This window comes from Rana temporaria, chromosome 10 (assembly GCF_905171775.1).
Source record: "Rana temporaria chromosome 10, aRanTem1.1, whole genome shotgun sequence".
Classification (NCBI taxonomy): domain Eukaryota; kingdom Metazoa; phylum Chordata; class Amphibia; order Anura; family Ranidae; genus Rana; species Rana temporaria.
In genome coordinates, this window is record NC_053498.1 from 80,913,379 (window position 1) to 81,201,736 (window position 288,358).

Consider the following 288,358-nt stretch of genomic DNA (forward strand, 5'->3'; position numbering starts at 1 on the left):
TTTTTTGCATGCTAATCTCCAATCGAATCTGAAGAGTTTACTAAAGTCGCAAACATTAGTAAACATCACTTCCGAATAGCAATTCGTAAGTGACGTCTTGTGTTGTATTGCATTTTCGAAAATCGTGCGATGCGGCATCGTACGAAAAAAACTTTTCATGTATGAACAGTCCTGCCTGATCCAGTCCAGTCCTGATCGTCTCTCGAAAGCTCTGTACTAACGATCAGATTATCGTACGATCGCTCCGAAATCTGTATTTTTTTTGGATGATTTTCTGATTGTGTTTACTGCGCATTAGGTTGGCCATACAAGCAACAATCTGATTGGATCAAATCGGTTCTTTAAAGAATTGCTCAATCTATCGAAAAAACTCATATTGTGCCACTGATCAAATTTGAGCAAAAAAACAATCAATTTCACTGGAAAATCCGATCGTAGGAAAGTAGATCGATCCACACGATCGTTTAGTGCATCAATCATTGAGTGATATTTTTTATTCATCTCTTACAGTAAATCAATCGTCTATAAAAATCATTCAGTGTATGGCCTCCCTAACCGTCTATCAGTAGGAGACGCTTTCACACCTTTGTCACAATAGGTAGAAGAATAGAAGTGCAGCCCAACCCAGGCTGTGTCTCCCAGGCATGATGTTTGCTTGTGAGGTTTCAGCACTTTCTATGGGAGAGTATTAGAGCTCAGGCCCCTCCTCGCTCCATGACATCAGGGAGGACCTTTGCACTCCCACTCTTCTCCCTTCCCGACATGCATTGACAGTTGGCTGTCTGGGTGAGGAGCAGGCTGCGGGAGAGCTCTACCTTGGAGTTAACCCCCCTCAGCGTCTTACAAAGGAGCATTTTGTTTTCCGGATTTGGGTGTGCGGCCTCTGGAAGGGAGCAGAGCAATTCTGTTACAAAAAAGGTACAGTGCTTGCTTACAGCCAAACATTTGTAGACTTTACAGGCTGAAGGGCTGAGGACTGGCAAACATGTTCATTGCTGAGAGCTCACTGCTCTGCCAGTACAAGAATGATAGAGGCTGGGGTACAAGAATGATAGAGGCTGGGGTACAAGAATGATAGAGGCTGGGGTACAAGAATGATAGAGGCTGGGGTACAAGAATGATGGGGGCTGGAGTACAAGAATGATAGGGGCTGGGGTACAAGAATGATGGGGGCTGGGGTACAAGAGTGATGGGGACTGGGGTACAAGAATGATATGTGCTGGGGTACAAGAGTGATGGGGGCTGGGGTACAAGAATGACAGGGGCTGGGGTGCAAGAATGATATGTGCTGGGGTACAAGAGTGATGGGGGCTGGGGTACAAGAATGATGGGGGCTGGGGTGTAAGAGTGATGGGGGCTGGGGTACAAGAATGATAGGGGCTGGGGTACAAGAATGATAGGGGCTGGGGTACAAGAGTGATGGGGGCTGGGGTACAAGAGTGATGGGGGCTGGGGTACAAGAATGATGGGGGCTGGGGTACAAGAATGATGGGGGCTGGGGTACAAGAGTGATGGGGGCTGGGGTACAAGAATGATAGGGGCTGGGGTACAAGAATGATAGGGGCTGGGGTACAAGAGTGATGGGGGCTGGGGTACAAGAGTGATGGGGGCTGGGGTACAAGAATGATGGGGGCTGGGGTACAAGAATGATGGGGGCTGGGGTACAAGAATGATGGGGGCTGGGGTACAAGAATGATGGGGGCTGGGGTACAAGAGTGATGGGGGCTGGTGTACAAGAATGATGGGGGCTGGGGTACAAGAGTGATGGGGGCTGGTGTACAAGAATGATGGGGGCTGGGGTACAAGAATGATAGGGGCTGGGGTACAAGAATGATATGGGCTGGGGTACAAGAGTGATGGGGGCTGGGGTACAAGAGTGATGGGGGCTGGGGTACAAGAGTGATGGGGGCTGGGGTACAAGAGTGATGGGGGCTGGGGTACAAGAGTGATGGGGGCTGGGGTACAAGAGTGATGGGGGCTGGGGTACAAGAGTGATGGGGGCTGGGGTGTAAGAGTGATGGGGGCTGGGGTACAAGAATGTTGGGGGCTGGGGTACAAGAATGTTGGGGGCTGGGGTGTAAGAATGATGGGGGGCTGGGGTACAAGAATGATGGGGGCTGGGGTAAAAGTTTACCATTGATCGAAACAATGAATATTGTTATATGTTGTTAGAAACAGACAACTTGTTATAATTATTTCTATACATTGTTATAAACATTGCATTGCTAAACACGTGAATATTGTTATAAACAGGAAACCTTGTTATTATTTTTTATTTGTATAAACATTAAACACCAGTATACATGAAACATTGTGATAACTTTTATACGTTGCTGGAAACTTTGTTAGAAATGACGTCAGAATACAGCCCAGGTGCTCCCTGCAGTCGCCCCGGTCTCCCTTGCCGGAGTATAGATGGAGGATTGAATCCTTGTACTGTTGACTGACTCGCTGCCTCTGCTGGAAGTCTGTTCCAAGTAGCAACTACATTTTCAGTAAAATAATGCTTTGTTAGATCTGGTTCGAAGTTTCCTCCTGCTAGTTTGATGTCATGTTCCGTGTTCTTGTTCTTCATTTCATATTAAATATCCTGTCCTTCTGACCCTTATTGACACCTGTAATGTATTTCCAGGTCTCGTGCCGCCCCCTTTTCTTATACATTGTTCTAATCATTCAATGTTGGACATGAAATCTAAAACTCGTAGGCTTTTTACCTGGTTGATGATGCTGAACAGTATTTTTGTACATTGAAAAGGTAAATTGACATATGATTCTCTCTGCTTCATGTAGTGCAGGTGAAGCCACATTGGTCCCTTTCTGATTCCTGTAGTGCAGGTGAAGTCACATTGGTCCCTTTCTGATTCATGTAGTGCAGGTGAAGTCACATTGAATCCTTTCTGATTCATGTAGTGCAGGTGAAGTCACATTGGATCCTTTCTGATTCATGTAGTGCAGGTGAAGTCACATTGGATCCTTTCTGATTCATGTAGTGCAGGTGAAGTCACATTGGATCCTTTCTGATTCATGTAGTGCAGGTGAAGTCTCATTGAATCCTTTCTGATTCATGTAGTGCAGGTGAAGTCACATTGAATCCTTTCTGATTCATGTAGTGCAGGTGAAGTCACATTGGACTCTTTCTGATTCATGTAGTGCAGGTGAGTCTCACATTGGATCCTTTCTGATTCATGTAGTGCAGGTGAAGTCGCATTGAATCCTTTCTGATTCATGTAGTGCAGGTGAAGCCACATTGGACCCTTTCTGCTTCATGTAGTGCAGGTGAAGTCACGTTGGATCCTTTCTGATTCATGTAGTGCAGGTGAGTCTCACATTGGACCCTTTCTGATTCATGTAGTGCAGGTGAAGTGACATTGGATCCTTTCTGATTCATGTAGTGCAGGTGAAGTCACATTGGACCCTTTCTGATTCATGTAGTGCAGGTGAAGTCACATTGGACTCTTTCTGATTCATGTAGTGCAGGTGAGTCTCACATTGGACCCTTTCTGATTCATGTAGTGCAGGTGAAGTCACATTGAATCCTTTCTGATTCATGTAGTGCAGGTGAAGTCACATTGGTCCCTTTCTGATTCATGTAGTGCAGGTGAAGTCACATTGGACCCTTTCTGATTCATGTAGTGCAGGTGAAGTCACATTGGATCATTTCTGATTCATGCAGTGCAGGTGAAGTCACATTGGACCCTTTCTGATTCATGTAGTGCAGGTGAAGTCACATTGGACCCTTTCTGATTCATGCAGTGCAGGTGAAGTCACATTGGACCCTTTCTGATTCATGTAGTGCAGGTGAAGTCACATTGGACCCTTTCTGATTCATGTAGTGCAAGTGAAGTCACATTGGTCCCTTTCTGATTCATGTAGTGCAGGTGAAGTCACATTGGACCCTTTCTGATTCATGCAGTGCAGGTGAAGTCACATTGGACCCTTTCTGATTCATGTAGTGCAGGTGAAGTCACATTGGACCCTTTCTGATTCATGTAGTGCAGGTGAAGTCACATTGGACCCTTTCTGATTCATGTAGTGCAGGTGAAGTCACATTGGACCCTTTCTGATTCATGCAGTGCAGGTGAAGTCACATTGGACCCTTTCTGATTCATGTAGTGCAGGTGAAGTCACATTGGACCCTTTCTGATTCATGTAGTGCAAGTGAAGTCACATTGGTCCCTTTCTGATTCATGTAGTGCAGGTGAAGTCACATTGGACCCTTTCTGATTCATGCAGTGCAGGTGAAGTCACATTGGACCCTTTCTGATTCATGTAGTGCAGGTGAAGTCACATTGGACCCTTTCTGATTCATGTAGTGCAGGTGAAGTCACATTGGATCCTTTCTGATTCCTTTAGTACAGGTCAAAATCCAATGAGACTTGATGAACTCCTTGAAACTTCTATGAGCATGCACATTCTAATATGCCTGAACACAAGTACTCGTGTCTCTCGGGGGGGGGGGGGGGAGCCACGTGCATGTTCCACAACAGGAAGTTAGGGGAAGTGCTGCACCAGGAGCAGAAGAGCATTTGAATATGGAAAACAAAGGTTACAAGCTGAGAACATATGAATTGGTGCAGTTATTGAACATAAGTTATCTAACCACATTCTACGTCTCTTGTAGAATAAAGGATTTTTATTTTATAGGATAACAGCCATTGGGTGAAGATATATAGGGTCCATTTTTCATTTTGACACCATGACCCAAGGTTTTTCTTGTATTTATTGTATTGCTTAGCAAACTTCAGATGATTTTCTTTTTTTCTGTGATCCCGGTCAAATCCTTCCCAGTCTTAGTTACTGGTTGCTTAAGCTTTGAAATGCTGAGCTGTCATCTCGGAGAATTTATTGCAGAGATGTAAAGTACAGGTGAGTTGTGAGACCCGCCCTGTACTTTATAGTTCCAGGTCTAGTGACATGACTAGTCATTGCAGACGACATTGTTTGTGGAAATGTTATTAACACTTTCACTCCGTCCTCGCAGAACCTGCTGCTGTATTTCTGGTTTTAGGGACATTTAACGTTTATGTATAGCCAAAACCAGTTTTTATAGTTTTGGGTAGAGTGTAGAAGGATTAAAACCCCTGTCAAGTTTTTATTGCTGTCTGTATACTTGTTTGGGAGATTTACCCCTCTGTGTGTCCTGGTGACCATAATCGCCATAATAAATAAGGGTTGACTTGCTAAAACTGAAAGGTGCAAAATCGGGTGCAGCTCTGCATAGAAACCAATCAGCTTCCAGGGTTTTTGTCAAAGCTTAACCACTTAAGGACACCTTCACGCCGATTTACGCCAGCAGAATGGCACGGCTGGGCACATCAACGTATATGTACGTTGCCCTTTAAGCCCAGCCGTGGGGTCGCGCCCGCGACCCGGTCCGAAGCTCCGTGACCACGGGACCCGCGGACCCGATCGCCCCACTGGAGTCCCGCGATCGGTCCCCGGAGCTGAAGAACGGGGAGAGCTGTGTGTAAACACAGCTTCCCCGTTCTTCACTGTGGCGCCGTGATCGATCGTGTGTTCCCTTATATAGGGAATCACAATCGATGATGTCACACCTACAGCCACACCCCCCTACAGTTAGAAACAGACATGAGGTCACACATAACCCCATCAGCGCCCCCTTGTGGTTAACTCCCAAACTGAAATTGTAATTTTCACAATAAACAATGCATTTTAAATGCATTTTTTGCTGTGAAAATGACAGTGGTCCCAAAAATGTGTCAAAATTGTCCGAAGTGTCCGCCTTAATGTCGCAGTCACTAAACAAATTGATCGCCGCCATTAGTAGTAAAAAAAAAAATTATAAAAATGCAATAAAACTATCCCCTATTTTGTAAACGCTATAAATTTTGGGAAAACCAAACGATAAACGCTTATTGCGATTATTTTTTTTTACCAAAAATAGGTAGAAGAATACGTATCGGCCTAAACTGAGGAAATTTTTTTTATATATATTTTTGGGGGATATTTATTATAGCAAAAAGTAAAAAATATTGATTTTTTTTTTAAATTGTCGCTCTATTTTTGTTTATAGCGCAAAAAATAAAAACTGCAGAGGTGATCAAATACCACCAAAAGAAAGCTCTATTTGTGGGAAAAAAAGGATGCCAATTTTGTTTGGGAGCCACGTCGCACAACAGCGCAATTGTCAGTTAAAGCGACGCAGTGCCGAATCTCAAAAACTGGCTGGGTCCTTTTAGCTGCCTAAAGGTCCAGGTCTTAAGTGGTTAATTCGACAAGCTGAAGTTAGAAGCTGATTGGCTACCATGCACAGCGGCACCAGAGTTTGTTCTATCCAGTTTGAGTAAATAAACCCCATAGTGATGGATAATTCTAAACTTTGGAGTTGTCATCAGGACAGGACACCTGTATAAAAGGGTAATTACCTTCACTTTGTAGAGACATCTTCTCACTTCCTGTTGAGTCTGTAGTATACGGTTCACCCCAATGGGGCATAGAAACAGAAAAAAAAATTGGGCAAGAGTTTGAACCCTTCCCCACGCCATTAAAAAACCAAACAACCAGCCACTTTCACCTGGGTGGTCCCAGGGCTTTTTTTCCTCGGGAAATAGGTGCAGGTACTTCCCCTTTTCTGAATCGTCCCTTGTCTCCGCCTCCTACCCACCTTCAAGCACTGTCCTTTGGTTCTACACACTACCCACCTCCCAGTACCACCCTTTGTAAGGAATACAGAATCAAGTAATTTGTATGGTATTTGACACTGATAACAAGAAAATCAATCAAATAGACCCCCTACAGCCAACAACAGTAGACCCCTCTACAACCGTAGATCCTCCACTGGTAACAATTAACCTCCCCAGCAACACTAGACCCCCCGACAACAATAGATCCCACCAGTGATCATAGTACCTCCAACATCAATAGACCCTCCAGCACACTCTAGTACCCCTTGCAATTGCATACATTTTGTGCTGGAGGTTCCAGGAAATGCGTTCCCCCGTGTTTCCGCTGAAAAAAAAAGCCCCGGGTGGTCCAATAAAATACACCTGTCAGTTTTCTAGGTGGAACTCCTCTGTTGGTCAGTGGACTACCCAATGTAAATGGACACTAGATCATTTACATCTGTTTTTTTCTGTTATTTGGACCTAAACTTGAAAGATTGAGGTAATCGGTCCATTTATATCCAGTTGCCCATAGATATAATATGAGTCACATGAACAGACATGGATATCAAAAAAGTGCCATCAATGGCATTCTTCAATTCAGCAGTTGAGCTGTTCAGGAATCCCCTGCTGATCAAACTGGACACAGCCTGAGTTAATGGGGCCTTAAACTTTGAATTACTCACCCAGATGATGGAACTAGTGCATGTGTAGACGGCATTGCATGCCTCATCGTCATATAGGAACCTCCTATGTGGCATTGCATATCAATCCAATGGCTTGTAGTCCTTAATTTACTTTGTTTTTATGTATGATTTTTTTTTTTTTACAGGAATTTCAAATTGCCTCGGGTTTCCTAAGCAGAGTAGTTGGGGTTGTTTGTAGCCCCTATCACCAAGCAACCAGGCCCTGAGTAGTGCCCTAGGTCATAAATCAGGATAAGCCACTCTGAGAAGTGCGCTTTAGTGAAGACTAAATGGGTGGAAATGAGAAGCAATAAGGAAGAGCATTCCAAATAAAAGATATATCTCAAGAGAACGCCAAAGGTTAATCTTGTTGTCCATGTTGTGAAAAGTGATCATTTTTTGCCCCTATGCAGTGATATGAATGGGATGAAAACGCTGCTTCCATGTATTAACCTGTACCCTTCAATACTGGATTCCTATCAGTCGCCTACAATCCTGGTATCCAGTTTATGGACCCCTGTGAGCTTTTAAGCCCCATGTACACGGGACGCTGCTAAACATACGTTCAGAGGCAGTTGGATGCTTTTTTCAACTGCCCCTGAACTCATTCAATGTTTTCCTATGTGACCATGTACACAGTCTCGTTTATTGCGGTTTTTAGGCAGTTGTGTTTAACAGCGTTTCTTTAAAAGCAAAAAAATGGGTTCAGATGCAGAAGATTCCCATGTTTCAGATGCCAAACGCGGCTAAACGCGGCAACCCGCGTTTAGCAGCGTTTCGTTTATAGGCGTTTTTGGTTTTTGGCCATTTTTAATTTTTTTTTTTTTTAACGCTTCTAAACGCAAAACGCAGCATGTAAACGCGGCAAAACTGACGTTTTAAATGTGGGTTACTATCTGTCAAGTTTAATCATTTAGGAGCAGTTGTAAAAGCGTCCCGTGTACATGGAGCCTTAGGCCTCATGCACACTGGACTTCATCAACACACTTTTCTCCTGGCAAGAAATAAGCAGCTGCAAAAATGCTCCTAAGCCATGTTTTTTTCAAGCATGTTTAGATGTATCAAGTGCTTGGGTGTTTGGTCATTTTATTGGCCAGAAAATTACCTTATTTTGGCCATTGAAATAAAAAAAAAATAATAATGTGCGTTTTAGAGGCATTTACCCACAATTAGGTGCGTCAGGTGTTTTTTTTTTTTTTATGCTCAAAAGCTCCTCTCCTGAACACACAAGTGGTGTTTTTTTTCTGTTTCTAAGGCCGCATACACACGATCGGTCAAAACCGATGAAGACGGACTGAAGGACCATTTTCATCGGTCCAAACCGATCGTGTGTGGGCCCCATCGGTCAGTTAAACTTCGGTCAAAAAAATTAGAACTTGCTTTAAAATTGAACCGATGAACGCCTAACCGATAGGTCATAACCGATCGTTAGTATGCATAAGCATCGGTTAAAAACCTGCGCATGCTCAGAATCAAGTTGATTCATGCTTGGAAGCATTGAACTTTGTTTTTTTCAGCACGTTGTTGTGTTTTACGTCACCGCGTTCTGACCCGATCGGTTATTTAACCTATGGTGTGTAGGCACATCAGACCATCAGTCAGCTTCATCGGTTAACCGATGACAACGGATGGACTGATCGTGTGTACGTGGCCTAAGGCTCCTGTACATAGTGTAGGTTAACATGAAAGGAAGTTTAGAGGCAGACAAAAAAAAAAAAAGCTCAAAGGCCTATAAAAGCAGCGTTTTTTTACCTCAAGTGTGTACAAGGCCTTAGGGCCATTGCACCAAACGCGTTTCCAAATACAGTCCCAATACATGGACAAGGCAATCATCGTACAGCCCCTTTACAGTGAACACTAATGAGCGCACGTGATTCGGCACGCCCGCTGGTGTAAATAGGCCCTAACTGTCAGTTTTTTTACTTCTCTATCTGAAGAAAGCTTGATAGGGCAGATTGGAAACTTTTACTAAGTTGCCGTTTGTTCCCCTTTTCCACATAAATATAAACACCATTACTGTGGTTCCCAAGATAACGAAGGATAACGGATCCATTGTCTTTGTAAATCTGGTCATTTCCATTATAATGTACTTGTACAATTTTATTGTAATGTACTTGAGATTTACCAACAACTACAGTATGTGATTCAAGGGCCTTCCTATACAATCCCCTCAATGTATATCAGGTATACAGGCTCTTGTACTGCATGCATAGGTGTGCACAGCCTATTGCATTAGAGTGTGCACCCCAAAGCTCAAACACACGTGAATACCATCTGCTGTCACAGGGAGGAGGCTCTGATGGTGGGAGACGGTTGATTGGGAGCATATTACGTTACATCCCAAGTATAAGTGTAATGTCTTCCTACAGTTGAACCTAGCCTTTAATACAATGTGGGCATTTACACTGGCCACTGGCACCCCAACCACGCACCTGGTGCCACCCCTGGATAATGTTAATGCACATGGGGTAATTAGGGTGTGCCCAGTCACATCCGGCACACCCTGTGCGCACGCCTATGACTGAATGTTAACATTTGCTGGGTGGTGAGCCACACATGACCGCATGATATTCGCTCTCTAGCAGTGTCTACTACAGTGATTTGCAGCTTCCATGGGGCATTGGTCAGGTATGGTATATATTGTACATAGTTACATTGGTCCAAGCTGGATTAATGTAGCTATGTACAAAATATCTATACCTGTAATTCATCTTTAAAAAAAGGCGTCAGACATGACAGAATTGCCACAATTACAAACCATTCTGCGTATTCATTTGTGTCAACCATGTTTCCTTGCTGATACTGATCCCCTTCCCCAAGTATCGCTGCTCATTGATCATATTGTAGCAGCAAAATATTTCATGTAAAACATATTTTCATCAGGTCCTTTGTCCAGTTTCTTGAAGAAAGAGAATCTTTTTAGCTATTCATACCTTTGTAATACTACTGGCCAAGTCACAAAGGTGGGCTAGGAGACCCACAAGGGTAGAAGAGGAATTTACCGTTGCTCTATAAGAAAGGCTTGCGTCCATATGAGGGGTGTCTCCCTTGTTTTTTAATAGCTATGGGTATTGATCCAAACCTAATTCTGCTATGGTCATGAAGTATCAGCTGCCTAGTCTTTTTTGCCATGGCTACAATATACAGCATGACTACCCAAGCTGTAGTTAGGCCTTAGTATGTCTAGACGGATGGATCATCATAGAGGTCTGGAAGCAGACTGTCTACAACTGTTTTTTCAATCTGAAGGACTCTAATAATTAAACCTATAACTTAAAGCTAAACTCCAGGCTAATTATGAAAAAAATACCAATAAATGCAATTATGTTTTTTTTTTTTACAAAAGCAATAAATGTATTTTAAATGCAGCTATCATAAGTACCTTATTTTAACTTGGCCTCCAGTAATCCCCCATACAGCAGCAGTCTGACTTTGGAGAGGAAAGGCAGCACTTGTGACCAATCAGGTGTGCTGCATTCACATGTGAGATATATAGATTTCTCAATGATGACAATACTGATTAATTTTTTTTTACAGTTCTATCCCTTATATGAGAACGTACATGTAGTACTTTCTTCCATGTTTCTAAGTGATTTCTATCACTAGTTATTAGGTGTGACCTTCCCCCCTCTCCGCTTTCCACCACAACTGATCTAACAACAACTGTGAAGGAGACGGCTGATTCATAGCTGCAGCTTTTCTCGGCTCTGAGCATTTAAGCCTAGTAGACACTATGGGCCGGATTCACAACGGAGTATCTCTGGCTACGCCGTCGTAACTCTGAGTTGCGTGGTCGTATCTATGCGCCTGATTCATAGAATCAGTTACGCATAGATTTCTATTAGATCCGACCGACGTAAGTCTGTTACGCCGTCGGATCTTAACTGCATATTTACGCTGGCCGCTAGGGGCGTGTACGCTGATTTACGCCTAGAAATATGTAAATCAGCTAGATACGCAAATTCACGAACGTACGCCCGGCCAACGCAGTACAGATACGCCGTTTACGTTAGGCTTTTTCCGGCGTAAAGTTACCCCTGCTATATGGTGGCGTACGTGCGGCGTACCAATGTTAAGTATGGACGTCGTTCCCGCTTCGAATTTTGAATATTTTACGTTGTTTGCGTAACTCGTCCGTGAATGGGGCTGGACGTCATTTACGTTCACGTCAAAACCAATACGTCCTTGCGGCGTACTTTGGAGCAATGCACACTGGGATATTCCACGGACGGCGCATGCGCCGTTCGTGAAAAACGGCAATCACGTCGGGTCACAAGTTATTTACATAAAACACGCCCCCCTGTTCCAAATTTGAATTAGGCAGGCTTACGCCGGCCTATTTACGCTACGCCGCCGCAACTTACGTAGCAAGTGCTTTGAGAATACAGCACTTGCCCGTCTAAGTTGCGGAGGCGTAACGTAAACCGGATACCTTACGCCCGCGCAAAGATACGGCGATCTACGAGAATCTGGCCCACTAAGTTTTTGGGGTAATATAAAAAAAAAACCTGACAGCTCCTGTCGGAGCCGCTATAGTCACTATGCAAAGTAAGTACAGTGACCTCCCCCGCTGAGCTGTTGTGTTCTGACAGAGAACACTCCGATCAGTGCTCTCCACCATTGGCTGAGAGTGCTGATTGGGAGCCAGTCAGCTGCTGGTTTTCTAAATGTCAACCATTTTATTTATTTTTTTAACCGGTCAATGTCTCCCAACATTCAGCCCACGTGTACCCGGCTTTACAGGGAGAAGCACTGGCAATAAGAATGCAAAGGGACGGGGAACGTGTCAACCTCTGCATTCCTTTTGTCATTGCTTGTCTTGAGAGAGTGCTTACAGCCACAGCTGAGACAAGCTACACTTATGAATCAGCCATTGTTGTCAAATCGGCTGTAGCAGGAAGGGAGGGGGGCAGGTCAAACCACATAACTAGGGTTAGAAGGCACTACTACTACAAATCTACTTTGTTCCATAGGGGACAGAACTCTAAAAATGTATTAGTGATAGATCTTCTTAAGGTGGAACCTTACCCAAAAGGTGAAATACTGCTTTCCTGCCTCCCCCTCCTCTTTATATTTTGACACTTTATTTTTTATTTTTTGGGGGGGAAAGGTACCTAGTTTTGACAGGTACCTGCTCCTACTTCCACCCAGATCACCTAGGGCAGGGGTTGTCAACCTACGTGCCGCACCCGGCCCGCTTTTGCTAACTGTCCGGCCCATCAGTGGCCGTGATGAATTCACAGGCACCTGACCCGTGGACATTTTCACTGCTCTCCTCTTCATTGGACAGCGGCCAGTATTAAAGGCTGGTTGGGCCGGCAATTGCTGGAGTTGACAATAAACAGTAGGTGATTGGTTGCCGGGTGATCTTAGCAAGCAATCACCAGCCTGTTAATGTGAAAATTTAACTTCAGCAGTTCCAGCCCTGTGATACTGGCTGATCTCTGCTCTGCACCTGTGTAAGGTAGGAGAGTTCTACCTACACAGTGTTTGTGTGTGGGGTAGGGTGCAAGGGGGCAGAGTACACTATAGTATAGGGGTACAGAGGACACTACAGTGGGGGGTGCAGGGGACAGAGGACACTGCTTTGGGGGACAGAGGAGCTGCTATGGGGGGACCCCTTCTCCCCTGGGGACAGGGATTCCTTTTCACCTGGGAACGGGGCCCCCTTCTCCCCTTTTGGATGGGGACCCCTTCTCCCCTTTGGACAGGGCCCCCAATCTTCCCTTTGGAAGGGGCACCCATCTTCCCTAGGAACTGGGCCCCCATCTCCCCCAGGGGGACGGTGAGCCCATCTCACCTAAGGGCAGGAACCCCATCTCCCGACCATCATGGCTGGCAGGGCTGGTGTCAGCCACCCTTGGCAGCCAGGATGGTGAAAGGGACAGTAAAATCTGCATCCCCAGCCATATGCTCCCTCAGAGTAAACTGGCTTGTGAAACACCGTAAACCTGTACTGTTATTATTACTCTGTTAGGATTATTATTATCTTAATTTATTAGCAGGTGAATGCAGCCCTCCATGCATTCACGTACATTGAATCCGGCACTTAAGTGGAAAAAGGTTGCTATACAATTTGCCACTGAATTCGTTTTCTAGAGTGCAATAGTGGGATCTTTCCCTTTTCTGTTGGTCCCCACCAGATGGTAAAACCCACCAGCATCTACTCAAAACTGAAATACTATTTTTTGGGGGACTGATCCTTAAAGCGGAGCTCCACCCTAAAGTGGAACTCCCGCTGATCGGAACCCTCCCCCCTCTGGTGTCACATTTGACACCTTTCAGGGGGAGGGGGGTGCAGATACCTGTCTAAAGACAGGTATTTGCACCCACTTCCGGCCACAGTCTACGGGCAGACTGCGGGCATGACGTCACCTCCCCCCCCCCCCTGTTGTGATCTGGGAACACTCAGCTCCCAGAGCACAGCGGGAGCCAATCAGCAGGCGCAGTGCAACTCGCGCATGCGCTGTAGGGAACCGGGCAGTGAAGTCTGAGCGCTTCACTTCCTGGTTCCCTCACCGAGGATGGCGGGGGGGCAGCAGAGTGACGAGCAATCGCTCGTCCTCTGCTGTGGACGGCACTGGACTTCAGGACAGGTAAGTGTGCCGATATTCAAAGTCAGCAGCTGCAGCATTTGTAGCTGCTGACTTTTAATATTTTTTTTTTCAGCGGACATCCGCTTTAACAGATCTCTTTCAACCCCAATTCCAAAAAAGGTGGGACACTGTGTAAAATCTACATAAAAACAATGCAATGGTTTGCAAATCTCATAAACACATATTTTATTCACAATAGCAGAGATATGAAATGTTTAACCTGAGAAAATGTACAATGTTAACCTCCCTGGCGGTATGATTCTTTCAGAAAAAAGGTGCTGAAAGCGGTACCATTATTTGCAAGGAAATTTGGCGTTTTATACTGTAGGCCTGTAATTTTTAGAAATAACTCACTTAAATCTGACCAAACAAGATTCTAATAGGCATCCCGGGTATGACATTTTTTTAAAAACAAAATTATAAATTATAATATAATAAATAATTATAAATAATTATAACAAATAATAATATAATTATAATAAAAATTATTCAATAATGTAATCAACTCAAAATCACTGAAATTTGCTCAGTTGCAGAATTGTTGCTGTAATTTTTTTTTTTTTTATGACGAATTTCCCCACAAATCGCTATCGCACAATTCTGCAAGTGATTATAATTTATTATCGCTGTTTTTTAGCTGCTCTAAAACTATTTTTGACATAAAGAGACACTTTTGGACAATCTACAGTTTGCAGGCAGAAAGAACAGTTTTTATTATATAAAAGTACATGTAGGGCACTGGGCAGACCACTAGGGACAAGGGGTGTGTGTATTTTTTACATACAGTACTGTAATCTATAAGATTACAGTATACTGTATGTAATGTGTTTGTTTACGTTTTTGAATTTGGCGCCGTTCTTCGCTCCCGTGCGTCGTAACGTCGCAGGGAACGGAGATCGGCGGCACAGGAGGACGCTGTGTGAATCGAGCGAGGTCCCGGTCGCTCACACAGCGCGGTGGCATCGCTGGATCCAGGGGCAAGGTAAGTAAACACTCCCTGTGGATCCAGCGAGGCGAGCCCGAGTCTGACTCGGGGTTACCGCTCGCAGCATGAAAATCTAAACCCGAGTCAGACTCGGGAATACCGCCAGGCAGGTTAAGAAAAAATTTAAGTGTCAAAGTGGTACTAACAAGGAAGAGCAACTATTTAGGTTAACTGGCAACAGATCAGTAACATGATTGGGTACAAAAATGACATCTCAAGACTTAGAGAGTCGGAGTGTCCCAGAAGTGAGATGGGAAGTCTGTGAAAAGCTGTTTCTAAAACTTTTTAAAATAATTTTCAGAATAATGTTCCTCAACGTAAAATGGCAAAGACTTTAAATATATTATCATCTACAGTACATAATATCATCAAAAGGTTCTAAGAATCTGGAGAAATCTCTGTGTGCAAGAGACAAGGAGGGAATGCAATACTGGATGCCCTCAGACGACATTGCGTTAAAAGCAGACATGATTCTATGATGGACATCACTGCATAGACTCAGAAATCACTGTCTGTGAATACAGTTTACTGTGCCGTCCAAAAATGCAAGTTAAAGCATTATCATTGAAAGAAGAAGCCATATCTGAACATGATCCAGAAATGCCATCATCTTCTCTGGGCCAAAGCTCATTTAAAATGGTCTGTTGCAAAGTAGAAAACTGTTCTGTGGGCAGAGTATTTGAAAGTTTACATTCTTGTTGGCAACCATGTCTTCAGGACTTAAAGCGGGGGTTCAGCCGAGTTGTCAGAATGACATTAGGCTGTTTTTTTTTTATTTCATTGCCGTACATACCGTATTTTCACCGCCGCTTCCGTGTATGTAATCTGCGGGACTGGGCGTTCCTAATTGATATCCTTCCGAACCGGCGCATACAGCGCATCACGAGTTGCCGAAAGAAGCCGAACGTCGGTGCGCAGGCGTCCTATAGAGCCGACTCGCAGTCTGGCTTCTTTCGGCAACTCGTGAAGCGCTGTATGCGCCAGTCGGAAGGATGTCAATCAATGAGGAACGCCCAGTCCCACAGATTACATACCCGGAAGCGGCGGTGAAAATACGGTATGTACGGCAATGAAATAAAAAAAAACAGCCTAATGTCATTCTGACAACTTGGCTGAATGTAATGTTAAAACATTTTTTTTGGGTGAACCCCCGCTTTAAGAAGTGAGGGACCTTTCCGGGCTTATCAGTGATCAGTTAAAAAGCCTGCATCTTTGATGGTATGAGGGGAGGGGTGCATTAGGGAGTATGAAATGGGCGGCTTGCGCATCTACAAAGGCTAAAGCGCATAATGCGTCGCTGGCAACAGCATGGCTTTAGTAGAAGAGTCTGGTGCTTAACTAGCCTGCCTGCAGTCCAGACCTTTCATAATTTGCAAATATTTGGCACATCCTGAAACCAAAAATACAAGAAAGGACTGTAGAATACTTATAATCCTATATCGGACACGAATGGGTCAACATTCCTCTTCCAAAATTCCAGCAGCTGGTCTCCTCAGTTCCCAGCTGTTTAGAGTGTTAAAAAAGAGGGCATGGTAAACATTATTATTTAGGTACTTGTATAGTTCCGTCAATTTACGCAGCGCTTTACATATACAATGTACATTCACATCAGTCCCTACCCTCAAGGAGCTTACAATCTAAGGTCCCTAACTCGCGTTCATAAACTAGGACCAATTTAGGCAGAAGCCAATTAACCTGCCAGCATATCTTTGGAGTGTGAGAGGAAACCGGAGTACCCGGAGGAAACCCACGCAGGCACAGGGAGAACATGCAAACTCAGGCAGGTAGTGTCATGGTCGGGATTCGAACCAGTGATCCTTTTTACTGCTAGGCGAGAGTGCTACTCACTACACAATAAACATGGCCGTACTTTTTTGAGATATGTTGCTGCCATCAATTTCAAAATGACCTTATTTGAAATTGATGGCAGCAACACATGGTACATTTTCTCAGTTTAAACATTTAAAATGTTTTCTATTATCTGTTGTGAATAATTAGGTTTATGAGATTTGTAAATCATTGTATTCTGTTTTTATGTAGAATTTACACAACTTTTTTGGGAATTTGGGTTGTACATTAATATTATTAAATTATTCCTGAAATGTGTAAAATATACAAATGACTTTTTATATAAAACTGATATGATTTCATACCTTTGGTACACACAAGAGCTTGGTGTTTGTCATTCCTGCCGCGCCCGCGCATCGGTGCCTTTAGGGAAGGTTTAACTAGAACTAGGACTGAAGCGTCGGTGCTGACAGACACTGTAGCGTTCCTTTAGCACTGGGGCTCAGAATGAAGTTGGCTGTTAGGAGTGTTCAGTAGGTATTTTGAACATTTGCCCTAATTCGATGCCGATGTGTAGGGGTTCTTATTGTGCTGCAGCAAAAATATGCCTGTGGGTGTGTGAAGCCACCAACATATAGTAACACATTCCTTTTTAATGGACCTGCTCTGCTGACTGTTGTTTGGAAACTATTTTAGTGCCAAGGGATTGTTGTTACAAAGTAATTAGGTGGGCCAGGATTATGTGCTACATCCAAGACCATTCTGTATTGTGTGCAAACAATGAACTCGCCATGAACCTTCAATAGAGGGATGCCAATTGCTGGAAATAGGAATCCACACTATGGGGTAGATCCACAAAGATCTGCCTATCTTTAGGCAGGCGTAGCGTATCTAAGATACACTACGCCGCTGTAACTTACTTTTTCTTCTTGTGAATTCTCAAAGAATCCGCGCGGTAAGTTACGGCGGCGTAGTGTATCTATTGCAGCGTAAGGGCGTGCAATTTCAAATGGGAGTGATGGGGGCGTGTTCTATGCAAATACGTCGTGACCCGACGTAAACAACGTTTTTTTTTTAATAGCGCATGCGCCGTCCTTAAAATATCCCAGGGTGCATTGCGACAAAGTACGCCGCAAGGACGTATTGGTTTTGAGGTGAAAGTAAATGACGTCACATTCCTTTTCACGAACGACTTACGCAAACGACGCAAAAAATTTAAAATTAGACGCGGGAACGACGGCCATACTTAACATTGAGTACGCCACCATATAGCAGCTTTAACTATACGCCGGAAAAATCCGAACGCAAACAACGTAAAAAAATGCGACGGCCGCTCGTACGTTCTTGGATCGTCTGAAATAGCTAATTTGCATACTCGACGCGGAAACGCCACCTAGCGGACGCCGAAAAATTGCATTTAAGATCCGAAGGCGTACACCTGTCGGATCTAACCCAGATGCCGTCGTATCTTGTTTTGTGGATACAAAACAAAGATACGACGCAGGAAATTTATTGCCCCAATATGTGTTGTACCTATTCAGCTTCCATGTCTTCCCAGGATTTTTACTAGTTTATAGATGCATGCCATGATATAGATGCAGTACATTTTGCTTGGAGATTTTTTCAGCATGCTGGAAGGCCTCATTTTTCAGATGCAGGAAGAATCCAATGGATTGTGGCCACTCAGCCCGTACAAAGCAATGACAGGCTGACAGCAGCCACAGTGTTCGAATTAAAGAGGAGCTCCAGGTTCCCCCCAAAAAATGAAAAGTCAGTAGCTACAAGTACTGTAGCTGCTGACTTTAATACCATGGCACTTACCTGTCCAGGCATCTAGCGGTGTCCTCACCCGAGCCGATTCTTCTTCTTTGGCGCCTCCATCTTGACTAAGGCAAATCGTCAATTAAAGTGGTTATAAACCTAGTTACACCACTTGTGCCTGCAGGTAAGCCTATAATAAGGCTTACCTGTAGGTATTGTAAATATCTCCTAAACCTGCACAGTTTAGGAGATATTTACCGTGTACACTTGTGCCGAGCCGTTTCTTCACTAGCAAGTGCCGTGACTGATGGCTCCCGGTCGCATGCGCGGGATTGACGTCACGCAACTCCGGCCAAAAGGAAGAGGGGCGAAGATGGATGTGGCCACCAGTGGGGACAGTGCAGGCTTCCTTTGCATACTAGCCCATTACTTTGCAGGGCAAAAAGGAGTAAGTAAAACCCGACCGGGTTTTAAGGCCCCTTTCACACTGGGCATGGGAGGTGTGGTGGCGGTATAGCGGCGTGATTTTTAGTGCCGCTATACCGTCGTATTTACGACAATATTCGGCCACTAGCGGTGCGAATTAACCCCCGCTAGCGGCCGAAAAAGGGTTAATACCGCCGGCAATGCGCTTCTGCAGAGGCGCATTACCGCGGTTTCCCATTCCTTTCAATGGGAAGGAGCGGTGTAGGAGCTCCAAAGATGCGGCTAGCAGGACTTTTGGAGCGGTCCTGCTAGCGCACAGCTTCAGTGTGAAAGCCTTTGGGCTTTCACACTGAAGACTGAAGGACACGATTTTTTCAGGCGGCATAGCAGCGCTATTTTTAGCGCTAAACTGTCTGAAAAACATGTCAGTGGGAAAGGGGCTTTACTTCCTCTTTAAGCCTTACAGCTTCACAGTCGGTTTCCCACTGCGCATGCCTGAAGAGCGCTGCACTTTGTGAATGGGCCGCAGTCTTCTGAGACCTGTGATGAATCGCAGAAGGCTGCGGGGGAAGGAGGGGAAAGGGCAAGCTGCCAAAACTAGGCTCCCCCTTCCCTCCAAAAAGTGCAAGGATCAGGATTACATAATGCACAGAGTGTGGGGGTTATGGGGCGTATAATGCACAAAGTGCAGAAGTCAGGATTCCAAATGCACAGAGTGTGGGGGTCAGGGGCATATAATGCACAAAGTGTAGGGGTCAGGATTACATAATACACAGAGTGCAGGGGTCAGGGGCGCATAACGCTCAGAGTTCCGGGGCCTAAAATATATAACACATCTCTTCCCCCTCCATCCCCATACACATTATTCCACAATAAATGACTGCATACCTGCACTATCCTATGCTCTCAGTTTTCCAGACCTCCGATACTATGGCAATTTAAAGTTAGGGGAATTCCTTCCCTCAACACTGTCATGGGACACATGAGAGCCAAAGAGGAGTCTGTGAATGGGCCCCTTTAAGTTATGTGTAAGTAATGATGCAGATAAAATCCCGATGTTTCTGACCTGCATGCTTTAAAGAATTGGCCTAACCTCCATTATTATTATGGGTTAGTGTGTCAGATGAATGATTGCTGTTTTCTTTCTACAAGTTTGGGCTGGAGGGTTTTTTATAATTGCAAGCAGGACAATGTTACTGTTTGTAATTTGTTATGCTTAAAATCCGTGAACACACTTCCAGGCATACCGGACCAGATGGGAAACAATGTGTGCAGTGTATCCATCACGTGACCCTTGCTGTACATCGCTCCCCTCTTGTCACTGCTGGGGGGGTCTGGCCCAATACCGTGTGTGTGTGCGTACACCGACATCTTTTACATCCATTTCTTAGCCTCTTCATACTTAAAATATATATATATGTTTATCAGAACAAATATTCGCATTACATTTCCTGGTTATGGACTGCAGCATTTTCCTGTTTGAGGCCGGCTTTTTACCTATGTATTGCATTAATGCACAAGCATTTTTTATTTTGCATAGGCCCATAGGCAGGCTCAACGCAAAGTCACAAAAAGAACAAGTGTTTTCTATGTGCCCTGTTCACACTATAATGCTGCGTTGAAATGCAGTGCAACATGCTGTAGTGCGTAGACTTGAATGAAGTGTCTTTTTGTGGCTCCTTAATAAAGTTGAAAGAAAAACAGTGCCATGCGTTTTACCAATGTATCACACCACTCCTACACAACGTACACCAGCCCACACAGGTTTTAGGCCTCATGCCCACAGGCCTTATAAAAAACAAGCTGTAAAGCTAGTACCGACGCAAGGAAGAAAAGTAGCGTTAAAAAAAACCTCTATTTTATCAGCGTCTTGCATTGGCAACAATATGCATTTATCCACGCTAACTTTGAGTCACGTTTTTCTGTCTCTATTCAAAATCAATGGTTCCCTATGGGAGCCCATTGATTTGAATACAAGTCGCACCAGAAGTCGGATCATTTTTGTGCTGAGGATCTTGAAGGGGGAACCCCTGCCAAAATTAAAAAAAATCATGTGGGGTTCCCCCAGGATTATACTGGATTCTTCTGTGTGGTATGGATTTTTTACACCCAAAATCCATACCAGAGCCTTATCCGAGCACGCAGCCTGACAGGTCAGAAAAGGGGGGACAAGTGAATGCCCCCCTCCTTATACTATACCAGGCTACATGCCCTCAACACGGGGGGGGGTGCTTTTGGGCAGGGGGGCCCTGCGTCCCCCACCCCAAAGCACCTTGTCCGCATGTTCATGAGGACAAGGGCCTCTTCCCGACAGCCCTGGCTGTTGGTTGTTGTGGTCTGTGGGCAGGGGCTTATCGGAATCTGGAAGCCCCCTTTGCATGGAAAAAAAATGGCCACATCTCTGCTCTGTGTACAGAGCCCTGTGTTAGTAGCGAGCTGTGCTGTAGCGAATGACACCACAGACTCGGGCGACACGTGTCCCCTACCCGGAATTGGCGGATCACGTACATTTATGTGATCCAGCACAGCCATAGTATAAGTGGGTGGTCCAGAACTGGTTAAAGTGCATATAAGAGCAAAACATTTTTTTTGTTTTGGATACAGTATACAGTGACGGGAAGGTTAGACCCTCTTTCAGGTATTTATTGTTGTCTGTGTCCCCATTGGTGAGATTCCTTTGTTCAAAAGATCATTGTTGCTGAGAAAGAAAGTGAGGGGAATTGGATAACTTTAGGGTTGTGCCCAAAACAGGGGAATTCTTCTGTTGGGGACACTCATTTAAAGGACAACTGTGGAATTCCTCCTACTTTCTGTTGCATCTCTGGTACAGGCATTTTTGTTTTTGTAAGTGTTTTTTCTTTTTTTTTTTGTGCATTAATTGCATTTAACTCTTCCCTACTCTATGGAACTACAGTGGGGATCGAAAGTTTGGGCACCCCAGGTAAAAATTTGTATTAATGTGCATAACAAAGCCAAGAAAAGATGGAAAAATCTCCAAAAGGCATCAAATTACAGACAAAAAGTTAGATTTTATTTCCATCATTTACACTTTCAAAATTATTGACATCTGAAAACGCTTTGCTATCTTCTTATAGCCTTCTCCAGCTTTGTGAGCGTCAACTATTTTCACTTTCAGTTTTCTAGACAACTGCTTAGAACAGTGGTTCTCAACCCTCTAGTGCCGTGACCCCTTGATAAAATTTTCCAAGTTGTGGGGACCCCTAACAGTAAAATTATTTTTGTAGCGTGGGTTGTCTGCACCCAAGTAATTTGCATCCCCAAACCCACGGACATTTTGCACTCCCTGAATCCCTTCCACTCCTACAGTATTAAAACCCCTATGGTACATTTTAGGATGTACAACTCTTTCTCTTTGTTCTCCTTTCTTTCTCTTTTATCTCTCTTTATTCAAATTTCTTTTTTTTTCCCCTATCCCTCTCTAGCAGTCTTCCTTTTCTCCCTTTTTCTTTCTTTCATCTTGATCTTTTCCTCTATATTCCATGTATTCTCTATTTTTATTACTTCTCTTGCTCCTTGGTGGGAGGGGGGATGGGATCAGTGGCAGTGCTGGCAGGAAATTGGGATGAGTGGCAATGCTGGGGAGAGTTCTGATCAGTCAAAAAGGCTGGGAGAGCGGTGTGGGCTTCAGGAACAGCCCAGGATGTGGGCAACCCTGGCAAATCATCATTTGACCCCCGAGGAGGTCCCGACCCCCAGGTTGAGAACCACTGGCTTAGAAAAACCCATGGTGCTGATTGTTGGGGCAAGGTCAGATGAGTCTGGGCATTTAAAACCTTTGAGATTGACATCACCTGGTCTTCCCAGACGATGATTGAGAACAATCCATGACACTGGCAGGTCTCAGCTTTGCAAAGGGGGCAGTGCATGCTATAAATTCTGCAGGGTGCCCAAACTTTTGCAGGCGCCATTTTTTTGTTTTCTGTAATTTTGAAAGTGTAAATGATGGAAATAAAATCAAACTTTTTTTTAACATATAAGAATGTCTAATCTGTAATTTGATGCCCTTTGAAGATTTTTCCATCTTTCCTTGGCTTCGTTATGCACATAAATACAAATTTTTAACCTCGGGTGCCCAAACTTTTGATCCCCACTGTATACACACACACCTTAGGTGCATTAGTCACTGTATCATCCTGCATTACCTAATGCTTGCATTGCAAAGTGTAAGTGAATATACCTGACTCTGAAGACTAAATTACTTGAATGATGACACTTTGTGCTTTAGGGCAGACTATTAGTACTAACAATTTTTTCCAAAAGTTCAGATCCATATTGTGCTTACACCCATGCACATACTCAGCGTGCCTCATGGGTTCAAATCATTGAAGACCTGAAGGGCGAGTACACCTGACAGTTGAATCTCGGTTTTGGATGGATGATGGTGGGATGTTTCACATGCAGTAATTTTTTACATTTGTTGGGGATTAGTGGCAAGGTTTCTCCTCTTGGGTTTTTGGCTTAGCTCATCTATTGGCTGAGCCATATTGCTGCAGTGTTCTCAATTTACCAGAATGTAGAGTGCAACACTGAAAATGAAACATGCGATTACACAATGCATAGTATAAATGGGTCCTTACATTTTGTATTGTCTAGAGCAGCCATTTTCAACTAGAGTTTCTGCAGAAGTTGTTGGGGGTTCCTTGACCTGTAGCTGATTGACCTCCTATCGGATTATGCCAGCATAGTTCTGGAGCCAATGTTCCTTTTAGAAGTCTGTAAGGCTTTTTTAACCCCGGTGCCTTCAGGTTTCTTCTGGGGTGCCTTGGCAAAGTGCCTAAAAATTGCCCAACAACTCTATATAAGCCAGCGGGTGGATCAAACCTGTCTTTTAGTTACACAAAACCACAGGTTTTCATTGTGCACTATTACAACCTTGTAGCCGCCAGCGTAGTAACAACTATTGATGTAATTATTGAAAAGAAGGGTGTTGGATCCTTGCACATCATCCTTGTTTGCCCTTCCCCTGCCCCTCCTCTTCTCCATTAGCACATGGGTCACATTAGCTGAACGAGGAAGAGAAACTGTTCAAGAACAGAAACCTTGAAATTCTAGCCAATACCAGTGTGCAAAGGTGTATTCGCTTTGGAAAAAAATACCTGTAAGGTTGAGTGTCCTGTATGTGTGGATGTTGCATTATGTAAAACTATTGGTTTAGTTTTTTATATTTTAGAATGAGGTGCCTCGAAGCTGATCCCCCTGACAATGTATGTTTAGACGAAACGTATGTCAGGGCAGGGCGGAGCTTGTGCTGACGTCACCCATTGTTTGCTGGAGCAGGCGCCAGTGGCGTTTTTACTGTTTTTGGGTGTTTTTCCATTAAGGCTACCAAAATGTAAAATGGCCTTGGTAATGCCAATTTCATCACTATTTGTTCCATAAAGCTCATGATACAAGCTAGCATGCAGCATTCTAATGCTCTGTGTTGTAAAGCGCTGCGTAAACTGTTGGTGCTATATAAATCCTGTATTATTATAATAATAATAATACACACGACCGGTTTTCCCGTCGGAATAAACTCCAACGTTTTTTGCAATGGAATTCCGCTCAAGCTGTCTTGCATACACACGGTCACACCAAATTCCGACCATCAAGAACGCGGTGACGTACAACACTACGATGAGCCGACAAAAATTAAGTTCAATGCTTCCGAGCATGCGTCTAGTTGATTATGAGCATGTGTGTTTTTTTTTTTTTTTTTTTCAATGTGTGGTTTTTAGTCCGTCCTAATTGCATCCAGATGAACAAAAAATTGAGAACATGTTCTCTATCTAATTCCGTCAAAATTTGCGATGGAAAAAGTCCGATGGGGCATACACACGGACGAAATATCCGATGAAAAGCTTCCGTCTTACTTTTTCCGTTGGAAATTATGCTCATGTGTACAAGGCATAGATTTCACATACTAACTAAAACTTGTCCAGGGAGCATGGCTATAAATGGTGAGTACAGCTTTATGATTTCAAACATTAAAAGGACATCTAGTAGTGTGATTTGGCTCTGAAAAATTATTATTATTTTTTTTCTTCTAACATCTGCTGGGAAAGGTATGAAGCACAGGATTGGAAGTATTTTCAATTCATAGTACAATCCATGGTAAAGTAGCCCGATTTAGGTATTTTTAGCAATACTACACATTTATATTATCGCACAGAAGCAAGCTGTACCTTGTCATCATGCTGGCACACTAATACCTTGTACATGGGAGAGTCAAAAGGGAGCGTTCAGCACATATTGCGCATAACAAGCACTCCTCTGCTGTCGGTGTCACAAGAACTGCTCTGAGATCATTGGGATGGGCAGATAGCAAAGCAATTTTCTCAAATTTTTATTTAAAGAAGACAAGTTATAAACATAGAAAATAAAGCAACATAACATGAAAATATGTGTAAGCAGAGGTTAGCCCAGGCTACAAAAGCCTCTTTGATAATAAGGAGCCACCTGCTCTGTTTTCTATGCAGTGTCTGGGTCAGACATGGTGTAAAGGGCAGGTAAGCTGGCACTACTTGCTCAGCTTCTCTATGTCAGCTTCCACAGCTCAGCTGAGAGCAAGAGGCAAGAGGAAGGCTGTTCATGTTGCGTTTTAAAGTGTTAACAGCCAGGCACATAGGTAGGGAAAGGAGCTTTCCCTGTGTATAATCTTGCCCCTGACTGTGTGTTGTGTTCACTGCACGTGCAGAGAGAGGTGTATCAGCTGTCTGCCAGGTTACCGGCAGACAGTTCACACCTCATACACTAGGTCCAATCTCTCTCGATAGATAGATAGATAGATAGATAGATAGATAGATATAGATATATGCTTAATTGACTTATACAGGATTGTGGCTAGTTTCCTACCAGCATTCTCACTCGTTCACCATAGACCCAGTATGATGGCTGGCTGATGCCTCATACACACAACCAGTTTTCCCATCGGGAAAACTGCCATGACAGCTTTTGGCTGGGAAAACTGGCCGTGTGTATGCTCCATGGCAGTTTTCCCGGCGGGAAAAATTAGAACATGTTTTCTTTTTTCCTGCCGGGATTCCCGGTGGTCTTTTTCCCGTCAGTTTTCCTATGGGAAACAATGCGTTGGAGCATACACGCGGCCCGGATTCCCGGCCAAAGCTCTTATGGCAGTTTTCCTGCCAGGAAAACCAGCCGTGTGTAGGGTGAAAAAGCTGCCGAGCAGGTTCTCGGTTTTCCCGGCTGACTTTTTACCGCCGGGAAAACTGGTCGTGTGTACGAGGCATTAAAGTCTGTACAATTTAGACAACAATCACACGCATGGTCATATTTTAAGAGTATGCATTTTCATTTGACATTGAAGACCTCCCCCCTCCCCCTTCGCTGGCTGCAAAGCATACTTTGTTTTGGAAGTACAATGGACTATTGAAAAAAATACAACCCTGGGAGGTCTACTGCCATAGCAGGTAACATTCCTGATGATTTTTTAGCTCTGGTCTAAATTCCAGAATGTTTTTGATCACCTTGAGATACACATGATATATTTCTGATCGTCTTCCATGTGAAGACGACACTAAGAAAAACATTTTTGTAATTCCATGTGTTATGTCTTGCGTTGCCTAATTCTGGGCACACCTTGCTTGTTTTGTTGTTGGAGGTTAGTTTAGGCACCACACCCACCCAACATCTATAGTCTGCCTGTAGTGTGATCTATTGTACTTGTATTAGATTTAATCTGCAAGAAGATGGCAGCTGAGGTGATTGTTCCTAGAAGAGGGCTTGTTTGTATTTGCCTCTCCTGTTAGAAGATCGGGGCGGTGACCATCTTGATCGTAGAGCGGTAAATGTACTTAAACAAGAAATGTTCACACAAATTAAAGAGCAATTACCCGCTAACGTGAGCCTTCGATGTATGGTATTTACTGCTCAGCAGGCAGCCTCTTGTTACTTGATTCTGTATCTAGGTGGGGCTGCATTTTTATAGGCTCAATATCATTGCTATTCATAGTATAAGGGTATCAGCAACCAGACAACGCAAGACTGCGGATGCATGTGAGTAATTGGAGGCTGATGTAGCCATCAGGGTGGCCTTGTCCTGTAAGTAAGCGTGAGGCACTATTCAATTATTATAGGTATTTACACACCTATATGGGGCTTACACTCTAGGGTCCCCATCTCACATGCATGCATGCATGCATGCATACTCATGCTAAGGCCAATTACCCTACCAGTGCAGGAGGAAACCAGTGCAAGCACAGGGAGAACATTTAGGGTGTTTTCACACTAACAAATGCACCCGCTCGGTTGGGTGCATTTCAATAGGGCTGCCTCGCGCAGCCTATCACGGCAACCTCCTCTCACATTAAAGCAAAACTAAAGGGATCCTTATTTACCTTTCCTCCAGTGGTCTCTTGGCAACTTCTTCTGTGTGCTGGTTTTCGGCCATTGGTCGGCGTAGAATGTTGTTGCTTTTGCACACAGGGATCAACCTGTTACTATAAGCTGAGCTTACAGTAAGCCTAGCTCTGAGGAAGAGGGTATGCCATTGAAACGCGTCGGCTATACACCCCTATGATGTAGTTGGAGTACGTGCATCTGCACCGCACGGCATCTTGTGGTTCGTTGGCTTTTACCAGTTGCTACTTTGTAAGTATTCGATTGCGGCAGTTTTCAGCACTAAATAAATGTTTTTGGTAATGCACTAGGTGAGTTGCCGCCTTGTCTATTTGTTTTTGTAGTTTCACTTTGGATCAACCCGTCTGAGAAGGGCTGCATCCACCTAGCATTTAGGATTGCTGTTGCTAATCTTGCATCCAACCACAGAGGTCCCCATAGTGCTGGAAGTGACTGCTTGTGTGAGCTGAGCTGTGCATGCGCAGCACTGTTTACATGCTGTAGATTGCTGCAGGCAGGCAGGTGCAAAAGGGGCATTGAAAGTATTTTCTGAGATCACAGGAAAAAGCAGTGCAAGAAGCCAGACAGTTCATGTGCTAGAAGAAAGAATTCTGACAGGAGGATAGAGCAGATTGACCAATGAGCTCATCACTGTGCTGTTTCTCCTTTAAGAGACTGAAGCTGGTACAAGACAGTCTGGGCTTGCAAGGAAGTGGGTTGAATGATATTCTCAAACTTCCCCTCAGTTTGAGGACATCTAGCTCCATAAAAAAAGTTATGCGTTTGAAATCTCTAGATTGTCCCTAGAAAGCTTTGAAATTGTTGGGTGTATGGCCTATATCAAGCTGGCCATACAATGTAAGATTTCTCTCATTCAGCCCCATGAGCTGAACAAGATAAATGGTGTGAAACGAACAGCCGGGCTGGATGTCTTGGTCCTTAGGCTGATATCACACTGGTGACTCTCCTGCTGGCAGTACCTTGCTAGTGGCAGAATCGCCTCAATAAAAATAAATTTTACCTAACGGCTGGCACTCATTCAGGGAAGAATCTTGAGCGCCAGCGATATGTCATTTAAAATGTAATTTTTTTTTAATTTTTTACAATTTTTTTTTTATTTGATTTGTAATGCTTTCTTTTTTTTAAGGGGGGGGGGGGGGGGGACCGTGTCAGTGATCACTGACTCTGTCCATTCGGAGCAGTAAGGAGCTGGATTTACCGACTCCTACCTCCGCTCTCCATCCTGACAGTTCCAGGGGGTGGAGGAGGAGCACGGAAGGGGAGAGAAACACAGTGGGATACACAGTGGGATACACAGTGGGATACACAGTGGGATACACAGTGGGATACACAGAGGAATACACAGCGGGAATACACGGCGGGAATAAACGGCGGGAATACACGCCGGAATACACTTTATAGCGGTGATTGGTGCCTGTAACTTCCCCATGCACTGATCACCCCTGACAGTACAAGTATCAGGTGAAGCATTGGGAGCATTTGCCAGAGTACAAGTACTCGGGCAAATGCTTGGTATCGGTCCCGATACTGATACTAGTATTGGTATTAGGACAACCCTAGACCAAACCCAAGCTCATCCCTGGTGGGCACCCATCTTTGGTTGGCAAGCCCACTTTAACTCCTGAGGGCTTAGCAGTAGTACTTGGCGTCAAATGTACACCCCCTTCACATTACTGTATGTATAATCTTTATCTTACAATGGAAACATTTAATTTTGAAAGGATTATTCGATGAAAGATCTCAAAATCTTTTTTGGTTGTGAAGATGTTTGTAAGAAACTTTGTACACTAATAAAAGTGAGCATCAGATTTCCTAAAGACTGCCATCTTAAACCTTTGGTTATCCTAAGACACCCCAATTTAAAAAAAACATCAGGGATGGATATTTCTAATATCTTCCAAGATCTTCTTGGTTGTTAAGACTTATGCTACGTACACACGATCGTAAATTCTGACAGCAAAATTCCGATGTAAGCTTTTGAATGGAAATTTCGACTGTGTGTATGCTCCATCGTCTGTAGCAATTCCGACGCGCAAAATCCGACACATGCTCCGAAACAATTCGACGCATACTCGTAAGCATTGAACTTCATTTTCTCGGCTCATCGTAGTGTTCTACGTCACCGCGTTCTTGGCGGACGAAAGTTCCCGAGAACTTTTGTGTGACCGTGTGTATGCAAGCCAAGCTTGAGCGGAATTCCGTCGGAAAAACCATCCAAGGTTTTTCAGACGGAAAATCCGATCGTGTGTACGTGGCATTAGAAACTTTGTACCTTTAGGAAAACCGAGCATCTGAAAATCACAGATTTCCTAAAGACGGCCATCTTAAACCTTTGGTTATCCTAAGTCACCCCAATTTAAAAAAGAACGGAGATGGATATTTCTAATTGTTTATATAAACAGCAGACAATGTTTTGTGATTTTGTCCTGTAGACATTTCCACCCGTACGGCCTCCTTATCATTCTTCTCCATGTTTAATTTGTTCCTGTGCACTCATATCCACTCTATTTCCTTTTTATGTTTATTTAACATATACAAAGCACAAATAGATTACTAAAAGGTTACTGCTAGAATGGAGACTGATGGGGCCGGGCTCCTTCAATAAGGAATAAGTCACATGAAACGGCCAAAAATGTTGAGTATTTGCTGGCAAGGCAAGTACATAAGCCAGTATACTGTGTGTGTCCCGGAATGAGCAAGGGGGGCGCAGAATTGTTTGACTAGGCTGACGTACAGTGAGAAAAGCCAAGGAAAGTAAACACACTGGCAGCATGCCCAATATTATGTGGGTTGGATTGTAGAACTTATTGGCCTACATGCCAAGCTGACCCTTCACTGTTTTATTGTTCCACTGTTTTTTTTTCACAAAATGATTTGCAGGCATTTTATGAAACATGTTCAAGCTCTGTCACCCCTCCAAAGAAAACATTGCAGGATATACTTTAGTTATTTGGCATCTGTGTTGTTTTCCGACACTAATAGACCTCCGTTACAGGGAGAGATCGAGATCTCATTTGTCTGTAGTATACAACACATAGGAGCCTTTGCCATAAAAATACTGTACTCCTATTGTTTTCCATCTGCAACGCTGAGTTCTGCAAAAAATATTTCATTCAGATGCTAATGTTTGTATTAAATCACGGCCTTTCAGCAAATGACCTTTTAGATGAATGAGCATATAGCTGAATCTGGCTTGATGTTTGGTGGAAAATGTTTTAGTAAACCCGACGTCTGGCTCAAGTTCCGTTCTGCAGTATGCTTCAGTGTTTCGCAGTATGCCTGGCAGCTTGAATGCTGACCGGTTGTCAACAACCTGTGGTTAGATAGTCTGGGCAGTTTGGTGGCACAATAGTGCTGCCTACCCACCGGGGCAGACCAACTGTGGATATAGGGTTCTATTGCTTGAGCTAGATGGACTTGTGTCTTTTTTTCCTGACTAACCATGTAATGCCGCGTACACACGATCGGAGGAATTTCCGATCAAAAAAGTCTGATAGAATTTTTTCATCGTATATTCCAACCGTATCTGTGCCCCATCTGAGTTTTTCCTTCGGAAATTCCGATGGACTTAGAAAGAGAACATGAAAATTTATATCGGAAATTCTGTTTATCTGTATGGAACTCCGACGAAGAAAAAAAAAATGCATGTTCAGAATCAAGTTGACTTATACTCGGAAGCATTGAACTTCATTTTTCTCAGCTCGTCGTAGTGTTGTACGTCACTGCGTTCTTGACGGTCGGAATTTGGTGTGACAGTGCGTATGCAAGACGACTTGAACGGAATTCCGTTGGATAAATCAGTCGCAGTTTATCCCGACGTAAATTCAGATGATATGTACAAGGCATTACACTGCAAAAATAAAATCATGTCTCTTGCTTCAAATCCCACTATCGTAACCATGCTGCAATCGGGGCCCATTCTAACCAGACACTGCGTGTTTTTGCATGCGCAGTGACATATTTTTACGTGCATTTGCGGTGCATTTTTCCTAAGCTTGCATTTCCTTTAAGATCACCTGGTTCATCTTCTTTCTTTGTTTTTGTTTTTTTGTGCTCCACACTGCATTGTGGTGCATTTTTGTGCATTTACATGCATTTACTTGTGTTTTGTTGCATTTGCAGTGTGGAAAAGTGCTGCAGCTTGCTGTACTGTACACTGTACTGCGGTAGCGTGAACTGGGCCCATAGGATAACCTGGATTTTGGACTGTCTATGCAGTTGGAGTGCAGTCAAAAATGCATTCTACTGCATCTTGTGCGAAGGAATGGGCCTTTAGTGTCTTGGAACTTTACTTTTTATGCAGCTCCATGTCTGAAATGAGTACTGTAACTACATTGGCCACTCAACAGAGCGTTCCCTTGGTCTGCCTAAGAGGCTGCAGTTTTTAAACCTGCACACACATACTAGGGCCAATATAGACAGGAGCCAAAAGATCTACCAGCATGTGTTTGCAGTGTGGGAGTAAACTGGAATACTGCACAAGCATGGGCAGAATACGCAAACACCATGCGGATGGTACCTTGACTGAGAAATCAGGGACTCCATTTCTGTAAGGCAGAAATACTAATTTAACTAAAATAAATACTGTCCTTCCTATCCTTTTTTTTTTTTAATTTAAAAAATACTCGCTTTCCTCTTTAAGGTAAAAAATATAGAAATATGCCTATTTATGCTTTGGCCTTATTTACACAGGGCATACATAACTATGCACCCATTGAGGGCCATGTTTACATCCACAATAGGTTTGGGGTCCATGCTGTCACATTGGGAGCAGCAGCTGTGTCTATGCAGCTGCTGAGTACCAATTGACCGCAATGGGACCGCCTGCACGGGGATACACAGATCACCTTTGCATCCCAGTTTGGATAAACATGTACGTTATGTATGCCCTATGTGAACGAGGCCCAGGAGTTGGCAGAAAAATCCAGCGTAAGAAAAAAAAAAATGCTTGATCTGTTGCGTATTTACACGCATGTGTAAGGTGTATGCTCTTAATTTCATTCTTTTGGCCAGAACAGTACTTTCCTCTAGCCATTAAGCTGAAAATATACACATGCATTTATGTGCATATATACCAGTGTTTCTAACCTCCAGCAGCATCTTTTACTGACAAAACATGGAAAATTTACTGGCAGAGCACATTTTTTACTGGCAACTTGAAAAATGACATAACTCCTATTAAAAACCAAGACAGTTGATATTTAAAGTAATATTAAAGCCTTGTTTTTTTTTGTATAAAAATAACAAACGTGTTATACTTACTTGTAGTGGTTTTACACAGAACAGCCAAGTTCCTCCTCTTCTCGGGTCCCTCTTTGGCACTTCTGACCCCCTCCCTTCTGTCGAGTGCCCCCACAGCAAGCAGCCTGCTATGGGGGCACCCAAACAGGGCCACTGCTCTGTGTGTCCATTCAGACATGGAGCCGCGACTCAGCCCCGCCGCCTTCCTTCCCTCATTGGCTCTCCGTCTTTGCTTGACAGCAGCGGGAGCCAATGGCACCCCACTGCTGTCTCAGCCAATGAGGGAGAATCCCGGACAGACGCGACTCTTGTGCAACATTGCTGGATTGAGATGGGGATCAGGTAAGTATTAGGGGGTCTGAGGGGGGATGCTTTAGAACCACTTTAAACACAATATAGAAACACTGACAATACCCAGATTAAGTAATTTGCCTGGTTTACGCTTAAAAAGTCAACACGGCATGACAGATTATCAGCCTCTGATATGTACAGATTTTTACAAACTGTCTGTAAATTTACTGACGGTTGGCAACCCTGTTATATGCATAAATTACATCAGTACACTTCTCTCTGGTTTGGGGATTTTTTTTTTATGCCCCAAAACGCCGCTCTAAAATAAGAATATAAATGCAACAATGTGCACTGACACATTGGCTAATACTAAACTGTGTTCAGAAGCTTACAGAAAAAAAAGAAAAATGCTTCTAATGCCTCGTACACACGGCCGTACTTTCCGAGAAAAAAAGTCAGACGGGCTTTTTTCTTGGAAAGCCCGACCGTTTGTAGCCTCCATTAGCCTTTTTTGTTCGGAAGTCCGACGGACCTTAGATAGTGACTTTGTTCTCTTTTTGTCCGTCAGACTTTCGACCAGCTCACGGCGGACTTTTGCACGCTCAAAAGTCTGGCCATGTGTACGAGGCATTAGGGTTCGTTCACACCAGAACTGCATTCCGCACACATTTTGTTGAGTTGAGAGGTATCTTATTATAGCGCGGTTTTACCCCGAAGGGTCCGGACGCGCATAGCAGAGTTCCTGGGAAAAGAGGACTCGGGTACCATAAGCAGCACAGAGCGGCAGAAAGGGTGGAAGAGAGAGGCTACGCAGGGAAGGCTTGCGTGAAAAGCCAAGTCTTCAGTTACCTGCGGAAGACCAGAATAATAGGGGACTCCTGGAGCTTGACAGGGAAGGCTATTCCATAGAACGGCACCCTGGTGGGAGAAGGCCCTGCCACCACGCCGGATCTTCTTGGGCACCGAGATGTAAAGAAGATCTCTGCCGGTAGATCTGAGTGATCTAACAAAAGCTTGTTTATGAAAACGAGAGCAGAGATAGCTTGGGGCCAGACCTCTCATAATCTTAAACATAATGCATCCAGCCTTAAAGCGGGGGTTCACCTGAATTTTTTTTTTTTGTTTTAGAAGTCAGCAGCTACAAATACAGCAGCTGCTGACTTTTAAAAAACTAACACTTACCTGTCCAAGTTGCCTGCTGAAGCCGAGCGGTAGGGAATCGGGAAGTGAAGCGCTGCAGCTTCACTGCCCGATTCCCTACTGCGCATGCGCGAGTCGCGTTGTGAAGTTCCCAATGGTTCCCGTTGAGTTCTGCGAGCCGAGTGTTTCCCAGAACACAACGGGGGGGGAGGGAGGAAGGGGGTAACGCGGAGGGGGCCCCCGCGGGAGTCTATACCTGGAAGTGGTGCAAATACCTGTTTTATACAGCTATTTGCACCCCCCTCCCCCTGAAAGGTGTCAAATGTGGAGGGGGGGAGGGTTCCGAAAAGCGGAGATTCACTTTTGGGTGAACCTCCGCTTTAAATAAGGTGCGATAGTGGTCCAGCAGCCAGTGCAAGGCGCGGACGACACCACAAACTGCATTCCTGTACAATTCAAGTGCTAGCTGGCCCTAAAAGCGGCAGTTTTTCTGCCCCAATGCATGTAGTCTAAAACTGATCTGTAACCAGGTATGCTGTCTTCTGTATTCGGATCTGCAAATAGAGCAAGTGGGTTATTTTACAGAAAGCAACCGTGTTTTAGGTTTCCTGATTAAGCCTAATGACCTTCTTTAGTAGAAATGTCTTCTTTCAATAATTAACCTTTATTTTCTGCATGTGCATTCCATAAATTCACTTGTAGGTAGGGCCTTGTTGGGGAAGGCATATTTCAATATTTCAAATGAGTATTGTTATAGGGATTAGCTTTCACACTATAAATGACTGTCCGCACCTGAATGGGGTGAACACCTGTCTCCACAAGCACGCCACTGCATGCATTCTACTGTATAGGTGTTACTGTATTATATGATCCGCTCAGAAACCAGTCCATATATGGTAATGGCATTCAGGGTGACACCTTCAGTTCATAGCAACCAACAGCATGGAGAGGAGATGTGAGAAAAGGTGATTCATTTATGACCGGTCATAGTCTCACCACGTGAACTTGGAGCCAATAGTCTCTACCGCCCTCTGGATGGTTAAAAAAAGGTCATCTACATCAATTCCATAATTTCTAGGAAGAGTGACAGCATTTGCAGGTGATAGAAAGTATAGTAGATTATTTTATACTGGGATATCTCTGCAACAAGCTAAAGCTCACTGCCAAATTCCCAGAGAAAACCCAACAGTCCTTTCAATATGCCAGTGCGTTGATGATGAGCTATTCCAGGAAACAGGTGAAACCAATCAGTGAGCGACTAATCAAAAAGCTTGCTTTTTTTTTGTTTTAACAAATAAATTTTATTAGACAAATCAGCATTACATTACAGATGCATCACAGAAATTACATCAATGCAGAAATCAGAGTGTCAGGAGTATACATCACTTCCAGGGGCAGAACCCAAGTATTCGGTAGCAAGTGAGGATTGGGTAAATATCAAGCATACATAACGAGTATTTCTTGTCAGTTACGCCACGGCTACTTCAAACAATCCTTAACAGAAGCATAAACTTAGGAGTAGAAAAAAAAGGTGGGGGAGACCAAAACACTTAGTCTGGAGGAGGGTCAAGGGCAGCGCGAGTCTCCATCCAGGTAGACCAGATTTTGTCGAACTTCCTCGGGCACTGTCTATTTTCGAAAGTCAACCTGTAAAAGGGCAGAGCGCTGACAGGAAACACAGGTGGGGGGGTCCTCAGATTTCCATTTCAGCAGAATTTCTTGTCCAGCATAAAATAGGGAGAAGGTCAGGCGTAGTTTACGGTACCTATCCCCTGCCACGTCCTCCAGATGGCTCAGTAACAGAACTGTTGGGTCAACTGGGACGTTGGTCCCACTCGCATCGGTCAACCTGGAGACAACAGCCGTCCAATATGGCTGGAGTTTTAGACAAGACCAGACCATGTGCCCGTTTGCACCTTTGGCAATTGGGATCCTGTAATGGGTAGATACGGGCCAGCCTCTGCGGGGTATAGTAGGCCCTGTGAAGAAATTTAAACTGTGTGAACCTGTCCTTCGTGGCAATCAGAGGGAATGTACAAGGAGATACCGTCCTCCCACCCCTCCTCGTCCAAGGACGATATATCGGCCCTCCACTTATCCCAGCATTTAGTAAGTTTGGTGTCATACGCCACAGTGAGATACAGGTACAGGGATGAGAAAGGGCATTCTATTAAACTAGAGGCCAGGAGTCGCTCTATGGAGTCGGACTCCAAAGTTAAGGGGTCAGGAAATTGGGCTTCAAAGGCAATTTTAAGCTGCCAGTATCTGAACTGAAAAGAGACTGGCAGGGCATAAGATCATCTCAATGCCTGAAAAGGCATAAGTCTACCCTCCAGGACTATATGGCTATATGATGATACTACTCTTTGCCCACAGGGTGGGGTCCAGAATGCTATTTAGGTGGGGTAACATAGGGTTACACCACAGGGGCATATGTGGGGACACAGAGAGCTTGCTTAGTTTTCCCTTATCGGAGCCCATTATTATCCGCTGCAACCAGGTTCCAGAGAGCACCTCACAGGGTCACTGGGGCTGTGCTACCTTAACCCATGTGCTGTGCATCTTCTTCACTTTCTGCTTCCTGTATAACATTCAGTAATTCAAAGCAGGTTTCAGTCTATTGGGTGTCTGTGAAGACCCATTTTAGTACTATTTAAAAAAAAATGAGTCTCTCTGTATGTCAAAGGAGCAAGGACAAGGACACTCCGTTGGATAAAAAAAATGGATTACCTTACCTATTTTCGGTCCCAGGGCCCATGATCAGCTTCCCTCTGTCAGCCAGTTTCAGAGGAAAGGAGGGCGTGCCAACAACGGATTAGCCTTAGTAAGCATATGGGTGACATCACTGCTTGGGCATTCCAGCTTTTATCTTCTTCCCTATAGCTGATGCTGGCTAACACAGCGGAGGTCACGTGACTGAAAATAGGTAAGGTTATGCATCTTTCTTTGACAGGGTAGTTAGTATAGGTGTTAGGAGGTGGAAGGGAGCAGTTGTAAGATTAGTTAGCTATATCCCTAGAACTACAGTGGAACCTCGGATTATGAGCATAATCTGTTTCAGGAGAATGCTCGTAATTCAAAGTACTCGCATATCAAAGCGAGTTTCCCCATTGAAGTCAACGCAAATGAAAATAATTTGTTCCGCATTGACTTTAATGGCATGCAATACCGCATGCGGCCAGAGGTGGGGGGATGCTGGAGAGCCTCGGAAACAGCCGAAAAGGCCCGAAGACCGCTCGGCTGTCCTCGGCAAACTTCGGAAAGGCTCGGGAACTGAGTATTTCTGTGTCTTTCTGAGAATTTCCGAACGGCTCCAAACAGCGCAGATCGGCTGGCCACCTCAGGCCAAACGTGGTACTTCACACCGCTTTGGCCTGAATCCTGCTCGTTTTGCAAGACAACACTCGCAAACCCAGTTAGGATTTTTAAAATTACAGTGCTCGTATTGTGAAAAGCTTGTTAACTGCGTTATTTGCAATCTGAGGTTCCACTGTTCACTTTAAAGCAGATCTTAACCCTCACCCCCATTTTTTCTAACCCCTGCTTACCGGTTTGTGGGTCCTGAACAGTTCCATATACTCACCCACCCAGTGTATCCAGTGTTGTCCTGCTGAGATCTTCTTCTCTTCTGCCACCACTTGGGTCCCATGCCGCCATGTTCTTGTGTGACGTCATGGGGAGGCTGTCGGCTCCTCCGCCATCATCCGGCAGGCCTTCTGATGACGTGCCACTAGGCCCGCTACCTACCCCTTTTATGAATTAAATACTATGCCTCCTGGGATATGTGATGTGCATCTCCCAGGAGGCAAAGGGAGCACAGGCAAGTGACGTTCATGTTTTTTTTTTTTTGCCATCTGTGTCCCATTGGAGAGATTTCTTCTCACTTCCTGTCCCATAGCTAAAACAGAAAGTTGGAGAGAATTCCTTGTTGTCACCAGAACTAGTGTAGCCATTGGAGGATTTCCCCTCTATTACTGTTCTGGGGGGCAACCCAACAATTTGGGATTTTCTCTCACTTTTGAGTGATCACCGTAAACAAGAAGAATAGAGAGCGATGATCTCACTAACTGGGGCACAGACGTCAACAAAAACCTGACAGATGTTCCTTTCCACATTATCCAAAACTAAAAACAAAGGGCCAGATCCACAAAGAAGTTACGCTGGCGTATCTCTATTGATACGCCGCGTAACTTCTAGGATGCTCCGGCGTATCTTTTTTCGGTATTCAGAAAACAAGATACGCCAGAATTTTGCTAAGATACGACCAACGTAAGTCGCCTACGCCGTCGTATCTTAACTGCATATTTACGCTGGCCGCTAGGGGCGTGTACGCTGATTTACGCCTAGAATATGTAAATCGGCTAGATACGCCAATTCACGAACGTACACCCGGCCGTCGCAGTACAGATACGCCGTTTACGTTAGGCTTTTTTTTTCGATTACGCCGTTTGCGTAAGTCGTTCGCGAATAGGGCTGTGCTTCATTTACGTTCACGTCGAAAGCATTGACTTTTTGCGGGTTAATTTGGAGCATGCGCACTGGGATACTTTCACGGACGGCGCAATGCGCCGTTCGTAAAAAGCGTCATTTACGTGGGGTCACAATACATTATCATAAAACACGCCCACATGTTCCATATTTGAATTAGGCAGGCTTACGCCGGCCTATTTACTCTACGCCGCCGCAACTTTGCTTTGAGAATACTGCACTTCCCTGTCAAAGTAGCGGCAGCGTAGCGTAACTACGATACGCTACGCCTGCTTAAAAATACGCCGTTCTACGTGGAGCTGGCCCCTAGTGTTGCTTTTTCGTTATCTTCGAAATAAATATGCCAGTTTATGGGCATTAGTGGAAATTCACATTGAATCTCATTCTTCATGGCAGCCTGTGCAATACATTGTGTTATATCGTTTCAGATGAGAATTTTTCAGTCTCTTAAAGTATGGGATTGCAGATTCCTCTGTAAAATTTATTTCCACCACAGTCACAATTACAAAGCTAAGAATAGGATTTTCTCAGCACCATGAGACTGCCTCTCCCTACAAGCCAAGCTCAGCTAGTGTTTGCATGAATGGCTTTCAATGTGCGGAGGTCACAGTGTGTCAATACAGCAGGAGAGCACATTATGGAAGCTATTTCACACACACACCTGATTTCTGGTGTTTTTTTTTTTTGCTGTAGCAATGCAGTAATTCTGAAGCCCACACAGTAAACTAAAAAAGATCGTTTTTAGATTATATTACCCGTTTGAAAGAGTGAGCCCACCCCAGTCTACTTTACTTGTCATAGGCTGACCATACACAAAGCCAATTTTGTCTAGTTTCAGATGACCCGGGCAAAATTTGCTTAGTGGGTGCTGCCAGCTGCCTCTCACCCGACATTCCTTGACTGAAAAATCATAGAAGTAGGGTGGCACATTGCAGGCTGACCAGCGGCTACACTGGTCCAGCATTTTGACAGCTAGTTTAGCTGGCTGTCGAAATACAGTAGCCACAGCAGGAGATTCATCCATCCATGGTGTGTAGCGTGGACAGGGCCGCCATCAGGAATTGTGGGGCCCCTTACACAGCTTCAGGCATGGGGCCCCCTGGAGAAGAGAACTGGGGGGGGGGGGGGTGCTGCCGCCTGAAATTGAGAAGCGGGGAGGCTGCCACGAAGTGAGAAGCGGGGTGGGGGGGGGGTCCCTTTACAAAAAAAAAAGAAATAAAGAAAAATATATATAAAAAAGGGGGGTAGCCAACCCGGGGCCCTGGGGACCTCTGGCTGGGCCCTTTAATAAAAAGAAAAAAAAATATATATAAAAAATATATATTTAAATGTATTTGTTTTTAAAAAGGGGGGTTGCCATCTGGGGCCCTGGGGACCTCTGGGCCCTTTAATAAAATATATATATATATATATATATATATATATATATATAAATATGTGTGTGTGTGTGTGTGTGTATGTATGTATGTATGTATGTATGTATGTATGTATGTATATATATACACACACACACACACATTTTTTTTTTAGAAAAATAATTTACAAAAAAAGGGGGGGTGCCATCCGGGACCTCTGGGCCCTTTAATAAAAAATAAAAAAAATAAACCTCTGGGCCCTTTAATAAAAAAAAAAATAAACATTTATATAAAAAAAAAGGGGGGGATGCCATCCAGGGCCCTTTAATAAAAAATAAATAAAAAAAGGGGTTTGCCACATGGGGCCCTGGGGACCTCTGAGCCCTTTAATAATATATATATATATATATATATATATATATATATATATATATATATATATATATATATATATATATATATATATATATATATATATATATATATATATATAAAATAATATAACAAATATATAAAAAAAGGGGGGTTGCCATCCGGGGCCCTCTGGGCCCTTTAATAATAATAATAATAATAATAATATATATAAAAGAAATAAAATATATAAAAAAAAAAATATTTTTTTTATAAAAAAGGGGGGTTGCCATCCAGGGCCCTGGGGATCTCCGGGCCCCTGGGGACCTCTGCACCCCTAAAAAAAAAAAAAAGGGGGGTTGTCATCTGGGGCCCTGTGGGCCTCCGGGCCTCTAGGAACCTCCGGACCTTCTTACAGGTGTACTGCCTGTACCCCCCTGATGGCGGCCCTGCTGGCATCTTAAGTAAGGGAGGCCGGCCTTGCGGCTTCACAGCTAGTTTCCTACTGCTCAGGCACGAGCCATGCTGCACTCTGTCAATGGTTCCGTAGTCTTCTTGGACCTGTCATGTGTCCCAAAAAGCTGCGGGGGAAGGAGAGGGGGCCGAACCTCTGGCTCAGATCAGCACGACACATCTAACCACAAGTGAAAGCGGGTACTTGTCACTTGTGCTAAATGTGGCAGTGGAGGGGGGAGCATGCACCTTTTTGGGTGAAGTTTCACTTTAAATAAGCACAAGTTAAAATCAAACTCTGTCCGCCTCCAAGGCACTGTGAGGGGGTCTCGCTCCTGCTGTTGAATTATCAATTTGTTCTTTTATTTTACATGAGAGCCGGTTCACACAGGGGCGACCTGTCAGGCGACTCAGCCGCCTGACAAGTCGCGGTCCGCTCTGTTCGATGGAACCGTTCTAAGTCGCTCTGACTTAGAAAAAGGTTCCTGTACGACTTTGGGGGCGACTAGGGGTGACTTGCATTGATTTTAATACAAAAGTAATTTTGCAAGTTGCCTCTCAAGTCGTCTTGAGATCGCCTTGCCGAGTCGCCCCCAAAGTAATGCCGCCTGTGTGTGAACCGCCTCTTACAGAGACTGCGGAAAAAGAAATGAGAACCCATCACTTGTGTTCAAAAATGCTTGGTACTGCTCACTATATCGGTACCTGAATGCAACCTGCAATTCAAACAATTAACTGTTATTCTTGGAATGTTTGTTTCCAAGGTAAATGACTGCGTATTTTTTCAGTGAAACACCTGTACTGTGACATGCATCTGTCAGTGGAATGTAATGTGAGTACACCAGCACAATGCACCTGCTTCTGTACTCTCCATTACTAAAGAATATCAGACCAACAAGTGCCAAATTAGTACAATATAATGCTGTTGTTGTCCTTTCTTTTTTTCCTTTCTATTTTTATTACAAGTATTTGTATAGCACTGAGAATTTACGTAGTGCTATATAAAAACATTATTTAAGAGGGACTTTACTCCCTTTAGCGACATTTTTTTCTTTTATGGTCCTCCCTCTCCCAATACAAAAATGTAAAACATTTTTATTGCTTTTTGGCCTAGGCCAGGCCCCGCTCTGCCTCCTAGGATTGCTATATTGCAGCTCTCCCAGAAAGCGCATGCGCACAAACCTCCCCAGCTCCTAGGATACTTCTACATTACATGTACCGCAGGTCGCTTCCAAGTCTCAAATACCTGAATAGAAATCAGTATCAGCACACAAGTCAGACCTTGCAAGACTGCAAGGTGGAAGGGGGGCAGGGGAGAAAAGTGCAGTTATGAAGTTCCCCTTTAAGTACATTCACACATCAGTCCTTGCCTTTTAAAGCGCTTACAATCTAGGTCCATAGCTCATGCATACATAAACAAAGTAGGGACAGTTTAGACAGAACCTACCATCATATCTTTGGAGTGTTGGGGAAACTGGAGTGTAAGCAGGTGCAGTTAGTTAGTCTGCCACTAGGTGGCTCTATTGAAGAATAGTGTCCGCTTACAAAGAATAGTGTCATCAGGTGCTAGGTCCCTTTTAGCTAGAGCCCTTCTGTAGTGATGTAGTGGATGCATCAGTGCCCATGCATAAGCCAGGTTGGGAGGAGCTCTAGGGCAGTTGGGGAAGAAAACAAGCAATCCCACCATCAGGCATATGTAGCCAGCAAGTGGAAGCCCTGGACAGGGCTGGAGGCTAGGAAGAGGTAAACCTGCACCCTGTAGAGCTGGCTGTAGACTTCCTGACCCTTATGGAGGCAAGGGTGGGTTGCAAAATACCTTGTGGGCCAGGCCAAGCATTCTCTGGAGTGTGTCTATTCCCCTGGAGGACCCAGGAGAGGTGTACCCAAGTAGGAGGTGACTGCAGTGATCCCATCTCAGTGAGAATACCTGTGAGGAGCAGTGAGTGGATATGGACAGCCTAAGGCGACAAGTACCTCTAAGTGAGTACGAATGACCCTGGGTGAGAGGACACTAAGCTAGGGACAATGGCTTTTACTAAAGGTGCTACATGATTCTTTCATATGTGACTACTGCGGACCAAGATGGTGGATGGTCAAAGCCTCAAGCAGGACGGTCCCTGTTCTAGCAGGAGAGGAAGTGGGACAGGGACTTGTGCTCTTGGTGCCCAATTTTAGCCATTCATAAGCCCCTTTACAAGACGACCCAGAGAAAACCCACGCAAGCACAAGGCGATCATGCAAACTCCATTCAGTGTTCTCAATGGAATTCAAACCGGAGACCCTAGTGTTTCAATGCAGAAAAGCTAACCACTAAACCACTGTGGTGCCCTATATAATGTTGTTTTTTTCCCTACTCATCCTTTCTGACTGTTTTTCACTAGTTTTGCTAGGGTCAATGTCACTACTGGTAGCACGAGGCGATACTTGGACCCTATAAAGATTGCACAGGCAGTCCAACTCCTCCAGGATGGCATTGCCAGAAGGTTTGCCGTGTCTCCCAGCACAGTCTCAAGAGCATGGAGGAGATTTCAGGAGACAGGCAGTTACTCTAGGAGAGCTACACAGAGCCATAGAAGGTCCTTAACCCATCAGCAGGACCGGTATCTGCTCCTTTGTGCAAGGAGGAATAGGGTGAGCACTGCCAGAGCCCTACAAAATTACCTCCAGCAGGCCACTGGTGTGAATGTCTTTGACCAAAAAATCAGAAATAGACTTCATGGGGGTGGCCTGAGGGCCCAACATCCTCTAGTGTGCTCTGTGCTCACTGCCGGACACTGTGGAGCTCGATTTGCATTTCCCACTGAACACCAGAATTGGCAGGTCCACCACTGGTGCCCCATGATTTTTTCAGATGAGAGTAGGTTCACCCTGAGCAAATGTGACAGACGTGAAAGGGTCTGGAGAAGCAGTGGAGAACTTTATGCTGCCTATAACATCGTTTAACATGACCGGTTTGGTGATGGGTCAGTGATGGTCTGGGAGGCATATCCATGGAAGGACACACAGACCTCTACAGGCTACACAATGGCACCCTGACTGCCATTAGGTATCGGGATGAAATCCTTGGACCCATTGTCAGACCCTACGCTGGTGCACTCGAACAGTAATACTTTCCTATTAGCGGGAAAAAAAACAAGCAAAACACATCAAAAATGCATGTTCAAAAAACACAAAATAAAATAAAAAAATGGACCTACCCTAAGAAGTTTCTCCAGGTGACATAAGACAATGGGCATCATATGACTTGTATTGCTTGGTCACTGGACACTCCATGTGAATAGGAAGATCTGCAAATACTTAAATCTTTGCCCACTTCTGGGCTCCGATTATTTTAACAGAAACCATCTGTCTGCTAATTGATAATATACGACTGCAACCTGTGACAAAACATTCGTATTTCTGTCCTATTACATGTACAGTAGTTTTATTTGGAAATCGGCGATCCTCATTAGGGCTTCGTAGTCTAGTTGGGGCTGATTTTACAGAGTGACTTTTATTACAGAAAACGCCAAGAATGACGCCTGCTTGTGGCTGAATTCCTGACATTGTTCACATAGGCAAGGTTGTCCTGGGTCCAAGACTGCTACTCGGAAACTTGATCTTCAATGGAACTGTCATTTCTTTTGTCTTAGAAGTGAAAATAACCTTCTATAGTCGAAGTTAAACTACATTGTGGGTGCCAGTAAAGTGTTCTTTCCAGGGCATACCATGAATTACAGGGCAACAGTGCTGGAATGCTGAAAACAGTAGGATTTATAATTAAATGTGTCTGAAAGAACAGCTTGTATTGCTCATGTCAGACCGTCGGCTTCTCCCATCGAGTATCAAATTCATCCTGAAAATGGAAAAAAGAGAAGCTGATGCTCTGAACATATTAGAAAGGCACTCCAAGTCATAACAGTCAGTGACATACACTTACTGACCACTTTATTAGGTACACCTGTTCAATAGCTTGGTAACACAAATCAGCCAATCACATGGAGGCATTTAGGCATCTAGACGTGGTGAAGGTAACTTGCTGAAGTTCAAACCGAGCATCAGAATGGGGAAGAAAGGGGATTTAAGTGACTTTGAACGAGGCATGGTTGTTGATGCCAGACGGGCTGGCCTGAGTATTTCAAAAACTGCTGATCTACAGGGATTTTTACAACCTTCTTTAGGGTTTATGAAGAAGAGAAAATGTGGTCCCGAAAAAGAGAGAGGCCCGGATTCAGGAAGGACTTACGCCGACGTATCTATTGATACGCCGTCGTATCTATGCGCCTAATTCACAATACAAGATACGCCTGAATTTTGGCTTGATCCGACCGACGTAAGTCTCCTACGCCGTCGTATCTTGGGCGCATATTTACGCTGGCCGCAAGGGGCGCTTCCATTGATTTACGCGTCGAATATGTAAATGACCTAGATACGCCGATTCACGAACGTACTTACGCCTGTTGCAGTAGTCTACGCCGTTTACGTAAGGCGTACGTCTGGCGTAAAGTTATCCCACATAAAGCAGGGGTAAGTCATGTTGGGGTATGGACGTCGGAACAGCCGTCGTATTTTACGTTGTTTACGTAAGTCGTACGTGAATGGGGCTGGGCGTAGGTTACGTTCACGTCGTACGCATTGAGCCGTTGTATCTTGGGGAGTATATGCAACGTGATTCTGAGCATGCGCCGTTCGTTCGGCCCTTCATTTACATGGGGTCACGGTTAATTTAAATAGATCACGCCCACTACATTCCTACTTTGAATTAGGCGGGCTTACGCCGGCCAATTTACGTTACGCCGGCACAACGTTGAGGGCGAGTGCTTTGGAAATACTGCTCTTGCCTCTCAGAGTTACGTCAGCGTAGCGCATATAGGATGCGCTACGCCGGCACAAAGATGCACCGCTGTATGTGAATCTAGCCCAAAATATCCAGTAAGTGGCAGTTGTGTGAACGAAAATTCCTTGTTGAGGTCAGGAGAATGTGCAGACTGGTTTGAGATGATAGACAGGAAGATTCCCATCATGGATGTGCAGCCGAAAAATCTACAGAAACCGTGTGATGCTATCATGTCAATATGGACCAAAATCTCTGAGGTATGTTTCCAACACCTTGTTGAGTCTATGCCATGAAGAATTGGGGCAGTTCTGAACAGGGCCGCCATCAGGGGGTACAGGCATTACACCTGTAAGGGGCCCGATGGCCCCCCCTTTAGCAACACGTGGCAATTTCGTCTAATTTTAGCAACTCGCGGCAGGAGAGAGAAGAGATGACTTGCGTTGACTTTGTTTTGTTCGTCAGCACCAACCAACCCTCCCCCCCCGTCCCCGTCCCGCTTATCTCGCGGCAGGGGAGAGGGGTTCTCTGCTCCAGGGGGGCCCTGCCTAAAGCTGTATAAGGAGCCCCAAAATTTGTGATGGTTGCCCTGGTTCTGAAGGCAAAAGGGGGTCCAACCCGGTACTAGCAAGGTGTGTCTAATAAAGTGGACAGTGGGTGTACATCTTCACTAGACTTGTGATTGGTTAGGCTGTTTTGGAGGATTTGTAAGCTCCTTTTTCTTGTAGGAATATGGATATTTTGTGTAAAGCGGTCATTAGTGACAGTGCTAATTATACAAATGAATGGTTCAGGTTTTATTGTGTTGCATAGTACTTTCTGTAGCAGAGATGATTTAATTTCTATTTACCTTTCACTTAAATACTGGGTTTCTTGGCTGCAGAGAATGTAATGTTACCCTTAGTATTGGGTGTCTGTGTGTATTTGTTGAGGACCATGGGGACAGCAGTGTTTTTGCTCAGCCATGGGGAAAACCACTAATAATTTAAAATAGTGCTACCCAGAGATCATTAAAATCAAAAATAAAAATTAACAAGCCACGTGTTTTCGTCCAGCCATCTGTCGGGCCTCTTGGGAATATCTTTAATTAAGTAAAATAAATATAATAAAATAAACCTATGATTTTCCAACATATAAAATCTGATCATTTATATGTTGTTCTTTACACTTCCTATACTTACGTCTTGTCCTTGGTTCCCCTCCATGAGGCTGCTGTGATCCATGGCATGGTCTGTGGGCAACTCCGCGACTGTGAACTGATTTTTTCCATTTCCTAATGCCAAGCTTTCCAGGCAGTCAAAGAGCAGTCAGGGACCACTAGGGCTTATATGAAGTTCACACACATAGGTCATTGTTATACGAGGGAACACGTACTTCCGTAGCATGGGGAGACTGAGCTACATTTTCCAACAGATTTCCATTTTTTTTTTCCATAGACTGTATCTTACCTTTATTACTGCTGCAGCACAACTGGCACACATTTACAGACTTCACTGTCCCTGCAATATTCTATATTGTTATATTAAGTCACAGCCCGGGGCTTCAACTTTTTATGTAGCAGCAGCTAATAGCATGCTTATTTCTACATCATACATCAAATATTGATCTAATTGCAGCGATTAACCACTTGCCCTCCGGAAGGTTTTACCCCGTTCATGGCCAGGGTATTTTCTGCTATTCGGCATTGCGCTAATGAAACTGGCAATTGTGCGGCCCTGCAGGACTCTACAGAAATTACATTTATATTTATTTTTTTAACAAATCGAGCTTTCGCTTGGTAATTGATCCCCACTGTGTTTTTTATTTTTATCACATGTACAAAAAAATACACTTTGGGCCAGATTCTTAAACGAGATACGACGGCGTATCTCTGAGTTGCGCGGTCGTATCTATGCGCCTGATTCTTAGAATCAGTTACGCATAGATTTCCCGTAGATCCGACTGGCGTAACTGTGTTACACTGTCGTATCGTAAATGCATATTTACGCTGGCCGCTAGGTGGCGCTTCCGTCGAATTCCGCGTTGAGTATGCAAATTAGCTAGATACGCAAATTCACGAACGTACGCCCGGCCGACGCAGTACATTTACGCCGTTTACATTAGGCTTTTCCCAGCGTATAGTTACCCCTGCTATATGGTGGCGTAAGTGCGGCGTACCAATGTTGAGTATGGCCGTCGTTCCCACGACCAAATTTGAAAATTTTACGTTGTTTGCGTAACTCGTCCGTGAATGGGGCTGGACGGAATTTACGTTCACGTCAAAACCAATACGTCCTTGCGGCGTATTAGGAGCAATGCACACTGGGAGATTTCCACGGACGGCGCATGCGCCGTTCGTGAAAAACGTCAATCACGTCGGGTCACACAACATTTACATAAAACACGCCCCCCTGTTTCAAATTTGAATTAGACGGGCTTACGCCGGCCGATTTACGCTAAGCCGCCGCAACTTACGGAGCAAGTGCTTTGAGATTACAGCACTTGCCCGTCTAAGTTAAAAAAACAAAAGAACAAAAGCTGGACAGCCGCACTCCAAAATTTTCTTTAAAAGAGATGTCTTTATTTTCAACTGTGCATACAGTCACTGCAAGCCCACAAAAATCAGTATGGCCAACGTTTCGCACTGGCGTCAGTGCTTAGTCATGGCTAGCAAGGTTCACACTACAAATGAAATATATACACAAAACATACAATCATGTGATGAAAAGCCCTGCCTACAGCAGGGAGGAATCAATTAAGTTAATCAAGCAGTAAATCAAACGGCACTTTAAACAGCTGAAATATGGGTTAAACCTCCCTCAAGTGTGTCCCTTTGTAAAAAAGGGAGAAAGCGTAAAAAACACATATTGATTTGTGAAAAACCTGTGTTTGGGGGGGGTTCTCTCACCTAGTCTCTTTGAGTCCAAACCCACTTCTTCAACTTGGTTGGACTTTGTGGGCACCTTCAAGTGCGGCACCAATGGGTGCAGATACTGCCCCCTAATAGGAGCTGGTAAAGTTATACGGTCATGCTCCAGTGGCAGAAATTTTTACATTAAGCAATACATAAACTGCAACACTAAGTTTGTGGTTTATGTAATTACTTGCAACATCTGCAATGTCCAATATGTTGGTAGGACCATTAGAAGACTACGTGACAGACTCAGTGACCATCTGTACGACATTGACAAAAATCACAATACCAATGTAGCCAGGCACTGGAACAACGTACATGACAAAAACATTTCCAGCCTGTCCATACAGGGTATTGAGAGGATTGTGTGTCCGGTTAGAGGGGGGGACAGATTCAAACTTCTTTGTAAACGGGAGGTATATTGGATATTTCACCTCAATTCTAGACAGCCTTGGGGCCTCAACTTTGATTGGGATGTTTCCCATTTCCATGATTGAGAGTAACATCTCTCTCCCCCCCCCCTCCCCTCTGCTCGGCATACTCACTGTTTTTGTCCTCTTTTTCTAATGTATTTATCATCACACGTACATAACCATGTTCCCACACCCAATATTATACTTGTCATCTTGTGGGAACACAAAGTGTCTTTTTTGATTTGTTGAGGCTCTATTACTTGTTCCTACGGTTTACACCCAAGTTGTTAATGGTAAACTCATTTACATTACCCACTTGCTGCTCACCTGCTGTTTACTTCGGCAGGTGGGCTACCATACGGGTTTCAGTGCAACTCCCCCAATTTAAGTTTGAGACTACATTCATATTTACATAATTATGCAATTTTGCTCACCTTTGCACTGTCCATACTTTGCATATCTCATTCACGAACAGGCGGGTCACCATATGGCTCTTGGTAATAATTTTTATCAAGACACCATAAATTAATATATGGGTTCTCGTGTGGCCTGTTAATATACAGGGTACGAGGGCTCTACGGGGGTTTTGGGAGGGGGGGTTTTTTGTCGGGTGAACATGCAGGTTATGCATTAAACATTATTTTTAATCAGGCATTAGCGGTTGGATTGATGCCATATCTGGAGGTGATAACATATACAAGTCTTCTTCTACTGTAATTGGAGACACATTACACAGCTTCACCTTCACCAATATTATTAGTGCATCCTGCATCATTTTTCATCTACCTCTCATAATATATCCCCCCCCACCCCTAGGTTCAATTAGCGCTTCATTATGAAGCATACACATTTCTATACAATCTATGTTACACATCCCATATTCATATGGGTATTGTATTCGTCCCTCATTATACATATACTATATAAAAACCTATTTTAGATATACCTATTCGCAATTTTGCGTTTTTATACCTCTTTAATCTTTGTTTCCTTTTTCTTTATTTTTCCCCTGGGTTTTAGGAGCAGTACGCTATACTGGTTTCACTGTATGGCTGATGAGGTACCATTATAGACAGTTTGACTTATGTCGACCCTTGTCCCTTGTCATATATAACCAGGTGCCACACCATTGCACAGGTTCTCGGGCTTTTTGCGCACTTGTTTATTTATCTGTTTGAATTTCTTTTCTATTCATGTGCTAGCCCCGTTCCTTATAAGATCCAATTGATTGTCCGGTTCGGTATAATAATCTTTTTATTTTTATTTTTAATATCGATGATTGACACCGGACTTTCATGCAGGATCATATCCATACTTGCTTGTATTCTTATTTACATTTGCCCTCGCGACTATTATGTCTTTTTAACGTATAGAGATGTCTATTCACACTCTTTACTTGTGCGAGGTCACTCACACAGTTCCTTAACCGGATAATAAATAAAAAAAAAAAAAAAACCAACACTTATATGTATATGGTCGCTGGTCTGCTCTTTCAGAGCATAGCCAGCTTCTTTATTATGTATACTCTTACATTCATGTATTAGACCTATGAATGGATAAATATTTAGACAGATCGATTGCACATTACCACACTTGACCTCAGACTTTTGCACTAGATCATCATCTACCTAATGGTAAAATAACCGTTACCATGTTCATCACGATCACATTTATTGGGTAAGGCATCTTAACAGATGTTGTCATTACCTGCATGATGTTCACGCACATCATATCCATATGATTTTGTTTTCACTGACTCATTCATTATAAGGTCTTACTCACTATTGAACTTTAACTTAATGTCCATTCATGTAGCGATTCTCCCATCAATTTATTATTTGATTTTGCTATTTCACAGTTTATTCCCTAAAATAGGTCTATTTTGGTTTCACTAATTAATTTATTTCAATAACTTATGCATTTTTGAGTCACTAAATGACCACGGATCAGAGCGCTTCTATATATATATATATATATATATGTACATGTATACACATAATAGAGAATTTTTTTATTATTATAATTATTTCTTATTTTTTAAGTGAGACTATACCTATACATATATGTTGTGGTCTGATTTTGAGAAACTTTATAAGTAATTTTATGGGTATTTCTATTTTTATATATTTGTTTATCTTCATTGTCATTTCATTTTGATTTTCATTTATACACAGGTTTTTCACAAATCAATATGTGTTTTTTACGCTTTCTCCCTTTTTTACAAAGGGACACACTTGAGGGAGGTTTAACCCATATTTCAGCTGTTTAAAGTGCCGTTTGATTTACTGCTTGATTAACTTAATTGATTCCTCCCTGCTGTAGGCAGGGCTTTTCATCACATGATTGTATGTTTTGTGTATATATTTCATTTGTAGTGTGAACCTTGCTAGCCATGACTAAGCACTGACGCCAGTGCGAAACGTTGGCCATACTGATTTTTGTGGGCTTGCAGTGACTGTATGCACAGTTGAAAATAAAGACATCTCTTTTAAAGAAAATTTTGGAGTGCGGCTGTCCAGCTTTTGTTCTTTTGTTTTTTTGCTATTACCGCATTGCCAGCACCCTGGTGGTTCAACAACCCCTGATCATCACGAGGCTCACCTGGAGCGGTGAGAATTCTGTCTGTGTGCCCGTCTAAGTTGCGGAGGCGTAACGTAAATCAGATACGTTACGCCCGCACAAAGATACGCAATCGTACGTGAATCTGGCCCTTTATATCTGAGGGTAAGTAGTATGTTTTTTAGCGCTGAGTTGGGTTATTTTAGCCACTTGCCAATCGCCCACCCACAGTGTATTGCAGGCGAGTGGCAGCTGTAGACAAATCGACGCACTCTTACTTACTTCGCTGCCCTTTTTTGCGTTTAGGGTACAGGCATGCACGCCCCCACTTGATTGTAGACAGCAGTAGCTGTCAGCAAGTCCTGGCCAATGATTCACGGCCAGGACCTGCTGATCGGCTGTGTGCAGTCACAGCCCAGAGCTCTGTACAGAGGGAGCGATCTGTCTGTTTCTCAACCATGGGAAGCAGGGATGAGAAATTGCGAGATTTTTTGTGAAAAGCAGGACACTTTATACACATTGCACATAGTTGGGTACATAGTTAACCCTTAATTTCCATAAATGTTAACCCCTTCCCAACCAGTGTCATTAGTACTGTGACAGTGTATAGTATTATCACTGATCACTGTTTTAAGGCTCTGTTCACATATGAGCCGCATGCGGCTCACAGCAGGGCTCCGGTATGTCCTGGTTCACCATTTCAGGCCCGATTTCAGTCTGAATTTTGGGCTGAATTCGGACCTGATACGAACCAAAAGACGCACAGCATTTTTGTGCAAAATGCACTGGGCCCGCTGCGGAGATATGTAAACTGGCTCCATAGAGGGCTGGTCGAAATCTCCTGCTATTGCAAATTAGATGTGGGGAAACCCACTTCCAATTCGCAATGGTGTGAACCCAGCCTTAAAGGATCACTAAAGGAAAATATTTTTTTAGCTAAATAGCTTCCTTTACCTTACTGCAGTCCTGGTTTCATGTCCTCATTGTTCGTTTTTGCTTTGAAGTAGCTGTAATTCTGCTGTGATCTCCACACTTCCTGCTTGTCTGGCTCCTTATGAAAAATCTCATGGCAGCTTTTCACTGTGGTCCAAGCTGTGTGTCTAAAACTCCTCAGAACCAATCAGATTCATTTTAAAAACAAAACAGTGCCCTGGATTTGTTTGTTTGTGTTCTGTGGGTCTCTCTACTTCACAGAAACATGAAACCAGTTTAAAAGCGAAAGTGAAACTAGAGGTACATTATATGATTGATTTTTATCTATTTTTAATCATTTTAAAAAGGAATCAGTTAACTTTTATGTCTCTATACCCTGTAAACAGTCATTTCAGCAAAACATTTTTTTTCCTTAAGTGACCCTTTAATGTCACTGGTGATGTCCGTGTCATTTATAATGTAGACATTTTCGCCAGCACACCGAGGATCATTTAGAAAAACGTCCAGAAATTCTTTAATGCATAGAAGCGATCAAAACAGCAACGTTTCGAGGTCGCACAGGACCTCTTCGTCAGGCAAATGATGCCTGACGAAGAGGTCCTGTGCGACCTTGAAACGTTGCTGTTTTGATCGCTTCTATGCATTAAAGAATTTCTGGACGTTTTTCTAAATGATCCTCGGTGTGCTGGCGAATATGTCTACATGATTTCCTTTCCGGTTCCCAGCTGGTAATCGCTTCAGCACCCTCTTTTCTTATCGGCCATTTTCCAGGAAGGTGTGCAATTGGAATATTTTTAAAAAGTGTCATTTATAAGTCGCCGATCGCCGCCATGAATAATATAAAAAATTAAATAATTCCAGTATATATATAATATATTTTGTAGGCGCTATAAGTTTCACGCAAACCAATCAATATACATTTATTGGGATTTGTTTGTTTACAAAAGACACGTAGCAGAAAATATTTTGGGCAAAATTTACAAAGAAATTAAATTAAAAAAATATATATTATTGGATATATTTTATAGCAGAAAGAAAAAACTATTATTTTTTCCCAATAATTTCAGTATTTTTCGATTTATATCGCAAAGAATAAAAAAAAGAGTGGTGATCAAAGCTCTGTTTGTGTGAAAAAAAAAACATCAATTTTGTTTGGGTTGCATGACCACGCAATTACCGGTTAAAGTAGCCAATAGCAAAAAATGGCCTAGTCATGAAGGGGGTAAAATCTTTCGGAGCTGAAGTGGATAATACAAAAAGCATACATTTTTTTTTTTTTTTGCTCAGTCACAGATTTGGGCCTTGCATGCAAAGTACATGCAGCCAACAGTGACAGTTTGTGAAGGTCTTCAGTAGTTTTGCTCTGGCTTAATGCTGTTGTTATTACTGCCCATGTGCAGTTACCTTTTCCTTGCAATCTGCAGCCAATGCTTTATATTCCTTTAAGTGCCGGAATAAAATTCAAATTTCTCTTTGAAGCACAGATGCCTGTGGTGAGAATTTCCCCAATTCGCCTTATTCGCTTCCTCTCTTTTGGCATTGTGCAAAGGACCTGAGCTCATATCACAGGCATCTGTCTTATAAAATATGGCAATATCTATTATCTGTCTGCATAGTAAAACCTGGTAATAAAGCAAGTCTTTTGAAGTTCCGCCATTCTGAATATATATATTTACTGGACTGGAAGCTCAGCCTATAAAGGGGTAAATGTCTTGCTAATATCTACGTGAAGCGAGAAAGCTTGGGCATAGACGAAAGGTGGACTACACATGTGTTTGTAATAAATGTACAGCCTTCCGCTTGGTGCTCATTTAAAAAAACGAAAGCCATTTTAACCACTTCCATACAGGGCTTTTATACACACATCCATACCAGGCCTATTCTGGCACTTCTCTCCTACATGTACAAATCATATTTTTTTTTGCTAGAAAATTACACAGAACCCCCAAACATTATATATGTTTTTTTAACAGACACCCTAGGGAATAAAACGACGGTCATTGAAACGTTTTATCTTGCACGCCATTTGCGCAATAATTTTTCAAACGCCTTTTTTTTGGAATTTTTTTTTTTCATGAATTAAAAAAATAACAAAACAGTAAAGTTAGCCCAATTTTTTTGTAAAATATGAAAGATGATGTTACACCGAGTAAATAGATACCTAACATGTCACGCTTTAAAATTGCGCACACTCATGGAATGGCGCCAAACTTCGGTACTTAAAAATCTCCATAGGCAACGCTTTAATTTTTTTTTACAGGTTACCAGTTTAGATTTACAGAGGAGATCTAGTGCTAGAATTGTTGCTGGCACTCTAACGCACGCGGCGATACCTCACATATGTGGTTTTAACGGAGTTTACATATGTCGGCGGGACTTGTGTGTGCGTTCGCTTCTGCGCGCAAGCTACTGGGGACAGGGGCGTTAAAAAAAATATTTTTTATTTCTTTTTTTTTTACATATTTATTTATTTTTTTACACTTTTTTTTTATTTATTTTTTTATCACTTTTATTCCTATTACAAGGAATGTAAACATCCCTTGTAATAGGAATGTGTGTGACAGGTCCTCTTTATGGAGAGAGGCGGGGTCAATAAGACCGCACATCTCTCCTCCAGGCTGGAAAGCATGAAATCGGTGAAAAAAAATTCACAGATCTCATGCTTACGGTTGCTTAGCAGCCGCAATTACGGCTTTGTTTACTTACGGGGACCCGGGCGTGACGTCATCACATCGCGCCCGGGTCCTCCGACGGTCATAGAGATGACTGGTGACCATCTGGTCACCAGTCATCTCTATGCTTCCTGACAGCGCCGGACGATTCGTTCTCCGGGCCCCCGATGGCACGGGAGAGCCCGGAGAAGCACCGGATGGCGGCGGGAGGGGGGGGATGTCCCCTCCCGCCGCCTGTAAGAACAATCTAGCGGCGGAATCGCCGCTATGATTGTTCTTGCGTTGTGCAGAATCGCCGGCAGGAGAGAAGGATATCTGAATGATGCCTCTAGCTGCAGGCATCATTCAGATATCCACCCGGAAAGCCCAGGACGTCATATGACGTCCTCCTGGATCGAGGAGGGGTTCCTGCCGCCGTCATTTCACAATGACGCGGTAAGGAAGTGGTTAAATAAAACATGTGTATACTCTAAAATAAAATACGTTTAAATTCTGCAAGAAAGTGCGCTGAAATGTCTGCAGTATATGGTGATCTTGTTTTTTTAACATGTTCTGACATTTGATTTCCTGTATTTGTTTTATTAGGAACCTGATTGGCTTCCAAGATGTCATCTAGAAGTAAAGATGATGCCGAACGCTACCTTTTTGTAGATCGAAACCCTACGAGCATCACAGCAACGCAAGCTGATTGGACAGCCAAGAAGCAAGTGTGGGTGCCCTCTGAAAAACATGGCTTTGAAGCAGCTAGCATCAAGGAGGAGCGAGGTGATGAAGTGGTGGTGGAGTTGGCCGAGAATGGTAAAAAAGTGTCTGTCAACAAGGATGACATTCAGAAGATGAATCCACCAAAGTTCACCAAGGTTGAGGATATGGCAGAGTTGACCTGTTTAAATGAAGCGTCTGTCCTCCACAATCTCAAAGATCGTTATTATTCTGGACTCATCTATGTAAGTAATAACCAGGTGTACAAATATATATATATATATATATATATATATATATATATATTTTGAACTAAAGATGCAAATCGGGCACAAAAACACTAACCTTGATTATTGCATACAAATCTGACACAAAAATATGCTTCACCCATCAAAAAAGGTGTATTATAGTGTACCTATATCCAGTGGTGGGGACCAGTCACTGCTACCTTCTGTCTATGAGCAGGGTGACCGCTCTCCTTACTGCCTACGCTGCAATTCCACTGGATGAGCAGTTATATCATCAGGCAGAGACATGGTGCAGTGCATACAAGCTATGCCTGCCCAGGTGCGGGAGGTGGTGCAGTGCATACAAGCTATGCCTGCCCAGGTGCAGGAGGTGGTGCAGTGCATACAAGCTATGCCTGCCCAGGTGCAGGAGGTGAATGAGTGCATACAAGCTATGCCTGCCCAGGTGCAGGAGGTGAATGAGTGCATACAAGCTATGCCTGCCCAGGTGCAGGAGGTGGTGCGGTTCATACAAGCTATGCCTGCCCAGGTGCAGGAGGTGGTGCGGTTTATACAAGCTATGCCTGCCCAGGTGCAGGAGGTGGTGCAGTGCATACAAGCTATGCCTGCCCAGGTGCAGGAGGTGGTGCGGTTTATACAAGCTATGCCTGCCCAGGTGCAGGAGGTGGTGCAGTGCATACAAGCTATGCCTGCCCAGGTGCAGGAGGTGGTTCAGTGCATACAAGCTATGCCTGCCCAGGTGCGGGAGGTGGTGCAGTGCATACAAGCTATGCCTGCCCAGGTGCAGGAGGTGGTGCGGTTCATACAAGCTATGCCTGCCCAGGTGCTAGAGGTGGTGCAGTGCACACAAGCTATGCCTGCCCAGGTGCTAGAGGTGGTGCAGTGCATACAAGCTATGCCTGCCCAGGTGCGGGAGGTGGCGCAGTGCATACAAGCTATGCCTGCCCAGCTGCAGGAGGTGGTGCGGTTCATACAAGCTATGCCTGCCCAGGTGCAGCAGGTGGTGCAATGCATACAAGCTGTGCCTACCCAGGTGCGGGAGGTGGTGCAATTCATACAAGCTATGCCTGCTCAGCACAACTATGCCACTCTTCCAATCTTTTACCTATTTCCCCACGCCTCTGTGTCCATGGACCCTCCTCTTGGTTCTAGCTACTAAATAGGAAAAACAGTGCTGGAACAAGATAAGTAAACATTGAAAAACAAGCCTTTCAGCAAAGAAAGAGGAAAGTGAGGCCTTTGTTTTAGCTGCTGTCTGGTAATGAGTTTCAAAGAGTTTAGGTCAGCCTTTCACAAACAGTGTTCGAATGGCAGTTGTGTGGGTAATTAAATGACGGTGTCAACAAAAACCAACCACTGACCTACACATTCCTGCACATCCCTGCCCCTACTCTACCTGATTGCCATTCAAATTGGGGGAAAAAGTTTCAACACTTCGTATTGGAGCCTACTCGTTCCCTTCTTTACCCTTCTTCACCCATACATTCCAAATAGACCATCACTATAATGGGCTGCCTCGCTGGCAAAGTAGGAATGTGTTGGAGGCAATGGAGGAGCAGGCAAGGTTCAAAGTTTGGGCAGAGCAGGGGCACTGAATGCCTGCTGCAGGAAGACTTCTTTTTATATTTTAGGGGATTAATGAATAGAAAAAAAGTAAAGGAAATTCCTCTTTGATTACAGTGCCTTTTTTTATTTAAAGCTGCAATGATTTCCAGACACACTCCGTAAATAAAAATGTTTTTTGTTCTAGTTTTTATAATAAAACACTTAACGAGGCGCTCCAGTCCCCCCCCCCCCCCCAATAACAAAATTTAAAGTCAGCAGCTATAAATGCTGTAGATGCTGCCTTTCAATACAATGAAACTTACCTGTTGAGGGATCCAGCGATCCAGTCCTCACCTGAGCAGATTCTTCAATCAGTTTCAGGTGCAAGCGTCAACGTCTTAAGTAAGGGAAGCCTTGCGGTTTCACAGCCAGTTTCCTACTGCGCATGCGTGAGCCGAATGGGCCGCTTTGTGAATGGTCCCGCATTCTTCTGGGACCTGTGATGTGTCCCAGAAGGCTGCAGGGGGCAAAGAGAGGGGACCAAACTTCCGCTTAGATCGCCGCAGTAATCTGACCGGGAGTGGGTACCTGTCAAAACCAGGTACCCCTTAAAAAGTGTCAAATGTAGCAGTGTGTGTGTGTGGAGGGGGTGCGCAAACAAGAAGAACGTCCCCCTTTTGGGTGAAGTTTGGCTTTAATGTAGCAGTGGGGGGTGGGGGTGCAAACAAGCAGAACGTTCCCTTTTGGGTGAAGTTTGGCTTTAATGTAGCAGTGAGGAAATTGTGGGATTTGGTTGCTGGTATTTGGCCAGGTCTTGAGATATTTACAAGTTTGGCCAATGATCAGGATTTCAGTGAAGACGACTAATCATTGATATGAAAGAGATGGTGGGATTATCTAAAGGTCACACATAGGCTTTTAGCAGTGTTTAGTGGTTTTTAAAGGTGGTTAAAAAAAAAAAAAACACTGCCAGTGCGCCCAGGAGCAGCAGAGTTTGGGCAGAAAAAACTCTTGACGCTACTAAAGCTGCTAAATGATTTATACTGGCCAATGAAATAAGTTCATGTCTGTAAAAGCTCCTAAAAGCTTTAGACACGTTTTCAAGCGTCAGGCATCTTTTCTGCAAACACTGCTGGTTTCTAGTAGAGTTAAATGAACGTCCTCCGTGCATGAGGCCTAAAACTGTTCCTACCTCCCTCCTGACGCCAATGCTAACTACCCTGTAGAAGGAAGATGCTTATATGTACCTATTGTCATGGTTCTCCGATCTGGTCATGTGATTGGTATCCCGAGGGCCAACTACAAGGGAGAGGAGGGACAGCTAACAGCTATGCCTCATAGTAAGCCCATGGGTGATGTCACCACCCAGGTATTCCATCCAATGTCAAAGCTCTCGCCCCGGAATTCGGCCGCTGGGGAGATCATGTGACCAGACCAGAGCACCCTGAGAATAGGAAGGTTTAAGGATCTTCCTTCTACAGTGCAGTTGGAATAGGAATTACAAGGGGGGTGGAAGCCGTTTTTAAGCTTAGTTAGATCTAGACTTCCACTTTAAGTTTGCTCCCAGACAAAATATTGTTATAGGGCTATCAAATGCAAATTCCCAAAATACAAGCTTGTATGTTTGTTTGAGCCTTTTTAAAGCGGAGGTTCACACAAAAAGTGAACCTCCGCTTTTTGGATCCCTCCCCCCCCTCCAGTGTCATATTTGACACTTTTGTCTGAGACAGGTATTTGCACCACTTCTGGGTTCAGATCCCCACGGGGAATCCAGCCTGGCACGTCAGCCAACACACCCCCCCCCCCCCCCCGCTGTCTTCTGGGAAACACTGTTCCCAGGAGAGCGGGGACCAGAGACGGCGCGCTGCGATCCTCACGCATGCGCAGTAGGGAATCAGGCAGTGAAGCCGCAAGGCTTCACTTCCTGATTCCTTCACCAAGGATGGCGGCGGAAGCAGCCGAGGACCGAGCGATTGCTCAGCCTCGGCTGCTAACATCGCAGGCACGCTGGACAGGTAAGTGGTCCATTTTATTTAAGTCAGCAGCTGCCGTATTTGTAGCTGCTGGCTTTTAAAAAAGAAATTCGGCCGAACCTCCGCTTTAATGCTTCTTCTGGCTAAAGTTAGAAGCTGATACCATGTACAGCTGCACCAGATTTTTCCCTCTCCAGTTTTAGTAAATCAACCCCAGTGCATTAAAATACACTTACCTGCCTGTTTTGCAATCGCCTCCAGAATGCTCTTTCACACCAGCAGGCCGAATGGGTCCACCTGTCCATTTTTCAGGCAGACCCGATTGGACCACCCATTGTTTTCTATGGGGTGGCAGATGTCAGGGGACATGTGTCCGCTGACACCTGCCCGCATCCGATCCGGTCCTCTAAAAACAGACAGATGGGGATACATTCACATCCGTCTGTTGGATCGGATGGCAATCAGATAAAAAGAGACATGCAGTCCGTTTCCATCTGACTGCCCCATAGATGAGAGCGGGCTGTGTCCGTGTCATCCTGTTATCTGCCTGCTTAGAGGGGATCAGCGGAGAGATCCCCCGCTGAGCAGGTGTATCCACTCCATCTGAAAGGCGCCTTAAGGTTTAGTAAATCAACCCAATTGTATGTGTCTTCTGCATGGCCTTTAGTTCCCTGTTCCATTGCCCTGCCTGGGCAAGGCATAATACAATCTTATCCTCAGCACACCAGCTGTGATGAAACTACAATTCCCATGAGACACTGCAAGACTTGGGCATTGGCTGGACTCCTGTAGGCAGAGGCACGATGGGATATGTAGTTTGGCCTTAGCTAAAGTATGTAGGGTTGCCTATCCCTAAGGCTGGATTCACACCTAGGCATTTTTAGTGCTTTTAGCATTTAGCAGATTTGCACTACAGAACGTGTTCCATAGGAAACCCTGTTAAATAGACCCTAGTGCAAATCTGCAAAAAGCACAAAAAATGCCTAGGTGTGAATGTAGCCTAATGCCGCGTACACGCGACTGTTATTCATGTCATGGAAAAAAAACAACGTTTTTCTTGACGTGATTCCTCTCAAGCCTGCCTTGCATACACACGATCGTGATAATAAATGCTCGAGCAAAGCGCGGTGACAAACAACACGTACGACGGCACTATAAAGGGGAAGTTCCATTCGACTGGCGCCAACCTTTGGTCTGATTATACAAATTTTCCTTCTCATAACTTGCTTTTGAGCATGCGCGTTCCCCCCCCCCCCCCCGTCGTTAAAGCCTACACACAACGAGAAAAACGATGATGTTAAAAACTACATTTTTAATGGCCATTTTTCTCGTCGTGAAAAATGCTCTGGAGCCTACACACGATCATTTTTCACGACCAATAAAAAAAATGGCATTTTTCGCGTCATGAAAAATGGTCGCGTGTATGCGGCATAATACCTACACTTGAGTGTTGATTTCATGGCAGAGACTAATGTCATCAGAGCTGATGCTTCATTAATCTTGTCGCTTCCTCTGCTTTCCACATTCCAGTACAAGGCTTGGTAGACCTGCTTTCTGATGACCTCATGAAAGTATTGTGTCCCGTAGACAGGTGGAAGCCTGCCCAGACTTGTACTTCAAGCAGGTGGATTAATGCTGTCTCTCTGATACTATGGAATGGAATGACCTTGTCCTGTAAACAGGATCTCGAATAACACCTGCACTAAAACCCCAGGTCTGGGGTCTGTGATGTGCAGATTACAACACATTCATGACGTGTATTTTTCTTAGGTCAAAATTAGATTTTGATACAAAATTGTATTTAGTTCAAAATGAGAATCCTTTTAAATTTTGCACTAAAAATAAAAAGTTTAATGCAACAGTGTAGCTAGGAGTTGCTTTATTTCTGCACTTGAGGTCCTGGTGTGTGGTCTCTAATATATCGAGGTTACTGCTGGAACCACAAACTGTCTTTTGATGTCTGTATGCTACAGCGTGCTCTTTGTGGGTCCATTCACATTATTACATTATGGCTCTATGCAGTATAACTTGCTACACTTTATTGTACTGTGGTTATGAAGTGCATTGCAATGCTCTTAGTTTTGAATGGTACCCAGGCAACACAACACTCCTGCATTTTAATGCACCCACAACGCATAGATGAGAAGCATGCGTTTGTTGCGGTGCGAAAGTGCTTCATGTCTAATAAAATATGGGATGTGGTGCTTTGGCACCCCATGCAAAATTAATGGGCTGCCTTAAAGTATAACTAAAGGCATTTTTTTTAAGTCCGATTTGTATTTATTTACATTTTTTTTTTTTTTTTAAAGTCTAGAGGACCGGGCAAGTTTCAAATTGTTAATGGGCAGGCTGAATGTACCAAGTTGATCGATCAACTTGGGTAAAACCAGCCTGCTGGAATCTGTGGTTGCAGGAAAAAAAATTGCACCATATATGGCCAGCCTGACTGTATCCAAAATGAAAAAATAAGTTTTGCCTTTAGTTCTACTTTAACACAAGGCACAGTCATGTGTGGGCAGTGTAGCGCCTGTGTACTTTCAGTACAGGTGCCATGTTAAATTTAGAAGGGGGGTGAGAGAGTTACTTTGCTCTCATCCATGTTGATTTATGTAAATTGGGTTTCTGCCAGGCTGGGCTGTTCTGTGGTTCCATTTTGTGTTCCAGAGATACCTTTCCATCTCTGGGTGACAGGTGGCGCCAGAGGAGTCCAGGCGGTGGCGCCTTCCTGCCAGCAGCCAATTAGAGAAGTTTCTCCCTGGCGGGGCATGCTGGGGGAGGGTACTTCTTGGGCAGACACCATTTTGTGGGGTTCTTCTCCCGTTCCTGGTTCCAGGTGCGGCACCCACCTTTAGGGTGTGCGCACATCACGGGCCCCGGCGATATGGCCTACCAGGCTGGGGCGCACGTGTCACACGGAGTTTCCAGTTCTGGGCCCTCATGGCCCAGAGCAACTGAAGCTGCAAAGGGGCCCCAGTGACATACTGGGTCCCCACATTCTACGAGGAAGATCCCAAGCGAGTTGTGCTGTTCGGTGGGGAGTCGGTCTGAGGTGAGCCCGGAGGCAGGTGATCCAACAGGGCCTAGACAATCCATCGGGGGTCTGGGTGACCGGACACTGAGAAGTTGTATGCTGCAACTTGTCAGTCGGTGACCCCAAAACCAAGAAGTCTACCTGAGGGAGATTCAGGCAAATTATATTCATTGAGAGGATTCGCTCTATTATCCACGTTCCTGAGTAGAGGGTCTGTGGCAGAGGTTCCACTCCTAATTCTATTAGAGCCAAGTCGGTGGCAGAGACTTGTTCCTTCTCAAGGTTCCGAGTGATACCCTGGCTGCCAGGTCGGTGTGAGAGGCCTATCCAGGTACACTATACCCACGAGTGGCGACGTGAGTCCCATTGGAGGCAGGACTGCTTCCGTTATCTATAGGCCTGAATCTGCAAATTCTCCTTTCACCAACATTTCGCTATCTACCTCAAGTTAATTGTTTGCCGTGTTGGGCAAGAAATAAAAGCACAGAAAACGACACCCTGCTGTTTGGACATTCCGTCATTGTTCTCATCATCATCATCCCTAGACACATCACAGAGGTAACATAACACGCCGTCCCAATCTAACCAGCGGCTCCTGCGGGGGTAGCGCTACAGCAGTAACAGCAGTCTGTGCGAACCCTCAGCGAGCACACAGATTTTTTCTGGTTATAGTATAGTGTACAACACATAGCTGTTTTTTTTTTTTTTTTGTTAGACAAGACCCAATCCAGTAGCCATGTTTGTTTTTCTGGTGTGTCGGTTCATGTCCATCCCACCATGTACTGTGCCAGCTGCAGATGGCATATCAGGCCCTGCCCTTGCTCGGTCTTGTCTTACCTGTCACAAGCCATCAAGTGTTCCCTATTGTGAAGGTGCAGTGGAAGATGACAGTACACAGGCAGTAATGGAGACAGGTGTGCGCTCCAGTATCAGATTCCTCCAACCTAGAATCCTGCTGAGCTATAGAAACCATACAATTCTAGGAGTAAACAGAGAGGATTTCCGAGCAGGAATCATATTCAGAGATGTTGGGAATGTACAAGAGTTAATAATGACTTTGCAAAGTATTTTTAGGTTATCACTGTTTAATTTTTACATTGCGGGAATATGTTTTTTTAAAAGCTGAACTGCAGAAAAAAAAAATCATACTTTGCAGCAAGCCGACTCCTGAACACAAGAGATGTGGCTATGTGGCTATGGCAGTGAAGGGCTCCACCTGCAACACCTCCTCCTCCTCTCTCCTCACCTATTCTCAAAAGCCTTGTATTTCCCACAGAATACAAGGGTGCAGATCCACGTAGCGCGGCGCATTCTTCCGTCCGGCATAGCGTATCTCTGTTACGCTACGCTGCCGTAACTTACAGTTTTTTTTTGTATCCTGAAAGAAGTTACGGCGGCGTAGTGTAACTTAGGCGGCGTAAGGGCGCGCAATTCAAATGTATGTGATGGGGGCGTGTTTTATGTTAATACGTCTTGACCTGGCGTAAATGACGTTTTTTTTTTAACTGCGCATGCGCCGTCCGTGGGGGTATCCCAGTGCGCATGCTCGAAATTAACCCGCAACAAGCCAATGCTTACGACGGTGACGTCATTCTACGCAAAGCCCTATTCGCGAACGACTTACGCAAACGACGTAACATTTTCAAAATTCAACGTGGGAACGACGGCCATACTTAACATAGGATACGCCTCATATAACAGGGGTAACTATATGCCGAAAAAAGCCTTACGGAAACAACGTAAAAAAAATTCCCCCGGCCGGACGTACGTTCGTGGATCGGCGTATCTAGCTCATTTGCATATTCTACGCGGAATTCGACGGAAACGCCACCTAGCGGCCAGCGTAAATATGCACCTACGATCCGACGGCGTACTAAGACGTACGCCAGTCGGATCGAGCCCAGATTCAGTCGTATCTTGTTTTGTGGATACAAAACACAGATACGACGGGGCATTTTAAAAATTATGCGGCGTATCCATAGATGCGCTGGCGTAATTCATTTGTGGATCTGGCCCAAGGTGTTTTGTGAATGGAACCGGATAAACCCTATTACTTTCATGCCTCTCCTCTTTCCTCCATTCACATAATACCTTGTATTCTCTAAAAAGATACAAGGCCTTGGATATGGTTCAGTTACTTAAATTTGTTTATTTTTCATTACATTTTTATTGAAGAATTTAAAAGTATAAGTTTCAACATGAAGAAACATGGATACAAGTTACCAGAGTCTTAGCCACCAATAACCTGAGTACATAGAGAAGTGTAACAAAAATCAGTAAGTGTCCCGAACAGTAGGCTAAAAATGCTGAGATGTTCTGCAGCCACCCTGCAAGGTTTCTGGTGGATAGTAAGACAAAAGTGTGTGCATTTTCATAATCATTATTTTAAGGCGTTTCAGATAAGCTTACATATAGGTTACTATGTGTTACTACATATGTTACTACATATAGGTTCCAATTCTGCAGCAATGCAGAATTCCCAATCACCCGACGTGCCTCTCATGAGGTTTGTAGAGATTTGGAGATTTGTGCCCCTTGATTTAAGTGGTTGTAAAGGCAAACCATTTTTTACCTTAATACATTTTATGCACAAACCTTCCAGTTGCTGTTACAACCCATCCCCCACCACCACCCTTCCCTAAATACTTAACGTTATCGATCCAACACTGCGCCCGGCTTCAGTTCTCTCTCCTCTCCCTGCATTACAAGCTTGGCTAAAAGCAGGGGAAGCAATTGGCTCCTGCTGCTGTCATTCAAATCCTGTGAGGAGGGGGTGGGGCCAACCAGTGCTGTGTGTGTCTACAGACACAGAGCCCAGTTCAGGAGTGAGTCCACACGTCTGCTTCTATAGTAAGCCACTTGTTTTGGGGGAAAACGCAAATGAAGAGGAGCCAAGAGCGCTAACGGGGACCCCAGAAGAGGAGGTTTGGGATCGCTTTGTGCAATGATTGCACAGCAGGTCAGTATGACATGTTTGTTATAGTAGAAAAAAAAAAGAGCCACTTTAAATTTTTATCAGGTTTTCTTGATTCTCATAAGGATACTACACGCCTCCCTCTTTTATTCGCTAACTCAAACTGTGTTGCAATTTCCCCGTTCAATTATTTTTACAGTCAGCTTTCTTCAGTCTGTACCCAGACTAGACATGTGCACTGCCAAACATTTTTTTTTAATTTACGTTTTATTTGTTTCGTTTTTTTTTCTTATTTTTAGATCATTCGTTATGATCAAAATTCGTTATTTTGAATAAATTCTGAAATTTGAAAATTCTGAAATACGTAAATTCCGAAATCCGAAAACTAGAGAAATCTAAAAATTGGAAAATTCTAAAACTCGAAAATAAGAAAGAAAATCCTAAAATTTGAAAGAATGAAAATCCAAAATAATAACTAAATAATATTAACTAACTAATAAAATATAGGTGTTTGAATCTCCTTTCAAATTTGGCTGTTGGTGAACATAACGAATACAAATTTATCCGAAGTTACAAATTATCCGAAATAACAAATACTGCATCTAAACCAATGGAATGTAATGAACTAATAATAATAATGACACTGTTTATTATTATTATTATTATTATTATTAATTTGTTACGTTCTATTTGTTTAGATGCAGTATTATTTTTTCGGGTTTTTGGATACATTTATATTCATTACGTTCACTAACAGCCATTTGAAAGGAAATTCCAATACCTTTAATTTAATAGGGCACACACACATCACCCACTAGGAGAGTGCTACTTGCCATTGTTTGTGGCACATGTACTGTTTTAGTGTTATTGTTTTTGTATTTGTACACTTGTTGCTTTCACATGCACCATAGGTGCCTACTTTGTGCTTCAACATCAAGTGCCAGTTTTTGTACCAATTTCCCATTAAAGATCGTTTTTTTACCTTTACATTTTGTTTGGCCTTTAAAATCCCACCTACGGGGAGATACTCTCTTTTTTGTTAATTTAATAGTTAGTAATAGTTATTATAAGTTGGTTATTCTTCCAAATTTTCGAATTTTCGAAAAAACGAATTCTGAACTAAACAAATTGCACATGTCTGCTCCAGACTGGGAACAAAGAAGTTATGTAGGTAGATTCAGGTAGAGTTAGGCCGACTTATCAGTAGATAAGTCGACCTAACTCAGAATCTACGCCGACTTATGTTTAAGCGTATGCTCAAACAGAGATAAGCCTAAACATATCTAAGATAAGCCGGCTTGCGCCGTCATATCTTAGATTGCAATATTTTGGATGGCCGCTAGGTGGCGCTTCCAATGCGGTTGGCGTAGAATATGTAAATTAGTTGATACGCCAATTCACGAACGTACGCCCGGCCGCCGCAGTCGATTTACGCCGTTTCCGTAAGGCATTAGCAGGCCTAAAGTTATTCCATCTATTAGGTGGAATAACAATGTTAAAGTATGGCCGCCGTTCCCGCCGCGAGATTCAAATTTTTTACGTTGTTTGCGTAAGTCGTCCGCGAATCGGGATTTACGTTGTTTACATCCACGTCGAAATCGATAGGCCCGTGCGGCGTACGTAGCCGCAATGCACACTGGGAAATGTAGGCGCCTGGCGCATGCGCAGTTAAGAAAAAACGTAAAAAACGTGAGGTCAAGCCTCATTACCATCAAACACGCCCCCCTCCAAGACATTTGAATTTGGCGCCCTTACGCCCGCCCGCTTTAGGCTACGCCGCCGTATATTAGCAGGCAAGTACATTGAGAATCATGTACTTGCCTCGCTAACTTACGGCGGCGTAGCCTAAACAGGCTAAGCTACGCCGCCGCAAGTTTAGGCACTTCTCTTTAAATCTACCTAATGGTCTTCTTATCAGTTTGTGTTAATGTCTTTATTGCCTGGAGTCATAAATGATGATTTTATGATGCAGTACACTCAAACAATGACTGCATCTGACGTACTGAAAGACAGGCAGTCCCTATCTGCAGCATGGAGAGGCGAAGCAGGAAGACCGATTAGAGTATCAAGATTCCCTCTTCATATAGGGAACTCTGGATCACCAATCAGCAGTTTTTCAAAAGTCAGGAAAATAAACAGCTTTCTTCAGCAAAGAATATACAAACAGTCCACAGTTCAGGTATCATGAAAAACAACAGGATGACTCACCGCCAGCATACCAGTTCCATACCAGGGTTTAGGGTTCCCATCTGTTTCAGAGTGCCACAAAGACCACAGGAGCTTAGCAAACACATTTCACAATTATGCATAGTTATGAACAACTCCACAGACACCTTCTTGTGCCTTTTCTGGACTCTTTGGGCTCCATGCACACTGAAGCTGATAAACTACAGTTTATTGGCGTTTTGGCTTTTTTTTTTTTAAAGCCCATAAACTGAACTCTATGTTAGCCTATGTGCCCATGCACACCTGGGCGTTTTTTAGTGTTAATGAGCTTTGGAGTTTATTGGCTTTTTTCTGAACGCCCGAAAATTTGCGTTCAAAGTGCCGTTTTTTTTGCGGGTAAAAACGCTTAAAAACGCAAAACGCTGAAAAATGCTTAAAAACGCTCAAAAACGCAGGTGCCGGCGTTTTTTTGCATTTTTTAATCCATTAAAAAAAAGTAAAAAAAAAAGCTACACTGGAAAACGCTGATTAAAGCTATTGCAAAACCGCTAAAAAACGTTGAAAGGCTCCCTGCAAAGCTACTGGCGTTTTTTTTATAGCTATCAGCTTCAGTGTGCATGGAGGGGCCAAAAAGCCTCATAATCAGGATTTGTCTTCTTAAATAAGGATGTACTAATACTGAGAGAACTGCCAGCCACTCCTCTCCTCTGTAGCTAGACTTCCCTGAAACCCCTCACCCTGTATGGGTGAGAGCCCTCAATGTCTTCAACCACCCCCTTAAAGGGGCCTGTAACGGCTACCCAGCTAGTGAGAGGGTATCAGCCGTTGGAGACGTCCTTTTCCCTAGCAAGTTGCGATATGCAAGTAAAACCGGTATCATTCCATCCCCAAGATCCAGAGAGAGAGAGTCCCCCTTCAAGAACGAGACGCGGCTACGTTTGAAGGGTCCAGTAGACTGTTTAATGGCACATTTCACCTAGCTTATATGTGGTTACAAACTGTACAGGAACAATGACAATCTCCGCCCCCCCCCTCACACAGGGGGGGCTTCAATACAGATACTTTGAAATAATGACATTCCCTTGAGCCAATCAGTCTCTAGAGGATTTGGCTCCAAGCTTACATTTAACATGATTTGATCAGTCACCTTCCTTTATCAATAGAATTCAATTAACCTTTAAAACAATTATACACTATACACATAATCCCATCAGCATACACCTGACAGGAGGCTGTTAACTACACAAAGGAGAGTCAATTAGCTATGCAAAGGGAATATTAGCATTTAGCAGTGAAAGAGTCTCTTCTATAATTAACCCTTTGAGCTCAGAATACAATGTGGTAAATCCAATTGTAACAAGTCATGCAGTCCTTTGTAGACCTCACTGCAGGAGGATTCTCGATGTCCAGGCAGAATAGTTCATAGGTCCGTTACAGGGCCTTAACTCAAATAGTGAGGAAATTTACCTGCTGTTCAGTACCCATCCCTGGCATCCTGTATAATATTCATTCACCTTCCACTGGCTATTTGGAATGACATTCAATAGAATGATGGACACGGCTTAACTAAACCCATGCAGCAGGCTGTGCATAATTGTATTTCGGTTTAGAAACAATTATTTATGGATCTTGGCTATTAAGACATTGATTTATGGCTATATGTGAAGCAGGAGCTTTCTTTGTTCTCATGAATGGTGCAGTTATGGTGCAGACACCGACAAGCTGAATGTAAACAGTGTGCTCACATTGTCCTAGGCCTATGATGTCACCTCAGAGCACATTCCTAGAAGCTTGCTCATTTCATTCTAAACTTATACTAGAACTTGCAGAATTATCCATTTTATAGTTTCCTATATCTCTTTGGGACTCTGATGGGGAGATCTCTGCAACTGAGTTCTCACATTTGCAACTGGCACTGTGAAATAATGTATCGCCCATACAGGTTCTTTTAGCACTCAAGTTTAAAGATGTATTAAACCGAACTCCCCACTTCCCCCAGTCCATCTTTTTCTTCCCTGGAGGCTCCTTCTCCCTCCCTGAGGCGCCCTTCTATTCTTCCCTTTGGTGACCCTACTGCTGTACAGAATGGTACTCGCATAGTGACAGCGCAACATTTGTTTTTTGTAAGTGGTTCTAAACCCTCACATATACCCAGTGAAGTGACTAACCACAGGGATTAAACAAATCCTCCTACATAAGTTGTACCTGTTTATCTGTAGCCTTCTCTTCTCTGCAGTCATTTAAAATCCAGAATCCATACAGCTTTTCTGAGCTTTCAGAAAGCAGGGGGCGGGGAGCTGAAGATAAACTTAGTGAGAAGAGCCGAGATCTATTTGGAGGCAAGGGACAAGCCCCCCACACACACACACCTTCACACAGGAACAGAGTTGAGGCTGCCAATCACAAGCTGTGTGTTGTAGCGTCCTCCCCTGTCACCATTTTATCTCTTAGCGTCAGAAAAATTTGTCAGTATACATATATATATATATATATATATATATATATATATATATATATATATATATATATATATATATATATATATATACTTCATAATTTGTTCATAATTTTTATCAAAGGTTTACAACGGTTTTAAAGTGGGAGTAAACTCCCTTGGCTGATTTTTACCTATAGCTTAGCCTATAATGAGGCTAACCTATAGGTACTGTAAATGTCTCCTAAACATGCACATTTAGGAGATATTTACTTGTGAAGCCACCTGTGACGTCACCAGCGCATGCGCTCTGATGGAATGCCATATCCGTGCCATTCTTTCAGAGCCCTGTGCCGTGAACAGTGGCTCCTGCACGCATGCACAGGAGTGGCATCATTGTGGCTCGTCCAATCAACGAACCCAAGCCCGCTAACCCAGAAGGAAGTCTGGGTGAAGATGGAATCGCTGTCTGCGTTGACAGCGCACCACTGACGGGTCTCTTTTTAGTTCACACTATTCTGACACATAAGTTGCATGACTTCTGATCCAACTTCGCTCTGCGACTTCATGTCCGACGTCAATGAACAGGAACCGACTTTGAGTCTGGTATAGATCTTGAGGGAGAACCCCTTGCCCCAATTAAAAAAAACTATGTGGAGTCCCCCCCCCCAAAAAGAAATCCATTCCAGACCCTTATCCGAGCATGCAGCCTGGCAGGTCTGGAAAGGGGGGGAGCAACCCCCCTCCTGAACCATACCAGGCCACATGCCCTCAATATGGGGGGGTGTGGGCTTTAGGGCAGGGGGGCTCTGTGCCCCCCCACCCCAAAGCAGCTTGTCCCCATTTTGGCGGGGACAAGGGTCTCTTCCCAACATCCCTGGGCAGTGGTAGAAGATAGAAGGGCCAGCAACTTTTATTGGCACAAAAAAAACAAGGGGGACCCCCTATGTGAATGAGTATGGCTACCTATTCACCAAAAAAGTGTCAAAAATAAATTAAAACAGTACACAGGTTTTTGACAAAGTCCTTTATTAAAAATAGCTCCAATGTGTCTTCTTTCTCCAGTGGTCTTCTCCCTCCTTCGGTTCTTCTCCTTCCGCTGCCTTCGTCTTCTTCCTCTGGTTCTTCTCCCTCTGCTGCTGATGTCTTCTTCCTCCGATTCTTCTGCTGGTTCGTCTCTCGACACTAGCTCCCACAGTTCTGCCAGCTCCACTCTCTGACGGTTCTTTTACAGACATAGTGCGTGGCAATCCAATAATGTCATCCAGAGTCCCTGTCCCCTTATGACATCACCACTCCATCATGCCCTGGGCGATAACATAAGGAGGTGGGGTTTCCAGATGCCGTCATCAGATGGCCACGCCCCATGTCTATAAGAGAACCATCAGAGAGCAGAGCTGGCACAACTGCAGGCGCTGGCGTCGGGAGAAGAACCAGAGGAAGAAGACATCTGCAGCAGTTGGGAGAAGAACCTGAGAAAGGAGACAATGGCAGCAGTGGTAATAGAACCGGAGGGACAAGACAAGAACTGGAGGAGGGAGAAGACCACCTGAGAAGGAAGACCCCATGCTATTTTTATGTAGCCCATACTCATTCAAACAGGGAAGGGTTAAAGGGGGCTTCCAGCCGACAAGTCGCATGCCACAAGTCGGTTCAGTTAAGACAAGCATCCAACTTGGATGCGACTTACATTGAAATCAGTGGGCTGAAATCATGCCCAAGCTGGACCAAAGTAGTGCAGGGAGCAATTTCAAAGTCGGACCGACGCCAGTTGGACCAGTTAAGATGGTTCTCATAGGGAACCATTAATTTTGACATGTCATGTGACTTGTGCTCTGGAAGTAGGAGCGCATATTGGACCACTGTGAACCGGCCCTTAAGGTAGGTTTCATATAATGTTCTTGTATGCAATGCATACTAACACATTATAACATTGCCTTGCAGGAGGATTTTTTTTTTTTATTTCCTTCACTGAGTTTACTACCGCTTTAACTCTGGAGTTAGGCTTAAAGACTAAGTTTGCCTTTTCTAGAAAATAGTCTATGCATTTTCAAATCATGTTTGTTAATTATATTGTTATACCTGGAGGCTATATGGACCCCCTGGAAGAATGGCTGAAAAAACCCTAGTTAGCTATGCCTACAACCTGCCTTGTTGCTGGCCAACTGTTTTCATGTCCTAGCAACAAGGCAGGATCTGGAGATTGCATCTGTAAGACTAGATGTCCTTACATCAGATGTTAAAAGCCTCCCACCATCAGAACTCAAGAGCCCCCCCCCCCCCCCGTTACATAACAGTGCACCCTCCCTTACCATGTGCTCGGAAGAAGAAGCTGGAGGCAGCGCTGGGAAGTGAAGGAGGGTGGCAGAGACGAACCTCTCCACACCTGCACAAGGAAGCACAAAATCTGGTAGAGGAGTTCGGTCCTCCTCTTTGCTGTTGACTGCTGAAGCAATGTGTGGGTGGAGACGAGGGGGTGCTGCAGAAAATGTGCGAGGGCCACATGAAATGGTCAGAAGGGCCCGATTCGATCCGTGGGCCTTGTGTTTGACACTTGTGGTCTAAATCTACTGCTGTCCCTATTGGGCAGGTCTTTATTCACATCCTGTTGGGACAACTTAAGCTAGTTTTGGAAAGCTTGTTTTGGACTGGCTAAAACCGATTGTATGTTTGTTTTTTGTTGCTGTTTCTGCCTTATTGGAAAGATTCATTCTCTCTATTTTTATTACCAACCACTCTCACAAAGCAGAAACTGAGGAAAAAGACAACATTTTATAGTTGTCACCATAAAATGAAATGAAGGGCCATTTTCCGGTTGTGTCTGTGGGACAGTACATGGGTAAATGTCCCCAACAGGACACAAACAGCAAAAATAATAATATTGGGTTTATAACTCTTACCTACTCCATTGGACCAGAAAAAGTTTGATATGTTAAATTTGAAAAACACATTTTGGTTACACAATACATAATTCAGTGTGGCCGTCCTTTGGCTTTGAGGAGCCCAGAGCCTTGGGCATCTATGTCTGAGAAGAGATCTCCCATTGGCCCACATGCTGTATTTTTGTAAAGCACCATGAAGAGCAGTTAGGGTGGCAAAGTGCCAATCGTAAACCATCTGAGATTTTGCCATTTTGGTCTTGGGTATACTGGCTTGTTGGGTCATGTTGAGGGTGCCATTACCTTGCAGTGCACACGTGTCCCTTACATTGGGTACCAACCAACAATAACTACATTTTGTTTGCTGTGGAGGATTCAGGCTCAATCATTGTTTCCATTTGCATAGGGGATATCAGGACATGCCACAATGATCATTCGATAGACAGACAAGAACAGAACAAAAATGTTTGCCATAGCTCAAACTTTTTGCAGTAGTCACAATTATAATAGTTTAAATAGCTCTCCGGAGGGAAACATTTCAAGAATGTGATAAAAAAACTTAAGAGTCACTAGGAGTTTATGAACCATGAGGACATTTATAGTAGTAAAGGGAAAGCAGACAAACATTCTTATGGTTTTCTTATTTTATAGCAACAAAACCGCCATGGCGTAAAAGGAATGTATATCAAAATAGTTTTGTGTAGTCTTGCCAGCAGCTGACATGAATGTAGTTTTAAGCTGTTACAAATGAATATAATACATTGAACCTCATACATTAAAGTGAATGTTGAGCTAAAAGTTTTTTAGTTTTTGGCTAGAATTGTGAGGAACACAAATTCCTGTCAGGTTCTTCCTTCCCCTCACTTCCTGTTTTGCTGACCGTGTTTTACCACCAGACAGGAAGTAATGGGAAATCTCCAGCAGCAACACAGACAGAAATGAATAATGTGTATACAAATTACTTCCAGCTACAGGAAAACAGTACAGGACACACACAAGGGGGCTGCAAGGGAACTTTCCTCAGAGCTTAGTGAAACCCTGCTGACTTCCCTGGCAAATATTGTTGCACCTTGCCTGCTTTTCAGTGTCACCGATGGTTGCTTAAAGGCAAAACAGATGCACTTAAAGAAGGAAGGTTATACATTACACCCAGAGGCCTGTTTGTATTGACGTCTTCACAGTTTGATCCTCCCTGGCTGCTGCAGTCCTGGTCTGCCCCACATCAACAATTTTTTAACATTACGTTTCAAAGATAACTAAACCCAAGAACAAAAATGTAGTAAATAACAGCTTAATAGTTCTAATGCCGTGTACACACGACCGTTTTTAATGTTATGTAAAAAAAAAAGTTTTTCTCGAGGTGATTCTTGTCAAGCCTGCCTTGCATAAACACAATCGTGAAAAAAAAATGCTCGAGCAAAGCGTGGTGACGTACAACACTATGACGGCACTATAAAGGGGAAGTTCCATTCGGATGGCGCCACCCTTTGGGCTGCTTTTGCTGATTTTGTGTTGGTAAAAGTTTGGTGAGAGACGATTCACGCCTTACAGCGTGACGAATGTGCTATCTCCATTACAAATGCTAGTTTTACCAGAACGAGTGCTCCTGTCTCATGACTTGCTTCTGAGCATGCACGTTTATTTTTACCGTTGATAAAGCCTACACACGACTGTTTTTCACAACGAGAAATTCTTAATGCCCATTTTTCACGCCGAGAAAAATTCTCTGGAGCCTACCCGCGATCATTTTTATTGACCAAATAAAAAAATTGCATTTTTGTCGTCATGAAAAACGGTCGTGTGTACGCAGCATTAGACATGGTGGCTGCAATTAAATTTTTCAATTGCAAAAAATATCTGTTGATCATGCCAGAACCTTGTCGCTTCCTATGAGCTGAATGGGTACATAAAGGTTATTGTTCTTTTGTAAACTACTACATTTAACCACTTCCAGACTGCCCCACGTATTTGCCGCAGGACAGCCCGGGTGCGCAAAATCCAGTGGCTGCGATGGCTGCTGCGACCCGCCGATCGTTCACAGGAAAGATGGAGCAGTGATGTGCCGATGTAAACAAAGCACCCTGCTGCTCTGTCAGGGAGAAAAAAAGAGAGATTGTGTTTCAGCTAAGCTGAATCACGATCTTTCTTTTCCTCCAGTGACTCCCCCACAGTTAGAAAAACATCCCAGGGAACACATTTAACCCCTTTGATCACCCCTGTAGTTAACCCGTTCCCTTCCTATACATTGATCTGTGCATTTTCCACTGTATTGGTGTCACTGGTCCACAAAAAGTGTCACTTAGGGCCAGATCCACATAGAAATAGATTGGCGCAGCGTATGTGAGATACGCTACGCCGCTGTAACTTACTTTTGGCTGCTTTAAATCCTCAAAGAATTTGCGCCGTAAGTTACGGCGGCGTAGTGTATCTCTGGCGGCGGAATTCAAATCGGCGATTAGGGGGCGGGTTTCATTTAAATGTACTGCGAATGAACTGCGCATGCGCCATCCCGAAATTTCCCGGCGTGCATTGCGCTAAATGACGTCATTTTTTTAACTTAGACGGGACTTACGTACATTGCGATTCACGGACGACTTGCGAAAAAAAAAAATTCTAATTTCGACTTTGAAACGACGGCCAAGTAAAGGAATGCGACGGCCGCACGTATGTTCGTGGATCGTCGGAAATAGCTAATTTGCATACCCGACGCGGAAAACGACGTGAACGCCACCCAGCGGACGCTGAAGTATTGCATCTTAGATCCGAAGGCGTACGAAGCCGTACGCCTGTCGGATCTAACCCAGATGCCGTCGTATCTTGGTTTGAGGATTCAAACTAAAGATACAACGCGGGTAATTTGAAAGTACGCCGGCGTACTCGCTCTGAGGATCTGGCCCTAGTGTCCATTTTGACCGTTGCAATGTCACAGTCCTGCTAAAAATTGCAGATCGCCGCCATTACCAGTAAAAAACCCTTAAAAAAATGTAAAAGTCCATAAATCTATCCCCTATTTTGTAGATGCTATAACTTTTGCGCAAACCAATAAATATATACGCTTATTGGGATTTTTTTTACCAAAAATATGTAGCAGGATACATATTGGCCTAAACTGATAAAGAATTTTTTTTTCATTTTTTTTTTCATATGTATTATAGCAGAAAAATAATGTTTTTTTATTTTTTCAAAATTGTCAGTCTTTTTTTGTTTATTTCGCAAAAAAAAAAACCCACAGAGGTGATCAAATACCGCCAAAAGAAAGCTCTAGTTGTAGGGGGAAAAAAAAGACATCAATTTTATTTTGGTACAGCGTCGCAAGACCGCGCAATTGGCAGTTAAAGCGACGCAGTGCCATATCACAAAAATTGGCCTGGTCAGGAAGTGGGTAAAACCAGACTGGACATGATTGTAGTCCAGTCTGGGCAAAAACATGGCTCTTTCCATAAATACAGTAGGGAAATGAGCGTAGCCACCCAGGGACAAGAAGTGTGGATTCACAGGATTTGCAGGTGGAAAAAAGAACTGGGGAAAAAAAAAATGCAGCCATTTCATCTTAGGACTGGTAAAAAAAAATGTTGGTGGTTTAGATACACTTTAATTGTTGTGTGAGTACACTGACCAGTAGCTAGCTCATTCATTGACTAGACAGAATGATTTCTAGCAAGTAGCAGGTAGTTTTCTGATTGGCTTGTTAATTGCCACTTGCAAAAGGAACAATACTTCAACATGGTGAGTAATAGCATACGTCTTGTAGAATTTAGCCCCTTAGGGCCTGAATCGTCAAGCTGTGATAACCATTAAGTCACTCTAAGATCATCTCTCAAGCTGTATTATCATGTATGATATTAGTTGAGGATCTACTTCAGAGAGAGAGAGAGAGAGAGAGAGAGAGAGAGAATGTTGCCCCTGTACAAATCATTAATAAGACCTCATCTGGAATATGCAGTTCAGTTTTGGGCACCAGTTCTCTAAAAGGATATCAGGGAACTGGAGAAAGTGCAGAGAAGGGCAACCAAACTGATAAGAGGCATGGAGGAGCTCAGCTATGAGGAAAGATTAGAGGAACTGAATCTATTCACTCCTGAGGCCCCGTATACACGGTCGGACAAAACCGTTGAGAATGGTCCGACGGACCGTTTTCATCGGTTCACCTCTGAAGTGGCCGTACGGCCTGATATGTGTACACACCATCAGTTCAAAATCCGATCGGGTCAGAGCGCGGTGACGTAAAGCACACGACGTGCTGAATAAAACGAAGTTCAATGCTTCCAAGCATGCGTCTACTTGATTCTGAGCATGCGCGGGTTTCGAACCGATGCTTTTCTGTACTAACCATCGATTTGGTCAGTTGGGGCAGTGGTCCATCGGTTCGGTTTTGAAGCATGTTTGAAAATTTTGGACCGAAGGAAAATGGACCGATAGCCTATACACACGGTCGGTTTGGTCCGATGAAACTGAACTTCGGTTCATTGTCATCGGACCAAACCAACCGTGTGTATGGGGCATGAGAAGAGAAGAATAAGGGGGGATATGATCAACATGTACATATATATAAGGGGTCCATATAGTGAACTTGGTGTTGAGTTTTTCACTTTATGGTCAATACAGAGGACAAGGAGGAAAAGAGATTTTACCTCCAAATACGGAAAGGTTTCTTTACAGTGAGAGCTGTGAAAATGTGGAATAGACTCCCTCCAGACGTTGTTCTGGCCAGCTCAGTAGATTGCTTTAAGAAAGGCCTGGATTCTTTCCTAAATGTACATAATATAACTGAGTACTAAGATTTGTAGGTAAAGTTGATCCAGGAGGATCCAATTGCCTCTCGGGGGATCAGGAAGGATTTTTTCCCCTGCTGTAGCAAATTGGATTGTGCTCTGCTGGGGTTTTCGCCTTCCTCTGGATCAACTGTGGGAATGAAGTTGGGTGTATGGGATTGTACTGTGTTTTTTATTTTGTTTGTTTATTTTTTGTGGTTGAACTGGATGGACTTGTGTCTTTTTTTCAACCTGACTAACTATATAACTATGTACTTTAGCATGCCTTGAGTGCTATTGCAGCTTGATTAAGTAGGACCATTAAGAAGTAAACTTGTGATTTGGATAAAAATATAGGTAACGTAAAAAAAATGGAATGTCTGACTTTTTTATACACCTGGTATCTAGGCTTTATTTTAACCACTTACAGACCAGAAGATTTGGCTGCTTAACCACTTGAGATCCGCGCTATAGACGAAATACGTCCGCAGCGCGGCTCTCAAGTGCCAAGTGGCCGTTTAAAAACGGCCTTTATGTGCATTACCCGCGCGCGCCACTGGGTGGCGCGCGGCGGGTAAAAACTGTCCCGACGCATCGCCGAAGACCCGATGCGTGTACCTGGCGGCCGCGATGTCCGCCGGGTACACGCGATCGTCGGTGACAGCAGGGACGTGGAGCTCTGTGTGTAAACACAGAGCTCCACGTGCTGTCAGAGGAGAGGAGACCGATCTGTGTCTCTTGTACATAGAGACACAGCATCGGTCCCCTCCCCCAGTCACCCCCCTCCCCCCACACAGTTATAACACACCCAGGCTACACATTTAACCCCTTCCTCACCCCCTAGTGTTAACCCCTTCACTGCCAGTCACATTTATACAGTAATTAGTGCATTTTTATAGCACTGATCGCCGTATAAATGTGAATGGCGCCAAATTTGTGTCAAAAGTGTCCGATACGTCCGCCGCAATATCCCAGTCCCAATAAAAATCGCAGATCGCCGCCATTACTAGTAAAAAAAAAAATAATAAAAAAAATCATAATTCTGTTCCCCATTTTGTAGGCGCTATAACTTTTGCGCAAACCAGTCGCTTATTGTGATTTTTTTTTTTTTTTTACAAAAAAACGTCGAAAAATACGTATCGGCCTTAACTGAGAAAAAAAATAGTTTTTTAAAAAAAAATTGGGATATTTATTATAGCAACAAGTAAAAAAAATATATATTTTTTTTAAATTGTTGCTCTTTTTTTGTTTATAGCGCAAAAAATAAAAACCGCAGAGGTGATCAAATACCACCAAAAGAAAGCTCTATTTGTGGGGAAAAAAGGACGCCAATTTTGTTTGGGAGCCACGTCGCACGACCGCGCAATTGTCAGTTAAAGCGACGCAGTGCCGGACGCTGAGATTTCGCCTGGGAACGAAGGGGGTTTATGTGCCCAGTAAGCAAGTGGTTAATGACCATGCCATTTTTTGCGATACGGCACTGCGTCGCTTTAACAATTGCGTGGTCATGTGACGCTGTACCCAAACAAAATTGAAGTCCTTTTTTTCCCATAAATAGAGCTTTCTTTTGGTGGTATTTGATCACCTCTGCGGTTTTTATTTTTTGCGCTATAAATAAAAAAGAGCGACAATTTTGAAAAAAAAAATAATATTTTTTTTTTTCGTTTTTGCTATAATATCCCCAAAATGTTTTAAAAAAAACACATTTCTTCCTCAGTTTAGGCCAATATATATTCTTCTACATATTTTGGGTAAAAAGAAAAATCGCAATAGGCGTATATTGATTGGTTTGCGCAAAAGTTATAGCGTCTACAAACTATGGTAAAGATTTATGGCATTTTTTTTTTTTATGCTAGTAATTAGCGGGACTGTGACATTGCTGCAGACCGGACACTTTTCACACGTTTCTGGGACCATTAACATTTATACAGTGATCAGTGCTATAAAAATGCACTGATTACTGTGTAAATGTCACTGGCATGGAAGGGGTTAACACTAGCTGGCAATCAAGGGGTTAAATGTGTTCCCTAGTTAGTGTTTATAACTGTGTGAGGATCGACGTGAGCCGGTCGGCAAGTGGTTAAAACAGAAATATTTGCAAAACCAGCGCACTGCACACACATACTGTACATGCAGTGCAAACGGTACAATTTTTAGAAAAAAAACAATGTTTATGTTTTGATTTTAATAAGTGTGAGAATTTATTACTACATATAATCTTCTACATCCAATATATTGAATATTCCTTAAAATGAGAATTGCAAGGTTTACAAATGCAATAAATACAAATGAACGAGTATTATTGCTTTCACACTCAGTTGTCATCAAGCATATAAACTTTCCAGAAAAACGTGACCGATGAGAATTTCTCCCCTCTAATTAACGGGCAAAGGAGAAGTGACTAGAGACGCCTGTAATTGTAGGAGTCATAGTCTTAGGAGGATCACGAGGAGTAGGTGTGGTCACTTGGCTTCTCTGTCAGGAAATGGATTTCAGTTCTCTTCCTTTCCTGATTTATTTTTATAGTTCACATTCTCTGGCCCCTTATTTCTCACAGTTTAAAAGTAATGACGTCTGTGTCTCACATACACCGCTTCTGTGTGATAAAATAAGTCCGGGCGATTGGGCGAGGATGCTGCGGCATGCACTTGTAGCAAAACGAATTCCATATGTTATAGGCGTGTTACCCTTCAGCTCTATATGATATGCAATTTCCATGCCAGCTCAGCAAAGATGCAGCAAAAATATTTTTTTTTAACCACTTGAGCTCCAGGAGATTTTTATCCCCTTCACGACCAGACCATAATTTGCTTTTCAGCACTATAATTGCGCGGTCATGCAATGCTGTACCCAATCAAAATGTATAGATATTTTTTAACACAAATAGAGATTTCTTTTGGTGGTATTTAATCACCACTGTTTTTTTTATATATATTGTAAGGGGTTAGCTCGGTAGCGGGGTGTGTGACCCCTTGGATGGGTTCACTACACACTGAACTTATACAGACAGGCAGTCGAAGACGGTTGAAAACAAAGATTTTGGTTTATTCTTCCATCTTGCTGGAAACAAGTGCAAGCATCCAAACAGCATAAACAAAATCAAACATAAACTAAACCCTGGCCACTTGGGGCGTCTATCATCACCACACAGGAACCTAATGAAGTCTGGCACAGCCTAGTGCTGGGCAGACACTGCTGGTCATACAGCAGAAAAACAATAGTCTTTTTTGATTTTTATCACACAGAAAAATCAATCCTCTCCTCACCTCTTCAGAAGACTTTCTGGCACTGCTCTCCTTACTCACAAAGACTCAGGATGCAGCCATTCAGTGGTAATCCTCAGGATTACTTGTAGAGGCCTTAATTGCCTCATTCTGAACAGATGAGGTTTTCCAACGCCCTTAGACCTTTTCTGGCTATTTTTGCAGCCGACGCCTAATAACAATTGGTGTATTGTCTAAGCAAGGCAGAAATGTATGTCCCGTCTGTGACAACACCCACAGATTTACCTGACTTCCTGTCACTATATATATATATATATATATATATGTGTGTGTGTGTTTTTTTTTTTTTTTGCAATCTAAACCAAAAAAAGACCAAAACTTTTGAAAAAAAATAACAGTATTTGTCTTTTGCTATTGAACCTATACTATAAAAAAATAATTAAAAAATCAAATTGTTTCATAAATTTAGGCCAAAATGTATTCTGCTACATGTCTTTGGTAAAACAAAAATCCTAATAAGTGTATATTGATTGGTTTGTGTGAAAGGTATAGCATCTACAAACTATGGGATATATACTGGAATTTGTATTTATTTATTTTATACTGGTAATGACGGCGATCAGCGTCTTACCCCGCATTCACATCTATGCGACAGCGGCGTATTTTGCCGCGAGTGTGTATCTTTTTTTTTTTTTTTAAGATTCTTCCCATTGCTGTCAATGGGCGAACGCCAATGTCGCCTGAAAAAAAGGGTCCGGGACTTTTTTTCAGGCGACAGGCGTTCGGCGTCTATGAGATGTGAACCATCTCCATAGACAGCAATGGGAATTCTCCCCTCTAGCGGCAGAAGTGTCCGGCGTCAGGCGTTTTGTCGCATAGATGTGAATGGAGCCTTATAGTGGGACTGTGATAGTGCGGCGGACAATCTGACACTAATGCCCTGTACATACGATCGTAATTTCCAATGGGATTAAATTTGATGAAATTCCGAGCATCCAAAACGTGGTGACGTAAAACGAGCAGAGAAAAGAAGTTCAATGCTTCCGAGCATGTGTCGACTTCATTTTGAGCATGCATGTTTTTTTCTTTGTCGGAGTTCCACACAGACGATCAGAATTTCCGATAGGATTTTTTTCCGTCGGAAAAAAATAAAACCTGTTCTGTTTCTAAACTCTGACGGAAAAAAGACAGATGGGGCCCACACATGGTCGGAATATCTGATGAAAAAATTCTGTCTGACTTTTTTCATCGGAAATTCCGGTCTTGTATACAAGTTATAACTGATGCTGGGTGGGACCATACAGTCACTGACATTTTCAGTGACACTAATACAGGGATTAGTGCTAATAGGATAAACTGTCACTGTACTAATGACACTGGCTTGGAAGGGGTTAACATCTAGGGGCAATCGTGCCTAACCCTGGGGATTATTTACTAAACCTGAAGAGTTCAAAATCTGGCGCAGCGCTGCATAAAAACCAATCAGCTTCCAGGTTTTATTGCCAAAGCTTAATTGAACAAGCTCAAGTTAGAAGCTGATTGGCTACCATGCACAGTTGCACCAGATGTTGCACTTTCCAGCTTTAGTAAGCAGGTGGGAGAATGGATGGACAGCCGCACTCCAAAAAGTCTTGTTGAAAAAAGACGTGCTCTTTATTGTAAAAAGGAAAAAATGCACAGAACACAACAGCCTACAGTGGGATAGACAGCTGACGCATTTCGCATTAACAACTAATGCTTAGTCATAGCTATGACTAAGCATTAGTTGTTAATGCGAAACGCGTCAGCTGTCTATCCCACTGTAGGCTGTTGTGTTCTGTGCATTTTTTCCTTTTTACAATAAAGAGCACGTCTTTTTTTCAACAAGACTTTTTGGAGTGCGGCTGTCCATCCATTCTCCCACCTGCTTAATTCTATGCATTGCCAGCACCCGTGTGATTCCTGAGTGGACATTGATTACCTGCCTGTGCTCACCTGGAGCGGCGGTCTCCCTACCTATCGTTCTAGCTTTAGTAACTGAACCCCAATATGTTTACTTTGTAGTGCTTTCACTAAGCAATTTGCAGGGAGAAAATAAATGTCACATCACTACTGTCAGTAGAGAGCTCTGTGTTTTTTACAAACACAGAGCTCTCTCCTCTAATTTGCTCTGCCGATCAGTGGATCCCGGCCATAAATAAAGTGATTGGCATGTGCTGGAGCGAATGGCAGCACAACCCGGGAAAGCGGACGCGTGTGCCCTCTAACTAGAAGAGCCAGATCACATACATGCATGTGATCTGGCACAGAAAGGCTGACTTGCAGCAAATGTAATGCAATGAATGTACCCTGTTCACACCATACAGATGTGTTGTACTACATAAAAATGTAGCATTTGAACGCAGCACCCTGCACACCACTTCACAGTTGAATGAAGTGTCATTTTGCGACACTTCACTAAAGTTAAAAAATATACACATCACACTGCCCCCTAGTGGCCATACACAGCATACACAAGTGTGCACACACTATGGCAAGCAGGCTGGTGTGAATGAGCCCTTAGTGGCTGACTTCTGTTGTTGTCCGTTTTAATATCTGTCATCGGCTTGTTCAGTTCAACGTATTTAATTTTATTTTCTCCTTTTAAACTTAATCATGCATGGCTCATCTCTAACTGAATGTACACATTGTCAGTTGCTGAAGCAATGCCATATGGAGCAAAATGCCGGAATTTGGCAAGGCAGAGGAAACTTGGCTTTTATTACACCATAAGAAAGCATTTTATAGACAGTGGTTTAGTGTCAAACTTGCCCACATCCCATATATCATACCTAGAGTTAAAACATCTATTGTAGAGGGGGACTTTCCAGGGCATATATATGGAGAGTAGCACCATCAAACCATCATTTTTATAGTACAAAAGTTAAAAGCATAAAATGCCATGTCATAGGACAAATGGGTTAACAGGGTCATTTACATAAATACATCATACAGAGAATCATATTACATGATCGCTTGACACGTTTCGATAATTAGCGTATCTTCATCAGGAAATGTAGTGGATGATTTCTGTAGAATAAAACCTAAGGTATAAAAAACAGACAAAAATTTACAAAGTTTCTCGAAGGATTGGAAGAATAATAGGTCAAGGGAAAGCCAGGGGGCGTACAAAAGACGCCAACGAGAAGGCGCCAAACAATTGTAAAGATGGAACAAAAAAGCCTGCTAAATGCATTATGGTTCCTCCAACTGCAGAGTAGCAACACCGATAACAGATGTCCTTCAGCAATACAATACACTTTTTTTTACCTCTTTTATCACACCATGTGGGTGAATGGGCAGCAGGATCTACACAATTCTGGAAATGTTAGAAAAGTTATGCTGGTGAATATACTAAAAGGCTGAGCTTTGTTTTACATCACTTAGAAATATAGAAGCTTTGTAAGGAATTATTTAATGTTCGCACAGTTGTCTATATTAGCAAACAGATTTAATTTCTTAAGAAGGATCAGTCATGCATAGAAGAATAAGCGCGTCTTGGAAGGCCTCCAAAATGCACACCTCATCACATAGATATGGTCCATTAATAAGAATGGTAGCTACATGTGAAAGTTGTTCCATGCCAGCTAAAGGTGTTTTGTTTCAATAAAGGGTTGGAGCCTTGATGTCCACTTAAGTAAACTAAATATTAAAACATGTAAGTATAAGTTCAGTAAAGTCATTGCCAGTAAAGTACGGTATGTGTTGTGTTAACCACTTAGTTTTCATATCTTAGCATGTCCTTTTTTGATATTGTTGGCATTACTTTATTAAAGAGTAGTAAAAGAGAGTTTGTGAAGATAACGCTGTTTTATGCTCCCTTGGGTGCTTTTTTTCCACTTTATTTTTTTTCCACTGGGTTTTTCTCAAAATATATAATTATAGGGAGCTGCAGTGGCTCAACGCGATTGGCACTGCGCTGACAAGCTATTCACCTCTGCAGCTAGGGGTTCGGATCCCGGTCTCGGCTACATGTGAATTGAGTTTGGTGGTCTCAGCCCGGCTCCCGGTGGGTGTGCTATGCGAGGTAAGCCTGCGCTTAGTACGCCCACCCCCTCCCACAAAAACCACCACACTTACACGCACTCGAATATGGGTTAACATGCATTTACTTTGACCACGCGGTCTCTAAAAAAGAGAGGCGAAGGACTAACGGGGCTGGTTGAGCGGGCAAGTCCTCTCACTCCCTTATAGGGAGTTCCTCTGCCCCGTTGGGCTTCAAAGCGGATCAGGTAGGGCGGGCTGTGTGGCAGATTGCCTCTGGGGAGGCCTGCCTACTCCCAACTCCTGCAGTCCGGCTCCTCTCTCGAGTACACGCACAAAATACACTAAAAAAAAAAAAACAGAAAAAAAAATATATATATAATTGTATGTCTAGAGAATCCAGCTTCATTCCACCAATTTGCCACCACATGCTAGGTTCTCTGCTGCCATCTTCTATTCCAGGGATCTTCAAACTATGGCCCTCCAGCTGTTTCAGAACTACACGTCCCATGAGGCATTGTAAAACTCTGACATTCACAGACATGACAGGAATTGTAGTTCCTGAATAAGGATGAGCTCTTGCGTGTTCGCACACTCCACGTGCAGAGCCTGCCAGGAAGTCGGCACTCCGCTGCGCTAATCACAGGCAGTGAGACATTTCCCGATCTCTGCAGCTGTGCATCGGAAAAATAATGTCTCCCTCCCTGTGATTAGCGCAGGGAGGGAGACACGTGGCGGGCTCTGCACGTGGAGTGTGCGAACATGCCGGAGCTCATCCCTATTGCTGAACAACTGGAGGGCCATAGTTTCCGGTAACATTACTGACACATGACGAAGATTCAGGAGTAGAAACGGAACCAACTCTACCTTGGCATACAGTGATAGGCAGAGTGCCGGTCTCTGTACACTGTGAAGCAGAGCGGGATGTTTGCTGCCACTACCCCTTCTCCATCTTCAGAGCCGACAGCCTCCTGGCAAACAGTAAAACTGAGACACTAGTTCCCTATCAGGTCCACTCTCTACTTCTGATTGACAGCAGGCAGTGGGCAGATATAGTAGGCTTTCATTGACTGCTGATCTCCCACTGTCTGTTGTCAATCGCAAGGGAAATGGTGTCTCTGAATCTCCATCTGACCCACCCAAATTTAAACCCCCTAAGCACTGGTACAGGGTGTCTGTACTTTAAAGAAACTATGATCAGTCTTTACAGTAGAGAGGAATCTTTTTTTGTTGTGTTTTGTATTTAAATGTATACTAATGCTGCTGTTTTTTTCCCTTTATACAGACATATTCAGGTCTCTTCTGTGTAGTGATCAACCCTTACAAAAACCTGCCAATATACACAGAACAAATAGTGGAAATGTACAGAGGGAAGAAACGCCATGAAATGCCTCCACACATATACGCAATATCAGAAACAGCCTATCGTAGCATGCTTCAAGGTGAGACGAGAGAGATGTGATAGAAAATGCATTCATGGGTAGGCTTATTTTTACGTGTTGGGTTTTGCACACTTGCCCGTGAAAAAGGTTGTGACAAAAAACAACCCTATAATTGGAACAATGAAAAAACAATTTAAAGTGAAATGTTACCACTTGCAGGGTGGGTGGGCCTTAGTCATATTGTGCGTGCATGCATAGCGTACTTGCATATTTGAGCACAGTCAGGGTTTGTGTCCTGGCGACAAACAGGGTGGTTTTGGGGTGTTTTTTCCAGCCCTGAAAAGCCCAAAACCCACCTTGTACAACAATTACAATGCAACTGTTAAGCCTCGTACACACGATCGTTTAACCACAGGATAACGGTCTGAAGGACCGTTGTCATAGGTTAACTGATGAAGCTGACTGATGGTCTGTCACCAGGGGTCAAGTCCTGGGGAAAAAAGTGTGGGAACTCCCACCCAAGATCCACTCCCCCACCAAAAAAAAAAAAAATCATACGCTTATATGCATAATTACTAAACCGCAAGCAAGTTCTTTTTAAATCCCGTGATAACTCGCGGCAGACCTCCGAAATGTCTCTTGGGAACAATGACAAAACCTCCCAGGAGACATTGCGGCATCGAGGAAGTGACGGAATACCCGCACACTACCCGATGAATCCATATACAGGAAGCGGCCAGTAACATAAAGGATTACTAAGGTTCGCCTGCCCCTGACAGTGACTCGAGCTGGGCATCGCCGCTTAGTGAAGGATTGGCTCGGGTGGCTCGGCTGCTCTAGTCCTGCAAAGGGAACTGCGTTCCTGCTGTGAAAAAAGTGCAGGAACTCCGTTCCCGCAGGACTTGAGCCCTGTCTGTCACGCCTACACACCATAGGTTAAATAACCGATCGTGTCAGAACGCGGTGACGTAAAACACAACGACATGCTGAAAAAAAACTAAGTTCAATGCTTCCAAGCATGCGTCGACTTGATTCTGAGCATGCGTGGCTTTTTAACCGATGGTTGTTCCTACTAACGATTGGTTTTGACCTATCGGTTAGCAATCCATCGGTTAAATTGTCTAAGGCCTCGTAATTCGCATTTTTTAAATGTATGTCCTTTCATCATGCTTTTTTATAATATAAATCTGGTCACTTACTATTTTACAATCCGCCGCCGCTCCGCATAGTTATTCAAAAAAGATATTTTATAAAACACCGTTGTCATTTTGCTTGTGGGCATTGTGAAGCCCAAAAACACTTATTTCCTGGGAGTCTTGGATGGGGAGTTTTAATAGGGTAGCGCACTGCATCCTGGGAAATGATGACACACATTTCCCAGGAGCATTAGCGTGCTGAGGAGCTGAGGGAGATGATGTCAGAATCCTAGGTGATTCCGAAGACAGATTTCGTGGGACCGCATAGCAACAGGCATTTCCAGGTATGTAAAAAAAATGTTTTTTTCTTTTTTAGGTCTAATGAGCACAATAATGGAAAAAAAAATTTGGGATGGAAACTCCACTTTAAGTGGAGCCCTGATATGTCCAGAGGGCCACACAATAGCTTTATTTTGTAAACTTGCTTTGATTATTTAGAAGGATAGTATTAATAAGATTTAACAATACGTGTCCTACCTTTATATAGGACAAGCCTGTGCTCTTCTAGAATAATATTATTTGAGTATTTCTGACACTCCTTTCCTGATAGGTTAAGGGAAAGGGAAAAAAATGAATAAGAATGGTTTATGAAAGGTCACTTCGAAATGTAATTCCGATCTTCTTTGTTTGAGCAGAACTGCGGGCAAACAGTTTAATAAACAGCTGGAATGCGTAGATGTGAAGTGTTTTATCTGCCTAAGAATTAGTCATTTTTGTTCAGTCTGTCTCATGACTTACATAGCCCTGCCATACTGCACAGCCAGGAAGTTCCCACCCCAATTGTCCTGTGTTGTCTCTAGCTTCAGCCATCGAGACGTCTTTATTCATCAATATCTACTGATATCTCTATCCATCATGTAGGTGTTGGCTATGTTATGTCGCTAATTATAGTGATCCTGTGTATAAATCCATGTAAACACACTTACAAATGTTACAATACTTCATGTAGTGTTTCTATAGGCTACCATATCTGCTGTAGGTTTGCAGCCCATCAGCTTTAAATTCTCCATGGCTTTGGCTGCAAGCAGGGATGCTGTTAGAGAGCACAAGGCTCCTTTCAGCCTACCTGACAACCCCCCCTCCCCACCCCCCCAAAAAAATATCAATTTATATTTTTTCTAAAATGCCATGGGCGTGATGCTATGTTTTGCAGCCATGGCAGAAATTCTACCCCAATCGATAAAGACTCAGGGGCAGATCCACAAAGAGAGTACGCCGGCGTATCTACTGATACGCCGGCGTACTTTCAAATTTCCTGCGTCGTATATTTGTTTTGAATCCTCAAAACAAGATACAATGGCATCTGGGTTAGATCCGATATCTGGGTTAGATCCGATAGGCGTACGTCTTCGTACGCCTTCGGATCTAAGATGCAATTCTTCGGCGTCCGCTGGGTCGCGTTCCCGTCGTAATCCGCGTTGAGTATGCAAATTAGCTATTTCCGACGATCCACGAACGTATGAGCGGCCGTCGCATTCTTTTACGTCGTCTCTAGTCGGCTTTTTCCGGCGTATAGTTAAACCTGCTATTTGGTGGCGTACGCAATGTTAAGTATGGCCGTCATTCCCGCATATAATTAAAAAAAAAAATATTTAGTTTGGGTAAGTCGTCCGTGAATCGGGATGGACGTAATTTACGTCCACGTCAAAACAATGACATCCTTGCAACGTCATTTAGCGCAATGCACGGCGGGAAATTTAGGGACGGTGCATGCGCAGTTCGTTCGGCGCGGGGGCGCGCTTCATTTAAATGAAACACGCCCCCCTACTCACCGATTTGAATTAGGCGCCGTTACGCCGCGAGAGATACACTATGCCGCCATAACTTACGGCGCAAATTCTTTCAGGTTTCAAACCCAAAAAAGTAAGTTACGGCGGCGTAGCGTAGCCGGGGCAGATCTTTGTGGATCTGCCCCTCATTCTATTGAATAACGCGGCTTTGCCTTGCAGTGCCCTAGTGCTGGGTTAAAGCAGGTTGTGAGGAGGCAATATGCCTCTTCACTGCCTGTCAAGTGTTCTCTGAAGAGCGATCCAAAGGCTGACTGCTCTTCAGAGACCAAATTACATTTTAACAAGTCTTTAATTTATTTTTTTAAGAATTTTTGCATTTGAATTTTTTTTAGAACTGTATTTTTTTACACAATTGAGAGGTTAGAATGTAGAACATCGTAACTGACAGCTGTATTATAATACAAAAAACGTTTTGGTAAGAGAGCCAACATCGTGCAACCTACACTTCCGCAATTGCTAGTAACCCCATATCGGGGAGTCAGGAACATAAAACAGGTCAATGAAGAACACCACAAATAAAACATCCAATGGGGACTTTGCAGCCCCCTATAAACAACTGTAAGTGACTCAGGACCTTTCTATTGTCCCCGTCCCCCCCTTAGTGAGAGAAGAGAGGGGCGATACAAAGAGCGGCCCCACCTAAAGGTCAGTCTCTACTGACCCGTACTCTATGGTAACAGAGCGGTCTAGAGAAACTTTCATACCATACATTCCAACCTTCCGTCATTTAGTGCATACAATGTATTGAATCGTTGCTCTCCCTGACGGATACCCAGAGAGTACAAGGGGATAGATAAGTCAATGAAAGAAGAGAATAGGAGAAGAGATTAGTTAGGCTACCAGAGGAGAAAAAAAAGGATGGGGGCGGAGAAAGCGTGCACTCTACATTATAGAATCTAAACACATCTCTGATGTTTCACGTTCCCTAGTCCCTTTCTCTGCAGCCTCAGCTGCACCGGGCAGTGAATGAATAGGAAGTGCTCTGTGTCGAGAGGCTTCCTGTTCATTCACAAACTGAAGCATAGTAAACACAGTTTACAGACAGCAGGTGGAAGGGGGTGCAGATTCTATAACTGATCCCCCTGCAGATTAGGCGGAGGGAGAAAGAGGAGTAGAAGCCGGAAGGGGGATCCACAAGTGTCGGCAATAACTCAGTAGAGCCGCCCCTCCCCCTGCTCAGTAGGTGCCCGGGCCCCCCTTTTGGACTGATGGGTCCTGGGCCCAGTACATGAGGGACAGCTGTACTGCCTTATCAGCGGCCCTGGCTCCAAGAAATCTTTGTATGTGGCAGTGTGACTGTTGGCTTTTTCCTATTAACTTTGTGTCTTGTTCTTTATGTTTTAGATCGTGAAGATCAGTCCATCCTTTGCACGTGAGTAGCAGTATCTTTTTCATATCAGTGGATTTTATTGTTAGATTTAAGAATGAATTGAAATATTAAAATGAAGAAATAACAGTTTGGGTTTCCCCTTACTTTGTGTTTTGGTGACAGTGTTTCCAAGAACAAATTGAAGATTAAAATGAATTGACACACCTGACCAGCACATCCTTGTTAATTATCTTCATATGCTGCTGACCATACATACGGCTCAAAGTTAGAAGTTGGAGGGACAATAGATATTCCTTATAAAAAAAAAAAAGGATTAGAATAAAAAAATAAAAACGTTAAATGTGCGCAAGGAAATGTGTCTACATGAAATCACATCAAGTGGTACAAAAAATAAAATAAGTCCAACATATTAACAGAAGTCCATGTAAAAGCATCCAGAAACGAAAAGAGAAATGAAAAGGGTAATCTTCACAAACTGTAGTAGGAAACACTTTGTGAAAGACCCATGATGGTAATCAAAAAATGGTGAATTGGTGAACCACAGCTCCTTAACAGAAAGGATTGAGCCCCCTGGTGGTCAAACAGCGCCTGTCGGCCTCCTCCGGCAGAGCCAATATGACATGTGCCACCAAATTCACTGTAAAGCCCGCGTCGAAATTTTAATTTTTTTTGTTCTTGCGTAAGTCGTCCGTGAATAGGGATGGACGTAATTCACGTCTAAGTTAAAAAAATAACGTTGTTGCGACGTCATTTAGCGCAATGCACGGCGGGAAATTTAGAAACGGAGCATGCGCAGTTCTTTCGGCGCGGGGACGCGCTTCATTTAAATGAATCACGCCCCCTACCCGCCGATTTGAATTACGCGCCGAGAGATACACTACGCCGCCGTAACTTAAGGCGCAAATTCTTTGTGGATTCAAACAATTCAAAAGTAAGTTACAGCGGCGTAGCGTATCTCCCATACGCTGCGCCTATCTAAATGTATGTGAATCTGGCCCCCTGTTTTTTTATTTTTATTTGGTAGGTTTGTATTTAGCCTCAGTTGATGCAGCTGTCAATCTTGATCTGAGCGCAGGTTTTATTAAAATCTCTTGGTTTATGACTACATTATAGCATGTGAGAAATGAAGATATAATGATTAATTACTGGTTCAGTGCCGGTCACATCTTATAGCAGATATTAAATCCAGATTTATGTTTGCAGTGGGGAATCAGGGGCAGGAAAAACAGAAAACACCAAGAAAGTCATCCAGTACCTGGCTCATGTGGCCTCATCACACAAGGGACGGAAGGAACACACTGCTCCAGTAAGTATCTAACCTACCTGCCAAAGGCAGCCTATGCTCGTTACCCAATATACTATACAGCAAAGTGCTCTACAGTATATTCTTATAATTAGTTATAAGCTATTTCAAATATACTGATGGAGTGACAGATTGTTTTATATGCTCTTATAATAATTAAGTAATTATAAACATAAATTATTTTTTGGGGTTGGATGAAAATATAATTGCATCCAGGACTGCAAATTCAGCATTGGGTGTAGCTGTGTGTTAGTGTTCATAATAATGTATCCATAAAGCAGTATTAAAACCCAAAACAAAAATGTATTGTATTGCAGCTTACTAATTTGTAGATATGGTGACTGTAATAGTTTTTTTGGTTTTATGTTTCTTTCCTTTAATTTCACCAGGCGATCTGGCCAGTAAATCTTTTTTTTTTTTTTACAATTATCTTTCCCCCCCTTAATGACCAGGCCATTTTTTGCGATACAGCAGTCGTGCGGTTGTGCGACGCTGTACCCAAACAAAAAAAGCATCCCTTTTTCCCCACAAATAAAGCTCTCTTTTGGTGGTATTTGATCACCTCTGTGGTTTTTATTTTTTGCGCTATAAGCAAAAAAAGAGTGACAATTTTGAAAAAAAACCCACTATTTTTTACTTTTTGCTGTAATAAATATCCCCCCCCCCCCAAAAAAAAGTAAAAAAAATAAAATAATTTATCAGTTTAGGCCAGTATGTATTCTTCCACATATTTTTGGTAACAAAATCACAATAAGCGTATATTGATTGTTTTGCGCAAAAGTTATAGTGTCTACAAAATAGGGGATACATTTATGGCATTTTTATTATTTAAATTTTTTTTTATAGTAATGACGGAGATCAGTGACTTTAAGCGGGACTGCGACATTGCAGTGGACAGATCAGACACCTAACTGACTTTTTGACACTTTTTTGGGAACCAGTGACATTATTACAGTAATCGGTGGATATGCACTGTTATTGTACTAATGACACTGGCCACCAGGTGAAAATAAAGGAAAGAAAGTCTAAAAAAAAAAGAAAAGGAATGAAGCCACCACATCTAAAGCCTTGTGACTCAGGAGAAGACAATGTACTAACTATGAAACGTTAATACAGCGATCTCCCCTGCTATTCTATTGTGTTTTGACAGAGGTACGGCCCCCCGCCAGAACACTCTGGTCAGCACTCTCAGCCATTGGGTGAGAACATTGATCGGGAGCCGATCAGCAGACTTTTTTCGGTCATGCTCCTGTGACAGAAGCCGGCCTAACTGCCGGCTTCTGTCGGACCGACTTCAGTACACACGGGCCGAAGATCAGCCGGTTTCTATTGAACCGGCCAATGCCGCACATGTGTACTAGGCTTAAGGATCGGTAAGCTGCATTTTGTTAATTTTTGGTTTAATACCTCTTTAAGGATGGACATCAGAATGCTGTTGAAATGGTTCATTTTAAAACAAAAATAATTTATATATATTTTTATAATGTCTTCAAAAGAGTAAATGTTATTCAAATGCAATGTGCAGCATTATGGCCGCATGTTATTCACTGAATGAAAGACCAAGCCAAGCACATATCATTGCCTGCCAGCTGTCCTGAGCAAGAGATTATTGTTGGCCAAGCATGCTTAGATATCAGGAGGTCTTATCAGGCAATTGGCATGAAATGATTGTATGTATGACCTGAATATGCCAACTACGCTTATTAATACTTGTTTCAAAATTGCCAGTCTGGTTCTTGGGTAAGTTTCTATATAGGCCACTCATAATACCATTGTTGTAAGAAGGTGACCTTGGTGGTCATCATTTTAAACTGGGTGGCAATTTACTAGTGCCAGAAATCTAATTAGTTTGGTTTGATTTTACCAAGTATTTTGCCTGATCTTAGTTAATTTTTATTGTTGAATTGGTCTTGAATTTGGAAATATGTCCAAAATAACTACTGGCTATTTATAAGTGGACATCTCTTAGACCCCTTTCACACTGGAGCGTATTGCAGGCGCTATAGCGTTAAAAATGGCACCTGCAATACACCCTTAAAAATCTGTCCCCATTCACTCCAGTGTGAAAGCCCAAAGGGGTTTTCACACTGGAGCGGTACGCTAGCAGAACAGTAAAAAAAAAGTCCCGCTAGCCGCATCTTTGGAGCGGTGAAGGAGCGGTGTGTTTACCACTCCTCCTCCGCTGCTGCCCATTGAAATCAATGGTACAGCTTGGCTATACCGCCCGCAATGCGCTGCTTCGGTTTTAACCCTTTCTCGTAAATGCGCCCCGCTAACAGCCGAAATGCTCTGCAAATCCGCCCATGGCATAGGCGTATAAATAGCGGCATGTTACCGATGACGCTATGGGCGGCACAGTGTGAAAGGGCTCTTATAGCTCTGGGTGCAGGACAGTGTGGGTAGCTCTTAGGCTCCATGCACACTGGACGCTTAAAAAGCCAAAGAAAACGCCAGTAAGTTTGCAGGGAGCCTTTCAACATTTTTTTTACGTTTTTGCAATAGCGTTTTTCAGCGTCAGCGTTTTTTTTTTATTTTTTATTTTTTTAATGGATCAAAATACGCTAAAAAACACTGGCGAGCTGCGTTTTTGAGCGTTTGTTAGCGTTTTACGGCATTTTGCGTTTTTTAAGCCAAAAAACAGCACTTTAAAAGGGATTTTCGGGCATTCAGAAAAAAGCCCATAAACTCCACTGCTCATTAAAGCTGTAAAACATCCATGTGTGCATGGACACATAGGCTAACATAGAGTGGAGTTTATGGGCTTTGAAAAAAAACGCCCAAACTCCAATAAACTGCAGTTTATCAGCTCCAGTGTGCATGGAGCCTAAGAAGTTATACTTGTCTTTTTGAAGGTATGCGGTGTCCATTGAGAGCTAGCTCTATCAACCTCCCTTATGTCTCTGCAGCCTCCACTATTCATATTTACATGTGAGCCTCAACTACCCCAAAGTTGCGTTTTCTGACGTTCATAGTAGCGTGGTCAGGAAACTGACAGAACTAGCTTATCTGCCGTACAACTTGATAGGCTATGGAAACTTTCACACTCCCCCAAAATTAAAAGTAATAGCGTTTAAAGCCCATCATTTTTTATTTCTTTTGAATAGAGCACGGAAAGAAAATAAATTTTTGGGTTTTTATGCCATTGTCCCCATTGGGGAGATTTCCTGTCAAGACAGATAGTGATGGGAAATCTATCCCACAGGGATATGGACAAAAAACATAAGGTTAGAACTCTGTTTTTGGCTTCCTGTCCTGGTGACAGCGGCTCCCTTTTTCTTGTTACAAAAGCAGATTGCGTGTGTAGTCAGATAAAGGAAAACTTCAAACAAGCCCAATAGCTTTGGTGAGGTGGCTTCCACACAGCAAGGCTTCCCTTGATGGGTACTTAACAGTACCTCGTACCATAGAAATACAGAAAGCAGAGATGGACCAAAATTGGATAAAGGAGTACAACATAATTTTAATTGTTGATAAAAAAAGTTATATAAAAACAGCCATCAAGCCTCCATTGCTGCTCAGCAACTGCTGTCAAATTGTTTCTTCATGTGGAGAGTTCAAAACTGGTTCTAATATAGATCTGTGAAGTTCCTCCATCCAAGTTTTATCCTTTGTTGTGCCCTGAGGAAAGGGGAATGATGATGATGCTGCTCCCAAAACTTGTTGGCTGGTTGTTATGTCACTTTTTTTTACTAATTAAAATGATCTTGGACTCCTTCGGTTGGTCCTTTTGTTACTCTGGTATTTGTCTGGTTTTCATCCGGTGCTCCGTTATTTTTTTCTAGGGTTAGAAATAAAAGCTTGACAGAAGTTGTAACTCTTGGAACTACAGGGAATCCGTTCCAGTAAATGCTGTCCCTCATGTCCAAGTTTCCCTTCCTTATGCTACCCGTGCCCCCCGTGTGCTACCCTAGCCCTCTTGCAGTGCTGCTGGCCTCCCCTTCTCTCCCTCCTGCCAGCTGCTTACAGGGGATCATTTGAGGAAGGGGATGGTAAATACATCATGTACCTTCCTTATCTGAATAAAGACAGTGAGTAATCCGTACTGATCACTCAATGTGTTTATCTATAGTCGACGCATAGTAAACTGTGTTTACCATGCCTCCATTTCTGAATGAACAGGAAGATTGTGCAGAGCTTTTCCTGATCATTCATTTTGTGCAGCTGATCCTGCAGAAATAGGGACTTAGGCTGGGTTCACACTTGTCCGACAAACGCTCCGACATTGGGAGCTCATGTCGCATGATGTGTGAAAATCAATGTTTCCCTATGAGAGCCGTCTTAACTGGTCCGACACAAGTCGGTCCGACTTTGAAAATGCTTGCTGTACTATTTTGGTCCGACTTTGGTCCTACTTCAGCCCATTGAATATCATTGAAGTCGGATCAAAGTAGGATCCTTGTTCTAACCATCCGACTTTTGACAGCCGACGTGATTACAGCAGCAGTAAAAGGAATTTATCTCACACTGGGATTGTTTTGATTGGTCAAAGGACAAGTCAGACTATGACAAAGTCGGAGCAAAGTAGTATCCTTTTCATTTAAGTTGGATGGATATAGGACCGATGTAGGACTGATGTCGCAGAGCAAAGTAGAATGAAAGTCGTATGGCTGTTGTGTAGTATCAGTGTGAACCCAGCCTTAGGACTGTGTTCTCAATCACTTTCTCTGTCTCAAAAGTGAGACTTCACGGGTCTGACACTCTAAAGCCTGTTTCACATGGCTTCTATTAGAACAGCAAGCTTTCACATAGCATTTGCAGAGCTTTCAGAAAGCTTTTTGAAGCTTTTAATGTACCATTCAACTCCACTTTATAAATGTTTATCACACTTTTTTAATGAAAGTGTTGATTTCCATTTTAAACGAGTTGCTAGCAGGCTTCAGAATTTTTTGAAGCTTGTGAAAAGCCTGCTGAAGCCTACTAGCAGTTTGCTTAAAGTGGGAGTTCACCCTAAAAATGTTTTTTAAGATTAGAGTGACGCTCATTTTGTCAAGGGGAATCGGGTAGTTTTTTTAAAAACGAAGCAGTACTTACCGTTTTAGAGAGCGATCTTCTCCGCCGCTTCCGGGTATGGTCTTCGGGACTGGGCGTTCCTTCTTGATTGACAGTCTTCCGACGGTCGCATCTATCGCGTCACGAGTAGCCGAAAGAAGCCGAACGTCGGTGTGGCTCTATACGTCGCCTACGCACCGACGTTCGGCTACTTTCAGAAAATCGTGACGCGATAGATGCGACCGTCGGAAGCCTGTCGGAAGACTATCAATCAAGAAGGAACGCCCAGTCCCGCAGCCCATACCCGGAAGCGGCGGAGAAGATCGCTCTCTAAAACGGTAAGTACGGCTTTGATTTAAAAAAAACTACCCGATTCCCCTTGACAAAACGAGCATGAATCTAATCTTAAAAATTGTCATTTCCGGGTGAACCTCCACTTTAAAGTGGCAATCAACACTCCCATTAGGTTCTGTGTTCAACATTTAAAACTGGAGTTGAATGGTACTTCATCAAAGCTTGCTGTTCACACTGCTTTTATACAAGCTGAAACCTGTGTGAAACCGGCCGAAGGAGTCCTATTTATCAATGTGTTCACCCAACATTCATGTAAAATTAACCCAAGATTAAAACACTACCCTTGATTGAATTTAAAAAAAATGTAGTAATTGTAATGAGCCATGGGTAAAAAAGATGGATACTTTGATCCTTAAGTGTTATTAACATTTTGAAAATAGTAGCAATATCCCTCCATTTGTTGTGACATCATTTAATTTGAATAAATGTATGATCTTTATGTTGATCCAGTAAAAGGTATACCAGCCATAGAATCCAGTTTCCCATGGGAACAGTCCCGCCACTGGAACTGCAGACAGAAACAATGAAAACATCTGAGGTGTAAACAGTAATTATGCTTTTCTACAATGTCTGCACGTATTACAGTGGGATCACACATGTTGCATGAGATTTGTAATGGAAACACTACCATGTCTGTCTCTTGAGTAGGCACAGAAGCAGCACACTTGTAGTTAGGAGAGGCCCAAGTGTTGGGAGCAGCATATTTGGCTGCAATACAACGCTGGCTTCTCAGACAGCGGAGAGCCCTGACGTTTCTGGTCACTAACTGTCTTTCTTGATTATTTTGTGCACTTACTAATACCAGATGGAATCTTTCAAATCTATTAAATACCAGGCAAGTTGACTTTGTGTGCATCCTGCATGGGTTTTGTAATGCATGCCACTAGCACAATAGGCCCACACATTTATAGTAAATGTCATGTGATCATTTCCAAGATGAATTCTCTCCGAAAGACTGATTCCCCCAAAACCGACGAGGCTCTCGGAGACTCCACTGGAGAAGTCTTCCTTCAAAGTTCCCGTGTTTTCCAAAATGTTAAGTAAACAGAAACTCAAGTGATCAGGGTCAGACTGTTTCATATTAGCTGCTGTAGTTAGGCAGAGTTGGAAATTCAGTTGAAGAGATCTTTCTCTTGGAGTCCAAGAATCCAATTAACAATTTATTTTGCTAGTATTTAGTACCGTAATCTGTTCCAGGTCACCTTAGCCTTAAGGGCCTGTGTAGACTGGCATTCGTTCACTTAGATGAGCTTTGATTTTACGTACAAATCTATGGAAGTGCAATATCCGCTTGGAACAGGTCAAATGCAGATCTAATGTACCTGTCATTGAACTCTGAAGGATCTCAGAACTATGCCAGACTGATGCCATCAACGCAAACCCAAAAGTCTTTCAACACAGGTCCTTAACGGGATCCATTGCAAATTGGAACTAAACTAAAAGCCAAGATGACTTTTGAGTCACCATTTCTTTTTTTACACACAGTAAACTGTGATGAATCAAATGAAGGAAAGTAAATCAGCATCCTTATTTTTATGAGTAGTGCATTGACTAAACATGGGTTTTATTATGCTGTCTAGAAATTAACATTCTATCATTATGTTAAATATGTAGAACATGTTTTTCTGCAGATTCTTTGAAATCTGTTGAATTTGCATTTATGGAACTTAACCAAAAAGCTAGATGGAGTGAAATAGCTGCAGTGACTAGCCACAAAATAGAATTGGTGAACCCTGTTGTATTATGCGGTTCCCAAATATCTTACTTTTGAAGCTGACTTACTTCATTGTCTTGTCACCCAGCTTTGATTTAGGTGACTGACCCCTGCTCTGACATTCTACTGTACAATTTCTTGATACAGTACTTTAGCGAGTTGCTAACTTTGCAAAGGAAAGCCATGCATGCCCAGTGACAGCAAAGCAGGTTGCTCCAGCCACTATGCTTCACAGTTGGGATGAAGTTTTGGTGTTCATGTGCTATATTTGTTTCCTGTTTACAAAGCATTTGTTGAACATCCATGTGGGCTGTGCTGTAAAATGTAGCAATGTCTTTTGGAGAGCAGTGGTTTCTTCTCTGGTGCTTTTCGTTGAATGCCATTCATGTTCAGTGTTTTCCAAGTGAACACATGGGGCCAGATCCACGAAGCAGTTACGCTGGCGTATCTATTGATACGCCGCGTAACTTCTAGGTTGCTCCGGCGTATCTTGGTTTTGTATTCACAAAACAAGATACGCCTGAAGCTGGGCTATATCCAACTGGCGTACATCTTAGTACGCCGTCGGATCTAAGGTGTATATTTACGCTGGCCGCTAGGTGGCGCTTCCGTCAAATTCCATGTCGAGTATGCAAATTAGCTAGATACGCCAATCCACAAACGTACGTCCGGCCAGCGCATTTTTTTACGTCGTTTCCGTAAGGCTTTTTTCGGCGTAACGTTACCCCTGCTATATGAGGAGTAGCCAATATTAAGTATGGACGTCGGGCCAGCGTCCAATTTTTACGTTCTGTACGTCGTTTGCGTAAAACGTTCGCGAATAGGGCTTTGCGTAGAATGACGTTCACGTCGAAAGCATTGGCTTGTTGTGGGTTAATTTGGAGCATGCGCACTGGGATACCCCCACGGACGGCGCATGCGCCGTTCAGAAAAAACGTCATTTACGTCGGGTCAAGACGTATTAACATAAAACACGCCCACAACTTTGAATAGCACGCCCTTACGCCGACACATTTATACTACGCCGCCGTAACTTACGGCGCAAATTCTTTGTGGATAAGGGAAATACGCTGTAAGTTATGGCGGCGTAGTGTATCTGAGATATGCTACACCGGACGTAAAAAAAGGCGCCGCGCTACGTGGATCTGGCCCATGGACTTTGCTGTTACCAGGGTGGGTTCTTCATCTGCTCTTTTAATATTGTGCATTGCACCCTTGCTGTGATCTTTGCTAAGTACCGTATTCTAACGGTACTGATGAACATCCAGGTCTTCAGAATGACGTCTGTAGGCTTTTCCTGCTTTATGCTTTTTTTTTTTTCTATTTAGGCACTGTTCACATGAGCAAATCCTTCTTGAAAAGAGCAGTTTGTGTGTTTATGGACTTTATAAAAATATTCATTTTCATAGGGCTTGGCAAGTCTGTCCCAAGAACACCAATTACTAGGATATCTTTCTTTTGAGTACACAGACAGCAACAAAATGCACATGTAATTAGTGTAGTGGGGAGGAGTTGCTTTCTATGCCTTCCTGTCCTGTCACATCTGCACCTTCTCATTTCTTATACTGTGTCACCGTAACAGGAAATAAGGAGCTCTGACCCCCTCCCCATCACAGCAATAATAACTTGACAGAAGTTTTGACTCTTACTCCCTTATTTCTCCTCTTACGACCCTATCTACCGCTATCTACCTAGCTTCTGCCTCTTAGATGAGCAACAACCGTCACCAAGGATTTTTTTAGCCATATGTATGGTAGGGAGTCTTCCCAATGGCCACAAATGTAAGGAACAGTCTTCCTGGTGATCATCACATCAACGTACTGTGAGCTGTAGATATAGTAGTAATTAGCAAGGGTACCCTGAGCCCAGAAAGTTATTTGAAGGGTTCCACAATGGGAAAAACAGGTTGAGAAAAGCTGGGCTAAGTATTTTAGTAGGAACTCAGTAGGTGATTTAGCCCCTCATACTCAACCTACAGATGAAGTATCACTTTTGGCTAGACTTTATTTTACTTACTAGACCTTGATGACATATACACATGTATTCATGCAAAGAATTGTAGCCTAGGGGCTAGCTACACATCCATTTGAATGGTTATTGCCATTATTATTAGAGACAGACACAGTTTGTGTTACATATTACCTTTTTAACTACTAGGGAGCGAGGTGTAATTGCAGTGACATCAGCTATTTTTAGTGACATATGGAAGCAGGTGCAAGAAAAGCAATACTACGTAGATTTATTACCTCTCTAGTACCACTTTGGATTCTGCTTTCTGTACATTAAACATTGACAATGATAAAGTAAATTAAATGTGTGCATGCATACATTAGCAAGCATTAAGGCTTCTGCATAGATCAGCTTTCCTAAATGCAGTATATTGAGTTGCGTAAGGCATGAGTTTAAACTGAAGTTCCGCTGTTCTCAGATCACGGGTCAGAATGAAAGTAAATGTGGTTGCTATTTAGAGCAACATGTAAGATTCCCCCAACCTGATACTTTTCAGTTCAACACGTTATAGATGATGGTTACACAGTCTATACCTCCAAATTACATGTTTTTATATGTTGCTGCGTGAGGCAAGCTGGATGTGCAGAGCTGGAATTTTGGGAATTGATTGACCGTTTTTTAAGCAAACCTTTGCTTTACCAATGCAGTGCAAAACAACAGGTTTACTTTAATGCCCCCTCTTCCCCTACCCAGCAGGACATAACAGTAGAACATACTTTTCTATCTTGATGTTCAATTTAGTTACTGGGTATAAAGAAAATACCAGGTACTTCCAAAACCTGAGGGGGGGTGGGGGACATGTGACTCAATCTATGTGACTTTGCTGGTGCTTTCTAAGATTTCTAAGTTCTAAATGGACCTACTCAAAGCATACACATGGCGGTCTTTCTTGGAGTGACGAGCGAGTGAAGATAAGGAATGTACATCTGGTGAGTCCAAAAATTGAAGGGAAGACTATAGGGTACAACAGACCTTATCAGAAACCTTTGCCAGGCTTTTGTTGAAGAGTCTACCCATCAAGTTCACTTTGATTAACCAACTTTCTTGGTTTCCTTCAATAGAACTAGTACCAATTGTTTCTGAACAAAAACATGCATGCTTGTGTGTGTTGGGTCATGCCTAGATGATTGATATTTTGTTAGGAATTAATTGGCCAGGTTGCACTTTCATAACCGATGACTAGTTATACGGTCAGAGTTGAGGGGTATGCTTAGTGGATAAGCCCGTACGCCTGGCTGATACAATCATACATACTTGTGCCAGTCCCTTCATCATTCTAGAGAACATCCAATTAATGGTCAGATCCTCAAACCACCATCTGTCAATTGTTATTTTTAACTTATTGTTTACTCATCAGTTTTCTGTTTGGTGTTTTAATTTCCTTTAAAAAGCATTATTATTTTTATTTTTTTATTTTATTGACATTGTTTTTTATTTATTGCTTACAGTTACTATTTTTTTTTTCTGTCAATAACATTTGTGTTATCCTTTTTTTTTGTTTGTTTTTTACGTGCTGTTTGTGTTTTGACCCAGAACTCCAGTATCATGTCATATGTGAGTAACTCATTTTGTTTTATTTTATTTCATTGTTACATTTGTTTATATTTTTGTATAATTTTTGTATGTGTTAGCTGTGTGTGTGTGTGTGTATATATATATATATATATATATATGAACCAATATCTCCCTACATACATTTTACATGTAGATCTGCTGTCTTCAGCTTGCTATATTCTTTAGAAAGTGCACATGGTGTTAGAGATTTTTTTCTTCCTGTTCAGCTGTGGGAGTGTAGTCTGGGCATACACTGTGTGACAGCTGTTTGAGGAAAGCCCCCCCCCCCCTCAACATAGGCAGAAGATGGAAGGAATGTGCAAAGCTGTGCTGTGACAATACAAGCTCTCTGCTAATCTATTTATAGCACCTACCCTGACACAAATTGGCTGTTTTTTCTTGGTTGTTGGAGAACTTGTCAGAAGTTATGATGCTGATAACAAAAGAACGAAGCAGCAGAAAGATTTTCATGAATCAAGTTTACATCCACTTTAAGGCTTTTCACCTTAATGCATTCTATGCATTAAGGTAAAAAACCTTCTGTGCTGCAGCTGCCCCCCAGACCCCCCTTTCCTTACCTGAGCCCAATCTGATCCAGCTATGTGGCTCCAGCCGATGTCTCTCACCTCATTGGACAGATTGATACCAGCAGAAGCTATTGGCTCCCGCTGCTGTCAATTAAATCCAGTAACACGAGAGCAGGGGTCAGTCCCACTGAAAGGCAGCTTTCCCTGGGGCACCCAAAGAAGAGGAGGGGCCTAGAGTGCCAGCCAGGGACCCCAGAAGAGAAGGGTCGAGGCTGCTATATGCACAACCAGAACATCTCAGTATAGACATGTTTGTTATTTTTATAAAAAAAAAACAACAACCATTTAAATTTATTTATATATATATATATATATATATATATATATATATATATGCGCGCGTGTGTATATATATATGTTTTGATAGACCATCCAAAATATATTTTACAAATAGTTATATGTGCATTTAGATAATGTGCCTACTAGAGAATTAAATCTACCTGCACCCAGACTATGCATATTAACCTGTTTACATTATTACCATGCAGTAAAATAGCTTTTGAACAAACCATCCCTAACCTCTCTAGATACTTGTAATATGAACTTATTCATTCTCAAGGTCCTTACAGGTTATGTACCCAGGCAGTTTGAGGCATCCACTGAAAATTGTATGTGTATTTCTACTCATCTGGAATATACAGCTGCTGTAGCTATCTCACCTTGGCATGGAAATATTCCCACAATTTACACTGGATGCCTTAAAGCCAGTTTTAGTGGTTTCTAAGAGTTTAGGAACACCTGCTGTGTGTTTACATAACATGGATGCCAGGCTGCCAAGACCTGTGTTATACATTTTGAAAATGAATTTATGTACAGTACTTATAGCAACAGATGTGAGGCCTTGTTTACTGCTTGTTCAGAATATGGTAATAGTAGTGTGTATGATCTGGACACAGGTTCACTTTACCATTAGGGTTAGTTTAAATTTTTGTTGTGATTGTTTCTACGTCTAAATATCATACATTCTATGAGTATCAGTGACAGACTTTTACAATGAAAATGTACTTGTATAAATTTAATGGTGCGGAAAGTTGCCAATTTTACACCAGAAACAGCCATGCAAATGTTGTCATTGATCTCAGAACCTGATTAAGATGCCATTGTCACAAGCCCAAAGCCCATGGGCACAGGCCCTTATAGATAAATGGGGGAGTCCAACTTGGCTATCCTATTCATCTCTATTGAGCTTGTAGTTGTGTCTGTGAACTGGAGCAAGGCTGCTCATTGGAAATCCAATGTAAATTGCAACTGCTCAGTATCTGAGGGCTAATATTGGTTATAATAGATTATGGGAGGTTAACAAGTTCAGGGCTTTTCTTACAAAAGTATGCCTTTACTTTAAAGTGGATGTAAACCCTCCATACACCCAGTGAATTGAACAGCCTCAGATGATACACAGAGATGAACCAAATCTCCCTACATAGGTTTTACATAAATCACATATATATCATGTATATCTGCTGTCTTCACATTTATATACTGTTTAGAAAGTTCAAATCGTTTTAGGAAAATTTCTCTTCCTTATTAACAGAGTGTGATGTCTGGGCTCACAGCCAAGATAGCAAAAATTGCTGATTGGAGGAAAGGCACACACCCCCTCTCATCATAGGCATAGACTCTCAGAGGTGTTTTGCAACAGGGCCAGCTCCCTGCTAATCTATTTTAGCAACCTCCCCTGACAGAAATGTCAGGCTGCTTTTATCTGATGTGTCCGAGAATTTGTTAGGAGTTATCAGGCTGATAACAGAGGAACGGTTCAGGTGAGAGCTACAGGATTTAGCTCTGCTCTTTGAAGAGAGATAACAAAACACTGCAGATATATGTGCCCAGCTCAAATTTCAAATTTCATGAATTGGGTTTACATCCACTTAAGGTCCATTCTCCTTAACTTATGCACATGCAAAGCAAGCACAGAAAATTTAGTTGCTCTTGCATGTCTGTTTCTGCAATTCACAAATACAAATGACAAAGATAAGCCCTCTTTTCTGCAGGAGCAGCTTTTCTATTTATGTACAGTAGTCATTGAGCTTTTCTTGGCTACTAAAAGCATGTGATGTCACAGTTTTTTTTTTATTCCTTTTTCTTTTTTGCTCTTTTGTTTATAAACTATGTATTTCTAAAGTACGCAGATATATTATATTGGGCTATATTTTTTTATTCCCAGGGAGAGCTAGAGCATCAACTCCTGCAAGCCAACCCTATTTTGGAAGCTTTTGGGAACGCCAAGACTGTGAAAAATGACAACTCTTCCCGTTTTGTAAGAAGACACCCCTTCCACTTGTATTGTATTATATTTTAATTTTTAAGAATTTTATATTAAAGCGGAGGTTCAGACAAATTTTTTTTTAAAAGCCAGCAGCTACAAATACGGCAGCTGCTGACTTTAAAAAAATTGGCACTTACCTGTCCAGCGCGCCCGCGATGCCAGCAGCCGAGGCTGAGCAATCGCTCGGTCCTCCGCTGCTTCCGCCACCATCCTCGGTGAGGGAATCAGGAAGTGAAGCCTTGCAGGTTCACTGCCTGATTCCCTACTGCGTATGCGCGAGGATCGCGGCGCGCCGTCACTGGTCCCCGCTCTCTCCTGGAAACAGTGTTTTCCAGAAGACAGCGGGGGGGATGACGTGCCAGGCTGGATTCCCCGCGGGGATCCGAACCCGGAAGTGGTGCAAATACCTGTCTCAGACAGGTATCTGCACCCCCCTCCCCCCTGAAAGGTGACAAATGTCACACCAGAGGGGGGGAGGGATCCAAAAAGCGCAGGTTCACTTTTTGTGTGAACCTCCGCTTTAAGAAGAGAAATGTATATTCAAAAATCAATTTGGTCAAATGTTTTTTATTAGAAACATAAAAAATGACACTCGTGTACAAAATCAGACATGAGTAATGCCTCGTACACATGGCCGGACCTTCCCGAGAAAAAAAGTCAGACGGGCTTTTTTTCTCAGAAAGTCCAGTTGTGTGTAGCCTCCATCTGACTTTTTTTGTCGGAAGTCTGACGGACCTTAGAGAACGTGTTCTCTTTTTGTCCGTCGGACTTCCGACTGGGTCGCGGCAGACTTTTGCACGGTCAAAAGTTCGACCGTGTATACGAGGCATAAGCCTTCCAGCAGGTAATTTTTGAAAATACACGTCAAAACATCACATTGACATAGAGCAAACACAGTAACAAGTACTGTATCTCTATTGCAACGGTATCAGGTATATATATGAAAGAACTGCCATGTGTTATATAGAACCGTCCAGTTCCAATTGCCCGAACATCTTGGACCAAGATAATATTGGGCATGCCCTGTTCCATGATAGCACAACTATAACCAATTAAATTAACATTGTAGTAACCTAAGTGAGTCTAAAGAGAGAGGGGAAAATTTGTTAGGAGTGCCCCTAATTTTATTTACCTTTTTTTAAAAATCAATAAGGTGGAGTTCACTTGCAATCGCTAGTTCTTAAATATGGGAGGACTGGGAGATAACCACTTCATAGCAATTGATTTTTGGTGCAAAAATAACAAACGTATAATAGGTATTCTTGCTTTTGTGGAATTTGTTCCTAGCCAATGTCTCTAAGCAAGCACAAAATAGGAAGTGACTCAAGTTGAGTTTGATATTCTCAAAACAATCTTTTCGTTTTTGATAGGAAAGGGTTGAAACCGCTTTTGGGTGTTTATTGCTGTCCATGTTCCTGTTGGGAAAATGTATTTCTTTCTATTTATCCTTTTAACCATTATTACTGGGATAGCAGGTGATGGAAAATCCATTATTGTATATTTGTCACCACATTAGATGGGTCAAAATCCTCTAACATGGCAACCCGTCTAGTGTCAACTGTCTAAGAGGGGACTTACCTCCACTTTAGACATATTTTCCTTGCGTCCTTTTATGTCTCTAGGAGAGGCTGTAAAGGGAAATTCCCCAAGGGGACATAGACAACACAATAAGTTTTGGATTTAAATATACTTTTAGGAATATTTTAATCAATTTATCAATGTTTTCAGCCAGGAAGCACTTAACTTTCACCCATTAGTCACACATTTTTTCTAATTGAATGTTATGGAAAAAAATGTTAATATTGTGTGAAAGTTTTGTGAATGCTGTCTGAAAACATTAATGAATAGACCCCATCATGTTATCCTCCAAACAATCAACCTTTAAATTGCATTTGTTTCTTTCAGCTTTAAACAAATTGTATGCTTTTATTTTTTAATCTAAAATAGACAAAACAGAGTATAAGTAGGACATATGGGTAAATCAAAAATTACAATGTTAAAAGCCCAATCAGAGTAAATAATATGTTATATATTGTTACTAAACATTTGTACACACACTGGCCATTCTAGTACAGGGGTCTCCAAGCTTTCTAAACAAAGGGCCAGTTTACTGACCTTCGAACTTCAGAAGGGCCAGACTGTGGCCTCTGGGAGTAGAAAATGCCCGGTGTCAGTGGGAGTCAACAATATTTAAGGCTTGGTGGTAAGTGGGAGTTACAAAATGACATAGCAGCTGTGGTCTGTAGGAGGAGGAATTGTGCCCTTTCATTGGTATCAGTAGGAGGAATTAATCCCTATTGTTGGTGTCAGTGGGAGGAATAGTGTCCCTTTGTTGGTGTCAGTAAGAGGAATAGTGTTCCTTTGCTGGTCAGTGGGAGGAATAGTGTCCCTTTGCTGGTTAGTGGGAGGAATAGTGTCCCTTTGTTGGTGTCAGTAAGAGGAATAGTGTTCCTTTGCTGGTCAGTGGGAGGAATAGTGTTCCTTTGCTGGTCAGTGGGAGGAATAGTGTCCCTTTGCTGGTTAGTGGGAGGAATAGTGTCCCTTTGCTGGTCAGTGGGAGGTATAGTGTCTCTGTGTTAGTCAGTAGGAGAAAAGGTGACACTTTTTTGGTGTCAGTGGGAGGAATGGTGCTTCTTTGTTGGTGTCAGTGGGAGGAATAGTGCCCCAAGGGTTGGATAAAGGCAAAGGGCAACATGCGGCCCATATGCCATAGTTTGGAGACCACTGTTCTAGCATATTCAAGAAATTGCCAGTGTATCATCTCACCAGTAAAATAATTTAATATGTGCAACAATCTTTTCTGTTTCATCACAACTTTAGTGTAATTGGTGTAAATGATCTGTGGTTTGGATAAGTCCTTACTCCCCCTAGTGGTATCTGATACTGACACATTTATATTACTTTTTGTAATGCTTAGGGCTCTAGTCACTAAGGGCCAGATTCACATAGAATCGCGGCGGCGTAACGTATCGTAGATACGTTACACCGCCGCAAGTTTTCATCGCAAGTGCCTGATTCACAAAGCACTTGCGAGAAAACTTCCGCCGGCGGCCTCCGGCGTAAGCCCGCGTAATTCAAAGGGGCGTGTGCCATTTAAATTAGGCGTGATACCGCGCCGGACCTACTGCGCATGCTCCCTTTTGAATTTCCTGCCGTGCTTTGCGTGAAGTGACGTCATTTTTTCGAACGGCGACATGCGTAGCGTACTTCCGTATTCCCGGACGTCTTACGCAAGAAGGAAAAATTTTCAAATTTCGACGCGGGAACGACGTCCATACTTTATACAGCACATACGTGTGCTGTGTAAAGTTAGGGCACCAAAAAAGACGACTAACTTTGCGACGGGAAAGTAGACTAGCAGCGACGTAGCGAACGCGAAAAACCGTTGTGGATCGCCGTAACTACTAATTTGCATACCCGACGCTGGTTTACAACGCAAACTCCCCCCAGCGGCGGCCGCGGTATTGCATCCTAAGATCCGACGTTGTAAAACAATTACACCTGTCGGATCTTAGGGATATCTATGCGTAACTGATTCTATGAATCAGTCGCATAGATACTCTGAGAGATACTCCGTCGTATTTCGGCTGTGAATCTGGGCCTAAGTCCCCAAACTTTACATATTTAATATGAGTAGATTCTAAATGAAACAACTTTCTGACTCACATGGTTGATCTTGTTTATAAAGTCTTGCCCAAAGATTAGCTGAAGATTGTCAAACCAACTAATTATGTTCCGACTGTCGGAACATTATCATTGTTAACAGAAAGGTGGAAAATGAATAAAAACCATGATGTAGCAACACCATTGTTCTTATAAATGAGTCCCATTGAATTTAAGTCTCCTAAGCTAAACACGAAGATATAATCTGTGCTAATAGCTTGTGCTGGCTTGTGTTGTATTTCTGTCATTCCATTATGATTTATATTTTGATTGAAATCTCCTAGGGCAAATTTATCCGAATTAATTTTGATGTCGCTGGATACATCGTTGGAGCCAACATTGAAACCTGTATCCTTTCAGCCTGCGCATGCAGTTATACTACAGCCCACCTACGCTACCTATACATCAGTAACACTGCTCATTACGCCAGTGAATGGCTCTTTTGTTATTTGTGATAAACGGCCACATGATTTATTTAGCAGCCCTGGTTTTTATCCCTTTTGTTGAAACCACATTTCTTTTGTTCCATGAATTGCAAAGATTTGCTATATTCTGTTATTCTTGTTTATTTGGTAATGTGGGTGACATTTTTAAAGCGTTCATTACTGCAACATTAAAGCCGAACCCCAATAAAACAACTAAATACCCACAATATATATGGAGGCTGTTTTACCTATCAAAGAATTTGTATTTCTGGCCATCCAGTCCTGGGATTTGCACCACTCTGCCATAGAGCACAGGAAACTTAATTTTTCTGCAGTTAAGTAAGATTTGTGGCTCTTTCACACCACATCAGTTGAGCCGCGTTGATTTGCTCTCATTGATGCAGGCTCAACAAAAGGTGGGTTGTTGTAAATAAAAATGCAGAAGTTCTATATTTGTTTTGCATTGTTGGGATGCATAAAGATGAATAAAAGGTAATTTTGTGACATTTCAATAAAGTTTAGAAAAAAAAACGCCCCAGAGTTTAGGAGCTGCTGTGGTTAGGGGAGCATCAACCTCCCTCTCCTGAACGAGGAAGAATCGCGTTCAGAATAGGAAAGTTTTGAATACCAACCGCAAAGCACGACAAAATAGCGATTTTGACACATTTTCTCGTGGCCAGCGGTCAAAGTAGGCTATGTGTACATGAAGACTTAAAATGTCAAGACCTACTACACTTAGAAGCGATGTTCCCTCTTCCTTTGTATAGAAAAAAAAGTACTTTGTGTCTAACTAAAAGCTTTCTTAGTATGAAGAAGAATGATGTTTTGTGATCCACAAAAACCGACCAAAACTTTGACCTTTGCACAAGAGCAAAAGACTTTTACTGGTATTCCAAAGCTCCTATTTAATTATAATGTCACCATTAAGTTTTCTTGGTACCCCCCTTAACTGCCTCTTACAGATTTACTGGAGAAATCCCGAGCAATTCGCCAAGCCAAGGATGAAAGGGCATTCCATGTTTTTTACCAGATCTTAGCGGGAGCAGGGGAGCATGTGAAAAGTAAGCGGTTACGTTTTAGACGCACATTCCAGAGGATTTAGCCTTGTTTAGTTATATTGTGCGCTATCTGGAATATTGAGATGTTAATATTTTAAGGGTATCACTTTTTTGTTGTGTGATGTTCCTCACGTTTTAAATGTACTCAAACTAAAGTAATGTTATTTGCTCTTTGGGTGAAGTCCTGTGTGTAAGACACTACCGGATACCAAAGCAAATATATTCGTAGTTTGGCATTTTGGAGTACTTTAATTGCCATTTAGGTGGTATTCTTTTATATTTCCATTTCCTGTTTCCTTTCGGCATGCTAAATAAAACAAGAAAAACAGAGAGGGTACAGTCATGATTTATGCACCTTTGTTCATATGGAGTGTTTTACTACTTGACCTCCGGAAGGAGGTTCAGGGCATTTTTTGCTATTCAGCACTGTGCAGCTTTAACTGGCAATTGCGCGGTCATGCAGCCCTGTACCCAAATAGAGCTTCCTTTTTGTGGTATTTTTCATCACCACTGTTGTTTTTTATTTTTTGCTAACTAAACTAAAAAATACTGAAAATTTTGAAAAGAAGCATGTTTTTTTCTTTATACATTTAGACCAAATGTATTCTGCTACATTTCTTTGGTAAAAATAACCCAAATCAGTGTATATTATTTAGTCTGTAGGAAAAAGTCTACAAACTTTGGTATATATATTTGAAAATGTATCAATTCTATTGTACTGACAGCAATCAGTAAATCTCATTTATTGAGGCCCTAAGATGCCAGGACAGTACAAATACTCCCCAAATTACCCCCCTTTTTTTGGAAAGTAGTCCAATGTTTTTAGCAAGAGGCATGGCAAGTTGTATTTTTCTGTCCAAATTATTTGGAAAATTAAGAAATTAAATACCAAGCACCGTAGACCATGCCACTATGCGCCCCAGGGGGCACGTGCAATCGCATGAGTAGCACGTTGTACTGGTATATATCGCAAAAATGTCAGCAAGTGGTCAAGGTACCAACGCACAATAATTTTTTTTAAAAAAAAGTGCTTTAACCCATCAATTTAACAGTTTCCCAAAAGAGTTACATTGAAGGCATGCCATGCATGATAACTGTCACAGTCGCTTGTGTCTCAGCTGAACTGTCAAGCCGTCAAATGGCTGGTGTCATAACTAATCACATGTGTAGCATCATGGCAGCTGCACATCAAACAGAGGCCAAGATAGCAGCTTTTTGGCTGTAAAGCAGTGGTTCTCAACCTAGGAGTCGGGACCCCCTCGGGGGGTCAAATGATGATTTGCCAGGGGTCACTAAATCCTGGGCAGTTCCTGAAGCCCGCACCACTTTCCCAGCCTTCTTGCGGCTGCCCAGCAGGGCAGTCTCTGGAGCCAGTGGTCGCCCAGCTGGGCTGTTCCTGGAGCTCACGGCTGCCCACTCAGCCTCTTCGAAACCACCTATTCAGTTCACGGCATGGTTGGGGGGAAGAGACTAGAGGTCAGCTGACTGGTGAGGATTGTGAGGTGGGAGGGGCTGGAGGAGACCCTATCTCCTGATATCAGCTTAAGTGTCACTGCTACAAGACACCACAAAGTCGGAGACACAGCGAGTAATAGTGAGTAACAGTGAGTAACACTGAAAGTTGTAGTGTAGCGCTAAAATAATAATAAAAAAATAATAATACAAAATAAAAATAAAGTTCATATGTATCACTTAAATAGATGACAATCTGAAATATGGATCCAATCCAAAAGAAATCCAGAAGAGAGGAGGAATCAAGTGCAAGGATAATAGCCGAGCCTCCACCAACACCCAAACACACTGACCCTTACCGTCAGTACATATAAAATATATAAAATGCACATGTAGGATATTCCAACCCAATGAACAGATGGAACTCTTGATTCACAGGATAGTAGATCATTCAAAGAAAAAACATCCACCACTCCTCCTTCTATGGACTTTTAATTTCAAAGTGAGCTTGGAGATCAGCAAGGCATATAACCCAATAGGCTCCAATAGCATGAACACATGTGTAGGAAATGAAAACAAAAACACAGCTCATTGCACAGACATCCCTTTAGACAAAGGTTTATTTTATATGGTGTAAGGATGCACTCTCATGTAAAATATAAAAAGCAGGCATGTAGTTATGAAAGCGACCTGTGCTTCCTACCAGTAAGATGGCGCTCTTCCGTTCAGCCCTCCAATAGCAAAATAGCGTTAGCCTTCCTCCACTGGCCCAACGTTTCTCCACCAACGTGCGTCATCAGGGGCACTCTGCAAATTTTATCAAGGGGTCATAGCACTAAGGAGTTGAGAACCACTGCTGTAAAGGATCGGAGGGTTTCGTTACGCACAGTAGTCAGTAAGCACCAATATTTGTCATTTTGGTTAAATTTGAACAAAAAAAAAAGACTGTTTCTAGAACATGCAGGTTAAAGAAACAAGTTCACTTTAACACCATGCCCTCGGCAGCTTATACTCACCATCCCTTATCAAGGCAGTTTAAAAAATGTAAAACTAGTGGTTGAAGTACCAGGGGAAATAGTAATACTATAGGCCAGTCTTCTCATATGAATGACTGGTGAAAAGCAACACAAATAATTCCTAATATCAGAAAAATGATCATCTGCCTTTGATGCTTGCATCATAAAAATATACATATTATTTTTCTTCTAACTTATTTTTTTTATTATGCCTTTATTGTTGCAGCTGACATGGTGTTCTTTTTTTCTCTCTTCTAGCTGACTTACTTTTGGAGGGCTTCAATCAGTATCGCTTTTTATCCAATGGAAATGTCACCATTCCAGGACAGCAGGACAAAGAGATCTTCCACGAGACAATGGAGTCCATGAAAATCATGGGAATTAGTCATGAAGAAATCATGTGTAAGTAACAGGTTGTCCCCATTTTGATGACAATGGAATGTTGTTCAGCAACATGAAAATGTTGCCGCTGTCATGTAAAGAAACTTTGCAATACAGGGGCATGTAATCATTAGATTGTATTAAAAAAAAAATAATAATAATAATTACATTTCAAGCACAGTTCACAGTAATACGTACAGTATGTATTATAAATGTTGTAATTTTATACCTGCTGGATAAATGGCATTAAAGTTTCTAGTAGAGATTGTGGGCCAGATTCAGAGAGGAGATACGCCGGCGTATCTCCAGATACGCCGTCTTATCTCTGAGTCCGGCCGGTCGTATCTATGCGCCTGATTCATAGAATCAGTTACGCATAGATTTCCCTAAGATACGACCGGCGTAAGTGTTTTACACCGTCGTATCCTAGGCTGCATACTTACGCTGGCCGCTAGGTGGTGCTTCCGTATAGTTAAACGAGGAATATGCAAATGAGCTAGATATGCCGATTCAGAAACGTACGTTCGTCCGGCGCATTTTTTTACATCGTTTACGTTAGGCTTTTTTCGGCGTATAGTTACCCCTGCTATATGAGGCGTATACTATTTTAAGTATGGCCGTCGTTCCCGCGTCGAGTTTTGAACATTTTACGTCGTTTGCGTAAGTCGTTTGCGAATAGGGCTGGACGTAATTTACGTTCACGCCGAAAGCAATGACGTTTTGCGGCGGATTTTCGAGCATGCGCACTGGGATTTTTTCGCGTTAGTAAAAAACGTCAAATACGCTGGGGCACAGTTAATATACATAAAACACGCCCACATCATTCACATTTTGAATTTAGCGGGCTTACGCCGACACAGATACGTTATGCCGCCGTAACTAAGGGCGCAAGTTCTTGCTGAATACAGAACTTGCACCCTAAATTACGGCAGTGTAACATATCTGAGATACGTTACGCCGGGCATAAAGATAGACGAGTCTATCTGAATCTAGCCCTCTGTGTTTCCAAAATAAAGTAAATAGGAAGAAGGCACATGTAGGCCAGTTAGTAAAAATTCCACCAGAAATTGTAGTGTGGGAAGCTCCAAAGGCAAAAGACAAGGGCAAAAGGAAAGCATCACATGTACTGTAGGTAGAAGGCCGCTGTGCCATAAGGAATGATTAGTAGTGTTGATTATTGTTTTAGATGTTTATATTAGTGTATTGTGTAAGTGCAGACATGCTAACCACTTAGCCACTGTGTAGTGACCAAACTATATACCTATGGCTGCCTGCATTCTTACATTTTAAGTGTAGCTAAAATAAAAAATAAAACAATCAGCACAAGGGACATAACTTACAGGCATTAGGATGTCACTTGTACTGATATCTCTTCTGTTATTAGAAATTCTCCTCTGTCCATGCCATCCCCCAGCCCTGCTGCTGTAATCTTACAGTGGGGTGGGGGTTAAGACAGTTGAAGGGGTATCACAGGCTCTCATCAAGGGCAACTATAGTCAGACTCTGCTGATGAGAGCCCGTGGCAACACCTTAATTGTATTAACCCAATGGAAGCTTACAGCGGTGGTGGTGGGGGGACATGAATGAAAGAGGAATAGGCACAAAGGACACAATCTTAGGTCCCTTAAGCTGATTTTCTGTATTTTTGGATGTAAACCCAAAAAATTGTATTATTTTTTTTTTGATGTCACAATGTACAGTATACGATTTCCTATCATCTGTGCCCAGTCTTGCCGCATAGAGTTAATACAGCTCTGAGCAATCCTCTTTTATTGTTCAGTGAAATAAAACAGACTTACAGAGAAAAACCTTGGTCCGTTCCGCCCCCTTGCTGTGAGTGACAGGTTATTTACATATCTCATGCACTAGCTTGGAGACGGGCATCATTTTTTATTCCCACTCCTTTTCTGAAGTCATGTGGTTACTTTTCTGGATTTTGACTGGATGTTAGTGATCATAGCAGAATTTAGTGTAAGGAATGCATAGGAAAAATTGCATGTTGACAAGGGGAGTGTAGAGGAGGGCGGGGAGTCTACTGACATCACGACTCCACCCACCGAGCTCCAGACAACAGACCCACCCACAGAATCTGCAGTTTTTCAGTTCTTATAACAGACAGAGGGGAGACATGTGACAGGTAAGGATACATGCAGGAGGCATCTATATCCTTATAGATCAGCACTATGGCAGTAGTTTAGAAAGGATGAGAGTGGGTTTACTTCCACTTTAAGCTTTAACAGTAGCTTGAGACTTCCTCAAGGCACATATGTGCCACGTGTGGGCGTTGAAGCCCACCCTTTTTCTGCTGCAAATGTGTTTTACATGGGCGGCAAGAGGTTAGGAAATGTAAAACAATTCTCCCCAACAACCTGAAATGGATATGTAACATAAGTGAAATGCTATTTACAATATATATACAGTTTGTTGTGTTTATAGCGAGCATCCCTTAATTATTGTGTTTTAATTTCTTTCACCTAGCAATGCTGAGGATGGTATCGGCTGTTCTCCAGTTTGGCAATATTATCTTTCGGAAGGAGAGGAACACAGACCAAGCATCCATGCCAGATAACACAGGTGTGTCATTCTTTACTGATATTGTATTGGGTATCCCCCTGTGACCTCCGCATTGTCTTCAATTCATGTCACAGTGGATTAAATTGCATTTCAACAATACAAGCTGTCATACTTATCTGCATGCTTTTAGAGTTTGCCTGAACAAAACAATGAATCCAAATCCGCTAACATCAATCTTAGAACATTCATATGTGGACAGATCCCATTGTACAGAAGATCTAAATATTTACTGTATGTACAATTTCTTATAAATCATGCTTTTGTGAATGTTCTGTACTTCATTCAAAACTGTATAGATTTTTTTATTTCTGGGGAACTGCATTTGCTCCAGCTACAATGAGGAGAATTTATCAAAACAGAAGAAGCTAGGATCTGGAGAAGTTGTGGATTACAAATCTGCTTCTATCTTTCATTTACAAAACTTAAAGTGGTTGTAAACACTTACATATGCCTAGTGAAAGGACTATCCTCAGGTGCAGTGGCGGCTGGTGCTCAAAAGTTTTGGGGGGGCGCAAAGGAAAAAAAAATTGCAGTCTCACTGTGCCCAAACGCAGCCACTGTTACATGCCATCAAACGCAGCCACTGTTACATGCCATCAAACGCAGCCACTGTTACATGCCATCAAACGCAGCCACTGTTACATGCCATCAAACGCAGCCACTGTGCCATCAATTTGCACCACTGTGCCATGCAATTAATCTTTGGCTTCTGCCTAAGATTGCCAAATTTTATGAGGGTAGCAGGCTTTCATTTTGTAGCCTTGCATCTTATCCTATTTCTGTCTTATGTGAGCTTGTTTTTTCTGCTCCCAGCCACTTCCCCTTAAGCTGCAAAGACAATGGAAGGGGGTTTACATACTGTATGCCACAGCTGCGATACGTTGCATCACACACAAATAATCTCTGCTGTTACTTTTGACAGACGGTATTGCAGTTGAATGGGGGCGCCCAACAGCTGCTCAGTAACTGCATGCAATGCTCATGCGGGGTTTAAGGGGTTAAAAAAGCAAACTGACAAGGATCAGAGGGCAACACATTTGTAAAATGAGGCCTATGGGTATGGCATTATATCTCACTCTAAAATTTGAATGCAGAATTCCCTGCAGGTTGGAGTACTTTTACTAGCACAGATGCGGAAATACTCTCCCCCCAACTGCAGCATGGTGCCTCATGAATGAGGATGAGCTGAAGTGTGTTCGCATGGTACACGTGCAGAGCCCGCCAGGAAGTCTGCACGGCACTGTGCTAATCACAGCCAGGGAGACATTGTCCCGATGCTCGGCTGCAGAGATCGGGAAATGTCTCCCTGGCTGTGATTAGCGCAGCGCCGTGCAGACTTCCTGGCGGGCTCTGCACGTGTACCATGCGAACACGCTGGAGCTCATCCTTACTCATGAAGTATATCAATAATGCACTCCAATACTGTTTTCCTGTAGTCCTGCCCTGTAGTAGCAGGAGGTAGCTGAGGGACCAAGGGACTGACGTATAGAGCCTATCTTTTGCTGCCCATTCTGGCCATTGCCCGAGACAAGAGTTATTCCTTCACTTACTGTATACATGAAAGGAACAATGTGATCACCTGGGTCCAAAGGAATAACATAATAGAACTGCTTCTCTGGGGCTTCTTTATAATGCCTATTCATCAACTCTTCCATTGGTTGGTAGTTTATGTATATTTTTTGCTGTTTTTATGTAGCTGCACAGAAACTGTGCCATCTTTTGGGACTTAATGTGACAGAGTTTACACGTGCCATCTTAATGCCGAAAATTAAAGTTGGGCGTGATTACGTCCAGAAGGCACAGACTAAGGAACAGGTGAGCTTTCTTAGATTCATATTATTTATTATATGTGGCATCACTACACCACACATACCCCACACGGGGGTGGTTTACTTTACACTGACACCAATGTCTGCATTTTTCCTCTACAGGCTGACTTTGCTATTGAGGCTCTCGCTAAAGCGCTCTATGAAAGGCTTTTCCGCTGGCTGGTCCATCGCATCAACAGAGCGCTGGATAGGACCAAGCGACAAGGTGCATCATTCATTGGGATCCTGGACATAGCTGGCTTTGAAATCTTTGAGGTAAACATAAAGGTGTGATAGATGGATTTTGCATTATCAATAAGTCCATGTGTGCCTAGTGGTGCTTCTCTAAGCTGAGATGTAAAGCCCTGCTGGTGCTCACAGGAATTACAGGGTCGTTGGCATGAAAAGTGACTCATCCAGTGAGAGGTGAACATTAAAGCAAGAAACTGTCGCACACGTAAGCCGATCATCCTAGAAAGCCCCTCAGACCACACCCCCTGATAGTTCACCCCGCCCACTAGTGCTTAATCATACTGGTCATTGGAGCATGGGGCAAATTGGATCATGCTTTAGTGGTTTTTGTTTGCCTTCCTCTGGGTCAGCTGTGGGTATTGGATATTATATATGGAGGTTTTCTATTTGAGAGTGTTGGTTTTCTTTCTTTTTTTTTCTCTGTTGGTTGAATTGGTGTTTTTTTTTTTTCAACCAGATTAAGTAATTATGTAGAAAAAATAATAAAGATGTGCGCTGGCACTTAATTTTATTTAAAATGTGAAGCTGCTGCTATCACTAAATGTGTTCCCACGTACAGTGCAATGAAATATATATAATGTGTGATCGCACTGCCCAATGGACAATCAATACTTAATAAACAAAAAAATAGTGACTACCATACACAATGAATTACCAGAAAATCTGTACTAAACATGAACAATTAACATCCAAGTCTTGTATGATGAAAAAGATAAAAAAAACTATATACCGTATATACTCTAGTATAAGCCGCTTTTTTCAGCACATTTTTTTGTGCTGAAAATGCCCCCCTCGGCTTATACTCGAGTTGCCTTTTTGCACCTGATCTCCCAGACTTTGGGGACCCAATACCGGCCGACCATAGGTGCACATGTAGCCCCACTCTACCTCTACACTTGTGCTAAGTTTGTTGTCCGGGGGACCTACGGCCGGGGAGCATGGATTTTTTCAAAGCCGGGCACCCCTTCCTTAGACTCCCATGTTAAACAGTAATTTCTCTGGTGACTTTGGTGGCCCCATTACCGGCCAGTCGTAGGTCCCCTGGACCCGAAACGTGGCACACATGTAGCACCATTTCTCCTCTACAAGTTTGTTGTCTGGGGGACCTATGACTGTGGAGCACCAAGTTTTCAAACCCAGGCACCCCTTCCATAGACTCCCATGTTAAACGTCAGTCTAGGCATTCCAGCATTTCTTCTCCCTCATTTTCTCTCCGCCATGAAGCTAACGTAGCCCAGTACTGACAGAGAGAGGGGGGGGGAGTTTAAATAAGGATGCTGTGCTGTTGCCCGACGTATTAGTTACACCAGTGGTTAGAACGCTGGCGGCTGGCCCACACAGTGCTTAAGGTTGTATTGTTGCAAAATTAAAATCTGTGGCTTTGTGCAACAAAAGGCAGGCATGATGCACCCACTATCTTGTACGCAATTGTTGGGCACATTTTTTTACATTTAATGCATTCTATTCATAAGGTAAAAAAACAACTTGCCATGCGCAGTCTCCCCCCAGCTCACTGTAGGGGCTTTTGGTGAGGGGAGGAGCTAGGACCAGCAGGGGACCTGAGAAGAGGAGGATTGCACAGATAAGGTAAGTATGACATGTTTGTTACTTTAAAGAAAACATTTTTAGAATCACTTTAAACTGGAACATATTCAAGTATTTAAAATATAAAGAAGCTGTATAGTCTGTAAGTGATGAAATCAGCTGCTGCAAGTGCTTATAAACTGAGGGTTTAAAATTACTTTAACCACTTGCCGCCCTATCACCGTCCAATGGCGGCTGGGCAGTGCGGCTCTCATTCTGGGTGGACTTCAAATGAAGGCCACCCAGAACGACCGCTCTTGCACGCCCCCCGGGCCACGCAGCGCGGCGATTGTGGCCGCGCCGTGTTGCTAGGACACAACGCGACCTTGATCTGTGTGAAAAGACATGGCCGCGGCTCTTTAACCATGTGATCGGTTGTGACCAATCACATCTGGTCACATGTAAACACGGAGATGCCAGTAATCGGCTCTCCTCGCCTCACACTGACAGTGTGTGAGGAGAGGAGAGCCGATCAGCGGCATCTCCACACAGGGGACAGCTAGGTATGTAATCGGGGCACTGATCATCGGTGCCCTGATTACAATTAAGTGCCCACCAGTGCCAGCAATGATTGCCCAACCCTGCCAGCAATCAGTGTCAACCAGTGCCCAAAAGTACCAGCAACCAGTGCCCAAAAGTGCCAGCAATCAGTGCCCACAAGTGATGTTAGTCAGTGCTGGCTATTAGTGCTGCCCATCACTGCTGCCCACCAGTGCCACCTATCTGTGCCCAGTGCCACCCACCCACCGTTGCCGCATATCAGTGCCACTTACAGTGCCCATAAGTGTGGCAAATTTGTGCCTCCTCATCAGTGAAGGAGAAAAATTACTTATTTGCAACATTTACTGACAGAAACTAAGAAAAGCGATTAAATGCCACCAAAAGAAATCTCTATTTGTGTGAAGAAAATGATAACAAATTTTACATGGTTACAGTGTAGCATGACCGCGCAATTGTCATTTAAAGTGTGACAGCGCTGAAAGCTGAAAAATGGCCTTGGCAGGAAGGGGGTTTAAGTGCCCTGTATTGAGGTGTTTAAGTTCTTATCATTCAGTACTTTCCTTTACCATGGATGCTGTGATACAAATCTGCATTTTTGATGTCATTTCACATTGTGCCTCACCTAGTTTTCTAATGTAGCACAATATTAAAGTTTGGTTTCATAATATGATATACATATTAATAATATAATAATTCATTTCTGACATATTATTATTATTTTTGCAGCTGAACTCATTTGAACAGCTTTGTATTAATTACACAAATGAGAAACTGCAGCAGCTCTTCAACCACACCATGTTCATTCTGGAACAAGAGGAATACCAGCGGGAAGGCATTGAGTGGAACTTCATTGATTTTGGCCTGGATTTGCAGCCTTGCATTGATCTCATCGAGAGACCGGTGAGAAGAATTTTCTCTTCTACTTTTTGTCACTTCTATCTGCGTAACTTTATTAGGTCCACCAACAAAGGAAAGTCCCTAGCTGTTATCCAGTTTTATAGATATACCTACAAACATTCCAACCTCAGGTGAGCCCCTCTGTAAATCTTTGACCGTTACCATCGTTATCATGCTTGGTTAATATGTACAGAAGCTGGAATCTTATTGCTTTGTTACTGAGACAAAACTGCTTTCCAGCAAAGGAACTGATGAGATGATACTCAAAATATTCCATTAGCTGTTATCCTATAACTTCAACCATGGCAAAGATCACGTGAACAAAGTTGAGGTGGACTATGAAGGGGGGATGAAGATTTCAAAGCAAGACTCAATATGGATATTATAAAATATATATTTATTTTCTTTGATAATAAGGTTTTGGATGCTTAGTAGTCAACTGTTAGCTGCAAAATCCCTCACAGTTTTCTAATATTGCCATGCAGTTGCTGTGCAAGAGTACAACCTTATAGCCATATGCTAATCAAAACTGACTGTGTCCCTTTTGGGGAAATTTCCCTTTGCTTCCTGTTAGGACAGAAAGTGATAAAACTGATCCCCAACAAGGAATCAAACAATAGAAAAAAACGTAGAGTGGAGAAGGCTCTCACATTTATAAACTACGCAATGTTTTGCAACCTTGATTGCCAACCACTCAAAAATATATCTAAAGAAATCTGTGTTAGTGTTCAGAACCATGGTGTGAACATACAGTGTACTAAGGATGAGCTCCGGCGTGTTCGCATAGAACACGTGCAGAGCCCGCCAGGAAGTCGGCACCCGCACTGCGCTAATCACAGCCAGGCAGACATTGTCCGATGCTCGGCTGCAGAGATCGGGAAATGTCTGCCTGGCTGTGATTAGCGCAGCGCGGGTGCCGACTTCCTGGCGGGCTCTGCACGTGTTCTATGCGAACACGCCGGAGCTCATCCTTACAGTGTACTATTCATGCAGCCCACCTTGGAAATAATAGAACATAGTTCAGAGTTCAGTCCCCATTCTAGAAACGGGCTGATCCATAGCTGAAAAGAAGAATATAGAGTTTAGCGGAGTTGAGTTTTCCTGAAAACCACACAGGACGCAGTAAAACTGCTTGATAAATAACAAAAAGCAAACAAATAAAAGAACATTCTGAGATTAATGTCCTTGTTCTTGCTTTCAGGCCAATCCTCCAGGTGTCCTGTCCTTGCTGGATGAAGAATGCTGGTTCCCCAAAGCCACTGATAAAAGTTTTGTGGAGAAGGTTATCCAAGAACTTGGCACCCATCCTAAATTCCAGAAGCCTAGACAACTGCGAGACAAGGCTGATCTGAGTATAATCCACTATGCTGGCAAGGTGAGTCATATTGTCATGGGCTATGGCTGTATTGTAAAGCATACTGAGGCCTTTATTTGTTACCTTTTTATAAAGTAGGTCAAGGCGCAACGGGTAATATATGTGGGTAGGTAAAAAGAGGGACCATGCTCTCCTTGTAGTCTAACATCACAGTTCCCAATATTGGGTATACTGAAGATGCAAACACGGACATTATTATTATTATTATTATACAGGATTTATATAGCGCCAACAGTTTGCGCGGCGCTTTACCATTAAACCTGTTTTGTTACATCTGTTTGATAATTGCACATAAATACTTGTTGATTCTGCCAGAAATCTAGAAAGCATGTAACTTCTTGCCTGTGCATTACTGAAATCCTTAAGCATTGTTATCAGCCCTATGAAATGAGTCTCTGAAATTCAAAACACCTCAAACCTATGTTATGGGGCTGAAAAAAGAGAGAGGTCTTCTGTCGCTAAAGTGCGAAGGGTGGCGACACTGCTTGAGTGTTGTCATTGTAGGACAGGGTGTGTGCTACTGTGCAAAATAACATAAAAAAAAAGTTCTGAATAAAAGAAAACAAATTCAGTCACAACATCAATGGCAATTTGCAATATATATAAAAACAAATCTTGGGTTTAAATACAATTTAAATTATGTAATAATCGGTGGAAATGTGTACTGGAGAGTGCAAAATCCGTTGCAGCTCTGCATAGAAACCAATCAGCTTCCAGATTTTTTCGTCAAAGCTTAATTGGAAAAGCTGATGTAAGATACTGATTGGCTACCATGCAGAGTTGCACCAGATTTCGCACTATCCAGTTTTAGTAAATGTTTAATTTATGTTATAGATTTATTATCTCGCTCTCTCTCTCTCTCTCTCTCTCTCTCGCTCTCTCTCTCTCTCTATATATATATATATATATATATATATATATATATATATATATATATATATATATATATATATATATATATATATATATATATATATATATATATACACATAGGCCCGGATTCACATACATTGGCGCATATTTATGCCGGCGTAGCGTATCTAATATACGCTACGCCGACGTAGCGCAGAGAGGCAAGCACCGAGTTCACAAAGCACTTGCCTCCCAAACTGTGCTGGGTTCCCTCGGCGTAAGCCGTTGTAGGTGGAAGTGGGCGTGAGCCATGCTAATGAGGCGTGACCCCATGCAAATGATGGGCCGAGTGCCATACAAGTACTTAAAACGAACGGCGCATGCGTATCCCAGTGCGCATGCTCAGAATCACATCGGAACTACTCCCTAAGATACGACAGATCACTGCCTACGACGTGAACGTAACCTACGCCCAGTCCTATTCACGTACTACGTAAACGACATAAAATACGACAGCTGTGTTCCCTGGTCCATACCTTAGCATGAGTTGCGCCTCATATATGGGGAATAACTTTACGCCGGACGTACGACTTACGCAAACCGCGTATATTATGCGCCGGGCGCAAGTACGTTCATGAATCGACGTATCTCCCTCATTTCCATATTTGAATAGGAAATCAATGGGAGCGCCACTTGTGGCCAGAGTAAATATGCGCCCACGGTACGCCGGCTTAGGAAAGTTACGTCGGTCGGATGAAGCCTATTTTCAGGCGTATCTCAGTTTATGGGCACGGCGCATAGATACGACGGCGCATATTTACACTTACGTGGCACATCTCGAGATACGTTGGCGTAAGTGCTTTGTGAATCCGGACCATATACTTTTTCTTGTATAATTCTTCCACTCCACTCTTAGATCTCCACTTAGATTTATGCATAATACACACGGATACCATTTCTTGGCATTCGTTGTATATTTTTACAGCACGCTTTGTGCTTCTTCATTGCATATGTCCTCATTACAAAGGCCAAATTTGAGGTTTACTGGGGTTGTTGCTTGTTTCCAGCGTGCAGTGTCCTGAAGATTACAGGTCTGCTCTGTGATAATGGTGTACATGTCTGCTTATTTTATGATTGTTCTGGGCTTTTAACAGGTGGACTATAAAGCAGATGAATGGTTGATGAAGAACATGGACCCTTTGAATGATAATGTGGCCACTCTCCTTCATCAGAGCACAGACAAATTTACAGGAGAGCTCTGGAAAGATGGTGAGTGAAGGAGAAATGTTAAGGAAAGAATGGTAGATGTGAGCCAGTCACTAAAAAACATGTATCTTGTATGGATTGGTATAGTGTTCTAGTCCATATACTGTATTATTCATTTATAAAAACAAAAATTGCAGAGTATTACTTTTCCGTTGTGTAATTTAATGACATTATCAAATACTGTTCGCTGCACTGCAACCACAAAGTCTTAATTTTTGTATGTACTATAACAAACAGCTTACTTTAAAGTGATGCTGTAACCAGAGAATTTATCGTTTGGCAAATTACCCATATCCTATTTACCAATGTATGTCTTCCCATGGACCTCTAAGGTGTGTGTAATCCTTTGCAAGATGGGGGTGAACTTCCCAGAGTGTCTTGGGGGACTTCTCAAAGTGTCTTGGCAAAGTTAGTGTAGCCAGGTTTGAAGTTTGCTGGGGTTCACAAGACCAGCTATGGGAAGAGACAAAGATGTTCTAGGTAGATATGTTGGGTTTAAAAGGTTAAGTTAGAGACCGGCATATTTTATAGAGGATGCCCGGAAAAAAAAATCGAAAACTTTTTTCATTTTTCAATTAAGCACATGCTCAGAGAAGCTTAACACTCCCACATCTGTTGTTTTACTGGAACAAGTAGTGGCAGTTTCAGGTTTCATCTTCAAGCAGCTAAATGGAAGGGATTAACTGTAGGTGGGGGTTTCCATTTAAGATGAAAACCTCTTTAAAGGCTAAGTTCAGGGCGCCCTGGGGTGGAGGGTTGCTTAGCAACATATTACAACATACATGTTATATCCTAAATATGGGTGTAACATGTTGCAAAAGGTGGCGTTGGCCTTTAAACATTAAAGGGTAACTCCACTTTCATGTAAATTGTGCAAAAATCATATAACGTATACAACTGGGGCACAAGCTATTTTGTAATATATAAGCACAGAAAAAATTGTGCGCTTAGTGAAAAACAAGGTAATGCTGCATTATCTCCTTTTGCACTAAGCGCACAATTTTTTCTGTGCTTATATATTGCAAAATAGCTTGTGCCCCAGTTGTATATGTTATATGATTTTTGCAATTTTGTTCCATACTCAAAGGAATTGCAAAGAAAATTACTTTAAAGGGTGCGCAAAACCAATATCTCTGTAGTGATCAATACAAAAATATGTGTGTGATAAAAATAAGGTCAACTCATATTAAACCATAATAAACAATGTGCATCAAATCAGATCAAATGATAAAATAGCAGTCCCATAACATATAATTCACTTATGCTTAAAAGTCCAAGTATGAAATTTTGAAAATGATGAAAGTTCACGTGTAATGCCGCGTACACGTTTTTCAGATGGAAAAAGTCAGACAGAGTTTTTTCATCGGATATTCCGACCATGTGTATGCCCCATCGGACTTTTTCCGTCATAAATTACGACTGGGTTAGAAAGAGAAAGAAACGGAAAAAAATTCTATCAGGAATTCTGTTCGTCTGTATGGAATTCCGATGGAGAAAAAAACACGCATGCTTGGAAGCATTGAACTTCATTATTCTAGGCTCGTCGTAGTGTTGTACATCACCTCGTTTTCGAAGGACAGAATTTGGTGTGTCCGTGTGTATCCAAGAAAGCTTGAGCGGAATTCCGTCGGAAAAACCCATCAGAGTTTATTCTGATGGGAAATCCGATCATGTGTACGGGGCGTTAGAATCCAAAATTGCCTCATAGCCAGTTCCCTTACCAAACAGTAATGATCTCCAATTGATAAGAGATGAACAGCACAGAAATCATCAGATTGGGGCCACTACTCAGGATACCACTGACTCCACCACCTCCACGGTCCTTCACCGGTTATCCAAAGCCAGCACCTCAAAGGTAATGGTAGGATAAAAAATGTTTTCATCGGATATTCCGACTGGTGTGTATGCCCCATCGGACTTTATTCATTGGAAACTCCGACAGACTTAGAAAGAGAACATGTTCTCTTTTTTTCTATCGGAAGTTTTGTTCGTCTGTATGGCCCTCCGACTGAGAAAATACCACGCATGCTCAGAATCAAGTCGACGCATTCTCGGAAGCATTGAACTTAATTTTTCTCAGCTCGTCGTAGTGTTGTACGTCACTGCATTTTTGATGGTCGGAATTTGGTGTGACCGTGTGTATGCAAGACAGCTTGAGCAGAATTCCGTCGGGAAAAAACAGTCACAGTTTATTCCGACAGAAAAAACGATTGTGTGTACAGGGCATAAAAGCTTTAGTCAGCATCTTGCCTTCTAAAGGATAACCAAGTTTTAAAGTAACAATTACTGCAGCCCACAATAATCAATACAAAATCAGCATTTAGCTTTCAATTTTGTCAAACTAATAAAATATTTCTAATCACTTGCTATGATTTTCATCATAACTCTAACTGGATGAGACCCAACCGAAAAATGCAAAGCTCAGTTTGTGTACTCAAGGTCCAAACAAAATATGGACAAGCATGGCATTTTGAAATGTCATAACCTTGAGGGAGACCTTCCGTCAATCAGCACAGATATGAGGATAATTGTTAGATAAACCAATGGCATTGTATAAATTACATTTCAGTTGAATCCTTAGAAGACACAAAGCAAATATTCCACTGCAGGCACTGAATCCCTGAGCCACCATCACTGATAGTTGACAGTTCCCATACACTTTGGGGTAGATTCACATACAAATAGATCGGCGCAGCGTATGTGAGATACACTACGCCGCTGTAACTTACATTAGGCCGGTTCGAATCCCCAAAGAATTTGCGCCGTAAGTTATGGCGGCGTAGTTTATCTCAAGCGGCGTAACGGCACGGAATTCAAATCGGCGATTAGGGGGCGTGTTTCATTTAAATGAAGCGCGTCCCAGCGCCGAAAGAACTGCGCATGCGCCGTCCCTAAATTTCCCGCCGTGCATTGCGCGAAATGACGTCGCAAAGACGTAATTTTTTAAACTTGGACGTGACTTACGTCTATCCCGATTCACGGACGACTTGCGCAAAAAAAAGAAAAAATTCAAATTTCGACGCGGGAACAACGGCCATACTTAACATGGCAAATCTAACTATACGCCGCAAAAAAGCATTTTTAACTATACGCCGGGAAAAGCCGACTAGAGACGATGTAAGAGAATGCGACGGCCGGAAATAGCTCATTTGCATACCCGACGCGGAAAATGACGTGAACGCCACCCAGCGGATGCCGAAGTATTGCATCTTAGATCCGAAGGCATACGAAGACGTACACCTGTCGGATCTAACCCAGAAGCCGTCGTATCTTGTTTTAAATTTGAAAGAACGCCAGCGTATCAGTAGATACGCCGGCGTACTCACTCAGTGGATCTGGCCCTTTGTCTTTTTCTGTTTCAGTATATGATTGGTATAATCTAATTTTGGTATACAGGCGGTCCCCTACTTAAAAACATCCGACTTACAAACGGAAGGAGACAACAGGAAGTGAGAGGAAATCTACCCCTAGGAAGGGAAATTCTCTCCTGTAAGAGTTAATATGGGAAAAATGTGTCTCCACTGATGCTTTATCACCAATCATTGTTTCCCTAATAACCCCAAATTTTCAAAATCCAATTATCATTGGGACAGAAAGTGAGGTGAAATCTTCTGAACAGGGGCACAGACAGCAAAACAAATGTTACAGGGGTGATAACCCTTCTCTATGTTTTCCAAAAAGCTTAAAAATAGATGTTTTTCCTGGAGCTACACTTACAAAATGTACCAGTTCAAAATTACAAACAGATTCTACTTAACAACAAACCTACAGTCCCTGTCTTGTTTGTAACCCGGGGACCGCCTGTATATTAACTCTGTAATTTTCTTAACAGTGCTGTATGTTTGTTATATTAGATACATGCAACTAATGTGCTTCTGAATTCTCTATCTAACCTATTCTTTACTATTCTTTCTCCCTTGCTTTGCTTTTCCTTCCGCATATAACCCTATATCACCAATTCATTGTATTCACACTTGTTAAACATTACTTTATGACATATTACTTGCTTTGTTATACACTTTAATTTGTATTTTAATTTTTATTACTTAATGTTCTGCCAACGAAATAATATTAAACCTGTCATTTTCTGTCAATGGTTTGGTCACATTTAAATTACCATATGACAAATATTGCCACTCCGCACAATGTCCCTTCCCTACACTGCCATGCTGCATTCCTTCAGATATCCAGAATATTCAGGCGGTTTATTTCTTTGACACCTACGCTGTGCTGCCCCAAGGCCCAGGTGAAAGTAGGTTTCTCGGTTCTATGTCAGTTTTATAATATAGCATGCTGTGTTACAATGGCTTGCTTGTATCATTTCTGTCTCATCTTCAGCTTTGTCTGTTCTTGTTCTGCTTTATTGAGCCTTAAAAAGCATTATTCAGGGCACGCTATATATAATCAAAGCTTAAAATACAATAAAATATGCTGATTTTAAAGTGGATACATTGTTATCGCTAATCTCACTGAGATATCAAGTGTAACATTGCAATGCTTATCTGTTAATCTAGCACCTATGCATATTAGGAGTGTAACCTGTAACCTACACACAGTACCAGTGGGGGGACAAGTTCCCCCCACAAAAAATAAATTGAGCACTAATCTGCATGCCTACCACATAAGCATAAATTCTTCCTTCTGCCAGTACAAATCTGCCCCCTGCTGATATCCTCCCTGCCAGCACAAATCTTTGGCCCCATCCCACCTCTAATCCTCTCTCCCTCCAAATCCACCTGGCACGACCACCCCCCTCCCAAAAGAGATAATCACTCTCCTACCACAAATCCTCTACACCTCAAATTTACCCCCCAAGCACAAATCCTCTCCCCCCACTCCAAATTCCCCCTCCCAGAACAAACTTCCCCCAATCTCCCTCATAGCACAAATCCTCCCCCCAAATGTCCCCTCCTTGCACGAATACCCTTTAATCATCCCTACAAGCACAAGTTGTCCCCCCCCCCCCCAAAAAAAAGGAATTTCCCCTCCTAGCACAAATTCCCTCCCTCTCTACCATATCACCTCTTGTAGCATACACCTCCCAAATCCCCCCTCCTGGCACAAATCATTCTCCCCATCTCTCCTCCCAACACAAATCGGGAGCGCAGGTTCCCCACCCCCCAAAAAAATGTCCCCTCCTAGCACAAATTTCTCTCTCTCTCTACCTTATCACCTCTTCTAGCACAAGCCCCCTGAATCCCCCCTTCTGGCACAAATCATCCTCCCCCATCCCAAAAGAAAATAACTCTAAATTACCATTCCTAGCACCCACCCCTAATTTCCCCTCCTAGAACAATTCTTATCCCCTGCCACCCTCCACATCCCCCCCCCCATTTCCTTGTGGTGCCCCCCTCCTCACATGATACCACAGTGTCCCTTCTGCCCACCCCTTGTCCTGGCTCTGCACAGTTCAGAAAGGTGCCTAAGCCCCATGGAGAGTAAGTGTTCCCAGCAAGAGTATTGTGATGATGTCATCAGCATTCAGACGGAGCTTGCTTATGTCATTCCTGAGCACTGGAATGCTATTTATAACCCCTGTCCAGAGCAGGGGGCACTATAGGCAATGATAGAGTGGTCTCTGGTTTATCCTAAATTCTCAAGGGTCTCATTTTAAGGCATCCGCCATGTTGGCCTTAAATAAGTAGATAGTTCTGTATAATCTTATGTGCAATTATTTCAGTATGCAGTATTTCACGTTTCCCTAGGAAAAAAAATGTTCTAGAATGTATTTTTTCATTCCTAACCTTAAAAAAGAAAACAAATACAAAGCCTTCATGTATCCCCTTTAATATGGTTCAGCTAGCTGCTAATATGATTTCATGGATTATTTCTGTTGCCCCTTCTAATTTGTCTCCGAAAGGCTGGAAGCGTTCTATACAAACACCCATTCACCTTATTGAGTTGGATATTTGTTCTCTTGCAAGGAGAACAGACGTGTAATTGTATTCATTAGAGCCGTACAGTACAAAAATATTGATTTGTGGATGTCTTATGTAAAAAATCAAATATATGCAGTCTTACACTTGACATCTGTTAATGAGCTATAAATGTATTTTTTTTTTAAATGTAGCCTGCCTTTCATGAATTAAGGATATATTATATGGAGGACAAATGGTATGAGACGCCAATTGACAATAAAGGCATAGATTGCAAATATACAACCAAACTGTCCAGCTTACTAGCACCATCTAGTGTATAATTTATGCATATGCATGCTATCCCAGAGTTTAGCTGCTATATACGGTAGTACAGTCTTCTGTCTCAGACATTACTTCTGCAGTCATACAAAGAAGCCATTAGACATGTGCACTCCGTTGGTGTAAGTGGCCTTATTTATTCATTTACAGTGCAAGCTGTAGTAAATAAAATCAGTACTTAAAAATATTCTTTTATACTTTTTTCCCATGAGCTTACCTAGCAGTGTGCTGTAAATACAGCCATGTATGATGAAAGCAAATGTTGGAATGTGCCCTTTGTCTAGAAGTTTTCATTCTACCCAGGAGAGGTCTGCTTCTCTTACAAAACCATTATGGAAGAAGCAGCGATTAGTTCTCCACAATGGAATTGTATCATTCATTCATATTTGGGCAATTGTGGCAAATATATTCACAAAGACAACCATATTGAAGAAAGGTTCCTTATGCCTTACATGTTAAGTGTATTGCTTTGTCTATAATATTAAGCCTTTTTCATCTATAGTATATTTCCTTTGGCTCACACTTTATTTAGGTGTATATAAAGCCATAACTTTGGATAAGATTGTAAGGGGTGAGAACCCCTGTCAGGTTTCTATTGTCGCCTGTGTCTTCAGTACATAAGATGATAGGAAACTCAAAATGTTTTTTCTGGGAACAGAAGGTGAGGGAAAATCTTCCAATAAGCAAACCTGATCCCACGCTTTTGAAGGCACTATCAGCACTTTATTTGGACTTATAGAATCTATGGATTGTATTAAGATATTGAAGATCTTGAGGATCTAACAAGGACTCATTATTACTTTACCTGCACTAGTGAATTGTAGATTATTTGTATATTTATGAAATTATCACATGTTGAGTTTAGACATATTGCATACTTATTGATATTGCACACAAGGTAGATACACCCATTATCATAGCAGCAGGTATATAATATATACCATATTTATCGGGATATAGCGTGCGCCGGCGTATAACGCGCACCCCAAGTTTAGAAGGGAAGTTTAAGGAAAAAACTTACAAGCCTTGTCCGGCGTCCGTCTGCGGCCTTGTGCGGGGTCCGTTCAGCATTGTCGGTGTCCGTCTGCTGTCTTGCCCGGCGTCTATCGGCGGCCTTGTCCGGCGTCCGTCTGCGGCCTTGCGCGGGGTCCATCCAGCCTTGTTGGTGTCCGTCTGCTGTCTTGCCCGGCGTCTATCGGCGGCCTTGTCCGGCGTCCGTCTGCGGCCTTGCGCGGGGTCCATCCAGCCTTGTTGGTGTCCGTCTGCTGTCTTGCCCGGCGTCTATCGGCGGCCTTGTCCGGCGTCCGTCTGTTTGAGTTTGGCGCCTCGGTCGAGCTGTGCAGAGCCGGATTTCCGGTGTGTTCGGCTCCTCTCGCGTGGCTGCGGGCGGAGCCAAGCGTGGCCGAGCCTAGCCGAGTGCCCAGTACGCTCGGCCTTTGTCTGTCTTTGTCGGCGGTGCTCTGAGACAGCCGACAAAGACAGGATCGGAGTATAACGCGCACCCACGATTTTCCCCTGATTTTAAGGGGAAAAAAGTGCGCGTTATACGCCGATAAATACAATATATATATATATATATATATATATATATATATATATATATATATATATATATATATATTAATTAAACCTGATCTGGTTACAAATAATAGGCGATACCCCCTTGTTTGGAGAGATCTGCTTTCTTTCTGTTTCTTGGACAGGAAATAAAGGGGCATCTCCTGGATGAAATACAGACAGAAAAAAACTAAATCCGTCAGGGGTCTCAACCATTCTCTTCTCTTTTCAAAGAGAAAACAAATAATATAAAATTATGGCTTTGTATACACATCCTGAGTGATATAAATGAAAGAAGAGAAGAAAATATGCTGATTTATTAGCAGAGGCCAAAACCCATTTTAATATCTGGCAGCGGCTGATTACTTATTTTCCTCATAAATACTAAACTGCCTTTAAAGAAGTTGGCCATCTTGTTAGGTAGATGTTTCCTCCAACTGTAATTCTAATTTGCCATTTGCCACTAAACATTCTTTACAAGTACAATATATCTGTATGCTTCAAAAACTAATTCAGAGTACAAAACTGATTCACTTTAATACTCAGAGGTAAGTAGATCCCTGTATATGTCCCATAAGCATCTAGACCTTTATTTAGGCTCTCATATTTATATTCCTAAGTAACGTGTTAGGTAATCTCATGTTTGTTGCCTTTGTGCCACTGTGTGCAGTATTTGTAGAGTACTTTATCTGATTCCTTTTTAGCATTCTAGCAATACCATAGTTTTATATTTACTCACTATCACATTCATTCAATAAGGTAACCTACATCAGTAAGCCATAGCCACCAATCTGCCATTTTTCTTGTTCTGCCCGCTCTGATAAGCAGCCTGGTCAGGTCATGGCTGAATATGATTGATAGTTTAGGATATCACTTAGTGAGCAGATTTGTGTGTTATGTCCGAATCTCACTTCTATTTATTTCATCCACAGTGGATAGAATTGTGGGACTTGACCAGATGAGTGGTATGGCTGACATGACATTTGGCTCGTCATACAAGACAAAGAAAGGAATGTTCCGCACTGTGGGGCAGCTCTACAAAGAATCGCTGGCCAAGCTGATGTCTACACTAAGAAACACCAACCCCAACTTTGTCCGATGCATCATTCCCAACCATGAAAAAAGAGTAAGACATTTCCACTGTACACAGAAATGTACAATATGTAATACAAATTTTCATTTTAGGTTTTTAGGTGTAATTTAAAATTGCAAATAATATGTTTATTTTTCTGTGTGTAGAACACACTACAGGTTATACGAGTGAAATGTGACCTATGAACAGAAGGGATAGACCTTTCAATCATTCGCCCTTTCTCCATTCATAGATCCTGTTTCATTAGTGCTTTGGGTAGGCATAGTTGGGCACTCTTTAATGAGAGTCTGTCACAGCTCCTTAGTTCCATTAACCCAGTGTTTCTCAATTCCAGTCCTCAGGCCCCCCCAACAGGTCAGGTTTTCAGGATTTCCATTATTTTGCACAGGTGATTTGATCAGTTTCACTGCCTTAGTAATCACCACAGCCTTTTCATCTGAGGGAAATCCTGAAAACCTGACCTGTTGGGGGGGCCTGAGGACTGGAATTGAGAAACACTGCATTAACCCCATGCAACACCAGAAAATGGTGGCGGCAGGGGGGGACTTGGAAGATTTCTGCGAAAGGGGAAAACAGCAGCACAAGGGACACATTCCATTGAAGTTATCTCCCCTGTGCTGATTTTATTTTATTGTTTAAAGTGAACGTAGGCTTTCATTTTTTTCATAGCTTCTGTAGGTGATGGATTGCTTCCTTCCACCCAACCCAACCTCAATGATCAATATCAAGGTTCATTGAGGAGGGCCAAGAATTGACCATGAAAGCTATGAGGGGGACCTCACACCTTTTATGTTGCAGTTACACACATTTCATTATGAATGGAACCCTAAGGCCTCGTACACACGACCAAGTTTCTCGGCAAAAACCAGCAAGAAACTTGCTGGGAGATATTTTTTTGCCGAGGAAACCGGTCGTGTGTACATTTTCGTCGAGGAAACTGTCGAGAAACTCGACGAGCCAAAAAGAGAGCATGTTCTCTATTTCCTAGACGGGAATGGAGAAAATTGGCTTGACGAGTTCCTCGACAGCCTAACAAGGAACTCGACGTGTTTTGCCCGTCCAGTTTCTCGGTCGTGTGTACAAGGCCTCACACAACTTTACAGTGAACTTGTGTTGCACCTTAATGTACTGAGCTTGCTTTGTGATGTGCTGTGTCAGAAAAAAAGGTGCAGGTGCATATTTCTGTCTGCTCTGGTACACTGGCAGCCAAATCAAAACAAATGGGCTGCCCTAACCTAATGCACTACAGCAGACAGGTATGAATGGGTCCTTAAAATGAATGTAAGTTCAAAGTTACAGTTAAAAAACAGATAATATAATGACTCATGTATAGCTGTGTATTAATTGACACATCTCCTAATTAGGCTGGAAAATTGGAGCCTCACCTAGTCCTTGACCAGTTGCGCTGTAATGGAGTTCTGGAGGGAATCCGTATTTGTAGACAAGGCTTCCCAAACAGAATCATCTTCCAGGAGTTCAGGCAAAGGTAAGCGTGGTCTCCCAACAAAAGAAATCTTGATGGAATTTGTAAAATATTAGTACCTGTAATATTTTAGTTATAAATGAAGGGCATACATCAGGGTCAAGATGCATCCGCACACTCTCTACTCTAATCTATGGTAGTCCTCACCCATACAAATGAGTACATTGAGATCTTGTATGTATTCCAGAAGCTTCCCACAATGGATTTACACAATCCGATCTCCTACCAACAAGATTACCAAGACTTGGCTCACATACTATGCGGGCCCATTGAAAGTACATAGCATACTAGTATGGACAAATAGTTATATTCCTGGTGCACGATGCCTGAGAATCCAGTTCTTCTTGTGACACTAACAAACAATAAAATCTGTTCTTAAATTTAGATATGAGATTTTGACTCCAAATGCTATTCCCAAAGGATTTATGGATGGAAAACAAGCTTGCGCAATAATGGTAAGAATTTGTATATTTTATTTGTATATTCATTTAGCCATTTATGACGATATTTATTATTTGACATCCATATGCTCACATATCAAAGTTTAACGAAAAGGGACTGACTGGTAATACTGGAGGAAAAAAAAGTGTTGGTGTTGCCAATGGGCATATTGTTTTTTCAATGTTTATTACTGTAGGAAGATGCGGGAGAAGTGTGCCAGAACTTTACAGTTAATTCTTGACAGCTTAACAGACCTAGACTGGGAAGTGCCCTCAAAGGCCCCCCGACAGGCCCCGACAGCCTAACACTTCATCTTCCACCGGAACAACTCCTCCCCAGTTGGGCTGACCCAGGGTAATTGAGGGGGCCTGCCCCCTGCCAATCCTCAGAATACTTCCGGCAACCCCACCTCTCCTCTCCTCCTTCCTTTCCAGAAGATTCTAGCATGTTATAGAAGGAGAGGTCTCGGTGATGCTGCCTCTGTGAGTCACCCAGCCCTTCCTGGCTTCCTGCCAACCCAGAATCAAAACTGACAGGCTTGACTACCAGTCAAGCCTGCTTACATTTACCTACCCTAACAAAATCTATCTGTACACACCTAGCACAACTAGAGGGTACTACATGCATATTAGGGTAGTCATTATAGGGACGGATTTCACTTTACTGTATTCAGGTCAGTTAGGTTCTAAATGGTTGGACTACCTTTACCATTGCCTTGTTCATTAAACCTGTTTTATGGCATTTTGGAGTAGAATCTTAATATCTGCAGCACAGCAACATAGTTCATTCATTTTATTTTAGTCTTTTTGTATTTACGATGTTTAAATAGATGTATTTAGGGCTTTTTTTTCCTCCAGAGAATAGGTACATGTACTCCCAACTTCTGAGTAACCCCTTGTCTCCGCCCCCTACCCATTGTCCCTTAGTCCACCCTCAACCCTCCTCTCGGTTAGAGAATACACAACCAAGTATTGATTTGTGTGAAATGTGTTAACGATCACAAGAAAAGTAGTAATATAGATCCCCTGCAATAGGCAACAATAGACCCACTCCCAGCCACAATAGATTCCTTCAACAACAATAGATCAAACCATTAACAATAGATTCCCTACCAACAATAGACACCCAAGCAATAAATAATAAGTCCACCTCCGCAACTATAGACCCCCCAGCAGCAACAATAGATTTCCCAAAAACTTCCTTGGCAACAATAGATCCCCCGCAACAATATAGCATCATCAGTGTGAATAGATCAATTTCAGCAACTATATATCCCCCCACCAGCAACAATAGATCTCCTAGCAGCCAGCATGAATAAATCCTTCAGAAGCCAGCAACAGTAGACTGCTTTTTCATTGTTTTTTGTAATGAATATCTGATTTCTAATGTTTATACATGTTGTTCCTTCCCCTTTTTTTGGAATCCTAGATCAAAGCTTTGGAACTAGACCCCAATCTTTTTCGCATTGGACAGAGTAAAATATTCTTCCGTGCTGGAGTGCTGGCTCATCTGGAAGAGGAGAGAGATCTGAAGATTACAGACATCATTGTACTCTTCCAAGCTGCTGCCAGAGGATACCTTGCTAGGAAGTGAGTTGCTGGGTGTCCTTTCAGTCAATATACAGTCTTTGGTATCTCCACCTGGATTTCATTTGCTCGTTTGGTCCATTCATAACATGTTAAATGTTACATCCTGAATATTGTTGTAACATGTTTTAGAAGGTGAATTTTAAGCTTTATGGGTATTGTTTGTGACTTTTGCAGGATCGCTGACACATTCCCAAAGAATTTTTTTTCTTTATAAATAGTCCCCTTTGTGTTTAATGTTTGGTGTTTATATGAAATTCTTACATTTCCCCACATAAATACACAAAACTTATTTTTTTTATAGAGCTTTTATAAAGAAACAGCAACAAATGAGTGCTTTGAAGGTGGTGCAGAGGAACTGTGCTGCATACCTCAAGCTAAGACATTGGCAGTGGTGGAGACTCTTTACCAAGGTATACTATAGTGATGCGTTAAATTGTTTTTCTTATGGCTTTTATGCTGCGGATTAATCTGGTGCTATTGAGTTAAATGTATTTCATTTTTATACCCTCCGTACTTGTTGGGGAGGGAAAACAAGTGCTACCCCGTCCTGACCCAACTTATGCTGAATGTATCTAGCAGGCAGGCTTGGATTCCTAAGATTTATACCCAATTGCTTTTGTAGCACAGATATTGTATATCATCATTACCTCCAACCCACATTTATTCTAGATAACAGGCTTCTGCTGTTCTACTTGATGCCCACCTTGTTGTGACCTACCTAAACAATTGATTCAAAGTATATCCAGTTATTTAGGCCTTCACACTGCATCATACTTTTATTAATCAGTATCTATAATGTAAGCAGTACAATGAGACAATAAAATGGATATTCCAAAAATATTGAAGAGGCACACTTTGGCATACATTTTTTTTAATGTTGAGACAGTTGCCTTGTACATTAACTGCATTTTTTCTCATATGCATTGAATTTTGAACAATGGTGTGACTGAGTGTTATATGTGATGTAAATATTATTTCTTAAACCATTAAAGAAATGTCTAATACAAACTATGATTATTTTGTCAGGTGAAGCCCTTGTTACAAGTAACCCGACAGGATGAAGTAATGCAGGCCAAGGTAGTGGAACTGCAGAAGGTGAAAGATAACCAGACGAAGGCCGAACAAGACCTAAAGGATATGGGAAGCAAATACCAGCAGGTAAGGTCATTACAACCACGTCAGTGTTGACATTTTTTTTTTTTTTTAAAGTGTATTTTGTGCGTGTACTCGAGAGAGGAGCCAGACTGCAGGAGTTGGGAGTAGAGGAGTCCCCCAGAGGCAATCTGCCACCTTTCTCCATGCCCCGGGTGGCAATGGCGGGTGTGGGAGGGGGTCCTCCCACACAGCCCGCCCTACCTGCTCCGCTTTGAAGCCCAACGGCAGAGGGACTCCCTATAAGGGAGTGAGAGGATCTAGCCTGCTCAACCAGCCCCATTAGTCCTTCGCCTCTCTTTTTAGAGACCGCGTGGTCAAAGTGCGTGCATGTTAACCCAATTTCGAGTGCGTGTGTAGGTGTGGTGGTTTTTGTGGGAGGGGGGTGGGCGTACTAAGCGCAGGCTTACCTCGCATAGCACACCCACCGGGAGCCGGGCTGAGACCACCAAACTCAATTCACATGTAGCCGAGAGCGTGATCCGAACCCCTAGCTGCAGAGGTGAATGGCTTGTCAGCGCAGTGCCAATCGCATTGAGCCACCGCAGCTCCCTTAAGTGTTGACATATTGAGCAAATCTCCCAACTTTAAGTGGTTGTAAGAGCTGGTTCACACTGGGGCGACTCCTCAGGCGACTCAAAGAAAATCTCTATTTGTGGGAAAAAAAGGACGCCAATTTTGTTTGGGAGCCACGTCGCACGACCGCGCAATTGTCATTTAAAGTGACGCAGTGCTGAATCGCAAAAAGTGGCCTGGTCTTTGACCAGCAATATGGTCCGGGGGTTAAGTGCTTAAAAAATAAATAAAAATAACAAACATGTTATACTTACCTCCACGGTGCAGTGCATTTTGCACAGAGTGGCTCCAATCTACCTGTTCTGGGGTCCCACGGTGGCTCTCTCGGCTCCTCCCCGCAATAGATAACCCTGTCTAGGAAGCTCTCTCCCGAGGAGGTTACCTTGCGGGCGCGCTCCGGTGTCATACACTCGGTGTCCATAGCCGCCGAGTGTATGACTCGGCCCCGCTCCTGCCACCTGCGTCATTGGATTTGATGGACAGCAGCGGGAGCCAATGGCTATCAATCTATCCAATGAAGAGCCGAGAATCCGTGGAGAGAGCGATGCGGGATCGCGTCCACAAAAATTTGGGGCTCAGCTGAATAAAACGGGGGGCTGGGGGGCCAGACACTGCAAGGTGTTTTTTTATCTTAATGCATAGGATGCATTAAGGTGAAAAAACACAAAGGTTTACAACCTCTAATTCTAAAGAGCACGTCTGCATGTACTCCAGCTGGTAGTGTTGTGACTTGAGCTCCTGATTTTTTTTTTTTCCTTTTAACTCATTATATTCCAAGCAGTAAATAGATTGTTCATTTTTTTTTTACATGAAAGTTATATATTTTGCCATTTTATACATTTTAAATTAAAGTGGATGTAAACCTTCACATATAGCCAGTGAAGTGGCCAGCCTCAGATGATACACAGAGATGAAACAAATCTCCCTGCGTACGTTTTACGTGTATATCTGCTGTCTTCAACTTTGAATACTGTTTAGAAAGTGCTCGTCCTGTTAGATTTTTCACTTCCTCATTCCCCTGTAGGAGTGGATTATTGCTAGATACTAGGAGACAGCTGATTGGTGGAAAGGCACACATACATGCAAAGGTTGCCTGTGAATAGTTGAGCAGTCTGCTAATCTATTAATAGCAACCTCCCTGACACACACTTCTATCTCCTGTCTCAGAGAGCTCGTCAAGTTATCAGGCCGATAACAAAGGAACGGAGCAGGAGATGGCTATGGGACACAGTGCTTTCAAGAGAGAGATAAAAACACTACAGATATATGTGCCCAGCTAAAATTTCATGATACGTGTTTACATCTTACACATTTTTTTTTTGTTCAGCATGTTGTCAGAGAAGTTAATCCCTTAGTTGGAAGGAGGCAAAATAAAAAAAGGTTTCTGGCTTTTGGGAGCACAAAATACAGATTATTTTTTTCCTTTTTTCCATCTACCAGTGTGAAACTAGTGAAAATTACTTATGGACCTGTGACTTATTACCTATGGATTTTCACATTACCAGTTATATTTTGTAGGATGATATGATACTTTAACTTTGTATTCTCTGTTTCCAGTTGGCGGAAGAAAAGTCGATTTTGGCAGAACAGTTGCAAGCAGAGACTGAGCTGTTTGCAGAGGCTGAAGAGATGAGAGCTAGACTTGCAGCAAAGAAACAGGAGCTAGAGGAAATATTACATGATTTGGAGTCCCGTGTGGAGGAAGAGGAAGAGCGGAACTTGCAGATGCAAAATGAGAAGAAGAAGATGCAGACTCATGTGCAGGTAATGTGTTGGCATTATCATTTGCTCTATACCAGGGGTGCCCAACCAGTGGCCCAGGGGCCACACGTGGCCCGCGGAGCCCTCTGATGTTGCCCGCGACCTCCCGCTCTGGGATAGAATAAAATAGAATAGAATACTGTTATTAAAGGTACGTTTATTACTAGAATCACAGTGTATATATGGGCATATCTGTTCTGCAGTGGTTACTGGGCTGCTTTCAAACTGATCCACAGGTACAGAGAATTGCACCTGTGGGTTACCTGCACTGAGCCGTAGATTTCTATTACCTGCGAGTTTGGTGTGCTGAGAGTAGAGTGGGCTCTTTAGCAGTAGTGTATTTAGGATTTGTGCTGCCCTAGGCCTGACTGAACTCGTGCACTCCCTAATGTAAATATGACCCACCCCTCCCCCAGGCCATAGTTCTTATGGCCTGGGGGAGGGGGGGCATTGGATTCCTTTAATTTGCATAGATTTCCTCTCATTTCCTGTTTGGCTATGGGGCAGGAAGTGAAGGAAAATCTCTGCAATGGGTCAGGGATGGTAAAAAATTAACTGACAGGGGCTCTAACCCTCACTTACTCTATCCAAAAAAAAAAGTGTGGCTTATAGTTCTACTTTAAGCACAAATTTCTGAACCATGCCAAAAATGCAGCATAAAACATATAGCACAGTGAGAAAGGTTTGTGGTCCAGGATGATAGGACAGTCAAAATTAGAAGCAGCTTACATTACACTAATAGTGTAGCGCAAGCCGGCGGGGACTCCCTGCAAAGTGCTGTCCTAGGCCTGGGCCTTGTTGGCCTAGGCCAGGATACAGCGTTGCTCTATAGAGCCGAGTGGGCTGCCATCCACCCGCTCTGCTCATTGGGACTTGCAACCGGTTATCAAGTCACTTAAGTGGCCCTTGCTCTTCAAAAAGTTGGGCACCCCTGCTCTATACCCTACATACAGTATATTATATTATCTAGGCTCTTAATATTCCACGCTGAAAACAGTGCTGTTTTGCTACGTGATGCTGCTGGAGGAAGTTTCATATTTGTTTGTTATCCTTGGCTTCTCATACATGGCTTTGCTTCCAGAGCAAGTAAAGAAAAGGGGTGAAGGTGGATTTCAATGGTACCTGTTCAAGAGCTGCTCTTTCACATGTAATCAAAGTAATATATAAGAAGAAGTAATCTATACAGTATAGGTTAGCTGTCCTAATGATGCTTTCACCTCAATACTTTCTGAATCCTTACCCAAAACATGTATAGAGACCTAGATGTGCGCACAGGGTGTGCTGAATGTGCCTGGCCACGCCCTAATCACCCCATGCACATTATCACTCTGTGTGCCAACAAGAACATAGAAAAGAACTCCCTCTTACCGACTCTCTGACCATAAGAAACGTGCTTATGCGCTTCTCTTTCACTGTGTCGGCAGGGAGATGAATGTGCTGGTGGCATATATACACACATATGCATGTGTTTTTGAGCTTTAGGGTGCACACCCTTATGCAATTGGCTGTGCACACTTATGTATAGGGATAACGTTTTCTTTCTTTTTTCTGACTTGCATTACGTCACCCGTCACTTTTTTGGTGAATGAGTATGGTGTATCCGATACCCATTCACATAGGGGGGCCTTGTTAAAGGGGGTTTCCAGATTCAGATAAGCCCCCCACCTGCTGACCCCGACAACCACAGCCCAGGGTTGTCGGGAAGAGTCCTCCTGCCCAAAAGAATCCACACACCCATGTTGAGGGCATGCAGCCTGGTATGGTTTGGGGGAAGGGGGGGCACTCACTCACCCCTCCCCCACTTCCTGACCTGCCAGGCTGCATGCTCAGATAAGGGTCTAGTATGGATTTTTTGAAGGGGACCCTTCAGGGGACGTTTTTTTTTTTTTTTTCTATTGTAGTGTGAGGTTCCCCTTAAAATCTATACCAGACCCGAAAGGGCCTGGTATAAACTGGAAATGCGTTACTATTCGTTACTATATTATGTATCCAAATCTCCTAATAGCCAAAAATGTTTACAAATTTTTATTCGGACCAAAACAAATTACACATGTCTACCAGGCAACTAGCAATTTCAAAAAGAGGCCAATTAGGGCAGTCTACATATTACATGTATGATAGATTTACTGTAAATAAATTGTCAATTGATAAAAAGAAAGCCTTTAGAAGGAATGTCAGCCCCCCCCCCCCTTCTCCAACTTGCATCAATAAAATAGGTTGTCTCCCTGGAATCTGTGACTTCTGGCATGTCAGAATGTCCTGATATTCAGCCACAGCATAGAAGGAGGGCTGGTGCCTGTAAATTCTCATGCTTTAAAGTGACTCTTCGGTCAATTCACATGCGATGTAAAGGTCACGAGACAAATATTTCAGAAATATCGCATTGGATAATAAAAGTAAATTAATCAAAGTAAAATATTGAATTTGAGATAAATACCGCAAAAAATATGACATAAATCATTAAAGTAAATTCACAAATAACATATCTGTGTGTGTTTTAATCACCTAGTGTTTGCTGACGGTATTTTAGAGATTCACAAAATAGCAATTAGAGGAACACTGCACTGGTCAGGAAATAAAAAATTATACAATGTATCAGTGTGAAAATGTTCTCCTCTGAGCTCAGAAATGAAAATAAATTGTAACATTTCATCAGAGGGAGATCGTTATTTGTGAATGAAAACACCCAGGAATGTTTTCATAGCTTCACACTATCTGTTGCTTCGGGTGCAGTGTTAGCCTGCAAAAAAAAAAAAAATGCCAAAAAACATAAAAAATAACACAAAATGTAAGCGCAAAATATCGCGAAACATAAATATTTTACGCATTCTGTAAATAACACATTTTTGAAGTGAATTGACTACTTTTGAGATAAATACCATAATAGTCATTTTAACTCAAAAAATGCATGTGGTATTTATCGCTTAGTGAATTGACCCCAGTCACTATACCCTTGTATTGACATATTATTATTATTATTATTATTATTTTTTTATTTTTTTCTCGCTTAACCTTTTGTTGGAAAGAAACATCAAGGGGCAGCCTATAAGCTCCCTCTGACATCTCCTCCCTTGGTCTGGCCCTGTGTGGCTTTTTGGCCTCGTAAACAACGATAGGTTAAACAGAAGACAACGGCCTGATGGACCGTTTTCATCGGTCAAAACCGATCATGTGTAGGCCCCATAGGTTATTTAACCATTGGTTAAAAAAAAGAAAACTTGCTTTAAATTTAACCGATGGATTCCTAACCGATAGGTCAAAACCGATCGTTAGTAGGCACAACCATCGGTTAAAAATCCACGGATGCTCAGAATCAAGTCGACGCATGCTTGGAAGCATTGAAATTTGTTTTTTTCAGCACGTCGTTGTGTTTTACGTCACCGCGTTCTGACACGATCGGTTATTTAACCTATGGTGTGTGGGCGCGACGGACCATCAGTCAGCTTCATCGGTTAACCGACGACAATGGTCCTTCAGACCGTTCTCATCGGATGGACTGATCATGTGTACTCGGCTTTTCAGTTATCTATACACTGTGGGTACTTGTAGAAATGGATAAATGGTGCTGGATCCCTAATCTTCTTCACATTCCCACCTAATAGTGAGGGGGTGGCATTGTTTTAAAGTCTACAAATAACAAATCTATATTCGATAAAAGGTCAGACAAAAACGGTGTAATCGGCCAGCACATTTTAGGTTAAGCCTTTCATCAAGGCTTATTGTTGTGGTTGAGCCAGAAGAAAATAATTGTCTGCCCATGCAGTGGATGGAAGGTCTGGGTGAAACTCTATTAAAATGTGTTGTGTATTTCTGAAGCAGCTTGTGGGCACACTTGTCAGCAGATGGTATTCGCAGCCTGTAGGCATTCTGCACTGGGCTGACGATATGCATGGGTGCCCACTTTGTTTTGTTTTTTGGCTTTTTTATTTCTCACTTTTTTCCACTATATAACCATAAACCAGACCTTGTGTATCATGCACTCTAGTGGTATCAGAAGTATTTCTAGATATCATAAAGAAAGCTATTCGATCCCCATTGAATTGTGCTCATTCCTAATTGAAATGCATTAAACTAAAAAGGTCAGATAACTTTAGTTTGTTTTATAACCTCACTGTGGATGTTTTTTTTTTTTTTTCAGGATTTAGAGGAACAATTAGAAGAAGAAGAGGCAGCCCGACAGAAACTGCAACTGGAAAAAGTTACAACTGAATCCAAGCTGAAAAAGATGGAAGAAGATATTCTTCTATTAGAAGACCAGAACGCTAAACTCAGCAAGGTATGATACCCATGTTTATAAGAAGTGGGGGGATATGAGACTCTGAAATCCTTAGAGGACCAGGTGGTTGGACACCCAAAATCCCGGGTATGGTTCCCAAAATAAGTACAATAAATTGTACTTAAAGCAGTAGTAAATGTTATATTTTTAATTAAAACAACATTATATACTTCCTTTATGCTGTGGTATTGCACAGCCCCAAACCTACTCTACTGGGGTCGCCCGCTGGTGCTCCCATCTCCTCCACTTCTATGTGTGCCCTCATAGCAAGCCATTTGCTCCCCAGCTGGGCTGTGTGCATCCATAGATGCACACAGCCCAGCCCCACCCCTTGATCCCTCCTCACAGAATGTGATTGACAGTAACAGGAGCCAGTAGCTCTTTCTGTTGCCTCTGTGTCCTGCGAAGAGAGAAAGAAGCCAGCGCTGCTGCCAGCAGGCACAGCGCCGGATCATGATTGTACTAGGGTAAGTATATAGGGAGGTCAGGGAGTAACACTACTACTATTACTTTAACCTCTTAAGGACCTCTTAAGGACCGCCGCACCACTATATACGTCCTTAGTTTGAAAAGGGATCTCTCGGTAACGGCAGCAGCTGCTGCCACAACCAAGGTATCCATCCCTTCAGGCGGCGGTCCTGTAAATGTTAATGTTGGTCTCTGCGGCGGATTCGCCATGAAATCACCATTGGCAGCGGGAGAGGGGCCCCCCGCCCCTCTCCCGCGCCCTCTGTCGCTTACCTGAGCCGTCGGCAGCACCGGAGGCGATCGGGTCCTTCCTCGTGCTGGGCATGGATACGGGTGAGGGCAAGATGACCCCCACCCATATCCAGACCATAGCAGGGCGGAAGCGATGTCAAAATGTCACTTCCGCCCATAAATCTTAAAGGGACAATTTATTTTTGTAATTTTTTTTCAAATGACAATTTTTTTTTTTTATTATTGAATTTTAGTCTAAATATGAGATCTGAGGTCTTTTTGACCCCATATCTCATATTTAAGAGGACCTGTCATTCTTTTTTCTAATACAAGGGATGTTTACATTCCTTGTAATAGGAATAAAAGTGACCGAATTTAAAAAAAAAAATGTAAAACGGTGTAAAAATAAATAAAATCTAGTAAAAGAAATAATAATAATTTTAAAGCGCCCCGTTCGGACAAGCTTGCGCGCAGAAGCGAATGCATACTTGAGTAGCGCCCGCATACGAAAACGGTGTTCAAAACACATGGGAGGTATCGGCACGATCGTTGGAGTGAGTGCAATAATTCAAGCAGGGAATGCATTTGGATAAAAAGATGACCTGCCTTTAGAATCATTTTAACTGTTGGAGACATTACTAGAGGCTGCCTGCAGAGTTGAGTAAAGGTGTAAGTATTGGAAAGATGCATTTGAATTGTATTGGGAATATACATATCAAGATGGTTACAACCTTTTTTTTATTTTATTTTTACAGCAATGATGAAATCCTATTTATTTTTACAGGTTTGACATGCATAGATGTAAATGGTTGTCTTTTAGAACATACAGTAAATTCCATCATGTTTTAGGCATTCTTGTATTTTAATGAAAGGTGAATTAAGTAGTAAATCTGTGCTATTGCATACTTAGATACAAATAATGCATTTACTAGGGCACTGGGCCTAAAGTCTTGCCCTAGCCAATGGCATACAGTGTTTTAAGACCCGTTTTGTCATAAAATAAATTAAAAGAGGACATGGCTACATATTTGTGGAATGCAAATCATGCAAATCACACCTTCACTATTGTAAATGTTACAGGAGAGAAAGTTGTTGGAAGATCGTATTTCTGATTTCACCAGTAATATGGCTGAAGAAGAGGAGAAAGTAAAGAGTCTGAGCAAACTTCGCAACAAATATGAGGCTGTCATTGCAGATATGGAAGGTAGGAAAGCAATATTACTGTATGTGTACTCTCTAAAAGCCAGGTGGATCCATACTCGTTAATATTTTTGTTATCCATTTTCTGGAAAATTTCATTTTATGAATAGAGTTTAAACATTTCAGTTGGATATTGCACATTTAACTGCTGCCTAACATAGCTGTATATACTCATTGTTCCCGAATTTCCATTCTGCTTTGTTTGAGTGCTGAGAATGAAGAAGGATGTCTGGTACTATAATGTATAGTGAGCAAGTTGCTCTGAGAGATTTTCTGTCAGAGTGATAACTATGAATGCCTTTCTGTATAATCTCTAAAACACCAAGAATAGCTGTTAGAACTCGTAGAGTCTTTAAATGATTGCATTTAAAGGAAAAGTTCACCTTTCTAAAAAATAAAATAAAAATGTATAAAGTCTTTTTGCAGGTAAAAAAAATGTGCATTTATTTTTTTATTATTTTACGCTCCTGTGTAGCTGTCTGCCCATACCTCCAATACGGGCAGGCAGTTACTAAATGAGAAAGCATTAATGAAACTACCCTGAGTGCTCAACAGTGCCGTGGGTAGTTCAAGGACTAAAAGCCGTCAGTCGCAAAGGCTGTCAGTACTTGTAGATCATTCATTCACAGAACTGTGAATAAATGATGTGGCCGTGTGGGTGGAGCTTTGTTTTCAAATTGTGACAGCGGGAGTAGGGAGAAGATCCCCAGCCCGCTGTCACAATTGGAAGGGGTATTGGGGAGAGCCTGCAAGTAGCAGGAACACATTTCATCCTAAAAATAGGTGAAACATGTTCCCAAAGGTGAACTTATCCTTTAATCATGTAACAAAAGCTATTCCTTATTTTGCAGTAGGTCATATCCTTCATGAAAAAGCTTCTCTTACCTCTTAGTTGTTTTCTTCAATGGTGGTCTAGAAATTCCATATTTGGTGAACATTGGTTGTTACCCGCTCTAAACCTCACATCTGTAGCTCTTTTAGGATCAGCTTCTTTTCTGTCATCATGGCTTGCAGGAAAGATACTTGCACAATTCCCTCATTAACACAGACAATGCTGATTCCCCCAATCTACCCTGCCAAGCAATTGACTACTCCTAGAAGGGGGAGGGGCAGGGGAAGCCATCCCCACTGGGAGAAGACAGTGATTATTGCTAGTGGCTATAGCAGCCGATCGCGATAATCGCAAGTGAATCCGGCAGGCTGGTTGTACCCAAGTTGATTGATCTATCAGCTTGGTACATTCAGCCTACCCATACACGGTTTGAATCTTGGCCGGTTCCTGCTAACTGACTGAATTTCTAACCGTCTACGGTTAGCCTTATTGGAAGCACTGCTATAGGGATTTATTTATGCATTTGAATTTTTTAACAGCAAAATATTACTAAAACAGTTATCCAAAAACAAAATTATGATGTTATTTTCATAACCTTTTAGATCGTCTCAAGAAGGAAGAAAAAGGCAGACAAGAGATGGAGAAATTAAAAAGGAAACTTGATGGGGAAACATCAGACTTATCAGATCAGATTCTAGAGCTTCAGCAACAGATTGAGGAGCTGAAACAGCAACTGGCACGGAAGGAGGAAGAGCTCCAGGCGGCTCTTGCTAGGTATATTTGGGAAGGAGGCTGTTGTAGCAGTGGCCATGTATCCTACGAATGGCAGTAAACCCTTGGTGGCTCATCCTTTGGGTGTATATAATATGTATTTTTATTTTGTTTAATCTTAGAGTTGAAGAGGAAGCAGCACAGAAGAACAATCTGCTGAAACAGCTTCGGGAAATACAGTCTCAAATCTCGGAATTGCAAGAAGACTTAGAGTCCGAAAAGGCTGCAAGAGCAAAGGCAGAGAAGCAGCGCCGGGACCTTGGGGAAGAGCTGGAGGCACTGAAGTCTGAGCTTGAAGACACATTAGATTCCACAGCTGCACAGCAAGAACTTAGGTGAGCCTAAAACCTATAGATTTTTTGGTTTAAATACAGCATCATCATCATGCTTTGAGCTTAGTGTTTGATCCTGGCAATTGCCCTGTGATATTATTAAAATTTCTGTGTTTGTGTAGTATTAAAACCTGAAACGCAACACAACCTAACGTCTTGGGACTACCGGTTAGAGGTAAATGGCAAGGAAGTGTACACTAGGAGGATGAAACCTGTCGTTTTTTTGTTTTTTAATGCAGAGCTTCATTCACCAATGAATCCAGAAAAAAGTAGAACGCTCTACCCCCTGCCTTCACAGTATTGTACTTGGTGCTAATTACATGTGTTCTTAAAGAGGAAGAACTCCAGGCATTAGCTAAAACATCCATTTGGTCCCTATATTTGTTATTGCTAGTGGAGGGGGGGCTGCAGTGCTCTTGTAGGCTGGTAGATATAACTTTCGAAATGTCAGAGGTGGCCAATGGAAAGACCAAGTACTGGGTGTCCAGAAAAAGAAATCAGATGTTTACGTACCCATTACGACTGGAGTCTTTGTTTGAAGCGGTGTTGATTTTCAACCTTTGTGGTTTGTTTAGGGCAAAACGTGAACTAGAAGTGACAGATCTTAAAAAGGCAATTGAAGATGAGACCAAAGTCCATGAGTCCCAGATTGTGGAAATAAGACAGCGACACACACAGGCACTGGAAGATCTCTCAGAACAACTGGAACAATCACGCAGGGTATGTAAGAAAACTTGAAACAACTGTTTTTCATCACAGATGTCTTGATTCTTGATCATATAATAGATAAACATGCTATTCAATTTTTACAAATGATTGACGCTTGGTGGACTGGAATTTTTTTTTTTTTTGCCCTAAATAGCTTCCTTTACCTCAGTGCAGTCCTCTTTCACTTACCTCATCCTTCCATTTTGCTTTTAAATGTCCTTATTTCTTCTGAGAAATCCTCACTTCCTGTTCTTCTGTCTGTCACTACACACCATAATGCAAGGCTTTCTCCCTGGTGTGGAGAAAGCCGCTTGAGGGGGGAGGGGGCAAGCAGGCAAGTCAGGACACTCTCTACTTTGCAGAAAGAGAAAGGAGCTGTGTGTTAGTGGGCTTCCTGACACTCCTGCTCGCCCCCTCCCCCCTCAAGAGGGAAGGAGGAAAGGGGCATAGGAAGAGCTGAAAGAAATGGGGAAGGGGGGGGGGGTTGGGAATATGTGGGAGAACCATAATATTCATCTACTGCATAGTTTTTGTGAAATTAATATACATTTATTAATTTTCATCTTTTTGGACACAATTTTAACCTTAATATGATCGGAGCATACTTGGGGAAGTCTTGCATGCATTTCCCCTTGGGACACAAACTTTGCTCTTCTAGTGGGTTTCAATCTGTTTCTAGACAAATAGGTGATATCATTTCCTTCAGATTTTCATATACTATACCTAGAATGGGAACAGAGTTAAATATCCCTAGGCTATAGTAGGTAACCTGAGCTCCATCCCCCTACCCTTTACTTCAAGTGGCACTGAATCTTTCTGCTGGTCCTGTAGGGTGGGTATCTAACATGTAAAAGAAAACCATGGATAACCATGGCTCCATAGTTTATAACCATGCTATCTGCTATTGATGGTCATTGTGAGAGTATACAATCTTATAATTATGGAATTATGGGTTGGAGGGACCAATATAACATTAGGGAGAGAAACATATTGATTTGTTTTATTTTTTGTGTAAAAGACCAACATGGCTTAATAAATATGAACCAGTAATGTATACTTGTCAAATGGTATTATTAATACAGTGCATTAGGCACCAGATGTGTTACCGTTTGTATGTTGTGTATCTTTGCAGTTCAAGGTGAACATAGAGAAGGTGAAGCAGACCCTAGAGAGTGAGAATTCTGACCTGGTAAAAGAAGTCAAGAATCTTCATGCAGTGAAACAGGATTCTGAACAGAAGAGGAAAAAATTAGAAGGACAGGTGTCTGATCTTCAGATCCGAGTGTCTGAAAGTGAGAAGATCAAGGCTGAACTGGCAGAAAAGCTGCATAGAGTACAGGTAAATGTGACTTCATATATATATATATAATGTGACCTACTAATTCTAAGGGTATAAATACACTTTCAAATTGGTTAATCTTTAAGTGCTTGTGATATTACATGAATCTTTATGTACAGTATTTATATCCCTATTAAGCCTTAAAGAGGTTCTTCACTTTATACTAAAATAAATTAAAATTTGTTCCTTCATATAGTAACCACCACACAGCTATTATTTGATCTTGATTGCTCATACAGATGCTGATGTCTAGTAAGGCTCCTTTCACACTTGTGCAACTTGTCCTGCGACTTGGGACTGAAAAGTCGCATGACAAGTCCTACCCCATTATTTCCAATGATAACCATTCATATCTGTGCGTCTTCAAGTTGCAGCGACTTCAAAGTAGTCCCTGCACTACTTTGGTCTGACTTTGATACGACTTGAGATAAATAGACTTCAAGATTACACAGGCCTGCTTCAAGTTGCTGCAAAATCGCGGAAAACCATGCGACTTTTAAGTCGCACAAGTGTGAAAGACTTGTTATGCAACTTTGGACATCAAAACCCCTTGTTTTCCAATGATAACCATTTATATATGTGTGACTTAAAATTGCAATGACTTCATAGCAGTTCGTGCACTACTTTGGTCCAACTTTCATGCCACTTGAGGGCCATAGACTTCAATGTTAACCCTCAAAACTGAAAGTCGTGCCTAAATGTTGTGCAATGCAACAGTTGTGCAATAGTTGTCCATTATTACTGGTCAAAGCCAAAGTCGTATCCAAGTCAGCGCAACTTTGGAGTCGTACAAGTGTGAATAGAGCTTAACTCTCCTTATCTAGCATTTAGCTTCCCTACATAGATTCACACAGGAAAGCTCTATTTTGAGTCCATTCGTTTCATATTTTAACTGAAGCCCTGATAAGGGGGAGTGTTTTCTGGCTCTTAAAATGCATTGCCTTTTCTTTAATGTATAAACGAATAAATTATAATTTGGTTAGCACTCCTTCCATTGATGTATGCTCTTTTTTGGACTATGTTGGGTGCCCACAAGAGGGTAGCCCTGTAGCAGCCTAACCTGAGCTTTCCGAATGTTATGTTATGTCTTTGTATGAACTCATGTCAAAGTCCCAGTGCCTTTTGGATGTTTTTTTCTTCATAGAATTATTTGAATGTTAAATATATAATGGCATTCTTAAAATGAGCTTTTCTTTCACCAAGCCTTATGGAAGCCATTGCCACATATGAACTATTCAGCTCACTGGTGCAATGAACAGAAAATCTGCTTATGCCTGTCCCTAGAGCCAGTTCAGTTTGAAATGAAAAAAAACTTTGTTTTTTTTTTTCGATACGGACTTGCCTTTCCCATCTTGACTATTTCTGAGCAGAACAGGATTGGGCCCTAATCTGATCAGTGAGAATAACCTTCTGTGTAGAGACAGCTTTAATCTCCACAAGTGCTGGTACTAGGATGCGGTTTCCATTAACCAAAGGTCACTCGCAGCCTTGACAGATGTAGGTCACACCAATATTTCCATCATACATCGTGTTTTTGCACATTATGTCATAAAAATACTACATTATAAAGGCTCTCCCATTTTTCCTCATTTCCTTTTCTCTGGTGGATACTTCCAAGTGTCCCTTCTTTTCTCAGATTTCCTCACTCTGAGTATCACCATCTAGCAGAAAGTCTAGATAGCCAGCTATTCCCTCATTGGATGTTACCATCTCGCCACTCACATAGCACAAAGAAGTGAGGCCAGATTGTCAATGTATCACATGACTGTCCCTTTTTGGGACAGTCATCTGACACTGTTCTTGGCATACAGCAGAAAACAGAGTGGTGGTTAAAGAAACAAAATCAAACATTACATATTAGTGTCGGTTTTATTTAGTCTTGCATTGCGGGAACATTAAGGGAACAGAGAGGTGAGTTTGAAACAGCTGATATTATGTACAGTACTTTCCACATTGTTCGTTTACTTTCTAGGGCAATCGGATAGTTTGCTTTAAAGTTTTACTATATCTTCATTGTAAGTTGGCAAGCTTCCATTTCTTATAAAACAAGTAATATGTGCACAAGACAGAAGTATCAAGCCATCCATTGATAATTGAAGCACACATTGGCTTTGAAGTCAAACACCATGGTATCAATATAGAAAAAGAGGAATTTCCCATGCCTCTCCAAAATGAGACTATGTAATGGGGATTTTAGAGTGCCCAGAAACAATAAGTCAATATAGGAAAAACATTTACATACTCTGGTATCAATATAAGTTATACTAAATCACTTCAACATTTTTTTCAAATATATTTGTATTCTTCTCTGTGCTAATCACTTTTTAATGTCACATTCAGCTGGACTCTTTCTGTAATGTAAAATATATCTTCTTCAGTTCTAATAAATGCCAGAAACATACCGCATCATTTATTGCCACATGGCTTACCTATTTACCTGAATCCAACCGCCATGGAGTGTGTTAAGGCAGATTCTGTTTGTCCCAGAAAGTCTGTCATCATATTCTTGGGCTGTCAACATTTGCCTTGACAGTTGACACACTCCACAATTGTTGGATTGAGGGTACTGAGTTAGCTGTGTGGCTGTAAATTCTGGGATCTCCAGCATCTTAGAAGGAAGTTTACATTTCACATAGGTGCCAGAGATTACACTTTTTACTCACACCCCCATGACTCTTACTCAAGAATTGACCACATTTTTTGCACCCCTATCATCTTAGCAAATTCTATTGACGCTAATATTCACCCTTGCACCTGGTCAGATCACCAAATAGTCACCCTTAACACCAAATTTATTGGCCTCTCCTCCACCCCCTATTCTTGGAGATTGAACGAATCCCTTATAACAGACCCTAATCACCAGCAGGAAATTGCTGAAGAGATCAAGGAATACTTCACTCTTAACGCCACCCCTGAAATATCCTCAGCCACCCTCTGGTCAGCACATAAGGCGGTATTGAGAGGCCACCTAATCAGACGATCTGCCCAACGTAACAAAACCAATGTTGAAAAAATTATTTCCCTCACGAAAGACCTCCACAACCTGTACAAAGACCATACGCACACTCACGATCCAGACATCTTTAAACTAATCTCACTTAAACGCAATGAACTAGATGCTCTCCTATCCTCTAAAGCTGAAAAGGCTCTCAGATGGTCGAAAGCCAGGTTTCTCCTCTCCAGCAACTCATACTCCGCAATGTTCGCTCGCAAACTTAACCAATCCATTAAACCTACCCATATCTACAAACTTAAGAATAACGCTAATCAAATAGTTACACACCCAAAAGATGTTCTCTCGATCTTCACTAAATTCTACTCGGACCTTTTATCCGCCCCAAACTCCCCCCCCCCCCCCTCCTCTACGTCTACTTGGCTGAACAATCTTCCCTTCCCGAAACTCAAACAATCACAAATTGACAATCTCAACATGCCATGCTCAGAAGAGGAATTGACTCAAATTATAAAATCACTTAAAAAAAATTCTGCCCCAGGCCCAGACGGTTTCTCATCACTCTATTATAAACAATACTCCCAACTTTTAGTCCCTCACCTAAAGAAGCTCTTTAACTGTGTTCTGAAAGGTGATCATTTTCCAGATGAGATGTTACTTGCAAATATGTCTCTAATCCCAAAACCCAATAAGGACCACACACTCCCCCAAAACTATAGACCAATTTCAGTCATAAATAATGACCTCAAAGTTTTTAGCAGACTCCTCGCAAATAGACTCTCCACAATTATTCCCCTTACCAATCAGGCTTTATCCCAGGTAGGCAAATCACGGACAATATTAGACTGGTCACGAATATTATTCAAGACACCAATATACATTCCAATCCGCTTCTGTTACTCAGCCTTGACATTAATAAAGCCTTCGACAGTGTCTACTGGCCATATCTAGACACAGTACTCCAAAAATACGGTGAATTTTTACATGCATTCCACGCACTTTACCACAACCCCTCAACCAGAATTCGTTTACCAGGCTGCAATTCAGAATTTTTCAATGTAGGCAGAGGCACAAGACAGGGCTGCCCCCTTTCCCCTTTACTTTTTGCCCTAGCAATAGAACCACTCTCCACGGCAATCCTTCTCAATCCTGAAATCAAAGGATACTCATCAGGCTCCCATTCGTACAAACTTAGCATGTATGCTGATGACATGCTATTATTTTTAACACAACCTGAAACCACCCTACCTAACCTACTGCAAACCCTGAACATGTTTGCAAATAGTTCAGGCCTCACAGTCAATGTCTCCAAATCAATAGGTATGCCCATTAATATCCCCCCCTCAGAACTAAACTCCATACGGTCCTCCTTTGATTTCTCCTATACTCTTGAATCCCTTCCATACCTAGGCATTCACCTCACCTCCAATATCAACGATTTAGCAAGTAAAAACTATATCCCAATGATGCAAAAATTAAGAGCGACACTAAAAATGTGGAAATCATTTAAGATCTCATTCCTTGGAAAAATAACGGCGATTAAGATGACACTACTTCCCAAACTATTATATTTATTTAGAGCACTTCCCATTAGAATAAACAAAACACTTATTACCAAATTCCAATCTGATATAAACAAATTTGTTTGGTCAGACTCCCATCCACGTGCTTCGAGATTGATCCTGCATAGACCCCAGAGGTTTGGCGGCCTCGGCCTCCCGGATCTATGGCTATACTACCTATCAGCAAGATGGTCCCAAATTGCACAATGGCATATTCCGCAGTCTAAGATCCCATGGATCATATTTGAGAAAGCCTCGATTACACCATTCTCCATTTCGGGTATTCTCTGGGGAAATAAAATCCCAATTCCAACCCTAAACTCCCGAAATCAAATAGTCGCTCACTCTTATCATCTATGGAAACTTCACAATGGAAAATACAATCTCACTTCTAAATCCCCCCCATATGCTACATTCTTGGGGGACCCAAAATTTAAACCAAATACCCCAGTAAACCTCACATGGTGGAAGATTAATAACCTCACCTCACTTAATAAATTTATAATAGGCACAAACTTCATCACCTTCCCTTCACTAAAATCAAAATACCAAATCCCAGACTCGGAATACAATAATTACCTCCTCATAAAACAATTCTTTGATACTTATTTCACGATCATGAATACCCAATCTCCCACCCTTTTTGAAAAACTCTGTCTCAACACTCCCAGAAAAAAAGGATTCATTTCAGAACTATATTCCACCTTAGCCAACAATACAGATTCTAATAAACTACTTTATATGACGAAATGGGAACATGACTTAAACTTCACCTTCTCCTCAGTAAACTGGGATAACTGTATAAATAATCTACACAAATGCACAAAATCTATCTCGATCAAAGAAACAGCCCTAAAAGTTTTCATAAGATGGTACTATACTCCGACCAAACTCCACTCCATCTTCCCCTCAATCTCCCCTTCTTGCTTCAGAGGTTGTGATGCATTGGGCTCGTTCCCCCACACTTTCTGGCTATGTGACAGGGTCAAAAACATCTGGTCACAACTAGAGAATTTCGCTTCCAAAATCTCTGGTAATGCAATTGTCCTAACAATACAGAATTGTATAATATTTTCCCCAATTACAGGCCTTTCTACATATCAAATGAGGCTTATTCACACAATTTGTGTTGCCATACACTGGCTGATAGCATCCCAATGGAAATCTATAACAATTCATCTAGGTCCACTCAAACCTAGAATCAATGATATATACTTAATGGAAAAAATATCCTATACATTACAAAACACGATGCACATCTTCAATAATAAATGGTCCCCCTGGACTGAATATTCCTCCCTGTATTTCAACACAGCCTAGACCCATTCAAATGTTATGTCCGCTGTGATATGTATTGATTTCAACAGTGTACATTGAATCACGATCTGTTAATTGACCCCTATCTTTGATGATGCTTATTACCTTATATGTCAATGGCTGTACCTTTCATTGGTTCTGTTTCTTATATAAGCTAATCGTAACTTTTATAATGACTCTTTTTTATATTGATCTGTACCACTATCTATTTTTTCAATAAAAGTTTGTAAACAAAAAAAGAAGGAAGTTTACATTTCAGTTAAAAGTTTTCAGTTTGAGTAAGCACTGTTAAAGTGTTGCATGTGTATGAATGCATTTTACATTTACCAGACTGAATAGTGAAGCTCAGTGTGTTATGTGCTTTTCCACAGGCTGAACTAGATGGTGTATCTGGTACACTGGGATCAACAGAAAGCAGGTCTATTAAACTAACCAAGGACCTAACAGCAGTGCAATCACAGCTGCAAGATGCCCACGTATGTTACTTTTTCTTTTCATCTTTATTGCTTTCTTTGCCATTATTTTTTTTTTGTTACTGTATTAGGCCTAGTTGACATGGGCATACTTATGCATACGCCTGTGGGAAGTCTGTGTTTTGCCCGCACAAAATTCATAGGTGTTCGGTGCATCTGCATGCAGGCAGTCCCCTTCATGTCAATTAGGACACATTGGCTGCCCGGACACAGCCACTGCTTCTAATTTGACATCCATGTGGAGGTGGATGTGTGCCCCCAAGCTCGCACAGTCTGCATTTGGGGACATGCACCCCCATGCATGTAGATGTCAAATTAGGAGCACCAACTCTGTCTGTGCAGCCGCTGTGCACCAGTTGACATGAATGGGACTGCCTGCACACAGAGGCATGGAGCACCTGTGCATCCCGTGCAGGCAAACATGGCCCTCGCATGGGAATTGATGTAAGAACACACATGCGAATAAGGCCTTACACACAATGTTTTATCATTTCTTAATTGATTCTGTGTATTTTAAATAACTTTGCAGGAGTTGCTACAAGAGGAAACCCGACAGAAGCTAAATTTTAGCTCCAGGGTAAAACAGTTGGAAGAGGAGAAAAATAACCTATTGGAGAATTTAGAGGAAGAGGAATCCGCAAAGGCTCAGCTCAGTCGTCAGATTCAGATTCTCCAGCAACAGGTACCAGTCTAATCAGCAGTCACGGATATATGTCCTTCGAATCATAAATAAAACGAATGGCCATTCTAACTTTATCTGGCTAATATTTAAGGTTACATAAATTAAAAAAATATAGCTCTGAATAGTCACACACAGATACAAAGCCAGAAAATGTGATTGGCCATATTGACCACATCTGATTGTGTATTTGATCACTGACTATAGTGCCATGTAACATTTGGTTGGCATGGATTTTCAACTTTTACAGATATGCAATGGATTATTTTAGTAATGTGAATTTACAAATAATTTCTATTAAAGATGCATACTGCCAGCCATTTTCTCAGAGTCACATAAAACATATAATTTATCCTTAGCTTGTTGAATCAAAGAAGAAGATGGAGGATCATGGAGGTGCTGTGGAGGGTCTGGAAGAAGCCAAGAAAAAAATAGCCAAGGAGTTAGAGCTTATGCACCAACGTTTCGATGAGAAGCACCAATTCAATGACAAGCTGGAAAAGACTAAAAACCGCTTACAGCAAGAGCTGGATGACCTCATGGTTGATTTGGATCATCAACGACAAATTGTTTCAACCCTGGAAAAGAAACAGAAGAAATTTGATCAGGTAATTACAAATAATGTAATAATAAAAACTGACACATAATGAATGACCATACACATAACACATAAAGCTGCTAGCAGATAAAGTACCTAGAGGTACCTGCACATACCTGCAGCCGCTTTAATTGCTTTCTGCATGCTCCTAGGCTGGGTTAATTCTATACCAGCAATGTACTGCTACTTCCTTGTTATGACAGTATTTGAATGCCCTCTTACACCTCCTTCACATTTCTATTGGTCAGTAAGCATGTCTGTCATTGTGATGGACCAATAGTAATGTGGGGGAAGTAGGGGAATGGACAAGCTCCAACAATACCCAGAAGCATTGAACCCGTACTTGTGCAGTAATCAATTAACGCATCGAAAACTGTTCTCAAATAGAAGCTGAATGCACCCGAATGCACACTGCATTCGCTTATCTACACAAGTTCCTTTTTTTTTTTTTTTTTATACAATTGTTTATTTGAAAACCATTTCAAAATTTACAGCGGTAACAGGGGGGAAAAGATCTACACAAGTTCTAAGTCAGGCAACTTAAATTTTATGTATAGCTGCTCTGCAAACCATGAAGAAATAATCCTTTCCTTTTCTCTAAATCTTAGAGAATCATTTATAAGACAGTGAAATATTTTAGAGCATATAAATCACATCACTGGGATAGTAGTTGGCTAATACATTTTTTAACACTATTGATACATTTTTCCTCTAGATGCTAGCAGAAGAGAAGAACATATCAGCACGCTATGCTGATGAGCGAGATAGGACAGAGGCAGAGGCTCGTGAAAAAGAAACAAAAGTCTTGTCTCTGAGTCGAGCCCTAGAAGAAGCCCTTGATATAAAAGATGAACTGGACAGACAAAACAAGTTGCTACGGGCAGAGATGAATGACATTGTCAGCTCCAAGGATGACGTTGGTAAAAATGTAAGAATGATTTAGTAATTGTCTAAAATATCTATTAATTGCAATTAAGAAATATGTGCTTGGTAGCATGAATGTAGGTTTTAACACTTTGCATGTACTCTTGTAGGTCCATGAATTGGAACGGGCCAAACGAGCTTTAGAGCAACAAGTGCAGGACATGAAGACTCAGATAGAAGAGCTAGAGGATGAGCTGCAAGCCATTGAAGATGGAAAACTCCGTCTGGAGGTCAACATGCAAGCAATGAAAGCTCAGTTTGACAGGGATATCCAAAATCGTGATGACTCCAATGATGAAAAGAAGAAACTCCTGATCAAGCAGGTAATTTGAAAACCTCTAAAAGTAGTAATCATTATTATGGCTCTACGTTAACTTAGTTACTCAATAGTACCGTATTTATCGGCGTATACCGCGCACTATTTTGCCCTGAAAATAAGGGCAAAATCGTGGGTGCGCGATATACGCCGATACCCGCTTTCCCGCGCCGAGTTTGAATACTGCGCCGGCATATACCGAGCGCAGTACACTCGTGTATAGTCGGGCAGTCTCGGCTACACTCGCGCTCACGTCCTGTACGTCCAGGACGTCAGCGCGAGAGTAGCCGAGCATTGCTGACTGTACTGCGCTCGGTATATGCCGGCGAAGTATTCAAACTCGGCGCGGGAAACGAGCGGGGAGGACGCCGCAGAAGGACGCCGGACCTGACGAAGAGGACACCCGAAGCCGCAGACGGACGCCGGACCTGACGAGGCCGCCGATGGACGCCGTGCAAGACACCAAACTGTAAGTACAAAAAACTTTTTTTCACAGGAATTTCTGGGCAAATTTAGGGGTACGCGCTATAAGCGGGAGCGCGCTATACCCCAATAAATACGGTACTTAAACTCTAAGTGCTGCCAAAACAATTTGATTTAAGGTAGCGTAGGTAAGAGAGAGAACTTCTGTCAAGGTCTGGGGCACTATTCAGCAATAACAAACGTAGAGAATCTAACTTTCCCCACTTTACTAATAAAAAAAGTTTGTTGCTGTCTCTGTGCCTGTTGGAGAGATTTCCTATTGTTTGCTGTTCCTCTGCACAAAATATCGAACAGTAATTTAAAATGGCTCTTCCAAACAGACATAGGCAGCAATAAAAACATGACAGAGCTTCTAGTCTTTCCCTACTTTATCCAAAACAGAAATGTTGAGCTTTAATTAATACTTTGAATGTTTTAAATCATCCAGTCTTGCTAACATACCAAGAATCAGGTGATGGTTATGATGTCTAGGAACTCCTTAAAGCGGATCTCCACTCTAAAGTGGAGTCCCGCTGATCGGCACCCTCCCCCCCTCCGGTGTCACATTTGACACCTTTCAGGGGGGAGGGGGGTGCAGATACCTGTCTACAGACAGGTATCTGCACCCACTTCTGGCCCTACGATACGGGCAAAGGACGGGTTTTTTCTCCGCTTCCCGTCTGTCCCCCGTTGTATGCTGGGAACACTCGGCTCCCAGCACACAGCGGGAGCCAATCGGCGGGCGCAGCGCGACTCGCGCATGCGCCGTAGGGAACCGGGCAGTGAAGCCGGAGCGCTTCACTTCCTGGTTCCCTCACCGTGGATGGAGGGGGGAGCAGCAGGGTGACGAGCGATCGGCTCGTCATCTGCTGCGATCACCGCTGGACTCCAGGACAGGTAAGTGTCCTTATATTAAAAGTCAGCAGCTGCAGTATTTGTAGCTGCTGGCTTTTAATATATTTGTTTAGTGGCACATCCGCTTTAAGGCCTCAGCAGATTTATGGTAGTGTCTGTTGGCTGAACTGGACTTTGTTGGTACATACCTGTAAATGAAGAACAAGGATTATTTGAGCAAGACAGATCCTTTAGAAATATGGATTTGTGGTAATGTAATGTATTGTCAAAATCCATCTTTAGGAATCCCAGAACAAAGGCACGCTTTAATTTACCAGAATGGTATAATATAATCCAGAATAATGTCATGCTCGCTGTTTATATCACATCATGTAAAGTGTCCTTAATTCAGGCTCTAATTCTATTTTAGGTGCGTGATCTGGAGGTGGAACTGGATGAAGAACGAAAGCAGAAAGTCCAAATTCTTGCTGGCAAGAAAAAAATGGAAATGGACCTTCAGGAAATGGAAAATCAAATTGATGGAGCCAACAAAGGCCGGGAAGAGGCAGTTAAACAACTGAAAAAATTACAGGTATTGCTGATGAACTTTAATTTGGTTGACGATTTCATGAAACTGTTAAAAGGTTTCTCATCTGCTAGGAATGGCTCTGACCATAGAGAAAATATAGTACAGGTTTGTAGCAACAATGTCTTGGTGTATTGTACTTCACAGCATCTCCAACCATGGCGCATAAATTTGCCATCTGACACCCCACTAGCTTATTAGGCTTAAAGTGTATGTCTAGCCTAAATGTTTTTTTTTTGTCTTTACTTTCAGATAGCGTGGGAAGGCTGGAACCCCTGTCCAGTTTTTACTATAATTTGGGGCTCCAAGAGATTTATGGCCTTTGTTGAAGGGCTTGAGTCAATGGCATCAGTTTGATACAATTCTGAAATCATTCACAATTCATTAACGGGTGCATTTGTACCCGCAGTTGACCTCCTTCATTTGGCCTGCTTCAAGTAGGTTTTGTATTCTCATTGACTTGGATGGGAATGCAAAACCTACTTGGAGTGAATAAAACCCATTGACACAGACCTTTACTCTCACTGTCCTTAATAATTTAAACCAGGAAGAAGAGTCCCTAATTTACTTTATTATTATTTTATAATTATTTTATAATTACCTAGAAATGCCATCTGTGCCTTTTCTTTCATGTCAGCCATGACTTGGCTCTGGACTTTTAATCATACATTGGCTAATTAAAAAGAAGCAAAAGTAAGAAAACGGTCAACAAAAATATTAAAGTGATCATATTAATTTAAACCATAGAAATGCAGAAAGGAGCAGTAGACCAAAATTGGATAAAAGAGAATAATTTAATTGTTGATACAATTTTTTTTTTATAAAAACGGCCCACATGTTTCCGCGGATACACCACTTCCTCTTCTTAAGGGTTCAACACTGGGTAAAACCTGCATGGACTCGCAGGTCTAGATTAAAAACTAGTATTGAACTCTCCTCATGGAGGAATAAAATGATAGCCGTTGCTCATTCTTTGTCAGTCCATGACTATGGCATTGGATATCTCACTGTAAGGCCCCTTTCACACTGGGCACGGGAGGTGCGGTGGTGCTATAGCGGCTAGAGGTTGACCGATATGGGTTTTTCCCTGACCGATGCCGATATTTAGAAATTGCGGCGGCCGATGGCCGATATATGATGCCATTTTTTTTATTCCCCCCCCCCCTTCATCTCATAAAATCTAACAGTTAGACCCCTTTCACACTGGGGCGTTTTTCAGGCGCTTTTGGGCTAAAAATAGCGCCTGTAAAGTGCCTGCAAAACTGCTCCCCTGCAGTCTCAGTGTAACGGGCAACGCTGCTGAAGCATCTGCAAAGCACTCCTGCAGTGGCGCTACATGGGAGCATATAATTTAGATAAAAAAAATGAATATATATATTAATATTAATCTCTTAAATACACAAAAACAGATAATCAAAACCTTTGGACGAAAAAACAATATGGGCTAACTTTACTGTTTAGTTTTTTTTTTTTTTTTATTCGTTAAAGCGTATTTTTTCCCAAAAAATTGCACTTGAAATACCGTGTGACATAAAATATTGCAACAATCACTATTTTATTTCCTAGGGTCTCTACTAAAAAAAAAAAAATATATATAATGTTTTGGGGTTCTAAGTGATTTTCTAGCAGAAAATACAGGAGTTTTACTGTGTCAAAAAAGATTTAGTATTTAAATGGTTAAACAGAGAACTCCTACACACAGTTTATTCCTTTGAAGTTGAAACATTGTATCTTATCTCCGCCTTGGCAGGCTGCCCAGGAGGCAGAGGTCGCTTCCACGGGAAACTTCCCAAGCAACTTGCATTGACTTCTATTACAGAAGCTTTTTAGCAAGTCGGGCTGATGAAGTTTAATCGGCTTTTTTTTTACAGCAAAATTAAAAAACGCCAAATCACGGACGATATATAGGTCGACCTCTAATAGCAGCGCGATTTTTAGCGCCGCTATACTGTCGTATTTACCGTGATATTCGGCCGCTAGCGGTGCGGTTTTAACCCCTGCTAGCGGGCAAAAAAGGGTTAATACCGCCCGCAATGCGCCTCTGCAGAGGCACATTGCCGGCAGTATTACCGCGGTTTCCCATTGATTTTAATGGGAAGGAGCAGTGTAGGAGCGGTAAACACCCGCTCCTATACCGCTCCAAAGATGCGGCTAGCAGGACTTTTGGAGCGGTCCTGCTAGCCTTCGGGCTTTCACACTGAAGACTGCAGGGCACGATTTTTTCAGACGGTATAGCAGCGCTATTTTCTGAAAAACATGTCAGTGTGAAAGGGGCCTAAGACTGGCACAAGCAATGTTAAAGATTTAGGTAGACAGGTTCTAAGTTGTCTTTCATTTTACGTGTAGTAGATGAATTAAAGCGTATTGTATTGATTTGAGCCGCCATTTTTAAACTTGGATTGTTGTACTTATTAAATATTTGAAATCACATTTCTGATGGAGAATGACTTGTGTTACAGTTCCAGCTGAAAGAAGTTTGGCGGGAAGTGGAAGAGACCCGCACATCTCGAGAGGAAATGTTCATCCAGTCTAGAGAAAATGAGAAGAGACTAAAGAGTTTAGAAACCGAACTCCTGCAGCTACAAGAGGTAAGTCATGGTCAGGGATAGGACAGCATCTCTTCCATTTAGGATTGCTTGGTCTATACCAAGCATTGAAAATATCATGTTTGTTAGATTAACCCCATTGTGCCCAAAGGTCAGTGAAGCCTAGAAGCCCAGGTTACATTTGGCAGTACTGGCAGTAGGTAACTTGACAATTTTAAGATTAAGGCCTCATGCACACTGGACGTTAAAATAAAGTTATAAAAACACCAGTAGCTTTGCAGTGAGTTTTTCCACCTTTTTCAACGTTTGTTGCAATAGAGGTTTTTTTAGCATTTATTATCGTGTTTTTTTTTTTTCAATGGGTTAAAACCGTCCAAAAACAAGTTTTTGCAAGTTTATCAATGTTTATTAGCGTTAGAGCGTTTTTACAGCTGAAAAACTTCTCTCAGAACCCACAATTTTTTTTTTTTTTTTTTTACTGCTCAAAGGCCCCACTGCCCAAAACTGCTGATAACAGCCTATGTTTGCATGGACACACAGGATAACATGATGGAGAGTTTAATGACTGTAGAAAAAAATGTCTACAGCCAACAGGGCACATAAAGTTTTTATTTTTACACTATTTTAAAGAAAAAACTACATTTCTTTAGGCTGACAAATGCATACAAATGTAAAAGTTAAATTTTTTAATATGTTTTACATGTATTTTGATGATTTTTTTTTAAAATACTATAATCTAATTTCAGCATTAAACCTATGACACTGCTGATGAACACCACAGCCTGAAAGTGGCATTTTTTTGCGTCCTAAAATCTTTAATTTTTTTTATTGAAACCAGTGAAGCCATGTTATAGCTCACATAGTGAACACATGATCAGGTACCATGGTGAACAGCCAGTGGTCCCCACTGACACCATGGTGCCAGTGGGTACATGGGTTGTCAGTGACAGCGAACACTTTGTGCAGGTGGTGGCTGTCAAAGAATGAACACTATTGAGCATCACGGACTTTTCTGCAGATATGGTGGGCGGCACAGGTTTACAGGAACATGGGTGTGCTTAATGCATACAATAGTGGTTCTACTTGCCCCATTCATTATCTTATTTGAACTATAGGAACTTTGTACGAATATGCTTAATGCTCCAAACTGAGGTTAACATCACTTGCATCATTACAGGAATTGGCAGCTGCAGAAAGAGCAAAAAGACAAGCTCAGCAAGAAAGAGACGATCTGGCGGATGAGCTAGCGAATGGTGTTAGTGGCAAGTACGTATCTGATTTCCCAAATATAATATATAAACCATGAAAGGTAATCCGTTTCCATCTTTATTAAGTGACTGCTGTAAGCTGATAACTGGTTGCTATTGGCTACTGTGACTGTGCTTTGCACATAGTCATTGTACTATGCATCTAAATTAAAGTGATATTAAAGCCTTGTTGTTTATTATTTTATTGTAAAAAGTTTCCAATCCTCCTCTTCTCGGGTCCCCGGCTGGTGCTCCTGACCCCTTTCCCCTGTCGAGTTCCCCCAGAGCATGCAGCTTGCTATCGAACAGGCGTACTCCCAAGCTACTGCTCTGCTTGTCTGTTCATTCCAGTCCAATCTCTCTTCAATTGCTCACTGGCTGTGATTGACAGCAGCAAGAGCCAATGAGGAGGAAGATTCACTGAAGAGCCAAGGCTCTCGTGCACAGCCCCGGAGGAAGATTGGGCTCAGGTTAGTATTGTGGGTGGCTGGGGGGCTGCACAGCAAAGTTTTTTTACCTTCATGCATAGAATGCATGAAGGTAAAAAACCTTGAGCCTTTAGAACCACGTTAAAAGTTTGATGTTGTATAATACTGCTAAGGGAGATTCCACTTGTTTTTTCAGTGGCAACAAGGATTCCTACAGTAAAGTAATTAAGAAAACTCAGGAGACTTCCTTATTACTTTATCCCTTGCCCTTGGGGGAGGTGGGGTGGAGTTAGTTAATATACTTACCTTTCCTCTGGCTTTCGTAGTACCAGTGGCGATACCATCATCCCTCTAATGAGATCCTGGGAAATGCTGGGGAGTCAGCGGAAAAATCCTATTGGTAGTTTGGTTGGTAGACCAAATGGTTATTCAAAGGATAGGCATAAGTTGTCTGCTTTAGTAAAACATCCCATTATTTTAATTCATTGAACAACTAAACTAATGGGATGTTTTATTAAAGCAGACAACTTGTACCTATCCTTTGAATAACCATTTTTGGTGCCTCTGCCAATCAAACTACCAATGGACTTTTTTACACTGACTCCTCTTACCAATTCGTTCACCCACCTGAGAACCCCAAAGAGCACCTAGGAGGCATAGAAAGTGTCCACACTGACCAAACATGGAGACGTACAGTTGTAAGTCCATTTTGACCCTTCTCGTCTATTGTGGAAGCATTCTTTCCTTGTTTCTTAATTAATCTACTATGCTATAAGGTCTTGCCTGCCTCCCTTTTGTTTTTGGCGGACACTATGGGGTATATCTACTAAAACTGGAAAGTACAAAATCTGGTACAGCTGTGCGTGGTAGCTAATCAGCTTCTAACTTCAGTTTGTTCAATTAGGGTCCTTTCACACTAGCGGACCGTTCGTCCGTTCATTACCAGTCCATTAACGGACTTGTAATAAATCCCTATGGGATCGCGTCCGTTAGCGGATGGAGCATCCGCTAGCGTCCGCGTCCGTCGGGATCCGCTTTTGCGAACGGAAGAAACCCTATTTTTCTTCCGTTCAGCAGAACGGATCGGATGCAGACGGACAGACGGTCCGTCTGCATCCGGTCCCCCATAGGGGAGAGCGGAGCAGAGACAGGGCGGTCTCTGCACTGTGTGCGGGGACCGCCCTATCCGCTGAGCTTTGGCGGACACACGGAGCGGACACAGAAACGGTCCGCTCCGTGTGAAAGGACCCTTCAGCTTTGACAACAACCCTGGAAGCTGACTGGTTTCTATGCAGAGCTGCACCAGATTTTTGCACTCTCCAGTTTTAGTAAATCAACCCCTCTGAGCCTACCCCTGGTCAGCTTCTCAGGATCCTTTGGTTCACGATCTACCACCACACCCTAGACCCTATATAGGGAATGCTGAGTAATTCAAATCTCACAAGATGACAGTACAGCACAGTGCAGTAGCAATTTGTTGCAAGATGTGGACTACTTGGCAGTACCCATGATCTCACCTTAAGGATGATGATGTCACTCTTGCCTAGCATCACAGACAGAAGCCAGTTAAAGGTAAGCCTATTTATTTATTTTCTCCTGTAGGTGTTTTTTTGTGCCACTTTTAGATTGGGGAAGGAAGCCAAACTAAATAAGCTGACCTTACAAAGTTGTGCTAGGCCCGATTTAAAGTTCAATAGTATAATTTTGACCAGATGATTTTCCAAATAATCTGAAAGAACCAAGTGAGAAATTTGTGAAGGTTTTAAAATGTAAAGCTAAAGTTACAATATTGCAATGAATATTACTTACCGGTATATGAGAGATACGGTGACAAGTAGTTGTTTGTAATGTAATTTGGGAACTGTGGTTTTATCACTGTAGGTCATCTCTCCTGGATGAAAAACGAGCCCTGGAGGCAAGAATCGCTCAGCTGGAGGAGGAGCTTGATGAAGAGCAGAGTAATATGGAGCTGCTTAATGACAGATATAGGAAATACACCTTGCAGGTAAAAATACTTTACTGTATCAATACACATGACATGTGACCCACAAGCACCAACATACAATACCTGGATTTGGTATTTCCTCATGATTGATTGTGTCTGGAAACATGTAATCCATAATATTATTGCTGCAGTCTATTTAAGCAAGGATAGATAACAGACGCATACTAAAAATAATAATGAATTAAACTAATAAAATGGAATAGTGTTGTTTTTTCTCTTGTCGTCCATGGACGGACACAGCCTCTTCATTCATGACAAAGTGGGTTATGTTCCCTGTTTACAGGAGAGGACTAGGCAGAACATGTTAGATACATATACATGTCATTTTAAAAACAGAGCTGAACAGCCCCGCCCAGGGGGCGGTCCCTCCGGACATAACCCTCCTCCCAGCAGCATGCAGCCTCAGTTTCGTTCTGCCTAGCAAAGGAGAAGGACGTATGGCTCCCTTTGGGCCCAACGCCCGAAGAAGGATTTTGTTTTATTTTTCTATTTATTTTTATTTTTCTACAACCGTCGGCTGAGAGACAGGCTGGATATTATAGATCCTTGTAGTCTTCTCAGTTCGGCCAGCGAGCGTGGGCACACCCTTGCAAAGAGGCTGGGTCTGCCACGACATGCCCCATGACTCCTGGGGTGGCCAGTGAGCTTTGCTCCGAGGTCCGCATATGACTGAGCTGTAGTGTTGTCTCACTCACAGTGGACCGGGCTGACGGCTACCTCCATTGCGGTTGTATGCCTGTCTGGAATGCACCAGTGAGTCGTCGCAAGGACGGGTAAGTACAGTCCCTTCCTCTGAGGTGGGGTGGTACGGCTGGGCATTCCTGGGGTTTGGGTATCCTCCCTTCCCTGCTCCCCCTTTTTTCCCTCTGCTGTGCATGCTGTCGGGATGGGGTGGGGGTGGGGACACCTGGTGGAGTGTACTGTGCGCCTGGCCTATGTGTCTTTTTTCTTTTTTTTTTACTTTGGAGTGTCACTTTTTTTAAGGTTTGGGGGCTGAGCAGCCTTTCCTGGCTTTCTCCCCTTTTTAAATGCTGTGTTTGCCGCGTTCTGGCGGCGCTGGAGCCATTTTTTAGTGGGTTTTCAATTAACATTGAAAATCCCATTGGCGGCCATTTTACCGTAGCCGCACCAGGCTCCACGTGGACGCTCGGCGGCCATCTTGCTTGAGTCTATCGGCCTCTAGCGGTGGTTTTCACGGCGCGCAACGCCGTTCTCCTCACAGCATTCCACTACCTCACGACTTCTCCACACATCACACACGCTGTGTGCAGGACACGGGCAGCGGCGCGGAGCAGTTCTTCTCCGGTGGTGAGTCCCCTGTACACCTCCCCCCCCCCGGTCAGCGCAGCAGGAGTGGTGGGTGGCTTTTGTGTTCATTCTGAACTGGGCCCTGGGAGCTTTTTTCCTCAGGTTTAAAGGAGTCAGTATCTAGTCCTACTTCCCCCCCAGCATGGCAGAGGCAGCTGGTACCTCTGCTTCTGCACTCACTATAGACTCCTTGTCGGCAGTCCTGGAGACATTTGTGGCCAGGGTGGAAGCGGCATGTGGCAGTAAAGGGGGTAAAAAGCGCCCCCTCCCTCCGCTATCCCCAGGGGAATGTTCAGACTCAGACCAGGACCTGGCTGCGCAGGTGCCTGGTTCTGTTGTATCTGAAGACGTGGACCAGGACCTTCCTGAGGAAGACACTGTAACTGGGTCTGGGCATGATAAGGCACTTGTCAGGGAGCTTATCAATGCTGTAAGGGACTCCCTTAAGCTAGATAGTACAGCTGAGGTATCCGCTGAGGGCTCGGTCTCTTTTGGTTCTCACAAATTAGACCGCTCTGTTAAGGTTTTTCCTTATGTGCCCTTCTTTGATAAATTCATTGATGCGGAATGGGAAAAGCCGCAGAAGGCTTTTGTAGTCCCTCACCGCCTGGCGGTTCGATACCCCTTTGAGGAGAACGTCTTAAAGAAGTGGGCTTCTCCTCCGGTGGTGGACCCTCCGGTCGCCCGGTTAAACAAAGTGACCACTCTCCCTGTAGAGGGAGTTCCTGCTTTTAAGGATCAGACTGATAGAAGATCTGAAGCACTGACCCGCTCCATGTTTACCATGCTGGGGTCTGCCTTGCGGCCTATTGTGGCCACTGCCCTGGTGTCTCAGACACTTACTGAGTGGGCAAAGATTTTGCGCCAGGCTGCGGAGGAGCACCAGCTCCCATCCGAGGTAATTAGACTGGCTGACCAACTGGTCCAGGGCCTTGTCTATGTTTGTGACGCTTCACTAGATGCAGCACCCTTGGTATCCAGGGCCTCTGTCTCGGCGGTGGTTTTACGCCGCCTCCTTTGGCTAAAATGCTGGTCTGCGGACCAGGCCTCTAAGAAGGCCCTGGCGGATTTGCCCTTCAAGGGTGAGAGGCTTTTTGGGTCTTCTCTGGACGACATTATCAAGGATGTCACAGGAGGGAAAAGCACTTTCCTCCCTCAGTCCTCCAAGGGGAAGGGACCCCGCCGCAAGCCGGGTCCTTCTTTTCCCGCACAGAAGCGCTTTTTTCGTCAGTCAGGGCCCGCGGGTAAACCCTCCCAGCCCGACAGGGGCCCAGCTGGGGGACAGAAACGTCCCTGGGTGCGTAAGCCAAACACGCCGGCACCCAAGCCCGCAACTGCATGAAGGCCTGCCCCCGCCCGACTCATGGGTGGGGGGACGGCTTCGCAGGTTCACAGCTCGGTGGACCTCTCTGCTCTCCGACCGATGGGTCTGCGAGGTGGTCTCTTCGGGGTACAAAATAGAGTTTCTTTCCTATCCCCCAAACAGATTCTTTCCCTCAAGTCTCCCTCTCCTACCAGCTCGTCGGGCTGCCCTGTTAGGGGCAGTAAGGGACCTGCTAGGTTGCGGAGTAATTTTACCTGTTCCGCAGGACGAGAGGTTTCAGGGTTTTTACTCAAATCTGTTTGTGGTCCCGAAGAAGGACGGGTTCCGCCCGATCCTGGACCTCAAGGCTTTGAACGTCTTTGTGAAGGTCAGAAAGTTCCGCATGGAATCGATTCGCTCGGTGGTAGCTGCGCTCCACTCGGGGGACTTTCTGGCGTCCTTGGACATCAAGGACGCATACTTGCATGTCCCAATCTGCGCAAGTCACCAAAGGTTTCTGCGTTTTGCTATCGGGGAGGATCACTATCAGTTTGTGGCCCTCCCTTTTGGCCTGGCGTCAGCGCCAAGAGTTTTCACCAAGGTGCTCGCGCCGATCCTAGCTTTGCTGAGACAGCGAGGCATTGCCATCGTGGGCTACTTAGACGACCTCCTTCTGAGAGCAGCTTCTGCCTCGGAATTAAGGGAGGACGTGTCTATAACCAGCCAGACCCTCCAAGAGTTCGGGTGGGTCTTGAACATTCAGAAATCGGTCCTGGTTCCGACTCAGCGCTTGGAATACCTGGGACTGATTCTGGACTCCTCGATGGCGAGGGTTTTTCTACCCCTGGAAAAATTGCAGACGCTCCAGTCTGCTGTGAGAGTTTTGACATCCCGAAAGTGGTCGTCTCTTCGGTTTTGTATGCGGGTTCTGGGCCTCATGGTAGCCTCGTTCGAGGCGGTACCGTACGCCCAGTTCCATACCCGAGTACTACAGAGGGAGATCCTGTCCAAGTGGAACAGATCCCCATTGTCTCTGGATCGTCAGATTCAGGTCAGCAATCTGGTCAGGACTTCTCTGAATTGGTGGTTGAGGTCCCCGGCTCTTCGAGCAGGGAAGTCTTTTCTCCCCCTCCAGTGGACCGTGGTTACGACGGATGCCAGCCTCTCGGGCTGGGGGGGCGTCTGGGGGGTCCAGTCGGCCCAGGGTCGTTGGACCCTAGCAGAGTCCCGTCTACCGATCAATGTCTTGGAACTTCGGGCAATCAGGCTATGCCTCTCCTCGTGGTCAAGGAGGTTACAGGGCCGCCCGATCAGGATTCAGTCGGACAACGCTACGGCGGTGGCTTATATCAACCATCAGGGGGGAACCCGAAGCTCGACTGCAGCGTCCGAGGTCGCTCACATCCTAAGGTGGGCAGAAAGAAGCGTGCCGGCTCTGTCGGCGGTCTACATCCCAGGCGTGGAGAACTGGCAGGCAGACTACCTGAGTCGCCAGATGTTGGACCAGGGAGAATGGTCGTTGCATCAGGAGGTGTTTCAACTCATTTGCAGGAGATGGGGATATCCGGATGTGGATCTCCTGGCCTCTCGTCTCAACCGCAAGGTGTCGAGGTTCGTGGCCAGGTCCAGGGATCCCTGGGCAGATGCGTCAGACGCGTTGGTAGCTCCATGGGGTCAGTATCGATTGATCTATGCATTTCCCCCACTGAAGTTGCTGCCTCGACTGCTCCGCAGAGTGGAGGCCGAGGGGATCCCGATGATCCTAATCGCCCCGGATTGGCCCCGGCGTCCGTGGTACGCCGATCTCGTGCGCCTAGTGGCGGATACGCCCTGGCGGCTGCCAGTGCGGGAGGACCTACTGTCCCAAGGTCCTATACTCCATCCTGCTTTACAGTCGCTGGCTTTAACGGCATGGCTATTGAAAGCCAGGTTTTAAGGGACCGAGGTCTTTCCGACTCGGTCATTCCAACTATGCTGCGGGCTAGGAAGTCTTCCTCTAGGAAGATTTACCATCGCACTTGGAAGGCCTACATCTCTATGTGCGAGGAGATGGGTTGGCGTCCACGGACGTATTTGGTATCCAGAATCCTGCTGTTTTTACAGCGTGGCGTGGATCAAAAGCTCGCCTTAAGCACCATTAAGGGTCAGATTTCAGCCCTGGCTGTGTTCTTTCAGCGGCCTTTGGCGGCCCATTCGCTGGTGGGTACTTTTGTGCAGGGGGTTCGTCATATTCTTCCCCCTTTGAGACCACCTCTTCCCCCATGGGATTTGAATCTGGTGCTCTCGGTTCTTCAGAAATCTCCCTTCGAGGACATCAGAGAGATCCCTCTCTTGACGCTTTCTCAGAAGGTGGCCTTCTTGGTGGCGATTACATCTGTCAGAAGGGTTTCTGAGCTGGCGGCCTTGTCCTGCAAGTCACCATACTTAGTTCTCCATAGGGACAAGGCGGTGTTACGTCCGCGACCTTCCTTTCTTCCGAAGGTGATTTCATCTTTTCACCTTAACGAGGACATTGTACTTCCGTCCTTGTGCCCTAAGCCGGTGCATCCTAGGGAGGTTGCACTTCATTCCTTGGATGTGGTACGCGCCCTGCGGGTGTACCTGTCAGCTACGGCTCCGTTTCGGAGGTCGGACTCACTTTTTGTGTCGGTATCTGGTCCACAAAGGGGCCTGGCGGTCTCGTCAGCCACCATTTCTCGGTGGATCAGACAGATTGTCATACAGGCTTATGCTCTTAGGGGGCGGGCGCCCCCGTTTCCGGTCACGGCACATTCCACCAGGGCAATTGGTGCTTCCTGGGCTTTCCGACATCAGGCGTCTGTCTCACAGGTGTGTAAGGCGGCGACTTGGTCGTCCGTTCACACCTTCTCAAAATTTTACAAGGTTGATGTGAGTGCGTCTTCAGATGCTTCCTTCGGCCGCAAGATTTTACAGGCGGCCGTTTAAAGTTGCATCTCCTCCGTTGAGGAGCTCTGCCTGTTTGGGGTGAAGTTGTGTGTGTTTTTATTGACTGATACTGTTCCCACCCCTCATTTTTTTGACACTGCTTGGGGACGTCCCACTTTGTCATGAATGAAGAGGCTGTGTCCGTCCATGGACGACAAGAGAAAATAGGATTTTTTGTACTCACCGTAAAATCCTTTTCTTTGTCGTCCATGGACGGACACAGCACCCACCCCTCCTTTTTTTGGGTTTGTACTGCTTGTTACGAACTGAGGCTGCATGCTGCTGGGAGGAGGGTTATGTCCGGAGGGACCGCCCCCTGGGCGGGGCTGTTCAGCTCTGTTTTTAAAATGACATGTATATGTATCTAACATGTTCTGCCTAGTCCTCTCCTGTAAACAGGGAACATAACCCACTTTGTCATGAATGAAGAGGCTGTGTCCGTCCATGGACGACAAAGAAAAGGATTTTACGGTGAGTACAAAAAATCCTATTTTTTTTGTCACAATGTAGAGTATAAGATTTCATATCATCTGTGCCCAGTCTTGCCACACAGAGTTAATCCAGCTCTGAGCAATCCTCTTTTATTGTTCAGTGAAAATTAACAGACTTCCAGATAAAACCATGTCTAAATACAAAGTCCATTCCTCTCTCCTTGCTTTGAGTGACAGGTTATTTACATATCTAGCTTGGACATGTTTATCATATGTTAGGTTATGTTTATCATAATATGAGGTGATCCACAGTATAAAAAGTGAGAAATACACCCCTCCCCCACATGACACATCCTGGTAATATACAATGACATGTGGATCACCTCATATTATGATAAACATAACATATGATAAACATGTCCAAGCTAGATATGTAAATAACCTGTCACTCAAAGCAAGGAGAGAGGAATGAACTTTGTATTTAGACATGGTTTTATCTGGAAGTCTGTTAATTTTCACTGACCAATAAAAGAGGATTGTTCAGAGCTGGATTAACTCTGTGTGGCAAGACTGGACACAGATGATAGGAAATCTTATACTCTACATTGTGACATCACTTTAAAGAAAACTACTTTATATACAGCAGTATTCCAGCAGCTGCCTTTAAGAAAATGGACCTTCAGACAGTGGGCCAGATCCACATACATTTCGATCGGCGCAGCGTATCAGAGATACACTACGCCGCCGTACCTTACCTGGCGTATATTCGAATCCTCAGCGAGTTTGCGCCGTAAGTTACAGCGGCGTAGTGTATTTCTGGCGGCGGATTTCAAATTGGGCGGGTTGGGTGCGGGTTTCATTTAAATGAAGCGCGTCCCCGCGTCGAATGAACTGCGCATGCGTCGTCCCGAAATTTCCCGCTGTGCATTGCGCTAAATGACGTCGCTAGGACGTAATTTTTTTTAACTTAAACGTGAGTTACGTCCATCCCTATTCACGGACGACTTACGCAAAAATTTAAAAAAATTCAAATTTCGACGCGGGAACGACGGCCATACTTAACATGGCAAGTCTATCTATACGCCGCAAAATACCAGCTTTAACTATATGCCGGAAAAAGCCGACTACAGACGACGTTGGAAAATGCGACGGCCGCGCGTACGTTCGTGGATCGACGGAAATAGCTAATTTGCATACCGGACGCGGAAAACGACGAGAACTCCACCCAGCGGGCGCCGAAGTATTGCATCTAAGATCCAAAGGCGTACGAAGCCGTACGCCTGTCGGATCGAACCCAGATGCCGTCGTATCTTGGTTTGAGGATTCAAACTAAAGATACAACGCGGGTAATTTGAAAGTACGGTAGATACGCCGGCGTACTTCGTCTGTGGATCTGCCCCATTGTGTTTGTAAACACTGTTCAGATGTGAGATAGATGCAACGTAACATTGTTACGTTTTTTTATTTACTATCTTTCATTCATCTGCAGATCAAAGGGACGTGCTTCAATCTGCATTTAAATAAAACAATCTCACAATTAAAAAAAGAAAAAAAAAGGCCGTTTTTTTTTTTAAATAAAAGTTGTTCTTTGCCCCTTATTCGATTACTCTAATTAGCTTGAATATTTTTTTCTTTATTTCTTTGCTAAGCTATTTTTTTCCTGCTGATTTTTTGTTTATTTTTTTATTAGATTTGTTCTTTATTTTATTTTTCATTTTTTGATGTTACAAAACTCAAAATTTAAAAAAGGTTATATTGCATCTGTAAAGAACATTTCAATGCTTCATACTAAAATACTAGAACACTAGAATATATATAATTATTATTATTATTATTATTATTTTTTAAAACAGTATAGTGAAGCTATCCCTGCCAGGAGAAGTGAGTATTGCTAGTGGCTATAATAGCCACTATCGATAATTGCATGTAAAATCTGGCAGGCTGATTATACCCAAGTTCATCGATCGATCAACTTGGGTACATTCAGACTGCCCATACATGGTTCGAATCTTGGCTGAGATTCGAACGTTCTACGGTCGGCTTAAGCTCATTGTTTAGAAAGGACTAAGATTTGTACGTAACTTCGGCTGCTTATATCTCTACATCTGTTTCTCATTCCGACGTTGCATACTGTAAAACCACAGGGGTATACCTGAAACATTTCCCTCTTTGATGATTTGAAAGATATTACTCTACATATGATAACCTCATTTTATATGCTTTTAGCACAACATAAATGATATGGCTCTAAAATGGTATGAAAAAGTAAAACCGATATGACCATGTAAAATGTAGAAGAATTTTTCAGCTGACATTACCAAGAAAAGGTATACATGACAGCAACTATGTTCTATTTAAGCTTTTAGTCCGACTTTATGAATAATAAAGAGAATTTTGTACGTTTTTAGATTCAGTTCCTCTGTGGTTTGTTTTATGGTTGTCAGTGTAGAAGTGTGAATGAGCCCTAAGTGCTAAGCTGCACGGGTGATTTTAGTCCGCTTAATATGATAAGATTAACCTTTTTTTAAATTTGCAACATAATGCAACCTAATTTGCAAGATAATGATTTCACTGTTTTACAAAAGAGGCTTTTATTTTAACATAAGCTTAATCCCATGTTTAATAGGTGATTAAAAATTGAATGCAGTTTAGTCCTAATTCAGCATGGCACATTACGTGCTGTTAAAAGAAGGGTTTTTTATATTGTTATTTATTAAAGCACACGACAGAGGGCGTCTGTAGAATTCTATTTAGTGGCCATAACGCTATCTGATGCTTCCAACAGGTGGAGACAATCACTACAGAACTGGCTGCAGAAAGGAGCTTCTCCCAGAAGGCTGAAAATGCCAGGCAGCAAATGGAAAGACAGAACAAGGAGCTTAAAGTGAAATTAAATGAGATGGATTCCACCGTAAGGTCAAAATACAAGATTGCGATTGCTTCCCTGGAGGCCAAGATTGCTCAGCTGGAAGAACAAATGGAACAGGAATCAAAGTGAGTGTAGACAGTATTCAGAAAGTATTCCGAAAGGGCAACATCCAAAAAATGTTGATATGCAGTCACTGATTCCAAGTCCTTGTTCAATTGCCTTTAATAAGTGTAAAAAAGAATGTAAAGGGAAACTCTTTAAAACCCATCAAATTCATAGATTAATAGCTTGAAACTGAAACTAGACTGCTGGATCTCTGGGTGTTATAAGTTAGAGCACATCTTTGCACCATTTTACAGCATAGTACCCAATGATGATCATTACTCTGCCTTTTAATGTGCTTGTAAACTCAAAGAAGGATTACTGCCAGCCTCTCTGTTCTATCAAGCTATACTACACTGTGTACATGTTTGTATAAAATATGCCTCTAAATACCTTATTTCAGTTTGTTTCTGGCCGATCACATGACCTCCGGCCGCTAGCCTCCCCCAATCTAAGGGCTACAGCGGGAGGGGCAAAGATCCCCCTCTGACATCAGCCAGGGAGGTCACTTGACCGCTGTGCTGTCCACTCAGCCCCTCCCGCTGTAGACCCTAGATTGGGGAGAAGAGCAGCCGGAGGTCACATGACTGGCCAGAAACAAAACTGAAATAAGGTATTTGGAGGCATAATTTTATACATACATACTACTAATAACAGCAAGAGGGGAGGGGCAGTGAAGTGATCGGCTCACACACACAGGAGCTGACAGGTGTGTGTGTGTGTGGGGGGGGGGGGGGGGAGAGAGAGAAGCAGGATGATGAAGGCACGTAACCTGACCACGGTATCATGGATCAGCAGCCAGGATTATCGTGCTCAGCACACTAAGGGGGACACAGGAACAGGCCGGATCAACCAGTTTTTTTACAGCATAGGGGCAGATTAGACAGCACAATCACTGCTATATGACAACAGGAACAGGGAACAGCAACCGGTGAAGTCTATACAACCTGATTTGCTTCCAGAGTTAGTAACTTTGAAAAAAATTAGAATGGAAGCCACCCGATCACTTGCGGTGTGTTACTGCCCAAGCATTGTACACCCTAGTGCTCTTAAAATTAAATGTGACACTTTTTTCCCAACACAGTGTATCACAACCTACATTAGTACGTTACCCTGTTGTCTTTGTGTATTGGGGTCCCTTTCAGAATGAGTGGTAGTGCAACTCACTAACACATGCGTGCTGCAATATTGTGCTTTGCAGTAACACGCACATCACCACAATATAAAGATCTGAAGGGGCAGAAAGGAGCACAGAAATTAGTCAGTAATAACTCAAAGTAATATTTTCATAACTTAACATGACTTCACTTAAAGCGGAGCTCCGCCGTAATTTTTTTTTTTTATTAAAAGCCAGCAGCTACAAATACTGCAGCTGCTGACTTTTAATAAATGGACACTCTCCTGTCCTGGAGTCCAGCGTTGTCGGCAGCTGAAGGCATGCAATTCAATCGTCTCTCGGCTGCCCCCACCGCCATCAGCGGTGAGGGAACCAGGAAGTGAAGCGTTGTGGCTTCACTGCCCGGTACCCTACTACGCATGCGCGAGTAGCGCTGCGCATCTTTCACTGGTCCCCGCTGTGTTCTGGGAGCTGTGTGTTTCTCAGAACCCAATGGGGGCACTGACGTTCTGCCCACAGTCTACCCGCAGAAGTAGGTGCAAATACCTTATACAGGTATCTGCACCCCCTCACCCCTGAAAGGTGCCAATTGTGGCACCGGAGGGGGGGAGGGTTCCGATGAGTGGAAGTTTCACTTTAGGGTGAAAGTCCAATTTGTCCTGAAAAAAACAAGGTATAAAATCCACCTTGGATGCACAAAGTAGTTGTGATGATATGTACGGTTTTACACATGTCAAAGCTGCAAAATTGGGCTTTGGCATTAAGATTTATTTTACCGTTGGGTGCGAAGGTTAATTTGCCAAGCACGGGTTAAGCACAACATATTTCCATTTTAATTTATTAAAAAGTAGTAATACTAAACAGTAACAACAGAATGCAAACCTTGATCTAAGCGCTCACACTGATCATACTTTTAATGTTGTTCCCCCGTCTTAGCTTGTACGGGGTTGGGATCAGTGAGACACTGATGTACACAACACTCTCATACTGTTTGGGATGTTTCCATGGTAGGAGAATTTCATAGAAGGAGGATTGCACTGGGAGCCCTTGTTTTTGGAATCTGTCACCTTTTTCCTGTCCTTCCTACCAGGGAGCGAATCATGGCCAACAAACTGGTGCGACGTGCAGAGAAGAGGCTGAAGGAGGTGCTTGTACAAGTAGAGGAAGAAAGAAGAAATGCTGACCAATTTAAAGAGCAGGTACGTTTACCATAGTTCTCTTTAGGACTGATGGTTGAGTTTTGATTGGAGTGGCTTAACAGTACGGTAAAGTGAGTTCAGTCAGTGATAGTGACATCATTCTGATCTACAGTGCAATGAAGGATGATGACTGGCTCTTGTGTCAGTGCCATGTGCTGCAAGCATATTGTCTTCAGTGGGTGTGACACATGCTTGGCACAAGAAGCTATGTATTACCAGCAAAATCATCATCCTGAAGCTTCAGTGTGCTCTTGTAGAAAAACAGCAGTGCTAAATATGTTGTTATGGTCTGCTTAAAAACAAATAGATTTGAGTGAAGAACTTCTTAAACCATTAATTGAAAATTTACTTTACTTCTTTTTGTGTTCTTTTCATGAGCCATAGGTGATTTGGGAAAGGGTTGAAACTTAAGCCTCATACACACAACCGGTTTTCCAGTTGGGGAAAACTTCCATGAGAGATTTTGGCTGGGAAAACCGGCCGTGTGTATGCTCCATCGCAGTTTTCCTATGGGAAACACTGCGGTGGAGCATACACACAGCCGGGATTCCCGACCAAAGCTCTCATGGCAGTTTTCCTGTCGAGAAACCCGTTCATGTGTAGGGGGAAAAAGTTACTGAGCAGGGTCTCGGTTTTTCCCCCTCGGGATTACCGCCGGGAATCCCGTACGCGTGTACGAGGCTTTAGGATTTCATTGCTGCCCTACACTGGAAGTGAGGATAATATTTCCAGCAGAGACACAGACAGCAGATAAAAACCCTCAGCCAGTCTACTGAAAGGTGATTTGATTTCACCCTCTATTCACATAGGAAGTGAGGGTATATCTATCAGACTTTGATGACAATAGAACCTTAGAGGAACTGTGGCCCTTCCCTACTGTATTTTCACTGTGAAAAAATATATGAATAGATTGTATGATAATATGTCTTATTTCTCTTCTACCTGGGAACTGTGATTGTAAGATCAAACTGCCATAGTTGTTTAGAATTTTCCTATCCATATTGGACATGAGAATATTCCTCTTTTTCTTGCATTTTCTGTGATATATAATAAACATTTAGAGTGTAGCACCCTTTCATAAAGATCAAAGCAGGTATGTAGGCCTTGGAGTTGAAGCTTAGCACTCTTGCCATTTGAGGTCCAAAAGAATATAAGTCACTAATAAGTGTTCCAGCAGCTGGAAAAACTGACCATTGAACATGATGCATCTTCTTCATAGCTTGAGAAGGCACACATCCGCATGAAGCAGCTGAAGCGCCAGTTGGAGGAATGCGAGGAAGAGGCGTCACGAGCCAATTCCAACCGCCGTAGACTCCAAAGAGAGCTGGAAGATGTGACGGAGTCAGCAGAGTCCATGAACCGGGAGGTGAACACACTCCGAAGCCGGCTCAGGTAGACCATCCCTATTTTTCTTTTCAGATTCTTTTGAGACAAGTGTTGGCAGTGGGCCACATTTTTAGATTATATCTTTACTAAAAAATCTCCAAAGCATCTGCTATTTTATTACTTTAGAAGCAATTTCTGTAATTACCTGAGAAACACCTTAATTACTGTTTCTTAATCTGTCAATCAGATTGAAATAATCTCTTTGTTAATTTGTTCTAGAAAACAAATTATTTGGTGGTTATGAGTGACAGAACTATAGTATGTTGTATTGTAAGTGAAATTCCAACAAAAACTTTTACTTCAGCTGGTTTAGAACATCTGTCTGGGTTTACTGCAGTCTGGGTGGGTGTTGGGCAGACTTTCCTGTCCTAATGATCACTTTCATAAAAAGTGATGAGAATTTCTCCAATTAGATGCAGACTGCAATAACAACTTGTCAAAGGTCCTAACATTGCCTCACTCTACTCTTCTATGTTCCTTTTTTTTTTTGCTGTGCCTGACTGCAATGATAACCCAACAGAGGTCCTAATCAGCATTATAACACAATTCAGCTAGAATTAAAGCCTACATTTATTTAGATTTTTTTTAAATCAGCACAAGGGACAGTACATACATTCAATGTTAAAGTGTTACTAAACCCAGGACCCTGCATTCACTATATCTGGTCTCCCGCAGTACACAGAACATGGAAATGCAATTATCTTAGTAAATATAAATGGCTAAATACCTTTTCTTATCAGCAGTATATAGCAGTTTTGTGACTACTATCAGTTCCTGGTGAAGCTTGTGGGAGGAGTTTTCATACTGCAGCAAGCTGTCCTATGAGGCTGCAGCACCCCTGACCCTCTGTCTGGACAGTGCTGACTGGCCCTGTGCTAATCACATGCGCACTCCCAAGAAAAAAAAAACATCTCTAGCAATACACACCAAACTGAGCATGTGTAGCCTGATTCCAAAGGCTCGGTCTTATCCGGACTTGTCCAGAGGGACAGTGCATGGAGTGGAGGATCTGTGTAAACAGGATCAAGCAGCCTTTTTACATAATGCAGAGGGTTAACCCCTTAGGTTCCACAGTGTATGCTTAACTGCATTGGAACAAGCAATTTCTCCAGCGCTCAAAAGGACAGTAACCAGTCAGGGATAGTTAGACGCACGGTCCATGCAATCTCAAGGACAATGCTTCAGCGGTGCCGCCCTCTCAGACAGAGGAATCCAACTCACAACTGCAAAAAGAACACACAGAGGGCACAAACGCCTAGTGCATTACCCAAAATTTATTGAAGGAGCTAAGCCTGCCAGCATCGCCTATCACTCAGTCATCCATTGCCACGTTGATTGATCATCAGGGAATGTCATGCGCATTACATCTGTTGTTTCTGAGTATATATTTGGCTGTTTGGTTTCCTCAAATAAATCTTGGGTAATACACTAGGTGTTTGCGCCCCCTGTGTGTTCTTTATGCTTTACTGCATATACAGACTGATTTTACTGTTGTGGGTTTAGTAACACTTTAAGTGCCCCTTGTGGTACTTGCTGTGAATTTAGTTTAGAAATTAGCGATCACCGCTTCCGTACAGCTGTTATCTTCCTGTGGTGCGCGCGGGGGGGGGGGGGGGGGGGGTGGTTAGTAGAGCCAAGGAACCTGGAAAATGCACTCATCAAAGTGTCCCAACTATGCCCACTTTTTCTGCCCACTTCGTCCATTCATAGAAGCCATACTATAGTGTCCATGAATTAAGAACGATCTCAGAATGGAAGTGGCTGACCTTTTATTCATTCTCCTATGCTCCTTTTATAGATTATTCTTTGAATAAAAAAGGAGCAGTCATAACTGGCACTGTGGCATGGGAAGATTACCGATACAGGGGTGGGAAACAGGGCAGTCAGGGGATGGATCGAATGTAAGTGCCATCCCTTGTGCTATATTTTCGGAAAAAAATTGACGAAAAACAGGCTTTAGCCAATCAAGTAACTGCTTCCAAAATTATAAAAATACGGGTATTTGTTGGAGACAACTGTCCATCATGGGGAGTGAATGCCATCCTTATTTTTACCAGTTTGGATATCTTGTTTCTGTTTTTAAATGTTTCTATTTCCGTTCGTATTGGAACGATCTTATTCAGCTACCGACAAGGACCACTGAACTCAAAGACTGCACTTGTCATTTCTTTAACCTTAATTAGCTGTTTTTTTTCCTTACATCTTTTCATTCTCTTGTAACAACAGCAAGTTAGAGCGACAGCAACGCAAGTACGTCCATATGCATGAGTTTGTGTGAGAGATAGATTGCTTAGAAGCCGCTTTAGCGTTCCCATACACCTACCCCGCCACATCCCTCTGCAGCGCATTGAGCTGCATGGGGCTGACACACTAACAATGCTTTTTAGATTTGCTTTTTTTGCTGTGCTCCTCTGTTTGTTTCCCTACTTTAACTTTCTAAACTTGTGTCTGACAGGTAAACACTTGGAATTATTTATTAATATCGCTGTAAATGTAGGCACTCCAGTATAGCTTGGAACATTGACAACAGGTTTTTGTAATATGCAAGAGTCTTGAATGCTTTTTGAAGGGTAGTCAACATAAAAACATGTTTTTTTTTGCTGTAAATATCTTTAAAAAAGGTCAGCAAAACCACCGTCATGCAGAAATGATTCCTGTCATCTTAAATCCAAATTTCCCTACAACTGTGTGTAGATGGCAGTCAGCGAGTTGCTGAAATGTCACTACTGACATAAAGTTCTGAACTCTGTTTGGAGAGCCAGGAGCTGAAAGAGCATCGGAGAAGGTGTTTATTTTTTATTGCGCTCATCACTTCCTAGCAGAAATTCATGTACTGTTCTCCTATAAAACAGAATTGTCAGTGACACCAGGGTTACAGCAAATTATTACACTGCCTTGTTAAATTAGTATGTGTATGTTGCTTTCCTATCTACCTAAGGCAAAGGCTAACCCTTTATTATTACGCTATTGTAGTTGAAGCAAAATGGGTCATTTATGCTATTTACAAAGGTTATTTATTTGCGGTTACATCAAGCCTTTGCGCTTTTAATATAAGACTTGAATCAGCATATTACATTGTTTTTTAAATGAGAGGCCTGATGACTTTACAGATGTCAGACATAACTTATTCTTTGCAGTGATTGAAATCACCTCCTGATCTTTTGCCACTTTCTTTTTTTAAGTTGAATTTTTAATCTTTGCCTGTTAGATATTTGACAGTGTGTCTGTTTTTTTTTTTGCTGTGTCTCCTCGTGCTTTTTCCCCCCCTCCCCTGTCTTATGTCTGACAGAGTTGTGTCTTTCCATAGCCTTGTGTGCTATGAAAGATAATAAAAAACATGTCGAAATTTATTATGGTCCAGCTGCTTGTGAACCCTCAGTGCACAAAGGAGTCCCTGTCTAATGTTCAAAGATGGTATGTCTATGGACAGCAGTAGCTGGACCCCCTGCTGGGCAGGACTAGCTATACACACAGAGCTCTCTGTGCTTAACCCTGCTGAGTTATCACTATCCACCTCTTGATGTGCATGGCGCGCTTAACAGTTTACTTAAGTTAACTATTTGTACTTTGGGCTTTACATTCACATATGGTGCTAATAAAACACAGGTTGTCCCTGGTTCTAGTAGACATTTGTTTACCAGTGATCTGTGTGCCATGGGTTTGATAAAGTCCAACTCCAGCCAAAACATACTTTTTTTAAGTTTTGAATAAAGATTCTTATTGCTGACTGTGTCCCTGTTGGAGAGCTTTACCTTTGCATCCGGTGCAGGTAGCTGCATGTCACAAATACAGGAAGTCCTGGAAATATTTGATGGGGAAGAGATCAAAACAAATGTAGAATTCCAGGCATGGCATGTTTTTACATAGTTACATTGGTCCAGCTTGAACCAATTTAACTGTGTATATACCATACCTGGCTGATGCCCTTGGAAGATTGAAATCACTAAAGTAGACACTGCCAGCGGCGTGTGCCCCAGACCTTGTGCACAAAATCACGTACAGGTGCGTGATTTTGCGCAGGAGGGCCGCCCTGCCACAGTATATTTGCATGGGGCGGTCCTTAAGTGGTTAAGAATAGGGAGGATTAGAAATCTGTCAGGTTTCATTGTCCCGTTGTTCCTGGTGATACTCACACTCCCTAATTTCTTGTCTTAGTGCAGTGGTCTCCAGAACTATGGCATGCGGGCCGAATGTGGCCCTTTGCTTACCTTTATCTGGCCCTTGGGGCATCATGCCATCCACTGACACCAATGATGGGGCACCATTTCTCCCACAGGCACCAATGATAGGGCACCATTTCTCCCACAGGCACCAATGATGGGTCACCATTCCTCCCACAGACACAAACAACGGGGCACCATACCTACATTGAATACCAACAATGGGGCACCATTCCATCCATTGATACCAACAATAGGGAACTATTCCTTCCACTAAAACCAATGATGGGGCACTATTTGCTCTCACAGACACTGCGCTGTTTTCTAATCCCCCTGGCCACAGTCTGGTTCCTCTAAAGCCTCAAGGCCAGTAAACTATCCCTTTGTTCAGAAAATTTGGATACTCCTGTCTTAGTGTCACGGGGGGTGGGACACTGACAGCAATAAAAAAAAAAACCTTTACAGAACTTCTGACCCCCCGTTAAAAATTAGAAAACAAGTTTTGCCCGGAGTCGCAGTACAGTGAGATATAATATGATATAATATTTTTTAGCCTGGAAATGATGGGGTTTGCCAGAAGAGAAGTTAGATGTAGGATTGTATGTGGACTGGAATTAGCTCAGGTCGGCTGCTCAAATGTAAAGAGATTTCAGAATCGCAGCAAATCCCTTCTGTTTGGAACGCCTCTTGCTTCGCTTTAGTCCCAAATCTTCAGTTTCAAAGAAAAGTTGTCTTGTCTTTTGCTGCTCTTGTCTCGTTTTGCAGCACCAGCATAGAAAGATTCATCATGGAATCATGTTATTATGATGGTTGCAGTGTCGTTTCCAAGCGCTTCAAACAGCTGTATCATAGCAGCATGTACATTGTATGTTAGGAGGCTGCGGGTGGTGGAATGTACATGAAAATACATGAAGGATGCTAAATCATGTAAATCATGTAGAAGAATATTTTTTTTTGTAGCAATGCTCTTTAACCGGCCCTGTTAAAAAATAGCAAAATTGTATGCTTGGTCCCAAGTACTGTGTCAGCAGGGACTAATAGCTGATCTATTGAGCCCAGCAGACTTGGGTCATGTGCAAGAAAAGTATGTCAGCGTGCCGAGTCTTATTAAAAAGTCTGGTACTGGTCATTTTATGAAATGGATTATTAGTCTACAGATGACAATCTTTGAGGCTGCAGACAGCTGTCTCATCCAATTACTATATGCTTTAGTGTTGTACAGTAGGATAGGCAATCTGCCTTCATGATAATCACATTTCTGCATGTATGCTGTTTGAGGTCATTTTGTGATCATTTCTATGTTTCCCTGCATACCCCTGATGTCTGGCAGAAATACCACATTTTTATTGTATATAGTTTCATGCAATGGTCAGATCTCTAATAATGTTGTGTCTATTTAGTTTGAGCAAGGTTAAGAAGAGCACATTTTCCTAAAAATCTGGCTACTCTCAAAACATCTGGAGTGTATATTCACACACACTATATTACCAAAAGCATTGGGACGTCTGACTTTACACACAGGGCCATCTTTTCCATTGGGCACGCCGGGCAGTTGCCCGGGGGCCCCGCTTGCCTGGGGGGCCCCACCGGCTGCCCAGCAACCCCAGTAAAAAATTATGGAGAGTGACGGGTTAGAACTGCCCATGCCCAGTTCGCGGAAATCACAGAGAAGATCCGGTCCTCCACGAGTGCGGGGGGTTGCTGATGTAAGTGGGGAGTGAATGCAAAAATGTAAGGGGGCACTGATATAAAGGTTCCCCCTCCTATATTAGTGACCCCGCTTACCTTAGTGTATTTAGTCTAAGGAAGGTGGTCTCTGGTCACCAGAGTACCCCCCACATCAGAGTCTGCAGGATTCCGCCTTACAATGCAAGGGGGAACTCAGTCTGCGGACCCTGATGTAAGTGGGAAAGAGAAAGCAGTGGACTCCGATATAAGGTTGTCTCTGGTCACCATAGCCCCCCTCCACATCAGAGTTCCCCCCTTAGATCATGATCTGCAGCGTTCCCCTTTACATAAGAGTTCCCTTTCACTGTAAGGGGGAATCCTGCAGACTCTGATGTAAGAGGAAACTCTGTGCTGGCTGGGTTATAGTAACCTGACCTTCATGTCAATGAAGACATTTTTTTTTTTTTACTTTTGTTTAACTTAAACACATTTCTAATAGCACTAGCTATATGTTTATAGTTTAAATACTGACATTTGCATTGTTGGGCACTGAAAACTGTAATTTTAGGTACTTTTTTTGCAGTGGCAGTAAAAAATGTGGTTCTGCCAGTAAATGTTATGATTTTTGTCAGTAATTCTCGTGCGTAATTGTGTAGACAGGGCCCCAGTGCACTGTATTGCCCAGGGGCCTATAATGCTCTTAAGATGACACTGTTTACACACACATGAACTTTAATGGCATCCTAGTCAGTGGGGATCAATACTGAGTTGGCCCACCCTTTGCAGCCATAACAGCTTCAACTCTTCTGGGAAGGCAAGGTTTAGGAGTGTGTCTATGGGAATGTTGGACCATTCTTTCAGTAGCGTGTTTGTGAGGTTATTCACTGATGTGGACGAGAAGGCTGCTGAAATTCATCCCAAAGATGTTTGGGTTGAAGTCAGGACTCTGTGTAGGCCAGTCAAGTTCCTCCACCCCAAACTCGCTCATCCATGTCTTTATGGAGCCTTTATGGCTTTGTGCACTGGTGTGCAGTCAGGTTGGAACCAGGAAGGGGCCATTCCCAAACTGTTTCCACAAAGTTGGCAGCATGAAATTGTCCAAAATGTCTCGGTATGCTGACACCTTAAGGCCTCGTACACACGGGCAAACATGTACAATGAAAACGGTCCGCCGGACCGTTTTCAGCGTACATGCCCGCCCGGAGATTTCTGTATGATGGCTGTACACACCATCATACAGAAATCCGCGCGTACACGATACGCGGTGACGAGGCCGCGCCGTCGCCACGACGATGACGCGGCGAAGTGCGCGGCCTTGGAAGTTCAATGCTTCCACGCATGCGTCAAAGTCATTCGACGCATGCGAGGGATGGCGGCCGCTCGGACATGTACGGTAAGTCTGTACAGATGACAGAACATGTCCGACGGGCAGGATTCCAGCGGGCATGTTTCTAAGCAAGTTTAGAAACATTTGCCCGCTCGAAAACGGTCTGGCGGGCAAATACGCTGGAATCCTGTCAGATCGGCCGTACACACGACCAAACATGTCTGCTGAAACTGGTCCGCGGACCAGTTTCAGCAGACATGTTCGGTCGTGTGTACGGGGCCTAAGAGTTCCTTTCACTGGAACTAATGCCGCGTACACACCATCACTTTATATGATGAGAAAAAACGACGTTTTGAAAAACGTCAATTAAAATGACTGTGTGTGGGGGAAAACGTAGTTTTATGTTTTGTGAAAAACGTCGTTTTGTGTCACAAAAAATCACTGTGTGTAGGCTAAAACGACGTTTAAAACGACGTTATTAAACCCGTGCATTCTCAGAAGCAAGTTATGAAGCAAGCTTCAATGGAAAAGAGTGCTGAACGTAACCGCGCTTTGCTAGAGCATTTTGAAAAAACGATGGTGTGTAGGCAACGTAGTTTTTGAAAATTGAAGTTTCAAAAACGTAGTTTTTGTACTTCACAAAAAATGACGTTTTTTTTCATCACTTAAAGTGATGGTGTGTATGCGGCATAAGGAGCCAAGTCCAACCCCTAAAAAACAACCCCACACCACAATCCCCCCTCCACCAAATGTTTTGGACACGTGCACAAAGCAAGTAAATTAGCCCCCGGGCTTAGAGATACCTGTCCAGACCTGGAAAATAAATTGCTGCTCAGGTGGGCACAGAATAGCCAAAAACTAAAGTTAGACAGCCTAGGGTAGGGGTGCTACACTGCTAATATTGGAGCATAGCCTTGTGGTGGGGGGGGGGGGGGTAGGAAAAGAAAAAGAAAAGAGTTGGGCTTTAGGACCGTCTTATCTAATGCAAGCTTTAAAAGTGAGCTTAAGGCTCCTTCATTTTTATCTTATAACTCTTCCCACACAAATTTTATGTCTTGTAGTGCAATCATTTCTAGTTCTTGAATCTTACTATTGCCTGGGGTTTCACTCCGTTTTCATTCCCAGGAATTCAAAAGGTGTCTGAATTATAGTGAAAACATCAGTGAAATTTAATTTGAAAGAGGAAACAAATGAGAGAGTGAAATTTCTTATCCTTAAAGGTTTCATGTCAAACATTTGTAAATGTTTTCTTTGCTAGCATAAGTCAAGTGCAGTCTATGAACAAAATAAAGAAGCAGCTTGTGTTCTGTGCAGGTATACTCAGCCGGAGGAGATTTTCATTGTATGCTCAGCTGTCTAATAGACACTTTAGTAGACCTTCTGCCTTTTAAAGCTCAGAAACAATTATATGAGAGATGAATAGATTTATGTAGTTTAAATTCTTGGTGCAATGTAGAGGGGCTTGCCAATACAAAATTCTCATTTTCTTATTCTAGATAATAATCATTATTTTCCTGGATACACTTAGAAAGCATCTAACAGACCTTTTTCAGACAATGTTTCAATCTGTGTAGCTGTAGAATTATATCTCACTAAAGCTGGTCATAGATCTTTTTTTTTTTTTTTTGTTCAGCCAGTGGGCCATCCACACATTTAAAGTGAATGGAAGAATCCTCCACACTGTGCTATTGTATTCTGACAGCGGGAAGCCTCCTCTATCAGAATACATTGACGCTGCGGCCGATTGCACTGAACAAACTAAAATATAGGTTGGGTACACATGGATTGAAATTCAGACAGTTCAGCAGGGTGTGTGGCCCTCCCTGGTCGAAAGAAGTTGATCAGTAGATCAATTTCTGTCTAACGGGACTGTTGGAAAACCTTCATTGTATCAGAGACTGCAGCCAATTTGCTGCAGCACTGCTCAGTGTATTCTGACAGCGGAGGAGTAGAATATAGTAGCACTGCAGGGAGAATTCCTTCGTCCACTCTGTCGGCTGAATGAAAAAAACGTTGCTTGTATACTCAGCTTTTACCAACAGTCCCGATCAAGAGATCTGAGAGATATCGATCATTAGATTGACCTTTCTCTAACGGGAATTTCTATAGATGGATCAAAATTAGTCTGGTGCCTGCTGAACCATCCAAATTTCGACCCATCTATAGCCAGCATAAATTCAGACAGTGGATTCAGACAGTGGTACTGGATATTACATTTTTGCCTCCCCATCAGATGTAATAATCACTCATTGAATCGAATCTCCACATATACCCCCCCCCTCATTTTTTCCCCCTCTTACCCCCACTTACCAGGAGGTGGTATCTGCATTTTTCTGATACTTACCCATCCAGCATTGACCCACTGAGATCCTCCCATGCCCTGCCACTGCTTGGTACTGTGCCTAAATGAATGACGTGTATTGGAGGCAGGACCAAACCCTATTTCTTAAAAAAAAAAAGGTTTAAACAAAAAAAAAGCCCGCTATACAGGTAGCGGAGGAGAGGGGTGAACAGGAGGCATTCAATTTATGGGTGGTGATCCGCTTTAAAGCTGATTTTCAAGCAAAAACATTAACAATATTTTGAATAGTATTTGACTATTTGTTGTATCAAGTGTTCCATGACAAAATATGTCATCTGTTAAAAGAAATTGGCTTCCACACCAATAGAAGTGCCGTGTCCGGTAAAGCTGACTAGTCATTACTGCCCCCAAAAGTACATATGAACAATATGACCGATTGTTACCATGCTCTTGTGTAAAAAAACATTTTTTTTAGGGTTCGTGCATACATAGGCTCCAGTCTCCACCTGGCTCTGCCCCTCATTCAGCAAGACATAGCCTGTGCAGTGAAGAAAGCCTAAGGGCACCCAGAGAGCTGTTACAAGAACGAGCAATATGCTCATGGTAGCTAGCCCAGGCACAGTGCTGTTGGAAGCTGCAGCTTGAGAGAGTGCATACATAACAAGGATGATATGTAGGGCCTTCGGCTGGTCCCTCCCACACACCACTGTACTGGTCCCACACACCACTGTACAATTTACACCACACACCACTGTACTGGTCCCACACACCACTGTACAATTTACACCACACACCACTGTACTGGTCCCACACACCACTGTACAATTTACACCACACACCACTGTACTGTGGAAAAAGGTGAATGCTGCAAGGAACATCACAATAGAAAAAAAAATCACTGCTATCCTTAAATCTGAGAGCGAAATTAGAGAATCGATGGTTTGCATTGATTAGAGTAATTTTTACAAGAATTCTTCAGTCATAATTCCACTCTTCCCCCATCACCATGTGGGAAACTCATTATTACGAGGGAAGATCATCAACCTAGATACTAATTTATTTGTCTGGAATTAATTTCTATTGATTCTGCTCATATACATGAAATCTCAATAGAGACATCCCCTTCTTCTATAGTAGGCAAAAAATCATTGGCCAGGAAAACAGACATGCAGTTGGTTTGCTACTCTGATTAACAATCTCCCTTTTTCAGAAATGCCGTGAGTACACAAGAAAATGGTGTTGGTATCTAAAGACGCATGTAGGGTTTTGAAATGTATAGTATGCATTATATAGTAGACCTGTTTTCTTCAACAAAGCCACAGTTTTACTTTAATCCCTCTTTCTGTTGCAGGAGGGCACCTCTTCCATTCACTACTCGTACTATACGTACAGTGTACCATCTCGAAGGTGTTTCTGATGAAGAGGCAGAGGCACCCAGTGGGGAACCATCAACCAATCATCAACAGCCTGCTCAGCATGAGTGATGCCACCTAAACATATAGCAACGGATTGAGCTTTCAACTCTTCTCCTAAACCTACAGACAAGTCTTCAACAGAAACAGATGGAATGACTCAACAGAACACTAAGACTGCTACTGTCAACACATGACTTTTGAGAGTGACTGAACACTCCATATGGGTGAACTTAATCCTTCGTCTTCGTATCTTAGCCATGAGTTTCACAAAGCACTTTATCTGGGATGAACTCAAATAATGGCAGAGTGTGAGAATAATTATATAAGGAATAATGTCATATGATATTGTACAATTGGCATATTTGCATAGGAACTCAAGGCCTGTTATGCTCTTATTGTCATTGTAGATTTAACAAATCCCCATTACAACTCTGTTAAATGCTGTCCACTTTCACTCTTCTTTTTGTGGTTGTGTGGATGGGTATAATTTTCTATTGGTAATTCATATCTACAACTGGTCTATATTTGGAGCTATAACAGCAGCTCAACAGACAATCTGGGATTGCATTATTTTGACTATTGAGAGTTGTAATGCAATTCCAACAGGACATCCATGTAATATTGTGTAAGTAAGCCCATTGTGTGATGTTGTGGTATTAATTCACTAGCAAATTTAATTTGAGGACCATTATTTAAATAAAATAAAAAATTGTGCATTAACAAAAGAACTGTATCATGGATATATGGGATCATGTACCCACTACTGAAACTTTGCCTTAGAGTTTAGAGGTCGTATAAATGCCCGAGGCTGGAGGCATAGTACATTTACTGAGGTCACATAGCTCAGTGGGGAATACTAATATTCATAAAAGGGAATTCCGTTAAGTGGTAATCTACAACACATTAAAAATTATAATTCTTTATTTTTTTATTTATTACTATATCACTTACATAAACTGATAAACACCAACATACTCCAGTCTTTAAACACCACACTTCCTTATATGACAGTATGTCATGGAAGGACATGGGGATTCATTTAAATAACACTAATTTGCCAGTTACAGTGTTAAGACTGTGTTAATAGTCCTACAAAGCCAAGTTTCAAGGCCATAGGCTCTTCGTCGAGGGAGGGTATTATAATGCTTTTAGGTTTTGGAGGCCTTTCTTTGTATAGCATTTAAATTGTTACAGCATCTATTCCTTGTTCTATTACATTGGGTCTCTGTAACATGAACTAATGGCAAGTGTACCTTTATACTATCTGGCTAATTGTCTCAGTGTATTTATTCTAAAAGCACGATGCCATCTGTGACTTGAATAGAATATGAACAGTGTATTTGGGCAGCTGGAATAGTAAAAGGGGTGTTAACATGCTACATATGTAGAATTAGGATCTAATGCCCAGTACAGCATTTTTTAAATGACAAATCATGTTAAGTAGTTATACATTTACAAGCCAGAATAAATGATAAGTCCCTCCTATTATTAAAAGACACAATATGGCTTTCATTTGCCCTAAGTGGTAGTTCTGCTTAGAAAGAGCTTTATTTATTCTTTGAATGTAGTATGTCAGCCATTGAGAGATAACATGCCCACCTTGACAGGGACTGTCCAGCCATATTTAGGGCTATTAGTATATTTATTTGCCTGTTTATTCAATATACAAACTGCCATTCTCCTGGTCAGTTTAAATGCCATAAATCGAATTGGGAAACAGTTGTATGTGACAGCCACCCATCTATATGGACCATAGGAACTGGGCTCCAGAGGAGCTAGCTTATATATTGGCATTTTCATTAAAAAAAGCTATAGATGTCCGCAGAACTTATCATTGCAATTTACTCTAATATTCTTCATTGCAGTTAACTGTAGATATGGGCAAAGATTTTGGTAAGATGCATACAGTATGTAATCAGGATAGTTGATTTAATAAATACTGCACTAAAATTCCCAAATAGATTGTAAGGCCAAATAAAATATATAAATCACTCTACTAAGTTGTTATAAATTATGAAAAATACCACTATTTGGGTACATGGGGATCTTTTTTTATTCTGGGGTAGCTTGCTCTTAAGGATGGCTCCTTTTCAGCATGTATCTCCTTCTGTATAGCAATATTGATATTTAGATTCTTTATGTCAAAGATGCTTCTAACTGGAATGCACCATTATTCTCACACGCTGCAATTTTTATAATTAAAAAATACGTGCTTGAGACCTTTTATGGCATGATATCCAAAGCGTAACACAACGATAGAACGCAATTTCAATATTCGTTAGGAAAAACACTGCACATATGTTTTGCTAAGTTGACAGGTATTTTCAGACACAATCATGTGTATAAAGATGTTCCTGCATGACACTCATGTTAATTCTGAAAAAATTGTCATATTTTTCTGTCAATGCAATTTGCTAAATTTTATTTTTTAAAATGGTTTAATGGAGATGGCGGATGTTTTTTTTATCTTTTGGTTTTTATTCTTTAATTTGACTTTGCTTTCCATGTTTATAAAGAAGAAACACAGTAAATGACAAGAAAATGGATACTTGTCTAGATGTCCTCCTTCTGGCAAAGTTAGGAGCCAAATTTATATATTGAACGAAAAGATATACGACTTTTATTAAAACATCATCCTAAACAGTTGTTCTTGTCCTGGTTATGGATACATTGTTATCTATTATGCTTTTATTTTATTGTACTAAATATCAAGCAATCTTTACATTCCTTTGTTTTAACATTTGAAATAGACCATCAAGTCTTACATCGGTATTCTTGGTTTTCTTTTAATCTTTTTGCCTATATGCAGTGATTCTAGCAAATTCACATTACCATCTTTATTGGGGTACAAACAATCAACTTCATAGCTGTATCAATCAAATGATTAACTTGCTAGACGTTGTCTTTAACTCCTAAAGAAAAAAATTACATGCTCTTGGTATGTGGGTGTGCCTAGGTAATCCAGGGCTTACAGACTTATAGCTGTATATCTGCAGTGTGAGATCCAAGCTACTGTTGCCTCTAACTGCTAGTCTCAGGATATTTAGAATTGGATTTAGTGATTTTGACAAGATACTTTGCTCGCCCGGTTCTGCTCTCCCGACACTCCTCTGCTACTATTGAGTCAGCTTGCAGATTGCAACGTCTGATGGTCCAGTCATCCAAGGTTCCGGGATCCGAACTACAGCTATGTGCCGTTCAGACCCATTAAGAACAAACACCAGGCAGGCTGTACGTAAGTTCAAACAGGACTCACTTTAATGCCAGCATTCAGCTGGTTATATACAGTTTACAAGCTAATCACCAATCAAAGAACAATGAAATCTCCACCCCCTTTTCACACACTGGGGCTTCCATACAGATTATAGGTAGACACTCTGGTGCCGACCCTGACAAGACACATTTCTTTAGATAATGACATCAGTGAAGTTAATTACTAATTGTAACAGAATACAGAATAACAGAATAACAACGAAGCAATCAGAATAATTAACCTGAGCCAATTATCTAATCATTTAGCCTGACGAGGTGAATAGGCGTCTCGTCTGCAATTCCCCACGATACAATACACATCTCTTAAGGTCTTCTTCACACACACAATAGATCAATTAACCTTTAGAATAGAGAGCTGGCTGGTGGTGGAACATTAGCATTTCAACAGTCTGTTATGCAGAGGAATGAGTCACTCTGGCCCACATGAAATCACCTGTAATATGTCCCAGCTCATGTAATACATGAATTATGATTTATTAGCAACCCTCTCCTGTGTAGCAGTTGTCAAGTAGAAACACTTTAGCATCCCAAGGTCCATGACAGTGATATAACGGCTTTCCGTTATATCTCCTTGCTGGAGGCTCTGACATGAGGAAGCAAAGCCCAGCTTCTACCAAGAGATCCAGTGCACAATAAGGCATGGTAGGTCAGTAATGTGGGAAACATCAGCTGTGGGGAGACCATAAATAATACTGTTTATTGGTCCTTTATCCTCTGCTTTCCTTTTTGGACACAGCTTTGGACATACTTCAGTATATCATAGTAACATCTGGCAGAAAGATATTTGTGTAATTCTCAAAACGTTTGGCCACGGCTGTACAATTAAAAGAAAAAACATAAAAACTGCTTACATGTTTCAGACTACATGTACTTTATCTTAGCCATGGCAGTCCGAACGGTGTAAATGGGTATTGGTATAGTCATTCCAATAGTTTCACTTGAGAACTATATACTTGAGAGCTCTATATTACTTCTTGCACATGGGCCTCAAAAAAGCCACATTTGTAAGTATTTGGGTATTTTTTTTACTGATCTGAATTTTTGGGTGTAAGTGCGTATATACGCACATTTATGAGCACACTATGTAAACCATACTCACATTTGTTTGGCCAGGAACTTACATCAGTATTCTGTGCAAGGACCCTTATAGAACAGTGCTTTAGTTTTCTTCAAATATAAAGTGTCTCATTGTCTTTAATATTCACATATCATCTTTTAAGTCCTATTGAAAATCTAGGTACTCGTCAGTGACTTGAGAAAGGCTGTTGTGTGTTCTGCCTTTGTAAAAGCAGCCGTTTCCCCTGTAGTATCCTCACATATTCTTGTTCAGTCTTTTTTCTTATGACAGACTAAGGAGCACAGATGTTATCAACTAGAGAGCTGCCCACATATACACAGATGTCATGTTCAGGTTTCTAGGCACTTATCTGAAGAATTGCATTGATCTTTGGGTGGCAAGTACTCACAGCTAAAGCAATAATGGTGACGAGGATTTTTTTTTTGTTTCTATATTTATTTGTATATGCATGTACCTTTTCCAGAAGGTTTAACCCCCCCCCCCCCCTTATAACCAGGCCATTTTTGTAATACGGCCCTGCATTATTTTAACTGACAATTGCGCAGTCATGCTACGCTGTGCCCAGATTAAATTTATGTCCTTTTTTTTCCCCACAAATAGAGCTTTCTTTTGGTGGTATTTGATCACATCTATGTTTTTTTTTTGCGCTATAAACAAAGAGAACGTCAATTTGAAAAAAAAAAACAATATTTTTTTAATTCTGCTATAAAACATATCCAATAAAAAATTGTAATCAAATTTCTTCATAAATTTAGGCCAATATGTATTCTGATATAAATGTGTTTGTTAAAAAAAATCCAATGAGCGTGTATTGATTGGGTTGCGCAAAAGTTATAGCATCTAAAAACTATGGGATATCAAGGGGTTAACTGTATACCTTGTGCTTGGTTACTGTGTGGGAGGTACTTTTACTAGGGGAAGACAGAGATCCGTATTCCCACTTTGCAGAAACACAGGAACAATACCTTCCCTACTGGCAGAATGGCAGTCTGCCTTGTTTACATAGGTAGACTGCTGTTCTGCTTGTGACCCGAACGACCAGCAGGTCCCAGCGGACCCGCTGATTGGCTCCCACTGTGTCCAATCACAGGAAGAGCGGGTTGCCAATGGCACACATGCGCTTCCCTGACCCAGAAGTGCAGGATTACGTACTAGGTATGTGACCCTACGCAGGAGAGCCACCGTATATATACAATATATGGTTGGCAAGAGGTTAAAACTCCTTATGCAACCTTTTCCAATTTTTTGACCGTTTCCTGTTTTCACCATGCCAAATTATTTAGCAAATGATTCCCAAGGGTCACACACATTTAAAAAGAAAAACGTACTGCTTTAGTAGTACTTTTTAGAGCCCCAATTCAGGAAAGGTGGCACTCCATGTAAAATCTACACAAAAACAATGCAATGATTTGCAAATCTCATAAACCCACATTTTATTCACAATAAAAAAGAGAAAACATTTCAAATGTTTAAACTGAGAACATTTGCCATTTTAAGAAAAAATAAGGTAATTTTGAAATTTATAGCAGCAACATGTCTCAAAAAAGTGGAAACATGGCACCAAAAAGCTGGCAAAGTAAGTGGTACAAATAAAGAAAGGCTAGAGGAACTTTTAGAAAACAAATTATATTAGTTGGCAACAGGTCAGTAGCATGATTGGGTATAGGAAATGCATCTTAGAGAGTCAGAGTGTTTTAGAAGTAAAGATGGGCAGAGGTCCACCAATCTGTGAAAAGCTGTGTCTAAAAATTGTTGAACAATTTCAGAATAATGCTCTTCAACATAAGATTGCAAAGACTTTACATAAATCATCATCTGCAGTACATAATAACATCAAAAGTTTGAAGAAATCTCTGTATGCAAGGGTCAAGGCTGAAACACAATATTGGATGCCCGTGATCTTTGGGTCCTCAGATGCACTGCATTAAAAACAGGCATGGTTCTGTAATGGACATCACTGCATAGGTTTAAGAATACTTCCAAAGATCACTGTCTGAGAACACAGTTCACCATGCCATCCAAAAATGCAAGGTGTATGCAAAGAAGCCATATCTGAACATGATCCAGAACTGCTGCCTTCTTCTCTTGGCCAAAGCTCATTTGAAATAGTCTGTTGCAAAGTGGAAAACTGTTCTGTGGTCAAACAAATCACAATTTGACATTCTTTTTGACAACTGTGGAGCCCTTCAGCTTGTTATCAGCGCTCAGTTCAAAAGCCTGCATCTCTGATGGTATGGGGTTGCATTGGTTCATATGGCTTTGCCAGCTGGTTCATCTGGTAGGCTTGTCTATCTGGAAAGCATACGGTCCCATCCAGATGTCGTGTTCAAGGAAAGCCTTGCATATTTCAGCAGGAAAATGCTAAACTGTTTACTGTATCTATGACAACAGCATGGCTTCATAGTAGAAGAGCCTGGGTGCTTAACTGGCCTTCCTGCAGTCCAGACCTTTCACCAATTGAAAATATTTGGCGCATCTTTAAACATGAAATACAACCCGGGTCTGTTGAGCAGCTTCGAATCCTATATAAGGCAAGAATGGGGCAGCATTCCTCTGCCAAAACTCCAGCAACTGATCTTAGTTTCCAGACGTTTGCAGACTGTTGTTAAAAGCAGAGGGGATGTTACACTGTGCTAAACATGGCCCTGTCCCAACTTTATTGAGATGTGTTGCTGCCATCAATTTCAAAATTACCTTTTTTTATTCTTCAAAGGATACATTTTCCCAGTTTAAACATTTGATGTTTTCCATTTTCTATTGTGAATAAAATATGGGTTTATAAGATTAGCAAATCAATGCATTCTGTTTTTGTGACGATTTTCAGAGTTTCAGCTTTTTTGTAATTAGACCCCTTTCACACAGAGCGTTTTGCAGGCGCTATAGCGTTAAAAATAGCGCCTGCAATCCGCCCTTAAACAGCTGCTCCTCACACTCCAGTGTGAAAGCCCGAGGACCTTCACACTGGAGCGGTGCGCTGGCAGGACGTCAGAAAAAGTCCTGCCAGCAGCTTCTTTGGAGCGCATTAGCAGCAGTGAACTTACCGCTGCTAATGCGCTCCTGCCCATTGATTTCAGGTGGGCGGTATTAACCCTTTCTCGGCTGCTAGCGGGGGGTTAAAAGCACCCGCTAGCGGCCGAAATGCGCCGCAAATCCGACCACCAACCGAGTTTTAACACCGACGCTATGGGCGGCACCAGTGTGAAAAGGGGTCTTAGGGTTGTATGAAAAATGGACCTTTAAATGTGTTGTGAAGCTTATATATAAAACTAGGGCAGTTGCAATGATTACAAATATATCTTTTAAAGACTTGAATCTAATAATTCTGATCAACACTCATGTCATCTAAATATGGCAATATTAAGGTTGGCACCTTGTTGTGTTGGCACACAGCACAACCATGTTCCAGAACCCAGATCAGTTCATCTCTCCAGCAGTGGTTAGGTTACTAAAGGCAAATAGGCTGTTCACTTTGCAAGGAACTATGGGCCAGATCCACAAAGAGCCGGCGTAACGTAGAAATTCCCATTTAAGTTACACTGCCTTAAAATTTCTACCCAAGTGCCCGATCCACAAAGCACTTATCTAGAAATTTCCGGCTGTGTAACTTAAATTCCGCCGGCGCAAGGCGTTCCTCTTCAAATGGGGGCGATTCCCATTTAAATTAGGCGCGCTCCCGCGCCGGCCGGACTGCGCATGCTCATGATGTCATTTTCCCGACGTGCATAGCGCAAAATTACGTTACGCCAAGCTTTGTGGATCGCGCCGGGTCAATAAAGTTGCGTCGGGAAAAAAAAAAGATACTGCGAAAAAAAAAAATGTAAAACAAAAAAAAAAACTGGACAGAAGGGTCTGCTTTTACAAGGTGTAAACAGTTTACACTTTGTAAAAGCAGCCCTAATTTTAAGATTGCAAACTAAAACTTACAGAGAAAAAACGAAGCTGAAAAGCTTTGTGGATCTCCGTAAGTGCTAATTTGCATACCCGAGGTGGCATTTCGACGCAAAATGCCCCCAGCGGCGGATGCGGTACTGCATCCTAAGATCCGGCAGTCTAAGTCCCTTACACATGCCGGATCTTCTGTCTATCTCTTGGAAACTGATTCTGTGGATCAGTTCCAAAGATAGAAACAGGGATACGACGGCGTATCAGTAGATACGCCGGCGTATCCCTTTTGAGGATCTGGCCCTTAATCATTACTTTAACCACTTCAGCCCCGAAAGGATTTACCCACTTTCTGACCAGGCCATTTTTTTTTGCTATATGGCACTGCATTATTTTAACTGACAATTGCGCAGTCGTGCAAGGCTGTACCCAAATAAGATTGATGCCCTTTTTTTCCCCACAAATAGAGCTTTATTTTGGTGGTATTTGATCACCTCTGTTATTTTTTGCGCTATAAACAAAAAGAGACCGACAATTATGAAAAAAAACAATATTTTTTACTTTCTGCTATAAAACATACCCAATACAAAAAATAAAAAAGTCGAATTTCTTCATCAATTTAGGCCAATATGTATTCTGCTACATATTTTTGGTAAAAAAAAAAACAATAAGCATATATTGATTGGGTTGCACAAAAGTTATAGCGTCTACAAACTATGGGATAGATTTATGACACTTTTTTTTTTTTTCTAGTAATGGTGGTGATCAGCGATTTTTAGCGGGACTGCGACATTGCAGCGGACAGATCGGACACCTAACTGACATTTTTGACACTTTTTTGGGAACCAGTGACATTATAGTAATTAGTGCTAAAAATATGCACTGTCGTTGTTTTAATGATACTGGCAGGGAAGGGGGTTTAACAGGGGCGAACAAAGGGTTAACTGTGTTCCCTCAGTGTGTTTACTAACTGTATGGGGGTTGGGCTGCTTGGGACAAACCACAGATAGCATAGCAGAAACACAGGATCTCTGTCTGTCTGATTCCCTGTCAGAACGGAGGTCTCCTTGTTTACACAGGCAGATCCTCATTCTATCACTGCGGGGAACGATTGTGGTCGGCCGGCGGACTCACTGATTGGCTCCCCCCGCCGGCCAATGGGCACATGCGCACCCACAGAACTCTGTGTACGAGCCCGACATATAGCTTAGCCATTTCATGCAGCAAAGCCATTTCATGCAGCTGAGCCAACCTGCCCCCCCCCCCCCCCGGAATCAAAAATCTGCAGAGTTGACTGGCGCTATTGCTCTGATGCGATGGCTTCACTCGGCTCCAGCCTTCAGTGAGTTGCTCCCTCCCTACTATGCAGTGCAGAGCCAGAGTGCAGGCTGTCACAGTGAGAATTGAGATATAGATCCGGTGGGCATTGCCCACTCCAGTGGCCTGAAGATTGGAGTGGTGTAAGAAACACTTACGGAGGGGAGGACTGGAGGAGGAGGTCCGAGGAAGCAAGGAGGACTTGTCGCTGCCTATGCCCAAATCACCCTCATCACAGAAAAAAATCCTGAAGTGACCTCAAGTGGCACACTGGACTGGCATGGCATCATACCTTTTAGCAGTGAAGACCCATAGGTAACAACAACTTAGGAGGAGCATATTGGAAAGTAGGAACTAAGTGGAAGCTGTTGCTGTAATTGTGGAAAGATCATATCATCTATCCTGTCCTCCTGTATACAGCTATATACACCCACCTTCCTCCCTGTGTTCCTTCATCATCACTAACTGCAGATACAGTATATATCATCTGTCATGTGTATATATAGCTGTATACAGGACATATGATGTATATCTGCAGCCAGGGATGGACTGGCCATAGGGACTACAGGGAGTTTTTCCCGGTGGGCCGATGGCTCAGTGGGCTGTTTTTTAAAACAGAGATGCTGCTTGGAGGACTTTTTTTTAACGCCCTGGCAGTGCCCCAGTGTGAAAGCACTCGGGCTTTCACACTGGGACTGCAGCGGAAGCGTTTTTCAATCGCTTTACAGGCGCCCAAAAGCACCTAAAAAACGCCTCAGTGTAAAAAGGGGTCCTACACTCACCCCCTCTCTTTTACACTCACTCTCTTTTTCTTACACTCACCCCCTCTCCCTCAACCCTCCCTCTCTCTCTCTCATTCCCCTCTCTCTCACCCTCTCATGATATACAATAATGGATGTAGGGGCCTTTTGGTGGGCGTGATTTTTATTTGAATTAAAGTGGGTCGGTCTGGATGAAGTCCAGGGCCGAATTTTTGTCCCAGTCCAGCCCTGTCTGCAGCCAGTGATGATGGAGGAAGGTCTCTATATACAGGAAGGAAAGTGTGTGTATATATATATATAGCTGTATACAGGACATTTGATGTATATCTGACGTCAGTGATGATGGAGGAAGGTCTCTATATACAGGGAGGAAAGTAGGTGTATATATAGCTGTATACAGGACAGATGATAACTGTCATGGACACACTGCTCATAGTCCTGCAACAGGTCTCGGGTGCATTCCAGCTAACAGGCATCCAGCAGTGAACAGAAATGCGCCAATGCGCAGATTCCGGAGCTCGTGCAAAAGCGCACAGTGAGGGTAAAGCTGCAGATCAAACAGCAAAGGACTGATGCAGCTGGAGCCCCTAAAAAAATGGAAGGTAAAAATATAATTTACAAAGTAATTTACATTTTTACCTTTCATATCTACATTTCATATATACATTTCTACATATTTTTTATACTGTATATGTTTCTGTATACAATTGTTTTTACTCTTTTTCTGACAGCCCTGAGGAAGGGGGAATCTTTTTCTCCCAAAACACGTTTTCTTGAACACTTGTTGCTACTCTCAATAAACAAAATTTACCTCTCGACTTGCATGCTATTGGAGAGCGGGCGCTCCCACCTTTTCTACCTCTGCTAGTACATGTGGAAAGGACCTCAGGCCCGTACTCAAAGGCAGCAACCCAGGCCCCCCAAAAAGGGTTCACCACCTCCTTCCAGTGTAATGGGACAAAAAGCATTGGAATAAAACTCTTCCAATCCACCCCCACTTCACCTAACCATTGACCTACAACCGACTGAGTCAATGCAGCGCGATCTCCAACCCTACAGAAGATGGAACTATTGAGATCAATGGGAATGCACCACAACCACAAGCCAAATGCTTGGCTTGCACTGTAGTTGCGGCACAGTCCCACAATGTAAAATTGCCATTCGGCAATTAACAAAAAGGCATCTGGAGGTGGTAGTGCCTTCTAAACACCTGCTAAGTGCTGCTATACTGCCCTCTGACAATCAGTCCACAGCAAATTTGTATTTCAAAGGGCAGTAAGCATGACCGCCAGTGTGAAAGAGTACTAATGAATAACTAATTCAGATGATACATAGCACTTAGATTAAAGCTGAGAATTTAATATTTTTCTACACAATCACTTTTTTCACTAAATTTTATAAAAGGTTGACAATGAAAACATCAATCCCTATACACAGCCTTGTCTTATTTCAGTTCAGGTTTTCTGCCTGGGAAAGTTATTCCATCAGGGAAGTTCACTTTGTCCCTTTAGGATATCAGATTCTTAAATCCCTACTCTAGCCCAAATTTTTGTTCTTTTTTAGTTGTGGGCAGACCTAGAAAAAAGAAATACTTTTGTCACGCTTTTATTGCGTCCCATTGTACCATTATTGAGATTTCTCCTCACTTCCTGTCTCTGTGACAAGTAATAAGAGGCACACAGCTGTCACTTGGGCAGGATGACACAGAAAGCAATATCAACCTGGCCGAGGTTCTAACCCTTCTCCATTCGACTTTAAAAAAAAAAAGTGTTGTGCAGTCTATGGGCCAGATCCACGTAGCGCGGCGCTTCTTAATGTCCGGCGTAGTGTATCTCAGATACACTACACCGCCTTAACTTACAGCGTATTTCCCGTATCCACAAAGAATTTGCGCTATAAGTTACGCCGGCATAGTGTATCTGTGTCGGCGTAAGGGCGCGCAATTCAAATGGATGAGATGGGGGCGTGTTTTATGTTAATACGTCTTGACCCGACGTAAATGATGTTTTTTTTTAACAGCGCATGCGCCGTCCGTGGGGGTATCCCAGTGCGCATGCTCCAAATTAACCCGCAACAAGCCAATGCTTTCGACGTGAACGTAATTCTACGCAAAGCCCTATTCGCAAATGACTTACGCAAACTACGTTAAATTTTAAAAATTCGACGCAGGAACGACGTCCATACTTAACATTGAGTACGCCTCATATAGCAGGGGTAACTTTACGCCGGAAAAAGCCTCACGGAAACAACGTAAAAAAATGCACCGGCCGGACGTACGTTTGTGGATTCGCTTATCTAGCTAATTTGCATACTCAACGTGGAAAATCGACGGAAGCGCCACCTAGCGGCCAGCGTAAATATGCACCTTAGATGCGACGGCGTACTAAGACGTACGCCAGTCGGATCTAGCCCAGCTTCAGGCGTATCTTGTTTTGTGGATACAGTAACAGTGGTCACCAGTACAAATACACGGATTGAATATCTCCTGTGCGGACACAGACAGTAATAAGAGCTTGATTTTATCCAAAACAAAAATGCTTTATTTCATCCTGAAACCAAGGCCTGCTGAGAGTGGACACGGCTCAGTGTATATTTTTAGGAATATTGAGAGGTAAGAAGGTTTTATTGCAGAAGAAACATAGCACGTCTCCTCTGCAATAAAAGCCTGCCTGCTCGCAAATGTTTTATTATGAGGTAAAGTTCCGCTTTAATATATTTTGTTAGACAGTCACTTTTATGTTGATCTTGAGGTGTTCTTTGTCCCCGCTGGTTGGTTATACAAAGACTGTTTGACTTCCCCGTGTGAAAGATTTACTGTAGAAGATGAATTGCAGAGGCTCAGTCAGTAGTAGGCTGCCGTACCTAAAAGTAGGAAGAAATAAATATTACTGACCAGCTCAAGAACAAAACAATATTGCCTAATCATTTATAGACGTACCAGATATGAAAAAGCCGGCCAAACATCCTTCAAATGGGAAACACGTTGTATGGCATTTAAAATTCTTATAGTTCACAAAACACACTCCACACTATTGACCACTTGCTGACCAGGCCATTTCCGGAACTTTTCGTTTACATTATATATATATAGGGCTAGATTCAGATATGCTACGCCGCCGTAACTTAGTGAGGCTGGGGCTGGATTCACAAAGAACCTGCGCCCTAAGTTACGTCGGCGTAGCGTAAATCTGCCGGCATAAGCGCGCCGAATTCAAATTTTGAAGAGGTGGGCGTGTTTTATGTAAATAAAACATGACCCCACATAAATGACGTCTCTAACGAACGGCGCATGCCCCGTCCGTGAACGTATCCAAGTGCGCATGCTCCTAATCACGTCGCAAATAGTCAATGCTTTCGACGTGAACGTAATTTACGCAAAGCCCTATTCGCAAACGACGCAAAATTCGACGCTGTCCCGACGTCAATACTTAACATTGGATACGCCTCATATAGCAGGAGTAACCTTACGCCGGAAAAAGCCTTACGTAAACGATATGTATATGCTCATTTGCATATTCTACGCTGAAATCAACGAAAGCGCCACCTAGCGGCCAGCGTAAATATGCACCCTAAGATACGACGGCGTAGGAGACTTACGCCGCTCGTATCTTAGCCTAATTTAAGCGTATCTGGTTTCCAGAATACGCTTAAATTTACGACGGCGTAGATTCAGAGTTACGACGGCGTATCTACTGATACGCCGGCGTAACTCTCTCTGAATCTAGCCCATATTTTTTAGCAGAGACCCTAGAGAATAAAATGACGATCATTGCAACATTTTATGTCACGCTGTATTTGCGCAGTGGTCTTTCAAATAAAATTGTTTTGGAGAAAATAAATTTTAATGAACAAAAAAACCCGAAACACTTAAATTAGCCCAATTTTTTTGTATAATGTAAAAGATGTTACACCGAGTAAATAGATACCAAACATGTTATGCTTTAAAATTGCGTATGCTCATGGAATGGAGACAAACTACGGCACTTAAAAATCTCCATAGGCACTTTAAAAATGATTACAGGTCACAAGTTTAGAGTTACTGAGCAGGTCTTTTGCTAAAATGATTGCTCTCGCTTTAATGATCGCGATGATATCTCACATGTGGGGTTTGAACACACACTGTTTACATATGTGGGCGTGACTTACATATGTGTTCGCTTCTGCGCTGCACGGAGGGATTGGACACTTTTTTTTTACTTATTTAATTATTTTTTATTTTTTTACATTCCCTTTATTTTTTTTATTTTTTATCGCTTTTATTCCGATTACAAGGAATGTAAATATCTCTTTAGTTTACCTTTAAAAGCAAAAGAAAAAAAACTTTTTTTTTTTTTTACACTTTGAATAAAAATTCTTTAGGCCCGAGAACTGGATGTGACATCGGAGGTCACTTCGGTCCTCCAAGGGCATAGAGCCAAGTAGGGGCCATCTTACCCTCATGCCACTTCCTGCCTATCCATCCGATGGATCGGATCGTTCCTGGGTTTACCGATGGCTTGGGGGCACCTCTCTCACTGCTTCTAAAAGTGGTCCAGTGGGCTGCCGGAGCCACTTTTATCAGATGCCAAATCACCCACAGTAAAAAATTATTCCGGGGGTTATGACAGCTAGCATCAGATGTGTTCTGACTTGATCTGAAGAAGGGCATAAGCAAGTAAGCCCGAAACGGATATCATTATCCACTTCTGAATATCTTGAATACTTTTTTGATATGTAACCTTTATGACGATATTTGAAAAATAAAGAAACGATTTTAAGTGCAGCAACTTTTTTCATATATATATATACAGTATATACATACACACTCACAAACACTCTATTACCAAAAGTATTGGGACGCCTGCCTTTACACACACATGAACTTTATTGGTATCCCAGTCTTAGTCCGTAGGGTTCAATATTGAGTTGGCCCACCCTTTGCAGCTATAACAGCTTCAACTCTTCTGGGAAGGCTGTCCACAAGGTTCAGGAGTGTGTCTATAGGAATGTTTGATCATTCTTCTAGAAGCACATTTGTGAGGTTAGGCAATGATGTTGCGTGAGAAGGCCTGGCTTGCACTCTAATTCATTCCAAAGGTATTCTAAGGTTGATGTCCAGACTCTGTGCAGGACAGTCAAGTTCCTCCACCTCAAATTTGCTCATCCATGTCTTTATGGACCTTGCTTTGTGCACTGGTGCGCAGTCTTGTTGTAACAGGAAGGGGCCATCCCCAAACTGTTTCCACAAAGTTGGGAGCATGAAATTGTCAAAAATGTAATGGTATGCTGACACCTTAAGAGTTCCTTTCACTGGAACTAAGGAGCCAAGTCCAACCCCTGAAAAACAACCCCACACCACAATCCCCCCTCCACCAGTCGGATCTTGGGGCTTACACTGTCGTATCTTAGGCTGCATATTTACGCTGGCCACTACAGTAGGTGCACGCGATATTGTGTCAATCTCGCTCCCTTTCTCGGCGAGATTGACCACCTACGAGCCCCATCGCGGGAGCCAGCGCCGAGCTGGCTTGCCGCGATAGAGACAAAGCCGTCATAGAAGCGACGGGAGATCCGACTTGGATTCCCGCCAATTCTACACGTGTGCGGCGTTTGTTATGAATCCTGAGGGGGAAGTCCCCGCCGGATTTTAAATAAAAATCCGGCATGGGTTCCCCCCTCAGGAGCATACCGGGCCCTTAGGTCTGTTATGGGTTGTAAGGAGAGCCCCCCTACGCCGAAAAAACGGCGTAGGGGGTCCCCCTACAATCCATACCAGACCCGTATCCAAAGCACGCTACCCGGCCGGTCAGGAAAGGAGTGGGGACGAGCGAGCGCCCCCCCTCCTGAGCTGTACCAGGCTGCATGCCCTCAACATGGGGGGGTTGGGTGCTCTGGGGCAGGGGGGCGCACTGCGGGGCCCCCCCACCCCAGAGCACCCTGTCCCCATGTTGATGAGGACAGGGCCCCTTCCCGACAACCCTGGCCGTTGGTTGTCGGGGTATGCGGGCGGGAGGCTTATCGGAATCTGGGAGCCCCCTTTAATAAGGGGGCCCCCAGATACCGGCCCCCCACCCTAAGTGAATGGATATGGGGTACATCGTACCCCTACGTGGGTAGGTATCACATGGGTAGGTACAGAGCATGATGGGACTGTGAGGCCTATATAGGTCCGATGCAAGCCGCGCACCCGTCATTTCAGCGAGAAGAGCCGGCGTGTCAACATCGGGAGAAGAGAAGAAGATGACGTCACAGCCCGGAAGAAGAAGAATACGTCACAGCACGGAAGAAGAAGATAGACGTTCAGCGCTGAAGGAGAAGGCACCGGACAGCTGGAGGAAGAACCGGGGTGCGCCGAGTCAACAGCGGAGAGCGGCGAACATAGCAGAAGACCCCCGGAGAGTGAAGAAGACCCCCCGGATAGCCGAAGAAGACCCCCCCGGATAGCCCGAAGAAGACCCCCCCGGATAGCGGAAGAAGAAGCACACCACCCCCCGCCGAAGACGTCGGAGGAAACCCAGCGGGGACTTCCCCCTCAGGATTCATAACAAACGCCGCACACGTGTAGAATTGGCGGGAATCCAAGTCGGATCTCCCGTCGCTTCTATGACGCGCTTGCTGGAATGTGCTGTCACCATTCAAGCGAGTGCGAGATGTCGGCACCCTGTCGCCGAGAATCAGCGCGATGCTGTCGTGCTAAAAACACATTCTCGGCGGCAGGTACTGTAGGTGACGTTTCGGTCGATTTACGCAAGGAATATGCTAATTAGGTAGATACGCCGATTCACAAACGTACGTACGCCCGGCGCTATTTTGTTACGTCGTTTACGTTAGGCTTTTTCGGCGTAAGGTTGCTCCTGCTCTTATGAGGCGTACGCAATGTTACGTATGGACGTCGTTCCCACGCCAAATTTTGAAATTTGTATGTTGTTTGCGTAAGTCGTTCGCGAATAGGGCTGTACATAATTTACGTTCACGTCTAAAGCATTGACGATTTGCGGCGGAATTTCGAGCATGCGCACTGGGATTTTTTCACGAACGGCGCATGCGCCGTTCACAAAAAACGTAAAATACGCAGGGTGATGTTAAATTTAAATAAAACACGCCCACAACATCCCCATTTGAATTAGGCGGGCTTACGCCGGCCCACATACGTTACGCCGCCGTAACTTAGGGCGCAAGTTCTTTCTGAATATGGAACTTGCGCCCAAATTTACGGCGGCGTAACGTATCTGAGATACGTTACGCCAGCAGAAAGATCCGCTGATCTTTCTGAATCCAGCCCATTGTGTTTTTTTTCAAAATTTTCTGTCTTTTTTTGTTTATAGCGCAAAAAATAAAAATCGCAGAGATGATCAAATACCACCAAAAGAAAGCTCTATTTGTGGGAATAAAATGATACAAATATAATTTGGGTACAGCGTTGTATGACCGTATGTCATTCAAAATGCGTCAGCGCTGAAAGCTGAAAATTGGTCTGGGCAGGAAGGGGGTTTAAGTGCCCAGTAATGAAGTGGTTAATCACGTATAGCGGTTTTCTTCTAGTTTCACATCAGCATAGAAGATAAACTAAAAAAAAATGTTTTACCAAAATGAAAAGGAGGACTTGTTCCAAGCCCACTACCCCAGGCACAGGTGATTGATGGAGAGACTCTATTCCTTTTGTCATCAGCGCTGATGCATGAGTACTGTTGTGAAGAAAGTCAAAACCCTAGAGACAGCATGCTGCTTGCTTTATAGGCAGAGATACTGTTGAACTCGGCCTTCCCTCATGAGGAGACTGCGGAGAACGGAGATGGCTACAGGGTATTTGTGTTATAGAGAGTCTGCCAGCTCTTCTCAGTAGCTCTTTCTACAACAGGATTTATTACAATGAAACGTACGTGGTATGTTTTGTTTGATGCTGCTGCTCTCATTCTTCTTCCATAAGCACTAGGTCATCAATGACTTATGGTATACGGCCCAGAAGAACAATCGACCCACCAATAGACAAATGAGGAATATCTCAACCATCCAAACCCAGTGCATCTCAGCAACATTAATGTTATTCTAGAATTGCCATAATCAGGTTAATAATATAGTAAGTAAATGTATTTCCCTATATTCTAAACAGTCATAACAGTTAGGCCCCTTTCACACCAGTAAACCGATCAGACACTCCAGTCTCCTCTATGGAGTGGCGGGTGTCAATGGACATGTGTCTGTTGACACCCACCGACATCCGATCCCTTTCCCATCTGTCTGGTGGATCAGATAAGATGGCAGTCAGGTGTAAAGAGACAGGCAGCCCATTTACATTGGACTGCCTATAGAGGAGAGTGGACTGTGTCCGCTCTGCATAAGCGGAGCAGACACGGACCAGCCATCCACCTGCTCAGAGGGCATCAGCAGACTTCAATGGAGCCTTCCACATGTGGAAGGGGCCTCATGCCCCGTACACACGATCGGAACTTCCGTCGGGATAAACTCAGATGGAATTCTGTTCAAGCTGTCTTGCATACACACTGTCACACCAAATTCCGACCGTCCAAAACGTGGTAACGTATAACACTACGACGAGCCTAGAAAAGTTCAATGCTTCCGAGCATGCGTCGACTTGATTCTGAGCATGCGTGTTTTTTTTCTCCATCGGAGTTCCACACAGACAATTGGAATTTGCGATAGAATTTTTTTTCATCGAAAAAAAAAAAGAACATGTTCTCTTTCTAAGTCCGGCGGAATTTACGATGGAAAAAATCAGATGGGGCACACACACGGTCGGAATACCTGATGAAAATATTCCGTCTGACTTTTTTCATCGGAAATTCCGATTGTGTGTACAAGGCATTAGAGATTATTTTGTCTTATCTCACATACTGACCTGTTTTCAATGCAAACTGCAAAATATGGTAAACCCTCTCCTCTTAGGGTGCACTCACAATGGACATGGTTGAGCTGAACCATGCCTGAGTTTGCCTGCCCTCCATAAGCAAATATTCCCCGGCACACTTACATCACCTCTGCCAACCAGACCACAGTGATCTCTGCTTCTGTGATCAGTGATCTTTGGAGAGTTCTGTGCTCAGGCAAGGTAAGCACTCACACTAAAGAGAACTGTACTGAACCACAAGTTAACCATGCCTAGGTCCATCATTTCCTTCCGGTCTCGGGTAATGTTTGGAGCACTCACGCCACACAAACAAACCAGACCAAGGAGGTGACCCATGCCCAGGCACAGTTAAGACAGCCAGTGTAAGTGCACTCTTAGACCTTGGACTTTCTGTCAAGCATATTCAGTAATATAGGGTGGCTGGCAAGCCCTGGTATAATGTAATGGATTGTGTAAAAATAGGGGCCATCAACAAACAGAGCATGTACTTCCAGAGGTACTTTTGACAGATTCAGTATTGTTACCTACTTTTCAAATTAAACTTGTTTTACTAGATTGAAAGTTTAACAAAAATAACATTTTATACAAAACAAAGTGGAATTGTTATATTTACTTATTTTATATTGTTAGATTTACCCTGTCCAAATCATGCCGCAAAATTTCTAGAACACGCCCCTTTTTAACTAATGACTCCACCAAGCTAATTCACTCTCTGGTTATCTCTCTCCTTGACTTCTGCAACTTCCTCCTCATTGGATTATCTTTACATAGACTACCCCCCCTTCAGTCCATAATGAGAGCCGCTGCAAGACTCATCCACCTTACCAACCATTCAGTGTCCTCCACCCCTCTCTGTCAATCCCTCCACTGGCTTCCACTCACCCAACGAATAAAATTCAAAGTACCAACAATAATTTTCAAAGCCATTCATAAATCTGCCCCCAGCTACATCATTAACCTAGTCCCAAAATACCAACCAAGCCATTCTCTTTGGTCATCCCAAGACCTCCTGCTCTCTAGCTCCCTTGTCACCTCCTTCCATGCTCGCCTCCAGGATTTCTCCAAAGCTTCTTTCAACCTTTGGAACTCCCTACCCCAATCTGTCCAACTGCCCCCTAATCTATCCATCTTTAGATGATCCCTGAAAACCCTTCTCTTTAAAGAAGCCTCATCCCCCACAGCTTTTTGTTTACCTTTTGTATCAATTGACCCTCCCTTTTAGAATGTAAGCTCAAATGAGCAGGGCCCTCTGATTCCTCTTGCACCAAATTGTAATGCACCTGTAATGTCTGCCTTCATTTTGTTACACGCTGCAAAAGCTGTTATAAATCCTGCATAACAATATTAATAATACTGTATATACTCGAGTATAAGCTAAGTTTTTCAGCACAATTTTTGGTGCTGAAAATGCCCCCTCGGGTTATACTCAAGTCACCTTTTTGCGCCTGATCTCCCAGACGTTGGAGACCCAGTACCAAACATGGCACACATATAGCCCCACTCTTCCTATACAAGCAAAGTTTGTTGTCCGAGGAACCTACGGCCGGGGAGCACCGATTTTTCAAAGTCAGGCACCCCTTCCATAGACTCCAATGTTAAACAGTAATTTCTCTGGTAACTTTGGGGACCCGGTACCGGCCGTCCATATGTCCCTTGGACCCGAAACTTGGCACACATATAGCCCCAGTTCTCTTCTATAAGTGTGCTGTCTAGGGAAACCTACGGCCTGGGAGCACAGATTTTTCAAATCCGGGCACCCCTTCTATATACTCCGATGTTAAACGTAAGTCGAGTCATGGACACAGTGAGGCATGGACACAGTGAGGCATGGGCACAGTGAGGCATGGGCACAGTGAGGCATGGGCACAGTGAGGCAAAGTGAGGCACAATGAGGCATGCAGATGGACACCCTAGGCTTATACTTGAGTCAATACGTTTTTTTGTGGTAAAATTAGGTGCCTCAGCTTATATTCGGGTCGGCTTATACTCGAGTATATACGGTAATAATTTTAAAAGCTCAAAAGCTTACTTGGAAAGAATTGAGACATTTAGATGAGGTAGAGATAAAGATACATCCTTAGGGGTACTTGGTAAGTAGTTGTCTACAATACATTACAAAATACATTGAAAAACCTTACCTCTTGTTCAAACTGAATGCTGTGTTTTTACTGCCAACTTTGCATTGCTTAAGGTAACAGTCTCTGTACCCTGGTTGCTTCCTCCGGACAAGGATCTTTTGGCAGGATTGTCCGGGTAGCCTGTTCCACCCTTAAGGCTCAGGGATCCGAGTCCTCCCCTTTGCCTATTGCGAAGATATTCCTTGTAATTTCTGCTTAGTAAAGTATACAGAAAGGGGTTGATGCAGCTGTTGCCGTAGGTAAGACAAGTCACCAGAGTATTTACATAGATCTCAGTTTGAACAGATAACCTCAGCTCCTCGTTACTGTAGAGAGGTACTAGCTGCCAAATCCAGAATGGGAGGAAGCAAGCCCAGAAAGCAAGCACAATAATGAAGATCATCAGTATCACTTTTTGCTTTGGAGATCTTGGCAGCTCCTTATTTAGAAGGCTTTTGGTTTGAGATATCCAATAAGCTCTTGCCAGTTTGGTATATAAATAGCCAATAATTACCCCAGGAGCAAGGATGCTTGTAGTGAATAGCACTGTAAGATATATCTTATATTGTTCATCGCTCCACGTGGGGGTACATAAATTCCGGACTGTACCATTGTCAAGAATCCTTTCTTCTTGATGTATCATCAGCATCATGGGTAATGTCAAAAGGAAAGATAACACCCAGATTGCAAATGCCAGGCTTTTGCGGTATCTCTTTGACCCTCGAACAGTATTAAAAGGTTTACTCACTGCAATATATCTCTCAGTGCTCATTACTGTTAAGATGAAAATGCTGGCATGCATGGTCAGAAGGTCCAGGCTCAACAGAACCCTACAGCCAGCCTCTCCAAAGTACCAGTCCTTTACAAAGCTGTTGTGGACAATAAATGGGATGGTTGAAAGATATAACAAATCAGCCAAAGCCAAATTAAGTATGTGGATGTACATCGATGTGAATGTTGTCACTGAGATACAAATTACCACTAGAGTATAAAAGTTGCCAACCACACCAGCAACACACATTAAGGACAGCAAGATGCCAATTACTGATGTTCCGATCAAATCATTGTTAGATATATCTAAGAAAGTTTCTTGGTTTGTATTATTGCTGGAAGTATTTCTAAAATTGTAATCCGGGTAAATCTGATCTAACAATTCCATGGTCTTGTATTATCTTGATATATAAGACTCCTGCAGGTGCCGGGTGTACTGTAGTAAAAATAGAGAAGATCTGATATTCACAATGATCGTGTTACCATTCCAAACAGTCAGACAGGAAGAATGTATAAAGAGACCCTGTCACCAACTTAATAATTGCAATTAAAAGCACAGAAAAATCAAGTATTTTAAACACTTGCTTGCAGTGTTTTTTCTTTCCATTAAAGATGATGTTTTATGCGCTTGCAATGTGGTATTGAACTTGCTACAAACTTTGACTGCTGCAGGAAAAGTCAATTCTCTAGCACTGCCCTTTCCCTCCTTGGATGTCATAACCCTCTCCTCTTCTGGGGGTGTACTCTGTCCTGGCCTAGTGCTCTGCACTTCCCTTTACGTATCTTCTTTACATTTTATGTAGCTGCAGAGGGAGGAGTAAAGGGATCACTTGAGTGACCACTATAAGTATGCTGGGGCTACTAACCCCCCATCCATAGGTGTGCGCAGCCGATTGCATTAGGGTGTGCACCCCAAAGCTCCAACAGATATGCGTTTGACATATTTACCAGCCTCTTCCCTGATGTCCATCCTGAAACACAGGGAGGAAGGGGGAGCAAGGGAGCACATGATGGACCTGGGCAACAAAAGGAAGAGGAACAGGGAAAGGAAGGGTGGCGAGGTGGCATATATTAGTACCGATCCCCTATATTTTCCTTCTGTGGAAGTTGAATGTTGACAAAAGGGAGAGGAGGAGAAGCCTACTTTCAGCTGCTGCAGGAGGAAAATACAGATCAGTTCCACTAAATTCCACCCCCGCTACCTCTCCTGTCCGGGTTCTGAGGGTCGGCAAGGAAGGATTGCCAGGTTGCCAACTCCAGGATTAGGGTGTGCCCAGGCACACCTGGCACACCCCTTGCGCACGCCTATCCAAGATAGTGGCAGCCAGCAGCATTTCTGGGCTTTTAGACATCTACACAAGGGACACTTTTACATTTAAATTACATGTCTAAAATACTTTAAATGTTGGCTGTATACTCCAGACTTGTGCTCCTTGTGTACTACATCTAGTAAAGAGTAGACCCCTATAAATGCCTATTAGTGTTCCTCTTAGGGAGAACTCAGTAGGATGCATTGTGCTGTCACTACACCTTGTACTTGTTCTTGGTTGATTTTATTTAGCCTTCAAATGTAATACTAATGCTATATGTTATCATTTCAAATATCTATATATTTTGTACCTGAAGCCTTGTATGACAGTATTTGTACTTTGGAAACTCTCGATAAAAGCTTTCCGATTACAAAAAAAAAATACTTTAAATGTTCACATAAAAGGTGTGTAAAGGTTGTTGTTTAAATAAATGTGGTCTAGTGCCAGGGTCTCTTTAACTAAAACGTATTTTTGAAGGTGTTTATGTTTCATAATAAAAATACATTGATGACCAGCTTAATATATATATATATATATATATATATATATATATATATATATATATATATATATATATATATATATATATATATTGAAATAGTTGTATAGGATAGAGATGCTAGTCTTTAGAAATGTATCATTTTGTATAAAAAATTATGCCTTTTGACCATGGAATAAAAACATATATTTTATGTTTTCATTTGTGTCAAAAGATTATTTATGTCTGTGCTAAATTATTAAAAACGTATTACATTCAGTATACAGCTACAACTAAAACCTAGTAAAAAAAAAACAGTATTGCCTAAAGCCCCGAACACACGACCGGTTTTCTTGCCAGGAAAACTGCGGGAGAACTTTTGGCCGGGAAAACCGAAAGTGTGTATGCTTCCTCGCAGTTTTCCCGACAGGAAAACTACCAGGAATCCCAGCGGGAAAATAGAGAACCTGCTCTCTATTTTCCCACCGGGATTCCCGGTGGTTTTAAACCCGGCAGTTTTCCTATGGGCAAACACTGCGAGGGAGCATACACATGGCCGGGATTCCCTGCCAAAGCTCTCCCCACAGTTTTCCCGAAGGGAAACCCAGCCGTGTGTACACAGGGAAACTTACCGAGCAGGTTCTCGGTTTTCCCGTCAGGATTCCCAGCGGACCCTATTATTTCGCCGGGAATCCCGTTTGTGTGTACAGGGCTTAAGAGCAGCCATTAATCTCACCACATACAGTACCTCCCATTTTACTGGAGGCCCACCAAAATGCTTCTAGAGTCTCCCAAAGATATTGGCATGCCTTTCCATCCCATATACTACTGTACATGACAGTGTCCTGAGCTTTCAATACGTGGCTGACAGCTGCTTCATCTTTTCAAAGATCAGTGCATGGGCAATGCAGGGAACTTTGAATACAGGGATCAATGCAGGGGTGCTCAGGGACAGCCATTAAGATGGGAGTCATGTACTGACACCTATCAAAGTGACATTTTTTTTTTTACAATTTAACAGTAATATTGTTCAACCATTTAGCTCAAATGATAGCAGCATGGCATCATTAGGTCCAAAACTGTATTCACTTATCATATTCTACATTTAGCAATGCAGACGTATTATTATTATTACATTTATATTTCAGAAAATAATACATTACAGAAACATTCCGTCTCTTACTAGAATGTATAATTCTAATACATATTAATATACAAATTCATTTTTTTAGCATAGTCTGCAAATTAAACCTTCTAAATCATCTCCTAAATGTGTATTACTTAACTAAAAATTATTGCATCCAGTAATGTACTGTCTTTGATAGTACCTGTTTTTCTTTCAAATAAAAAGTTTGTAAGAGATTACACTATACTGCAGATGGTTGACATCAATCTTTATACTTTTTTTTTTTTTTCAAACCAACATGTTCACCATATAATTTACTACAGTTTATATTCCCCTTTTGCCTGCAGAGTAGCCAAGTATCTTTCCTTTTACGGACGCAGGCTGTATTACATATCATAAAATGTGACAAGGGCCAATAAAAAATACAATACGCAGCCAAGCATAATTTATAGAAAAATTAGCCATTATCCATTTTACCTACAGCAGCTCTTCTTTCCAAAATCAAGTTCAGTTTGGGAGAAAATAAAATGGCAATGATACAAAAGTTTGTAATTTTTTTCAGAAAATGTATTTTCCCCAAAAATGTAATAAATTAATTTAAAAAATGATTATATATATATATAAGCTTTGATTCTAGTTTTAACAGTACAAATGAGTAACTGGTGCTGATAAGTGTATTAACAACTTACACCAGATATTCAAAGATCTAGGTTATAATGTAAACTACCTTAGACATAAAGGTACTTTAGATATATGTACATACAATCAAAAAATAAACAAAACAACAAAAAAAATGTTGCCCCAAATTAGATGTGTCTTTGAATCCAATGGTAATATTTCAAAACAATAATGACTCACCTGACTGATGTACAAAAAAGGTGTGTGCAAATGGGGTGGTAAAAATGTTCAATCACAAATTATATTCTGGGTCAAGCTTGGATTGCTCAGACGGACCCCATCGGTCAAAGTGAAAGGTAGAAAGAACACGCTGTTCATTTTCTCTGGGTCACTTCTGGAAAAAAAATAAAACCTTCCTAGGAAGTTCGGTTGGCACCCAGACTGATCTCTTCAGCCCGCTAGCGAGGAAGACCAGTCAATCCATTTTAATATTATTGGTTGGGATTGGATGTTATAAAGTTTTTTTCTTCTTTCCAAGTAAATCACTTGCTCTTCCAGAGTGTCTGTCCATGGACCAAATAAGCCACTGTGAAACATTACCGGAATCATCTGTCAGGTTTTGCTCTTTCTTTTTGTGGCTTGTATGTGAATTCTCATATGTTAACATTCCATGCACCCTGCTAATATTGGTATGTCAAACCTCTTTTCCAAGTCTTCCATTCTGCTCACTAATAATATACCGTTCTCTCAGCTGCTCTTTATGTTAAAACTGTGTCTTCTTTGTAGTTTACCTTCAGACTACATTGCACACAGCTCTGTTTTTTTCCCATTTTATACTCTACTGATGAGTTATTCAGTCTATTTTTTCATACAGTTAAGTTGACTGGTGAGCACAATGGCCCTCACTAGAAAGGGGATTATGATTATTGGCACAGATCTTCTGTTTAAATCATATTTATTAACCTTAAAAAGATACTACAGCACAAATCTTGTTTTAAAATGTTTAATTTACTTAAAGGATATGTGAACCCTCACCTTGTAAAACAACCCATTCAGTTTAAAATAGAAATGCAAGGCAAATTGTTTGAGTGTGTGTGTGTGTGTGTGTGTCTATCTATCTATCTATATATATACAGTGGAACCTTGGATTACGAGCATAACCCGTTCCAGGAGAATGCTCGTAATCCAAAGTACTCGCATACAGGGCCGGATTTGCTCTCCCTGCCGCCCCAAGGCCAGGTTCCGCAATGAACCCCTCCCCGCCAACCAAACTACCCCCACCCCCCAAATAAACAGAGAATGGCAACCGGATGGCAGGGGCGGCACGGTTAGTTCAAATATTTTTTGGTTTCTTTTTTTTTTACTTTTTAATCACTTTTTTATTTTTATTTATTTGTAGCTTGTCATTTACTCTTTCTTATTATTGTATAATTTTCTTATTATTTTTAATATTATTTTTCTTATTCTTTACCTTTTAATTACTTTTTTATTTTATTAATTTAATTATTATTTCTTAGTATTTCCCCCACACTACATTTAGACCTGCTAGAAAGCAACTTACCGCCATTAACTATATGTTCCGGGCGACTCCATGCTGCTGCCGCCCCTTGGCACCCTGCCGCCCCGAGGCCTGGCCTTGGTGGCCTTGTGGGAAATCCGGGCCTGCTCGCATATCAAAGCGAGTTTCCCCATTGAAGTCAATGGAAACAAAGATTATTTGTTCCACATTGACTTCAATGGCATACAATACCACATGCGGGCAGAGGCGGGGGGCGCTAGAAAGGCCCGAGGACAGTTTGGCTGACCTGGGCAAACTTCAGAAAGACTTTGTTCACAAGCCTTTCTGAGGTTTGCCGAGGTCAGCCGAACTGTCCTCGGGCCTTTCTGGCCCGTTTCTGAACGGCGACGATCGGCGCCATTCAGCTCCGGCGCCCCCACCTCAGGCTAAACGCGGCACTGCACACCGCTTTGGCCTGAATCCTGCTCGTATTGCAAGAAAACACTCGCAAACCGAGTTAGGAAAATAATGGTGGCCACACAAAATATTGAAACTTTGGGCCCAATTTGGACAATTTAACTTAGGGGTGTACTCACTTTTGTTGCCAGCAGTTTAGACATTAATGGCTGTGTGTTGAGTTATTTTGAGGGGACAGCAAATTTACACTGTTAGTGCTGGTTCACACAGGGGCAACCCGTCTTACAGCGCAACTTTGCAAGGCGACTTCAGCGTGACTTGGAGCAACTTACAAAGCGACTTAAAGTTGCCTCTAGGACAGGAGACTTTGGCTGTGGCCAATCACAGAATAATCAGCTCTGTGGGAGGGAGGGGTTTGCCTGAGGAAACTATTTTCTTTTCCTTTAAAGTTGCTTCAGTTAAGATGTGATCCGACTTTGGAGGCAACTTCCATTGAAATCAATGGGTCGGAGCGACTTCAGTAGTGTACATTAAGACGGCTCTCATTCACTTCAATTGAATTTCTCATGTTGTGTGACTTGGGGCGACACAAGTCGGATCCCAAGTCGCGGTAGTGTTAACCGCCACTTATACAAGCTGTACCCTCACTACTTTACATTGTAACAAAGTGTAATTTCTTCAGTAATATCACATGAAAACATATAATAAAATATTTACAAAAATGTGAGGGGTGCTCACTCTTGTGAGATACTGTGTATGTGTATATGTATGTATGTATATATATATATATATATATATATATATATATATATATATATATATATATATATATATATATATATATACACACACACACACACACACACACACACACACACACACACACAATATTATGCCAAAAGTATTGGGACGCCTACCATTACACACACATGAACTTTAATGACATTCCAGTCTTAGTCCGTAGGGTTCAATATTGAGTTGACCCATCCTTTACAGCTATAACAGCTTCAACTCTTCTAGGAAGGCTATCCACAAGGTTTAGTGTGTCTAAGGGAATGTTTGACCATTCTTCCAGAAGTGCATTTGTGAGGTCAGGCAAGGATGTCAGACAAGAAGGCAGCGGTGTATTTAGGTTTTGTGTTGCCCTAGACCTGACTAAACTCGTGCAACCCCTAATTTAAATATGATCCACCCCTTCCAGTCAAAGTCACACCACTTCCTGTTTAAGACCTGCCCTGAAGTTTTCCAGTGGGGACACTAGTTCTGAGGGCCTTGGGGGGGGGGCGTTCCCTTAATCTGCAGAGATTTCCTCTCACTTCCTGTATGGCTATGGGGCAGGAAATAAAGAGAAATGAACGGATGGCAAATATGGCTATCACCATCCCTTACTCTATCCAAAATGGAAAAACAAGTGTTGCCTATAGTTCTACTTTAAGCACAAATTTCTGATACATTTATGGAGGACTAAGAGGATATAACCATGCCAGTGGTGCAGCAGAAAACATATAGCACAGCGATGAAGGTATGTGGTCCAGGCAGTGAGCAAAGGAAGGATTGAGGGCAGAAATAAATAAATCCATCTGTTTATTTTTCTCATCAGCAATCAACAGAAATAAAATTAGGATTCCCTAATATGTACAACTGACACAAGCAAAGGATTGCAGGAGAGTCCTACTACCTACCTGCCAGGTATAGGTGACCATGTCAGTGTGCCTTGTGTATGCACCATCCCTATCATACAGGCAGCAGTGCGGCCGCTTTATGGGGGCACCAGATTGATTTGTCTTGCAGGCCCAGTCCACCTCATAAGACTGGCACTGCACTAAAAGTATAGCGCAAGCCGGCAGGGACTCTATGGCCTATGGTCTAGGCACCTCGGCACATGCTCATGTGTGTATAAATACCCAAAAGTTTCATTATGAGGGAGCAACTACAGACCACCAAGGCTCTGAGGAAAGGGGTACGCCCCTGAAACGCGTCAGCCATACCACCGGTCAGATACTACTTGATCCGTGTTGTCACCGTGTTCTTCTGGCGTTGCTGCGTACCAGTTGTACTGTTTGTCAAAGCGCGTTTTACAACTAATTTTGTGAGTATAACCATTTTTTTAATATATATAATAAAACCTTTTTATACGGTATCACACTAGGTCGGTGCGCCCTCCTTTCTTTTCTCTTTTTTAGCCTTATGAATTTCCATGATTCTGAGGAGGGCTGCAAGACCGTTGAACATACCCTGTAATTGAACCACGTTACCCTATAGCAGGAAATACCAGAGCGCAGGAGAATTTTCTGTGGCCTAGGCCAAGATACAGCGTTGCAAGAAGGTCTGGCTGGCAGTCTCCACTCTAATTCATCCCTAAGGTGTTCTATCGGGGTGAGGTCATGGACCTTGTTTGTGCACTGGTGTTTAGTCATTTTGGAGCAGGAAGGGGCCATCCCCAAACTGTTCCCACAAAGTTGGAAGCATGAAATTGTCCAAAATGTCTTGGTATGCTGATGCCTTAGGAGACCAAGCCCAACCCCTGAAAAACAACCTCAAACCATACTCCCCCTCAACTAAATGATTTGGACCAGTGCACAAAGAAAAGGTCCATAAAGCCATGGATGAGCGAGTTTGAGGTGGAGGATCTTAACTGGCCTGACCCCAACCTAATAGAACACCTTTTGGATGAATTTGAGTGGAGACTGCAAGCCAGGCCTTCTCGTTCAACATCAGTGCCTCTGCACACTGCACACTGCACACCTGGTAGTGACATCAGGGTAAGTCAGTTAGTGACCCTCCCAACCAGTCTCAGTTAGCACCACACTAGCACAGTCACACTATAGGTCGCTGATCAGCTCCATTACAGTATAGGGTCTATAGCTGCATACATTTCAGTATATATGGTGCTCAGGTGGTTAATCAGAATTTATTGCAAAGTTTTTATCCATAAACACTTACAGGAGTCAAAAGAAAAGAGATCCGACCAAGGTCTCAATGCATCCTATGTTTAGACCCATAGACATATCATACAGATAGTAATCTCAATTTTTAAACATCAATTATTTGTTCCTGTTGGGGTCTAAAGAAAGAAGGCATTGGAGAAGTGGGGAGCTGACTTGGAAGTATTTAAATAAGAGAGGGGGAGGGAAAACAAAAATACTCATAATATATAAGCACACCTATAGCACAATTAAGATGATTAACTATTGAAGACAGAAATTTTGCCCTAAAACGTCCAATGCTGAGACTGTTGAGAAGAGATAAAGAAAAGCCTGTAGCAAAAAGAAAAGAAGAAATAATTGCAGGTCTACATGAAATGGGACCCTGTAGGTTGGGCTAGTGAGGGTGAAATTATTTATTGAAGTTAACTTGAGCTCACAGGTTATTGGTCAGAGTGGTGGGAGGGGGAGGCAGTGCAGAGAGGAGGTCAGAGGTACAGACTTCCTGTCAGCACACAGGATAGGAAAAGCTCCCGCCCGCCTGCCCTGAATATTTGAAATTGGTTGCATGGAAAATTGATAATGTTGGTTTGTTTTTCTGTTTGTTGTTTTCTTTTTGTGTTTCATTTTCTTTTAGGAAGGCGGTTGGGTCTTTGGAGGCATTTGGAAGTAAAATTATGGAATTAAATGTTTGGGACACATCTGAGGTATGGGTCCCCGGTGAATGCCAGTTACGTGGTTAACTGGGAGTTTATGGTTGGGACACATCTGAGGTATGAGTCACCGGTGAATGGGAGTTACGTGGTTAACTGGGAGTTTATGTGGGGAAATTTTTTTTTTGTCTCTGCTCTCCACCTCCTCTCCCCTCTCTCAGACAGGCAGGGAAACAGAAAAAAAGATATACAGCAGCGAATAGTTGAGGCGTTTTTTCATGAAAATAAGGGATAGCAGGCCCATTAAAAGGTAATAACATATAATGTTAGAGGCCTAAATTCACCCCAGAAGAGAGGCCGTCTCTGGCAAGAGTTACGCCATTATGCTATAGATGTGGCCTTTCTACAGGAAACACATTTCCTGAAAGGGGCTACACCAAATATGCCCTTACACATATTTAACCAGTGGTTCCATGCGCCGTCCCCGATCGCAAGGGCAAGGGGAGTGTCAATAACATTTAAAAAGACATGCCCAGTTATCGTGACATCTTCACAAATAGATCCCGAGGGTAGGTACCTTTTTTTAAAAGCGAAACTGAACGGCTACTGCTATAAATTCGCCTCAGTGTATGCGCCAAACACAGGAACGGCTAACTTCCTGATAAAAACTTTGAAATCACTAGAGAAGTATAGAGAAGGATTTTTGATTTTGGTGGGTGATTTTAATTTAGTAATAAATCCTAGCATAGATACATCAACGGGCAAAACACCCATATCATTCAAGGCTCTAAAACACATAAAACAGCTTTTACGGTCTGCCCACTTGGTAGATGGATGGCGAGTAACGCATGAGGGGACAAAAGACTATAGCTACTACTCCAAAATGCACAATATGTACTCTCGTCTAGATCTTTTCTTTGTGGACCAGTTCTACCTAGAAAAGATCAGATCATGTACGATAGAACCAATAACGATTTCAGATCATGCACCTGTCATTATGACCTTACATCAAGTCTCATTGGGCCACCTGGAACGAGCTTGGTGGTTAAACGAGACACTGTTAGATGACAGTCGCGTTGTGGAAGACTTAACCATTAAAATTAAAACATATTTTGAAAGGAACGTGTCTGGGGAAACTTCTGAACAGGCTATTTGGGAGGCCCATAAGTCAGTGATTAGGGGGGAATTGATAGCTTGGGGGTCAAGGAAAAAAAAAGGAAAACAAAAAGAAATAACAGATCTGCTGGAAGAAATAAATAAGATAGAGATAAAACATAAATCCTCCATGGATCCAGCAGACGCTAAGAGGTTGGAAGATGCGCTGGAAGTAAACTGAAACGGGGGCAGATCCACAGAGATCTGCACCGGCGCAGCGTATGGGAGATATGCTACGCCGCTGTAACTTACTTTTTGTTGCTTCGAAGTTATGGCGGCGTAGTGTATCTCTTGCGGTGTAAGGGCGCCTAATTCAAATCGGTGAGTAGGGGGGCGTGTTTCATTTAAATGAAGCGCGTCCCCACGTCCCGAACGAACTGCGCCGTCCCTAAATTTCACGCCGTGCATTGCGCTAAATGATGTCGCAAGGACGTCATTGGTTTTGACCTGGACGTAAATTACGTCCATCACGATTCACGAACGACTTACGCAAAAAATAAAAAAAATTCAAATGAAACGCGGGAACGACGGCCATACTTAACATGGCAAGTCTAACTATATGCCACAAAATAGCAGCTTTAACTATATGCCGGAAAAAGCCGACTAGAGACGACGTAAGAGAATGCGACAGCCGCGCGTACGTTCATGGATCGTCGGAAATAGCTAATTTGCATACTCGACGTGGAAAACGACGAGAACTCCACCCAGCGGACGCCGAAGTATTGCATCTAAGATGCGAAGGCGTAAGAAGCCATACGCCTGTCGGATCTAACCCAGATGCCGTCGTATCTTGGTTTGAGGATTCAAACCAAAGATACGACGCAGGAAATTTGAAAGTACGCCGGCGTATCAGTAGATACGCCGGCGTACTCTCTTTGTGGATCTGCCCCACAGTGTCTAGATCAGAAAACCAGTAATAAATATAGATACTTGGCTAGATTCAGGTAGGGCGGCGCATCTTTCAGGCAGGGTAGCGTATCGTATTTACGCTACGCCGCCGTAAGTCAGCGAGGCAAGTGCTGTATTCACAAAGCACTTGCCTCCTAAGTTACGGCGGCGTAGTGTAAATGGGGCCGGCATAAGCGCGCCTAATTCAAATGAGGGGGCGTGTTTTATGTAAATGGGTGGTGACCCGACGTGATTGACGGTTTTTACGAACGGCGCATGCGCCGTCCGTGTACATATCCCAGTGTGCATTGCTCCAAAGTACGCCGCAAGGACGTATTGGTTTCGACATGAACGTAAATTACGTCCAGCCCCATTCACGGACGACTTACGCAAACAACGTAAAATGTTCAAATTTTGACGCGGGAACGACGGCCATACTTAACATTGACTAGGCCAGCTATTTGTTCGACTAACTTTATGCCGGAAAAAGCCATACGTAAACGACGTAAAAAATATGCGCCGGCGCGCGTACGTTTCTGAATCTGCGTATCTAGTCATTTACATATTCTACGCCAAACTCAACGAAAGCGCCACCTAGTGGCCAGCGTAAATATTGCACTTTAAGATAGGAGACTTACGCCGCTCGTATCTTAGCCTAATTTAAGCGTTTCTAGAATATGCTTAAATTTAGGACGGCGTAGATTCAGAGTTACGACGGCGGATCTACTGATACGCCGTCGTAAAGATTTCTGAATCCAGCTAACTACGCGCGCCATTTCTATGAACCGGGAAATAAATGCGGTCGCCTTTTAGCTAGACAACTTAAAAAAACAACAAGATTCCAGACATGTTCATAATTTAACTATACAAAATAAAAAAATAGTAGAAACACAGGCAATTGCGGCAGAATTCCATAAATTCTACGAGAATTTATACAATATTCAACAGGAATCGGCAAGCACCACTAATGAATACCGAGTGGGGGAGATTAGGGATTATATTGCGGACTCAGCGTTACGTTCGCTGCCACCTGAAGCTACGGAGGTGATAAATAGGCCGATAACAGTGGAAGAAGTGAATGGAGTGATAGCAAATTTAACAGTAGGAAAAAGCCCAGGGCCAGATGGCTTTACGAATTTATATTATAAAAAAAATTCTGAAAACCTGGGCGTCCCAATATGTGATTACTTCAATTCGATTAACATTCTGAATCCACTCCCTCCAGAAGCTTTATTGGCACACATCACAGTCCTCCCAAAACCAGGAAAAGACCCCCAACATTGCGCCAATTATAGACCAATTTCTCTGTTAAATTCTGATACAAAGTTATTATCAAAAATTTGGGCACTTAGACTACAAGATCATTTAGTGAAGCTAGTTCACCCTGACCAAACAGGCTTTATGAAGGGCCGTGAAGCTAGAGACGACACCATAAGAGCATTAAATGTCCTCCACTGGATGTAACACGGCCCGGACAGAGCCCCTAGAATAATATTATCTATGGATGCCGAAAAAGCTTTCGACAGGGTTAACTGGACGTTTATGACTGAGGTCCTGAGGTGGATGAGAGTTGGAGATCGCGTGATGGGCTGGGTACTGGCGTTGTATGCGTCCCCGAGAGCAAGAGTAAAGGTGAATGGCACCTTGTCAGACTATTTCCAAATATACAATGGTACGAGACAAGGGTGTCCTCTGTCTCCCTTACTATTTGCGATGATATTGGAACCCTTACTCTGTAAAATAAGAAAAAATAACGGAATTCAGGGAACCCGTATTGGGCCGGATGAACATAAGGTCTCGGCTAATGCCGATGACCTGTTGTTCTATTTATCTACACCACAGACTTCATTACCTGCTCTGATGGAAGAAGTATCTAGGTTTGGGGTTCTATCCAATTTTAAAATTAATTTGGAGAAGTCTATATTATTTCCTAGCCATGTATCTTTAAGTATGGCGAACACTCTACAAGAAGCATATCGTTTCGTATGGAATAAAAAATCACTAGTCTACTTAGGGACGCATATAACGCCTGACCCAAAACTTCTTTACGATCTGAATTATGATGCCTTAATGGAAGGGGGCCGCCATTACTAGTAAAAAAAAAAAAATATTAACAAAAATGCCATAAAACTATCCCCTATTTTGTAAACGCTATAAATTTTGCGCAAACCAATCGATAAACGCTCATTGCGTTTATTTTACAAAAAATATGTAGAAGAATACTTATCGGCCTAAACTGAGAAAAAATAAAGTTTTTTTTATATCTTTTTTAGGGATATTTATTATAGCAAAAAGTAAAAAAAATATTGAATTTTTTTCAAAATTGTCGCTCTTTTTTTGTTTATAGCGCAAAAAATAAAAACCGCAGAGGTGATCAAATACCACCAAAAGAAAGCTCTATTTTTGGGGAAAAAAGGACACCAATTTTGTTTGGGAGCCACGTTGCACGACCGCGCAATTGTCAGTTAAAGCGACGCAGTGCTGAATCGCAAAAAGGGGCAAGGTCCTTAACCTGCATATTGGTCCGGATCTTAAGTGGTTAATAAGCACACCTGCACATTGATCAATGCCCTCATAGGGTGTGAACTGACTAGGACTTTTTTGCCTATGTTGTGAGGATTTGTTTTATATCATTTATTACTTTGCACATCTACTGCATCAGCAGTCGGATTTAGACATTTGAAGCACCACATTTACTGATTATAAGAGTTGCACTTCACATAATACACTCACCTCTAGGAGGCAGGGCACCATACCATTAACTCACTCACTTCTAGAGCAGGGTTTGACAAATTTGCTTGGAATCTAGGAGCCAGCTAAAAAAGTTAGGAGCCAGAAAACGCACCCAGTCCCGACGAGCTTGCGCGCAGAAGCGAACACATACGTGAGCAGCGCCCGCATATGTAAACAGTTTTCAAACCACACATGTGAGGTATCGCCGCGATTGGTAGAGCGAGAGCAATAATTCTAGCCCTAGACCTCCTCTAACTCAAAACATGGAACCTGTAGATTTTTTTAAACGTCGCCTATGAAGATTTTAAAGGGTAAAAGTTTGTCGGCATTCCACGAGCGGACGCAATTTTGAAGCGTGACATGTTGGGTATGAATTTACTCGGCGCAACATTATCTTTCATATTATTAAAAAAAATGGGGATAACTTTACTGTTGTCTTATTTTTTAATAAAAAAAAGTGTAATTTTTTCCCAAAAAAGTGCGCTTGTAAGACCGCTGCGCAAATACGGCGTGACAGAAAGTATTGCAACGATCGCCATTTTATTCTCTAGGGTGTTAGGATAAAAAATATATATAATGTTTGGGGGTTCTAATTAGAGGGAAGAGGATGGCAGTGAAAATAGTGAAAAATTACATTAGAATTGCTGTTTAACTTGTAATGCTTAACTTGTAATACCAACGGCCACCACCAGATGGCGTCAGCTCACATCTGGTGGTAATAACTTGTAATACCAATGGCTCACCACCAGATGGCGCCAGCTCTCTGCCAAGTCGCCAGGACACTATTTCTAGTCGCCATGGCGACCTGGCGACCGGGATTTGTCGAGCCCTGTTCTAGAGTCACCTACCTTTTTGGAAACGCACCACGGGAAGAGCGATCCACTAACATATTGCTGTTCAGCAACAGGGTACACCACCTAACTGTAGAGATCACCCTACATGTCCAGCTTTATCTCCATAGGCCTCTCTGAATTAGCAACGGGAGCTTATACACCATATAAGCTCACCCATGTTGTGGTTACCTGACATTTCATTTATTTATTATATATCTGTGGGATCACCAGCACCTAGATCTGCTTTTTGCCACACAGTCAATACAGGATTGGATTTCACCATCTATATACCAACCATTAGCGGGCAGCGCCATTACCCTTTTACATATAACACCCATTTTCAGACCCCATAACTGGGGTACTACAGGGGGGCAGCAGCCTTACCCAGCACCTCAGCGCAGATTTATTATAGGGGTTATCATTCTATTAAATTAAGACTACAAAAATCAAAAAGTGATAGGGTGCAAAACCAACGCATCCGTTTGGACAATTTCTTGCTACCATGCTGAATTAGAGTGGAGACTGCACATAGGGAAACACACACGCAATGAGGACGTGACGCGTGTGAGGGTGGGAGGTGCCGGAGCGCTCCATGGCTGTCAGCGGCGTACGTCGTTTCGATGCTCCGACGACTCCAGCAGCGGACAAGCAGACGGCAGCGTGAGAGGCTGGACGTCCCGAGGACCGTGCGGGAGACTCAGCCCCGCCTAAGATCCGACGTACCTGGGGGACTCAGCACGTGAGCGAGCCCCTAGGCACCAGACACCAGGCCAAAGGAGACCACCGAGCCCCACGATCACCTCAATTGGATCACTCTGCCCCGCACTGGATGCCGGAGTGGAGTTCAGCAGATGGAGCAGTGACCACGGTGTCCACGCACCGGAGGAAAAAGCCGGGCCCCCATCCATCGGGAGATCCCTTGGAGCAGCTAAGAGCCGCGGTGGGCTGGAGACAGGGACATATGGATTGGTTAAGCGCTCAGTTGAGCCGAGTCGGGTCGGGCCCTCTCCCGCCCCCCCCCCCATGTATACATCTCCCTTGTGAATGCGCCTTGCTTTTCAGCTCCAAGAAGAAACTCGGTGTAATAGCATTGCAGGGTCAGCTGTAAATTCCACCCAGACAGGTTATATTGAAAAGAGGGGGAGCACACTCATTTTTTGTCTCTTTTTTTCCTACCTTTTTTTTTTCCATGACCCGTGACTAATGATATATGGAGTAATATGTGAAATATGAGGATCTTGAGACACTAGGGCCAGTAAAGCAGATCATTAGACCTCCCACTCATAACCAGTGGCGTCTCCAGTTTTCATATTTAGGGGGGGCACATGGGGGGACAGGGACAAAAGTAGGGGGGCCAACTATAAAATGCAATTATATATATATATATATATATATATATATATATATATATATATATATATATCCTGGGGCCCTTTACTACGATCCCACTATGGGCCCTTTCACATGTTCTGCAGTGAGCTCCCTTCCTACTATACTGGGGCCCCCCAGGGTGGCAGAAAACAAGAGATATATGTCACCAGCACACCAAGAAAATATAAGGGTCCAAAGCAGTGGGAGAACTATCAGGGTTGCAAAGGTTGTCTTGCCACCGGGCCCTGGTGTTCTGCCACAGTGGGGATCCCCAGTTGTCCTGTCCCTGCTATTTACAGCGCTGGTCTGGCGTCTGTCTCCTTGGCAGCGGCAGCAGTCTATTAGGACCTAGTGCTGGTGACATTATGGGTGCATGCAGGGGAAGGCTGGCACTATTGGTTATAGAGAGCCGAGCCCCCAGCTGGTCACCTAGCAGCAGTAATGCTGTATAACCTTCTCTGTTGACATGCTGATCGGCATGTGATCCAGGTGATGCTCCCAGTCAGATCTAATAAACACAGTATTTATTAGCATCAAGAGTACAACCACATAAATATAATCAACCGTATGATCAGCAGCCATGTGGGCTCTATGCCTGTAAAGCGTGGGCTTTGATCAATAAAATCTCTGATATTTATGACTAGGATTTGACTAAGAGCATCACCTGGATTGCATCCCGATCAGCTTGTCAGAGAAGGGTCCACTGCTGCTAAGCAACCTGCAGGGAGCTCAACTGTCTACAACCAATAGAGATGGGCTCGGATGTGTTTGAAATCCCACATGCCCGATCACGCCAGGAAGCCGACACTCCACAGTGCTAATAATTGTATGGGCTGCCTAAGAGCTAAGACCAGCCATAGACAGTTTAAATCTCAGCTGGTTCAGCAGAAACTGGCTGAGATTTGAACCATTAATGAGCAGATTCTCTTATAATTATCACTAGTGGTTGCTGTATAGTCACTAGTGATAATCACTGTTTGTCGGGAGAATACAATTGCTGGGCAGGAGGGATATTCCCGTCAGCAGTGTCTGTGTTGATGGGGGAATCATGCAAGTTTCTTTCCTGCAATCTGTGGATGCAGGAAAGAAATTTGCACCATATATTACCTGCCTAACTGAAAGTGAAAGTAAATTGTGAATGTTTTGAAAGAACAGGAGAGGTGGAGGGAGACAGATGGGGGGGAGAGAAGGGATGGAGATAATGTAGTTCAGTGATTACAGTGTACTGCAGTCTGCAGTGCACACACTTAAACACGGCCCAGGCTAGAATATCTGGTTCAAAAATTAAAAGGGGAACAGTATAGTGCTAAGAGAAGGTGAAAAATGACCTTAGGTAAGGTCATGAAAGGAAAGAGGTTACTTGTGGCCAAACTTTAATGATCCTGATCCTAATAATAATAAACGTATAATATGTATCAAAAAAGTTAATTTTAATGATTAAATTAATCAAATAGAATCACATTCAAATATCACAACACGGTTAAAAGGAGCATGATATTGGGTAATTAATATCTGGCCATGATCACACATAACATACAAGACATACAATAGACAACATTAACGCATGACGCTGTCCGGACACTGTCGGGGTCAGTCATTGGTTGTCGACACAATAATACAATGTATATAGGATGGTGTGGAGTGTAACGGTATTCACTGGTGGTGATTACTGATTTCCAAATTGTGGCCCTAATGGTGTACTGACCAATGACTGAGCCCTGAAAGGATATGGGGGGGGGGGGGAAGAGGGGAGGGGGGGGGGAGACGGGTAGGGAGTGTGGAGATTGAGGTAATAGAACTGCAGTAGGTTAATTGGTAGTGCCGATAGGCAGGAGAATTGTGTAGTGAGCTAGTAGTAAGTTCACTGTAAATGAGAGGGAAACTTCCTCTCATGAAAGTTGCAGGAATAGCATCAATTCTCAGTATTTTTTATCAATCTGTTTGAGATTGTAACATGTCGACAGTCATTCGAATGAATTCACTCGGTCTGTATATACGCTGAATAGCCTTAACAGTCTGGTTATCTGTTCAATTAATTGGATGCACTACAAGCTATATGCGGTATGCTGTCAATCAGAAAGTATTTGATACCTGGAAATGCACAGGTATTTTAATTGGATGGTATGATGGCAGCACAGCTGCGTTTCCCTACTAGGATAATTAAGTAGGGTTATGTATGGGTGTTTGCTCGATTTCCAGTGGTTATGGAGTTTGTATTTGATGTTTAATTGAGCAAATAAACCCCCTAAATAATATATGGCAGCAGCGTGTATTGATGCTTGCGGAGTTTTCAAAAAGTATAAGCATCCATATTACTCCAATAAGAACAATAATGATGAAAGATGGTTACAGACCTTGGATTGCTGTTCATTCATTCATAGAATGATCAGGGTGATATAAACCTGTTTATGCAGTCTTCTGGTTGATTTTCCCGATTGGTGCGCCCGAGAATGCAGGGGGCTTTGTTGGGAAGGGAGTTGGGTATACTCCAAATCCAGAGAGCGGGCTAAGTAGCCCGGTAAGGGTGCCTCGGTCTCCGTCTCCGTCTGTGTAATCCTCCGTTTTCCTTCCTTGTTTGGATTCGATCACGTGGACAGGTCACATGGGCAGCGTCAGGTGGTGACGTCGACGCGTTTCGCCGTAGCCAATGGCGTAGCTTCTTCCTGGACGTAATGGAATGTCAGCTGGTGGATGTTTTTATACACGCAGTCCACAGCTGATGCTTGCACCAAAGCAATGCGTATTGATGCTGGGCTGTTGTATGAAACAACTGACGCTACGGTGGTCATGGAGGTCAATCAGTCCAATTACTTTGAATTTCCCAAAAGGAAGAGAGTTTATCTTCCTGCTCATGTTCTTTCGTCGTTAGATATGGCTTGTTTTGAACATTAATGTTCAGTTTTAGAGTGACAAAGTCTGTCAAACCCAAAATGAAGAACCACTTTCGGGTATTGATGACCTGAAGGTCATCAATTTATCCGACTTCACCTTGACAAAGGATCACCGGACACTTTTACAAAAGGGTATGTCTTTTTCGCCAGTGACCAACATGGACGAGTTCACTGTGTTCAAAGACATTACCCTGTTCCTCTGCAAGGTCTATTACCGATCATTATTTGCCAATGATGGCGCTGGTGAAACTAACCAACGACCAGTTGAAAGTGAGGACCAGGCTATTTTGGACATTCTGAACTCCCTACTGGCGGAAAACACAACCTTGGAAGAAGAACCTTCAGTCCTCATTAGACGGGTTAACCTCAGGATCAAATCGCTCAGAATGCCGCCACTATCAAAAAATAGGTGGCTTAAAACATTCCTAGACATGGTACAAATGGATCTGGAAAAGATTGATTGGTCCAAGAAGGCTACTGACAATCTAACAGCCGGTGAGAGGAAAGCCCTAAAGGAACTGCAAAATGACAATAACATTGTCATTAAAAATAGTGATAAAGGTGGTAACGTTGTACTGTTGACTCCAAAACAATATGAGGGGGAGGCCAAACGTCTATTGAGTGACACTTCCACTTATGAAAAATTGGATCATAATCCATTACACACTATGGTCACAGAACTAAATTACAAACTCAGCCTGGCAAAAGAGGAGGGTCTCCTAACCATTAAGGAATACGATCATTTACGAGTCAATGAATACAACGTTCCCACCTTCTATATCATACCTAAGGTTCATAAAAACCTGGATAAACCACCGGGCAGACCGATTGTGGGCACCGGCCTATGCCTGCCTACATCTAGGCCTCTGGGAAGAAGAAGATGTTTATACCTCGTCTATGTACAGCCACCACGTACTCACCTGGTGGCGGTACATAGATGATGTCCTAATGATATGGAAAGGAGACATCGAATCTTTACACCGGTTTATGACCGAACTCAACCAAAATGGGCGTAATATCCATCTAACCTATACCGCTGATCCTGAACATCTATCCTTACTTGATTTACTGATCACTTTGAAAGAGGGCAAATTGAGCACCTGTACCTTCCGCAAGAGTACTGCTGCCAATACCCTTTTATATGCCACTAGTCATCATCCACACTGGCTCAAAAATGGTATCCCGGTGGGTCAGTTTATGCGCATAAAACGCAACTGCTCCGACATCTCTGATTACCGCCGTGAAAGCCACGATCTGTACACGCGATTTCGCGAGCGTGGCTACTCGCATGGTCAAATTAAAAAAGCGAGAAAACGTGCGGCCATCAGAGATCGTGAGGATTTGCTGACCAAAAAGAGACCAGTGGACCAACATGACATGAATTCCAATGAGCCCATTAGAATAATAACCCCATTTGGCTCACAGTGGAACTCGGTCCGAACAACTTTGGAGAAACATTGGGGGATCCTAACTAATGCCCCAGGTCTTTCCAAGATAGTTAGTCCGGCACCCAAATTGGTGGCACGACGTGCACACAGCCTTGGTGACATCTTAATTAAATCAGAATTCGTGAAAGAACCTAATACCACTTGGCTGTCCGACTATCCAAGATCCCTGGGCATGTTCCCCTGTAATAAATGTCAGATCTGCCCTTATGTCGATCGTACCACCTCCTTTCAGGATGCCCACGGACAATGTAATTTTGAGATCAGGGATTTAATAAACTGCTCGACAACTCGAGTGATCTATCTAATCACCTGCCCTTGTCCCAAAATATATGTGGGAAAAACAAAACGTGCCCTGAAAGTACGGATAGGCGAGCACCTACGTGAAATCAACGAAAAACAAAAAAACCCTGAAAAGCCACTTGCTAAGCATTTCGCCGAACATCACAATAGATGCTCCAAGGGCATGACAGTGAAGGGCATTTATGTCCTCAAATTACCAGGTAGACGAGGTGATTTTGACCGTATCCTCCAACAAAAAGAGAAGTGGTGGGTGTATTGTCTTAAATCACTTGTCCCTGTCGGTTTAAACACTGAATTAAACTTACAAGTTTTTCTAAACCCGTAGGATAGCCCAGACCATTCCCTCTATAAGACCCCGATATATATTTCGCGACGTGACCAGGGACATCCGGTGCATCATTTAAGTATGCCCCAGTCACTCCGCCTGTTATATCCATAAATACTTTGACACAATCTTGTCAAAATCCCCCCAAAAAATAAATAATATATAAAAAAAAAAATATATAAAAATATTTCTCACCATCAAAAGTGAAGCATTAATGACTGCCGGGATAACTATGTCTCTTAACTTATATCTCAATCACTAACTTTCACCCATATGTAAAATTACTTCCATCCATTGATAGAAATCAGTGATCCTCACTGTAATAGATCAAGACGAATGGACCATGATATCAACGGATTTATACGGACATTACTTTAATAATGCCAGCTAGGACCTGATTATTATATTATATATATATATATATATATATATATATATCTTTTGCTACAATTATTATCTGTATTCTGTTTATCTCAAAATATTTGTTCCTCCCTTTTTCCTCACCTCTTGTCCTGCTGCACATTTCCCTCACTGTGTTTTCACTCTAAAACTGAACATTAATGTTCAAAACAAGCCATATCTAACGACGAAAGAACATGAGCAGGAAGATAAACTCTCTTCCTTTTGGGAAATTCAAAGTAATTGGACTGATTGACCTCCATGACCACCGTAGCGTCAGTTGTTTCATACAACAGCCCAGCATCAATACGCATTGCTTTGGTGCAAGCATCAGCTGTGGACTGCGTGTATAAAAACATCCACCAGCTGACATTCCATTACGTCCAGGAAGAAGCTACGCCATTGGCTACGGCGAAACGCGTCGACGTCACCACCTGACGCTGCCCATGTGACCTGTCCACGTGATCGAATCCAAACAAGGAAGGAAAACGGAGGATTACACAGACGGAGACCGAGGCACCCTTACCGGGCTACTTAGCCCGCTCTCTGGATTTGGAGTATACCCAACTCCCTTCCCAACAAAGCCCCCTGCATTCTCGGGCGCACCAATCGGGAAAATCAACCAGAAGACTGCATAAACAGGTTTATATCACCCTGATCATTCTATGAATGAATGAACAGCAATCCAAGGTCTGTAACCATCTTTCATCATTATTGTTCTTATTGGAGTAATATGGATGCTTATACTTTTTGAAAACTCCGCAAGCATCAATACACGCTGCTGCCATATATTATTTAGGGGGTTTATTTGCTCAATTAAACATCAAATACAAACTCCATAACCACTGGAAATCGAGCAAACACCCATACATAACCCTACTTAATTATCCTAGTAGGGAAACGCAGCTGTGCTGCCATCATACCATCCAATTAAAATACCTGTGCATTTCCAGGTATCAAATACTTTCTGATTGACAGCATACCGCATATAGCTTGTAGTGCATCCAATTAATTGAACAGATAACCAGACTGTTAAGGCTATTCAGCGTATATACAGACCGAGTGAATTCATTCGAATGACTGTCGACATGTTACAATCTCAAACAGATTGATAAAAAATACTGAGAATTGATGCTATTCCTGCAACTTTCATGAGAGGAAGTTTCCCTCTCATTTACAGTGAACTTACTACTAGCTCACTACACAATTCTCCTGCCTATCGGCACTACCAATTAACCTTCTGCAGTTCTATTACCTCAATCTCCACACTCCCTACCCGTCTCCCCCCCCCCCCCCCCCCCCTATATCCTTTCAGGGCTCAGTCATTGGTCAGTACACCATTAGGGCCACAATTTGGAAATCAGTAATCACCACCAGTGAATACCGTTACACTCCACACCATCCTATATACATTGTATTATTGTGTCGACAACCAATGACTGACCCCGACAGTGTCCGGACAGCGTCATGCGTTAATGTTGTCTATTGTATGTCTTGTATGTTATGTGTGATCATGGCCAGATATTAATTACCCAATATCATGCTCCTTTTAACCGTGTTGTGATATTTGAATGTGATTCTATTTGATTAATTTAATCATTAAAATAAACTTTTTTGATACATATTATACGTTTATTATTATTAGGATCAGGATCATTAAAGTTTGGCCACAAGTAACCTCTTTCCTTTCATGACCTTACCTAAGGTCATTTTTCACCTTCTCTTAGCACTATACTGTTCCCCTTTTAATTTTTGATATATGTTACGGTTACGGCCTCACTCCCAACATTTGACGGGCGATCCCACCAACGTTCATTACTTATTGCATCAGACTTGCACATATCCCCTTTTCCCCCCCCCCTACCCTTTCCTCTTCCCAAATGTTTATATAGAATATCTGGTTCTGTGAGCGCTCGCATTATGCAGTGTCGGCGAGCACAGGGAGGGGGAGGAATCCCCTGCAGAGCTCTCCCCTCTCGGGGAGCAAAATACAAAAAATGCAAAAAAAAATAATTTTATTTTTTTGGGGGGCACATGGTGGGGCACAGCATGATGTTGGGGGGGTCAGGGCCCTCTCTGGCCCCCCCTAGGGACGCCTCTGCTCATAACTTCTGCTTAAACGCTTACTGAAGGGGATAGGTACTTGTGCCACCAGGGAATAGAAATGCATTGAATTGCACAGGAGTGCTCAGGACTAGCCCTGACGGGTTAATAGCATATAAAGGGGAGAAGCGCCGCAGAAATCTTGTGGGTTTGAAACGCCTTATACAATCGGCGGATTTATACATATCGAGGGTACCTCCCGTTGCACCCCTAACCCCGTAGCCAAAGCAGTATTGTTTAAACGTAAAGATTGCGTAGCGAATAGAGGGAAATGGGATAATATCCCTCATGATAACAGGATCAAATTTTCATGAGGCAGAGGCGTACCCTTCACCCCCTCAGTAGGATCAGTATACCGTGCACACTGAGCGCCCCTCTTGGCATTGAGTCTAAGACAGCCTCTACGGTCTGACTACCTGAGGGGAAAAATATATAAAAGGGCCCCGAGGCACATAGCAGGCAGAGTTGGGCCGCGATAAAATTAATTCAATATCATCAAACTGGGGAAGAGAATTAGACCCACAAATAAAAATAAGATGAATAGATCAACGAGAGGCGTTGCCTCAAAAGCACCTAAAAGCAACGCCGGGACTAGCTCAATACAGCAGTATATGACCCAAGAAGGAAACCCCAAAAGTCCCGGTTTTAAAAAAAACTGAAAAAAAGAAGAATGAGACTAAAACGGGGGATGGCAACTCGGATCGCTCCAAAGGAGAAACGACAATAGAAAGTGACCACGATCACAGCAGAGCTGAAGAGCTAGCCCAAGATACACAACTTCCAACGAAGGCGGAGATGAATGCTATGTTATTGAGGATGGAAAACGTCATAAAAACAGAAATCAACAGGATAAGAACGGACCTAGGAGGGCTCCTAGATAGAGTGGAAGAGACAGAAAAGAGAATGGAAGAACAAGACCATGAATTAAATAAATTAAAAACGCAAGTTAAGGCTATGACAGCCAGAGGAGCGTCCTGGAGCACCACCACTAGTGAGGAGCCGATGGTGAAGGAGTGGAGGCAACCAATAGCGGCTCCTAGGCCAAGAGTGGGCCAGGGGGAGGGAGGGGATGGGGGAGTAGGGGTAGCAGTGAGGGAATTGGGGAGGGGGGCGGGGGGGACCATCTTGATGACTCCACAAGAAATATTTTAATCCTTTCAAAACATCTATAGATGACAGAAATTAAGTTTCTCTCGTATAATGTCAAAGGTCTGAATTCCCATGTAAAGAGACTCAAAGTTCTCAGTGAATTGATGTACTATAAGGCAGACATTGTCTTCTTGCAAGAGACCCACATAACACTGGAGTCTAATATAAAATTGTACTCCCCTAATTATCCCACATGGTTCTATGGAGACACAATATCATCACGGTCCCGAGGGGTCGCAATAGGATTTGCAAGAGGTACACGATTCACACTGGGGGACAGACTGACAGATCCTGAAGGAAGATTGCTATTCCTGAAAATAAAACTGGGAGGGGTGGATTATACCCTGGCCTATTCCTGTCAGTTGACGCCGAAAAAAGCCTTCGACAGGGTAGACTGGGGGTTCATGATGCAGACATTAGGAATTGGCCCGAGGATGATTGAGTGGATCAAAACACTGTATTTCCATCCCCGTGCTAGGATAAAAATTAATGGGACGTTATCAGCACCCTTCGAGATGAGGAACGGGACCAGGCAGGGATGCCCCCTGTCCCCTCTCCTATTTGTTCTATCGCTGGAACCCTTTCTTTTAATGGTGCGGAACAACCCTGACATCAGTGGAGTAAAAGTAGGAGAGGAGGAGCACAAATTGTCCGCTTTTGCCGACGACATCTTATTTTTTATAGGTAGTCCAAGAACCACACTACCAAATCTGATGGTTAATTTAAAACAGTATGGCGTGGTCACCAATTTTAAAATGAATGTATCCAAGACGGAGATCCTGAATATCAATATTCATAAGGAGGAAGGAAGATATCTTCAAAAGGAGTTCAATATCTCTTGGCAGAAAGAGAAAAATTACTTGGGCATAAAATTAGCAAACTCCCTAAAGAAAATGTACAGAATAAACTGTATCCCCCTGTTAGACGAAATTAAATGAGAAATTAAAAATATATGTAACAGACCAATCTCGTGGTTTGGTAGGATAAATGTTGTAAAAATGGTCTTAGTTCCAAAAATCTTATATAAATTTCAAATGGTTCCAGTAGCCTTGCCTCAGTCCTATATAACAAAAAAAAAACTCTCTATTAACCACTTAAGGACCGGACCCAAGGGGTTTTTACAATTCGGCACTGCTTCGCTTTAACAGACAATTGCGCGGTCGTGCGACGTGGCTCCCAAACAAAATTGGCGTCCTTTTCCCCCCACAAATAGAGCTTTCTTTTGGTGGTATTTGATCACCTTTGCGGTTTTTATTTTTTGCGCTATAAACAAAAATAGAGCGACAATTTTGAAAAAAATGCAATATTTTTTACTTTTTGCTATAATAAATATCCCCCAAAAACATATATAAAACATTTTTTTCCCTCAGTTTAGGCCGATACGTATTCTTCTACCTATTTTTGGTAAAAAAAATCGCAATAAGCGTTTATTGGTTGGTTTGTGCAAAATTTATAGCGTTTACAAAATAGGGGATAGTTTTATTGCATTTTTATAATTTTTTTTTTTTTACTACTAATGGCGGCGATCAGCGATTTTTTTCGTGACTGCGACATTATGGCGGACACTTCGGACAATTTTGACACATTTTTGGGACCATTGTCATTTTCACAGCAAAAAATGCATTTAAATTGCATTCTTTATTGTGAAAATGACAGTTGCAGTTTGGGAGTTAACCACAGGGGGCGCTGTAGGATTTAGTGTTCACTTAGTGTGTGTTTACAACTGTAGGGGGGTGTGGCTGTAGAAAAGATTTCATCGATCGAGTCTCCCTATATAAGGGATCACTCGATTGATGCAGCGCCATAGTGAAGCACGGGGAAGCCGTGTTTACACACGGCTCTCCCCGTTCTTCAGCTCCGGGGATCGATCGCGACGGAGCGGCTATAAACGAATAGCCGCACCGTCGTCCCGGATCGCTCCCCAGGGAACCCGACCGCCGCACGTAGTGGGGGGGGGGTCCCGATCGGACCCCCGACCTACGTCTATGCAGAGACGTACAGGTACGCCAATGTGCCTGTACGTGCCATTCTGCCGACGTATATGTACATGTGGCGGTCGGGAAGTGTTTAATGAACTACATTTGGAAAAATATAAAACATAGGATCTCCGCTCAAGTACTAAAATTGAACAAGAAAAGGGGAGGATTGGCGGTCCTGGACATCAGAAAATATTACTACGCCTCGGTCCTTTCACGGGTCATAGAGTGGGCTTAAGAGACTCATGATAAAAGATGGATTAATATTGAATGCGCACTAGCAAGGGCACAATTAGGGAGACTAATTTGAACCCACCACAATATAGAACCTTACACTCGTCCACACACGCAATTACACTTAAAGGATCACTAAACAAAAACATTTTATTAGCTAAAATGACCTGCGGTATCCTCTAAACTCATAATAGTTTATTGATTTTTTTAAAAAATTTGTGAAAAGTCATTCAATTCAATCCCATCTCTTACCTGCGTCTAGCTGGTTTCGTTTCAGTCTTTTACTTCCTGATCCTCGCCGCTCGTTCGTGAGAGCGACGTCGTTGCAGGAACTACATCTCCCAGTATGCTTTGTGAATCGCGCATGCGCAGTTACAAAAAACCGGGATGCGCGCTTTGTTCAAAAATTTGAATAGCCCGCCCACTATACCGCCCAACAATGAATAGCACAATTATTCGACCCACCCACACAGCCAGCCAGACACAGCAGCAGCAGACATAGACACCCTGCAGACAGACAGAAGAAACAAAAGTTATTCAAAGGGAGGCGGTCTTAGCCACACAATGCTCACACCCCTTCAATTCTCTAGTACACGTTCACACGCAGTGCTGTAGTTCAGAGAACAGGGACGAGCACGGCTTAGACCACAGTGAGAAGCTCCCATGAGATTTTTACTATGGAGCCAGACAACCAGGAAGTGAGGAGTTCAGCAAAGGATTGCAGCTACTTCAAAGCAAAAACGGACAATGAGGACATAAAATCAAGACTGCTATAAGGTAAAGCAAGCTATTTAGCCAAAAAAATGTTTCCTTTAGTGACCCTTTAATGCACTACGGATTTGGGACAGACTACACAAACAACTAAAATCAAAATTTAATTCCCCACTTATAGATATAAAAGATAATGAATATTTTGCACCAGGGACAAAAGGGGTGGGTGGAAACTGGATTAGAAATAGAACCCAGGTAAGGGATATAATTCAAAAGGGTAAAATTATGACACTTCACGAGATTAAATCCAAGATAGAATTCATGATGTTGGACGAATGGCAATATTTACAGCTATCACTATTTATTAAGCGCCTACCGCTACCCTTGCCCCCACGGGAGGAGTACACAATGGTGGAACAACTTTGTTTAACTGAAAGTTCGAAGGGTAACATATCTAAAATCTACAGCTTCTTGTTGAAAGTAGATGAGCCAGAGACGCTAAATTATATTCAAAAATGGGAAAGAGAACTAGAAGTCCCAAGGGGGAAAACGACAGTAGGTAGAATACTTAAAGCGGAGTTCCGGCCACAATTTCACTTTTTATATATAAATACCCCTGTAATACACAAGCTTAATGTATTCTAGTAAAGTTAGTCTGTAAACTAAGGTCCGTTTTGTTAGGTTGTTACAGCATTTGGACACTTTATAAAATAGAAATGGACTGGGGCCATCTTAAGTGTGGGCATCATGAAGCCAGACTGTATGACTTCCTGGATTTCAGCCTTGCACATGCTCAGTGCTGCACAAGCAGTGTAATAGGTTTCAGATCAGGTTTCAGCACCTGTACTGTCCAAGTCACATGATTCTTCGAGACTGGGGAGTGCACAGACTCCTGGAAAGTTACACCCACTACATTCCCAGGAGTCTGTGCGGTGTAGGTTAGGAAGCTTAAGCACCTAGGTGCAGGAAGAGGGAAGATTAACTATTCTGCCTAGCAACAACACTTTGAAGGCATCTAAAAAAAAAAAATTTTCTTAAAGGACTAATGACATTTTTTTAAAACTACTGATGTAATGTTATATTTATGGGTGGAACTCCACTTTAACCTGGTCCATACCTCGGCAGTCGATGTAAAGACTGTTGAGATTAATTTTAAATGTATTAAGGGTTGGTATGCTACCCCAGACAAAACTAGCAAATTCAGAGAAGGGCAGTCAGCAGAATGCTGGAGAGGTTGTGCTGCAAGGGGAACAATGGCCCACTTGTGGTGGGATTGTCCGAAAATAAAAAACTGCTGGAAAAAAATTCTGACATTGATTAAGGTTATAACTAAGAAAGAGATAGAAGAAGACCCATGGGTAGTTCTTTTCCATGGGGGAGAAGAGACCTTAAAAGAATATAAAAGATCCTTGACCCCCCCATCTGCTTAATGCGGACAAGAGATTGATACCTAAGAAATGGAGGGAAGAGGAAAGCCCACAAGTTTGGGAGTGTATAGATTCTGTCGAGGACACATATAGGAGGGAGGAGCTGAAGTATGGGGTGGGGAAGGCCAAGGCAGGTTCCAGAGACAATTGGGTAACTTGGAAAAAGTTTAAAAAAACTTGGAGCTTTGCGAGAGCAATGAGGAAGGAATAGCAGCAATTAGGCCCAAATTTATAAAGTGGAGTCATGAGATGTTGTTGTGGGGGGATGGGGGGGTAGGGTGGGGGGGAATGCAGGCTTAACCTTCCTTACTTTTCCTTTGTCCACATGTTTTTTTTTTTTTTATATAAAGAAAGTAACGCATCCTCAAAAAGAGAGGGAAAAAAAAGCATCTACAGTGGTATTGGGTGGGATGTCACAATAGGCAAAAGAAGACTCTACTTACCTAAAGATCTCATAGACCAGAAGTTCTCCATCATGACATTCTTATAGGTCTCCTTCTGTCCAATCTTCAGGGATTCCCACTCTTCTTCTGAGAAATAGATTGCCACATCATCAAACGATAACACCTTATAAAAAGGAAAATAAAATTAATCACTTCAGCCCCCGGCCAATTCTGCCACTTGGCACACACTGTATGTAAAGATCTTACAAAATGGTTTACTAGAAAATTACTTAGAAACCCCCAACACACACACAATATTATATATATAAAAATAAAGGGCTCGACAAAATGCGGGCGCCCGGTCGCCAATTGCGCAATTGCGACAAGAAATTGTGACCTGGCGCCTGGAGAAGCTTAGGCCTGCAGAAGGCAACAAAGCCACGGCCTCAATTATCCCGTGTCTCCGTGCGCCCCCACCTCCCCGCCGCGCGATCGTGGCGGGCCCGCGTCTGCCGGTAATTGAGGCTGCGGCTTTACGACCTTCCGCCGCCGGGTGTACCAAGATGGCTGTGGCGCCGGAGCTAGGCCGAAGCTGCGGCCTTTCCTAATGCTATGGCCGCGGCGGCAATCCGTGGATCACATAGTGTGCCGATCAGAAGGGGGGGGTGACCTGTTCGGATCACGGATCAGCGGTGATCCATTGCACCACTAGTGTCTATCAGATTCCAGATCTCTCCTCTGGCCTCCAAAGCATCTGATCACACAATATGATCAGATTATTTTTATAAGGGGGCCGAAAATGACTTCTCACCAGGCGGGGGCCTCTAGTAATTTGGGGGGCCCTCCGCAGCTTTGCGGGGCCCTAAGCGGCTTGCATAGTGAGCCTATAGGGCGGATCGGCCCTGGTTGTGCCTCACCCTCACTTTCCACCTCTGCTCTATCCGGCACCCAAGTCGTGTCCGTGACCACATCATCATTATCACCCCCTCCATCCGCATTATCCATCCTCATTATTACTGGAGACAACTTAGCAATACACTGCAGCTGGGAGAATATGAATGCCAATTTGGGAGAGAGGTAGTAGCCCTCCAGGTGGGAACCCAAATGAAGATCCACCGTAGCAGATAACTCAGGTGCAGGCAATGCACTCGGCAAGGCAGGAACAAGAAATGTCTCTGGACAGCCGCACTCTGAACAAATTGTAGCCTTTATTAAAAGGACAGCACTACAAGTCACAGCAAAAAATAAATTAAAACCTGGCTGCTGACGCGTTTCGCACTGGAACTAGTGCTTAGTCATAGTTCCAGTGTAAAACTGGAACTATGTTTTAGGTTGCCAGGTTTTATTTTTTATTTTTTGCTGTGACTTGTAGTGCTGTCCTTCTTTTAATAAAGGCTACAATTTGTTCAGAGTGCGGCTGTCCAGAGACATTTCTTGTTCCATGAATGCCAATTTGTTGTTTACCAGTGTTCTCCCCTCTCTGCATGCTCATGTTCCTTTTCTCAGAACCACGATCTATAATGGCTATGCATCGCCAAGGAGCAAGTGGCTGACGCTGTGTTCAAATAACTCAGTTGACTCCTCCATGCCTGATGCTGGGGCCAGTGGCGTCTCCAGCTTTCATATTTAGGGGGGGCACATGGGGGGACAGGGACAAAAGTAGGGGGGCCAACTATAAAATGCAATTATATATATATATATATATAATCTCCTGGGGCCCTTTACTACGATCCCACTATGGGCCTTTTAACATGTTCTGCAGTGAACTCCCTTCCTACTATACTGGGGCCCCCCCAGGGTGGCAGAAAACAAGATATATGTCACCAGCACACCAAGAAAATATAAGGGTACAAAGCAGTGGGAGAACTATCAGGGTTGCAAAGGTTGTCTTGCCACTGGGCCCTGGTGTTCTGCCACAGTGGGGGATCCCCAGCTGTCCTGTCCCTGCTATTTACAGCGCTGGTCTGGCATCTGTCTCCTTGGCAGCGGCAGCAGTCTATTAGGACCTAGTGCTGGTGACATTATGGGTGCATGCAGGGGAAGGCTGGCACTATTGGTTATAGAGAGCCGAGCCCCCAGCTGGTCACCTAGCAGCAGTAATGCTGTATAACCTTCTCTGTTGACATGCTGATCGGCATGTGATCCAGGTGATGCTCCCAGTCAGATCTAATAAACACAGTATTTATTAGCATCAAGAGTACAACCACATAAATATAATCACCCGTATGATCAGCAGCCATGTGGGCTCTATGCCTGTAAAGTGTGGGCTTTGATCAATAAAATCTCTGATATTTATGACTAGGATTTGACTAAGAGCATCACCTGGATTGCATCCCGATCAGCATGTCAGAGAAGGGTCCACTGCTGCTAAGCAACCTGCAGGGAGCTCAACTGTCTGCAACCAATAGAGATGGGCTCGGGTGTGTTTGAAATCCCACATGCTCGATCCCGCCAGGAAGCCGACACTCCACAGTGCTAATCAATGTATGGGCTGCCTAAGAGCTAAGACCAGCCATAGACAGTTTAAATCTCAGCTGGTTCAGCAGAAACTGGCTGAGATTTGAACCATTAATGAGCAGATTCTCTTATAATTATCACTAGTGGTTACTGTATAGTCACTAGTGATAATCACTGTTTGTCGGGAGAATATAATTGCTGGGCAGGAGGGATATTCCCCTGTCACCACTGTCTGTTGATGGGGGAATCATGCAAGTTTCTTTCCTGCAATCTGTGGATGCAGGAAAGAAATTTGCACCGTATATTATCTGCCTAACTGAAAGTGAAAGTAAATTGTGAATGTTTTGAAAGAACAGGAGAGGGGGAGGGAGACAGATGGGGGGGGGAGAGAAGGGATGGAGATAATGTAGTTCAGTGATTACAGTGTACTGCAGTCTGCAGTGCACACACTTAAACACGGTCCAGGCTAGAATATCTGGTTGTGTGAGCGCTTGCATTATGCAGTGTCGGCGAGCAGAGGGAGGGGGAGGAATCCCCCGCAGAGCTGACTGGGATCGCTCTCCCTCTCGAGGAGCAAAATACAAAAATTGCAAAAAAATAATTTTTTTTTGGGGGGGCACATGGTGGGGCACAGCATGATGTTGGGGGGGTCAGGGCCCCCTCTGGCCCCCCCGTAGGGACGCCTCTGGCTGGGGCTATGGCAGGAGTAGCTGTGAACAAGGAGGCAGAATAAGCCACTCTGTTTCCACATCTACAGAATACCTCCCTCCTGTTATGGAAAAGAGGAGAGGGGGAAGATGTATTTTGTCCTGAAACACTTGTCTGTCCTAAGGCAACCAAACTTCTCCTCTATAGATATGGTAGGTTGAGTACACGTTGTCACCCTAGGACACAAATTGTATTACTGACATAATTAATAGGTGAATATAAACAGAAAAATATATATAAACAAGAAAACTAATGCAGCCATCAAATCTTAGGACTGGTAAGGTGCAATATATTTGTTTGTGTTTAGATGCGTTTGCTTCTGTTCTAAGTGCTTTTTTTTACCAAAAAATAAACTAGTGGTGGCTTGGGAGTGTGGGGATAAGTTTGTTGGTTTTTGTCAATCTGGTTTCAATGACAAGGTCAGTGTTCAGTGTACTTTAAAAGTACACCTCTAAGATTTATTGACAATTTCAGAAATTGTAGCTAAACATTTTATGCAGCACTCAATTATCCAAGGTTCATCCTAACAGAACACTGAGCTGACTTTCAGCTAAATTGCGCCAATGTTATTTTTCTTTTCTTTTTCAGATCTGCCAGGTGCTTTCATATCTTTAATAAAACCATGTTTCCACTATTAGTTCAGGTGTGTATTTACTCCATTGTGATGTGTACATTAACAAGGTGCTCCATTCAGTATCTGCCAAATGTAAAACATACATAAATGGTCTCCTTTTTTCTATAGCTCAGAGCAGTTTATGAAAGAATTGCATTGTACAAGAAAGGTTTGGCTATGTCCATGAGCCTGTTCTTCAGGGTAAGAACAATATTGTGCCAGGTTGAATTTTTTTCCTTGGCCGACTTGAACATCTGGCTCACATTCCTCTGTGACAAGGATAGTACATATGTTTTATCCTAAAGTGAACCTTTATTACCTTGTTTACAGGTGGACACTCATCTGACTTGAGTTCATAGGCCCGGATTCACAGACACTGGCGCATTTTTATGCCGCCGTAGCGTATCTCCTTTACGATACGCCGACGCAGCGCAGAGAGACAAGCACTGAATTCACAAAGCACTTCCTCCCAAATCTGCGCTGGGTTTCCAAGGCGTAAGTCGGCGTAAGTGGAAGTGGGCTTGAGCCATGCTAATGAGGCGTGACCCCATGCAAATGATGGGCCGAGCGCCAGACAGATAAGAATCGCCAACTGCGCATGCGCCGTCCCGTGGACGCATCCCAGTGCGCATGCTCACAAATACGTCGGAAAAACTGCCTAAGATACGCCGGATCACTGCCTACGGCGTGAGCGTAACCTATGCCTAGTCATATTCACGTCCTACGTAAACTACGTAAAATACGTCGGCTTGTGTTCCCTGATGCAGCCCTTTGAATGGATGCTGCTGAGTTACACCTCCTTTATGGGGCATAACTTTACGCCGGACGTATGACTTTACGCGGACGGACGTACGTTCGTGAATCAGCGTATCTCCCTTATTTGCATATGTGAATAAAAAATCAATGGGAGCGCCAAATACGTCCAGCGTAAATATGCGCCCACTCTACGCCGGCGTAGGCAAGTTACGTCAGTCGAATGAAGCCTATTTTCAGGCGTATATTAGTTTCTGAGTCCGGCGCATATATATGACGGTGCATATTTGCACTTACGCGGCATATCTCGAGATACGTCGGCGCAATTGCTTTGTGAATCCGGGCCATAATGTTCTAATCTTATCCACTAATATTGTCACATTGCACTTATGCCAAGTACACATGATCAGTTTTCCCGACGGTCAAAAGACCGGCGGGAAAACCGAGAACCGGCTCGGTCCCTTTTCCCCATGTACACACGGCCGGTTTTCCCGACAGGAAAACTGCCAGGAGAACTTTGGTGTGTATGCTCCCTCACCGTGTTTCCCATAGAAAAAATGCGGGGAAAAAAACGCCCCGATTCGCGGCGAGAAAAAAGAGAACATGTTCTCATTTTTTAAACCACAGTTTTCCTGTCGGGAAAACTGCTAAGGAGCATACACACAGCTGGTTTTCCCAAGCCAAAGAAAAAACAGCAGTTTTCCCGATGGGAAAAACGATCGTGTGTACTAGGCATAAGTCTTGGCTGATTCCAGACTGCCAGCCCTGGCCTGATGGAATACTTCAGTCTTTGCCCCTTAAGAAGCCTCAGGCAGTATTTTATGCTATGTTTTTTTTACACTTGCCATTCTGTAGTTTATGGACCTGCCATGACATGCCACAGGCAGGGCCGGACTTACCATTGGGCTTGACTGGGCTCAAGCCCATGGGCCCCGTCCAATAGGTCCCCAGGGCCCCCCGGGCCCCTGACGGCAACCCCCCTTTTTTTATTTATTATTAATTTAAAAAAAAATTTTTTATATATATATATATATATATATATATATATATATATATATATATATATATATATATATATATATATTATTATTATTACTATTAAAGTGCCCAGAGGTCTCCAGGGCCCCCGGATGGCAACCCCCTTTTTTTTTTTTTATAAAGAAATTTACATTTTTTTTATATATATATTTTTTTTTATTAAAGCGGAGTTCCAACCACAATTAGCATTTTTTAAATGTATGTCCTTTCATCCTGCATTTTTATAATATAAATCCGGTCACTTACTATTTTACAATCCGCCGCCGTTCCGCATAGATATTCAAAAAAGATAGTTTATAAAACTATGTCTACACCGTTGGCATTTTGCTTGTGGGCATTGTGAAGCCTACAAGCATTTACTTCCTGGAAGTCTTGGATGGGGAGTGATAATTGGACAGCGCACTGCATCCTGGGAAATGATGACACACATTTCCCAGGAGCATTAGAGGGAGATGATGTCAGAATCATAGGTGATTTCAAAGGCAGATTTCGTAGGACCGCATAGCAACAGGCATTTCCAGATGAGTAAAAAAATGTTTTTTTTTTTTTTTTTTTACTTTTTTAGGTCTAATGAGCACAATAATGAAAAAAAAATTGGGATGGAAACTCCACTTTAAAGGGCTCAGAGGTCCCCAGGGCCCCATGTGGCAACCCCCCCCCCCTCTTTTTAATTTATTTTTATAAATGTTTACTTTTTTATTTTTGTTTATATTTTTTTATTTTTTATTAAAAGGCCCAGAGGCCCCAGGGCCCCGGATGGCAACCTCCCTTTTTTTATGAATTTTTTATAAATGTTTATTTATTTATTTTTTATTAAAGGGCCCAGAGGTTTATTTTTTCTTTTTATTAAAGGGCCCAGTGGTTCCCAGGGCCCCGGATGGCTACCCCCTTTTTTTTTATATACATATTTTTCTTTATTTCTTCTTTTTTTTGTAAAGGCCCCCCCACTTCTCAATTTGCGGCAGGCCCCCCCGCTTCTCAATTTCAGGCGGCAGCACCCCCCCCCCCCCGGGGCCCCCAAAATTCCTGATGGCGGCCCTGCGCATACCTCCCAACACGCATGGATTCTGCAGGACTTTCCCACACAGACAGCTTCTTCCCGCAGTCCCGCTAAAGGGTTAATTTTCCCGCACAGCAAGAGGAGGCAGCACGGAAGCAGGAGGAACCGGAGCAGTGTGGCTGCTGAAGGGAAGAAAGTCGACAGCCGGGCTAATGACAGTCTGTGGCCCCGGCTGTCGGCACAGGTGAGAGGCACTCCCCTTCCGCTCAACAACTGCAAAACCCCCCTAGGAGGAACCGGAGCGGTGTGTGGATATCTACTGAAGGGAAGAGAGCCGACACATTCCATGCACAGGTGAGAGGAACCCCCCCGCTCAACAACATTAATGCGCCCCCCCCGCTCAACAACATCAATATCGCCCCCCCGCTCAACAACTTTAATGCGCACCCCCCCCCCCGCTCAACAACTATGACCCCCCCCCTCACTCAACATCTTCGACCCCCCCCAATTCTTGGCTCCAGGGGGCCCCTTCAACACTTAGGGTGGTGGGGGCCCCTGGGCTTAAGTCCTGCCCTGGCCACAGGGTCCTCTTTAGCTCTTCTCTGGGCTGGGTGCCCCTCCATGATGCAAAGACTGGCACTGATGTGAAAATTTCAGCACCAATCTCTACACCATTGCACAGTGAATTCAGGCCGTTGTGGCTCTGCCACTACCACACACACAAACACACACACCGCCCTATACTTACCATATCGGTGCTCCCCTGTTTCTCGCTCCTTCTTTGCAGGGAATAAAATAGCTGGCGTGCCCGAACCAGGGGACCAATGACATTACGTCTCTGGTAATGTGACAATGCCTGGCTGCTAAAGCCAATAATTGTCACACGGGAGAAGGTCACATGTCCCCCAGAAGTACCATGTGGGAAGGTGCAGTGTGGTGTGGTTGCAGTAACCACTCAGAGTCCAGTTGCACAGAATTGCATTAATGCTAAAGTTCATCAATGCACAACAAGCTTGGTGGGAAGGCATCCATCTGGAAATACTCACAGTATGCAACAGCGGTGTGTAGCAGAGCAGGTCTCAGATGTGCCGACAGCGTCTGTCTTGAGGGATGGAATGTGACCAAATGGGGAGGTGACCAGGAAGGATGGCATATGCCCCTATCCTTTGCCTACTTGTCTGGAACCTCTCCCTGACACTTATCACTGTCTGTGTCTGATGGGTGACCTGTCCCTATACTACCCACATGTGACATGCGTGCTAAACCTGGGAGACATGGCTTAAAATAGGCTCTGCCTGACCTAAGATGGCTGCCAGAGTCACATGGGGTGGCAACATCCAATTGAAAAGTTTCCCGAGTAACTCAGGAGACCATAGAGGAAGCATGTTCCTTTTGACTTTCCTTCTAACTGCAATGCCACTGCGATCAATTACCAACTACAGTGGTGCAAATAGACTTAACCTGCCAACAACCGTGTATGGATGCACATGAGTACGAAAGCGGGGGCACACTGTTAAGGTGAGTAAATGGAGGATGGGGGCTCTTTGCAGAAACTGCATGGTCAAGATGACAGTGCCTCTTTAAAGTCCAGGTTTTAAATTTAGTTTGTGTCTTGTTGCCTGGAAATTGTGAATAAGCTATAAACTTTTTGATGGTAAACAATGATTCTGCTAAGCCTGTGGGATGGTTTGGAGTGTATTACTCACCTCACTTCCCATGCTGTGAGGGAGGAAAGTAAATTGTGCTCCTGTGGTCACTGTGTACTGTTCAAATCCTCCTACCATCTGTAAAGGGGGAATTTGCCATCATGATTAACTTTCAGGATGTGGACAATTATTCAGTCAGGAAATGTCATGGATATGAAAGAGGCTAAAGCCAATCCCCAAAATCTCAAAGAAACTCTAATATGCTATTGCCATTTCAAATGGTAGTATGCATTCTCTGCCCCCTTGCTTTGCTGTGCCCAGGGCACCTTTCCCTCCTGCCCACCTTTGTCCCAGCCCTGGTACAACCTGCTATAGTTTTTGTTTACCTAAATTGTATCAAAATGAATCAAAACGCATGTAAACGCACTGCAATACACATAAGAAACCATTGTCCTAAAATATTTCAATCTCTGTCTGAATAAAAAAAAAGGAAAAAATGCACTGGAACTTATTGAAAACGCATCAAAAACATATCTAAATGGACATGCAAAACGCATCCGGAACACTGAAATTATGTTGTCAACCGTTTCTTATGCCTCGTACACACGATCGTGATTCCTGAATAGGGATAAGCTTCGTATTCGAGTCAAACTCATGTTCGACTCGAACATCGTATGTTCGATCGTTCGTCGAAATATGAACAAAACGGGTCGTTCGCGCAAAATTGGAGTTACGTTTCATAGACCATAATTCACTGCGGCATCGCTGGCTGATGATTGGCCAAGCATGCACTATGACCCGCATGCGAGGGGGTGTTCGGCTCATCCCTATTCCTGAAGAGAAAAGTGCGCTGTGAGCTTTTTGTCGCAAATTCTGACCATGTGTATGCTCCATCGCACTTTTTCTGTGAGAATTCCGGCCAAGAAATGATTAAGAGCAGATCTCAATTTTCGTGACAGGAAAAATTCCTATCAGGAATCGCAATCGTCTGTATGCAATTAAGACGTGAAAAAAGGCGCATGCTCAGAATCAAGCAGAAGAGCCAAACTGCCTTTTGAACTTCATTGATCTCGGCTTGTCATATGTCACCACGTTCTTGACGGTCGGAATTTCGTTTTGGTTGACGTCACTTTCCGCCCCCCCCCCCCCCCCGTTGTGTTCCGGGAACACTCGGCTCCCAGTACACAGCGGGAGCCAATAGGCAAAGTAAATAGGCAGTAAAACAACATACATTACATTAGGAGGGATGCGCTGTGCCCACTCCACTAGTCCAGTGTACCTGTTACCTCACTCCTAGTAACAGAATGGGGTCCCACAGTGCATGTGCCGTGGACCTCATGCGTGCACTCATTAACGCTTTTACTTCCATGACATGACCAGGTCATAGATCTCCATAACGTCAGTTCAGATCCAGTTGCTATCAGACACGGACCGCTAGGGGGGCCAGACAATGACCCCCTCACTACCATAGGACCATCACCTTACCAGTTACCCTGCTCAATGACTGGTTGCTTGTAGCTTGTTCCTTCTCTTGGTTATCCACAACAACTACAAAATTTCAACCTGCCTACAAGCAGAACTCACAAAATTTCCTACAACATTTGTGTGACCATGTGTATGCAACACAAGTTTGAGCCAACATTCCGTCGGAAAAAAATCCACGGTTTTGTTGTTGGAATGTACGATCGTGTGTACATGGCATTAGACATTCGCGGACATCGCTGGCGAGAGATGGGGCTCAGGTAAGTAATTAGGGGGGTGCTGGGGGGGCTGCTACATACAGAACGTTTTTAATCTTAATGCATAGAATGCATTAAGACAAAAACACCTTCTTTCTTCACAACTCCTTTAATGTTAAATTTAACAGAACAAGAGGGAGCAAATAAGATAAATTTATTGTTAGACTGCATTCATGGCAGCGTATGTCCCTGTACACAAATTGCAAATAACCCTAACATATAAAATCTGTGACCAAGATTAAAACAGACCTCAGTCTTCTGGAAAACATCAGCAGTTTTTACCATTAAGATTAGTTTGGGAACACTTTATCCTCACATTGTGCGACACAGTCAGGTATTATAGCTAACCTTGTCCGTTGTGACACATTACATTCCGCTGAAGCCTCAGTTTTCATTTTGTTATTGACACAACCTCATATAGCATTTTGTTCTATCCTTCACTCATAAATTTGCTAAATAGTCATCCATATATAACTTTTACAGAACATGATTGCATGTTAAAAGCATGAAGGTGAACAGCTGTTTTCGCACTTCAAAATACATCACGGCGGTGTTTTTGTGTAGAGGGCAGGCTAATCTGTCAGCTGTAGTGTGTTTAAGTCCTTGCATATCTGTTCTTGTCTTTTTCCTTGACCCCTCAGCAGGGAGCTTAACAGTAAAAGCATAGCCTGGTTACAAGATGGATCAAATGAGGAAGAAATGAGAGGTGGTAATAAAGTTACTGAAGCTTACACTGTCAATGTGTGCCAGGATCTGTCCCAGGCTTAGTCAACATAATATCTTCCACCTCTTCTAGCAGTGCCAAAATATATTGCATTTTCTAATCCACCTAAACACTTTTTCTTACAACAGAGAAATCAATAAAGTCAAGGGATTAACCCAGCACTGACACTGTTCACCAGGGAATATTATTCTTCATAATGAAGCTGTTTACAGGCAACACTTTTGGGTCAAATGAATTTAAGTTTTTTCAACTTTATAAGACTTTAAATCAATTATTTGTATATGATTTAGTGCATATACATAATATGTATTTTAAAGTAAAACTAAATGCTCTACTATGACAGTCTAAACAAGTACCATAATCCAGGTTTTATGTGTGTGATGTACAAGCCATTATTTGTGTCTCACACGCTTCCCCTCCCAGACACTGCAGTTCACAATGGGAGAATTAAAAGGAGTTGAAAAGGAAAAAAAATTTTTCGCTGAAATGACTGGTTACAGGGTATAGAGACATAGGCCCGGATTCACGTAGAAGCGCGCATCTTTGTGCGGGCGTAACGTATCCTATTTACATTACGCCTCCGCAACTTTGTCAGGCAAGTGCAGTATTCTCAAACCAAAGTTGCGGCGGCGTAGCGTAAATAGGCCCGGCGTAAGCCCGCCTAATTCAAATGTCGAAGATGTGGGCGTGTGTTATGTAAATTTAATGTGACCCCAGACCAGTGATGACATTAGGAGGCCGCCCTCCGCGCCAATCAATTGCTCCGCAGTCCGCCCACCTCTTCCATCCTCTATCTCCTGTGGCAGTGTGAGGGAAATGTGTGGGTTGTCTCCTCTCTGACTGAGCCTGAGGACAAGGAGGAGAGCTGCCTGTGCGGCTGTGCTGTGGCCGACGCCGACCCCTGGACTGACAGTGTAAGCCAGCTTTCTGAAAGAAAAGGTAACTTTACAGTTACACTTACTTCTAGTTCTTGCTATACTGAAGATCAGCTGGCAACCCAGTCCAGTAGCTGTGGCCTGTGCTGGGCAGCTCTTACTTCCTGAATCCTGCTCATGTTACTGTGCATCATGTGGAAAAATTGCATTACTGTATATAAAAAAACAGTAAAGTGGATGTCACCATCAGCAATTACCATCATCATCAGAGATATTGCAAACCAAAAAATAAGGAAAAAAGATGCAGCGATGTGAGAAATGTATTAATAAAAATTGGAAATATATGTGTATCCAAAAACAAAAAATATGTGCAGCCTGTGGAGCTGTAACAAACATCTAAATTAAGATGGACCTAGGTGCGCACTCACCAGTCCAAACGTGTGCAAATATGTGTATGAAAACGAAGTATGCATATGTATTATAACTTATTATACATATGCGTACTTCGTTTTCATACATATATTTGCTGTTTGCACACGTTTGGACTGGTGAGTGTGCACCTAGGTCCATCTTAATTTAGATGTTTGTTACAGCTCCACAGGCTGCACATATTTTTTGTTTTTGGATACACATATATTTCCAATTTTTATTAATACATTTCTCACAGCGCTGCATCTTTTTTCCTTATTCTAATGGTTAAAGCGGAGGTTCTGCCGTTTTTTTTATTTTTTTTTAAAAGTCAGCAGCTACGAATACGGCAGCTGCTGACTTTTAAAAAATGGACATTTACCTGTCCAGCGGGTACGCGATGTCAGCAGCCGAGGCTGAGCAACCTCTTGGTCCTCGGTTGCTTCCGCCGCCATCCTAGGTGATGGAATCAGGAAGTGAAGCCTGGACGGCTTCACTGCCCGATTCCCTACTGCGCATGCGCAAGGATCGCAGCGCCGTGACTGGTCCCCGCTCTCTCCTGGGAACAGTGTTTAGATGATACGGGGGTCCAAATTACAAAGCACAAGCACTGTGCTGTATAACATGCTTTATAAAACAATGAATGTGGGGGGCCTTTTGGTGGGTGTTATTATTTTTTTGGGGGGGGGGGGCAGCATTTAATTCTTGGTCCCAGGCAGCAACATGTCTTGGGCCGGCACTGCCTCCTAGTATGTATGATGCATGCATATTCTTAGTGCATAACTTTACATTTATCAACATTAAACCTCATCTGCCACTTAGTCGCCCAATTAGACAGAGCATTGAGGTCGGCTTGTAAATTGGAGACATCCTGCAAGGACGTTATTCCACTGCATAGCTTGGTGTCATCTGCAAAGACAGAAATGTTACTTTTGATCTCAGCCCCAAATATAATTTATAAAGATATTAAAAAGTAAGGGTCCCAGCACTGAACCTTGGGGTACACCACTGATAACCTTAGACCATTCAGAGTAAGAATCATTAACCACTACGCTCTGAATTCTGTCTTTCAGACAGTTTTCTATCCATTTACAGTGCAGCATTGTTACCACAACACCACAGGACGCTGCTTTAGGTGGATTTCACTGGCAGGCTCTACAGGTATTTGTGGGACTTTGCAGGGTAGTAAAAGAAAATGTTAAGGGCCAATGCACATATTTTTCAATGAGATACCATAGTTATATTTTAAAGGCTTCCCAAAACCCCCCGCATTGATATGAGCCCCTGTTATAACACAGCCATACCACTGCTTTTACAAAAAAAGAAAAATCACAAGTGTATATTGTGCTCTGCTTGCTTTAGCACCCGAAAGCAAGCGAGCACCACTGAAAAAAAGTGCCAAAGGGAGGAGAGTCAATTCACATGACCTGCCAATGTCATGTGACTGGCCACTCCTCCAATTACTGAGTTCTGTCTGCAATGTAACGCACAATTCTGTGAAACACAGTAAACCCTAGACAATGACCTGTATTTTATGAATGGAACAGAAAATGTGGGCCATGGTTTGGAGTAACACTGTGGTTATTGGTTAACAGTAATAAATAAGGCCCATGTATAGAGAACACAATTTCCGGAAATAGGAAAATGGAAAGAGTATGGCACAACTGCAAACCCATTAAGACATGTCCATCCACTTTAAATTGACAGGCCGGGCAAGTAGAACATTAATTAGAGAAGCAGCCAAGAGGCCCACGGTAACTCTGGAGGAGCTGCAGAGATCCACAGCTCAGGAGGGAGAATCTGTCCACAGGACAACTATTAGTCGTGCATTCCACAAATCTGGCCTTTATGAAAGCATGGAAAGGAGAAAGCCATAAGAAGTCCCATTTGCAGTTTTCGAGAAGCCACGTGGGGGACACAGAAAACATGTGGAAGAAGGTGCTCTGGTCAGATGAGACCAAAATTGAACTTTTTGGCCTAAAAGCAAAACGCTATGGGGCAGATCCACAAAAGGATTACCCCGGCGTTTCTATTGATACGCCGGCGTAATTTTAAATTTCCCGCGTCCTATCTTTGTTTTGTATCCACAAAACAAGATACGACGGCATCTGGGATCGATCCGACAGGCGTACGTCTTAGTACGCCGTTGGATCCTAGATGCAATTTTTCGGCCGCCGCTAGGTGGCGTTTCCGTCAAAATCCGCGTTGAGTATGCAAATTAGCTATTTACGGCGATCCACGAACGTACGTCCGGCCGGCTCATTTTTTTACGTTGTTTTCGTTAGGCTTTTTCCAGCGTATAGTTAAAGCTGCTATATGGTGGCGTACTCAATGTTAAGTATGGCCGTCGTTCCCGCATACAATTTTGAATTTTTTACGTTGTTTGCGTAAGTCGTTCGCAAATAGGGATTTGCGTAGAATGACGTCACCATCGTAAGCATTGGCTTGTTCCGGGTTAATTTCGAGCATGCGCACTGGGATACCCCCACGGACGGCGCATGCGCAGTTAAAAAAAAACGTTGTTTACGTCGGGTCACGACGTATTAACATAAAACGCCCCCATTACATCCATTTGAATTCCGCGCCCTTACGCCGCCAGAGATACCGTAACTTACGGCGCAAATTATTTGTGGATTCGAAAAAAAAAATAAGTTGCGGCGGTGTAGTGTATCTTAGATACGCTACGCCCGGTGGGAAGATGCGCACAGGTACGTGGATCTACCCCTATGTGTGGTGGAAAACTAACATTGCACCTCACCTTGAACACACCATCCTCACAGTGAAACATGGCGGTGGCAGCATCATGTTGTGGGGATGGTTTTCATCAGCAGGGACAGGGAAGCTGGTCAGAGTTGATGGGGAGATGGATGATGCCAAATACAGGGCAATCTCGGAGGAAAACCTGTTAGAGTCTGCAAAAGACTTGAGACTAGAGCGAAGGTTCACCTTCCAGCAGGACAACGACCGTAAACACACAGCCAGAGTTACAATGGAATGGTTTAGATAAAAACATATTTATGTGTTAGAATGGTCCAGTCAAAGTCCAGACCTAAATCCAATTGAGAATCTGTGGCAAGACTTGAAAATTGCTGTTCACAGACGCTCTCAGTGCAATCTGACAGAGCTTGAGCTATTTTGCAAAGAAGAATGGGCGAACATGTCACTGTCTAGATGTGCAAAGCTGGTAGAAACATCCCCAAAAAGACTTGCAGCTGTAAATGCAGCGAAAGGTGGTTCTACAAAGTATTGACCCTGGGGGGCTGAATACAAATGCACGCCACACTTTTCACATATTTATTTGTAAAATATGTTAAAAAACATTTATCATTTTCCTTCCACTTCACAATTAAGTGGCAGTTTGTATTGGTCTATCACATAAAATCCCAATAAAATACATTTATGCTTTTGGTTGTAACATGGCAAAATGTGAAAAATTTCAAGGGGTATGAGTTCTTTTTCAAGGCACTGTATAACTGTTGAGGCTCAAATATTATGTACTCTGGCCAGTATTATGATCATGAGAAGGTCTAAACTCCGTGCTTGGCCAACCAAGAAAGTTGGCTGTCCATCGGGCCAGAGGTCTGGCAGCTGGTAGAGGGATGTCTGCCATCACTGACATCCTTTGTGCCTCTGAAATGTTATATTTCCCAATGCAGAGAGCTGTAGAGGAAGTCAATGCTGGAAGAAAACAAAACTGTTAAATATGTTGTAGTCGTTAAATGATGAGAAGTATTTGAACTGATGGTTGGGTTTTTTATTTGGTATTTTAGTATGTGTTTATATCATTTGCACAGAGCAGAAGTCACCTTGTTCATCTTATAAAGTAATTCCTCATTGACAATCCCTCTTTCTTAGCATATATGTGCAGAAGCGTGCTGCAATAAACCATGTTCTTTAAGACAACACCTGCTTCACCATCGCCACTGATAAGTTTACCACACAAAATATGTATTGAAGTTAACAACTGGAGATCTATCCCTACCATGAGAGGGTCAGGAGCAGGGGTCAAGTCCTGGGGAAAAAAGTGTGGGAACTCCAACCCACGATCCACTCCGTCACCAAAAAAAAAAATTATACGCTCATATGCATAATTACTAAACCGCATGTTTTGGTTTTTTTCTTCATTGCGGAGGTCTACCGTGGGTTATCCCAGGATTTAGAAAGAAGCAAGTTCTTTCTAAATCCCGCGATAACTCGTGGCAGACCTCCACAATGTCTCCTGGGAACAATGACAAAAGCTCCCAGGAGACATTGCGGCATCAAATAAGTGACGGAATACCTGCACACTACCTGATTAATTCATATACAGGAAGCGGCCAGTAACATAAAGGATTACTAAGGTTCGCCTGCCCCTGACAGTGACTCGAGCTGGGCATCGCCGCTTAGTGAAGGGTTGGCTCGGCTGCTCTCGGCTGCTCTAGTCCTGCAAAGGGAACTGCGTTGCTGCTGTGAAAAAAGTGCAGGAACTCCGTTCCCACACGTTCCCGCAGGACTTGAGAACTGGTCAGGAGGTTGTGTTTGCACCCCTGACATAAAGCTTTCAGTTCTCCCCTGCATGTAGTCACTCAAAGGGGGTAACCAAAGAAGTAGAGATGTACTATCAACAATGCCATCACTCTTATCTTTATTTTAGAAGAGAAATCTTGCAGAAAAGCAAGGACGTACAAATGGATTTACATGCAGGCTTGCTTAACAGACAATATGAACATAATTTTACATTGTCACTGAAAAAATAGTTTAAAGGCTGGTTCCATTACATGTTACAGTCATATTTAGGATGTGTGATATAACATGGTCCCACATGTCCTCCCCACCCCAAAAATGGCTGCCCGCTGACAGTATCTACATCGTCTCATCATTCAGGCCACCGCTGTGGAATACTCAGGCTGAGTCCTCCTGACCAGCCACCCCTGAAAATACTCCATCCAGTGAGCTAGACCCAGTCGGATCACACGTAGCTCCAGAACGGAGGAGACTAGTCATATTTGGATATAATTTTCTGTTGCAGAACCCTCATTTGGAACTGCATATAAGGTACTGCCTCAAAGGAGGACACCATAAAACCCAGACTTTACCTGCAGAACCACAAAGAGACCACCTGTGGGACAGCAGCAGCCAAACCAGCTGTTTGGAGGTCCTGAAGCTTGTCTGGGGGAAGAAACAACTTAGCTTTCACCGAATCCAGAAGCAGGCTCAAGCATTCCAGTCACCTGATCAGAGTTAGAGTGGACTTCATGAAGTTCAGAATTCTGCCAAACTCACAAAGAGTGTAAATGGTATTCACCATGTTGTCCATCTGAGAAGAGTGAGACTACACCTGAAGGAGGAGGTTGTCCAGATAGCCTACCATACCAATTTCTCAGTAATGCCAGGACCGGAGCCAATTTCCCGTTGTCTCAGTAATGCCAGGACCGGAGCCAGCTCCTTGGAAAAAACAAGGGAGATGGAGGCTAGACCAAAGGAGAGAGCCATAAATTGGCAATGAGCATTCCCTACTGCAGCACCCAATAAGCGCTGGTACCAGGCACTGATCGGAACATGTGGGTGGATGCTTACCAATCCCGAGTACTATAGTGGGTAACACACTCAAGACAGACCCCAAATACCCCACAGACCCCAAAGTGTGGGGCTGGGGGACACTGTGACATGGATGCCAGGTGCCACATGCAGCCCTGCAAGTTGTTTAACCAATTGGCCACCCCAGATCTGGATGGGAATGTCACAGCTGAACCTGCACATAGCTATGGGTGAGCATGCACTTGTTGGCCAAGCTGGGCTGAATAATTGATCTAGAGTATCCATCCTGTAGCCAACACTACTGTTGATTGAAGATGTTCACAGACAGAACATAAAGGAAAGAACAAAAAAAGTAAAACATTTTAACCAGTTCCGGACCAGTTGCCGCAGTTGGTCCGGCTGGGCAAATCGTCGTAGTTGTATGTGACGATGATTGGATTCACTTCAGAACCGATCAGTCTCCAGGCCCAAGTGATCGGTCCTGACGAATGAAATGCTTCCCCTGCCTGTGTAAGTGTAAACACAGGTAGGAGAAGTGATGTAATTTCTCCTCGTGGAAGTCTTTTCGTTCCAGAGAGAAGAGAGAAGACATCTCAGAGTAAGTGCACTAACACTACACTGATGACCAGGACACGATACGAGCAGATCTTGCGGTTCATGCACTTCAATGATAATGATCTGTCGTGCTCGGGGTGACCCTGGATTTGATCAGCTCCACAAAATTCGGCCCCTTGTAAACCCCTTCCCAACTTAGACGGTGGGAGAGAGCCTGCTTGAAGTGTAATAATTTGTAGCAGTGAAGTGGAGGGATTCACGGAATGTTTTCGTTCTTTCCTCCCTTCACGCAGATATGACAGTCCAAATTCCTATGGCGACTAGTGTTGTGGAGAAACCCCTCTGTGTCCACAAATACAACCTTAACATGGGATTTGTGGACCTCAACGACCAGTTGTTGGCGCCGTACCTAGAACCTAATTGGCTGTAAGGCCAGACGCTGGTATAAAAAAGTGTCTGTATATTTATTCCAATTGGCTCTGCTGAATGCTTTTGTGCTATACAAAGCTACAGGACGAACTAGATCCTTCCTTAAATTCCAGGAAGAGATCGTCACAGCCCTTCTGTTTCCAGACGGTGATGTGGCACACCTTCCCAATGCAAATTCAGTGAGTGGGCTGCATAAGAGGCATTTTCTGTATGTCCTCCCTGGTACCCCTACCCAAAGAACATCCCAAAGAAGATGTCGTGTCTGCAGAATACGTGGATTTAGGCGTGACACCCGCTTTTATTGTCCCTCCTGTCCTGATCAACCTGGTCTCTGCATCGGTGACGTAACCACACACTAGTGGAGTATTAGGGTACAGCACTGCACAGTCCTAGGCACACTAACACAGGGTCTCAAAACATGAGATGGCCATCACATTTTGAGAAACCCTAATCTGGAACATTCACAGTTTACAGTTTTTATAAAAGTGCAAAAAAAACACACACAAAAAAAAGGAAAGCCAAAAATAGTTGTGGTTTTATTTTTCTTCTCTCTCTCTCTATTGTTCTGTGTCTTATGTACGTTCTCTATTGTGCACTCTATTTTTTCGCTCACTATTGTTCTATATATATTGTTCTCTATTTAGAACTGTAATGTTTTATTTTTTTAGTCTTACTGTTATACTGTAATGTTACTTTGTATTATTGTTAACCATCATTTACTTAGAAGGTACGGCATTCAGCTGCAGCAGGTTTATTTATTCTGACAGCAACAGTGTTTTCTCCCATGATACGTAAAGCTGTGACTCCAGCACTGTAGGAGGTGATTTCACCACCACAGTTTAAAAAAAAGAGCATATATGCCGAAGCATAAGGGCCGGGGTGGAGGAGCGATTTCTTCCTAACATTAGGAGCGGATTGCCCCAATGCCTCGGCATATATTTTTTAGGCACAGATTGCGTAAATTTTTTTTATTATTTTTACTATGTTTTATTGTATTTGCTTTGTATGTATGGCATGTCTTACTGTTATACTGTAATGTTACTTTGTTTTCTTGTTAATTATCATTTGCTTAGCAGGTACACCATACAGCTGCAGCACTGATTTATTTATCTTGACAGCAACAGCGTTTGCTCCCACGATACGTAAATCAGCATCTCCAACACTGTAGGATGTGATTTTACCACCACAGTTAAAAAAAAATGGTGCATGTATGCCCATCATTAGAAGTGGGTGGATGAAGGGCGGTATTCTAATGGTAGGCATACCCACCGATCAATCTCTTTTTTTCATGCAGCCCACAGGCTGCATGAAAAAAAGAACATTACACTACGTACTGGTATGTTGCTGGACTTTGAGTGGTTATACCAGATATACCTGTTATACCTGCAGGTTTAGGTATCCTCTTGTTATGATTATTTTCAGCCAGCCATCAGCTTTCATGTAAAAGCAGTCCTAGTGGCTAATTTGCATCTAGACTGCTTTTACAAGCAGTGGTAGTGGCAGGGAATCCCCCCACCGTCTTTCATGTTTTTTTCGGGCTCTCCTGTCCCAACAGGGAACCCGAGAATACAGCCGATGGTTCCGCCAGCTGACCATAGAGCTGATCAGAGACTAGAATGGCTCCAATCATCTCTATGGCCTAAGAAACCAGAAGCATTTAATGACTTAGGTTTCGCCCGATATAAACAGCACTATTGGGAAATTGGGAAAGCATTTTACCACACCGATCTTGGTGTGGTCAGATGCTTTTGATGGCAGAGGAGACATCTAGGGTCTAATAGACCCCATTTTTTTCAAAAAAGAGTACCTGTCACTACCTGTTGCTATCATAGGAGATATTTACGTTCCCTGAGATAAGGCGCTATAACCCTATGGTCAAGAATAATGAAAAGCTGTGTCCTTCAAGGAACGTAAGATAAATACTAACACTTCTACTATTGTGTTGTGAAAACACTAGGGCTAGGCAGAGGATCAATCTTATATTGCACCAGATGGAACATGTCAGCCCAAAGTTTCATGTTGAACTGTGTTCATTAAACGGGTTTGAACTTGCTCCTGTTTTTTAACTAATTTTATAATTTTCAGAAATTAATCTTATTAAGATTGAACTAATGCAGAAAGCAATCACATTTAAATGCATCTTTATAATCATCTATTTTATGCAAATATTTATTTTTATTGCTGTTAAAAAATAAAAATAAAAATGGTATGTTTTTTTGTTTGGACAGAAGTTTATCATCTCAGATTTTAAAGTGGAGTTCCAATTTAAACCGTTCTTTTAGTTTTAGCAGTGTCGGTGCGGGTGTGGTACATGGTAAGAGTGAGCTTGTGGGTTTTAGTGCAAATATATTGATGAATGTGCCCCATTATGTGGATTATTGTTGGTTAAATATGTTTAAATAATTAAAGAGACTTGGGGCCTGATTTACTAAGCTATGTGCGCTGCGCTGGTTCATGCATTAATTAGTACTCCGGGTGGAGGCTTAATTCGGCGCATGAACCAGCGTAGCAGCCGGCGCATTGAAACTAATATGTAAAGCCGCGCCGAACTCCCTATAGAAGTCTATGGGAGAAATCAAAAGTGTTCATTTTAAAGGCTAATCTGCAAGTTTTGTCCTAAAAAGTGTTTGGGGACCTCAGTCCTGCCCCAGGGAACATGTATCAATGCTTTTTTTATTTTTTAAAACGGCCGTTTTTTCGGGAGCAGTGAAATTAATAATTCTTAAAGTGAAACAATAAAAGTGAAATATTCCTTTAAATTTCGTACCTAGGGGGGGTGTAATGTCAGCATGTGAAATAGCGCATTTTTCCCGCACTTAGAACTCCCCCTGCACAAAGTGACATTCAGAAGGAAAAAAGTCATTTAAAAATTCACACGCGGCTATAATGAATTGTCGGCTCTGACAATTCTAAAGGGATTCATTCATAAAACAAACAAAAAAATGTGTAGGGGTTCCCCCAAATTAAATTACCAGGCCCTTCAGGTCTGGAATGGATATTAAGGGGAACCCCGCCGTAAAAACCAAAAAAAAAAAAGACGTGCGGTTCCCGGCAAATATCCATTCCAGACCCTTCAGGTCTGGTGTGGATTTTAAGGGGAACTCCACCCCAAATTGAAAAAAAAAATGGCGTGGAGTCCCCCTAAAAATCCACACCAGACCCTTATCCGAGCACGTTGACCTGGCCGGCCGCAGAAAAGAGGGGGGGACAGAGTGCGGCCCCCCCCCCTCTCCTGAACCGCACCAGGCCACATGCCCTCAACATGGGGAGGATGTCCCCATGTTGATGGGGACAAGGGTCTCATCCCCACAACCCTTGCCCGGTGGTTGTGGGGGTATGCGGGCGGGAGGTTTATCAGAATCTGGAAGACCCCTTTAACAAAGGGGACCCCCAGATCCTGACCCCCCCCCTGTGTGAAATGGTAATGGGGTACATTGTACCTCTACCATTTCACCCCAAAAAAATGTCAAAGTGTTAAAAATGACAGTAGCCGGTTTTTGACAAATCTTTTAATAAAATCTTCTTTTCTTCTTTCCTTCGAGTTTCTTCCGCTGCTTCTTTCTTCTCGTCAACATCTTGCCCGACGTGTTCTTCTATCTTCTCCGTCCGTCCTTCCGCCTTCTGGTCCCGCATCTTGCCCGTTGTCTTCTCCGTCCGCCTCCTCGTCCGCATCTTGGGTCTTCTGCGGTCTTCTTCTCGGTCCGCCGCCTTCTCGTCCCCTGCGTTTGAATTTGATTTGGCCGCCGTTTTCCCGCTCCTGGGACCCGCCCCCCTCTGACGCCACAAGTAAACTCCTTAGAAGGTCATGTGCGTCAGAGGGGGGCGGGGTCACATGAGTGTGACACGGCGGGAACTTCTTCTCTGGGCGGCGCGATTGAAATTGAATTCCCCCGCTGTGTGACGCTCTGCGACCCCGCCCCCCTCTGACGCACATGACCTTCTAAGGAGTTTACTTGTGGCGTCAGAGGGGGGCGGGTCCCAGGAGCGGGAAAACGGCGGCCAAATCAAATTCAAACGCAGGGGACGAGAAGGCGGCGGACCGAGAAGAAGACCGCAGAAGACCCAAGATGCGGACGAGGAGGCGGACGGAGAAGACAACGGGCAAGATGCGGGACCAGAAGGCGGAAGGACGGACGGAGAAGATAGAAGAACACGTCGGGCAAGATGTTGACGAGAAGAAAGAAGCAGCGGAAGAAACTCGAAGGAAAGAAGAAAAGAAGATTTTATTAAAAGATTTGTCAAAAACCGGCTACTGTCATTTTTAACACTTTGACATTTTTTTGGGGTGAAATGGTAGAGGTACAATGTACCCCATTACCATTTCACACAGGGGGGGGGTCAGGATCTGGGGGTCCCCTTTGTTAAAGGGGTCTTCCAGATTCTGATAAACCTCCCGCCCGCATACCCCCACAACCACCGGGCAAGGGTTGTGGGGATGAGACCCTTGTCCCCATCAACATGGGGACATCCTCCCCATGTTGAGGGCATGTGGCCTGGTGCGGTTCAGGAGAGGGGGGGGGCCGCACTCTGTCCCCCCCTCTTTTCTGCGGCCGGCCAGGTCAACGTGCTCGGATAAGGGTCTGGTGTGGATTTTTAGGGGGACTCCACGCCATTTTTTTTTTCAATTTGGGGTGGAGTTCCCCTTAAAATCCACACCAGACCTGAAGGGTCTGGAATGGATATTTGCCGGGAACCGCACGTCTTTTTTTTTTTGGTTTTTACGGCGGGGTTCCCCTTAATATCCATTCCAGACCTGAAGGGCCTGGTAATTTAATTTGGAGGGAACCCCTTTTTTTTTTTTTTTTTTTAATGAGCAATGACTCTATTCTTTATAGCCATGAGTACTTTAACCACTTGCCCACCGGGTTAATTCTGGCACTTCTCTCCTTCATGTGAAAATCACAATTTTTTGGCTAGAAAATTAATCAGAACCCCCAAACATTATATATTTTTTTTTAACAGACATCCTAGGGAATAAAATGGCAGTCATTGCAATACTTTTTGTCACACCGTATTTGCGCAGCGGTCTTACAAGCGCACTTTTTTTGGATAAAAATCACTTTTTTGAATTAAAAAATAAGACAACAATACATTTTGCCCAATTTTTTTCTATATTGTGAAAGATAATGTTACGCCGAGTAAAATGATACCCAACATGTCACGCTTAAAAATTGCGCCCGCTCGTGGCATGGCGTCAAACTTTTACCCTTTAAAAAACTCGATAGGCGACGTTTAAAAAATTCTACAGGTTGCATTTTTTGAGTTGCAGAGTAGGTCTAGGGCTAGAATTATTGCTCTCACTCTAACGATCGCGGCGATACCTCACTTGTGTGGTTAGAATATTGTTTTCATATGCGGGCGCTACTCGCGTATGCGTTTGCTTCTGTGCGCGAGCTCGTCGCGACGGGGCGCTTTAAATTTTTTTTTTGGGGTTTTCTTATTTATTTTTATTTAGTTTTATAATGTTTTACACTGAAATAAAAAAATAAAAAAAAAATGATCAGTTTTCTTCCTATTACAAGGAATGTAAACATCCCTTGTAATAGGACTAGTGTGTGACAGGTCCTCTTTATGGAGAGAGGCGGGGTCAATAAGGCTGGAAAGCATGGTATTGAAAAAAAAAAAAAAAAGATCTCATGCTTTCAGCTGCAATCATGTTCGTTCACCACAGTGGTGTAGTGTATAGCACTTTGACCTAGCAGCAAAAGAGTCGTTGTTTCGAATCCCGCCCGTGACAGCATCTGCATGGAGTTTGCATGTTCTCCCTGTGCCTGCGTGGGTTTCCTCCCACAATATAAAAACACGCTGTAAATCGGTTCCGGTCTAAATAAGCCCTAATATGCAGTAGTATATTAAGGTTTGGTTCTGCCCTAGGCCTGACTACATATCTGCACCTCCTAATAGAAAAATGACCCACCCCTTCCTGTCAAGGTCACACCCTGTTTTTGTATAACCCCGCCCAGTAATTTTCAGGGGACCCACACACTAGTTCTGGGGGGGCACTGGATTCCCTTAACCACTTCCATACCAGGCACTTACGCACCTTCCCGCCCAAGCCAATTTTCAGCTTTCAACACTGTCGCACTTTGAATGGCAATTGCGCGGTCATACAACACTGTACCCAAACAAAATTGGCGTCCTTTTTTCCCCACAAATAGAGCTTTCTTTTGTTGTTATTTGATCACCTCTGCGTTTTTTTTTTTTGCGCAACAACTAAAAAAAGACTGCAAATTTTGAAACAAAAAAACCTTTTTCTTTTTTTAGGTTAATTTTTTTGTAAATAAGTTTTTCTCTTTCAATTACGGGCACTGATATGGCGGCACTGATGGGCACCGATGAGATGGCACTGTCGGACATCGATGAGGTAGTACTGACGGCACAGATGAGGTGGCATTGATTGGCGGCGCTGCTATGCGGCACTGATGGGCACTCATAGGCGGCACTGATGGGCACTCATGGGCGGCACAGATGGGCGGCACTTATGGGTGGCACTGATGGATACTTATGGGCGGCACTTATGGGTGGCACTGATGGATACTTATGGGTGGCACAGGTGGGCACTGATAGGTGGGCACTGTGCATGGATGGGCACTGTGGGGTGGCACTGCTTTTCCCAGTCAGTGCCCATTTGTGGGCACTGATTGGCATCTTTTTTCTTATTTTTTAATGCTTTTTGTTTTTTTGTTCTATATTTTTTTTGTTTTTGCACACCCTGGTGGTCCAGGGTGGGCATCCCTGGTGGTCCAGTGTGGTGATCCGAGGGGGGGCTGCGCTGATAAACAATCAGCGCGAACGCCCCCTGTCAGGAGAGCCGCCGATTGGCTCTCCTATACTCGCGTCTGTAAGACGCGAGTGAGGAAGAGCCATCGATGGCTCTTCCTGTTTACATCGTGATCAGCCGTGATTGGACACGGCTGATCACGTGGTAAAGAGTCTCCGTCTCCGTGAGAGACTCTTTACCGAGATCGGAGATGCAGGGTGTCAGACTGACACCCCGCATCACCGATCTCCGCGCTGCGTGCCCCCACAGGCGCGTGCGGCATGAAATCCTGCAGGACGTCCTGTCAGGATTGTGTAACCACTTCCCGGACGTAAATCGGCCATAGGCTGGGCGGGAAGTGGTTAATTTGCATAGTTTTTCTCTCACTTCCTGTTTGGCTATGGGGCAGGAAGTGAAGGCAAATCTCCCCAATTGGACACAGATAATACAAAATAAACTGACAGGGCCTATAACCCTCCCTCACTCTATCCAAAATGAAAGAAAATAAAACTTGTTGATTATAGTTCTTGTCAGGGGCGGACTGACCATTGAGTCACTCGGGCACTGCCCGAGGGCCCCATGCCACTAGGGGGCCCCATCCGGGTTGCCAGGCTCAGTAAAACCAGGGACAGTATGTAAAAATCTGTGTTTTTTTTAGATCTGTCCCTGATATGTCCGAAAATGACATGCTTTTAATGTGAATATCCCAAGATTTTAGCTGCCCGCCTCTGCACTACCTCCTGGCGTGGTGGTCATCTGTAAGCCAGAGGGGCCCCATAATCTTCTATTGCCCAGGGGCCCCATGAGTTGTCAGTCCGCCCCTGGTTCTAGTTTAAGCACAAATTTCATAGAGTTTTATTGAGAGCCCTAAGAAAATATAACCATGCCAATAGGCCAGGATAGAGCGTTGCTAACATGTAGGAATGTGTGTGTTAGAGCACCCCACCCAATGTTAACTAAAAAATTATTAATTTGCAAATAAGTATGATCTGCTCATTTTTTTGGGGATGTCTGCACCCCTGATAGTGAGAACATTTGTGAGGTGTCTTCACCCTTTCTAATTCATTCACTTCCTGTCACATAGCCAAACAGGAAGTGAGGGTAAAACCTTACTAATATATTTTCTTGTGGACACAGAGATCAATCTAAATAGTTTCCCATTATGTAAATTGCACTCTAGCATTTTGCTGTGTACACCCCAAATTATTAGGGATCTTGGACTTTGGGGTCCATTTACTAAAGGCAAATCCACTCCTACAAGTGCAAAGCAAGGAAGAAAACAAAACAACTTTGCTTCTACAGGATTGGATGTTAAAACCATCAGTGCTTCCTCTCTGATTTTCAGCAACTATGCTTGTACTGCAGAGTGGCTTTGCCTTTACTAAACCCCAAACTAAATAATCATTTGGGGCAGGGATCCTCAAACTACGGCCCTCCAGCTGTTGTAGAACTACACATCCCATGAGGCCTTGTAATGCACTGACATTCACAGACATGACTAGGCATGATGGGAATTGTAGTTCCTGAACAACTGGAGGGCCGTAGTTTGAAGACCCATGATTTGGGGTGTACACAGCAGTGCTGGAGTGCAATTTGCTTAATGGGGACACTAGTTAGATTGACCGGTGTCCCCAAGAAATGACACTGGTAGGGTTTTAACCTCACTACCTGTTCAGCTGTGTGACAGGAAGTGAAGCCAATTTTAAGAAAAGGGACACAAAGCTCAACACAAAAATAAAAAAACACAAAGCAGGGGTTCTAACACTCACTTGGCTTCCCTCAAACACCCACAATTTGAATAGGATTGCCTTGCGCTAGATTTAAGCACAGTGCTGTAAATCAGCACGTCAAGCCTGTCCACCAATAGCAAACCCCCCCCACAGGCCATGTTTGCAGGTTTTCCTTCATCTTGCACATGTGCTTTAAAATAGTCTGGACAGCAATTCTTGATAAGAGAAATCCCCAAAACATGTCCTGTCGGGGGTACTTGAGGGCTGAGGACCACTGCAGAATAAATAAAATACTTACCAGTTTGAAGTCAGGGAGAATAAACATGGCAAACATTTCATGATTACACACCAGGAAAGAAGCTTAGACAAAAATCACACATAATTTGTTAGGCCCAAACCTAGTTCAGCTGCAGCTGTCAACATATGTAGCATGAAAAAGTAACAAAAGACAAACTTAACAATTTTAAAGTAATTTTTATTGGTCAACAAAACAAGGAAAGCAAAAAAAGACAAACAAACAAACACAAACAAAAATACATTTCAAAATTCTAATTAACCATAGCTTTACACATTTTTCATAAAATAAGGCCACATAGACAAATACATCAAAGTGAACATCATTTAAAAATAAACCAAAACCATTGGCAAAATAAAACAAAACCCATGCAACAAACCACATTTGTGTTTAGCAACAGCATTTCTGCCAGCCTGCCCCTTCTGAGGGCAGCTGAGGACTGATCGATCCAAGCTTTTTATAACAGTGCTAGTAATGAAGCAATTGAAATCACATGAACAAATTGCAGTCTCTAGTTTGGGTGAGCTTGTAATTGGGCACACCTGCAATTAATCCAAACCACGCTCTATGAGCATCCAATGAGTGTTTTTCACCTTTTAAAAAGAAAGGATAATTTTTTTCTAAGTGTTTGAGCATGCTCAGTTCATCACACATGTAGGAACCAAGCTGCAATGGAATGAGAGCTTTTTTTTTTTTGTTTCCCCTGATCTGATGCTTTCCAGCCTGAAGGGGAAGTGTTAAAGACAGAAGTAAACACGCACATTTAATAATCTATTTGTGTGAAAAAAAAGGTTGCCAATTTTGTTTGGGAGCCACGTCGCACGACTGCGCAATTGTCAGTTAAAGCGACGCCGTGCCGAATCACAAAAACTTGCCCGGTCATTGACCAGAAATATGGTCCGGGCTCAAGTGGTTAAAAATTAACAAAACACAAAAGTGAGCCCAATTTTTGGGGATAATGTGAAAGATGATGTTACACTGAGTAAATAGATACCTTACATGTCACGCTTTACTATTGGAAACACTCCTGCAATGGGGCCAAAATGAATTCCGTGAATATCCCCATAGGCGACCTTTTTCTTTTTTTTCCAGGTTACCAGTTTATAGTTACAAAGAAGGTCTAGTGGTAAAAGTATTGCTCTCGCTCTAACGCACGCGTCAATACCTCACATGTGTGGTTTGAACGATGTTTATATATGTGGGCGGGACTTGCGTAAGTCCCGCCCACATATGTAAAAATTATTTTTACTTTTTGCTATAATAAATATCCCCAAAAATATATATTGAAAAAACTAAAAAACCCCTCAGTTTAGGCCGATACGTATTCTACATCTTTTTGGTTCCAAAAAATCGCAAATAGCGTTTAGTGTTTGGTTTTTGCAAAAGTTATAGCGTCTACAAATTTTTTTTTTTTGTTGTTTTAACTAGTTATTGGGGCGATCAGCGATTTTTATCGGTACTGCGACATTATGGCGGACACATCGAACACTTTTTTGGAACCATTGGCATTTTTCTAGCGATCAGTGCTGTAAAAAATGCATTGCTTACTCAAAAAATGCCACTGGCAGGGAAGGGGTTAACACTAGGTGCGAGGGAGGGGTTAAATATGTTCCCTGGGTGTGTTCTAACTGTAGGGGGGGGGGGACTGACATGTGTAAATGACAGATCGCTGTTCATGAAGGGGAACTCCAGACCCCCGAAAAAAAAATAAGGTGGGTTCCCTCCAGGTGCATACCAGGCTCTTAGGCTTGGTCTGGAACATAAGGGGTTAAACCCGCGCAAAAAAAATAGCGTGGGGTCCCCCCCAAGATCCAAACCAAGCCATTATCCCAGGCACGCAGTCTGGTCAGACAGGAATGGGGGTGGGGACGAGCGAGCGCCCCCCTCCCTCCTGAGCCGTACCAGACCACATGCCCTCAACATGGGGGAGTGTGTGCTGTGGGGGAGGGGGGCACTGCCCCCCCAACCCAAAGCACTCTTGTCCCCATGTCGATAGGGACAAGAGCCTCTTCCCGACAACCCTGGCCGTTGGTTGTCGGGGTATGCGGGCGGAGGGCTTATCAGAATCTGAGAGACCCCTTTAATAAAGGGGTCCCCAGATTCCGGCCCCCCCACCCTATGTGAATGAGTATGGGGGTACATTGTACCCCTACCCATTCACCTGGGGAAAAAAATGGAAAAAAATAATACACCACACATGAATAAATTAATTTATTAGTCAGCCGGGGGTCTTCTGCCGGGGCCCCCCACCACCACCCCATTAGGCCCCGGGCTTCGCCATCTTCTGCCGGAACCCCCTTCACCAGTGAGGCTCCTGCCTTTGGGGGAGGGTCCCGGGCTTCCACGACGGTTTCTGCGGGGGGGGTGCACTGGCACCCCACCCCCGTCTTCAGCGACGTAATTCACCGGGACCCCCTTCACCAGGGAGGCTCCTGCCTTTGGGGGAGGGTCCCGGGCTTGTACGGTGTCTTCCGCCGGAGGGCGCCACTCTCCGGGCTTCTGCGATGCCTTCCGCTTCTGCCTGTCTCCTCCGCGGAGCACAGGGCTTGTCTCCGCTGTCTTCTCCCTTCTCTTCCATTCGATGTTGACACGACGAGGTCCGGCGCTGGAATGCCGTCTGAGCAGTGGGCATGGACTTATATAGGGCAATGCCACCATGTGACCTCAACCCATGTGACATCACATTCCCATCATGCCCAGGGAATGTGATGTCACATGGGTTGAGGTCACATGGTGGCATTGCCCTATATAAGTCCATGCCCGCCGCTGACACGGCATGTCAGCGCGGAACCTCGTCGTGTCAACATCCAATGGAAGAGAAGGGAGAGGACAGCGCAGACAAGCCCTGTGCTCCCGGAGGAGACAGGCAGAAGAAGGAAGAGAGAAGAAAGAAGACGGAAGAAAGCCCTGGCTCCGCGGGGGAGCCAGGCAGAAGAGGGAGCAGAGAAAAGACCGGGGAGTTGGCGCACCCCCGGCAGAAGACCAGGAAGACCGGAACCCTGGCGGAAGGCACCGGAAAGACCGGGGGATAGGCGCCATCCCCCGGCAGAAGACCCCGAAGTCCGGATGCCCCTCCCTAATGAAAAAGAGCTTAAATGGGGTGGGGGCATCCGGCGGAAGGCTCCGGAGAGGACCGAGGGATGGCGCCCTCCCCCGGCAGAAATCACCGAAGCCCAGGGTCCCGGCAGAAGATCGGGAGAGAAGAAACCCCCCCTTCTAAGAGAGCTAAAGAAGAAAGGGGGGGCTCCGGAGCAGATTAATAAAATATTTTATTGTGTGTGGTGTTTTATTTTACTTTACATTTCCCCCATGTGAATGGGTAGAGGTACGATGTACCCCATACTCATTCACATAGGGTGGGGGTCCGGCATCTGGGGGCCCCCTTATTAAAGGGAGCTCGCAGATTCCGATTAGCCCCGCCCGCATACCCCGACAACCAATGGCAAGGGTTGTCGGGAAGAGGCTCTTGTCCCTATCGACATGGGGGCAAGAGTGCTGTGGGGTGGGGGGGCAGTGCCCCCCTCCCCCACAGCACACACTCCCCCATGTTGAGGGCATGCGGTCTGGTACGGCTCAGGAGGGGGGGGGGCCGCTCGCTCGTCCCCGCCCCCATTCCTGTCCGGGCCAGACTGCATGCTTGGGATGAGGGCTTGGTTTGGATCTGGGGGGGACCCCCGCGCCGAATCGGCGCGGGTTTAACCCCTCACGTTCCGGACCAAGCCTAAGAGCCTAATGTAGCCCTGGAGGGGGACCCGCGCCGATTTCAAGTTTGAAATTTGGCGCGGAGTTCCCCTTCAGGGCTGAAAACAGCTCGGAGATTCCCGTGCGCCGCGTCACGCAGCGCATTCACGGGTACGCCGCTTGGTATTTACCAAGATTTTCACGGCGTACTGACAAGGCGCACGGGAATCCCTGACTTTTCTCTCTGCGCATGCCCAGTATGCAAATGAACCTCCCGAGGTTCAGGCGCACTGTGCAAGCGTACGGGGATCTGTTTTCAAAAAACACTTTCCCTTTCAATTCGGCCCGCCAAACACTTCAAAACACATGTCACTTCACTTCCCCTGCATCCCCCCACCTCCCCCCCTAATAAACTCCCGCCCAAACCCCCGCAATTTACAGTTTAATGTGCCGTGCGCCAGGTCTGTACTGGTGCACAATGCACCCTCTCCTGGGCGCACGGAGCACATTAGTAACTAGGGAAATACACTGCACTAGCAGCGTATTTCTTTAGTAAATGGCAAAACGGCTGCTACTCCTGCTTTTACTCCATGAGTCATGGAGTAAAGGCTTGGTAAATCAGCCCCAATGTCACTGGTGCTTTTATGCAGCATGTATATAAGCATGTATAACGAATGTAAGCATGTGAGGTCCTCTTTTTAGAACATTTTTAGACCTTACAGCCAATCACTAGGCCAAAGTACTGTATTGAGGGATTAATGTTACTGCTCTCCTTGGTCGTCAAATGATGATTTCAGTGCTCGCTAAGATAGAGGTAAGAGCTGGGAATGAACAAAAATAAGGTAAATATAACGGGTTGGGGGCTTTGCAATGACAATGCCCTGACAGTCATTAAGCAGACCTTGTCACCTCTCTAAAGAAATCAAACAGCACTCCCCTACAATAGATGAGACAGTATACTCATCTCTGCATGGCGCTGTGTCTCATTCCTCCAACCTGTCAATGTCTTCAACATTTGATACTTCCTGGCATGTTGAATGCCTGTGTCCCCCATCGCATTCTGTGGCTCCTTCCTTTAACCCCATATCAATGCTGACTCCTTTACTGATGTAGAAAATCATAGCAAGCAACTATGATGAATGATGGGGAAACATAGGAATCTCTGACACTCCCAGAAGTGTCAAAAAGTGAAGTCATCGACATTGCAACATTGGCTGCTGGAGAACTTAGTATACTACTTCTTCTACTGCAGATCAGTGTTGAGTTGATATCTTCAGAGACCTGAAAGGGTCTCTATAATTTCAATCATATGACCACTATTTTCAGTTCTCGTTGGCTCAGGCCGCGTACACACGGTCGGTCAAAACCGATGAAAACAGACTGAAGGACCTTTTCATCGGACCAAACCGACCGTTTGTGGGCCCCATCGGTCAGTTATCCTTTGGTCAAAAAATGTAGAACTTGCTTTAAAATTGAACCGATGGACGCCTAACCGATAGGTCAAAACCGACAGTTAGTATGCAAAAGCATCGGTTATAAATCCACGCATGCTCAGAATCAAGTCAACGCAAGCTTGGAAGCATTGAACTTCGTTTTTATCAGCACATCGTTGTGTTTTACGTCACCGCGTTCTGACCCGATCGGTTATTTAACCTATGGTGTGTAGGCACATCAGACCATCAGTCAGCTTCATCGGTTAACCGATGAGAATGGTCCGAAGGACCATTCTCATCAGATGGATTGATCGTGTGTACAGGGCTTGAATGTTAAAGTGGTTCTAAAGGCAGAAGACCTTAAACTGCGTAGAGGAATCTTTACTGTAAGGCCTCGTACACACGGGCAAACATGTACGATGAAAACGGTCCGCCGGACCGTTTTCAGCGTACATGCCCGCCCGGAGATTTCTGTATGATGGCTGTACACACCATCTTAGGCCCCATACACACGGGAGGATTTATCCGCGGATACGGTCCAGCGGACCGTTTCCGCGGATAAATCCTCTCGAGGATTTCAGCAGATTTTAATGCGATGGAGTGTACTCACCATCGCATTGAAATCCGCGCCGAAATCCTCTGGCGACGACGTGTCGCGCCGTCGCCGCGATTATGACGCGGCGACGTGCGCGACGCTGTCATATAAGGAATTCCACGCATGCGTAGAATCATTACGACGCATGCGGGGGATCCCTTCGGACGAATGGATCCGGTGAGTCTATACAGACCAGCGGATCCATCCGTTGGGATGGATTCCAGCAGATGGATTTGTTTGGCATGTCAGCAAATATTCGATCTGCTAAAATCCATCCCAGGGGAGAAATATCCGCGGAAACAGATCCGCTGGAGTGTACACACCATAGGATCTATCCGCTGAAACCCATTTGCTGGGATTTTTCAGCGGATGGATTCTATCGTGTGTACGGGGCCATACAGAAATCCGGTGACGAGGCCGCGACGATGACGCCGCGACGTGCGCAGCCCTGGAAGTTCAATGCTTCCACGCATGCGTCAAAGTCATTCGGACATGTACGGTAAGTCTGTACAGACGACCGAACATGTCCGACGGGCAGGATTCCAGCAGGCATGTTTCTAAGCAAGTTTAGAAACATTTGCCCGCTCGAAAACGGTCTGGCGGGCAAATGTACGCTGGAATCCTGTCCACTCGGCTGTACAGACGACCGAACATGTCTGCTGTAACTGGTCCGCGGACCAGTTTCAGCAGACATGTTCGGTCGTGTGTACGGGGCCTTAGAGTGGCAAGAATGTGGAATTCCCTTCCACAGGCGATGGTCTCAGCAGGGGGGCATCGATAGTTTAAAAAAACTATTAGATGAGCACCTGAATGACCGCAACATACAGGGATATACAATGTAATACTGACATATAATCTTTAATTAATTAAATATATTTTTTTCTACCTCACCCACTAGAAACTATGTAACTATTATGGTAACTTGCGATTGTTACAGCTTAGGCTTCATTTACTTGGGTGTACTTATGCGTACATCCACTTGAAGGGATAACTTTGCCTGCACTAGATGCACAGGTGTTCCATGTATTCATGTGCAGGCAGTCCCATTCATGTCTACTTGGATGCAGTGATTGCACAAACACAGTTCATGGTCCCAATTTGACATCTGTGCTGATGTGACTGCGTGCCCTCAACACGCACATTGTTTGCATTCAGGAACATGCATTTGCACCCGCATGGCTATCAAATTTGGACCAGCATCTATATCTGTGCAGCTGCTGTGTCCTAATAGACATAAATGAGACTGTCTGCACACAGATGCACAGGACACCTGTGAATGCTGTATGGTCAAACGTGGCCTTTCGCACAGATGTATGCATAGGTACGCCCATGTGAATGAGAATTTAGCCTTTTACGATTGAATGTGGATCTTAAATTCATGAAACAACAAAGCCTGAGAACTACTTTATACTGATCCAGTGAGTTAGAAGCCTCTGTCTGCCTGGCTCCTGTAAGTCTTCACAATATGTTCACCCCTGACTTCCATGCTTTCACACCAGCATGCAAACACAAATGTGTCATTCATTGACTTGCTAACATGAGAGAAAACCTTGTTCTGGGTCAGAGTTTATTTTACTGCCTCTTTGAAAAGGGGAAAAGCTGGTACCTTCCCACGTCATCAGTAGCCCTCCCTGAAATACCTTGTATTTCGGATGAAGGATAAGCATCCTCCTACAGTGTTTGCTGACATATATTGGCCTTAGGAGCAGAGTGTGTTTTACACATAGACTTGCTAACACAATTTATGGTTACTGGCACACAGATGTGAAGAGTGAGAGTGGCAGTTATTGTCTAAGCTTAGACGTAGAGGACCAAATGGCGCCAGAGAACAAGTTTACCCATTCCTCTCATTTTAGTCTTCCTAAAGGAGTATGTTTAGTTTAGCAGGCAGTCAGAAATGTAAAACCAATTGAGGAAAATGTTTTTTTTATGTATACGGGGTGGAAAAAATATGCAATAATATACATGTAGCGCCTGGTTACTTAAAAAGTACCGGTGCTAGTTAAATATAGAGAGGGATCAGAGTGTTAACTGACTCTGATCCAATTATTATGTTCAAAACTCTCTGTCTTAGCTTGGCTGTGCTGTGGGCTGTCTATTGTTACTGGGGTGAAGTTCCTACCCCAGGGCGATGGGTGGCAGCAGTGGAGTCGAGGTTTGGGTGCTCTTCCCCAGCAGCATATCAGGAGGGTTGAGCCTCGCTGTGCATGCTGGGGGAGGGTATTTATGGGGCAGACGCCATTTGGTCTGGGTTCTTCTTCGGAGTGCGGCACCCACATTTAAGGCATAATGGCCTTCCAGGCTGGGGTGCACGTGCCACGCGGTGTTCCTGGTTCCGGGACTATGTTGGTCTGGAACATTTGGGCTGTGGCAAGGAGCCCAGTAGTCGACTGGGTTCCCAATCCTGAAGATCCCAAGCGAGATAGCTGTTCGATGGGGAGTCCATTTGAGGAGAGCCAATGAGAGGCTGGCGAACCAATTAGGGTCACGACAAACCACCGCATCAAGGTAGCCAGACACTGAGAGGCTGGTCACCTGTCAGGCGGTACCTGAAAACTATCTGACGGAGATCCAGACGCAATTCTACCAAGGAGGATCATCTCCGTAATCACAAACACAGGGAGGGCCTGTGGCAGAGGCTATTCCCTGAGTCAATTTCAGGAGGGTCTGTGGCAGAGACTTTTCCTTCAAGTTCAAGCGATACCCTGGCTGCCAGGTCAGTGAGAGAGGCCTGTCCAGGTACGCCATACCCACTCTGGTGGCGAAGAATACAAAGCATTGTTGGGAGCAGGACTGTTTCCCTATTGTTACGCCTGAGTCTGCTACTTCTCCTTTTACTTCACCTCTACTCTTCATCAGAAGTTTTAATGTTTTTACCTGGCTGGGTAATAAAGAGCACAGAAAAAGACACCTGTCGTGGACATTGCGTTACTGCTATATGCACCATACACCCCTAGGATGGCGGAAGAGCCACGAGGTAACGTGCCACCCAAAACAAACCAGCAGCTTCTTTGGGGGTAGTGCTACATACAATTATTTCTAAAGCACATATGTCATATTAACCCCCTTAGCGGTATTCCTGAGCGTGACTCGGGGTGGATCTTCTATGCAATTATCGGTAACCCTGAGTCACGCTCGGGGTAGCTGTGCAGAGCCTGCAGCACGCGCTGGGTTACCTTTTCCAGGCAGGTTACTGTACTTACCTTGTCCCTGGATCCAGCGATGCATCCCGCTGTGTGAGCGAGCGGCGTCCTCCATTCGATTCACACAGTGCCTGCGTGCCGCCGATCTCCGTTCCAACGCACGGGGGCGGAGACCGGTGCCAAATTAAAAAAAGTAAACAAACACATTACATACAGTATACTGTAATCTTATAGATTACAGTACTGTATGTAAAAAATACACACCCCCCTTGTCCCTAGTGGTCTGCCCAGTGTCCTGCATGTACTTTTATATAATAAAAACATTTTTTTGAGCCTGCAAACTGTAGATTGTCCATAGCAACCAAAAGTGTCCCTTTTTGTCAAAAGTGATTTTAGAGCAGCTCGAAAACAGCGATAATAAATTATAATCACTTGCAGAATTGATCGATAGCGATTTGTGGGAAAATCCGTCATAAAAAAATAAAAGTAATGACAGCGACAATTCTGCAACTGAGCAAATTTCAGTGATTTTGATTTGATTACATTATTGAATAATTTTTATTATAATTACATTATCATTTGTTATAATTATTTATAGTTATTTATTATATTATAATTTTATGATTTTGTGTTTCAAACTTTATCATACCCGGGATGCCTATTAGACTCTTGTTTGGACAGATTTAAGTGATTTATTCCTAAGAATTGCAGGCCTACAGTATAAAACACAGAATTTCCATGCAAAATAATTGTACCGCTTTTGGTACGTAATTCCAGACAGAATCATACCGCCAGGGAGGTTAACATCAATCTATGCCCTATCTTGCAAAGAGTCTTTTTACCATCAAACAATCATACTTCTCTCAACTGGCCCTGGAAATTTTCATTTATTTTTCAGGTACGTAAAAGTGGTTGTGAACCCTCACATATACCTAGTGAAGTGACAATTCTCAGATGATACACAGAGATGAAACAAATCCTCCTGCATATGTTTTCAAAAAGTGCAATATTTATAGGAACTTTAATGGAGCAGTCAAGTAAAGACTCACATGTGTTCTATAAGAATGTGAATATCTAGTAATATCAACAGAGGGGTCACCCAGGTTCCAGGTCAGTAGCCAGCCACCACTGGTGGTGTCTAGGGATGAGCTTCGTGTTAAAAACGAACCCATGTTCGACTCGAACATCGTATGCTCGACTAATTACGAACGTTACGGGCCGTTCACGCCAAATTCGAGTGGCGTGTCACGGCCCATAATTCACTGCGGCATCACAGTGCATTGCTGGCTGATGATTGGCCAAGCATGCACTATGACCTGCATGCTTGGCCAATCACAGCTTATTATGGCTCAGGGGGGTTTAGTACATGCCTCACACTATAAAAGGCCGCCTGCAGGTCGGCCTTGTGTAGTGTGTTGCGGTGGTTAAGAGAGAGAAGACAGAGAGAGAGAGTGTCATTTTTTCTAGGTAGATAGAGCAAGCAGGCTAGGCAGTTAAAGTTACAGTGTGTAGAGGATATATATGCATCCCAGGTGTTGTATATATATTTATACACTGTATAGCTTAGCTAGATCCGCTGTTCTTAATTTTCTGACAGGTAGGTGATTGTGCTAGCTGCAGTATTCTCACATGGTGTACTGCCTGTGTCCTCTGCAGTGTGCACCTAAAGCTACGTGGTGTGTGTACTGCCTTTGTCCTCTGGAGTTTGCACCTAAAGCTACTTGGTGTGTACTGCCCGTGTCCTCTGCAGTTTGCACATAAAGCTACTTGGTGTGTATTGCCTGTGTCCTCTGCAGATTGCACCTAAAGCTACGTAGTGTGTACTGCCTTTGTCCTCTGCAGTTTGCACCTAAAGCTACTTGGTGTGTACTGCCCCCGTCCTCTGCAGATTGCACCTAAAGTTACGTAGTGTGTACTGAAATAGTGGGTCAGGGGAGCTTGTTTTTTTTTCCCCACGCCAGTGGGCGATGATCAGGGATGCATGCACTGTCCTGTCACCATTTGAGGAGGCCACGAGGATGGTGAGCAGTGACAGTGCATGTCCCTCTTATTCACATGTTGGAGCACACGCTGCGTGGAATAATAGACAGGGCCCTTGTGGCAGAACAGAGGGAGGAAGAGGAGGACTTCCTTACCTCTCAAGGCCCCCTTTATCCAGACAATGTTCCTGCTTGCCCGCCTATCACACAGGAAGAGGACGAGGAGGAGGAGGAGGAGGATTGTGTCAGCATGGAGGTGGAGCCTAGCACTCAGCATCAGCAGCAGTCTTCAAGGGATCAATTACAGTCCCAAGAAACCCATGGACTTGTACGTGGCTGGGACGAGGTGGCTGTGGATCATGTCGTCCTCAGTGATCCAAATGGAAACAGAGGAGTAATCCTGCGCTAATAGTAAAAATATTGATGTAATCTAAATAGTGAAAAGAAAGCTGCAACACAAGCAACACGTGATAATCATGTGAAAAACAATGGAAAAAACAATATAGTTGCGCTAAATAAATTGAAAGAATGATGGCTAAATACTAATAGAGAGTTTAAACGCCTATATACACCCGGGTAGGTTTAAACAAGGTGAAAATATTTTTCAAAAGAATGAAAAAAAAAATACAAAGTGTTAAAAGATACACAAAAATATATATCTATATAAAATGATATACTAGAATGGAGGTACCATATGATGGATCACTCAATAGCAATGAAATTTACACTTGATATAACATCAGCAAAAATGTGTACCAAAGTAGTGCTCAGAGAGCTAAATGCATGACAAAAAGCATGGAAAGCAACATCCAAACAGGACAAAGAAAATGTGAAAAAAAATATCCCAAAAAAAAGGGATAAATAATTTAACCACAGAGTCCAAATAGCTGAACAACCAGACTGTTGAATGCAGGGAAGAATGTCCAGTATCCACACAAAGTAGGTAGGTGAGAAGGATAGATGGCAAGGCTGCCGTGCACCACCACCACACTTAGGCTTGCTCCAGTGCAACACAGAATATTGAGGTACTCTTACCAGATGGATGGGATCTCAGAAATCAAGGTCAAATGCGCTTCTGCAGAAACAAACCTCTGCAAAGGTTATCGGGCAAGCTGGATCGACCGACCGCTCAGCGTCTCCTCTCCCTGAAGACAGCAACAGGGATATGACCTCCTCCTCCCGAATGGATAAATCCGTGGGCCGTGAATAAGATAAAAAATGAAGGCAGCAATGTGCATTACTTTAAACAACTAGGTATTTTATTGTAAGGCTCTGTTAGCATTACAGACGAAAAAAAAACTTTAAAAGATTAGAAATTTAAAAAAGCCGGCATAGCTGAAAATACGAACGCCCGTGCAATCGGGTCGTGTGAGAGCGTGGTGATGTCAATGCGTAGTGACCCAGAGGACTCCGCACCGAATGCCTCAGCAAACGTTGTATGGTCTCCCTGATCCTGTGAAGCCTGCGGAAGGATCCTCGTATTCGTGCTATCAAGGAGAGGGATCATTACTGGCTGGCAACTCTCCTTGATCCACGTTACAAGAATAAGGTTGCGGACCTTATCTTGCCGGCGCAGAGGGAGCAGAAGATCTTCGGGAGGCCTTGCAGAAAGGTCTGTGCAACGCGTTCCCAGAGACTGGGGGGTTACAAAATCCTGGACAACGTGTTGCTGAGGCTTCGGTCAGTCACAGAAGGAACGGTGGAGAAGGTTCCAGCAACCATCGCCAGCGTCTGTTTTTCATGGTGCGGGAATACCTAGGGGGCAAGATCAGACTTGGACACCTTTCCCACTGAAAATCCTCTGGCTTACTGGGTCTTGAGGATGGATCACTGGCCAGAGCTTGCACAGTATGCAATTGAGCTACTGGCTTGTCCTGCATCCAGCGTTCTTTCAGAACGCACATTCAGTGCTGCTGGAGGCTTTGTAGCCAATCACAGGGTGCACCTCTCCGACTCGGTCGATCGACTGACCTTCATAAAAATGAATCAGGCTTGGATCACCACCAGCTACCAAGCACCTGATGCTGATGTAACTGAATAATTTTTTTTGAAATGTCAGATCCCTTCAAGACTGCCTATGCTGATGCTGAGTGACTATCCTGTTATGCTGAGTGACTATCCTTTTCCTCCTCAATGATCATGCTGATAGCTTGTAAGAAAATTTTTGGTTCTGGGCACCACCACCAGTGGCTAAGGCCCAATTTTTCTGCCCCTGTTTAACAGGGGCGTGTAATTACAATTTTTGATGCAATACTTTGCAGCGGGCTCATTCCTGCGATCCAACTAGAGTATCTGTGAGGGGTTGCAGTGTTGTGGCACCAGCACCAGTGCCTAAGGCCCAATTTTTCTGCCCCTGTTTAACAGGGGCGTGCAATTACAATTTTTGATGCAATACTTTGCAGCGGGCTCATTCCTGCGCTCCAACTAGAGTATCTTTGAGGGGTTGCAGTGTTGTGGCACCAGTGCCGAAGGCCCAATTTTTCTGCCCCTGTTCAACAGGGGCGTGTAATTACAGTTTTTGATGCTATACTTGGCAGCCTGCTCATCCCTGATCTCCAACTAGAGTATCTGCGAGGGGTTGCAGTGTTGTGGCACCAGCACCACCACCACCACCAACAAAGGCCCAATTTTTCTGCCCCTGTTCAACAGGGGCATGTAATTACAATTCTTGATCTAATATTTCACAGCAGGGCCCATTCCTGTGCCCACCAAGAGTAACCGTGAGGGCTTACAGAGTTGTGGCACCAGCACCACCACCACCACCAACACAGGCCCAATTTTTCTGCCCCCGTTCAACAGGGGCATGTAATTACAATGCTTGATCTAATATTTCACATTAGGACCCATTCCTGTGCCCACCAAGAGTAACTGTGAGGGCTTACAGAGTTGTGGCACCAGCACCACCACCACCACAAACAAAGGCCCAATTTTTCTGCCCCTGTTGAACAGGGGCATGTAATTACAGTTCTTGATCTAATATTTCACAGCAGGGCCCATTCCTGTGCCCACCAAGAGTAACTGTGAGGGCTTACAGAGTTGTGGCACCAGCGCCAGCACCAAAGGCCCAATTTTTCTACCACTTTTCAACAATGGCATGTAATTACACTTCTTGATATAATAGTTCACACAGCAGGGTGTTCCAGCGCCCACCAAGACTAACTGTGAGGGCTTACAGTGTTGTGGCAACACCAACGCCTAGGGCCCAAATTTAGCCAGAGTATATACGGCAGGCCCCTACTTTCAAACATCCAACTTACAAATGACTCCTACTTGCAAACGGAAGCGAGAGGAAATCTACCCCTAGGAAGGGAAATTCTCTTCTGTAAGAGGTGTCTCCTGTCCACTGATGCTTTATCACCAATTCTTGTTTCACTAAAAAAAACAAATTTTAAAAACATCATTTGTCATTGGGACAGAAAGTGAATTGCAATCTTCTGAACAGATGCACACAGACAGCAAAACAAATGTTACCCTTCTCTATGTTTTCAGAAAAGCTTAAAAATAGATTTTATGGCTGGAGCTACACTTTAAAAAAGTACCAGTTCAAAATTACAGATTCTACTTAAAGGGTCACTAAAGGCATGATTTTTTTTGTTTAAAAATAACAAACATGTTATACTTGCCTCCGTTGTGCAGTTAGTTTTGCACAGAGTGTCCCCGATCCGTGTCTTCTGGGGTCCCTCGGCGGCTGTCTCTGGTCCTCCTCGCAAAAACTTTCCACCTTCATGCGAGCTCCCTCGCATGGTGGAAAGCTTTTGCGAGCGCGCTCCCGTGATACAGCGGCAGCCATAGCCGCCGACTGTATCACTCGGCCCCGCCCCCCGGCGCACCGAATCATCCGCTGTGATTGACAGCAGCGCCAGCCAATGGCTGCGCTGCTATCAATCCGCCCAGCCTATCCAATCAACGGCCACAAGAACGCACGGGACTTTCGAGTGGAGAGGTAAGTAAAACGGGGGCTCGGGGAGGGGAGGGAGCGGTGCTATCAGATGTTTTTTTACCTTAATGCATAGGATGCATTAAGGTAAAAAAACTTTTACCTTTACAACCCCTTTAACAATAAACCTACAGTCCCTGTCTTGTTTGCACCACCTGTATAATGCTGTTCAAAGTATATAGGGCCAAAGGGGCTTGTAATGACCTGGGGGGAGTGGGGGGAAAACCATGCTATTTTTCTCAATTATTTTCATCCATATTGCAGGGACCAGACATTACATTAAAGCCGCAAGCAGTTTTAAATTACTTTTTTCTTATAGTAATCTCATTTTGTGCAGGGACAGTTCTAAACACGTGCCACCTCACAGGCATACTATAGACACCCAGCAGGTACGATATTTAAAGGAATTTTTCATTTTTATTTTTTCATTTTAAGCATCATTAAAATCACTGCTCCAGAAAAAACGACCGTTTTTAAAACTTTTTTTTCCATTGATACATGTTCCCTGGGGCAAGACCCGAGTTCTCAAACCCGTTTTCCGACAATAACTTGCATATTAGGCTTTAAAATGAGCACTTTTGAATTTGAGCGTTCGAGTCCCATTGACGTCAATGGGGTTCTAAATGTTCGTGTGAACGTTTGGTCCGTTCGAAGGTTCTGGTGCGAACCGAACAGGGGGGTCTTCGGCTCATCCCTAGTGGTGTCTGACAGTGCGAGCTGGGTCACCGCTCATGTAGAGGAGGACTTCCCTAACCACTGTGGATCGCGGAAGTGACATCACGTTTTGTTGCCCTGGTAACGTGGTTTAGAGCCCCAATCAGCTTCTTTATCAAACCCTAATAGTCAGTCAGTGACCCGGCTTGCACCATCCAACACCACCTGTATCTGTTGATATTACTAGATATGCACATTCTTATGGAACACATGTGAGTCTTTACTTGACTGTTCCATTAAAGTTCTTATAAATATTGCACTTAGAGGCTAGACATGTGGGATTTGGATCGTAACAAATGGATTTTCGTACAAATTTGTTAGTATTCGTACATTCAGATCAATTCGAACATCCAAATAGCTGAAAGAACCAAAATACAAAAATTACGAAATTACGAATAAGTAAAATAACAAACATGTGAAAATACAAATTTACGAATGGACAAACTTACAAAAATGCGAAACAGTAAAAGAACAAAAATGACATCTATAACAAATCCTCAATCCTTTGTCTGTTCGTAATTTCGTATGTTCATATTTTCATTCGTATGTTCGTAAATTTGTTTCTTTGTCTGTTCGTAATTTCGTGTTCTCAAATCGTTCTTTCGAATGGGCAGTGGAGTGAGTGATGTATCTTACTTAATATCTTAGCCAATCAGCTTATCTCTTTTGAGTCTGAGTCTGAATGCATTCCTGAATCTTTTTAGGTTCAGTTGAGAAGGGAGGGAGTGGACTGGGAGTAAGTACAGGACTTATTAGAAATTCAGCATGGTTTATTATTCTTTATTTCCTGCAATTGTAATTTAGCATGCTTTTGTGGGACAGTGTGCGCACTGTACACCCTCTCAAAATGGCGTATAGGGGCGGAGGCTATAGCCACGTGTTGAAAACGAATCTCACAAAAGTAACAATTACCAAATTACAAGTAGTGTACCGAATAAACGAAAATTATTATCTAACAAAATTACCAATTTCGAATCAAAGAAAATAAATTAGACAGAATTATGAATCATTCAGTATCAACGAAAATAAAACTTACAAAAATACGAACAAGTTTCTACGGAAACGAGACGAAACAAAACAAATTTTTTTGCTGTGCACATGTCTATTATAGGCCACCACCTAGTGCTTTCTTGATACACCATTCCTTCCTGTGAATTTATGGACTTTTGTCGTTTTATGAACTTTTATGAACTATAATATGACACGTTTTATAAAATGCTATAGGAGTATTACACACTAATTTACTAGAGATTGCACCATATAGCTGTTGTTCCTACATAATTTACCTGTCTATCTGCAGATGAAAGTGTTGAATTTATATGCTTTTCTAAGGCCTCGTACACACGACAGAGTTTCTCGGCAGAATTCAGCGAGAAACTCGGTCAGAGCCGGATTCTGCCGAGAAACTCTGTCGTCTGTACACTTTCGGCCCGATGGAGCCTCCGAGGAACTCGTCGAGAAAATAGAGAACATGTTCTCTATTTTCTCGTTGTTCTATGGGAGAACTCGGCCCGCCGAGCTCCTCGGCGGCTTCAGGGCTGAACTCGCCGAGGAACTCGATGTGTTTGGCACGTCGAGTTCCTCGGCCGTGTGTACGAGGCCTAAGAGTTAGAAAAAAAAGGGGGCGGAGAGCTGAAGTTACACTCTGCAGAGCTCAGTGAGGAGAGCTCTAAGAGCTGATTAGAGGGAAGAGTCACACCCCCCTTCACACAGGAACAGAGCTGAGGCTGTCAATCTGCTGAAGGTCCCTCTGCTGTCGCCTTTTTTCTCTTATGCCATTTTTCAGCATGAAAAAAAAACGTTGCCCACACACCATCATTTACAAAAAATGCTCTAGCAAAGCGCGGTGACGTACAACACGTACAACAGCACTTTATAGTGTGTACGCGGCATTAGGGTCAGGAATTTTTTTCCAGAAGTGATTCATGCTGATAGCAGGGGAACGAAGCGAAAGACAGAAATTACACGTAGTGCTCTTAATTGAGACAAATACACACTATGTATAAGTATAATATGTTTTGTTCCTACTTCATGGCTGAGGTTAACAACCACTTTAAATCAGAAAGGTAAGGATAAGCCTAGGAGCAGAGCAGTCTGACCTTCTGTCAAATTTGTATAGCTGTCGGTGCCCTATTGAGGAGAATCACCTTTCTATTTGTATAGGGGACCATTGCCATGTAGAAATAATGTAAGATGAAATCAAAAACTTTAGAATTGTCCCCAGAACAGGAGGTAAGGGGAAATCTTCCAACAAGGACACCTTTTCCGATGATAATTGTCTAATGCCGCGTACACCCGACCGTTTTTCATGTCATGGAAAAAAATGACGTTTTTCTTGACGCGATTCCTCTCAAGCCTGCCTTGCATACACACGATCGTGATAAAAAATGCTCGAGCAAAGCGCCATGACGTACGACTGCACTATAAAGGGGAAGTTCCATTCAAATGGTGCCACCCTTTGGGCTGATTATTCTAATTTCCCGTCTCATAACTTGCTTCTGAGCATGCACGGTTTTTTCCCATCGTTAAAGTGTACACACGACCGTTTTTCACTACTAGAAAAAGGGTGACGTGAAAAACGACGATAAAAAATAGAGCAGGTTCTAAATTTTTAATGCCCATATTTCTCGTTGAGAAAAATGCTCTGGATCCTACACACAACTACGATTTAAAAAATTGCATTTTTCTCGTCATGAGAAACGGTCGTGTGTAGGCGGCATAAGAGAAAATCTGAAACTTTGTCACCAAAACAGAAATATCTTCCAATGGAAAAACGTTTTTCAGTAACAAGAGGGGATTTACTTTACTTTGGAATGATTTCTGCTCACTTCCTATTGTCCCGGATTCACAATACACTGGCGCCAACGTATCTCGAGATACGCCGCGTAAGTGCAAATATGCGCCGTCGTATCTGTGCGCTGTGCCCACAAAACTAGATTCGCCTGAAAATAGGCTTCATCCGACCGACGTAACTTGCCTACGCCGGGATAGAGTGGGCGCATATTTACGCTGGACGTATTTGGCGCTCCCATTGATTTTCTATTCACATATGCAAATGAGGGAGATACGTCAATTCACGAACATACGTCCGTCCGACGCAGTGCGCGTAAAGTCATACGTCCGGCGCAAAGTTATGCCCCATAATGGAGGTGTAACTCAGCAGCATCCATGCAAAGGGAACACAAGCCGGCGTATTTTACGTAGTTTACGTTGTACGTGAATAGGGCTGGGCGTAGGTTACGTTCACGCCGTAGGCAGTGATCCGGTGTATCTTAGGCAGTTGTTCTGACGTGATTGTGAGCATGCGCACTGAGATGAGCCCACGGGATGGCGCATGCGCAGTTGACGATACGTATCTGTCTGGCGCTCGGCCCATCATTTGCATGGGGTCACGCCTCATTAGCATGGCTCACACCCACTTCCACTTACGCCGACTTACGCCTGAGAAACCCAGCGCAGATTTGGGAGAAAG

General features: G+C 43.2%; 2 protein-coding genes across 4 annotated transcripts; one reads left to right on the plus strand and one right to left on the minus strand.

The window, feature by feature from the left end:
* The first annotated feature begins 750 nt into the window (after window positions 1-750).
* Window positions 751-193,527, plus strand: LOC120915237 (myosin-10-like). 2 transcript variants are annotated; one of them, XM_040325581.1, is made up of 43 exons: window positions 751-918; window positions 55,432-55,793; window positions 86,001-86,157; window positions 90,428-90,455; window positions 91,617-91,719; window positions 102,317-102,337; window positions 105,089-105,181; window positions 109,138-109,201; window positions 110,241-110,339; window positions 113,063-113,206; window positions 115,664-115,759; window positions 117,456-117,574; window positions 117,691-117,843; window positions 120,631-120,804; window positions 122,003-122,176; window positions 124,183-124,297; window positions 132,981-133,174; window positions 134,506-134,627; window positions 135,010-135,079; window positions 136,494-136,654; window positions 136,956-137,064; window positions 137,681-137,812; window positions 139,940-140,146; window positions 144,282-144,419; window positions 146,199-146,322; window positions 147,753-147,924; window positions 148,044-148,256; window positions 148,829-148,973; window positions 150,094-150,300; window positions 156,504-156,608; window positions 157,135-157,287; window positions 157,644-157,892; window positions 158,598-158,810; window positions 158,917-159,129; window positions 160,849-161,010; window positions 163,464-163,592; window positions 164,728-164,816; window positions 167,107-167,230; window positions 176,004-176,212; window positions 178,397-178,505; window positions 179,725-179,897; window positions 182,118-182,141; window positions 190,700-193,527. In XM_040325581.1, the coding sequence occupies exons 2-43, from the start codon at window positions 55,452-55,454 to the stop codon at window positions 190,830-190,832; spliced, it is 5,961 nt and encodes a 1,986-aa protein (XP_040181515.1). In that variant the 5' UTR covers window positions 751-918; window positions 55,432-55,451; the 3' UTR covers window positions 190,833-193,527. The 2 variants fall into 2 exon arrangements, with proteins under 2 accessions (XP_040181515.1, XP_040181516.1); XM_040325582.1 differs by lacking the exon at window positions 182,118-182,141.
* A 10,064-nt stretch (window positions 193,528-203,591) lies between these two features.
* Window positions 203,592-242,338, minus strand: LOC120915240 (urotensin-2 receptor-like). Of its 2 annotated transcripts, none has more exons than XM_040325587.1 (3): window positions 242,218-242,338; window positions 212,058-213,243; window positions 203,592-203,936 (listed from the first exon to the last, which is right to left on the minus strand). In XM_040325587.1, the coding sequence occupies exon 2, from the start codon at window positions 213,193-213,195 to the stop codon at window positions 212,065-212,067; it is 1,131 nt and encodes a 376-aa protein (XP_040181521.1). In that variant the 5' UTR covers window positions 213,196-213,243; window positions 242,218-242,338; the 3' UTR covers window positions 203,592-203,936; window positions 212,058-212,064. The 2 variants fall into 2 exon arrangements, with proteins under 2 accessions (XP_040181521.1, XP_040181519.1); XM_040325585.1 differs by lacking the exon at window positions 242,218-242,338 and adding an exon at window positions 216,580-217,118.
* Between the last annotated feature and the right edge of the window lie 46,020 nt (window positions 242,339-288,358).

What these genes read in the sequence shown, in the direction of transcription:
- LOC120915240 (XM_040325587.1), bottom strand. Translation starts at nt 213,195, where the DNA reads ATGGAATTGTTAGATCAGATTTACCCGGATTACAATTTTAGAAATACT.
- LOC120915237 (XM_040325581.1), top strand. Translation starts at nt 55,452, where the DNA reads ATGTCATCTAGAAGTAAAGATGATGCCGAACGCTACCTTTTTGTAGAT. An exon ending in GGAAGGAACACACTGCTCCA is followed by an intron (nt 91,720 to 102,316) that starts GTAAGTATCTAA and finishes GTTTTGACCCAG; the next exon opens with AACTCCAGTATCATGTCATA. An exon ending in AGAACGCTAAACTCAGCAAG is followed by an intron (nt 144,420 to 146,198) that starts GTATGATACCCA and finishes TAAATGTTACAG; the next exon opens with GAGAGAAAGTTGTTGGAAGA.